This window comes from Pan troglodytes, chromosome 6, assembly GCF_028858775.2.
Source record: "Pan troglodytes isolate AG18354 chromosome 6, NHGRI_mPanTro3-v2.0_pri, whole genome shotgun sequence".
In the NCBI taxonomy this organism is placed as follows: domain Eukaryota; kingdom Metazoa; phylum Chordata; class Mammalia; order Primates; family Hominidae; genus Pan; species Pan troglodytes.
The window spans coordinates 22,754,867-23,043,224 of NC_072404.2; positions in this window are offsets into that span (position 1 = coordinate 22,754,867).

The window sequence follows — 288,358 nt, forward strand, 5'->3', positions numbered from 1 at the left end:
CTGAATCCGGCATTGGTCAACAGAAAGGGCTCAATTCTTCTCCATAACAATGCCAGACTACATGTCGCACAGCCAGCGTTTCAAAAGTTGAATGAATTGAGTTACGAAGTTTTGCCTCACCTGCCATATTCACCTGCCCTCTTGCCAACCAGCTACCACTTCCTGAAGCATCTCGACAACTTTTTGCAGGGAAAATGCTTCCACAACCAGCAAGATGCAGAAAATGCTTTCCAAGAGTTAATCGAATCCTGAAGCACAGATTTTTATGCTACAGGAATAAACAAACTTATTTCTCATTGGTAAAAATACGTTTATTTTAAGGGTTGCTATTTTGATTAATAAAGATGTGTTTGAGCCTAGTTAAAATGATGTAAAATTCACGGTCTGAAACCGCAATTACTTTTGCACAAATCTAATATTTCATCATCCAGATATTAAGCCCAGTACCCAATAGTTATCTTTTCTACTCCTCTCCCTACCTCTTCCGTCCCCGCTTAAGGAGGCCTCGGTGTGTGTTGTTTCCTTCTTTGTGTTTGTAAGTTCTTATTATTTAGTTCCCACTTATAAGTGAGAACATATGGTATTTGGTTTACTGTTCCTTTGTTAGTTTGCTAAGGATGATAGCCTCTAGCTCCATTCATGCTCCTGCAAAAGACATGATCTTTTTTTTTTTTTTTTTTTTTTTTAAGATGGAGTCTCCCTCTGTCGCCCAGGCTGGAGTACAGTGGCGTGATCTCAGCTCACTGCAACCTCCCCCTCCCAGGTTCAAGTGATTCTCCTGCCTCAGCCTCCTGAGTAACTGGGATTAGAGGTGCTTGCCACCACAACCAGTGAATTTTTGTATTTTTAGTAGAGACGGGGTTTCACCATGTTGGTCAGGCTGGTCTCCAACTCCTGACCTTGTGATCCACCCGCCTTGGCCTCCCAAAGTGCTGGGATTACAGGCATGAGCCACCGTGTCCAACCTACATGATCTCATTCTTTTTTATGGCTGCATAGTATTCCATGGTATATATGTACCACATTTTCTTTATCCAATCTGTCATTGATGGGCATTTAGGTTGATTTCATGTCTTTGCTATTATAAATAGTACTGCAATAAACATACGTGTGCAGGTGCTTTCATAGTAGAATGATTTATAATCCTCTGGATAAATACTCAGCAATGGGATTGCTGGGTCAAATAGTAGTTCTGCTTTTAGCTTTTTGAGGAATCACCATAGTGCTTTCCACAATGTTTGAACTAATTTACACTCCCACCAACAGTGTATAAGTGTTCCTTTTCTACGCAACTTCACCGGCATCTGCTATTTTTTTTTGACTTTTTAAATTGCCATTCTGACTGGTGTGAGATGGTATCTCATTGTGGTTTTGATTTTCATTTCTCTAATGATCAGTGATATTGAGCTTCTTTATGCTTGCTGGCCACATGTATGTCTTCTTTCTAGAAGTGTCTGTTCCTGTCCTTTGCCCACTTTTTAATAGAGTTGTTTTTTTTTTTCTTGCAAAGTTGTTTAAGTTCCTTATAGACATTGGACACTAGACCTCTGTCAGATGGATAAATTACAAATATTTTCTCCCGTTCTGTGGTTGTCTGTTTGTTGATACTTTTTCTTTTGCTGTGCAAAAGCTCTTAAGTTGAATTAGATCCTACTTGTCAATGTTTGCTTTTGTTGCAATTGCTTTTGATGTCTTTGTCATGAAACCTTTGCCCATTCGTATGTCCAGGGTGATATTGCCTAGGCTATATTCCAGGGTTTTGGGTTTTACATTTAAGCCTTTAATCCATCTTCAGTTTATTTTCGTATATGGTGTAAGGAAGGGTCCAGCTTCAATCTTCTGCATATGGCTAGCCAGTTATCCTAGCTCCATGTATTGAAAAGGGAATCTTTTCCCCCTTGCTTGTTTTTGTCAGCTTTGTTGAAGGTCTGATGGTCATAAATGTGTGGCCTTATTTCTGGGCTCTCTATTCTGTTCCATTGGTCTATGTGTCTGTTTTTGTACCACTACCATGTTGTTTTGGTTACTGTAGCCTTGTGGTATGATTTGAAGTTGAGTAACCTGATGTCTCCAGCTTTGTTCTTTTTGCTTAGGATTGCCTTGGCTATTTGGGCTCTTTTTTGGTTCCATATGAATTTTAAAATATTTTTTTCTAGTTCTGTGAAGAATGTCATTAGTAGTATGATGGGAATAGCATTGAATCTGTAAATTGCCTTGGGCAGTATATCCATTTTAGTGACATTGATTCTTCCTATCCATGAGAATGGGATGATTTTCCATTTGTTTGTGTCTTCTCTGCTTTCTTTGAGCAGTGTTTTGTTATTCTCATTGTAGAGATCTTTCACCTCCCTGGTTAGCTGTATTCCTAGGTATTTTATTCTTTTTGTGGCATTTGTGGTTTAGCTCTTGGTTTGGCTATTGTTGGTGTATTGGAATGCTAGTTTTTCTTTTGGACATTGATTTTGTATCCTGCAACTTTGCTGAAGTTGTTTACCAGCTGAAGGAGCTTTTGGGCTGAGACTATGGGGTTTTCTTTTCTGTACTTTTTTTTTTTTTTTTTTTTTGTGATGGAGTCCTGCTCTGTCACCCAGGCTGGAGTGCAGTGGCATGATCTTGGCTCACTGCAACCTCCGCCTCCTGGGTTCAAGCAATTCTCCTGCCTCAGCCTCCTGAGTAGCTGGGATTACCGGCGCCCACCACCACACCCAGCTAATTTTTGTATTTTTAGTAGAGATGGGGGTTTCCCCATGTTGGCCAGGCTGGTTCTCCAACTCCTGACCTTGTGATTCACCCGCCTTGGCCTCCCAAAGTGCTGGGATTACAGGCATGAGCCACCACTCCCAGCCAAGGGGTTTTTCTAGATGTAGAATCATTCATCTGCAAACAGAGATAGTTTTAATTCCTCTCTTTTTATTTGGATGCCCTTTATTTCTTTCTCTTGCCTGATTGCTCTGGCTAGGACTTCCAATATTATGTTGAGTGGAAGTAGAGTCAGAGGGCATCCTTGCCTTGTGCCAGTTTTCAGGGGGAATACTTCCAGCTTTTGACCATTCAGCATAATGGCCTTGGGTTTATTATAAATGGCTCTTGTTATTTTGTTCTTAAAACTTAAAATTTATCTTGAACTAGGTATGTTCCTTCAACACCTAGTTTATTGAGAGTTTTTAATATGAAGGGATGTTAAATTTTATCCAAGGCCTTTTCTGTGTCTGTTTTGATAATCATGTGGCTTTTGTCTTTAGTTATGTGATGAATCACACTAATTGATTTGCATATGTCAAACCAGCTTTGCATCCTGGGGATGAAGCCTACTTGACTATGGTGGATTAGCTTTTTCATATGCTGCTGGATTCGGTTTGTGAGTACTTTGTTGAGGATTTTTGCATTGATGTTCATCAAGGATATTGGCCTGAAGTTTTCTTGTTTTTTGTTTTTTCTCTGCCAGGTTTTGGTATCAAGATGATGCTGGCCTCACAGAATGAGTTGGAGAGGAGTGCCTCCTCCTCAAATTTTTGGAATAGTTTTTATAGGAATGGTACCAGCTCTTCTTTGTACATCTGGTAGAATTCAGCTGTGAATCATCTCTTATAAAATGATGAGACAATTATAACATTAGAATCTCTTTTTGGAAATGTCTGAAATATTAACAAGTTTTGAAACTCATCAACTAATGCACTCTGAAATGTATTTAGAAGTAATTATAATTTTTTACCATATGCTTATTGCATATATAAAATGATTATATAAAATAAAAATTTGCTATTTATTTTAGTGTTTGTCAACTTAATAATATATACTTATTTATATATTAAGCTTACATTTTTGTATTTATATATTATTTGCTTATTTATTACATATATTTATTTAGTGTTTGTTTAGGGGTTGTAAAATCGGCATCTGTTTATAGAAGATGATGGACTCAATTATCTTTAGCTCCTTTTGTGGCCTGAGGATTCTGTTTATTTTCTTAGAACCTTGTCCCTAGCTTCTTATTGTTCTTATTTCTAAGCTAAAATGATGGGATTAAATTGGCCAGAAACTTTTAGCTCATTTGGAAAATTTTGATAACTGGATGCTTTTAAGTTGTAAAAAATACACACTTCCATATAAGAGTAAAAGTGTTTGAAGTTTTTAAAATTGAATATTGATTATGTAATTGAGAATGCTTGCCATAACATTTTTATAAAATTGCATGCTTTTTATTTTAATAGTAAGAATCTAGATTTTGGCCACGTCTTCTGTTTGTCATGGGGATTTAGAGCATTCTAAATCTAAGTTTAAGGAATATACTCCTAAAGAGAGCAAAAAGAGTTAGCAAAATAAATTCTTAAAAATCCACAACTGCAATGCAGAAAGAGTATTTTGAAGAAGTGCTGTTATATGGGAGAAAAAGTGTTGTAGGCAGTGCTTTGAAGAAGTAAAATGTAAGCAGTTGTTTCTGCCTTTTTATAAACATTTGCCTCACACTGGAGATGTAACTCAGGAAGGGGTGTGCAGCGCCACTTAAGAAACAGATGGCTATCCTAATAGCTATCCTGGGGATGGGCTGGATTTAGGAAACATAAAAGCTGCTGAGAAGGGCCTGGCAGAGCTCTATTTTGGGTCTACAAAGTAAATGCTAAACTATGTAGTGAATCACAGGCTTTTGGATGGCCAATAAAGGCAGTTGAAATCATAGACTTGGAATTAGTAAGACCTAGTGGATAGAAGGGAGAATAGCTAGGGTCTATTTTTTCCCCCCTCTGGAACAATAAGTATTTAATGGGATAGCTGAGTTTTATTATTCCTTTCTGGAACAAGGAAGTTATAATGTGTGGATTCCTAAGTTTGTCCGTCTAAAACATTTGGATTAAATGCTTCCTATAATATAAAGGCATTGTAGAAGTTTAGAGTAATGTGAACATGAGAAAATGCCAGAATTATAGAGCTGGAAGACATTGGAGATTCTAGTCCAAATGCCTTCATCCAATGGAGGCCTAAAATATCAAGGCCATTCTGCAAGTGGTAGAGTTGGGGCTAACGCTCAAGTTATTTTCTCTGTTACATCTTACTGTTTCTTTTGCAAACAGAGGAAATGATGACCAGAAAATATGAAACACCTGTATTATTATATATCAATGTAGACAAAAGGGTGTTATAACTTTGTGGCCAGTTTCCTGGAGTTAATGAAGGAAATAATTTCCTTCAATGAACTTATATTATAGGTAGTAAAAAGGGCATTAAAAAAGAGCGTTATAACTTTATGGCCAGTTTCCTGAAGTTAATGAAGGAAATTATTTCCTTCAATGAACTTATATTATAGGCATTAAACAAAGTCAGGAGAATATGAAGGCTATGTGTTTACCTCTGAACATCATATAATCAATGATATCTGGGAGCATATCATAGTGAAGAGACTAAGGGTATAAGCTTTGGAACTAAATGGATCTACTTAGGTTCAAGGCCTGGTTCTAGCTTGGTTCAAGAACTTTCTAATTTGGCTGGCTTTGGCAATTTAACCGTTTTTGCTGAATGAAATGGGTAATAATAAAGACACTTATCTCATTTGTTAATCATTAGATGAGTAAATATATGTAGTGTCTGGCATAGAGTAGCTAGCACATTATGAGTTCAAAAATGCTAGTTATTATTATGGTCTTAATTTTAAAAAATCCCATAAAGAAGACAAAACAAGACAAAATAAAGCAAGCAAACAAAGAAATAAATAAGAGCAATTCAGGTATAGTATGATATATGCTATGGTAGAGAATTACAGGATCATAGAGGAGAGGCATTTTAACACAGGCCTGGAGCAAGGGATTCAAAACTTGAATCGTGATCTACATGTATTTTAATTGATTCATCTTCTAATGTTTACCTCATCAAACCCACTCCTATGGCCTCAAATCTTTATCTCTTCCGGTATTTCTTATCTCAGTGGTTGTTTACGTCAGAAACATAAAGCTCATGCTAGACATATTGCATTTCTTACTTCCTGACTTAAAACCTTTCAGCAGGGCTAATAGTGTTTGGTCAGAGGCTAAACTCTTTATCCTAGTAATCACAGCCTGTCAATTACCATAGTCTCAGGTTTCATTATTCTCCATACATATTGTCTTAAGTCCATTCATTCAAATCTTTTGCTGTTTCGATTCATGGTATTCTTTCAGCAGGCTATGTTTTGTAGGCTGGACTTCCTGAAGTATAATTTTTGGTCTTCATGATTCTTCTCTCACTTTCTCCTATCTACTCTCTTATGATTTTTCCTCCTCATCAGAGAAATCTTGCAGAGAAAGAAGTGAATGTTTTGGGGGATGGTATTAGAAGGAAACCAGACTACCCTTCAAAAAAGTCATCCCTCCCTATTGGAAGATTTGTTGACAAAGGGGAAATAAAGACTAGTTTGTGTCCTGTAATTACATTGCTGATTGCATCACGAATTCATGCACAAAAGTATATTTTAGTTTTTGGAAGGAAGGAGATGGTGCAAATGAATTAGAGGGTTAGAGGCAGAGTGAAAGAGTTGGAAAGTGGCAAAAGGACACTAGGAGTTGAGTATTTAGCAGAAATCTTGTGTCAACAGCTCTCTAAGACAAGCAACCAAAGAAAATTCCTGTATAAGATAGATACAAAATAATATTGGATAAAATAAAATAAAAACATTGGTGTTGCAACTTATTTCCCCACCTTCCATCGTTTAATATATTTAAGAAATACAATATCTATTTTTTTCCACATATATATAAAACTGATTATCAAATGGCTTATTGATTACAGTACTTATGAGTAGTTTCATCAGTTTTCAAAATGCTAATATTAAACAAGCTTGAGCTATCATCTGGAGATTCTAAAATACGTGATGATGATCCATTCCTGTGAAGAAATCATGTTGTATAACCATAATATCTATGCTGTGACATCTTCTATACATCCCCAAATCTGCATAAAAGGAGACCCAGCTCTATAACATTTTGAAAGAACTAGTCAAATCAGGCTAAGTGTGGTGGCTCACGCCTGTAACCCCAGCACTTTGGGAGGCCAAGGCAGGCAGATCATGAGGTCAGGAGATTAAGACCATCCTGGCCAACATGGTGAAACCCCATCTCTACAAAAAATACAAAAATTAGCTGGGCATGGTGGTGCTTGCCTGTAGTCCCAGCTACTCGGGAGGCTGAGGCAGGAGAATTACTTGAACCTGGGAGGTGGAGGTTGCAGCGAGCTGAGATGGCGCCACTCCGCACTCCAGCCTGGGTGACAGAGCGAGACTGCATCTCAAAAAAAAAAAAAAAAAAAAAAAAGTCAAATCAAAGCCAAAATGAGACCACTTGCTTTACATATTGTAGATAAGAAAACCAAACTAGTTGACTGAAATCTGCTTTACCAAATGGTGGAGGTAGCAGCATTGCAGTCATTACATCTTGGCCCTGGGTCATGGCACTGGCTGCACTGCCCTCTGGTCACCTTCCACACAGGAGGTGGCTCCTGCTAGAGGTTCCCAAGGTTTACACCTTCACTCACCATCTGTTGCCACTTATTCACTGCTGTCCTCTTGGGTCCTGAGCTCGTCCTCATTTTCTTTATACTTGTCCCTTGAATGTGGCAATTGCCATGCCTCTTCTAAAACTGAACCTCAATGTCTTCTCTGAATCAGAATCTGTATTTGCTCTGTGACAGTCTGTCATTGCATCCAGGCTAGGCCTGAGCCCCATAACCATGTTGGGGTGCCAGGGAATCCTAGAATTCCCTATTGTTGTTGTTGTTGTTGTTTTTGAGACAGAGTCTTGTTCTGTCACCCAGGCTGGAGTGCAGTGGAGCAATCTCGGCTCACTGCAACCTCTGCCTGCTGGGTTCAAGCGATTCTCCTGCCTCAGCCTCCCAAGTAGCTGAGACTACAGGCACGTGCCACCATGGCCAGCTAATTTTTGTATTTTTAGTAGAGAAGAGGTTTCACCATGTTGACCCGGATGGTCTCAATCTCTTGACCTCGTGATCCGCCCGCCTTGGCCTCCCAAAGTGCTGGGATTACGGGCGTGAGCCACCACACCCAGCCTCTGATTGTTTCATACTTTGTGTAAGCCATTCACTGGCCTTTCTCATTTGAGCTTCTCCTATACTCTTATAGCATACCTTGTACACTGGCACCAAAACCCTACACATACATACACACACACACACACACACACACACTCTGTCTTTTTAAAAAATATTCTTTTTGTAAACTTTTTCTTCAAGCTGTTCCTTCTGTCTGGAAAACTTCTGCCCCACAAATAATTTCTACTGATTAATTGATCAAAGGCCATCTTTCTGTGAATCCTTCCTGGATTCCCTCAGTTGAATGTGTATATGCTATGTTCCCACTGAGAGGTGAAGCGAGCTGGACTTCCTGGGTCGACTGGGGACTTGGAGAACTTTTCTGTCTACCTAGAGGATTGTAAATGCACCAATCAGTGCTCTGTGTCTAGCTAAAGGATTGTAAAAGCACCAGTCAGCGCTCTGTAAAAACGCACCAATCAGCACTCTGCGTCTAGCTAAAGGATTGTAAACGCACCAATCAGTACTCTGTAAAATGGACCAATCAGCAATCTGTAAAGTGGACCAATCAGCGCTCTGTAAAATGGACCAATCAGCTGGATGTGGGCGGGGCCAAATAAGGGAATAAAAGCTGGCCACTGGAGCCAGCAGCAGCAACCCGCTGGGGTGCCCTTCCATCTCGTGGGGGCTTTGTTGTTTCATTCTTCACAATAAATCTTGCTATTGCTCACTGTTTGGGTCCACACTACCTTTATGAGCTGTAACACTCCCAGCGAGTGGGTCTGTGGCTTCATTCCTGAAGTCAAGGAGCCCACGAACCCTCTGGGAGGAGCAAACAACTCTGGATGTGCCACCTTTTAGAGCTGTAACCCTCACTGGAAGGTCCACAGCTTCATTCTTGAAGTCAGCGAGACCATGAACCCACCGGAAGGAAGAAACTCCGGATCACATCTGAAGGAACGAACTCCGGACACACCATCCTTAAGAGCTGTAACACTCACTGTGAAGGTCTGCGGCTTCATTCTTGAAGTCAGCCAGACCAAGAACCCATTGGAAGGAATAAATTCCGGACACACCACCACCCGTCCATGAGTCTCATCTCCCATGGCACAGCATATGGATCTCTATTATCATGTTTCTGAAAGGCTGCTTTATAACATTTTCCTGATTGTGTTATGATTGTAGGTGTCTGCCTCCCTAACCAAGATATAATTCTGAAGGGCTGAGAGTATGCCACTCATTTTTGTGTCCCCATAGAACCTGACATAGTGCTTTGAAGGCCACTGTCATCTGGAAAATATCCATGGAATTTATACAAGCAGGGAACAAAATATGGCTAATTAATCCAGTTGGATGATTGATGTTAACAGACATTATTTGCTGAACAGTGGGTACTCAGAGAGGTGTGGGCGGCTATTTTAAACCTGTAGTTTAGAACATTGATTTCCGATTTTTTTTTTTTTTTTTTTTTTTGAGACGGAGTCTCATTGTGTCGCCCAGGCTGGAGTGCAGTGGTGTGATCTCGGCTCACTGCAAGCTCCACTTCCCACGTTCACACCATTGTCCTGCCTCAGCCTCCCGAGTGGCTGGGGCAGCAGGTGCCCACCACCACGCCTGGCTAATTTTTTTCTACTTTTTAGTAGAGATGGGGTTTCACCGTGTTAGCCAGGATGGTTTCGATCTCCTGACCTTGTGATCCGCCCGCCTTGGCCTCCCAAAGTGCTGGGATTACAGGCGCGAGCCACTGCGCCTAGCCGGTTTCAGATGTTTTGAGGCAGACTGCTAGAATTATTATGGCTTATAATTCAGGCACATAGTTTAAAAATTTATTATCACGTTCTCTCTTTTTGTCTTAATATTAAATATTTCAAATTCTAACAAAATAGCCTTCTCATCAGTTTTCAAGCATACTTGTGTTTTTTATTCTTTAAAATTAACATTCATAAGATATTATTTGAGTATAATTTTACATCTTCAAACACTTTAAAACTATGAAGCTGGAAATCATTTCCCCAGGGAAAAGTGAAATGGTATTCTTTGTGACTGCTTCAAAATCTAGGGCCCAATGAGTTAGTAGATTCTAAACTTGGCAAGCCAATGTCTACTATTCCTAGTGGGAAATATTTTGGTTTTAACTTCCTTTGGATAATCTCCCAAGCTCAATGGGAAATAAACATACTCCAAGAATCAAGGCTCCTTTTAGAAATTCAATTTAAATTTTTTTTTCAGGGATTCTGGCTCTGGCTCATTTTAATTTTTTTCCCCTCGTAATCAACATTTCATCCTTTTCTTGTCTGCTGCCAAAACCAGCCTTTTCCTGGGCTCCTAGAAATTTGAAACATTTTGGCAGGCTAAAGAGGAAAATGGGTGGGAGAAACTCTCAAAGAGGGTAAATGAGTAATGATGTTTCCACTTCCCAATATTCTAGGCCAGATTGTTTTTCTATGTGGGGGAAGAAAACCTCTGGAATCACTTCAAGTACTCCATAGAGATTCATAGAGCTGGACTTGTAAGGCTGGACTCACTAAATCAACAAATATTTAGCATGTTCTGGGAGCTTTAGTGCATATCAAACTTTTAAAAACTCAGTCCATACTCTTAAAAAGCTTAGATTGAGTTGCAGAGATAAAATGCTTGCCCTGTTTAATGGCAATATAACAAAAGAAATTGCCTCTGAAAAGTACATGGTCAGTTGCCAGATGCATGGTAAAGACAGTAAAAGAAGAACTTGGAGAATGAGGGGATATTTGTAGACTTCATGGTAACATGAGGGTGATCTTAATTTCCAGAGTCCTTGGAGAGGAAATTGAAGTGTTAGAATTATCACAGAAGATGGGTATTTTGCTGGGTTTTGGAGGATTAGTAATAACCATTATTTTTTCTACCCATAAAGTGTTCAACACTGAGTTACTTGCTTTGCATGTATTCCCTTTAGTTCTAACACTGTGCAACGTGGGTCTTACGGGATTTTATTAATGTTTCTCTTTTGTTGGCCTGGAAGTTCCATGAGGACAGAGATGGATTTGTCTGCCTTTGGTCGCCCTTGCATCCTTAAGCGTAGTACAGTCTTTGGCAGATGGGAAGTACCTAATAATTATCTGTGGAGTACAGATGAGGGTCTGAGACTGAGGGTCTGAGGTTAAATAACTTACCCAAGGTCACAGTGCCAATAAATGGCAAAACTAGCATTTGCATCTTAGTCTATGTGGTTGCAAATCCTAAGGCCTCTCGTGGTGTAATGCTCTGAAGTGAGGGATAAGATTTAAATATCTGGAGAAAAATGAGATGGACAAGTCAGGTTGGAAAATAAGCACAAAGAAGATTATGGAGATAATAAAGGCTGATTTAGCTATGGGAGATTTAGGAAAACTAGAAAAACAAGTTGGAGTCAGAATATGTAAAACTGTGTATTAGGCTCAAAACTTTTCATTTTTCTTTCAGTTAATGGAAAATAATAAAAAGGTTTTGTTTTAATTAGAGAAACATATGACAAAAATAACGTTTTAAGCAGATTTGTGCAGCAGCTGTGCAAAGGAGGCTTTGGAAGGAGGAGCAGCTGAAGTCTGAGGCCAGTGAGGAGACTGTTGCAGTATTCTTGGCAGAAAGTCATAGTTTCATGGTCAAGGATAACTGGGGCTCTCTTATAGGGAAATGGGTCCTTCATCGGATTAGTGAAAATGGAAATAGTGGGGGTAGGCAAGAGATAATTTGAAGAAAAGATCTTCAGGTGTTCATGACAAGGTATGGACACTTAAAACAATAGAAAATTTAAGGACAACTGGTTGTTGTGAGCCTGTGTAATTGGGCAAATAATAGCACTGTTGAGACGGTAGAAAGAAATCTTCTAGCAGATTTCAGTTTTAAACCTGTTACAATGGGATCATGAATGGCATGTCTAATAGGAATAAATTTCATTGCTCAGGACTGGTACTAAAATTAGACGTCAGAAATATGATAGAGTTATAGAGCCAAGGCATAGAGGAAATTACTGAAACCATAGTAGTGGATGAGGAGAAGCAAGGAGTGATGTTAAAGATAAGCTCTATTTAACAAAAATTTAATTGCTTCTTTTAGTAAAGTTTGTATTTAAATATAGCATAGTACGATGTACAAATTTTAAGCAAAATTTTAGAAAGTGATACAGTCACGTAACCCAGAAAATTACGATGTAGACTATTACCACCATCTTAGAAATTTTTCTGATAATTCTCTTCCTGCAAAGATAGCCACTATTCTGATCTCTGTCACTAGAGATGATTTGGAACCTTACATACTTGAAGTTGTCTAGCACCTACCCCTTCATGTCTGTCTTCTTTGCTCAGTTTTATGGCTGTGAGATGTTATCTTTTCTAATTTGACACATGGGCTATTCAGAATGTGTTGCTTAATTTTAACACATTTAGAAATTTTCTAATTTGCTTTCTGTTATTGATTTTAGCTTAATCCCACAGAAACCAGAAAACATTCTTGGTATTATTTCAATCCTTTGAAATTTGCTACGACTTGCTTATGGCCTAGAAAATTTTCTATTTTGGTAAATGTTCCATTGCTTTGGAAAAGAATATGGACTCTGGAATGTTGAATACAGTGTTATATAAATGTCAATTAAGTCAAGTTTGTTCATCATTGTGTTCAGACCTTCTACAATGCTTCTTTAATGCCTTTTTTGTTCTTTCAGTTAATGAGAGAAGTATGTTACATTTTCCCACTATCATCATGAATTTGTTTAGTTCTTCTGTTCTGTCTCTTTTTTTCTTTATTGATTTGGAAGCTTCTCAGGGGCAGATATATTTAGACTTGTTATATCTTTCTGTTAAAATGAGATTTTTCTACTACAAAATATATCTACTGATCTTTAGTATCATTTCTTAAAGTTTGCTTTTTCTAATATCGTTATGGCTCTACAATTTCCTTTTCATTGGCGTTTTGTGATAAAGCATTTTTCTTTCCTTTTATGCTATTCTATATCCTTATACATAAAGATATCTATTAAATCTTAAATTATAGTCGTAGTTGGGGAAGCTAACATTTAAGGAGGAGGAGCAGGCAAAGATAGGAAAGAGGCAGAAGATAGAAAAAGAGACAGAGGAGTAGGAGAATAGGCTAGAAAGGAATTCATGAAACTACGAAATAATAATTTCAAGGAGGATGGATGATTAAGCCTGCACTGCTGTTTTAGCAGAGGCACATGTCAAGTGCTGTAGAGATAGACACTAGGTCAAATAGACACAAAGGAAAGCCCATTAGGTAGTAGTCATGCATTCATTCATTATTTTTTGAGTAATCTTATAGTAGATAACAGGAAGCAGGTTTAAAAAGATAGTGACAAGAAAATAGAAGCAGCAGGTTGAGACATATTATTTATGAAATTTAGCTGTAGAAAGAGTAATACTGTGCTTTTATTTTCTGTAGAAAGTACTCTACCACTTTAGACCTAATAGAGTCGCATTCTTCGCCTTTCTAATAAGTTATTCAAGCATTCACCTGCCTTTTTAGTAGGTACTTTGGTTCTTCCTTCCAAGTCAACACCCTCCTCTTCAATTATACAGGACTCCCATGGGCTAACACAATCCATGCAGGGTGTCGGTCTACCCTGAGCAGTATGAACAATCAAGTGCCACTGCTGTCTCTGACCCACAGGGTCGGGGGTGGAAGCTGCATCCCGCACTGTGTGACTTCCAGGGAGGGCTCCCTACTGGGGTGGTACTTGGCTGGTTCATCCCTGATTCCACTTGTTTCCCTCTTCCCCCAAAGATAAAACAATTTTCTGTTTTGCTTCAGAACACAAAGTATATGGTTAAATAAATTATGATTCAGCCATCCAAAGGAATTGTTTGCATCTGCAAAGAAAAAGAAATAGAATGAGCAAGCTGACTATTGACCTAGAAAGACCTCCAAGACATACTGGTACTGAAAAAAGGGAAGGTGCAGAACAATGGATATAGAATGCCATGCTTTCCCTGGATAAGGGGATTACTTGCCGACATTTCTAAAGGAGGTTGCCCTGGGTGATCTCGCACATCTGTTCCTCCCCTTCTGAGGGGGATTCCCGAAGTGATTCTAGGATATGCACACATTGCTGGTTAGAAGAAGTCAGTAGAGTTCAGTCATCTCAACTTGGTGTTCCGATACCTCTTTTCATAGAGAAGAGAGAAATAGAAATAGAGAGAAATAGAAATTGTGTCCTGTAGCCATCCTTTTGCTAGGTGGCTATAATCTGCAAATATATTTTAAAGCTATGTCAGCTTGTGCCTACTTGAGTGCAGGTGAGATTTATGAAACACATATAAAATGCTGTAAGGATAATTGGATAGGTTCTTGGAAAAAGTGAGGGGAGTTAGTTTTGAAGGAGAGGACAGACAACTCTTTATTCAAAACAGAAAGCAAAGAAGACTCACTCAGACCAAATGCAGCAGGTCCTTGAATAACATCGTTTCATTCGACTTGTCTCCTTATAACCTGGATGAGAAAAACAAAATTAATTCCCATCTGGGGCCACTATCTGCATGGAATTGACGCATTCTCCCCATGTCTGTGTGGGTTTCCTGTCATATTCCAAAGCTGGGCACATTGGGTGAATTGGCATGTCTAAGTGGTCCCAGTCTGAGTGAGTGTGGTTGTTAGTGGGAGTGTGCCCTGCAATGCAATGGCATCATGTTTAGGCCTGGTTCCCTGCTTAACTGCAGGGAAGAGGTTAAGCAGGAGAGAGCTGGGAGAGGCTCCAGCCACCCTCCACCCTGAACTGGAATAAGTAGGTTGAAAAATGAATGAGTGAATACAAATTATTGTAAAATACCAATTTGTAAAGTGGACAATAATCATACAAATACATGACAATAAACAACAAGGCAGGAAATCCCTCAGCGAGTCCACAAGATTTGTGATTCTTTTTGAACTTTGTGGTGGGTAGTAGGTGTTCCTGACAATTTTTGCTTTGCAAATTTTTGTTCCTTAATTTAACCTACCTGCACTATGACCACAGTCACTCACTGACTCACCAAAAATGGGGTAAATAATTATTTTGCCTGTTTTTATTCATCTTTCTTAAATGTAGCTTTCATTTATTTCCATGTTGAATATTAGAAGTGTTTTGGGTTTTATTTAGAAGCGGCATAATGTTTTTGTGACCAGAACTATGCCCTAGGATTTGCTGTCTTTTATATCAATTAGCCTAGAGTAAAATTGGTTTTGTTGTACATCGTTTCACTTAAAAGTTGACATTTCCAAAACTTTACATGAGGACTCACTGTATTTAAAGTACACGAGGACGAATGGAAAATTCAGAGTTGATGATCTTAATTTTAGTACTTTTTTTTCTTTTTTCTTTTCTTTTCTTTTTTTTTTCAAGAGAGGGTCTTTCTCTGTCTGAAATTTTAAATTTCAGCCTCAACCTCTTGGGCTCAAGTGATCCTCCCACCTTGGCCTACTGAGTAGCTGGGACTACAGGAATGTGCCACCATGCCCAGCTAATTTTTCTTTAATTTTTTCTTTGTAGAGATTAGGTCTCCCTATATTGCCCAGGCTGGTCTTGAACTCCTGGGCTCAAGCGATCCTCCTGCCTCAGTCTCTCAAAGTGATGGGATTACGAGTGCAAGCCACTGCTCCCAGCCTTGATTTTCTTAATAGAGGGTTACTAGCTAGCAAAGCATTTAGTTGTGATTTCTCTCTTGACACTAGCATAGAAAAAGAATAAATGATGTGCCTAAGTCTATACAGTAACTAAATACTACAAACAAACATTAGAACTTGTCCACAAATTTATTTTTGTTTTTATTATGTAAAAATTTTAGAAAAATAAATGAATAGAGTGATTAACCTTCGCTGATTCATCACTCAGTTTCAACAATTATAAGCATGAAAATGAGTGTGGTTCACCTATACACATTTTTGCAGATTATTTTGCAACTAATCCCAGGCATCATATTATTTTATCCTTAAGTAATTTCAAATGGGATAAAGGAAAGAAACTGTACTAAGGAGTACATTCAACTCTGTAGCCACAAATTAAAAAATTTGAATTTAACAGATGATTTCTATCGAAATACAAATTATTAAAAATTGATCCAAGAAAATAATACAATACTCAAAGTAATTTCCTTAGAAGATACAGGAATATCATTAAAAATTTCATCAAGACCAGATGGTCTTACCACTAAATTTTATCTGCAAAGTTAAAAAATGTTTAAACCATATATTGTGTTGTGTTACTTAAAAATCTCCCAGGACGTAGAGAAAGAAGAAAATTTCTCTAATTAATTTAATTAAGATATTTATGACAAAAATGAGTAATAATTGATATAAGCACGGGAAAGAAAGAAATTAAATTTTCTTTGTGCTGATGATACAAATTCAAGATATTATGTTTAAAAATTTTAAAGTTAATACAAAAATTTAATAAGTTGCATAGCACAATATAAATCTACAAAAATCAATAGACTTTCTCTACTAGCTATACACACCTAGAGTTGGAATATAAAAAATTCTATTAAAATATAGATGAGCCAGGCGCAGTGGCTCACACCTGTAATCCCAACACTTTGGGAGGCCGAAGCGGGCGGATCACCTGAGGTCAGGAGTTCAAGACCAGCCTGACCAACATGAAGAAACCCCATCTCTACTAAAAATACAAAATTAGCTAGATGTGGTGGCCCATGCCTGTAAACCCAGCTACTCAGGGGGCTGAGGCAGGAGAATTGCTTGAATCCGGGAGGCAGAGGTTGTGATGAGCCAAGATTGTGCCATTGCACTCCAGCCTGGGCAACAAGAGCAAAACTCCATCTCAAATAAAAGAAAAAAAAAAAGAAAAAGAAAAAATATATAGATGAATACCATATAATAGATTTAACAAGAGAAGCACGGGATATATATGAAGAAACTATCACATCTTATTGACTTATGAAGGATGTAAAAAAAAAAAGATCCAAACAAATGAAAAGACACTGTATTCTTGAATGGAAAGACTTAACATAAACAGCAACAAATTTACAATTAGAAAATACACAATTCAATAGAAAAGAGGCAAACAATATGAAAAATTTAATAGATGAGTAAACTCAATCAATGTAGGAAATGGGTACTCATGAATGACTGGTAGATATATGAACTGTTACAGCATTTGGGACAATATATTTAGTGGAACCTCTTAAATTTAGACACACACATGCCTTTCATTTTAGCAATTTCACACCTGTGAATTTAGCCCACAGAAATAAAAAATATTCATAAAAGACCAGTATATATGATATAGGAACAAGATATTAGTAGTGAGCCCGCTTGAAATGGCAAAAAAAGAAAGAAAAGTGTATTAGTCTGTTCTCTCACTGCTCATAAAGACATACCTGAGACTGGGTAATTTATAAAGTAAAGAGGTTTAATGGACTCAAAGTTCCACATGGCTGGGGAGGCCTCACCATCATGGTGGAAGGCGAATGAGGAGCAAAGTCACGTCTTTCATGGCAGCAGGCAAGAGAGCTTGTGCAGAGGAACTCCCATTTTTAAAACCATCAGATCTCATGAGATTTATTCACTACCACAAAAATAGTATGGGGGAACCGCTCCTCTGATTCAATTACCTCCCACGGTGTCCCTCCCATGACATGTGAGAATTATGGAAGCTATAATTCAAGATGAGATTTGAGTGTGGACAGAGCCAAACTGTATGAAAAAGCTAATGCCCAGGAATGGAAGAATGTGTCAATGTGTGAGTATAAAGTGTATATAATATCCCATTTTGGTAAAACCAGTAATGTATATATATTTAATTGCATATAATAACATTATCACAAAGAAAAATAAGAAAGAATAATAGATTATTAAAATGGGATAACTAGTTGGAAAAAAATAAGATTATATTCTTAGGGGGAAAGGCAAGGGAGGAACTATAAAAAAATTTTAAGAGACTGCACTAAAATCTACACCAGTATGTGTAATGGACTATTTATGCGTTTTTCTAAAAACAAATTTTATACACACACATACACATGTACATGCACACACACACACAATTTTTCAAAATTAAAAACACAAGACAAGTTTTCTGTTTTTAAGTACCTTGGAGTTTACTATTCAGATTATAATATAAAGTAGAAATTGAACATACTGAATAAACCTGCTTAGTTTCACCTTACAAATCACCTTCTTATTTAATCATCAAAAATTCTCATTAATAATAATTTTTGGGAACATATTTTCTGAGTAGGCTATTGGTCAGGGATTTGGTTTATCCTACACATTTTCTTCCTTGCAGGAGTTTTCATATAGAGAATGCATACAAGCCACGAACCATAAGATGCCATACTGTTACTTAGAGCTAGGACTAAAAGCCATCCAATGATGAGCTTTTTGGTTAAAGAAAATGTAGCTTAGACTAGAGGTTAAAGTGAGGTATTCTTCCTCCTATACTGAAAATCTAAATCTCAGAATGAAAATGCTGAGGGGTGCTTGTTGGAGGAGTGGATTATGATCATGTAGGTAGAGTAGACTGTGAGATCCAGTTGCCCAGCCAGCTTTTATGGAGTGAGTCTACAGGCCAGTCTCACATCTACTCTCTGAGAGTGGATGTGGGGTGAATGGCATCCTCCTCCCAGCCTTTGGGTAAAGCATAGTCCACATTTGCTAACTGCTTGAAAGAAGCATTTGAGGAAGAGGTCACACCTCACCTAAGGGTAAGAAGAGAAAGAGGAAGTGCTTGCACTAATTCTTGCTTTTGAGCTGCTGCAAGCCTCCAACAGTGAAACGTAGTCCATGAACATCACGTTCAGGATAATCAAATTAGTCATTCTTTTCTTCTGGAGGAGCAAAAAGGGCATCAGAGAGAGGAGCCAGAGACATTCCATCTCAAACTCCTCAAAGAGAGAATCAAGGGAAGATGCCCCTCCCTCTGCAGGCTGCTTGCAACTTGAAAAATTGTCGCTGACACTGTCAATGATATTTCATAAGAATGATAAGATCTCATTTCATAAGCATCATAACCATTAGGTGGTAGTCTTCAAGCAGTTTTTGAAATGTCCACAGATAAAAAGAAAAAACATTTTCTACCTTGTTTTTGGTCATCTATTTACCTTAAATGTTTGATTTCAATTATGCCAAGAAATGTGCAAGAAATGAGAGCTCTTCAGGAATACTGCCAACAGTGTTAACTTGAAAGTTACATTTGATTATTTTGTAGACATAAGATTCTCCTTACATTGATGCAGGAGTTACAGACAAAAGAATTATTATTATTATTGTTTAAATTGTGTAATTAGAAAAGATGGTTGTATTGTGTTAATAGTTTGCATTAACAACTTGGAACCAGTTTTTAAATGACTGGGATTGTTGTTTGCTTAGAAATAGCATTCAAACAGCTTGAGGGATTGAGTCTTGAAATTCTCAAAGGTTACAAAAGCGTGCAGTAACACACTTTTGTACACACTTTTGAGGGTACAGATTGGTAAATATGTGCATTTATATCTGAACACTTTCAAGTTTGCTTTAATACTATTTTTTTCTCTTAGTGTTAATGCAAATTTGCATCTAAATATTTACCTATACTTACTATGCTTCTAGAACAATTCTCAGCTCTGGAGATTGACAAATTCATGTCTCTACAGTTGATACTTCTAAGGAATAAGTGCATGGCTTCATATAATTCACTTGTCCTGATTGTGGAAGAAAAAAGTAAGGCTTGTGTCTCAACATGTGTCCGGTACTTTTATGGCATCCAAGCCACAGATCTGGGAGTTTCCATGTGTTTCTCCTGACGCTTTACCCTCCCTAGCTTGACCTACACTGCAGTAGGCCACATACTGGTTTTCTCTCCCCAGCTTTGTCTTCCTTGCTATCTCCACTGCCCCTTCATTTGACATGTCATTTCCCACACTGTAATTCCTCAATGAGTTAATATCCAGCTACGCTCCAAGAGACATTCATAACTCCAGAATCCGAGTTATAAATACTGTCTCTCAATAAAAATCAGGGTCTTATGTTTCCCTAGTTCCTAAATCCTATCCAGTCTAATTGGTTGTGTCTTCTTACACCTCTTCCTCTTTCCCCGCTCCTACTTTAGTTGGCTTGTTTCAGGCTCTCAACATTTTCTACTTGGATTATGATTAACAATCTCTTGCTTCCAGCCTTGCCCATTCCTTGCCATTTAACCAATAGCTGGTAGCGTGGCCTTATGAAACACAAATTTGATCAAGTTGCTGCCTTAAAGGAAAGACAACAGCAACCATCAGCACCCATTGGTGGTTTTCAGCAGCTTTCAGAATGAGGTCCACATTTCTTTGCATGGCACCCTTAGCACTTGATCTGCCCTTAGCACTTGATCTGGCCCTTGCCTAACTCTCTGGTCTCATCTTTTGCTGCTCTGCTTCTCCATCAGCCACAGTCAATTTCACTGAATTACCTGTGAGTTTCACAAGACCTTTTCCCTGCTTTCTTGGACTCCTGCAGTTTTGCTCTCCGGTTAGAATTCCCATCCTCTTTTTCTCCTCACAATTATTTTGCTGGTTAACTCCTAGTTGTTTAAAAAACATGTCTCGTTTTTCCCCAGAAACCTTTTCCAGCATTAATTACCTTTTTTATGAGAAGACCACGGCTTATTTATCATATGTACTTCTTCAAGGTGCAGCAAGTCGCCCAGCACAGGCAGACCCGCCTAAAGCTAATAATCTTCCTGACCTGAGACTCTCCAACGGACTCTTCATAGGATTCTGCTGAAGAGCTGGTTTTGTTTTCTTCATGTTATTATTTTTTTGAGGCTAAAAAAATGTAGTTGAAGACTGAAGAGTGAAATCAAATTGTTCCCTAAATATTGGAATATGTTATCAATTAATTTATTTGGAGGTATAGATTATTTAATTCCACTATAGTACTTCGATTGCAAAGTAACCAGAGATGTTTTCACGTAGGTGATGCTGAATTTCTAAAAAAACAGCATCTGTATTATTTTTATGGACTTTTATCATAATCACCAGTGCCATCATTATGATAATTTTTTTCATCTATAGGTAGAGTTAGTCTGAGAATAGGCTTATTTCTGTTTTAAATGATAGCTTCATTTTTGCTAAAAATACTTTTTGATTCACTTATTTTTAAGACTTTGCTACATGGTTTGTCAGGCCCTGGGTTTCTGGATGCATTGCATAATTAGTGTAAACTTGGAGAAACTTGTTTTGTTTTGTTTTTAATGATCCAAATTTAGTTGCTTTTAGTCACAGAATTTCTGTAAATACAAACTTATGTCAGAAGAGGCTTTTATTTACTTTGTGATTCAACTCAGCATGTTTATTTAATATGCAATGATTCAGCTTACTGGCTCCTTTAGAAACTTGGAGTGTGTGTTCTCATGATGGCTGAATAAGTTGATGGCTTTGATCTGAACTGTAAAGGCTCAGAGGGCATTTTTTCCTTGCAAATTTGCCTTTGGAATTTCTCTTTCTTTTCTGTTAGGAAAGTACTATTGTTTGACCGTAGGGCCAATCTCATGTAGTTTAGATTCCCCATACTTGCAGAATTAGAGTTTTTTTCTTCATTATGGGATGCTTTTTGGTGCTTTCAAATGGAAAAAGCAGAGTCATTCCAGGCACTGACAGAAATCTGTGCTGTTGATTTTTGTTTCCTTCCTGGACTTTCCAAAGGAAATACAAAAGAAGATATTGATATTAATCTGTTAGATCACAAAAAACCAATGTACAACTAAATGAACCTAGATTAATTTTTTCAAAGCCCAAACAAAAGAAAGATTAACAGTACATAGTTCTTTTTTAGACAAGACTGACTTGCACAGTCTGTCCCCTGAGTCACTAGGCTTCCCACCTCAATTAGTCTGCATTTGCTCATTTTCCCACTCTAACATTTCTTAGTAGTAACCAGCTTCTATCTTCTCTTTGCTTTACATGGTCACTCTTCCTTTTGTGATCATCCCCCAAATATCTCTTATCTCAGTTGGCACTCACTGCTGTCATTTATCCTCTCTAATCACCTGAACTCCTAGGTGTTGGGCGAACCTGTCCCTTAGGCTACCGTAGCTTGCAGAGACTTGGCTTTCAGCCTTAAGGTTCAACATGCTGCTGGAGTTCCTTCCATTGCCTCCATCTTCCAGGCAGCTGGAAGTGGAAGGAACAAGACATCTCACCACCAAGCCAGCTTTCTGTAAGTACCCTGCTTACCCTCTCTTACCAGAACTTCCTCAATGGCCACAGCTTTCTAATGATCATTTGTAAGGATAGCTATAAGAGAGGCTGTAAAATGCAACCTTCGTCCAGGGGCATTGCAACCCCAGTGAAAATGGATTTCTATTACTTAGAAGATGAGAAGAGCTATTGGGTAGCAATGAGCCATCTCTGCTAAAACTCAGAGAAAACAAGCTAACTAGGAGTTCAAGAGTTCTTTTTTATGTCCTTCAAAAACACATTTGTCTTGAGAAATAAGTCTAGGTTTTTAACCACCTTTTTGTTTCAAGCATGAGTAGTAAGTCCATTTTATTGACTATAAAAGTATATTGACATTCTTTATATTTTGAAAGTTAGGCATCTTAGTGTGCTTTGTTCTTTGTAATGGTTTCTGTGTATCTTTACTGGAGTCTTTAGCTTCCCCCTCTCTTTACTCCTCTTTTGAGATTCAGACTTACTCAACCAGAACAGCATTTTTGCTGGTTCTCCAACCATGTTGAGTTACATTCACTTCCAGATTCTTAAGTCATAGAATTATGAATCTTTTTATTTTTGACAAATGTCTTCTGTGAGTATTCACGAGGGTGTATCTGACCAGTAAGCAATTTTCTTTTCCTGCCAGTTTCTCGCCCCGTTTTCCTTCAGTGTGATTTGCCGGCAGCTTCCATCCCTTTTTCCTAGGGCTGAGCACGGGACCCTGGTCTGGTTAGTATGTTCTCCTTTCCTGTTCAATGGTTGCTTCAGGGACAAACAAATGACTCAACCAACGTCTTTTACTGAAACCCCTGCAAGGGGGACTGTCTCTTTTTCTGAGATTGTTGAGGAGCCATCTCTAACTCCTCAAAGAGAGAGAAAAAGAGCTTATGTTAGAATGAGACCAACACAGAGGAAAACAAAGCTGATAGATGGATTAAGCAACTTTTCTGGGGACATCTTTGTAGAACTTGAATCTAACCTGCCTAATGCTGTATCACTCCTTGATTTTTGTGTTACACATGCCGATAAAGATACCTTTCTCCCTTTAAGCCAGTTTCAGTAAATTTATGCAACTTGCACCTAAATGAGTCTCCATCAATTCAATTTGGTAACTTCTTCTGGGCTCCTATTCATTCTACTAGCTAACTCCTTTTTCTTATTGAAGTGTACCAGCTTTGTGAGATACACATGACCCTACATGTGCTAGATAAATTACATAAAGTCGTATGAAATAATTCTATCACAAAACCTGCTGATGTCTGTTTAATGGTGCTACTGAGAAATAATCAGGTTCTATATTGACATGAAATAAAGGAATTCATTTCAACTTGAATGCAATTGCATCAGTTTGTCTGCTGTCACTCCTTAGCACACAAAGAATGCAGAGGCAACTGACCAGACCCGTAACTGCGTACCAGAGAGAGGGAAAAGCAGAATGAGGCACAAACAAATGCATTTCAGAGAATGCAGGTATGTTCCCAGTTGTTCTTTGAACATTATTAGTGCTATCAAAACACGTTTTCAAAATGTTTTGAAGAAAATTAAAATCTCTTCCGAAATCAGGGAATCATGTCTGTGTTCCATGAAACTTGACCTTTGAGCAATTATGGAAAACAACAAGGAGTTTGTCAATATTAATAAGGATCTTGATATAGTTAATCTACAGTTAATTATTCAATCTAAAATAACAACGAACATGGAGAAAGGGAAGCAAAACTAACATTTATTGAGGTCAGTTATGTACTAGGTATGGTCTAGCTTTCTTTCATGCAGAATTTGATATTAAAGAAAGCAGAAGCATTTTCAAAGCCGTAACTGTCTAAGGAACATGAATATGTAAGGAAAATGGTAATATAGTGCCTGATACATAGGAAATATTTGATAAATTATAGCAAATATGGTTATTGTTGATGATGATGATGACATGCAAATACCTGGATAAGATAAACCCTCCTGGAGCACTGAGGTTGGGGTTCTTAGTAACCTGAACAAAGAGGCCAGGTACACAGTGGCTCTTGTATTCTAATTGAGGGGAATAAAATATCTGCACCACTGTCTTCTAAAGGCAAATATTAAAATGAATATTCTGAAGTTTATAGTACAGTGAATCAGAGTCCTTAACCATAGAGCAAAAGTCATTTGTATTTTTCACAAGCTCCCTAGGAGGTTCTTGATGTCCATTAAAATGTGAAAATCTTGGTCTGGGGGAAGGGGATTGACACGATGGGAAGGAGAGGATGTCACTGTATTTCACTGACCGTTAACTTGCCTCTTTTTTTTTTTTTGAGTATAATTTTTGTTTTTATTTTAGATTCAAGGGGGTACATGTGCAGGTTTTTACCTGGGTATATTGTGTGATGCTGAGGTTGGGGCTTCTAATAATCTCGTTGCCCAAGTAATGAATATAGTACCCAGTAGGTAGCTTTTCAACCCTTGTTCCTCTCACTACCTCCCCACTTTTAAAATCTCCATTGTCTGTAGTTCCCATCTTTGTGTCCGTGAGTACCCAATGTTTAGCTCCTACTTATAAATGTGAATATGCAGTATTTGGTTTCTGTTTCTGCATTAGTTTACTTAGGATAATAGTCTCCAGCTACATCAATGTTGCTGTGAAGGACATGATTTCATTCCTTTTTATGGCTTTGTAGTATTCCATGGTATATATGCACCACATTTTCTTTATCCAGGTGACCACTGCTGAGCACCTGGGTTGATTCCATATCTTTGCTATTGTGATAATGCTACAATAAACATATGAGTGTAGGTGTCTTTTTGGTAGAATGATTTATATTCCTTTGAGTATATACCCAGTGATGGGATTGCTGGGTTACATGGCAATTCTGTTTTTAGTTCGCTGAGAAATCTCCAAAATGCTTTCCACAGTTGCTGAGCTGATTTGCATTCTCAACAGTTGTGTTGTGTTTCCTTTTCTCCCCAACCTTGCCAACGTGTTATTTTCTGACTTTTTAATAATAGCCATTTGGACTGGGGTGAGATGGTAATCTCATTGTGGTTTTGATTTGCATCTTCTGATGATTGGTAGTTTTTGAGCACCTTAACTTTGAAAATCTTCTAAATTAATTTAACATTACCAGAAAATAATTTCAGAACAGTTTCAATCCAATATTATTGTTTAATCTTTCAAGTCTCACAAACATTTCTTTCCAATGAAAGCACAATCTCAATTTACTAAGCAACCATAACTACGTGGCAAACACACTATATTTTTAATGTGCGCTGTATCCTGGGGGTTAAAGATTATATGTCTCAATTTAACATATTTATTTACTTTCTTTTCCTTTCCTTTTTTCTTCCCTTTCTGCCTCTCTCCTTTTTCCATTCCCTCGCAGTCACTCTTTCTCTTTTTTTTTTTTTTTTGAACCTTCCTTTCTGTTTTCCTCATGGTGCAGTGTTTCAGTGTGACCAGCAGAGGACACTATGCTGCAGCAAGTCTGGGCATCAACTATCTAAAAGATAAATTGCTGATTGAATTCAAAGAAGATAGATTAAAACAAGCTTGTAAATGTTGTTAAATACATGAATGCCTACTGCATTTTAATTATGGTGATTTACATGGACCTACCATGATCACGTACTTCATAAAACAAACTTTGCCTTAATAGCTGCACTTAACGATGTACTCTTTCCTTTATGAGAATTTAATTCTCTGAATATGATACGTTTTTAAAATAAGACAAACTCAAACCAGTTGCCAATAGATCCGCAGCTCCTCCTGAGGTCCTTGTTTTATGGGTCTGTTCTACTGTGTAATTGTTTAGTTTAACTTGGTAAACATGTCAGTTTTCCCAGGATAATTAGGTGGATAAACAAAATGTTCAAAAAGAAATGGAGCCAATTAGACTTTTTATCAAAGACATACACACAAAAAAGACTTTACAAATGAGTGGACTTTTCCTTAGAGGTTTGATCTTAAATTAGAGTTCCTGGAATTTACAAGGGACCAAGGAGGCAGTTTTCCTAAATATAACGAAATCTTAATTATCTGGGGAGGAGAGCAAATGAAAGATACAAACTCTCACATGCTTTGAAATCATACTTGGGTTGGAAATGCAGAGGCATGAGTTCAGTAAGAGCATAATTTTATCCCCACCTGCTCACAGCCACTTTTAAACAGGTTGGGCAACTGGAAGAGAATGCCCTGTGGCTTTGGGTAATTTTCTTAGAGCTAGCTCAAAGTAGACAGGTACCCAACATATTTTTAATACTATTAAATAGGTGGCAGTACCTGTTGTGGACAGTTGTGTGTTGTATAGATGGAGACTTCAACAATTGTTTGTTCTAAAATCAACAGTCCATTAATATATTGGGTGCTCTTTCTGTAGAGCTTAACGGTGTTTTAAGAATCATATCACTTTATTCTATTTCTTATTTTTGGTCATTGAAAATAGACTCTTATTTGGAGTGTAACATATGATCTGACTTCTCTATCCAGATTTTGTCTCATGTTTTCTGCTACTTCTCTATAAAGATAGTTTGGTCCTCAGGTGTTGGTTTATGTTGCTGTGATTCAAGACTTGGTTCTATTAGTACAGAATCCAGACATACGTTTGTTTCTCTTTGAAAAATTTCATAATGTAACCCAGTGAATAAAATATTTACCAATATTTTTTCTTTATCACTTCTTACCACAATTTTTCCTAATTATTATTCTTTTTTAATTCTGGAAAGCCACTCAAATAAAATATCTTCAGAATTAACAAAATAAGTTTCTAAATTTAAGGATTCCCACAATTACCTCCTGATTATATAGTAATATTATATAGATACTGCCACTTCTTCACACTTTAAGCTTGTGTACTTTCTCTAAATTTCTGTATTTTTATGAGCTTCATTTGGGGTGGTAATAAAATATGATCCAAAAAAAAAGCCCTTTTATTCTGTAATTATAGCCTCTGTTTTTCTACATAGTTCTCTGAGGATTTCTTCACCTTGCTTCCAGGCTTGTCTGAATTTCTAACTGCTTTTTCTATTGGTTGTCTCAAAGTCTCAGTATAGTACTAAAGTGCTTTCTATTTGTTGCTATATCCGTTACCACTGACAACCTCAGAAATCTTTGTCTCTTGGGTGCCATAGCAATAGGCTGGACACAGCTACCCAGTGTCTTGTGAGATTAGTTCATCACGCATTTAGGAGAGTAAACTGTTGTTTGACATGTAGGAATTAATAAGTGGGTAGTGTACAAAGCCTTTTGTTTTTATTTGTGGAGAGGACTTTAAAAGGGAAAAACTAGGAACATAGTCTAGGCCATGTATAGAAAAGATTGCTTGACAGTAGTTACGGGTTAATGCCTGAGAGTCCTCATGTTTGAGACTGGTGTGTGCTAAGTGTAATGACGTAATCTGAAGAGAGGGTGGCCGCTTCTCTCAAAATGGTTTTATGCTAGTTCTACCTTTCTAGAGACCCACATCTACACTCAATATTGCAGCCCTTGAACCAGCAATCTAGGGACACATTTTCCAAAGAGTCCTTACATAGTTTGATGTCTTTACAAGGATTTTTAAAAATTTTACATTTTTTTTTTGCTTGTCTTTAAAAAATGAAACAGCTGTATTTTGAATAGAAATTTGAGAATAGCAAGGTATCAATAAATAAATAAAAATCATCCTAAATAAAAAACCAAGGAAAACCCAAAACCCTATTCAAGTTTGAAGATGTAAAAAAATATATATATATATTTGGATAGTTGGGTAGGCAGATGGGCAGAGACATTGCTATAAAAATGTGATCATACTATAGTGCTATTTTAAAATAATGAGTTTACATTTAATTTTACTACAATTTAACAGAAGAAAGAAATGAAGGGAACTGAAGAAAATGCTACACTTCAGATAAAAGTTTCTTTACTATAAAAGGTACTATGCTATAAAGAATCTCAGATTTTTAAAGATACATTTAAAAAACCTACCTATGGGCTGGGTGGCATGGCTCACACCTGTAATCCAGCACTTTGGGAGGCTGAGGCAGGTGGATCATGAGGTCAAGAGATCGAGACCAGGCTGGCCAACATGGTGAAACTCCGTCTGCACTAAAAATACAAAAATTAGCTGGGCGTGGTGGTGTGTGCCACCTGTAGTACCAGCTACTTGGGAGGCTGAGGCAGGAGAATCACTTGAACCCTGGAGGCGGAGGTTGCAGTGAGCCTAGATCACGCCACTGTACTCCAGCCTGGTGACAGTGAGACTCCATCTCAAAAAACAAAACAAAACAAAAAACAATAAACAAAACAAAACTATCTGTGAAAGAAACTCAAATCAATTGGAAATTTCTTCTAAACTCTGGGCTTGATGAATCGATCTCAACTTTTCCTTCTATCTCATGTTCTTGGAATGAATTCTTAACTAGATATGAGTTAATATGAGCCTCTCTTTTTGCAAGAAAAAGGGCTAGTTGCATCACCTAGGAAAAAGGAGACAGACCTTTCCAGCATTATGAACAGGTACCCAGGTGTGAGTAACATTTCAGAGCCCATATCAGATAAGGGTAAACAGACTCTAATTCATTCTTCCCTCCCTCCATTGACTCTCAAAGTGGTAGAAACTCAATAAGGGCTGAAATGGACTGAAGCCAGAGAGAGGTGATCTCTGGATTTTTCCTCCTATATTCCTTGTATTTGGCCTTTATCTGGCCTACGGTTGAATTCAGGAATGACACAAGAAGTTGTGGTTTTCCCCATTGGATAATGGTCATAGAGTCATCCCGGTGACTTCTCCTAAGCTAAGGATAACTATGAGTTAAAGATAACAAAGAAGAATATGGTTTCATCCAAAGGCTTGTTGTCATCTGTGTAAACCCTCAGTGAGGGGGGCTAAGCAATTACCAGTAGTGAGAGGGCAGGGAAGAGAAGCACCTGGCTCCAATATTATCCAGGCAGCCCCTGAAATCTTACAGCCAACCACTTCCCAAGCAGTCTCTCAAAATAGAATCTACTAACAGAGAAGTCAGAAGTTACTCTATGGCCATAGCAACTGGGTTCAGAAATCAAAGAATAGCAGCCATGTTGCTACAGGATCTTGCACCCTTCCATGCTTGCTGGAGGTGGCAAGTGTGAACAATTTAGCATTTTTGTCATTAGGGTTTTTCTGAGGAATATATAATTTTTTTTATCAAAACAGGTGGGAAATCCTAAGTGAATTCACAACTTTTTGTTTGTTTTTTGTTTTCCAAATAAGACTATGAAATCCTCCAATTAAAAAAAAATTTCTGTTCAGCAAAAGGTTTATGAGACCAACCTCAGAAACCAAGCTTCCAAATCTGATGGCAACATTACTAAGTTTATTAAATTCATGGTTTCATTAATAGTGAATTGAGCTGTAAGCAAATGTCATGGGTGGAAAGATCAACAGCATGGTCTCTGTTATATTATATATATATATAAAATATATATATTATATATAGTATATATATACTATATATAGTATATATATAGTATATATATAGTATATATATACTATATATTATATATAGTATATATATACTATATATACTATATATATAGTATATATATACTATATATAATATATAGTATATATATACTATATATAGTATATATAGTATATATATACTATATATATTATGTATATATATAGTGCCTTAATTATATTATGTGGATAATTGCATAAGAACCATGTAGTAATGCTACTGAACAATGGGTACATTGTCCTTTCAAAATGAGGAAGTACACAGTTTCCAATGTTGCCATCACAAGTTGAACTTATGGGGACATTAGGTCCTATGACTTTATCCAGAGAGTTGGATTCATCTCCTGCTAAATGGAAAAAAACTTCAAACTTTATTCCACATCTGTGCTATTCTCACCATATCCTCCTTTGCACGTGTATAACAGGAATCAGAGCTGAAATTTGGACAAAGTCAAAATCTCTATTCAATCTTTAAATACTTAACGAATATTGATTGAAGAACCAGATGATTCTCAAAGATAGTTCTCCCCAAGGATGAGAAATAAATGATCTCAACCTTGTAAATTTTAAGTTTTGTTAGGTGGGATTAGAACAGCCCTTAGCCTAGAGCTAATTTGTCCCCATCTTGAGGTGATATCCTTCTGAATGCTCAATTTGATGTCCTGTGACTTATGAAGTTTCTCCACTTGGGCTGGTGGGAACCCAGTCTATACCTGTCCCCGTGTGATCTTCAAATATTGATCCCGGAGGGGCTTCTTTTGCTAGACTTGCATAGTTTCTCCTCAGTTGTGTGCTGATCAGAATTCAGCTGAAGGCTCAAAAGGGACCCTCTGCACACCCTTGTGTGTGGCTTTCTTTTGGGAATCTGCCTATGAACTCTAGCTGTCTTGGCCTCCCAGCTCTGTTTCCTCAGCTCTGGGACTCTACCAGTCTCCTCCTGGGTTTCTATTCCCCGAACTGTGGCCCAGAAACTCTCTCCAGATAGAAAGCTGGGTCAATGACAGGGACTTCACTTCTTTTTTTTTTGTTTCCTGTCTCTTGGGTCAGTGTCCTATGCTGCCTGATGTCCAATGTCTGGAAATCACAGTTTCATATATTATGTCCATATTTTTAGTTGTTTCATGGGAGGGGATAAATTTAGTCCCTCTTACTCTGTCTTGTCTGGAAATAACCATGTCAATTTTAAATTAGAAAACATTCTTTATTGCTGTCTCTATTAAAAATTGCCTATGACTCCAAACAAATATTATCTTTTACACTGGTGAGTTGGTTTACCATCTTCTGCTTTAGGGTAAGACGTTGCCAAGAGAGAGTGTCAAGTGTCAGAGAGAGTTGACAGGACTCCTTAATGGTACTACAGATGTCTCTAAAAAATTAGTTAGTTACAGGTTGATCACTATGATAAATAGCTCCAGTGTTGAGTTTCACTTCTATTTAAATAAAATAAAATTTAACTTTGAAGATTAAACTTATGGACTTCATTTCATAAGGTCTCTTCTCTCTCTTCTCTCTTTTAGAATAGCTGCATCTCTAGAGCACATAATGATTGCATATTCTCAGAGGTTACTTTTAGGATATGTAATCATTAGCAGATCTGTGAGTGTAAATACAGGTCACTTGATTCTAGGCTTGTGTTTTGCCTTATCCAGTTTATTTTTATTTTTATGTTTTGCCTTATCCAGTTTTAATAACAGGTCCTGGATCATATACTACATATCTAGAAGAAATTAGAGTAGTATCTATACAGATAGATGATGAGACAATAAAATTGAATAGGCTTTATGCTTTCTTTAACTTTCCTTTTGATTCCATTGAAAGCTCTTTTAAGATGTGTTAAACTTAAAACTTATTTGTGGCAAGTGAATGTGGTATGTGTGTCCGTGTATGTACAATGTGTTGAAAATGAAAACATGACTGGCACAGATGACATGAGTGGGAACACTGCAAATTTGGTGAAGTCCTAAGAATTTTAGAAGAAAGAGACTTCTCACAAACAAGGCATGCAACTATACAAAGTAAGGATGTGTGTTAGTTTCTAGAAAAGTTATAAGAAAATGGGAGAAATGTCATATTATTGCTACATCTTTCACATAAAGATACTTTCAATGACCTTTTTTTAAAATTGATTTTTTATTGTATAAACTTAAGGCATACAACTTTAAGCCTTTTAAGCAAAGCTTAAACACACTGTCATTTTGGGAAACAGAAAATACAAATATGAAGAAACAGTAGGTAAAAAAATACTTTGGGATGATGTTAGGAGTCAGGGGACCAGATACAGTGGCTCAATATCTTAAAAAGTCACTTACCTTGTGGTAATCCTGCTATAATCTCACTAGAAATTCGGCAAAGTATCTCTTCATAAGCATTTGTTTTTAATTTAATAGGTCTCCAAATTACTCAGGATAATCAGATCATATTTTGGTTAACCTCGATGTTAACCATGATAAAGCCATTTGGTGCTTATTTTTTATCTAAAAGATGGAATGATTTTTTTTGACTGCCTCTCCTCTTTACAAGTCAATACATTATTTCTTTCTTCTTACAGTTAATCTGAAATTTATTCTGTTTTATAAACCTATGCCAAATAACCCCACTAATAGTAATGTGTTAATTTTTTTCTAATTATTACAGTATTTATAGCTAATGTTATCCAATTATATATATTGGACTGGATACTGCCTTGCTTATGTATGATACTTAAGTTTTGTCAAGTCATTTACAAGGTTCTTGAATACAAAGTCCCTATAGTTTTCTTCTATATATTTTTCTTCTTTCTATTAGCCCACTACTAAGTTGAGAGTAGATGCTTGATAATTTGTTGTCTTGAAATCAATTCTAAGAATTTAAAGCTAGATATAAACCCCTTCCCCCTCCACTATTACCAGCTTAATCCCATCAACAGTTCAGAAAAATAAGACAGGAAATAATTGCTTGTGAAGGGCCGGCCACACAAGAAGTTAGGTATAAAACTACAATTGGACCTCAGACTTTCAAACCCATAATTCTGAACTCAAAACAAAAGGCCACACAGCCTCCATCTATATAATTAGATTTAGAAAGCACTCAGGAAAGCAAAGCTGCTCTTGTCCTGAAGGAAAGTTTGTGACTGTGTATTCTTTGCAGAAAGTAAGGACTATGGATCTCATTAAAATGTCCCCAACCTCAGGATACTATCAGTATAAACATTCTTGAAGGGGAACATATATTCTGGGTCTGGGAGACAAATCCCGTCTGGTCTACCTTGGATGGAAGGCTCCCCTACTCTGTAGTGGTTGGTTGTTTTGTTGTGTGTGGACAGCTGAGAGTCATTTCCTCATCTTTATTCCAAACGAAGCTGGACACTCCCTTTTCATTTTTGAAAAGTAATCTGTGTGAGAAGGCAGCCAGCATGTTTACCCACTGGGCTTGGAGCCAGACTTCTTTCCCTGGTTCTTCCTCTCTCTGTTTCTCAATCTCCCCTGCTCTAAGATGGCCAGATATGAAAAGCTGCCAATCGGGATGCCAGAACATCAAAGAGATCGCTCATGAGAGCACACAAAGTCCCATTTGTTCAGCACTTGGACGGAGATGCCAGCAGCTTCCAGGCAGAGGGAGAATCGAAGGTTTGTCTTCACTTGACTTCTCGCTCACACCATCTGGCTGTTGGAGAATCCTTTCATTTCTTCCCGTGGCTGGACCAAAGGGAGAATGACTGTGAATAGAAGTGCCTTTTCAACCTTCACTTGTATCCATTTTTAAAAGGACAAATAAGGTCATCTCTGCTTCTGAAACTAATTGTTAAGATTTCTTTAAACAATTCTTTTTGCTATTAATAACCTTGATATATTGGATTCTAGATTTAAGGGATAAACATGGTAGTGGTATCTGGTAATATGGAGTGGTCTGATTTTTATGTGTCATAAAAGTATTTTATCAGTGTCCCTCCCAACCATAAATTATCTTTCAGATGTTTCACATGAAGCGTAGAATTCTAGTTAGAATCCTGGAGATTCTACTCTTACTGCTCCTTCTTTGGCAAAAGCTTACTTTCAGTATTGAACAGTGCTGGGAGTATAGTGTTAAGTGGTTGGCAGTTATTTTATACTGGGTGAATATGTTTTAGATTTGTTTCAAATTACAGATTTTGAGGATAGATATGGTGGGGTTGGAAAATGTAAGGATATTTGTAGGTGAGAAGGAAATCCATCTAAAGACATAAAAAGTACTGGATTGGAAGACTTCTAAGCAGGGCCAGGATTAAGTGAGGCTGTCAGCCTGTGTGTGTGTGTGTGTGTGTGTGTGTGTGTGTGTGTGTGTCTGATAGTAGTGGTAAAAGCACTTAACCTGAGATCTATCCTCTTAATTTTTAAGTGTATGATACAATATTGTTAATCATAGGCTCAATGTTGGACGGCATATCTCTAGAAGTTTTCATCTTGCATAACTGAAACTTTGTATCTGTTGTACAACAACTCTTCTTTCCCCTAATCCTCAGCCCCTGACAGCCACCATTCTACTCTCAGCCTCTATGAGTTTGGCTGTTTCAGATACCTCATATAAATGGAATCATGCAGTATTTGTCCTTCTGTGGCTGCTTTATTTCTCCTGGCATAATGTCGTAGGGCATAGTATTTAAGGAGGCATTTGTTCTTAGCCTCATGTAAGTGCAGGCTGAGCATCTGAGTTTGAGTGCCTGGATACATTTTGCACCTTGAGAGACAGTTTTGCCTCATCCTAGTATCAGGACTTACTTCTAAGACAAATAGCCACTTTCCACAACTTTCACCAAAACTGTCTTCTGGTTCCACAGAAGCAACTATGGGTGGGGCAATGTATGCTGGATGAGGGTGAGAAGAAATTTCATAAGTTATGTGATTTTAGGTGACTCGGACTACTTCCCTGAGCATAATTTTCACCCTGGAAACGGAACTAATATTTATTATCTATTTTATCCAATGAGAACTGGCATGGGTCTGAGATTTCGCCCTAATAATTGGTGCTAAGCTGAGAAATTAGCCTCTCACAGTTCTATGGATGCGGAAGGAAGACACACAACTCCTGGGTCAGAAACACGAGGCTGTGTTACTCATAGCAGCCACAGTTGCTAAGTAGCAGCATTTGTAGTGTTCCCTTGAACTCCAGTTCCCACAGGGCGACATGAAGAGGGCCAGATACAAGCAGTGAATTGCATTACATGAGATGAACCCAAAATCTAGGAACCAAAGTATTTTATAATGGGCAAATCAGAAGGCCTGGCCTTGCTCTGCAGAGGGATATTATTTTTTGTAGACTGGACAGTAAGCATGCTTATTCCTTGCTCTGGGGGGATTCCTAGCATATTTGCCCCCAGAAATTTCTTTCTTTCCTTTCCTTTTCCTTTCCTTTTTCCTTTCCTTTCCTTTCCTTTCCTTTCCTTTCCTTTCCTTTCCTTTCTTTCCTTTCATTTTTGAGACGGAGTTTCACTCTTGTTGCCCAGGATGGAGTGCAGTGGCGCAATTTTGGCTCACTGCAACCTCCGCCTCCTGGGTTCAAGCAATTCTCCTGCCTCAGCCTCCCAGGTAGCTGGGATTATAGGCGCCCGCCACCACACCTGGCTAATTTTTTTGTATTTTTAGTAGAGATGGGGTTTCACTATGTTGGCCAGGTTGGTCTTGAACTCCTGACCTCAGGTGATCCACCTGCCTCGGCCTCCCAAAGTGCTGGGATTACAGGCATGAGCCACTGTGCTCGGCCGAAAATTCTTTTATATGAGAGAAAAACAAACCCTATCTTGTTTAGACTCTGTTATGTTGGGATGTTTTATTTGTACACAAACTGAATCCTAACAAATACAGAATTTGGCATCTGGAGGTGGGGTGCAATAACAGAACTCAACAACATGTGGGCTGGCCTAGCCGTGTGGAGGCATTTAGGTAGTGGGTACTCAGATGGCAAAGGCTGGACAACAAATAACTCTTAATATGGCATAGGAAAATATCTGGTCACATGCTCACGTTTTATCCTTTGGAAGTCAAACCGCATGTGAATTAGAGTGAAAGCAAAAGGGAGGGAAATGGTAGGAAAACATCAGAATGTTGGTGGGTGTTGTGTACCTTTTGCCATTTTTAGCAAAGTCCTGAAGGAGTGAGAGAGGAGCTCGGACTACAGTACGCCAGACAGGAAACACATCGTTTTTTACAGAAGCTGTCTCTGAGAGTATCCTGTGGCATAAATTGCTTGTGTGTCCTGTAATTTGAGGTGCTGAAATTTTGAAAAAGCCTTATTTTCCCGTAGCTCAAATCAGAGCACTTACAGGTGATGGAAGCTAAGTAGCCCTCCTTAGCAGGAGGTAATACAGTGCCAGCCAGAGCTTCTAGCAAGAGCTATAGCAAGCAAGCTTATAGCAAGAGCTCTCTGCAGACAATGGGAACTAGATTGAAAGTATTAGCTTAGGGTTCTTATTTTCCCATCCAAGCCTGTTTTATCAAATAGTGTCTTAGTGGCTCCCACTCATTTGAGAGAGAGGGCAATAGATAATGAAGAGAAGACAGCAAATAAAAATGAGAGTTGCCAGGCTGAAAAACTTAGTACACACAAGATCTTGGTTATTTGTATGTGGAACTGACTGGAAACAAATAGAAGCCCACTAAGATTTGAAGAATAACATTGGCAAAGAGACCCCAAACTTGATCTACAGTGCCCTGTGGCAATTAAACCGTTTGAGTGGGCTTTGGGTCCCAGTTGGAAGGCAGCTGTGAAAGCTGTGCTTGTCCCCAGTAGGCCATTCACTCCAGAACCTAGTTCACTATGTCCATAGCTGATAGTGGACATAGAGAAGTCCCCCAGGAGAAAAGGCCAAAGGGTCACAGAAAATGGCTAAGAGTGCTTTCCCAGAAGGCAGAACCAGAGGCTCCAAGAAGGGTAAACCAAGGAACCAACCTCACTGCTAGGGCTGGGCATCTTTCAACTCTACCCAGATGGATTTTATAATTGCTTCAGCCAGTGAGTGTGCTGTGTTGGTCATCCTTCTCATTTCCATCTGGGAGGCTTTATTACTGTTTTGCTGTTCCTTTTCTGCCACAGTGTAGCAAGTTTGCCTCAGGCAGGATTTTCTTAGTAATCAGATCACCAGGTTATGACAGCCAACGTTTTTTGATCTGACGGAGAGAACTGTACATCACCCAGAGATCCTGGACTTTGAGCTAGATGCAGTAACTGGGGGTGACTTTGGTTCATCTCTGCTGGAGAGGAAGCGTGTTCTTTTTGTAGGAGAGGAATGCACATGGAAGGAGTTGAATAACCCAAAGCGCAGGCTATCACAAAGACCGCTGATTATCTCAAGAAATCCATTGTTCTTCTCCTTCTCCATCATAAAACTGCAAATTCACTTTAAGGGCCTATTGACTCAGCTAAGTGATTATATTTCCCAGCGTCCCTTGCATCCTTGTGCAGGTATGTCACAAAGTCTGACAAATAAGCGGTAAGAGGCAGTATTGTATTATACTTTTTAAAAGGAAAGATTCAGATTCTTCCTTTTTTTCTCGTCAATCCTGCTTACTGGAACATGGGTGTAATGGCTGACACTCTAGTTGCTATTTTGGATGGTGGAGATGAGGCTCCTCACTGTAGGGATATTGGAATGAAAAATTGCACAAGGCAAAACACTGATGAATTTGGCTGGGTGCGGTGGCTCACGCCTGCAATCTCAGCACTTTGGGAGGCCGAGGCGGGCAGATCACGAGGTCAGGAGATCGAGACCATCCTGGCTAACACAGTGAAACCCCGTCTCTACTAAAAATACAAAATATTAGCCAGGCATGGTGGCGGGCGCCTGCAGTCCCACCTACTCGGGAGGCTGAGGCAGGAGAATGGTGTGAACCCTGGAGGCGGAGCTTGCAGTGAGTGGGGATCGCACCATTGCACTCCAGCCTGGGCGACAGCGCTAGACTCCGTCTCAAAAAATAAAAAAAATAATAAAAAAACAAAAACACTGATGAATTTGTGGATCTGCTAAGTCAGCATTGGACTGCCAGCCTTCATATTTTCTTTATAGGACAGAATAATGCCTTTTGTGTTTAAGCCTTTGTTAAGTTGGCTTTTCTTTCATATGCTGCTGAAACTAATTTTGACAAAGTAAAACTATACAAATATGAGGATATTCTTAACATTGTGAGTCAGGAAATTTGTCAGAAAGAGTGGATGCATCAGTCTTTCTAACAGAAATAAGGTAAAAATTATTCATTAAAAGTAACCTTGACAATGGGTTTAAAGAGTAGTTTTATTCTGGTATGAATGCCTCCATAGCCTGGACCATTTCTAAGATTCTAAAATCTTAAGTCCATAAGGGCATAGTACCTTGTCGTACTCACTGGGACCTATAAGGTATTAATAATTGATACCTCAGGGATCTTGCTGAAGGGACAGTAGTAGGCTCAATTTTTTGTACCATATGACGCTACCTATTGCAACACAACTAATTAGACCAAAGGTGGGAAACTAACCAGTGCAGTCAATGCATAGACTAACGGTTAGTGGCCTGTGATTGACATGTTCCGGTATGAAAAGAAGATCTAGGTCAATCAGCATCTCTATATCAGCAGTTTGAAGTAGAACATCCAGATAGATATCAGTTAGCAGTGGAAGCTAAAGCTAAAGTCAGCAGAAATGGTCAGAGTCAGACTATGATGACCATATATAAGACAAAAGTAGAGGATGGCAGAAACCATAAATGAACAGAAGCTTAGGTGAGTAAAAGACATAGGGTAGAAAATGAGGATGCTGCTGAAAGTAGTATGAGAAGAGAGGAGGAACACACAAAAAGTAGAGTTGGAGAGGAAAACTAAGTCTTGTCATTGACAGAGATATTTGAATTTTGTTGCTGAGCTTCCCGCAGCTGTTGAGCAACCATTTTTGTTTCTATATGGCAAGGTAAGACTGAGTTATTGGGTTTTCTGCTTCCTTTATCTTTTGCACAACTCCTCCCCCAATATATACTTATAATAACACATTACCCATTGCTGAAAACATGTTTTTCTATCACTAGCAACAAACCTACCTAATTTTAAATTACTTGAATCCTATTTAACTTGTAAAAAGGACTGAATTGAGGCAATTTATCATATCAAACCCAGTGTCATGCAACACACTTAAAATAAGGTTAAGTGGGAGAGAAAGATAGTTATAGCAAGAAACTAAAACGAGATACAATTTTTTATAATTTCAACTTTTATTTTAGATTCAGGATGTACATGTGCAGGTTTGTTACATAGGTATATTGCATGATGCTAAGGTTTGGGGTGTGATGGATCCCATCACCCAGGTAGTGAGCATAGTACCCAATAGTTTTTCAACCCATGCTCCCCTCCTGCCCTCCTCTAGTAGTTTCCAGTGTCTGTTATTGCCATCTTTATGTCTATGGGTACCCAATGGTTTGTTCCCACTCTAAGTGAGAACATACAGTATTTGGTTTTCTGTTCCTGCATTAATTCACTTAGGATAATGGCCTCCAACTGCATTCATGTTGCTGTGAAGGATGTGATTTTACTCTTTGTTATGGCTGCTTAGTATTCCTTGGCATATATGTACCACTTTTTTTTAATCCAATCCACCATTGATGGGCACCTGGATTGATTCCATATCTTTGCTATTGTGAATAGCTCTGTGATGAACATGAGTGTCTTTTTCGTAGAACAACTTATTTTCTTTTGGATATTGTATGAGTCCATTCTCATGCTGCTAATAAAGACATACCCAAGACTGGGTAATTTAAAAAAGAAAGAGGTTTAATTGACTCACAGTTCAGCATGGCTGAGGAGGCCTTAGGACACTTACAGTCATAGCAGAAAGGGAAGCAAACGTGTCCTTCTTCACGTGATGGCAGGAAGGAGAAATATGAGAACCTAGCGAAGAGGGAAGCCCCATATAGAACCATCAGATCGCGTGAGAACTTACTATCTTGAGAATAGCATAGGGGAAACTGCCCCCATGATTCAGTTACCTCCCACTTGGTCCCTCCTGTGACACATGGGGATTATGGAGACTACAATTCAAGATGAGATTTGGGTGGGGACACAGCCAAACCATATCAGATATATACCCAGTAATGGGAATGCTAGGTCAGTGGCAGTTCTGTAAGTGTGTAAGTGTTCCCTTTTTCCCTCTGCAGCCTTGCCAGCATTTGTTATTTGTTATTTGCCAGCATTTGTTACTTGTTATTATTCTGTTATTTTCTGACTTTTTGATAATAGCCATTCTGATTGGTGTAGATGGTATCTCACTGTGGTTTTGATTTGCATTTTCCTGATAATTAGTGATGTGGAGCATTTATTCACGTGTTTGTTGGCTGCTTGTATGCCTTCTTTTGAGAAGTGTCTGTTCATGTCTTTTGCCCACTTTTTAATAGGTTTGTTTTTTGTTTGTTCAATTGTTTAAGTTCCTTATAGATTCTGGATATTAGACTTTTGTGAGAGTTTGTAAATATTTTCTCCCATTGTGTAGGTTGTCTGTTTATTTTATTGAGTTTCTTTTGCTGCGCAGAAGCTCTTTAGTTTTTAATTAGGTCTCACTTTTCAGTTTTTGTTTTTGTTGCAATTGCTTTTAAGAACTTAGTCATAAATCCTTTCTTAAGGTTGATGTCCAGAATGGTGTTTCCTAGGTTTTCTTCTAGGATTCTTAGAGTTTGAAGTCTTACATTTAAATCTTTAATCCATCTTGAGTAAATTTTTGTACATGGTGAAAGGCAGAGGTCCAGTTTTATTCTTCAGCATATGGCTAGCAGTCTATCCCAGCACCATTTATGGAATAGTTCTTTCCCCATTGCTTATTTTTGTTGACTTTGTTGAATTTCAGGTGCCTGTTGGTGTGCATCCTTGTTTCTGCATTCTTTGTTCTGTTGCTTTCGTCTATGTGTCTTGTTTTTGTACCAGTACCATGCTGTTTTGGTTACTGTGGCCTGATAGCATAGTATGAAGTTGGATAATGTGATGCCTCCAGCTTTGTTCTTTTTGCTTAGGATGGCTTAGGCTATTTGGGCTCTTTTTTGGTTCTATATGAATTTTAAAATAGTTTTTTTCTAATTTCTTGAAAAATAATGTTGATAGTTTGATAGAGTAGCATTGAATCTGTAGATTGCTTTGGGTGGTATGGCATAGGGGAAACTGCCCCCATGATTCAATTACCTCCCACTTGGTCCCTCCTGTGACACATGGGGATTATGGCCATTTTACTGATATTGAGTCTTCCAATCCGTGAGCATAGCATGTTTTTCCATTTGTTTATGCCATCTGTTATTTCTTTCAGTAGTGCTTTTGCAGTTCTCTTCATAGAGATCTTTTACCTTCTTTGTTAGGTGTATACCTAGGTAGTTTCATTTTTTTGTGTGGCATTGTAAATGGGATTGCATTCTTGTTTTGGCTCTCAGCTTGAAAGTTATTGGTGTGTAGAAATTCTACTGATTTTTGTACATCTTGAAATATTACTGAAGTAGTTTATCAGTTCCGGGAGCTGTTTGGGTTGATCTTTAGGGTTCTGTAGGTATAGAATAATATTATCTGTGAAGAGAGGTAGTTTGACTTCTTCTTTTCCAATGTGGATGCCTTTTATTTGTTTCTCTTGCCTGATTGCTCTGGCTAGAACTTCCAGTATTGTGTTGAATAGGCGTAGTGAGAGTGGTCATCCCTGTCTTGTCCCAGTTCTCAAGAGGAATTTTTGAAGCTTTTGTCTGTTCAGTATGATATTGGCTGTGGGTTTGTCATAGATGGGTCTTATTATTTGGAGGCATGTTCCTTTGATGCTTAGTTTGTTGAAGGGAGATAAAAACCTTAATCATGAAAATAATAGTCCTTATTGAGCAGTTTCAGGCTGGTGGTAAGCATTTTATGTGCATTATTTAATTATTTTTGTCATTATGATGATCACATTTAGAGCAGCCTTATCATGTAGCTGTCTTTCTTACCCCCACTTCACAGATAAAAACATTGAGGTTAAAAGGGTTAAGTACTTGCCGTTTCTATTAAATGGCAGATCTGGAGATTTGTGCTTGTTTGACCTTGAATCTACATTCCTAAGCACTGTGTGTTAGTGACTGTATTTACCTTGAAGCTTTCCAGTCACACTCCCCACTGATAAGTAGCTCCAAGCTGTGGCAAAGTATAAATAGTAAGCATCTGCAGGGCTGCTGTTGATGAAGCTGGCAGCCCATGAGCCCTGTCACTTGGGACTCCAGGAAATGTCTTGGGTCTGCACTTAAGAGGCCAATTCTTAGGAAATTTTGCAAGAGACAAATGGCCTCTTCAAAGACATAGTGAGAAAATTCTCATTCCACACTCCCTTGACACCTAGGAACTTAAGGTGGAATTGAAACCATTGTGAACCTGAGAGTCTAGTTCTAGTTACCAACATGAACTCTGGGGCCCAGGCTATGCCACTAAGTATGACCATGACTTTAGGCAAGTTGCTTAAGCTGTCTGCCCCTGTTTCCTCATCTATAAAATCCTTCAAATAGGATTTAATTATATTTTATAAGACCTGTAAGTTTTAAATAATTTAATACAAGTAAAGCCCTTGAAAGAGTACATGGCAGATAGAAGAGCCTGATAAATGAGGGTTGTTATAATTACAGTTCTTTTCTTTTTCGTTATATCCAGTTGACAGGTCTAGTGGACAAAAGACCTCATCGAGTGCTGATAGAGCTATGATGTGGGTGCCTGGGAGCGTCAGGCCTCATTTTTACTCCTTCAGACCTGAATGATTGAATCTATTAATAAAGCTAGACCTATCTTACCCTAGCTCAAGTTCTTTGCCACAATCTTAATAACAACAGCTCAACTAACATCTCCTAAATGTTTAATAGGAGATGTTATATAATTTTATGGAGATGTTATATAATAGGAGAACTTACATAAATGCCAAGCACTTTAGTAAACACTTTGTATAAATCATAACCTTTACAACAACCTGATAAGGTAGGTGCTATGGGTATGCCCACTTCACAGGTAAGAAAAAATTATAACTGTTTTAAAGTGATAGCATTGAAAATAAAAGGCATTTACTCAATTAAATTATGTCTGAGTTTCTGTGAAATCACCCAAGGAAGTTCTACTCTTTTTCTTTTCTTTCATTTCCCCTTTCCCTTTCTCTCCTCTCCTTTCTCTTCTCCCCCACTCCTCTCCCTTTCCCTCCCCTTTCCTTTCTTTTTCATTCCATTTCATTCCATACCACTCTATTCATCAGCTGAGAAGAGAACTGACAGTACAGATTGGTGTCACAAGCATATCACAGAATGAAGAGCTGAATGAAAGTACATGCATTGGCACACAAGACCTAATTAGCTTGGAAGCATTGGTGTTTACTGAAAGTATGATAGGTTAACACATTTCCTTCCTCCTTATACTGTTTGCCTCACTTGGGCCTTCATCATACCACTCAACCACAAAAGTCAACTCAGCTTGAGAAGTAGGAAGATTCCTAGAAGTGAATGTGAGCAAACCATGCAATGCACCCTGTATTTCCTCTTATTCACACCTTACTAGAGATGAATAAACCTGGTCCCCATCCTTCCAGTACACCTCTTTTTTCATTGAAGATCATTATTGCTTCATTCCATAGATGTTATATAAGCAGAAATTTATAAAATGTAATTTTTTGTTACATGACTAAGCTTTTGTACACTCTCAAAATGAACTGCTTTTTGACTTGTTTGTGATATGTTTTTCTTAAACTTTTTACTATAAAATTGTTCAAACACAAATATTTGAAAAAATACTAAAATAGTTACCTGCATCTACCTAGGTTTCATACATCTACAAACGTATATATTCACTTTTTTTTGCTTTTCCATGTGAAGATAAGTAGACATTGTGAAATTTACACCAAAATATGTCAGCATAGATCTCCCCAAAGTGATCATAATTTATTACAAAAACATAGTACCCTTACACACCTATGAAAATCTAGTGTCAGGTTCAATTCAAATTTTCACAATTATCACCAAAAGGCTTTTTACTATTTTGCTAAAAAGAAAAACAACAACAATGTCCAATCTAGGTTTATGCACTGCAATTAATTATGTATTTTTAGGTTCTTTTAAGTTACAAACAATTTCCTATAAAATATTTTAAAGTTATCTACAGCCAGCTTAACTTTTTTGATGTATAGTTCTGTGACTTTTAACACATGTTGATCCATATAATCATCGCTACAGTCAGGACACAGTTTTATCACCTCAAAACATTTCTCCAAAAGTCCCTTTTGAAGTCAATCCCTCCTTTTGCCCATAAACTCTGGTACCTATTGATTCTGATAACACTATGACCTGTAGGTGACTGTATCGTACTGTTTGGTTTTTACAGAACATCTTATAAATGGAATCATACAGTACGTAATCTTTTGAAATTCACTTCTTTCACTTATATAATGCATTTGTGCTTTATTCATGTTTTTGTATGTATCAATAGTTCATTGCTTTTTTATATTCCATTATATAGATAGACTGCAATTTGAAATTATTTATTTTAGTTAACATATGATAATTGTACATATTTATGGGGTACATAGTGATGTTTTGATACATACAATGGGTAGTGATGAGATCAAGGTAATTAGCATATTGTTATCTCAAACATTTATCATTTTTCTGTGTTGGAAACATTCAATATTCTTTCTTCTAGCTATTTGAAAATATATAGTGTTATTAACTATAGTCATCCTACAGTGCTAGAAAACACTAGAACTCGTTCCTCCTATTTAGCTGAAATTTTGTGTCCTTTAACAAATCTCTTCCTGTCCCCATTCTCCCTACACTTTCCAGCCTCTAATAACTTCTACTGAGCTGTCTACTTCTATGAGATAAACTTTTTTTAGTTTCCACATATGAGTGAGAACATGTGGTGTTTAATTTTATGTTCCTGGATTATTTCAGTTAACATAGAGTTCTAAAGTTCCATCTGTGTTGCCATGAATGACAGGATTTTATTCTTTTTTATGGCCCAATAGCATTCCATCCACAATTTTTAAAAATTCGTGTATTCATTGAAAAACATTTGGGTTGTTTCCAGTTTCTAGTGATTATGAATAATTCTACTATAAACATTTATACATAAGTCTTTGTGTGAACATAACTTTTCATTTCTTCAGGGTAAATACCTAGATGTGGCTTGCTAGGTCATGTGGTAAATGTATGTTTAATTTTTCAAGCAACTTTCAAACAATTTGCCAAACAATTTTGCCTTTTCACCAGCAATATATGAGAGTTCCAGCTACTCAGTACTTGGCTTCAATTTGCACTTCCTTCATAACTAATAATGTTGAATATCTTTTCATGTTTTTACTTGCTGTGTGTATGTCTTCTTGGTGAAGTGTCTGTTCAGGTCTTTTGGCTATATTTTAATTGGGTTGTTTCAAACCGTCAAGTTTTGAGAGTTCTTGTTCTTTATATATTCTAGATAAAAGTTCTTTTTCAGATATGTGATTTGTAAATGTCTTCTGTCTGTTGTTCGTCTTTTTATTCTCCTGCCAGGATATTTCACAGAGCTAAAGTTTTAATGTTTATGAAGTCCAATTTATCAATTATTTATTTTTTGGATTGTGTTTTAATGGTGTTTAAAAACACTTGGGCTAACCCAAAATTAGAAAGATTTTTCTCTGCTGGGCACAGTGGCTCAAGCCTATAATCCCAGCACTTTGGGAGGCCAAGGCAGGAGGATTGCTTGAGACCAGGAGTTTGAGACCGGACTAGGCAGCACAGTGAAACCCCATCTCTACTAAAAATACAAAAATTAGCCAGGCATGGTGGCACATGCCTGTGGTCCCAGCTATTCAGAAGGCTGAGATGGGAGGATTGCTTGAGCTTGGGAGGCGGAGATTGCAGTGAGCCTGGGCGGCAGAGCAAGACCCTGTCTCAAAAAAAAAAAAAGTTTTGCTTTTTTCATTCTTATTTAACCTCTTGATAGTTTTAAATGGCATCATTTGACTTTCTCTTTTAGCTATACAACAATTTATTATATTCTTCATTAGCCTATATTTTATTTTTATTTTTAATTTTTTAATTTTAAATTAAATTAAATTAAATTAATTAATTAATTATTTTGAGATGGAGTCTTGCTCTGTTGCCTAGGCTGGTGTACAGTGGCACGATCTTGGCTCACTGCAAGCTCCACCTCCCAGGCTCACGCCATTCTCCTGCCTCAGCCTCCCTAGTAGCTGGGATTACAGGCATGCACCACCACACCCAGCTAATTTTTTGTATTTTTAGTAGAGATGGGGTTTCACCGTGTTAGCCAGGATGGTCTCGATCTCCTGACCTCGTGATCTGCCCGCCTCGGCCTCCCAAAGTGCTAGGATTACAGGCGTAAGCCACTGCGCCCGGCCTATTTATATTTTTTCTACATATTTTATAGATGCATTCTTTCTACTTTGTCAGAACATATGATTTTATATGCTATTTTTTTAACCTATACTCTCAATTTTGTTTTATTCATAGATTTCTAGTTAAACATATTAAATGTTCACTACCAGTATGTTTTCTTGTTACTACTATTAATATTATTTCTTGGTTGCATGAAGATCATCCTCTAGAAGACTTCTTGTCAAAGGTTTATAGGTTCATTATTTCCTAAGTTTTTGTACTTTTAAGACTATTTTGTTATAGTCTTGATATTTCAATTTCAGCTTAGACATAAAATCTCTGGGTTTTGCTTTCTTTAAGTATCGGGGGAAATTCAGTGCCTGATATTTCACATAGTTTCTTTTCTATTTTCCGTAAGTGTCAGCCGGTCTGAGAAATAATGGTAAAGAGTACAGAAGAGAGAAATTTTAAAGCTGAGTATCCAGGGAAGACATCGCATGTTGGCAGGTTCCATGATGCCCCTTGAGCCTTAAAACCAGCAAGTTTTTATTAGTGATTTTCAAAAGGGGAAGGAGTGTATGAATAGGGCGTGGGTCACAGAGATCACATGCTTCACAAGGTAGTAAAATATCACAAGGCAAATGGAGGCAGGGCGAGATCACAGGACTACAGGACCGGGGCAAAATTAAAATTGCTAATGAAGTTTTGGGCACGCATTGTCACTGATAACACCTTATCAGGAGACAGGGTTTGAGAGCAGACAACCAGTCTGACCAAAATTTATTAGGAAGGAATTTCCTTGTCCTAATAAGCCTGGGAACACTACAGGAGACTGGGGCTTATTTCATCCCTTATCTACAACCGTAAAAGACAGCCGTCCCCAAAGTGGCCATTTCAGAGGCCTCACCTTAGGGACGCATTCTCTTTCTCAGGGATGTTTCTTGCTGAGAAAAAGAATTCAGCGATATTTCTCCCATTTGCTTTTGAAAGAAGGCAAATATGGCTCTGTTCCACCCAGCCCACAGGCAGGCATACTTTAAGGTTATCTCCCTTGTTCCCTGAACATTGCTGTTATCCTATTCTTAAGGTGCCCAGATTTGATATTGTTCAAACACACATGCTCTACAAACAATTTGTGCAGTTAACACAATCATCACAGATACCTGAGGTGACATACATCCTCCTCAACTCACGAAGATGACAGGATTAAGAGATTAAAGTGAAGACAGGCATAGGAAATCACAAGAGTATTGATTGGGGAAGTGACAAATGTCCATGAAATCTTCACAATTTATGTTCAGAGATTGCAGTAAAGACGGGCATAAGAAATTATAAAAGTACTAATTTGGGGAACTAATAAATATCCATGAAATCTTCACAGTTTATGTTCTTCCACCGTGGCTTCAGCTGGTCCCTCTGTTCCGGGTCCCTGACTTCCCACAACATTTAAGTTTCTTGAAAATGTCACTGTATTGTTGGCTTTCTTTGTAAGTTGCTCTTGAGAATTATGGTTGGCTTGTCTTACTCTTATACCTAATTTGCTCTTTTTTGTCTGGAGGGCCTGCATGTGGATTTTTGTTCTTTCTGTTTTAAAAAGTCTGATATTTTGCAAGGCTATTTCTCAAGTTCAATTATCCTCAGTAAAATTTTCCAGGTACACAGGAAGCCCTTTCAATGTATAGATTTAGATTTTCTTGGATTATTGGTTTAAATATTAGCTCTGTTTCATTGTCTTGTTTTTCTTCTTCAGGGATTCTAAGTGTACATATATTGAATATTTGTCTACCTTAGATTCCAACCTCCTTCTCTCTGACTTTTAAAAGTTCTTTATGTTATTTTCATTTTCTTGGCTTCTTTCTTGCATTTATTCCTTAGTAATGTGTCACTTAAATCTATTTTCCTTTGGATACCTTATAATTTATTCTTCATTTTAGGGATATTTTATCTGTGTAATTTCTTTCCTGAGACCAATCAACTCATTGCATTTCTTTCTTTATTTGTATACTTCTGTGATTACTTTTTGCATTTTTTATTAGAAATTATATATGTATATCTAAATGCTTATTTGAAGATATTTAATTAAGACTTGAGGTTATATTATAGTTTCTTCTGCTTTGTGGTTGTTTGTGGTGGAAATTTTTTATGATATGTAATATCTTTTTTTTTTTTTACAATAGCATTGTATAGGGTTAATTTGTTTTGCTTCTATTCTTACGCATTTTCTTGATGGGCTTTTTAGGTTGAGCATATTCTCTTCAGTGAGTGTAATAAAGTTAAATATCACTAATAGATGATTTTGTTGGTGATGAGTAGTGGTAGATGGGAAATAAGAAGGGTCTACATGTACTGTGATAGTTTTTATTTCTGCATGCTCCTTAATTTTTCCTGCTTGCTTCCTGCTTTCACTTCACTGACAGTCTATGACGGGTATTTCCTCTTCTCTATTTTTTTCCCTTTCCCCCAGAAGCAATGCTTCAATGTTGCCAATTTCCAACTCACTCAGTTGCAAACCCCTTCCCTGTAGCTGTCGCTGTGAACTTTCCAGTTCCAGACCTGTGTTCAGTATTTTGGTATTTAGCTTTGGACTTTTCTCTTTCTAAGGGTAATTTTGTCTTTGCTTTATTTAAAAGTCCCCTGATATTTTTTTTCTTTTACACGAAGTGTTTAAAGGCTTTCTACCCTAACTTTCCCAATCAGTGAAAATCTGCTGGAATTGTTTGTGTCTTTATATGAAGGGAAATTGAAGTTCATAGTATTCTTGGTCTCTTAGTAATGCTGAAAATGTGGGTCAAGTTTCATTTGATTTGAGCTCCTTTTTCTTTTCTTCCCTGTTCCTCCCCTTCTCCTCCTCCTTCTTGGAAATTATGTGGAGAGATTTAGATTCAGGTATCCACTTCTATGGCCAATTGGATTGCCTACTTTCACATTTAATTTACACTTTGTCTGGATTATTAGTTAGTAGTTGGAAATCATTTTTCTTTTATTGTCTTTAACATCTAGAGCTGATATTGAAAAGTTAAAAGCCATTCTCATTGTTGGTCTTTTGTATATGACACACTTCTGTTCTCTGAAACTTTTAGTATTTCCCCTTTTCCCAAAGTGGTTGCATTTTCCTGGTGGATGTTCTGCTGTGAGTTCCTTTTTCTCCGTTGTTCAGGTTACTAGCTGGAGCATCTTGATCTGAAAACATGGGTCCTTCAATTCTGGAATAATTTTTAGAATTATTTCACTGATAATTTTGTCTGCTTATTTGTATACCCTCCTCACTGAATCCTTATTATTCACCTGTTAGACATCATAAATAAGTTCTTTAGGTTTATTTTTCTCTTCCTTGGCCTCCTTTTCTTCTCTCTCTCTTTCTCTGTACCTCTCTGTCTTTCTCTCTCTCCATTCTCTCACTTCCTTCCTCTCTCCTTCCACTTTCTAATGTTTTCTTTAAAGTTTTCTATTTTTACCATCATATTTTAAATTTTAAGAGATAATTTGGATTTTTGCTTCTATTGTTATTTTAAAATAAAATTTTATTCTTGTTTGTAGATATATCTTCCTTCATTTTTCTGAATAATAATGAATTTTGTAAAATTTTTACCCTCTGCGTTGTCATAATGACCTCCATTTTGGGTTGCTTTCATGTTAGAGTTTTGCCTAAAGTTTAGTAATCTTTGGTTTGGCTGTTTATGTTAACAAGTGTATCATTAAGGAGCTGATTGCAAGCTGTAGGAAATTTCATGAGTCTTGTTGAATGTAGGCTTCTCAGTAGGAGGGTATAATTTGGTTATTTTTGTTGAGGAAACACCTGATATTATAATCATTAAGGTTTTTTGGGGGGATAGTTGGATTCCTGAGAGAAAAATTTTCCAATGCCCCCACTGTACAGACAAAAAATGAATAATCGAAACCGACCTTGTCCAACCTATGGCCTGTGGGCCACATGTGGCTCAGGATGGCTTTGAATGCAGCCCAACACAAATTCGTAAATTTTCTTAAAACATGAGATTTTGTTATGATGTTTTTAGCTTATCAGCTATCATTAGTGTTAGGTTTTTTCTTTGTTTGTTTGTTTGTTTGTTTTTATATATGGAGTGTCACTCTGTCACCAGGCTGGAGTACAGTGGCACAATCTCAGATCATTGCAAACTCCGCCTCCCGAGTTCAAGTGATTCTCTTGCCTCAGCCTCCCGAGTAGCTGGGACTACAGGCACACGCCACCACACCCAGCTAATTTTTGTATTTTTTGTAGAGACGGGGTTTCACCATGTTGGCCAGGATGGTGAAATCTCTTGACCTCGTGATCTGCCCGCCTCAGCCTCCCAAAGTGCTGGGATTACAGGGGTGAGCCATCGCACCCGACCAGTGTTAGTGTATTTTACATGTGGCCCAAGAAAATTCATCTTCTTCCAACGTGGCCCAGGGAAGCCAAAAGATTGGACACACCTGATCTACACAAATACACTCACAACATTGACAAATTTCACAAATATAATATTGATTTAAAGACACAAGATAGAATGGAACTCATATGATGTGGTTCCATTTTTATGAAGTTCAAAATGGTGTAAATGTGTCAGTTGTGACTGCATTCATAAGTGGTAAAATTATTTAAAAGTTTTCATTTAGGGTTTCCTGAAAGCAGAACAAGAGTCAAAGGCTTATGGCAAATTGTTTATGTAAGAAGAGATCTTAGGAAGCAGGGAGACTGAGAAAAAAAAAGGCAGACCAATATAAGTGTGTATTTTCCAGGCCACTGATAAAGACAACAGGTTGTATTACACCAGGATCTCTGAGGGCTGGACAGATGCCTTCCAGAATTAGGTCTGATGAATAGGAGGTTGGGGAATTTATCCATCAGCTCCTATTTACCATTGTGAGAGGGTTGTACTCTGGGGTGATAACTCCCCTTCCTATATGTGGTGGTCTTGGAAATTTCTTGGAACAGAAAAGCTGAGATTGCAAGCCAAGCACTTCAGGTGCAGCATTGTCCGCGTTAACTGAGCTTACAGGTAACTGTCCAACAGAGCTGTGATTGCAATTAGAGGCGGACTGAGGAATTGTGACGCACAGCCCAAAAGTGTCTGCCACAAAAGGCAAGATTATGACTAATAGCAGACTCAGCATTGCTGGTTATCCCTAGCAAGGAGGGAAAAATTGTAATGGAAAAGGTGTAAACTATGGGCATGGAGGTGTTTTGGAGTGCTGTAATACCTCTTGATTTTGAATTAAGCAAATATTGCATTGTAACTTTTTAATTGGATTTATAACAATTGGGTTATTATGATGGAACCCTTAATAATAAAAGAGGGAACTAGATTAATGGTAACAGCTCTGAAGTCCAAGTATTTAGCCTCATTTCTATATTCAAATTATGTATGATGTGGATGGGGCATTCATGATTTTATTCAATGAGACATTAAAAAATAATACAAGAAGATAAACTCACAGTTCTGAGTACTGAGAAAAAGAAAGATAACATGGAATACACTTAAGAGACTATATAGTTTTGGTGTTTGGTAATAATGGTCTGAATTAGTGTGGTGGCAGTGTGAATGCAAAGGAAATATTGATATAAAAGCTCTTCAGATCAGTTTGACTTGATGAAGAAATCAGCAGATATATTAGTGAAACTTAAAACTATCATTTTTCTCAACCACAGAGAATTGATTATGCAATTTTCTATGTGTGCCACAATATTCCATATCTTAGACACACTTTGATTATAGCTCTTATCTCACTGAGTTTGGAGCACGTGTATACCAGTCTACCTCTCTATTTCAAAGCCAACATTGAGAGGAGAAATTATGAGTTTCTTAAATATATTAGTTGCATAATAATGTTCATTGAATGAATGAATGATTTAGTGCAATGGCTTAAATGAGACTGAAACCCAAGCTGGGTATTAACTTCATCAATGAGACCCTTTGCTAGTGCTAATACTGAGCTGTAGAGGGAATAGGGGAATAGACAGAATGGTGATAACAGATGAGATTTTTTTTTTTTAATTGCCTCTTCTGCAAAATAGCAAAGGTGTGCTTTTCCTTTACTCATTGGATCAGGCAGCTGTAAAGATAAGACCAATCTTCTTAGTTGGCATTTTGGGTTTTACATGGTTGGACAAGAAGAACAGACTCCTTAACTTTTATTTTCTGCCATGAAATTGGGCTTGCATGTGAATTTGTCTTCTCTTACTTCCTACTTTAATCCAACCCTTCCTATAGGGGGAGCTAAGGGATTTCAGTACATTAGATGTAATAAGTTCACTGTTGGCTGAATACAGCATCACTACTTTTATATTAAAAATATCATAACACTATCAGTAATGTTTGTTGAACAGATGTAAATGAATGGGATTTTTTGTCACCTACCATGAGTGATTTAGTATATCGAGAAGTACCCACAGGGTAGGATGAGTGAGAATGGATATTAGGACCCCGTGTCAATCAGATAAGCTGCTACTCCTGGGAGCACAGTTTCTGAGAAGTTACCCAAGCTCAATGTCTCGAAACTAAAAAAAGGGAAAAAATACTTCTCAAAATCTATGCCAAGGAAAATTATTTCATAATCTGTATTTTGCTATTGTCATAGTGAATGGGGCAAGCAAATAACAATACAGACAGCATGTGCTTTGTTCTAACATTGCCAAAATTAGATCAGAGTCTGGGATAAGATCACTAGCAACAGACATTGATTTTTTACATGGTACCTCTTTGGTTGCTAAAAATGGTGCATAAAACTGTCTTACTCTAATCAACATGGTCTACATCCTCTTCCTTTTCCCTGCCTCACTCTCTTAATGACACCTTGGCCATTTGAAAACAGTAGGATAGTCAGCAGCAATTGTTAATAGTAAACAAGATCATAGGGACTACCTCTCTGTGATAACAATTCCATCTTAACTTTCAGGAACTTCTGCTTTTTTTTAGTATCATGAATGTCTGATTCCAAAGAAGCTCCTGCTTATGGCCCATAAACCTCTGCCATAAAGTCAGAAAGAAATGCTGTGCTCACTTCACAATAGGCAAAAACTACAGTTTAACAAGCTAGTTGTTCACCTCTCCCCATCATACTTACATGATGCTTTTACCTTCTTTATTTGTGTACTCCCTAAGAATGTCGTATCTGGGCTTTAAACACCTTAAATGACTCAAACTGTTGTGAAAACATTTAAAACTATTTGAAAATAGCAGGTTAGTTAGAAAAAGGAAATGGAATGTAAGAATAGAAAGGGAGGAGATACAACTTGGAAAAATATACTTGTCACACCAATCTTGTTTACACTAAAGACTCAACAGTGTTTTAATAGATGAAACATAAAGGAACTTAAATTGTATCTATTAAATACACTTTATTAAAGTGAATAAACTATCCTACAAAGAGCAATTGCTAAATTTTTGGATAACTTCATTCTTCATCATAGAAGTGATATTAAAACTTTAGTGATATAATTTTACGAATTTAATTGCTTGTGATTTATCTCATTTTATGTTGAACTTTTTTCATAGAATTTTCTTCTGCTTTCTTTAAAATTTCTTCTTGGCCAAAAGAATCATCAGTAAAATTGAGACTGGAGAAAAATGAATTGCACCTTTCATTGTGGTTTGCTTTTACAAGCAATAAAAGCCACTGTTTTTTCCTCCTTTAAATAAGGAAAATGAATTTGGCTTGATGGGAAAGATTTGTGGGTCGGGGAGAGTAAGGGAGAGGGAAGAAGGAACAATTTTTATTTTGTTTTTGGGGATGGAAACAAGGCAGATGCATTAGTATCATCAGTGATACGGTTTCCTGTGCTTTGCTTACTGACATAGTGACTTCCTGTGATTGCCTTAAGGGCTGTGGAATGGAGCTGCTGGTGTACTCCCTGACCCTCTGCTCTACCCACATGCCCAGGAAGGGCAAGGTGACTGATATTTCTCCTCTATAGAAACTTGCTGTCTGTACCCCCAATTTCTTCTCCTCTGCCCTTTAGTCCCCTGCTTCAAGGGAATGGCAAAAGATTGCTTTGAAGGTTAATTAGGATTTCACTTTGTGTACAAGAATGGAAAGGGGAAGGATATATAGAACAGGGGAGAACAAGATGTTTGCATACAAAAGCCACTGGTAAATCAGGTTTGGTAGAATGGAGTTTGCACAGAGAATAAAGAATGGATTGCAATTTTCAACTGAGATCATAGAAAATATTTTTTAAACTGTAACTATTTTTAGGAGGTGTTAGTGTCAATCTCTCAGGAACCATTTTTATATATAACATATGTGTAATTACTTCATATAGTGTGAAAGCTTTATACAAATCTCATTAATATGAGATATTATGGTATTAGCAAGATTGTATGAGATCATGGAGATAGGGTAGAATATTTAAATATTTCTCTTGATCTGCATACTTCACACTGTTTATAAACTAAGAAGTAAGATTAATTTACCATTTTAAATTCCCTGTTTAGATTTCTATGTTGTCATACATTTTAGTGTCTATAAAAATAAAAGCAATCCTGGTTATTTTCCATTAGTCAACCATAGTGCATGTTAAAAATCTGGAGTTATTTTTTGTTGCCTACCCATCTTTTCCAGCTGATCTTTTTCTTAAATCTAAAATATGCTATAGCTATTTCTTCTTCTCTGTATATTTTTAGCAATCATCCTATTTCATGCATTGTCACATCACTTCAACTTTTTTTTTGTTTTTTGAGACAGAGTCTCACTCTGTCACCCAAGCTGGACTGCAGTGGCATGACCTCGACTCACTGCAACCTCCACGTCCCGGGTTCAAGCAATTCTCCTGGCTCAGCCTCCTGAGTAGCTGGGACTACAGGTGCCCGCCACCACGCCTGGCTAATTTTTTTAAATTTTTAGTAGAGACGGGGTTTCACTGTGTTGGCCAGGCTGGTCTTGAACTCCTGACCTAATGATGCGCCTCCCTCTTCCTCCCAAAGTGCTAGAATTACAGGTGTGAGCCACTTCACCTGGCCCACACCTAAACTACTACAATAGTTCTTCAGTTTCTCTATCTTCAGCATTTTGTACTCAAATCCATATTTCTCAAAACAACTTAAAAATCTCAACACCATTTTCATCATTCAAACTAAGTATATGCAGAGACTTGACTTACAGCTGAATCAATAAGGCAGGAAATAGGAGGTACAACTTTTCAAAAGAATAAAGTAACATTATCTTTAAATGAAGATAATATGATTGTGCACTAAAAAATCAACTGAAGAGTTATTAGCATTAGTAGAAATTTGTTAAAGTGGCCAGATACTAATTAAATTTGTAAAAACCGATGATTTCCTTGTCCTTCAGGCCCAGGGACAGATCTACTTGTGCTTATGCACTCAATGAAAATGGTTTCATTTCCTTCTGAATCTCACCAACTCCCTCATGAGACCCAGGCCAAGAGGTTGGGCAGACACCTTGACATATCTGATCACTGTTCTTCTTCTTTTTTTAGCTAAGCATATTTTCCTCAAATATAACCTGGTCTGCAGAGGTGCAGCTCTGACTTCAACATCACCATTGATAACTTCATCACCAAGCAATTTTACCCTCTTGGAGCTGAAATGTCAAGCATCACCACTTGTGTGGAGGGACTTTGTAGAGCTAAAAAGCCTACTGGAGTTGTTTCAGAACAACAAAAAAACCACCCCCCAACAATTGTTGAAGAGTATTTCATTTATGTAATAAAAGAGCTGAAAAAAATATTCCAATTGAGGATTCTCTTGACACCCACAGTCTCTTGGCCCTGAAGAAATAGTTGACCTTACTCTGGGATGGGGCATTAACAAAAGACAAAAATTAAGTCCTGAGAATCAGAACTAAGAGTCAGAAATACTCAAGTGGTTGACATCTTTATGTCTCAGCTTTCTGACCTGTATCCTAAACATGATGTGTATGAGACTCTTCATTTGCTGTCTATGAATGTATAAATGTTATAATGTAAGAATGAAAGAGAGTTGCATACTCCCTTGATTCTGCCTCTCTTGTTTGTTCTTTGAAGCCCAAGTGCCCACAGATACTCAAACTTACTTTCTTAGGATGCTTTGAAGATATGTGAGGAATCTCAGCATCATACCATGCAGGATGGGGTTTTCTTCCTTCTTCCCTCTTGCTGGCTTTCTGGAGATAAGTGTTTTACCCACTCCTATCCTGAGACCTTGTCTCCTAATAATTAAAAAAAAAAGGGTCTGGTAAAATGGAGAAGCTATGAAGTGACTGTGCGTCATAACTCACTGGAATTATGCTAGTGATAAGGTGGTCAGACTTATCAAGACATCAATTGTTGGCATTGTTGCTGTGTCTTTCCGAGGCCAGATCAGCAAAGGTTGTTCCCTTCGATGCTTTTCTCCTACTTGAGGAGTAAAGGACATCAAGTGTTAAGGGGAAAGTGGGTGGATGATTCACTATGAACTTGAGCCAGTGGCTGAAAGAGGTTAGATTATAGAGGAGGGTGGCAGAGGATGGGAGAGCAGGGAGGAAGGATTTTCTGCAGCTCATCTGAGATGGGGCCTGATAGGCATTGCTGAGAGCAGAACAATATGTTTATGCTGGTGTTCTTGTTATGTTAGAACAAGTTCTTCCTTTTGGTAACAGATTACACTTTTCTAGTTTTCCACTAATAAGGGCCTAATTAAGAGGATTTATTTGCAATTTGGGCTACTGGTCCTGATTTCTTCCCTTTGCCTCACTCCACTCATGTCCTTTACATCAGCAAAATGGGTGTCCTTTATTTCTGTATGCCTGGCAGGGAGGAGGAGATAGTTTCTCTATCTTGGGTCAGTTGATTCTTCTATACTCAGCTATCTCACAAGGAGAGGTGTGCATCCTGGGGAAGCATCGTCCATGTATGCAACACCTTTGGTGTGAAAATTCTTGAAGGAGCACAGTCAATTCTGAGGCTGCCCACAAGACCTGACTAGAGTGGGGACAAATTAGTCTAGTTGCCTTAAACCCATTCAGGTTCAATGACTGAAAGAGTTGGAAAGAGTTTAAGGGACAGGCAATTATTAACAGTTATTTCAAGTGGTTTCTTACAGCTATCTTTTTTTTTTTTTGAGACAGTGTCTCACTCTGTTGCCTAGGCTGGAGTGCAGTGGCACGATCTTAGCTCACTGCAACCTCTGCCCCACGGGCTCAAGTGATCCTTCTGCCTCAGCGTCCTGAGTATCTGGGACCACAGATGTGTGCCACCATGCCGGGCTAATTTTTGTATTTTTTGCAGAGATGGGGTTTCTCCATGTTGTCCAGGCTGGTCTCAAACTCCTGGACTCAAGTGATCTGCCAGCCTTGGCCTCCCAAAGTGTTGGGATTCAGTTGTCTTTTAAGAAAGGAAAATTTGCTCTCAAAAACACATAGGAAAATGTCAAACTTTTTTGACACTTGAGCAGATACCCTATAGAAAGAATACTATCTTGTTTTCTCACCACAATTTCTAAGAAAGTGAGTAGGAAAAATCCAGTGTTTTTTCAAACGGCCTCCAGAATGATTCTCAAGTGGTAGTTGAATAGTGAGAGAATCATAAGAGAATTCAAGTGTGAGGAATTACAGCATTAGAATTCACATATCACATGTTGAATTTGTAGCTATTGTTCTTTGAAATGAATACAGGTTATTTGTTACCATGTTTTTCAACACCTTCTTTTAAAAAGTTATCAACCTTTCACACATAGATAGCTATATCAAGTAAACCCTATATAGTATGGTAAATAAAAGTTGCTAATTCTTCGGACAGCTAATTGGCAAACAATACTACATCATCGTTTAGAGCGATTGGGTATAGATTTGACTAAGATTATAGTTCAAGATGAATTTGGGAAACTGAGTAAATTGTCAGATCAATCAATCAATTTTCTTGGGGTAAAACTTCTACAAATATGATTTTTGCCAACTCTGCAAAATACGAGAACTGAATTAAGATATTGTGAATAGCTCTCACTTTATTGGGTCCCATTTATGTATGAAGGAAAGGTTTTTCACATGAATAAGATTTCTAATCTGGGCAAGATCTTAGTGTAAGTGTTTCTAACATAAAGTTTCATCTTTTATAAACTTTCCGCTTGTCAAAAAGTTTGATAGGGTTAAACAAAGGGCAAAGAACATACTGATAATAAAAGAAATGAATACAATTAAATAAATTTTAACAAGTTAAAATTAAACAGAAAAATTAATCGAATCCAATGACAATATGATGGCAGCTTTTCTCAAAATACCAATACATTTATGTCATTCATAGATACAAGGTTTTCTTTTCAGTGTTGTAGTTAGGATATTGCAGTAAATGTAAGGATCTAGTGGTGGATGAGGGAAATTGAGGCAGTAGTTATATATATAGATACACACACACACACGCACACACAGAGTTAGAAGTATTCTTTGTTGAAAAACCCATTGTATTTTATTGCACTATTAAGGGAAATGGTCCAAATTTAGTGTGGTCTTGGCCTAGATTTTTGAGATAGTTAATATTGAGATATGTTCATATTTTAGTTTTGATGAATCAATTTAAAACAACTTAGAGACTACATTATTGTCCCAGTTCTTCTGAGAATTGTATCCTCTCTGTGAATCCGTTACTTAAAAAAAAGAAAACAATGCATTTAAGAATCAGTACTAATAAGTGGCAGTGGAGTCATGCTGTCTGGCAAAAATAAAAAAGAGCAGCATTTTTGGAAACGGACCTTTTGTGGTTTGGGCTGTCTTTTAAGTCTCACCGGAAGTTAATTAAAATGAGCTGGGGTTTTTTTTGTTTTCTTTTTAAGTTTATTTTATCATTTTTGAGTTTACTCACTTAGTGGCAGATGCCAGAAAATTCCTCAATCCATGTTACTAATTGAAAAACAACTCTCAATCTGGGAGGAGAGGTCAGACATTCCAGATATCTCTTTCTAGTTGGATTAAAGGGTTTTCATTCTAAATATCTTATTTGGAAGAAATGTGAGGAATTTCAATGTTCCCAATCTTGAAACCATGTACAAGAGGGTCAGCCATGCCAAGCTTATTTCTCCAAATTCTTTTGGAGCTCAAAAGGTGTGGTCTGGACTAGGATGCCTGTGGGTGATATCCAGGAGTTTCATGTGTATATATATATGAATATATATGATTTACAAATATATATAGATTTAAAAATATATATATAGATTTTAAAAATATATATAGATTTAAAAATATATATATGATGTAAAAATATATAGATAGATTTAAAAATATGTGATTTAAAAATATATGATTTAATATATATGATTTTAAAATATATATATATATATATACACACACACACATTCATAATCTGAGTGTATCCTCATTTTAAAAACATGTGTATTACTTCATATCCTGATTCCTTTAGGGAACTTCAGTTTGCTTTGATCAGTAATTCTAAGGGTCTATGCTATGTTTTCTGGCTAGCCAATCACTTAGACTTCTGCCCTTCAAAGATAACATTCCTGGCAGTGATTACTATCTCTGTGTGGGGGTATGTTGCCAGCAGTTATTTCACATTGTGCACCTTGAGTGTTTGTTTTGATGTAGCTGCAGATGATATTTCCAGTTGTCATTTTTGTCTCAAGGTTAGCTAGACTTTTCTCAAAACAGAACAGCCTCTGTGTTGTAGCAGTGTACCCACAGCCTACAAACAGAGCGAATTTCAGATACCTCTAATGCTTTTTTGAAGAGGTTTCTTTCTCCTTTCCTTTTCTTGTTTAGTAGTTCATGTCACATCATAGGGTGCATGTTTGGATAATAAGATTGGTAATACACTGGGGATGCCTCTGAATAGTGACTAATTTAGCAAAGCACTTGTTGTTCCCCCCGCCCCATAAGGCACAGCGAGGCTGTGCAGAGTGAGCCATTGATTTTCTACTCCAACTTCAGTGGCTTAGGCTGGCAGATAAAATAAAGTGAGTGTATGTAGGGGTGGGGTCCCTGGGGAATGTCTTAGGAGCGTCAATAGAAGTCAGATAAGAAGGTAGGGAGGTTTTCAAGGAAGATCATAGTGAAAACATGCTGTTCCAACTTTAAGAACTAAGAGAAAGAATTTCAACCGGGGGTGGTCAAGTCAAATATACTACTTAAGAAAGTTATAAAAATGGTTGTAATGTGGAAACAGATTCCAGAATAAAAATCCTTTTGTGAACACTTGATTTGGATTTCTGAATTTAATCATTTTCAGCTGCAACAACAAATGCTTGAACCATGTAAGAAGCTTTGGCTTCCCATATTTTAACAGATTTTTTTCCTGCACATTAGTTTGTTGTTTTTTTTTCTCTCATTTCATGATGTTTCCATTCAGCTGTTGGCATAATAATGGATTACGGTGTGGTGAAGGAAAGAGTTGGAGTTTCAGATTAATACTTGAGTTTTCAATCCTTGCTTTTATAATTACTAACTGTGGGAGCTTGGACAAATCACATTAACTCGCCAAGTATCAGTTTGTCTATAAAATAGGATGAAAATATATAAAACACCTACTACATGTTTTCTGCACATATAAGATGGGAGAAATTGTTGCTGTTTTATTATCATGATTACTGTTTTGAAAATTAGGCTAAGATAATATAAAAATAGTATTTAGTGAGATTTGCTAATAGATTAAAGAGAATGAAATAAAATCTAAGGGTCAATATGCAGCAAAGTGTGCTGCTCAAAATAAAATCAGTCTTCTTGTTGAATTTGACATACATATCTCATTATATGCCATATATTTTCACTCTCAAGCTCATCTGTGTTCTGCATTAAATAATGAATTCCTTTGGAATGTGAGTGAAATTTTCCAGAAGTTATTAATTTAAAAGTTAATATGGAGATCAAGTGCATGCTGTATCCTTTATTATTAGCTTGGAGTTCATCTGAGTTCTGTATTGCCTTTTAGTTTGTGTGTGTGTGTGTGTGTGTGTGTGTGTGTGTGTGTGTGTGTGCGTGTGTGCCTGCCTACCTGGCGATAGTAGGGAGGAAATTGGTCATTTTGCATAAACTTATACTAAGATGTTAATTAAGCATAATGTATAGCTTTAACACAGGTCTAAAAATGTATTTTTATAAAAGTTCTTCACCAGCTGAAGAAGTAGAGTTTTATTTCTTATTCTGGGTATACATCCAAAATAATTGAAATTAGGATCTTGAAGAGCTCACTGCACTCCCTTATTTGTTACAGCATTATTCACAATAGCAAGATGTGGGAACAACCCAAGTGTTCATCAACAGATGAGTGGATAAAGAAAATGTGCTATACATGTACAATGTGATATTATTCAGCTTTACAAAGGAAGGAAATCCTGCCATTTATGGACAATGTGGATGAACCTGGAGGACATTATGCTAAGCAAAATAAGCCGTACCAAAGGTCAAATACTGCATGATTCCACTTGTATGAGAGATCTTTATAGTCAACATCATAGAAGTAGTGAGTGCAATAGGGCTTGCCAGGGGCTGCAATGTTATTCATCAGCTATGCTAGATGAATATGTTCTAGAGATCTGCTGTACAACGTTGTACCTATAGTAAACAATACAGTATGGTGTATTTCAACATTTGTTAAGAGAGTAGGTCTCATTTTAAGTGTTCTTACGACAAAAATAAACCAAAAACACAAAAACGAGACACAAAGAAACTATGGGGGCTGGGTGCAGTGGCTCACACCTGTAAGCCCAGCACTTTGGGAGGACGAAGCGGATAGATTACCTTAGGTCAGGAGTTCGGGACCAGCCTGGCCAAATCTGTCTCTATTAAAAATACAAAAAAATTAGCCGGGCATGGTGGCATGCACCTGTAGTCCCAGGTACTCAGGAGGCTGAGGCAGGAGAATAGCTTCAACTAGGAGTTGGAGGCTGCAGTGAGCTGAGATCACGCCACTGCACTCCAGCCTGGGTGACAGTGAGACTCTGTCTCAAAACAAACAAACAAACAAACAAAAACAAAAAAGAAACTATGGAAATTGCTGGATCTGTCTACTACGTTAATAGTGGTAATTGTAACAAGAATGTATGTTTAAACTTATCAAATTGTATACTTTAAATATGTGTACTTCTTCATAATATCAGTTATGCTTCAATAAAGCTGTTAAGAAGTTTTAATTTATTTAAATTTGTGTTAACCTGTCACTTTGTGAGGGTCATCTACTTTTTATACAAAGTCACTGCAACCTACACACTTAAGTCTTTTGTACTGTTTTGAAATAAGCATACACTTGCAGACACATGTTTCTACAACATTCTTTGCTTTCCCAATAGGCAAGTTCAAACTCAGAAGGCGAAAGTCCAGCGGAAAGTACCGGAACTGAGGGAAAACTATTTGCCTAACCACCCACACCACTGAATGCTTTCTTGGAATCTGCTGTGTGTTTAAGATGATATCCTACCCACACACATGTAACCTTTACCTTTTTGCAAACCAAAACTGATTCTACAAGGAAAGCACAAAAATAAAAATATTTTTCTCTCAAATTATATCAGATTTGTTTCTGCTCAAATTATCTCAGACTAGTTTTAAAAATTGTAAACTCTCCCATATCAAGCATCTAACCATCCACTGAATTTGGCTATGCAACTTCAGTTTTTAGAGAAGGTGGTAAAGTCTCTATTTTTAAGGGGGAAAAATTAAGGGTTACTAAGAAATATAGAAATAAAACTGGATTTTTTTTTTTTTTGCTTTGTTTTACAGTGTTTCTGGAACTTTCTTTCTTTTCATTCCTCAGTAGCTTTCCGGACTCTATCCTGAACTGAATCTTCTTTTGTGAAAGTTACCTTTGACCTGTGATTTGACTAAGCATGGGCTTTTTACAGTACGTGGTGCTTGATAGGTCTATGAATTCAACCCAATTAACATTTTCTCTGTAGAAATTGCTGCCATTGGCTCCCATGACATCATGCTTGTGTCCCTCTTTTAGTCTTTCTGACAACTTTTACCCAGTCTTATTACTCCCTCTTTTTACTTCACGTATTGTTTAATTATTGCTTCTTCCATGGGATTCCATTCCAAACTCTCTTCTTTTTCGTTTCTACATACTTTCCCTGGAAAAATTCACTAAGCCATGAATAAAAGTATCAAATGGACATTGATGAATCCAGGCTTTCAGTCTCCAGCCCCATCTACCTGCCTGCCCTGACGATACAAACACTTGAATGATTATTACATAAATAAATATATTTCTAACTTCTGCCACTGTTTTCCAAAACCACAGAAGCCATCTTTATTTTGGTTGGCCATTTTATCCTTGGCAATAAGCACAGTCCCTGGCACATGGAAGGCTCTCAAAAAATCATCTTAGGTGTTGAAGGAGTGACCTCTTTTTGGCATCTCCTGATGCCCTCTAACTTTAATCCGTCACTATATCTTTTTGCTTCTATCAACTCACATATATTTCAAATCTGCTTTTTCACCATCATCCCCAATGACATTCTTTGGAGGAGACAGTATCTCCTGCCTACCATCAGCCTTGACTCCATCCACCAAACTATCAGTGTTCTTACTTTTTAGACACAAGTATGGTAGATGTACTCTCTTGTTCTTGAATATTTAATGGATTCCAAATTCTTCTAGTAACAAATCTAAATGCCTTAGCCCATTCTTCAGGGTTCTCAAACCCTAACCTGACTCCAACCTCTCTTTCCAATCCCATCTTTTCAATATATTCATCCTGTAATTCAGTAACTGCAGATGTCTCAAGTGCCCTGAACACTCCGTATTCTTTTTTTCCTATGTTGGTTTCCTCTGCTCTTTTGAACTTCTTTGTCATCTGTGTCTTGAACTCTAACACCTATGTGCATCTTATACTTTTAACTTATAAAATCCTATTTTTGACAGATTGTTACCCAGTAGTCCTTGGGTGCAACTGATGAATGATGAATAGAGTCATAACATGAATGTAAACTCACTTTCTCTGACTTTAGACTCCGTCGTCTTTTGTGCTAAGGGGACCGTGGTTCCAGTTCCCAGCATATACTCACACTTTGCTCTTAGTCATTTTTCATTGCCATCCCTCTCTGCTGACTGCATTCAGGTCACCTTTTCTGTATCACTGTCTTGACTCTGCTCAAACCATGATCATAAAGAGATTTGTGGTAAATATCCTTTTATCACATGCATTGATCTTATTAGTGAGTCAGAAACCAGGGTGACCTCATTTTCTTGTTTTTCTACTGTACCTTTAGTTATAGAGTACATTTCTTGATTCATTTTTAGTATATCTCTCCACTCTTGAAAAAATTGTCACAGGTCTTTGAGAGGCTGAGTTGGAGGACAGCTTACATAGGTAGCTATCTTTCACATAAAAAATCAAGACTTTTCATTTCTCCTAGCCAAGCTCCTTGGTCTGGGTTTGTCACTCTGAGAGTCTCACTTGAGGATTAAGGCTGTGGGAGCCAGCTGTGAGTTCCATCTCCAAACATCGTTTTCCCATGGGTCTCACTGAATCCTCAGCCCAAAAAGCATTTCTACTAGGCTTCTTAGATAACTACCTTATTAAAATGATTCACAAACTTAAGCCAAGAAGTATAAAGCCTGTATAGAAAAGGTATCTCAAAATTAATATACTACTAGGAAGGCTGAAGTGGGAGGACCACTTGAGGCCAGGAGTTCAAGGCTGCAGTACGTTATGATCATGCATGTGAATAGCCACTGCACTCCAGGCTGGACAACGTAGCAAGATCTTGTTGCTAACATAATAATAATAATAACTTATAAGTGACCCAAGAATGATTAGCTGTTGTAGTTTTAAAAATGAATTATATGTATTCTCTGACGTTGTTTGATAAAAAAGTACTAATGGTCCCACAGCATCCTACAATGATAGATGATTCGTGAGGAGTTTATGTCAGATTAATTAACTAGACAATTTATAAATGTGGCTACTAGCAAGGCAGATTCTGGATATCTTGAAGGACCAGGGGAAGAAAAAGAGATTTTCCCATATTCAGTGAGGTCATTTCTGCAATTAGTGGTTTGGAGTGGGTCCCCTTAGCAGAGTTTAGCTGGATGGAATTTGAACTCACTCTAATATAATATGATGGGGTAAAATGTTTTGATCATCTGCCATTTATTGACATACTAATCCACTATCTATTTAGGCTTTCTTCAATTCATTTCTAAGTAGCAAAAAGGAAAACATCTGTAGGTTCATGGTGATTATAATAATGAAAGAAAATCTTTTGTTCAGAAGTAGAGCTTTCCTTTAGGCTGAACCCCAAGAAAAATGTTTTATTTGCATCTTTATTATAAAGAAAAAAATGGCATAATATATTGGATAACTATAGTGTACATATAAGGTGCACAGTCTACAACTTTCCTCTAAGAAGTATAAATGTAGTAATAGTCATATGGCTGTGTTTATCGTGTTTTTAAGGTAATCATGAAATTCAATTGAGTAAAACTCTATAAACAGCAGAAATACAGTCTATGTGTGTGGTTCTGATGAATTAGCAAGAAGACTTCAGATTTCTCAAATTCATAAAAGAGGTAAGATTGTCAAACATGTTTAGGGAATGTGTTTACATAAATGTTACATTGAAAACATAGGCTCTTTGAGGATTAAATGCTTCTATAAGCGAATTTAGCAAAAGAATACCCTTAATTGCATAAAGATTACTGGGGACAATAAAAATACATACACATGTCATGCTATTATGAAATCACAGGTGATCTGTGGATAATTTACACTTGGTTAAACCCCAATAGATTTTTTTCTCTGTATCATGTTGATTCATTATTTATATTAGATTGGTTATCTATATTAATGAAGTTAAACAAAGGGGCCGAATTTGTCTTTGCAAGACATTTTTACATTCTAACTATCCTTCAAGATCCAACTGAGGTACCATCACTTCCTAAATTTTCTTTCCCCTCTTTGTTTATATGTGTAGTCTATTTTGCACAGCATACCTAACTATAATTTTATGCTCCAATTGTTTGAATCACGTGCACAGTTCTATTGTAGTTGAAAATTATCCTAATATAATACAGTTCAATAATATGAGACTTTTAACATATGCCTTACATAAAGATGGAGTTTAAAGCCAAGACTCATGTACTCTATCTGGAAATCTAGGCAGCACAAATTCACTCAAGACTGAATGAGCGTTACAGAATCAGGTCAAGGTGGTAGAGTTTTGGAGACATTGAATGTTGTTGTTTCAGCACTGCTCAAAAAAGCACTGCATGAAAATATATCTGTAACTCTGTACAAAATCATGTCCATTGAAACTTTTCACTGTTGCAGGGATATAGGTTTTATCTAACATTATTCTATTATTGCTTTTTACTACAGTGCATAAACAGAGTATAATTCTGCTTGAATTTTGAATTTTCTACTAGTATATATTTCATATGATTTATTAGTTATTCAAAATATTCTGCTATATTTTAATTGTGAGTCTTGATACTTCTCAATTTCCATAGTCCAGATTCAATACACACAATATTCCAATGGGTCATCACTGCTTCCATTAAGATTCTCCATCTCTGTCCTGGAATTTACCCTATCATTGAAATTATGGTTATGTGTAATGAACAAGCTAACTGCTCTAGCGTGGAAACACAAAACCTTATTTGTGATAATGAGATTTGACTTGTCTTCTTCCTCTCACTTTTAATAATATCATAATGTTGATGCATCTGAACGTAATTGGCATAAACAGTCTTAAGAAATGCTTTACTGCACCAGAAAACATAGATTAGAATTTAAATTATTATTGTTTTTCCAGACATTGACTTTTGGGGCCAGGCCAAATGGATTTCTGGTTCTTGGATTGTGCTAATCAATATAACTGTAGCTGTATGTTTTCAAGATTAATTTTATGACCATATTTTCTTATCTCAATAGCAAGAACATTTTTCATTCTCTTGTCTATTGGAATGAGCAAATTATTTTTGTAGAACATTAGAGGGCAAAAACTATAAGAAGGCAAGTGAAAAAATTCCCTTTCCCCTACTTTATCTTTTGCCCCTCCTTTATTCCTTTTCTTGTAGAAGAAGCAGGGGAAAGAGGAAAATCCCATTTTCCCTGCTTCTCCTATGTGTAGATAGTAGGAAATTAAGTAAAAAATAAATGTTTTACTTGAGCTCTTATTGATTATTCATATTAGATGAAAAGATAAGAAATAGATAATGGGGGAGATTAATCTCTAAAAAATATTAATTCACAATAAGTTTGGCTAAAACATCTTAACACGTAACCAATAACTGACCTGTATTTGACCAAAGCTATATCCTTGTCATATATACTCAGACACCCATGGACAGTATTTTTATGTGGAAGTATGCTAATAATTACTTAAGGTAGAGCCTCATTTGGGAGGACAGGTACCTAAAGCCTTCAGTGTCTTGGGAAACCTCTGAGATCAGTTTGGTCTAGTGCTTAAGTGAACTTGCTAACTAAAGCCTTCCTTCCTCCTGTGTAAGTGAGTGAAAAACCTCTCTCATTAGTTGCTATCCTGGCTAAGCGAGTGAATCTGATGTTTTTGGGTTGCATCCACTGGGTCTGAAGTTAAATGTTGAGGTTTACTACTTATTTTCTGAAGATCAGAGATCTTCAACTTCAAACTACTATGCATTTTGAGTTATTTGTAAATTTCTAGAGATTTTTGAGGGTGCCCAGCTGGAGTGACATTTATTCCTGGATTTTATCATCTCAAATACAGCACAGAGCATTATCTATAAATTATTCCCATATTCTCCCTTTGTGGATATGTGTAATGTCATTTATAAAAATAAATACTTCATTATACCTTTGGTCTTAGTGTAGGTTCTGTTTTATACCTTAAGAACTTTGAAGAACTATGTATATGTATGAATTCGTGTGTGTGTTTGATATCAATATGAGTATGCTTATGGTAATGAAGGAAAGAAAGAAAAGAATAAAAGTTAGGTGGGCATACAGAGTAGTAAGCATCTTGAAAATAAATCAAAGTAATAAACATATGGCTTAGAATGCATAATAATTATACTGATTTTCAATTTGTCAAATAATCTGTGCTATCATATTCCTAAAGCAGGCATGTTAATAATAGCATCATGCTGATTTAAAAGTGTATACAATAATCCTCCACCAGACACATTCCTTAAATTAAACATCTATTATACTAAATTTCTGGTATAGCACAGTGTGTAATTATTTGTAACTTACTCACATGTATAGTATAGTATTGGAATTAGTGTGCTATAGATAGACTAGATCTTAGAAACCATCTAAACCTGGGATTTTAAATAGGTATCTTTTCTTGTGTTAACGCCGTCGAAATGGTAGTGGTTGTGTGGAACATTGTTTGAGAATTCTGGGACTGCATGTAGATTAGGAAAAAGGAATTCTATAATTGATTACTTGTGTAGGCATCGACCCAGCATAGAGAATGTTGGCAAGTATATTAGGTGTTTTGGCATCTCTAATCTATTTCAATATCCTGAATTCACAGAAAAAAAGAGAGGCATTTATGTAACACTTCAGAGATTGTGCAACTCATTCACATATGCTGGCACAGTTTCTTTTCAACAGTTTTGTAAAGTATGCAATATTTCAAAGCCCTAGAAAAAAAACAGCTGCTTTTGTCCCTGGCTGGCAGTGATCATTTGTGGATCTTGGATCTGAATTCCAGAAGCTCCACAATACTATTCTCATAACAGCACATGCCAAAAGATGTCCCCACTGGTAGCCACTCATTCATATTGCTTCTGTCTACATTCAAATATCAGGTGAGATTCATCTGACCAATGAAATCTGGACATTTGTCCTCCCACAACTGCAAAGGAGTCTGGGAAATGTACATGTCTTAGAACATATTCTCCAGAAAGCAGAGCCTGAGGCAAGGATTAACATGTTGACACTTTCTTTGAGAAGTACAAATCCAGCAGTGAGGGTGAAGAAAATGAGTAGAGAAAGGTGCTATGATGCATTTCTTTGTTGGTTCCTGTGTTCAGGATGTGTATCCACTGGTCTGTCGTACTTCTCCAGAGCAGTTAAAAAGAGGAGCTGATTCAGGGTAATCTTTAGAAGGGAGAAAGGAGGAGAAATTTATCTATGGAGCTTTCTCCCATATACATTTCCTATTTTACTAGACTGGCCTCACCATGGGCTAGTTCCCTCAGACTTTCAACTTGGATAATTCAGGTCACTGTTGAATCCCACTCCTGGTACTGTGGCGTTTCCTCTAGGTCTGGAAATGTAGGGGAAACTCAGGGTGGATTGCTTCAACAACTGAGGGATGTGGACCATGTGCCCAGAACTTCATCTCAGCCTCCTCCCAGGCTGCAAGCTCAGCAGAGTGAGGCAAAGTTCAGATATGGGTGGCACCTTTAGAAGGAAGAAGGCAGTCAAGGGAATCTAAGCATACATACCACGTTTTTACCCTATATAGTCAGGTTTTTGGTTTCGACCTTAAGAAGGCTGTTTTCACAACGTAGAAAACTCCCACGACATAGGGAGGGTACTCAAAAGATGTTGGGCACCCCCAATGGCAGATGTTCATTACCACCTCCCACACCTGATCACCCAACTAAAGCATGTCTCCCTTGTCACTCCCTCCACAGCTCGCTAGGGTTTTTCTTCCTTAGAGCGTACCAAAATCTAAGCTTCACTAAGGCAGTATTACTTCTGTTTTCATCATCATTGTATACTCAGGAGTGAATACAGTACCTGGTACAATATAAGTTTGGATAAATATTTGTTGGTTAGATGAATGAATGAATGAATACCAGACAGCAAATTATGAGCTAAACAATGGTATAGGTGGTTATTACAGGGATGAAGATAAAGAAAATAATCTTCACCCAACTTGGAAAAGTTTCACAGAAGAGGTGGGACCTGGGTTAGGCCTTGGCATATAGTTTTAACCAGAAAAGTAAAGACAGTAGAGATACTCAAGGCAGAAAAGCCATGAAAGTAAAGATACATATGTGAAAATGGTCTTCATTTGTTCATAAGATGATGAAGAAACCAATGCTCTATCAAATTTCTGGCAAACGTATTAATACATATATTTATCTATGGATTTCTGCTGATCTCTAATTATTTTCCTAACTGAGAGGTGTACAAAGCATTGTATTGGAAGCAGGCCTTAATCTATTATGTCCAAACCTCTCCTGAGAGACATTTTCCTTCAGTGACCTGGGAAGCTGAACTTTCTTAATTGGATTAGTGGCATTTTGCTGTTTCAAACTGAAACAGGATCTACTGCCCTATACTAGCTAGCACTTTATAATCTACATCATCTATTTTGCGGTCATTGTTGAAGCATCAGAGCTAACCCAGGGAGACAGGAAGTGGCATTAGATTTTTTTCTGTTTTAGCCCTGCTTAGAGATGTAGTCCAAGATGATAAAAACAATGTGACCTTTCTAGATCAGAATACGTTTTTGCTGTAGAGCTGAGGTTCACAAAGAAAAGCCTAAAGGAACTTTTCAGTGATTCAGGGTGGATATCTCCTGGGCACTTAATATTGCAAAGGGCCTTAGATTCAACCCACTTGCCCTCGGCTATTTTCTTAATGAGAAAGTGGATCCTACAAACTTTAATCCCATTTACCGAAATATCAAAGCAATCTGTACTTTATATCAAATAATTATATCTGAGGTAAGCTTAGGAAATTTAGCCATTTGTTGAGGGTTGTTTTTCCCATAACAAAGTCTCTAAATAGAATTATCAAGACTATCAAATGTTAATTTGTCAAGAGAAACAGAATAGCTAATAAGGATAATTAGATTTATATTGTAAATAGAGTATTATCATGAAGGCTTCCATGTCTCCTAAAGGAAGTATGACTGAAATATGACTGCAGGGAAGTCTTAATCAACCAAACTCTAGAGTCATTTTCTCTTCAATGTATGACAGAATCTTGCTCTGAGGCAGCGTTAGGGAGAATGCCACCCTGGCATTTTAGAACTCAGGTCTTCAACTGTGACTTATCTCCTGAAGAAAATCACCCTCATTCATTAAATAGACAGGGAAAGGTGGCTGCCTGGCTTTCCTGGCTTTTCTGATTAAGAAGAGAGATGAGCATACAGCTTCTATCCCTGCACAAGGGCAAACACCAGCCTGCTGGCAGAATTTTCAAAGATTCCAAGATTTCTCATGGATGAGGCTTCCAATGACTTTTCCCTCCAAGAGTAGACATTGATCACCTTGTAGCAGAAGTTCTGAATACCTAATGCTTTTTCTGCACTTCTAGGAATCTGAGAGCATTTGCTCTACACCTTGTATTCTATCTAATTCTGCCATCTCTTGTTCTCCTCCACTCCGAATGTTTCTTCTTATAACATTAGCCTGGTGAATTAAATTTTTTGAGACGTTGGTCTGAGGTACAATTTTAAATTGCTTTTGTGAAAACCAATACCTGTTATTTGCATTGCAGGTAAGTTATTTCAATTTTAGGGCAGGGATTACAAATTTTTTTCGTCAATAAAATCCCAAAGAGGACAGAAAGAGAAGGAGGGGTTTGCTAAAAGAATGAGATTAGAAAGACAGCTGCTGACAGTAAGTTTTTTTTCTCAGGAAAAATCAGAAAACTTCCCTTGTTCTCCTTCCTTGGCCCCTAATAAACGTGACTACCCATGGGAAGAGCAGCTGTGTCAGCCACTTCCCTTTCCTGTCTTTTTCAATGAAAATGACCAGAAACTGAAAGAAGTTCACAGTGTGGCAACTGCACAATCTCAATGAAATAGCCTTGAAGACCACAGGTTAATCGGTTGGATACTTGGTTATTGAAAAACTGACTGAAGAGGGACAGCTTCCCCTTGCCATGTACTGGCTAACACCACTAGTTTTCTCACTGTTCTCCTCCACATGACTGTTGGACTCCATTCCATGCTTCTTGCTTCCTCCTCTATATTCTCCATTTAGTTACTTTGAAAAAAAGCTTTATGTACATATAAAACTTTATATATATAATATAATATATATATATACACACACTCAGTATTGAAACTGTGAAACAAAACACCCATAATCCTATTGCCCAGAGATAAGCATCTTTAACATTTTCTTTGGCATTTGCTATGCATATATATGTAGTTAGTTTTGTAAAATTGGAATCATTCTGTATATTTTATAATAGTTTAACTATTTCTCACATGAATATACACTTCTGTAGTAAGATCTTATATGACTATATGTTCTTCTATTGTATGAAAATCCTATTATTCGGTCTAATTTTGAGTATTTATGTTGTTTTGAAATCTTTTGTCATAAATAAGACTGAAATGAACATTTTAGCATTTAATATTTTATAGATATCTCTGAGAATTTCCTTAGGGTAAATTTCTCAAGGGGGAATTTTCAAATCAGATTATCAATATTCAAAGAGTCTCCAGAAAGCTATTATTTATTTATTTCCCATTTAATGCCAAATAAGTGTTGATTTTTCAACATAGCATTACACTATACAATATTAAAGATGAAAGGTCTTATGTTTGATTCAACTTCTTAAAAATGGAAACTTTTATAAGGAAAAATTTAATTTCTTTAATTTATATGAACATTCTTGACTTCTTCGGTTTTAAAATTAATTTGGACAATACTGCCATGACTTTAGTCTCTTTATGAAGTATTGACAAATTAAAATTAAATACCTTTCCTTTTATTTTAGGATCTCAGATAATCCTCCACAGAAGAGCCCATATGTAGGATCTATGTGTCTGAACACAAATTCAAAAGTCCCATCCCTCCTTGACCAACCAGCAAATGCATTAAGAAAACAATATCTGCCCCCCCATAGCAGATAGCAGCAGAACACAGGTTATGAGCAGTCATGCTGTGCTAGAAATTTAGTTTCTTCACCACTCAAAAAGAAAGAAGGGAGAGCATTATACTAAACCTCTGTGGAATCTTAAGTGCCCCCAAACCAACAGGCATATTGCATTTTACATGAATGGATTCACTACCACTATCATGACCAAAGAGCAGTTACAAGGCATCCTCTTGTGGTACTAGTACAAAACATAGAGAGTTATGGCCCCTACTCTGGAGCTGCTTGCTGAAGTCTCTTCTAAGATCTGCCAGTAGCAAGCAGTGCTCATAACAAAACCATGACATTGAGCTTGACGCAAGTAGAGAAAAACAAAGGAAAACATGCTACCCCAGTAACTACCATATAACCACCTAAAACAGAATAATTACAAAGTGAATAGGGACACAGAAGAAAAAAGAATATACATGGTTTCCTGATGCCACAGTGTGGCATTGCTACAGAGGACTAAGAAACAACTAAGGCTGACAAACCAGTCTGGCATGGAACTAAGAGGGAAGGTGGTTCCTTCTCAGTTAAGCTTTATATTAGTGCTGCATTGAAGAGGTAGCATCACATCAGCAATTGCTTGTAACAAAAAATAATCATGGGATGTAATTTAATGTATGCTTAGGATCAAAAGAACCAACAATCTTTGCCCATTAACAGTTTAATCAGATGTACACATGGATCATATCACATGTACATACTTAGTTTAAGTCATTTATACCAAGCTAACAGAAAAAGGATAGCAATTCCAAACATTTTGCTAGCATGTAACTTCGCAAAAAAATTAAATTGGTGAAGAAAAGAACCATGCAATTTTACGTTTTTGGTGTGTGTTTTCAAGCTGCTTCCAAATTTATAAAATCACTTCCTTTTATAACAAAGGATTTTCAGAATCTGAATATCAAATGAAATACTCCTAGCACTTAAAGAGTTTATTAGACACATACAATTACGTTCAATGAAGTTATGAGTGAGCTTCAAAGTGGAAGATTAAGAATTCACAGTGATAAAACTTCAAACACATCTCAGAATAAATTCAAGCTTTTTAGCTAACATATGTGTCTTTATCAATTTTTTAAATGCAGAAGGGCCCATGAAACACACAGCAGAATTCAATGTTCTATGCTAAATGCAGAGAATTGTATAGTTCACAGCATGACTTACATATATTATCACCTTTCCTCCACAATGCTTAAAGCTATTAACACAAAGCAGAACACATCTCCACATTAACCTATGTTTTGCTGTATGTAACAAAGACTGCCTTCCTGCACCAAGGAAAGAAGTGACTCTTGAAATACCGAGTGGAATTTCTTTAACCAAAATAAGATTGAAGCACTGGTATACCCACAGCAGGTGATCAGGAGCCACATGCTTAATGGACAAGACCAATTCTTTGCATTCAGTCTAATAATTATGTCTCAAATTTTTAGACTGTTGTGTTCGTTGCCCTCCTAGTCCAACCTCTTCAGCAGCAACTGGTGCTGCTTCAGCTCCAGCACTGGTACCTAGGCCATTCTCTGACACAGGCTGGTCAACAGGTACCAGCTGATGAGGAAGTACAGCTCCGACTCCAAGACAGGTACTGGGCATCTGGCCACGAGGGCTTGGCTGAGGCTGGGCACAGGGCGAGAGGTGGGAACAGGTGGTGGGCAAAGCATTCAGGCCCCACGAGGCTGGACCAGGCCAGGGCCAGGCCTCCACCCCAGGTGCATGCCACAGCTAAGCTGTGCAACTCAGAAGGGTATAATTTAATGTATTTTTACCTGCAGTATGTGAACTTACTTATAAACAGTATTGATAATGTTACTTTTTTTTTTTTTTTTGAGACGGAGTTTTGCTCTTGTTGCCTAGGCTGGAGTGCAATGGTGTGATCTCGGCTGACTGTAACCTCCACCTCCCGGGTTCAAGCAATTCTCCTGCCTCAGCCTCCGGAGTAGCTGGGATTACAGGCATGCACCACCACCCCCAGCTAATTTTTGTATTTTTAGTAGAGATGGGGTTTCTCCATGTTGGTCAGGCTTGTCTCAAACTCCCGACCTCAGGTGATCCACCTACCTCGGCCTCCCAAAGTGCCTGGGATTACAGGCATGAGCCACCGTGCCCGGCCTACCTCTTTTTATTTTACCCATTTTATAAGGAAAATGATGTGGAGTTAAGTTTTATTTTTTGACTAAACTTGAATTAACTTTATTCATTGACATTTTATATATATACATAATATGCACTAGCCATTAACATAAAATATCAAGTTTTTATGTGTATGTGTGTTTATGTAAATTTTATCTTATTCCCTTTCAATTTTAACACATAATGCTAAATTTAACATAGTCAAATTTGTCAATAATTTCTCATATGATTTTGGCCATTTAAAAAAGTGTTTGGAAAGACCTTCCCCACCACAAGATCAGATTAATACTGAGCTGCATTTTCTTCTGGTTTTTTATGATTTTGTTTTTTTACAGTGCACTATTTAACCAACTTTGAAAGTTTTTTGGCAAATAAGATAATGTAGAGATAGTATTTAATCCTCAAAGAGACAAGAATTACTCTTATACGCTATTTGATTTTTCCCTGTCTTGTGGTGGGATACTCTCTTGATGTGGTAATTCATTAGCAGAAATTTAATTTCTTATTTTTGCTGAGAATAATCAGCTGAAGGGCCTTAGGATTCTGGTGGCAATGGGAAAGTTTGAAAGACAGTGGCCAGGTAGTTACCTCTGGCCCCACCAGAATTTTTGTAGACTTGTACAAGGAGCTATGAACTCACATTCTAACAGGTAAAGGACAGATGATGGAACTACCAATATCCAGCTCTTTTGGGGCCCAAGAGAAAGCAGCTTTCATAACTGTTGCTATTATTTCAACCACTACTCATACTCTAATACTACCACATCCACCACTCAAAATTTATTGAGATCTTATAATGTTTAAGATTATACTAAGGACTTTATATACAACACATATGTGAAGATTACAAATATTTATTTTTCACACACACAACGATCCCCTCCATTATTCCAACTTTATAAAGAGCACATTTGAGTTGGGTCTTAGAGAAGTTAAGTAAATTATACAAAGTTTAAAATCTGGATTTGTAATCCTTATTCTATGTTGCATGTTAATAATAAAAAGTAAATTTGAAATAATATGGTTATGTGGAAGACATAGCAAATACCTAATGATCAGCAAGGTGACTACAACTTTTAACGCCCTACACAGCTCCGAAGCACTGTGTCCCAATGTTCCTTGTAGGAATCTGTCTGCTTTTCAATTCTACTTTTGTGAAGTTCTAATTGGATCTGTTATCTAGTGGACCTACATACTTTTTAGGGAATAAAATATTATTTTGAGTTTTTCTTTAAGATTTTGTACCAGATTTGTTATGTTACTATTATTAGGCTATTGTGAATGGCAAACTGTAAACAATGGTTTTTCTGTGGTTTTCCTGTTGTCTAAAATGTGAGTATTAGCCATAAGTGGAGCCTGCAACTAGTCCATTTGCTTTTTCAACCTATGTTGGGAGTTCCTCCTACCAAATATTATTAGAGAAATAAGGAGGGTGACTGAAAGGAAGATGATGACTGAAAGTTTAATCCACTGTGAGAATTGGGGCAAGGCACATAAGTAGCTGTAAGAATCAAGGCAAGACATGTAAATGGTGGGGTTCTCAATTTCTTTGTAAAACAGAGAAAATAATCCCTGCCTCGTTAAATTGTTTTGAAGAAAAGATGATATTTTAAAAATATAAAATATGGAAAAATCCTTTTGAAATTTTGAAACAGTATAGAAAACATGAGGAACTAACTTAAGCTTACCAAGAGAAGAGTGTGGCTTTCTGCTCTTAGTGTAGTAGGTTGATTCTGGTTTACTCCTAGTGGAGAAGACATTAATTCAGACTTCTGGATATGGCTCTATGTTTACACACTTACACTTTTATTATACCCTATGAAACAGAAAACATGAGAATATATAGCTAAACATTAGTTTATTTTGTCTTCTAGAGGTAGTTTCAGCTTCTGAAAAATAGCAGAAACAATTATATTTAAATCTGAGCCCCAATATATAAAATGCAGAGTTGCATGAAGTGAATTCCAAATCCTTCTTAACTTGGTAAAGATTCCCCCTGGATTAGCAGAAAGCATACCCATAGCATAAACATTGTTCTTATTCTAAAATTTATATTAAAATATATCATTCAAAGATGTATTAGTATAATCTTAGAAAAGGAAAATTTAATAATTCAGTTAATGGCCAAAATTTTAGAGAAAAGAGACTGAGAAAATACACAATGGAGGAAACGTTGCCTAGTAACTTTAAGTCTTTAGAACCCAAATTTATTAATATAATGCTTTCCAAGAAATAATTGTTTCGATATGTATTTTTGATAATAAAATAGTCCTAGACAAATGGAATATTGTGACTACGTAACATTAACCTCATTCCAGTCCCACGATGTGGTGGTAAACAATGTGCCACTGCTACTAACACTTATTTTCTACTTTTAATATTAGCAATAGAGTTGTAGTTAAACTATCTCTGGAAGATTATTGATTTTCATAGGTAGTTCAGGTCTTCATAATCCAGGTTCAAGATCTGATATCACCCAAAGTATGGATCCATTACTTTGAAATTAACCATGCCACTAACTACTATTGCATGTCGTTAAATTGTGAAAATTTTGTCTATGTTGCATGTTCTTTCAATGTTTTAGTATGTCACACTTTTTCAAAATAAGCTTCTTGGCAGTAGTAGGCCACAGAGCTGAGTAATAAAATATGAAATTTAAATCTGAATTTATTTTACTTACTATCATTCTGCATCGATTTTGTGTGTCTTTTTCTCTGTCTATGATCTCAGATTGGCTATTCTTTTCTGTAAGCTATTATCTGCATCCGCAATATACTGCTGACTATTGCATTTGCATGGATTGTGTCACATTCATCATTCATTGGTAAAAATCAGAACTGAAACTCAATAACTACAGTTTTATTTCTTCATTACTTTATGTTATTTTGGTATAAAGACAGGACTTCTATCATTATCTAGTGACAATCATGAATTACCCTTTCTACAAGGAGGGGCTCAGAATAAATTCAAGATGGAAACATCAACACAATCAGTTGAAATATTGAAGCCGTTTAAGAACCAGATAATAAATATTTATTGATCTGCTAACATTTCTAGGATATAATACTTGTAGTTCTTAGGAAGCAATATAGTACAGTAAAAGAAAATGTAGGATTTTGCATACAACAAGTTTGAATTTAAATGTAGGCTTGCGGTGTAACTAGTTTGGGGACAATGGGTAGGTCGCAGCTTTTTTGATTATAAAAGGCAAGTAACAATATTTACCATGCATACCTGTTGTGAGGGGTCTAGATATAAACTTCTGAACATAGTGACTGGTACATAATGGGCTCTGAATACACTTAAACTACTCTTCTTGAAACCAGACGGGTCTCACTAAAGCCATGGTTTTGCCTCTTAGTAGCTTCGTGACTTGAATCAAGTTCCTTAATCTCTCCAATCCTTTGCCTGCTGTGAGGGAAAAAAAATGATAGTCCTCACTTGAATCCCTTTCCCTACAACTACATTGCCAAACCCCAAATCAATTCTCTACAGTGTATTATTTTTTCTTCTAAAAACTAAACATATTAGCATGGTTTTCTGGAAGATCCTTCCCAAATTGAATTATTGCCAAGACCCACCTGGGCTAAGCAGTACAGAGATGAGTTGATTGAGTTGTTCATGCATAAAGGTAATCAGCCATTCAAACCCCGGAATGTAATTCCCAGAAAAGAGTGAGGCACGCTTTCCACCTGACAGTATTCACTTTTCTAACATGTGCTATTTCATGTTTCTCACCACATGTGGCAAAAGTGGTAGTGGAAACATGGAAAGAAAGCAACACAGTTTCTGGTAAGAAGACGAAGCTCAACTTGTCGTTTTCCCCTAGATTTTCTAATTGCAATGCATGGTAGTCATTTTATTTCAGAACAGTTCATTTGCAATTTTCTTTATTCTCTCTTCTAGTAATCTCAAGCCTGGTTAGTATATCCTTCAAATCTTTATCGAGATTTATGGTTTGTGTCAGTCACATGCCTTATAACTATTTAAAGAGAGATTTAAGATTCATTTATTTGGAGACAAGAAAGGATGCACTGATGAATGATATTTAGAAAGGGAAATAGACACTGCTCTCCAAACAGAATGTGACATGAAGACACATTTTCAGTGATTTACCACAGCATGAAAAAGCATTAGATTCCATTCCTATTCTACTGAACATTTATCTTCTATTCCTTGAGCTTATACTTTTCTCAACTGAAACTTTGGAGGAAGGAGAAAGGCAGTTAATGTTTTCTGAGAGCCTATAATATGCAGCAGTCGGGGACACTTTGTCTAGGCTCTCTAATTTAGAACCACCACCCACTTTGTAACATAGATGACATTTACCCTGCTTGTCAAATGAGGCAGGACGGTTAAGAGAAGTTACCAGTGTGCCTGTGGTCAGTCACTATTAAGCCACAGACCTGAGCTTTGTGCCCTCCCTACTGTTCTTGTACTATATGCTGCTTTCTAAAGTGCTATGCTTAGATATTTAGTTTTTGGTAAAGTTCAAGTCCTGGTTTTAGGTGGGCCAAAATAAGTGAAACTATTTCTTTAACCTATTTTCTTTGATGCTAGCCTAACCTATATATCAGTGAGATTGAAGTTGTTAAACCATAAAACCTCAACTCAAAGGGCAATCAACTCAAAGGGCATTGTTAGGTAGATCAGATTAAAGATTCATGGGAAATATGCCGGAATTTGAAGACTTTTGCACATGGAAGTAAAATGTTAGAAATTTCGCTTTCCTAGAGAATGCCAGAATAGGAAATAATTTTTCTCATTGATACATCTTGGGGTATTTTGGAAAAACAGAGTTGTGAATTGCAATGCTATATGAATTAAGAATTACTATTTTTAAGGTAAAACAGACAGCAGGCATTTTGAAAAAATGTGAGCAAAAGAAAGCAATCTCTTTAGGAATGCTGCTGAGCAAGATCTTGTACTTTTTTTCAGCAGTAACCGATGGGAACAGATTTTTCTGGATTTCTCTGGAGTCATAATTAAGAGCCTTGCATCAAGGAAGTGATCATTCTGATGTGGTCCCATGAGGGAACATAAACATCATAGAACGTACCAGTTTAGGAGAAGACAGAATTAGAAAGCAAGAACCAAGAAACATCAGAAACAACCAGAGTGAGAGAATTCTCTCAGTCAAACCAGTTTCACTACTCTGTGAAGAGTTTAAAAGTTAATATCATGACTCCACTAATCTTAGTTTTTTGTATACATATTTGTATCTACATAAAAAATACAAGAAAAATTATCCAGCTCTCAATCTATATTGCAACTCCTGCTTTTTGTTGCCTTTATATATGACTCTAAATTAAAGAACTCCTTTCAAATACACTCAGATATTTGGGTCGGGAGGACCTCTATTCATCATTATAGGCAAAATTTGGTTGTCCCTAGCAACCAGGTAAAAAATGGTACTCGTAATGGAGTATTGCTAGAGGGAGGCTTGGTCAGCTTGGCTAGACATTCCTAGATATCACACTATGGCTAGCTAACACCAGAAAATACTTGGATCATTAATATTTATGAGCCTGAGCCGCTCAACTTTTAAGAATAAATAAAGCTTCCTGCGTCTCTGTTGGAGAGCATTCTCTGACCATGGAAATGTGGTAGGTCCAAGAAGTGCAGACCAGGAATCTGGGAAAATCAGAATCTTAGGAGTGACCTTCACCAGTCAGGGATGAGATCTGGTGGATAAACACTCCAGCTTTCTTGCCATTGCTGGTACAGTACTGAAGAATGTTCTGTATAGCTTCTTAGAGGATCTCAGTGAGACTGAGCCTACATTCCCATAGTGGTGATTTGCTGATTAACAATATAAATATTAACTATATTCACTTCCTTCCTTCTTTGTTTTACTGCCTTATTCTTTCACTGTTCTTCCTGGGATCACTGCCTAGATAAACTATTTGCATTTGGATTATTGTCTCAGAGTCTGCTAACCCAAACTAAGAAAACCACCTGATTATTTCTACCTAATATACAGAAATATACTTAACTTATCCAAGTTAAAGTAGATTTTTAAAAAAATTTTTTGAGCACATAGTAGGTATATATATTTATGGGGTACCTGAGATGTTTTGATAACAGGCATGCAATGTGAAATAAAGTTGATTTTAAGAGATTGTGTAAAGAGTTCTTGTCATGTTTTGTCTCTAGTGAGACTAGTATTTTGGGGAGTGTAATGGAATTGGGGAAAATATCTTGGAAAGATGTGGCAGTTATAGGACTTGATGGCTATTGACCAGGAGAATCTAATTTTCAACAACATTCCAAGGTGGGCACACCTATGGCACTTACTGTATGCTGGTGCTGTACTGTGTTCTTGCTGTGTGTATGGTAGTGTGTGAGTGTGTGTGTGTGTGTTTGTCTGTGTGATATGATGATGTGCTATGTTTGGACTATGTTTCTCGTCCAGAAAATTTGAGAAAAGTTTAGCACAATGAAGCCAGGAGAGTTTTATCACGCAGTTGACATCAAAATGTGCCTCTTAATGTTTATATTACACACAGTAAGCATTTAGATCACACTTTAAAGTTCATATTGAAATTGAGGCCAGAATATTGAGATTAAAATTCGTAAGACCTTCCTCTTCTAAGATGTGTATTCTTATGTGTTCATTTTCAAAGGAGACCCTATAATTTTACTTCAAACAAATACAGTGATTTAACTTAAAAAGCTGGGATAACGAGTGGTTAATAGGTTTTTAGGAATTGTTTAAATATTGTTTATTGTGAATCCGTCTGCTTTAGAAATGTTTGCTCCAAGAACTCTTTCCTTAAAGAGAAGAGGAAAGCATTTGGAAAGCATTTAGGTGGTCTGAAGGACTTCTGGTAATAAATAGTTACTGATACACGTTGAAACCATATTTCCAAGGAAACTATTATAACGATTTGGCAATTGACCAGAAGATAAGAAACCTCTGGTTCATTCTAATTCTTCTATTTCCTGGAATTTCAAGACTCATTCCTTCTAATTCCACTCCAGGAAGTAGAAGGATATTTTTAAAACTATCAATAATCCAAATTACCATGAAGAATCCCATTTTTAAAAGTTCAATTCCTTTCTCTAAACTAAGGAATCTGTTTCTTCATTTTTTTTTCACTAAAATAAATTTTGGTCGTTCCTTCTGATTTCACTGTTAAAGAACTGGCTATGAAATTTGCACAGTTTCATACAAAATAAATTTAACAGCAGCAACATAAAAAAGTTATTTTTCCTACCTACATAAACAATTGTAGTTATATTCTTACATGATGTTGATCATAAGAGATAAGAACTAAAAAAACCAAAACTAACTGGAACAAAAGATTTGATTAGAAATGACAGTTGTTTGAGGGTTTATTTTTGTAGGACAAAAGCTAGCATTTAATTGTTTATTTTACAGTTAGGGAGTTTACATTATGGAGGTATTCATATCTCCATTTCTTTCGTTGTGCTGTGACACACTTCCTGAATATTTCAAACCACTTTGTTTTGCAAGACTACTTTGCATTCTGAAGAGGTTTCCTGCTTAATTTAGTTCCATCAACTGATTGCCATGGAAACTCTTGATATCCTTTCCTCTTCCTGGAATGAGACACTGGCTCTGTTTCAAATAGATCTTTCGGCACAGAAATAGAGTATGTTTCATAGAGCAAAATGTGCTGTCAATAAAAGAGGGTCCTTCAGAGTGATCTACTGGATGGTCAGGAGCCACAAATACACACATCACTACTGAACAGAAAGGTAGTTGAACAATTAAAACCAGGCAGCAGCATAGTTCAAATCAAAACAAAGTGATGCCTAACCGACTTTTTAATTTTATTCACAAGTAAGTTGAAATCAATGCTTTATTGCATGCCAACTGAGCAAAATCAAAACAAAACAACCAATGATATATTACCCTAAAATTTTATGAGACTGAATCAATCTGAATTTCTCAAGGGCATCTCAAAGCAGATTAAATTGGTGAATGTGAACAGTTGTGCTGGAAAAATAATTTCTATAATTAACTATAACACAAAGATCTACCATTTTTCTTGCCATGGATTTTATTTTAAAAGTACATTTCTCAAGCAATAGTGACTGTAATAAATACACTGGGTCATCCTATTAAGCCCTCCACTTTGAAATGAGGATCATATTCTGAGTTTATTCTACTCATATTTAACAATTTTTAAATATGGAATTTGGAAAGTTAGAGCCAGTTACAATCATGAAAAAGAGAAGAATGATTATGTTTACAGTGTATTTACTACTTTACTTTGTGTATGGATCGCTGAGAAAAAAACTTCAATTGCATGACTATATATGCATGTGTGTTTACAACTGTTGTGGATGACCGTGTATGTGTTTATGTATTGCATACAGACAGGTAGTTGTCAAAAGTACAGATTAATAGAAAAAGAAGTAGGTATATATTGGGAGAAAGAGGAAATTCCTTTCTGATGACTCTCTGTAAATTCAAATATATGATAGCATCTTTAAAGTTAGAGTATCATGTGTTAATCTGTTATTTTTCATAATATTCAGATTTTGTATATCCTTTGGAAAAAATGAGTGGATGACAGCTATCTCCACCCAAACTTGTAGAGAGCTGTTTTCCCAAGACATTAAAAGTGAGAAGAGGCAAAATTTTGCTTCCTTGTAAACCTTGAATTTAGCAGCAGACACATAATGGTTTATTTTGATGGCTTGAAGTTTGTCTATATAAAAATCATTGGTTATGATTTTGTTTTTTCTGATTGAGGTGGTAGGCACACATTATTTTCTTTTCTCACAGTCAATTTACATCAAGAAAATATGTTGCCCTACAAAGTTTATTTACAATGAAAATTCACGTGCATGGAGAGTACTTCCTAAAAGAAATACATATTTAGCAAATCTGGAAAAAATAATAAAATAATTGTATAAATTCTAAATATTATAGGTAAGAGATTTTAAAACTGAGTTTATTATTTTTTGGGTCCACTTTGATTATCTAAATTAGAAAAGTATATGGTACCTTCAAATTAGCTACAGCCTTAGCTGATTTGTCAAAATGTATTATAGCAACTCTGTTTTAATATCTCACCATGACAAAGCAGTAAAGCTCTGGTTATCACAGTATGTTGCTCACTTTCAGTGTGATTTACTCTTAGCAGTCTGTGCATAAATGAAGCATAGTTTCACAATGTCTGCTTTTTGTTGTTGTTGTTAAAACAAATGCCTTAGTGTCTGTTACACTCATATCTCTTCCTGGACTAGTTTCTCCAAATACATTTTTTTTTTTTAATCCTGCACGGACAATTGGAGTGCATACTGAAGACTGCATGATGGAAATCTCTGACCTAATTCTGCAGTCATGAGAGGTTTGAAGAACAGTGATTAAGATCTAAACATGGACATACATGTTTCAGTGAAGTATCTTAACTTTATCAGCCCCTTAACCAAAGTCGAGTTATTTTTATTTGCTTTCTTTTTTGGATCTTTGCAGATGCTAACATCTTTCTTTCTCTTTCTTTCTTTCTTTCTCTTTCTTTCTTTCTTTCTTTGTTTCTTTGTTTCTTTCTTTGTTTCTTTCTTTCTTTCCTTCCTTCCTTCCTTCCTTCCTTCCTTCCTTCCTTCCTTCCTTCTTTCTTTCCTTCTTTCTTGATTTCTGAATGTGACAGAGAGTTCTGAGGAGGTGGGGAGCTTTCCTATGACCCATTTTCATTCTTTGAACCTAATTTAGCAACTTGTGTATACATTATTGTCTGTGTTTGTAAAATGCACAAACAATACTGCGACTTAAACACCAGATTCATACTAAGGAATTGATCCTTACACTAGTCAGAAAGCACTTGTCTAAAATGAATATACTCTGACATGGAAACTAAAGCTCTGTTTCTGGAGAGGGCAGAATAGAACCAGTGAGTGGAAATTATATAGACACAGATTTTAGCTCCATCTGAGGAACAGCGCATCAATAAGTAGCCATAGGATTCTTATTTCATGATGGAGCAGGGCTTGCTGTCTCTTGGATGGGTTTTTGAGGTGTTGGTGATGAGTTAATTATGTGGTGAGAGACCTTGTTTTCTGTCCTCTTTTCTGTTTGTCATCTGTCCTTTTTTCCTCCCCTCTTTTTTCCTTTTCTTCCCTTCTCTCTTTCCCTCTTTCCATTCAGTCTTCACACATGTATTAACGTCCTATTGTGTGTCAGATACTTTGCTTCTAAACCTAAAAGTCTGTTATTGAGAAGTAATAGTTAATTATGTGAAGAAAAACATTCAGTACTCCTTCTTCTGAGAAGGGCTTGTCTCTATTTCCTTTCCACTTAACACTGACAATTTTAGAGCACATTAAAACTGAGGAAACTAGCAATGCTGTTTCAGAAATTAATTTTTAAAAGAAAACCAAAAGTCTTTTTTCCTTTGGTTATATATCTTAATTTGCTGCTGGAAGTAACCAGGCACCCACAGAAACAGCAAAAGGTGGACAATGAAAATTAGAAAGCATTTAAACCTGGGCACCTATCCCCAGTGAGCCTCTCCAGTTTTATCCCTGCAAAGAGTTAATGAAGGTAGAACAGAAGGGCAGAGCAAGCAGCTGTTTTAGTTTTTAGTGGGGACAATCAGTAGGATACGAATGGACACATGTCAAGTTACCCCCCCTGCTGTCCTTAGATAAAAAGGCCTCTGAGACACAGACTGTGATGCCAAACCATGTCCATTCTGCCTGTCGTATGGAATGCCAATCCCTGAGATGGTAAGTTTTACAGCGGAGAAAGAGTTTATTCATGAGGCAGTCAAGCAAGGAGGTGGGAGAACAGGTCTCAAATCTGCTTCCCTAAAGATGGGGTTTTAAGGATATTTATGAGACAGAGGAGTGAGGTAGTCTGAAGTATGAGGAAAAGTCATTGGCAGTAAAGAAGAGTGAGGTTATCAGTGAACTATGCAAGCATAGCCAAGCTTCATGGCTCTTCATAGGATGCATGTTCACATGGTGGTGTTGTTAGCATGATCTGTAGGTAGAACATCAAAAGTGTACCTATCGAACACTCAAGCAGGGTCAGTGGTCGCAAATGGCTTGAACTGGACTACAGCTGACTCTAAGTTCCTGAAAAACAACTTCAGTAACCATCACCATGGTGACCTATATGTCAGAGATGTTATCTGTGAGGAAGCTAGTGCAAGTTCAGTTATATATTGCTTAGCCACATGACTTTTAGCTACATAGATTTTAAAATCAACTAAAGGCAAGTAGCTAAAAACAAGCAAGGCAGGTTAAGCTTGACAGACCTAATCAGGTTAGCCCTTGGTTTCAACTGTAAGTTGTCTCCCAATAATCCACCTTCCCTTTCTCCATTTTAACAGAAATTTTAGTCTATCATATGACCACTCAGAATCCCAGTCCCACTACATAGCCCCGTCTCCCGTGCAGCAATATGATGCCATGTGTCTTAAGTTACGACCAATATGATAGAAGCCAACTATCCCATGACAGCTTTTGGGAAACTTCCTTAAGACAGCTAATGTACACCGTGGCCCTTCCTCTCTTTGGCTTCTTCTCCATCCTGCTACCTGGAATGCAGATGCTACCGTCTTGCACTGTGGGGTCCAGCTATGGCAGAATGGTAGCTGGAAAGAACTAGGTCCCTGAAGAGATCATGGAATGGAGCTGCCATAATCATCCCAAATTGCCTCCTTTATACTTGTCCTCTCTAAGTAACGTTATTTTGTTATTTTAAAAACAATTCATAGTCAAACACAATCCCAACTAATATGGGCACCTTATAGGAAGGCTAAAGGCAGACTGTCTCCATTTCTAAGATTGACACTTAGCATTCCTAGTAGTGGAGGAACATAGTTTTTCAGAAAGGTCTATAAATTATGCTTTTACTAGGGATTTTACCTATGTTTTTCTTCACTTCATCCTCATAGGTGGTACCAGGCTCAAACTATGAATGATAATATAATATGTTATCAGAGAGATAACACAGGAACTTCGTTTAAGTCTGGGAATTAAACACAGATCTACCTGACACAAAACTTAGATTTTTTCTATCATTCTATATGGCCTTCTTGATATTCTACTTTAAGATTCTTCCTCAGTCACATATTTCTATGGCTGATAGACTGGTTGGTATCCACTTAGACAGTAGCTTTGAGAGAAGGCTCCAGAGTAGGTGAAAGAAGTTTTCCTTTGTATTAGCAAGTGAAGACCGATTTCCAATACAAAGAGAAAATGTCAAGTGTGACTTCTATTTGAGAAAGATTTGAAAATAAATGCTAGATCTGATTTTATATTATCTATAGATTATTGGTTTTAACTGGCAGCCCAGGCTGATTTTAGAGTTACGTATACATTTATATTGTCTCATAATATTAAAAAAAAGTAATTAGTTGTTAAACTTTAAAAGGGAAAATCTGGGTTGCTTTCCCCCATGACAATCAGCTGATGCTGTGTATGGCTGTCTTTATCAGTGGGCTTGCTATAGTTAGTCAGCCCACTCCACTCATTTTCATTACTGACCATTTCCTGTTAGTCATCTGAGAAGTTTACAGCCTTTGTGTGGGCCCTTTTCCTTGAAGATGATTAAACACACAACAGATTGTTAACGGTTGCCAGTATGTTTGGCAAATTAATTTATCAATCTTAACTTCAGACCTACAGTCCTTATTTGTAAGTATATAAACACAGGTGTATTCTTCTTATTTTTAAGAATAATTTGGTGACCTCTAAAGAGGTCTATGTGGTCTCTTCAGGGCACCTATAAACTTCTTTAGAGCAATTCATAGATAAAACAAATTATCTCTGCATTTTGGAATATAGACTTGGATTATTTCAAAGTCCTAGACATTTTCTACATGGTTCTGTTTGCCCAGTAGGCTTTGAGCCCAGTTGGAATATAGTCCAGCAAAAGGAGAACTCTTGCAGTGGCGGGATTTTTGCCAAAGTACTCTCTCTCTCATAACACGATGAGGACGTGTTTTTCTTTCCACTAAATATAGTTTTCCTATGTCTATGTCCTATGTCCTATGTTCTATGTCTAAAAGGGTTATAATATTGGCAGTAGTAGAGGGAATTTAGCTATAATTGTGTGTAAGATGCAAGGAAAAAATAAAATGAATTTTGTTTCTTTTATGTTCTAGGAGAGTACATCATTATAACCTTGAAAGTCCAGAGGGAAAACTTCAATAAATATTGATGATGATGACCATGAATTAAGCATTCTCTGGAATAGTCAATTAACTATAATGCAATTAGAACAAAGCTCGAAGGCCTACTAAAGGCATGCAGCCAGCCTTTTAAAAATGACTGTTGTGGGAAGAGGTTATTGAGTATGTGAGGTACAAGGATTTGTTAGATCTCTGTGCTCCATGACTGCAGAAAACATCAGTTCATTTGCCTTTACTTATGAACAGGGAATGATATGAACTTCGGTGTCTACCACTGATAATCAAAATGACAGTCCTATGCCATTTGCTCTTCTTTTACAGTTGACAAAGTCATGGTAATGAAGCACTTTACAATGACACATTTTGCATATTTTGAGCTCAATGATATCTTAGTCAATTAAATAAAATAGCATTTTTATACCAGTTGGCAGCTTAGACATTTTGTGTTATTCTATTAAGACAACCACTTTCAACTTAAACACCTGACCGATTTTCACAGCTCTCCATGCTCTAATTTCATGCACAAAGCCAGTCTTATTTTCTGATAGAAACCTTCTGCCTCCCTGACCCACAAACCCATCGTGGTCTTTACCCCACACATTTTGTTCTTCTATGAATGGAAATTCTTCCTCTGCCCTCTATGACAGAAATCCAAAGCCTCCTTAACCTGCTTCTCATATTGACACCCATGGATAATCCCAACTATACAAGGAAGAAGGGCAGATATTATGTAGTTGTCAAGGGCCTAAACTTTGAAGTCATACTTCCTAGGTTCAAGTCTCATTTCAATCAGTTGCCAGCTTGGTTTGGCACTTAATAATCAATCTTAACTTATTTTCCTGGACAAACTGAGAATAAATATATCAGCTTCATGGGTTTCTTGGGACCGGTAAATGTAATACTGCATGTAAAGTACCAAACATTATATTAAACCTTCAATAAGTGTTAACTAGTATCATCATTACAGGGCCTATAATTGTATACTGTTGTATTAGTCAAAGTTATTGATTACAAGCAACAGAAATAGGTTCTAGCTAATTTGTACAGAACTACATTGGGCATCTCACAGAATCAACAGGATATATTGACAAAAAGGCATAAAAATTGGGTCACAAGCAAGAGCCTGGACAGCAGGAAGCACAGGGGAGTTTCTGCAGAAACAGTTGGGTTAAGACACCATGGCTGAGTACTGTTGTACCTGCTCATTGCACACTTTCATCATTCATGAATTCTCAACCTCTGTCTCCCTCTCTTTTTGGTGTTTGTTATTGTTGTTGTTGCATCAGTTGTTCAATGTTAAAGTTCTGGGTGGAAATATGCAACCAATCTCTGTCACACTCTCAAACCATAGCTGTCAGAGGATAGGGAAATCTCCTGGCCTTCCACCCAGGCTCACAAATAAAAGAGGAATTTCTTCCCAAATAGGACAAGGTTCAGATGTTGAGTAGTTAAAAAGTATTCTAACAAACAATGATGTCTTTTATTGTTCTTTAACTGTTTTTCAAGTTGGAGTGCTAAGTCTTTGAAGGCAGAGCTTATGCATATTTCACAGGTCTCATCATATGATAGGTTCTCAATGAATACATTTCGACATAGAGCTTAAAGTTTGACAGATTTGTTTGGGGGATTTATTGCTTTCTATGCTCCACTTAGAGTTTAACAAAGTAATGAATTGTGAGAATTTTATTGTAATATAAGATTGCCAAAATGGTGATTACAGTATGGTAAGAGAGCCCTAGAATATCTTTTCAAGCTAAATAGACTGTCTCTATTAAAATTAATATCCTGCAGATTGGAGAGTCAAAATGAGAGGGTCATGCCTTGTGGAGAATACAATCCTACATTGTGTAAAGTATCTTCAGGGAAAATTATAACGGAAAATGAGAGTAGGGAGGGATAAAACCTATTAATATTATTTAATAAAATTTTTATTGTGAAAGCAATATATGACTGTTATAGTAAATTTTTAAGATACAGAAAAACACAGACACAAAAGAAAACTTTTTCAAATGTTAATCACCACAATTTTGGGGGATGCATTCATATATTGGTTTGTGTGTGTGTATGGTGTGTGTGTGTGTGTGTATATATATACATATACACTGTACACATGTATGTATAGTATATAGTATATATGTACATTATACATACACACACAAACCTGGCCCAATACTATACACACACACACACACACACACACACACACATATATGGTGCATACTTGTGTTATATGTGTGCTTAAAACCACAAATGTATAGCAAACACACCCATATATGCATAGTTGTTATTATAAAACTGTTCTTATATACAGTGTTTATTAATGTGCTATGAAATTGTTTTCTTAAAAATGATTCTTGTTATAAGAGAAATAAATGTTTATTGCAAAAAACCCAGAAAATAAAATAAGAAAGTATGTAATACATGCAAATTCTCAGCAACCCAGAAATAACCATTGTTTATATCTTCTGGTATAATCTTTCAAAATCCTAGTATATAACAATTACACAGTTTTTTGCAAAATAGATTATCTATTTTATAGGATATCTTATAACCTACTTTTAAAGAATAACAATAGGTTATAATCATCTTTCCATGTCAATAGGTCTATTTCTGCACCATCATGATTTATGGCTATATAGAATTCCACTTTGAGGATATACACAGCTGATTTTCTAAAATACAATAATGGATGTTTAAGTATTTTTTGTTTTTGTTTTTACAAGCAATACTTCAGTGAACATCCTTGAAACATATTTATTCTTCAAACATATCTATAACTTTATTTCCTTAGGACAAATTCTCAGAAGTATAGTTATTGATGCCAAAGGTATGCATATATTTATATCTTTGTATAGCAAATTGCACTCTACGATACACATCAGTTTGAAAATAAAAACAGGATATGAGTGTGCATTCTCCTAAACCTAAATATTGGTGTTTTAAATGAGGTTTTAAAATAGATAAATCATTTTGGCATATAAAGTATTATAAAGTTTTCTTTTGTGATTAAGCATTTTAATGTAATTTAAAAGCCTTGAGTATATTATCTTATAAAGCAACACAATGAAAATGGCATATTACTAAATCTCTGCATATATTTATGAGTATTTTCTTAGGAATATTACCAAATAGTGATATTTCTGGGAAGAATGTATATTACTATCCTATAGCATGCTGACTTTGGTTAATTTGTCAGGAAAGGATAGTAACACTACAAATGAAGCATTCAAATTAATATATAGTTATGTGTGTTTTGTGGATTGAAAAGTTATGTTTGATCTGTTTTTGGTTTTAGTCTTACCAAATTATAAGTGGGATTCCATTACAAATAAAATAAAATATGCATTTACTACTATTACCAATAAGTTTCTACATGATGTGGTTCCTGTATGCCTCTCTGATCACAACTATGAAATCTTCCAGTCTTCTTTTTTTTTTTTTTTTTGTTATACTTTAAGTTTTAGGGTACATGTGCACAACATGCAGGTTAGTTACATATGTATACATGTACCATGTTGGTGTGCTGCACCCATTAACTCGTCATTTAGCATTAGGTATATCTCCCAATGCCATCCCTCCCCCTCCCCCCACCCCACAACAGGCCCGGGTGTGTGATGTTCCCCTTCCTGTGTCCATGTGTTCTCATTGTTCAATTCCCACCTATGAGTGAGAACATGCGGTGTTTGGTTTTTTGTCCTTGTGATTGTTTGCTGAGAATGATGGTTTCCAGCTTCATCCATGTCCCTACAAAGGACATGAACTCATCATTTTTTATGGCTGCATAGTATTCTATGGTGTATATGTGCCACATTTTCTTAATCCAGTCTATCATTGTTGGACATTTGGGTTGGTTCCAAGTCTTTGCTATTGTGAATAGTGCCGCAATAAACATACGTGTGCATGTGTCTTTATAGCAGCATGATTTATAATCCTTTGGGTATATACCCAGTAATGGGATGGCTGGGTCAAATGGTATTTCTAGTTCTAGATCCCTGAGGAATTGCCACACTGACTTCCACAATGGTTGAACTAGTTTACAGTCCCACCAACAGTGTAAAAGTGTTCCTATTTCTCCACATCCTCTCCAGCACCTGTTGTTTCCTGGCTTTTTAATGATTGCCATTCTAACTGGTGTGAGATGGTATCTCATTGTAGTTTTGATTTGCATTTCTCTGATAGCCAGTGATGATGAGCATTTTTTCATGAGTCTTTTGGTTGCATAAATGTCTTCTTTTGAGAAGTGTCTGTTTATATCCTTTGCCCACTTTTTGATAGAGTTGTTTGTTTTTTTTTTCTTGTAAATTTGTTTGAGTTCATTGTAGATTCTGGATATTATCCCTTTGTCAGTTGAGTAGATTGCAAAAATTTTCTCCCATTCTGTAGGTTGCCTGTTCACTCTGATGGTAGTTTCTTTTGCTGTGCAGAAGTTCTTTAGTTTAATTAGATCCCATTTGTCAATTTTGGCTTTTGTTGCCATTGCTTTTGGTGTTTTAGACATGAAGTTCTTGCCCATGGCTATGTCCTGAATGGTATTGCCCAGGTTTTCTTCTAGGGTTTTTATGGTTTCAGGTCTAATATTTAAGTCTTCAATCCATCTTGAATTAATTTTTGTATAAGGTGTAAGGAAGGGATCCAGTTTCAGCTTTCTACATATGGCTAGCCAGTTTTCCCAGCACCATTTATTAAATAGGGAATCATTTCCCCATTTCTTGTTTTTGTCAGGTTTGTCAAAGATCAGATGGTTGTAGATATGCAGCATTATTACTGAGGGCTCTGTTCTGTTCCGTTGGTCTATATCTCTGTTTTGGTACCAGTACCATGCTGTTTTGGTTACTGCAGCCTTGTAGTGTAGTTTGAAGTCAGGTAGTGTGATGCCTCCAGCTTTGTTCTTTTGGCTTAGGATTGACTTGGTGATGTGGGCTCTTTTTTGATTCCATATGAACTTTAAAGTAGTTTTTTCCAATTCCGTGAAGAAAGTCATTGGTAACTTGATGGGGATGGCATTGAATCTATAAATTACCTTGGGCAGTATGGCCATTTTCACGATATTGATTCTTTCTACCCATGAGCATGGAATGTTCTTCCATTTGTTTGTATCCTCTTTTATTTCATTGAGCAGTGGTTCGTAGTTTTCCTTGAAGAGGTCCTTCACATCCCTTGTAAGTTGGATTCCTAGGTATTTTATCCTCTTTGAAGCAATAGTGAATGGGAGTTCACTCATGATTTCGCTGTTTGTCTGTTATTGGTGTATAAGAATGCTTGTGATTTTTGCACATTGATTTTGTATCCTGAGACTTTGCTGAATTTGCCTATCAGCTTAAGGAGATTTTGGGCTGAGACGATGGGGTTTTCTAGATATACAATCATGTCATCTGCAAACAGGGACAATTTGACTTCCTCTTTTCCTAATTGAATACCCCTTATTTCCTTCTCCTGCCAGATTGCCCTGGCCAGAACTTCCAACACTATGCTGAACAGGAGTGGTGAGAGAGGGCATCGCGTCTTTTGCCAGTTTTCAAAGGGAATGCTTCCAGTTTTTGCCCATTCGGTACGATATTGGCTGTGAGTTTGTCATAGATAGCTCTTATTATTTTGAGATACGTCCCATCAATACCTAATTTATTGAGAGTTTTTAGCATGAAGCGTTGTTGAATTTTGTCAAAGGCCTTTTCCGCATCTATTGAGATAATCATGTGGTTTTTGTCTTTGGTTCTGTTTATATGCCGGATTACGTTTATTGATTTGCATATGGTGAACCAGCCTTGCATCCCAGGGATGAAGCCCACTTGATCATAGCGGATAAGCTTTTTGATATGCTGCTGGATTCGGTTTACCAAGATGGCCGAATAGGAACATCTCCAGTCTAGAGCTCCCAGCATGAGTGACACAGAAGACGGGTGATTTCTGCATTTCCAACTGAGATACCGGGCTCATCTCACTGGGGAGTGTCAGAAAGTGGGTGCAGGACAGTGGGTGCAGGGCACGGAGCGTGAGCCGAAGCAGGGCGAGGCATCGCCTCACCCAGGAAGCACAAGGGGTCAGGGAATTCCTTTTCCTAGTCAAAGAAAGGGGTGACAGATGGCACCTGGAAAATCGGGTCACTCCCACCCTAATACTGCGGTTTTCCAATGGTCTTAGCAAACGGCACACCAGGAGATTATATCCCGCGCCTGGCTCAGAGGGTCCTATGCTCATGGAGCCTTGCTTATTGCTAGCAGAGCAGTGTGAGATCAAACTTCAAGGCGGCATCAAGGCTGGGGGAGGGGCGCCTGCCATTGCCGAGGCTTGAGTAGGTAAACAAAGCGGCCAGGAAGCTCGAACTGGGTGGAGCCCACTGCAGCTCAAGGAGGCCTGCCTTCCTCTGTAGACTGCACCTATGGGGGCAGGGAATAGCCAAACAAAAGCCAGCAGAATCCTCTGCAGACTTAAATGTCCCTGTCTGACAGCTTTGAAGAGAGTATTGGTTCTCCCAGCACGCAGCTGGAGATCTGATAACGGACAGACTGCTTCCTCAAGTGGGTCCCTCACCCCTGAGTAGCCTAACTGGGAGGCACTCCCCAGTAGGGGCAGACTGATACCTCACATGGCCGGGTACTCCTCTGAGACAAAAATTTCAGAGGAACGATCAGGCAGCAACATTTGCTGCTCACCAATATCTGCTGTTTTGCAGCCTCAACTTCTGATACCCAGGCAAACAGGGTCTGGAGTGGACCTCCAGCAAACTCCAACAGACCTGCAGCTGAGGGTCCTGATTGTTAGAAGGAAAACTAACAAACAGAAAGGACATCCACACCAAAACCCCATCTGTACGTCACCATCATCAAAGACCAAAGGTAGATAAAACCACAAAGATGGGGAAAAAACAGAGCAGAAAAACTGGAAAGTCTAAAAATCAGAGCGCCTCTCCTCCTCCAAAGGAATGGAACAAAGCTGGACGGAGAATGACTTTGACAAGTTGAGAGAAGAAAGTTTCAGACGATCAAACTACTCTGAGCTAAAGGAGGAAGTTCGAACCCATGGCAAAGAAGTTAAAAACCTTGAAAAAAAATTAGACGAATGGCTAACTAGAATAACCAGTGCAGTCTTCTTAACTGTGCTGGTTAACTGCGTTCCAGAGTTTCCGTCCTTGTTTCTTTCTAACACACCAAGCTTATTCACTCCTGGAATTTTGTGCTTCCTCTCTGCTGGTCTATTTATGACTGGCTCTTTATCATTCAGGTCTTCATTTATCATTACTTCAGAGAAGCATTCCAAGACAAGGCTAATTAAAGTGGACAGTGATTATTACTATTGCTCTTCATCAACATTTGTGGTTCTCCTTCTGCCAAGCATGCAGGAGGATTACATTTTCCTACCTCTTTGAAGTTAGTCATGGCCATGTGACTTGCTTTGGTCAATGAAATGTGAGAGCACATATCTGACACTGTTCAGTGGAAGCCATTAAAAGCTGGTATATAATTTACCACATGTCCTTACCTATGTCACTGCAATTGATGACATTCAACAGTGAAGCCTCCCTCATCCTGCGTACCTGAGAGAGGACGTGGAACTAAGCACCACACTGAACTGTGATGGACAAATACTGTATGGGAAAAAATAACTTGGTTTTTAAATACCATTCAGACTTTGGGGTTGCTTATTAGTACAGAATACCTAACACATCCTAATACACAGGTTCCTTCTTCTTTTAATCAATCTCAATACTTTCCTATTTTATTTTATACAGAGCTTTCATTATTACATAAAATCATCTTATTTATTCAGTTATGAGTCCACTCACCTCCACCAGTAGCATGTAGAATCCTGAAGAGCAGGAGCTTTGTCTGTCTTGTTCATTGTTGTATCATCATTGTATGCAATACTGCCTTAAATATTTGTTAAGTAAATGAAAGAAATGAGAGGAAGGTCTCAACACACGCCTCTGGAATCTAGACTAGACAATTTCTTTCCTTTTAAAACAATTGTTCCCAGATTCCAAAATAGCCTTTGGCAGACAAAACTGAGAACATGCTCAGTCAGGTTTCTGATGGCCAAGAGAGGTTAAATATTTTCTCATCAAGATGTAAGAGCTCTTAGCCACTTTAATCATTTGGTCTTTTCTTCCCCCAACACTATGAACATTTTCCCTCTGTGTGGATGGAAAACAACCATGATTTCAATTATTTTATATTTTATAATGTTCTGTTATCTCCAAAGCTTTTTTTTTCAAATGAGTAACAATTTAGCAAGGCCTTAAGTATATTTAGTGAATAGACAAGTATATTTTCCCTGACCTTCCAAAGGCAAGATATGGCATTATATTTACAATGTCTAGGCTCTTATGAGACACTCTTCCATGTTGGCACTTGATCATTCTTTCATTATAACTATTATGTCCCAGCTACCCTGTGGTCTGCAGATGTGTATCAATTACAAAGATACTTTGAGTTAATGATTTCTAAAAAGCCTTAAAACAAGTGGAATAGATGTGTTTATTATTGGGTAGTTGGTGAATAGTGTTTCTGAGCTAGAGGTAATAGACTTATACCCCATTGCCTCATCTGAAAGAGGCTCAGCACTTGCACCAGATGACAACTATTCTTTGGTCTTAACACATGTTGAGGTAGAGTAACTATTAACAGCTGTATATGTTGGTATGTTCTCAATCAGCATATGCCTTCTCTTGACCAGAATAGAATAGCACAGATGACATTGCTACACATTTGTATCTTCCATTTGGCTCTAAAGCTACTTATTGCATTTTCACATGCCAGGCAAAGGGAAAGCATGGCAAAAACTCTTACGTTGAACTGCAATGTGGCCATTTGTTTGCTTGGCAACTAGTAACATATCAGCATGGATCTATGTGATTTTAGATCATCCATACCCTTGGGTTTACCATCACACGGCTCAACTTCATGAGCTCAGTTGTTACAGAAAAAAATTACTTCTGATTCTTTTGTGTTTTGATGTTGTATAACATTCTGGAACTCCTTGCCCTTAAATGAACTCTTCATGGTCCTCTCAAACATGCTTCATATTTGTTTCTTTTCCCCGATTGCACTTTTAATTTATTTTGACATTTTGTTTTTATATGTTTTACTGTATATCAGGAGTTTTCCATGTTTCCTTGATTACTAAATGGAAACAGGGTAGTAATTGAATTTGGAGCATGGAATTATTTTCTCCCATCATTAAATTACTCTGGCATCCAAAATAGTTCAAGTAATTTGAAGAGCATTACATATCAGATAAATCTGAAAAAATTCACAGTGATATTTTTCTAGTTTTGATATGTGGAGCAAAGAAGACTTTGTGGTATATAGGACTTTGGAGTCAGACAGGCTCATGTTTGAAAACTAGCACATTTACTGACTATGGGCTTAAGAGAGTTATTTAATACTTTGGGGCTTAATTTCCTCATCTGTTAAATTGGGAAAAAATATTTCCAATCTCATAGGGTCGAGGTGAGGATTAAATCAGATAATGCATTTTAAATCCAGGGCCTGGCTCATAGTGAGTACTAAACAAATGGCAACTATTATCTTGCCGAGAGTAATGGCACATACCTAAAAGATTAGTGTTCCAGAGATTGTGATTTCATCAATGCTGTAACTAAAACTGTGTATATGACGTGTGCTATCCTAGCAAGATTCCAATGCATAGGTAAATCAAATTCATTCTAAAGAAATAAGGAATAATGCCAATAGATATTTATTATTAAAATCATAACAGTAGAGAACTTTATTTGATACCTATAGTTAAGGAAACATTTGTACATACATGTTTTTATGCAATCCATGAAAGTCATCTGTTTATTGGGCAGAAAAATCATTCCAGACAGAGGGAACAGCTAATGCCAACGTTTGAAGGGAAACCATGCCTGGCATGTTCAAACAACAGCCAGGAGGCCCATGGGGTCAGAGCAAAGAAGGGAAGAGAAGTAGAAGATAATGCTGAGAGAAGAAACCCAGGACTAGATTACGTAGGTCATGGTTCGGACCTTGACTTTGTTTTTAGTGAAATGGTGGGTCTTTGCAGGGAGTGAGGCATGACATGACTCCATTTATGTTTTATGGAGTGGCAAAAGTCACTCTGGCTGCTGGTTTTAGAACAGATTGTAAGGGAGATGTAAGGGTAGAAGCAGGAACACCAGCTAAGAGGCAAACATAACCCAGTCTTGAAGTGGTCAAACTGTGGCTCTGTTTTGAAGGTAGTAGTGACAGGATGTCCTGGCAGACTGGATGTGCAGCTATGAGAGAAAGCAAGAGTCAGGACAGCCCTAAGGCTTTTGGCCTAAACAAATGCAGGATGGAATCGCCATTCTTCAGGTAAATTGGAACAAGTGTCAAGGGATGCATTAGGAGTTTAACTCAAAGCACATCAAAGAAAGAATAAATTAATCAATTATATATTCATAGAATGAACCAGAGCACTGAAAATAAATGAAGAAGCAATAGATCTCATGGACGAATACTAAAAACACAGCATCGTGCCAAAGAAGTCAGATACAGAAGAATATATACTACCAGTTTCCAATTTTGTAAAATTTACAACTAGGAAAAAAACTACCTTGTTTAGAGATGCATATTCAAATAGCCAAAGAATAAAGTAATGCAAGGCTATGATTCCCATCATATTTAATAGAGCAGTTATCTGTAAGGTGAGGATGAAGGAATGAACATACTGTTGAATGCTGAGGCAGGTAGGATGATGGTTATATGAATATTTGTCTGATGATTTTTCACTTTATGCATTTTAATGTCCCTGTGTTCTATTTAGCAACAACAACAAAAGCTTTAGAAATGCTATGCAGCTTTCAAGACCTACTCCTCCATGAAATTTGTTCTGATCACCCCGTTCTGTGAGCTTTATTTCTATTCTAAAGATAGAATCATTATTAACTGTATAGGTCAATTGATTAAACATTACCTTATAACATTGCTTCAGTGGTTATCTTGAAATATTAGGAAACTATTTGGTAGTGGTTCAAATAATGTTTTATTATAGATCATCCTTCCATCCAGCTCTTGAACCCCATGGCAAAAAACCCAATTTTTTGTTCACAATAGTAACTTGATGTCTGGTAACTAACACATAATTATAGATTGCAGATCTAGGGAATACATTATTCAAGTATTTATTTTTGAAAAGTTCTAATAGTATCACACCATGAAGGGCAATATTGTGCCCTGGAAAGAATATTAGAATTAAGGTAAAGAAGTCTGAGTACTCCTTCTTCTCTTGCTAGATGTTTGCTTAACCAAGCTATTTAACTTTTCCAAGTATTGAGTTCTTTGTGTGTTAAGTGTGGTATTTGGGCTAAATTCTACTTTTCGGTTGTAATAGTCTATGAATCTTTGAAATACTATATTATAAAAGGATGCAAGAATCAAGGTTCAGAATCTGTTAAACAAATCATGTCAAAAAGTACAGAGATTATAAGGGCCAATTTTGGAAAACAACAGACCTGGTATTTTTTGAACAGGTAAAAATAATTTTTTTAATTGAAGGAAAGCTCAATATATTTCAAGTAAAAAGACACATAGAAAATAGAGGGGAAAAAATGGTGATATAAGCTACACAACGATAAACCACTTTTTATTTTTTTTTTCCAAGAAGAAATGAGGAGATGAGTCACCAACTGACTCTGTGACCAAAAAGTCATAGAGGAAATTCAGAAACAGAAGCTGGATTAGGGGAACTGAAACAATCATCAAAGAAATAAAGTGTGCATATTTATTTTTCATGGGATAGAACATTGTGTACTTAGTTGCCCCAATTTTGCTGTTTTATTTTATGGGTTTATTTGGGGAAAAATAGCCTATTCAAATTTAGGTGGAAATTATTAGTGATAATTGATAAATAATTTGAATAGTCATTAAATTGTAATCTCTTAAGAGATAGAGAATTTAAAGCTTGTTTATTCCTGATACCCAGTTATTAAATGTATTTGAATCTGTTTCTATACCTGCTCATTGATCAGTCACTAAGCCTATTACTGAACACCTCCAATAACAGAGGTCTTAGTATCTTCTGTTGCTGCAGTTTTAAAGACTTACTGTATTTTCACACAGAGGGCTACTTTATATGGAGAGATTATTTTACAGCTGTCCTTAAATAGTATCTTTTTTTTTTTTTGGTTGGTTTAACTTCACAATATGTATGCCTGATTTTCCTCTATTTTATTTACTGTTGCCAACGATACTTTTAAGGATTACTACTTACTGAGAGTGAGATTACATGCTTATATTTCATGATTTGGGGGACCAATACTCTAAATCCCATATGGTGGGCTCACAGAAAGAATAACTATCTATCTGATTGCCACCGGAGCATTATATCTTATATTAGTTGACTGAATACAGTTTGACCAGATCATGGCAAACTTGCTTGTCTGTTGGTTCCCTACACATATGGACCCTTTTATATTCAAGGACAAAATGAAGTCACCAAAAGACAAAATTAAAGTATTTTAGAATATGGCTGGGCATGGTGGCTCACACCTGTAATCCCAGCACTTTGGGAGGCCGAGGCAGCCGATCACCTGAGGTCAGGAGTTCGAGACCAGCCTGGCAAACATGGTGAAACCCTGTCTCTACTAAAAATACGAAATTTAGATGTGTTGGCATGCGCCTGTAATCCCAGCTACTTGGGAGGCTGAGGCAGGAGAACCGCTTAAACTCAGGAGGTGGAGGTTGCATTGAGCTGAGATCGTGCCACTGCACTCTAGCCTGGGCAACAGAGCAAGACTCCATCTCAAAAAAAAAAAAAATTCAGAAGACATAGTTAATTTCAGTTACTTCCTCTTTCTGTTTTTTTACCTTCTTCATTGTAGAGCGTTTCTCCCTAAATCTGAAAATGAATACTCTGAAAAATTACAACTTTAGATGTTTTGCTATAGGAACAAGATCAATATTTACTCAGATAAAATTTACTACTATTCTGTTTGTAAATAAGAACTTGAAGAAATGGATCCAAGTTACGTGGTTACTTATATAGAATGATTAAAAACAAAAGGGAACTGGATAATTCTATTAAATTTATGGAAACGTAGGACCAGAAGGTTAAGTGTGAACGCACTATGTGCTCTAGGTTATGTTGAATCTGACACCTTAATCCTGACACCAGCAGTGAAGTCCTTGCCTTAGGGCCTTAAGGGTGTCCCAGCATTCAATGCACTCAATGCGTTTTACTTAAGCCATGCAATAATGAGGCATCCTCATATTTTCTTTGAGCTTTCAATCAAATGATAAGTAGAGTTTTAGTGAAGATTCTCATAATGTGTTCATTTCTTGCTATGATAACTTTTCTTTATAAGAAATACGATCTTACATTCTCTTCCAACTGAAGCTTTTGACTGTGTCATCTTCAATAAAGCAATTCATTCTATATCATATGTAGAATGCTCATGTTTTTTCTATCATTTATTATGTTAAGCATGAACTTGAATGAAATGAGCAATTTTTGTAGGCACAAAAGAGGCGTGCTGTTTTTGGAGAGTTTGACAGCTTCCCACCCAGAGGTACCTTTTAACGTGACGGTGGGCTGGAGTGCCCTCCTCTAGGGAGTGATATTAGCAGCATGTCATTAAAAGCATGCCTATCACCTTTTTATTGCCTGAAGAGGTCTTCAAACCTTGGCCTTCTGCAGATCTGACCATTCACCTTCATCTTTTTAATTTCCTCATTATGTAGGTCAGTGAATAGAAGTACTCTGTTTCAAGCAGGAAATCTCAGGACACGTAGTGTAGAACCAAGAAATTTGTTACTATCTGATTTATTAAGTCTATCACATAAATCACAACACTGATAACCTAAAACATAAATGTTGTTGTCTGTGTGTTGCAAAAATTTTGGTCAACTTAATATTTAAGAGGCATTTTTTTCTGCTGCTTGATTATTTTGTTTACTAAATATGCGTCACCTTTATAGCTTTTTTATTTTGTTTTGTTTTATTTCTTTATTTTTTTAGACGGAGTCTTGCTCTGTTGCCTAGGCTGGAGTGCAGTGGCGCGATCTCGGCTCACTGCAACCTCCACCTCCCGGGTTCAAGCAATTCTCCTCCCAAGTAGCTGGGACTACAGGCATGCGCCAACATGCTCAGCTAACTTTTGTATTTTTAGTAGAGATGGGGTTTCACCATGTTGGCCAGGCTGGTCTCAAACTCCTGACCTCAAACAATCCACCTGCCTCGGCCTCCCAAAGTGCTGGGATTACAGGTGTGAGCCACCGTGCCCAGCCTATAGCTAACATAGGTAAAGCACCCATCTAATTTCCACTTTAACTTCTAAAAAAATAGAATAAACTAGTAAACTGTATAGTATGTAAAAAGGTGATAGGTGCAATGGGAAAAGGTAAACAGACAAGAGAGTCAGAGCACTCTAGAAGGTGGGGAGGAATGTTAAAGTACTTGTAAATAGCCATCAGGAAAGGCCCAATTGTAGCTTGATGATTAAATGCATCAAATGTAACTAATACTGAGTTATTCCTAGTAGAACATCAGGGTGTGTGTTTGTTCCTGTGTAAAAGCTGTTACTCATAGACTCTGGTCAGGTGCATAAAAAGGCTGCACTTGTCTAGGAGAGCACTCAATATTTCCTTAACAGGTAGATGTCAAATGACTCTTGGTTATTCATCAATTTCATACTAGCCAATACGGAAGTTGAATCAGAAGTACTACATTTTAGTAAACTGAACTAACTTCACTTTTATCACGGTGGCAGCTAACTTTCTTCTTCTGCAGATGACGATAGTGAGATAAAATACCTAAAATCGAAGAGCAGATGGAGGTTAAGAAAGTACATCATCATTGCTTAAAAAGTGAAAATTTCATAATTAAGCTGTATTATTGAAAATTAATATTTTTAAAAAACAGAAAGTTCAGCCACTTAAAACCCTAATTCAGTGTTTTACTTGCATATTTGAGCAAATAATCATGCTGTTTTATTTTATAGAAGACATTTCATAAACCTCATTTTTTTCATTTCTGCTATGCAACTTCAAAAAAGAAGCCAGAAGATTACCTAGCTGAATCTAAACCAATAAAATGTTTCAACACATCACATCTCACATCCATAAAAATACCCATTTTTAATTTTTTGTCTCAGTCACTTGAAAAGCCAACAGAAATGGGGCTGTTTATGTTCAAGATAAAGCAAACTAATCTTTATAAGATGAACGTATCAAATACATTTTGAAATTTAAGTGGACATTCCTGGAACAGATTAGTTCACAGATGGATTTATTTAGGTCAATGTCCCTCACACTGTTTCTGAAAGCAGAGGCAATATCCAGAGAGTAGGACACAAATATTAATGAAAACTCACTTTACTTGCCCTTAGTTGAATGATGTTCCCTAAATCAGCTCACATTTGAAGCAGTCCAGTTAACTCCTCCTGAATGTAGCTCTGCTTTGGTTTATAGTGAAGGGCAGTATTATTTGAAATTGTTTTAAAAGCTTTTAGCCTTTAGCCTTACTGCAACTCACTTCAGTAGTACACAGAAGTGAAGATCTGAGGAGGTAGCAGACACAGTTATTTGCTCACTCTCTACCCACTCATCCAGGCTTTCTTCTTTGCTCATGGAGCCCCAAATTCGTTCAAGTATTTACCTCTTCAAGAGCTGGGCCCTTTCCTTCATTTTAAGAGGAAATTCTGATTAGTCTAATATTTAAAGAAATTCATTTCTCCTTAACATTAATTCGTTTAAGTGGTCAAATTCTGGTCAAGTTATTAGGAGCTTCTGCGAGTGTTGTCTTTCTTTTGAAAGGGACTTTCTGGCTCTCTCTTTCTGGTCATTGTCTTCTCAGGATATGCTGCCTAGAACTGCTGCAGCTATCACGTGACCATAAGGTTTTACTTTAGGATGAAGCCAGCACCAAGAATGGCAAAGCAGAGATGAAAAGGACCTACTCTGATAATATTCTTTAGCTACTGACTTAATTAAGCCTACTTCTGGACTTATTGTTCATTCATTCATCAAATATTCACTGAGGGCTTGCTATGAACCAAGAAATGTTCTAAGTGCTGGGGGTATAGCTTTAAAAAATAGAAAAAAAATCTCTGTGCAATGAAGCTAATATTCAAGTAGGGGGAGCTAGACATTAAATAGAATAAATAAGATATATATGTATATATATAGTTGTTAAAGTGATTAATGCAATAAAAAAATCAGATGTGTAAGTGTAAGAGGCATTGGAGTTGTACATAGAGTCATCAGGGAAGGTCTTAGTTTGAAGGTACCATTTTATCAAAGACAGAAAGATGTGAGAGAATTAAATTCTCTAGTGAGTATCCGTCCCCTGTTATTTGCTCAGTGCACACTTACTGACATTGATGTCATGGGTAAGTTACTCAGTTTTCATAGAAACTAATAACTCCCTGCTTCTCCATACATGTGTATTTGTGTATTTGCATTTCTTGACATTTGCTATCATGCCCAATTCAAATGACTTGGGCAAGTGGATTATCTATGCCCGTGTGCTGGGACAAACTTTTTGCTTTCCTCCATTTCTGAATCAACTTCTTGCTACTTCTGGCCATTCAAGTTCTAATAAGGAGAAGAGAGAAGGCATTTGCAGGAGGACATTGGAATGAGTTTTATTTTATCTATACCACTTTCCTCATAGTAACAATAGCTAACATTTATTAAACACTTACCATTCTCTGGATAATATTCCAAGCCCTTTGAGTTTATTTTCTGTAATTCACTTAGCAGTCTTATGGAGGTTTATATTAGTATTGTTACCATTTTTTCGTATTGGAAAACCAAGGGCAAAAAGGTTAACTTTGCAAAGGTCACAGAGCAAAAGGTGAGCGTTGACTCACAGCAAGGGGTTGGATTTCAGAGCCCCAGAAATTAGACATAAGATAAATATTTGTACTTTTCAGATGAATGTTAATAACTTTTATAGAGCTTATGAAAAAAATGATCATATTCACTGAGGTATGGAAAAACCAATGCAACTCATGAAAACCCAATAGTCCTTTAGCACAGTGAATACCTAGGCCATTTTTAAAGGTAGTTGTGTTACAACTGGATACAAATATGCAGTCATAAGTTTAGTAAACACATATTATAATAAAATTGCTTACTAATCTTTATTCTTCCAAATTTATATCCCGTGAAAGTTAAGGAGAACTAACAATATTGAATCAGTTGGCAGCTAAATTACATACCCTATGTATTTTCCTGTAATCTATTAAGAGGGATCATTGCAACCACAAAACTGTAAACATGTTTACATTTAATCCCCAATCTATTTCTAAACTTCTGAAAAAAATAAGCATCTGTAGTAAAAGTTTCCAAGAAAAACTCAGTGATTAGGTCATATCTGATAATGACTCTGGAGAAGGGAAGGAAAGAATGGTTTCTGGAGAAGAAACTTCAGATAGGAGAGAGGACAAGGAGAATTGAACTTCTATTCTGGTTGGAGGGACGGCTAGGAGTAGAAGCAAAAAAATGTGTGAATGAGCTCTAGGATATGATAAAATATTTTCCAAAGGGTATGCAAGATATTAATCCCCAGGGTATTAACAGGCTTTTGGTTAATAACCAAATAAAAATTTAGTTAAAAAATAATTTTGTGCAGACCCAAAGTATCAGATCTTTAATGCACTAATTTGTATTATGAAATTTCACTTGAGGGAACATTTTACACTATGTTTTCTAAAGTTATTTATCCAAGGAGAAATTGCCCTCCCCTGCTTCCTTCTATAGGGAATCTTACAGACTAGGATTCCATAGTAGACACGTTAAGAAACACTGAAGAGTGACAGAAATATCTGAGCATAGCTGAACATTTTATTGTGTGCCTTAGAGAGTTCTCCAGAAACTAAGAAAAGATGGCTGCTGTGGAAAAAGGAGAAATAAGCTGAATCATCCCCATGCATGATCCTAGCACTGGGACTAGAATCTTCTTTAGAAGGTCAGCTTCATTAGAGAGGCTCCTTGCTGGCAAGGTGGTGTTGCCAAGTAGCCAGGCTCTTAGGAATCACCTAAAGTTCCCAGGCAATGGTTGAGTCCTTATAACTAGCAACTGGATCATTAAAACTTCTGTGTAGAAAGTAAGTAGAGAATATTTCAAATATATAAGTGAGGGCTTAATATTTTCCTATTAAATACTTCATTTTATGTTGTCATGACCTGTTTGTCCATGAGTTTTCTCACGCCCCATGTGCTCTAAGCAATGCTTTGCCAGTTAACATTTTAGCTATGAAATGAGCCTCCTTGGCATGCCAGTAGAGATCTGCACAGATTTCAGATCTTGTGTTAATGCTAGCCACCAGCCAGGCAATGTAGAATTGAGTACATGTGGCTGTACATTTGTACCAATATTCTTTTAGTCCAGATTTTCTCCTTTTTATGTATCGCAGTCCTCTTTATAAATATCACTTCCACTTTGAAAAAATTGGTCAATATTTTGCATCCTTTTCTCAGTGATACTGAGAGATAGGACTAGCTGGATTTTCTAGGCTAAGAATTCCTAAGCCTAGCTGGGGAAGGTGACTGCACCCACCTTTAAACACGGGGCTTGTAACTCAGCTCACACCCGACCAATCAGGTAGTAAAGAGGGCTCACTAAAATACCAATTAGGCTAAATGCAGGAGGTAAAGAAATAATCAAATCATCTGTCATCTGAAAGCACAGGGGGAGGGACAATGATTGGGATATAAACCCCGGGCATTCGAGCCAGGAGTGGGCAACCCCCTTTGGGTCCCCTCCCACTGTATGGGAGCTCTGTTTTCATTCTATTAAATCTTGCAACTGCACACTCTTCTGGTCCGTGTTTGTTCTGCCTCAAGCTGAGCTTTCACTCACCGTCCACCACTGCTGTTCGCTGCCGTCCACCCCTCCAGATTGGGCAGGGTGTCCGTTGCGTTTCTGATGCAGCGAGGCAGCCGCTGTGGCTCCCGTTAGGACTAGAGGCTCACCATTGTTCCTGCGCAGCTAAGTCCTTGGGTTCGTCCCAACTGAGCTGAACACTAGTTGCTGGGTTCCACGGTTCTCTTCTGTGATCCATGGCTTCTAATAGAGCTATAACACTCACCGCATGGCCCAAGGTTCCATTCCTTGGAATCCGTGAGGCCAAGAACCCCAGATCAGGGAACAAAAGGCTTGCTGCCATCTTAGGAGTGGCCGCCACCATCTTGGGAGTGCTAAGAACGAAAACTCACCCGTAACAACATGCTATTATGGAAGTAAGTTTTATTAGCACAGTAAGTCAGTGGATCAGGGGTTTTGCAGATAAAGTGTTCAGTCATTAAGTAGTAAACTTGGTCTCTGAAGACGGGGATCTGGGGGAAGAAAAGAAGCAAACTTGGTATTTTAAAAATATACATTCCAATTATTTGGAAAGAAAATCTGAGATTTGGAATTATGGAAAATTGATTAAAAATCTCACAGTTGAATGTAAAGCATATACTCTAATACAGATGGATGTCGATACACTTAGTAATGTCTATATATATGGATTTTATTTCTGTATTTTTATCAAGCATGCTAAGTGCATTCATTGATGCCACCTTATAAACATAAGAATAGTTGGCTTCCATATTTAAGACTATTAGTCCAGATGATGGCTGGGTAAGACCCCTCAAGGGAAAAGACTTCCTGAGGTACTTGTTCAGGTATTCTTAAACAGTGGTCAGACTAAAGGAATTGTATTCAAAATTTTGTATGTGTTTCTGCATTTTTGGATGAGAATGTCTAGGGCTTTGGTGAGGATCTCAGTGCTGGTCTGATACCCAAGAGGGGTAAAGAATCACTGCTTCAGGGCTCCACAAGATATGCTGAGCTGTGGAATCCTCAGGGTATTGTTACTGAGCTGCACCTTCTGGACTGATCATTGTAAAACAGTTTAAAGGACTATTTTATTTTATTTTATTTTATTTTATTTTATTTTATTTATTTATTTGAGATGGAGCCTCGCACTGTCACCCAGGCTGGAGTGCAGTGGTGCGATCTCGGCTCACTGCAAACTCGCCTCCCGGGTTCACGCCATTCTCCTGCCTCAGCCTCCCGAGTAGCTGGGACTACAGGTGCCCGCCACCACGCCCAGCTGATTTTTTGTATTTTTAGTAGAGACAGGGTTTCACCATGTTAGCCAGGATGGTCTCGATCTCCTGACCTCGTGATCTGCCCGCCTTGGCCTCCCAAAGTGCTGGGATGACAGGTGTGAGCCACCATGCCTGGCCAAAAGGACTTATTTTTAGTGTTACTTCATCCATCATTTGATCTCTTAAATTAAAGCAATGCGATTATTTATTATAATTGACTCAGTCAAGTCCACACGTCACCCATTATTTCTGTGTTATTTCCCAGCTGACTTGACTCATGTGTGTGTGTGCACACGTGTGTGTGTTTGCAGCAATAAACCTCTCAATAGACCTTTTGGTGATATCTGACAAACCAGAGTTATAAGTCCCAAGGCTCTCAGTTTGGGGAAGAAATGCTTCTATTCATGTATCCCTTAGCATTTACAAACTAGAGTTTGTATTTTCCTAACAAATTAAATGAAAGCTTAAGTTCTTAGTTCTAAGATTCTTTGGGGGGAAGGGAATACGGTAAAGGTTTTAGAGTATTTTTAAGACTATCACAATCACTATTTCTCAATTTAAGGATGATTTTGCTTGCAACCCTGAAAAGTACCAAAAAAAGTTTAGATCTGGAATTTTAACATACATGTACATATGCACACACACACATAATCACAAATAAGATTGTTTCCTGCATTTGCACTTAAGCGTCTACGATTAGACACATTTATTACAGAAATAGAGTGTGATTCATGATTGAATTATACTAGGTCTCTTTGATTGCTAAGATGAGGAACTGTACAATCTCTTGTTTGGTCAGCTTCAAGAAGAAAATGATTGTCTTGAGAAGTCTTCACTAGGCATATTGTAGTATAGAAGGGATCAAAGCAATGAAAGCAATGAATTCAATTTTCTAAAAATAAACACTCTCAAATATTTTCCCAAGCAATTGTCATCTCGTGTTTGACTTGGGGGATGGCGTGTTAATTACTAAACTCCAAGTCCCTCCACAATGTTGGGCATGGCATCCTCCTGGCTGCTGATCTGGCTATTTTCATTCAGCATGTGGCTGACACTTTCAGTGATTCTCATCATAAACATTTTGCTACCTCATCACAAAGGAAGAGTAGAAAACAAAGCAGCACGCAGAGGCTGAAAGGGGTGGGTTTCCTTCATTTGCCTTAGTCAAAACATCACATGACCTTCCTATCCCACCCTCATGATTCATTCTATTAGTCTTCTTAAAGCATGGCATGTTGAGGATTAGTGAGGACCATTTTAATATAGTTAAGTTTGCTTGCAATTAACTACAGGTTGAATATCCCTTATCCAAAGTGCTTCAGATTTAAGATTATTAAAAATAAATTTTGGGATATTTACATTGTACTTACCAGTTGAGTATTTCTCATCCAAAAATCTGGAATCTGAAATGTTCCAGTGGACATTTCCTTTGAACATCATGTTTACCCTCAAAAAGTTTCAGATTTTGGAGCATTTCAGATTTCGGATTTTTGGATTAGGGATACTCAACTTGTACAAAGGGACTGCACTTAAAAGCATATTAGAAAAATAATACAACTCAGGGCATATAGAGTCTCACAGAGTTTCATAAAGCAAAGTTCAGAGCCACATAATAATAGTACGTTGAATTTATAATTTGCTTTTAAAGCAGCTTAATTACACTGAGCCTGAATTGCCTAGTGCATAAGCTACATTATATCTAGTAAGCACCATCTACTAGCATGCTAGCAGTCATCAAAGAGAATCATCAAGACCCACACCACATTCCAGTAGCACTTAATCTACTTAGGTACTTGTTCAGGTATTCTTAAACGGTGGTCCAGACCAAAGGAATTTTATAACATTCCTTGTATAACTCCGGAATTTATAATATTACTGTTGAGAGACTAGAAAATATTGAAAGTTTGTGTGTAAAAGAGAGCTCATTATAATAAAGATACGTATTCACAAGGTAAGGCGGAAAGTGATTCTTTCCATGGATCTTTTATTATGTGACACAATGTACCACAGCAACTAAACTGCTCTTCAGCAGCTCCACCCTCAGTCAGCCTGGACAGAAGGCAGCATGGAGACACACTGGCACAGAGATCAGTGCTCAAGCATTGAACCCAGATCTGTGCCTGTGCAAGACAGGGCAGGCATATCTACTATGGAGGAATGTGATAGTGGGTCACAGAAAATACAGTTTGAGTCATGAGAAGTCACGGGGAGGCTTCCTTATTTCCATTTAGGTTCAGCCTGTAAACCTCTGCCCTGCACACACCCACACAGGTCCCACAGTCTGCAAAGGGATAGTTTGTATTAGACAAAGAGAAGCAAGCATGTCACGGCGTTTATTCGTTGATTACAAATATTTATTTTGTACCTACTTGTTCCAGGTACTCTTCTATGTCTTAAAGATAGGAATGACAAAAAAGTTCCCATAGAACTTTCACACTTCTCAGAACTTCACATGACTTAACCCATTTACCGCTCATAAAAATCTGTGTGGAAAGTGCAGTCATCCCCATTTTATAGATGAGAAAACAGAAGCCTTGAGAATGTAGCATAACTTGTCAGAAACAGCTTACAGACCCATTTCTTAACCATTTTGCTGTTTCTTAACCGTTTTGCTGCTTTGTTTGTGGATCCTTGGAATGGAAAGGTATGCTTGGGAAGAATGGGGACAGGGAATTGAGAAGGTGGAAAAACAGCATTTTCTGCTGAATGTAACAGGCACTGAGCTAGGTGCCACATGAGGATTATCTAATTTTGTTCTGTAACATTTTACAAATGAGGTCAGTTTTCTAAGGATCACAACCAGTTAAGCTGAAGGATCAGGAATTGTTAGATTTGAAGGGCTTGTGATTTTTCCTTTATACTACACTGCCACAAAAGAGAAAAACAAAACCAGAAAATAAACATTCGAAAGCCTATTTTTCAAATTTGTTTCAGTACTTCTTCAACAATCCACGTGTATGTTGTGTGTGTGTGTGTTCATTCAATTGTTTTCTTTATTAAAACCATAATTAATTAGTATCCTTCAGAACTGCTATCAGATTTAGTAGCTTAGTGAATGTGTGAATGAAATGAATAGGTATTTCTGGCTTTAAAAAGAATTCTCATTTTATGTCCAACATGTGTGTTGGCCAGATTTTTCACATCCTTTTTTATTTTTGAGAAAAGAAAAAAAATGATGTGGCAACATCATTTGAAAATTTTCACATCCTATTTCACAGAAATTTTCAGTCTTTGAGAGTACAAAACATGAATTTTTAAAAAACAATTAAAAATGGACTAATGGTATGACATAACAATATGTTTTTGTATTTTCAGTTTTTCCCCATGCATCACTGGCACATAGTGACAGATGCAGTCACATAAATGGTAATAATTTCCTTGGCCACATCCCTGCTTGCTGATAGAAGAGCTCAGCTCTCTGGATAGAATCCCTCTGGTTTTCCTGGGAACTCCCTCCCCCAGATTGCCCAACACACACTGATGATGAAGTTGGCTTTCCAGTCCTGGTTCGGCATCTGCTGGGTGCCTCAGTGTCTACCAGACCCCTCCAACCTCATGGCATCTGGGGTACTGGAGCCTTCGTGTGTTAAAACTCCTTAGGTTTCTGCTTCAAATGGGAAAGGCTTCTTTCAGGGCGATCAAAGAAGTGCTGCTCCTCTTCTAAAGTCTTCACTGAGATGTTAGTAAAGGTTCTCTTCTGATTTTTTTCTTCATTTTCCACGTGTCCTATATGAGAGTCCAGCAGGGCTGAAGTAACAGGTAAATCCAAGGAAGAGATGCCATGTTTACTCAGATCTCCTCTCACCTCCAGTAACCAAAGCTTTCCGTTAAGCTCATTATTCCAGACTATCTTTTCCATCAGAAAAAGAATTTTCTGGGGGCCACCCAGTCCCATTGCAAATAGACTTCTGGAGGGTCCACCTTTCCAGTTTCCTAAACATGCCCCCAAAAGTCCAGTGTACTCTCAGACTCAAATTGAGATACCTCACAGCACTACCTAATACCTACCGGAAACTAAACGTTACAAACATTATTCTATTTCATCTTTACAACAACTCCATGAAGAAAAAATATCTCTATGAGTCAGTTGGGCTAAGAGAGACTAAGAGACTTGTCTAAGGAAATGGAGAGCAAGGGACAGAAATGAAACATTCATGGCTTCTGAATCCACATTCAAGACTTTCCCCACTGTATCACAGTGTCTTAAGAAAAAGAAAATCTGACAAACAAATTTTAGCTTTTAAAAAAACATTATCCAAAAATTCTCATTCTTGTAAGTCACACAGTGATATTTATGGTAAACGGCATATTCAGGTAACCCAGAAATTCGAAATTCAGACACAGTAGTATTCAGTTATGCTATTAAAACCAATTGTTTTCATTTTCCCTTTTGGATTGTCATTAGTTGCATGTGGTAGATAAGACATCCGATTTAGAAAAAAAAGCATTGATTTGATTGATTCCAACTGTAAATCTTAAACGCATTTTTCAATTTATGGGATCATAGTTGTTCTCCTAGGCCCCTGGGTTATAGTACATAGGCCTCTGGATTACAGTACAATTTCCTATGCAAACCAGGTTATTTCCTGACAAATTTTAAGACTCAAGATCGGAAAAGATAGAAATTTAAAATATTTCCACTTTCTTCTCAGTGACCAATTAAAATATAAATTGATATAGTAGGATTATTGAATTATATGAGCATTTATGTCTCAATGAAATAACAATCTATAGCACACTACCACTGGAAAAAAAAGACTGTACCTGTCTCCAGTTACACATTGTATATGATATTAACTGTGTCTCTGTGAGTGCTCACATACATAAGCACTCCACATGGTTTAGCAGTCAGACAAATGTTTTATGTGGGTGATCTGAGACTCCATAACATAAACCACTTACTCAAAAAACCTATTGGTATCTCTCTCAATCTGTGCCAGCTGGACAAGCTAATAGTTATATTGAGAGTTTCTCTTCCCTGGTGCTTATCGCCTACACAATAAGCTATTTGACTACCAGAAACTATTTGAGTAGGGAGAGATTGTAGTAGAAATGTTTGCTAAAATGCTAGAGGTCAAAGACATAAGCTTGATTTCAAAATGAGAACTAGCATGTTGTGGATTAAAAGTCTACAAAATATTTTAAAATAAAAAATACATACAGACATATATAAATATATTACCTAGATTTGATAGCAAAACTATAAATCCATCTCCTCTTGCCGTTTTCTTTCCTTACCATATGTGCTTTTTAGCCACAGATGCAGGAGTGTTGGAGCTTCTGGACCTGTGGCTAGTGTTTCCATACTTTCCTGTTCTTCCTAGTTTATAGGAATTTCACACTTGTCAACATATATCCGCTCCATAAAGGATGTCTGAAGTACAATCATCTTAAGAGAGGTCTTCTCTCAGAAAGATGTTAAAGCTAGGAGATTTTTGCATATTTTTTATAATAAGTTATAATGATAAAAATAATAAAATTTATAAAGAACTATACAGTTAAAAAATTCACATACATTTTTATATTAATATGACATTTAATATGTCACATCAATTCTTGCAAACTCCATGTTATAGGTTTTGTTGTCCCTATTTAATGAAAGAGCACTATTTCATTCTTTTTTCAAGGTCACAAATGGAAAAAGTGACTCTAGGTCTCATCCTCTTCACTAGATGGTTGTGCAAAGCATGCAAAGTAAACAAGTGTATATTAGACACAAAATGCTTTGAAATGAACAAATATCCAGAATTTTGTTATTACATAGTTTATCTTTCTTTGCTTTATAAAATTCATTCATCACAGTTCAGGGATGGTTTGATAAATGTTGAACTCCTAAACCCCATTTTATGGAAAGAAAATTGACTCTGAGAGAGAAAGTGATTTTCTCATTTTCTGCACTCACAATTAACAATGAAATTCAAATTGGATTCACATACCAAGTGAAGTGTATTTACCTGGACTTCAGACTAGATATACAACATAAAGTGAGAAAAAACGATGAATTGTGCATGATAGGACAAAGGCAGGCAGATTGCATATATTTTCGTAGTTACATAGAGATGCCAGCTAGCCACCCAAATTCAGGACTGCCTGCCATAGTGTAACGTTTAGTTGGGAATAGCTGCTGAGTTGGGAATTGCAGTTCCCTTTCCATCTAGTTGAGGCATGAGAGTAGATCTCTCCAATGGTGCCATAAGCAGCAGCATGGTCAATGGTGTGTTTTCTCTAAGTTTTCTTCTCCTTCTCTCAACATAGTGTAAAATGAGGCCCCAAGTGAGGGGAGAGCCCTAAAGTGGAAGTCATGTAGGTCTTTGAATCACCCTGTGAAGAAAAGCAGCCTACTAGGAACACCCAGGTCAGACTGTGGTATAACCGAGAAATAAACTTTTGTTGTAGGCTGTTGAAACTTTGGAGTTAGTATACCAACTAATGTTATTTAACTAATATAAAATTGAACATGTATTTAAGTAAAGAATTAATATCATTAAATGATAGATAAAACTGTACCCTAATTAAGTTTTAAATTATGAAAGAAAATAAAAGTAAATTATTTTTAAAATTGTAAATATTGCATAAGCTAATGCATATATCCCTTTTTTAGAGATGATGGATAAAAGATTACTTTTTACTAGTTGATATAATTTGTGGATGGAACTCTAGTTATATAGGCATTATCTCATTATTTAAGGAAGTGATATATAACAAGGATTCTTTTCTGGTAGCTAATCTAGTTTATAGATGGAACTCGAATTATATAGATACTATTTTATTTTGCTCTGAAATGCACAAACACAACCTTCTGCCAGTACTATGTTATTAACCAGAGAAGTGATCTTTAAGCAAATTGGAATTTGGAGAAATCTTGTCACATTTGAAATAATTAACTAATTGACAAATAAGAAAATGTATATATTTATGGTATACAATGTGATGTTTCAGTATATGTATACATAGTAGAATGATTAAATCAAGCTAATGAACAAGTTAACATATCCATCACATCACATACATATTTTATTTGTGCTGAGAACATTTAAACTCTACTCTCAACAATTTTTAAGTAACTATGTATTATTATTATAGTCACCATGCTGTACAGTAGATCTCCAGAACTTATTCTTTCTGTGTAATTGAATACTAATTGTACCCTTTAACCAACATCTTTCAATTATCCATCCCACGTTCCAACTCCCAACCCCTAGTAACCATCATTCTACTCTCTGCTTCTCTGAGTTCAATATTTTTAGATTCCACATATACGTGAGATCATGTAATATTTGTCTTTCTGTGCCTGACTTATTTCACTAAGCATGATGCCCTCCAAGTTCATCCACATTGTCACAAAGAACAAGATTTCCTTCTTTTTTTTAAGGCTAAATAGTATTCCATCATGCATGTATGTCACAGTTTATTTAGCCATTCATCTGTTGATGGACACTCAGGTTGTTTCCATATATCGGCCATTGTGAATAATGTTGCAGTGAACATGGAAGTGAAGATATCCCTTTGACATATTGATTTTACTTACTTTGGATATATATGCAGAAGTGGGATTGCTAGATCATACAGTAGCTTTATTGTTAATTTTCTGAGGAACTGCCATATTGCTTCTCATAATGGCTGTACTAATTTATATTCCTACCAACAATGCAAGGATTCCCTTTACATCACATACTTACCAACGTTTATCTTTTTATTTGTAATAAAAGCCACCCTCACAGGTGTAAGGTAATATCTTATTGTGGTTTTAATTTGCATTTCTCTGATGGTTAATGATGTTGAGGACCCTTTCATATACCCATTGGTCTTTTGGATGTCTTCTTTTGAGAAATGTTTATTCAAGTTTTTGCCCATTTTTGAATTGTGTTATTTGTTTTCTTGCTATTTCATTATTTGAGTTCCTTTTATAATTTGGATATTAACCCATATCAGATATACATTTTGCAGATGTTTTCCTCCCCTTTTTGTAGGTCTCTTCACTCTGTTGATCGTTTCCTTAGCTGTGCAGAAGCTTTTTAATGTGATGCAATTCCATTTGCCTATTTTTGCTTTTGTTTCTTGTGCTTTTGGAGTTTCTTATCACAATTTAAAAGGTATCTCATCATCTCTAGTTGTGTGTAGATTCATGTTGGATGCATTTATGTGCACATTCACAATGATGGTGACCAAGAGCCAAGAACAAGAGATAGAGATCTAGTTAAGCATTTTCTATCTGTGAGACTTGAACAACTAACTTTACCTCCCTGAGTCTCAGTTTCCTCATTTGTACTATGAGAACAGTAATATCTAGACTATAAGATTTTTGTGACAGTAAAATGAGATGATACAAATAAAACTATCTTTTTATCTGTAAGTCAAAATTTAAATGTTATTCGTTATTGTTATTTATTGGCATTTGGTATTCATGACAAAAAACAGAAACTCATAGGAAAATTTGGCTTAAATTCAGCAGAAATTCACTTTCTACAGCAATGCCTGAATACATATATATTTTAAAATATTTCTATGTATCGCTGAGCTTTTTTCTGCCTTGCAGTGGGTTAAAGGAAAAGGCAAGTTAGTCATCTGAGATGACCCATACAATGTACTCTTGTAGGTCAAGATGGAGACATGTTAATGGAGAAAAGATATCATTTATTTACAAACATTTCAGTTAACTGAAGAGACTCTACGCATAGTCAACTGAACTCAGAGCTTCCAGAGGTCACTGCGCGTAGGAAGAAAACTAAGTAATCATCAGAATTAATCATACTGACGCCTGTTTGTCTGATATTTTTTAGAATATTGTGGGAAGCTAACAGCAATGAAATTTGGCAAGCAATTTGGAATTTGTGTGTGTGTGTATGTGTGTGTGTTTTATAAAATGTGATCTTTAGATGGTACTTCAGCTTTGGCCCAAATCCCATCCTCTAGAGTCTGGGCAAACCAAGTTTTCAAATACAAGAGATGCCAAACAGCATTTTGTGAAAGGGAAGAGGGTGGTGATATATTTAGTATTTGTGCATGATGTGAAATTTTATAAATTTGTTATCAGTTAGAGAATAACTATACTATAAAGCTCATAAAAGGTGATATTTGATACCAGAATTTAGGTAGAAGAGACGTATTCTCTAAGTAAATTTATAACATGTTTTATTAATTGAACACTTACTTAAGTTTTACTCAGAACGCTTCAGGCAAGACACAATATCTGGGTGTCCCTAAGAAATCAGAAGATAGGGCTCAAGATTATAAGCCATAGACAGCACCACAGAATGTCTATTAAAAATAAATAAAATGTACAGCTTATTAGGAATTGGAACAAATATGGTTAGCCATGGAAATAAAAAATGGTGGTGGTGATACAATGAGTTTTCATTTGGACAGATATTGAAGCTATAATAATGATTGAAGTTTGTTGTATGTCAAGTAAGAAAATGAAGAAGTCTCAAACGTTCCACACATTATGACAATTACTTGGCGTTTGTCTCTATAGGGGCTCTAGAGTTCAGGATTAAAATCCAGTGCTCCATGGAAACAACCGTTTAGAAGAAAAATTTAGGAAATTAAGTGACAGGAGTCTCACAGTGACATTTGTACAGTATATTCCACAGCACTTAGATGACCCTCTGCTTTGAAAATGCAGAAAACACAAAGGGTTTGCTGCTCTTATTCCTAGCCACAGTGGAGTAATGGAAGACTTGGATAGAAGGCAATAGATAACAGCTGCTCAGCTGTCTTGAGTAATTTGAAGTTTAAGTCCTTACTTGTTTCCCTTTGTCTAAATGTTTCTCTTATTATTAGATCCCATTTTTCAATCTTTTAATCATCCTTGTGGCTCTTCTCTAAACTTGCTTCAAATTCTCGAACTTTCTGGTAAATTGTGCAGCTCAGAACTGAACACATTTTTTAAGCCTTCTATAATTAAAGGTTTTTTGTTTTGTTTTGTTAACAGTTATATAGGTGCTCAAATATTTTAAGTATAATTTTTTAAAGTTTCTCTTGAAAGCAGGAAGTTATAGCATTTTAACAGTAACCCAATGCAAATACATGGAAGTTTAGTCTTATTTACCCTTGGGCACGATAATGACATACTATTATTTCCCCAATTATATTAAGCCAGTCGTAGCTTGATTTGGATAGTGACATATTCAGACATACTCAAAGACTGTTTACTAGCCTTTTGTAGTATAATAAACTGGCCTTTCTAAAAAGGTTTTTATACAGTTAGGTTGATTGAACAATGTTTTTAGAAGTAAAAACAGACATTAGAATTTACTAGTGGAAACAAATAGCATAGTTGTCATCTCTAATTCAGTTTGAATGACTGACTTCTATTGAAGGTGTTCTCATGAGCAATGATGCATCCTACTAGTGTATATAAATAGATGATTCAGTTCTTTGGGGCATATTTTTCAGAGCTCAAAAGTATTCAATTTCTAAATTACACTATATGTTCACCATAAATGCACAAATTTATTCCTTGACTTTAAAGCCTGACATTTTAAGCTTTGTATGAAATACTGTTGCCTTGAGGGAAAGGAAGGACAGAAATGGGTAGAGGTCAGGATAAATTTTATATGTAGTTTTAGAATTATTTGTCAATGCTAGCCTCTATACCTTCTTACTGTAAAATATTATTTATTTCCCAGAATAAAAGATACTTCTAGAAGGAGATCCCTTTGCATCTTGTAATAATGTACACTTAGAATATATTCTTTTTAATTTTTTTTAAAGACTAGCACAGTTGTATATTTTAATTAAAGGTACTCCAATTCAGATCTACCTATGCTTATGGCACATGAATATATCTAGAGGACAGAAAATGAACTTTTAAAACTATTTGATAGATTAGGCAGTAATTATAATCACTGGACTAATCTTGATGTGTTGTTGAAACTTCAGATAACTATTTTTGTGGGATTTGCTGAGTAAAATAAAAGATCTGAGCATGTTGAATTATACTTTAAATTTCAAAGCTTTTTAAGATAAGAGAAATTCTGAGGTTGGCATGTCCCAAATAATGAGGTTTGGTGATACCTGTCAAGGCTATGGAGCTCCTGAAGACCAGTTACAATATAGATTTTCACTACTGCTTCTCTATAATGAATAGTTCTGCTCCCTTCCAAATTTATATTTCACATCACATTTGTTTAACAACTGTTTAAGTGAATCTGGTTTGAGTATGTCTGTTAGATCCAGTTCTTATTAGAACAATGCCTGACATCTTAGACTAGCATGAGAAAAAAAGGAAAAAAGAACAACGCCTGACAGTTGTTTAGAAACTAAATTCAAAGTATTGAAAAGAAAAGAATTGTTCACACAGTTATTCACTGACATGATATTGCTTATTGATGACGTCATGGGCTATATAGTTTCATGATCAAGCATTCCATCAATGCCAAAAGAAGAAAAATAATATTTTTTTCAGACTTATAGAAAACCTTGAGTTGATATCACTGATTCAGTGTGTTTTTATGAAGATAAATTTCTTGATCTGTCATGTGGCAAATTCAGGATTAGAAATTCAGCGATTTACTATTAGGTTATATTAAATGCTTTTTAGGAAGATTTCAAATAAAAATGAGATTTTAAAAACATGACAGTTGTTCTTTTGCTGTTGTTTTTAGAGCAAATATTTTTTCTATTTTGTTGATTTGGATTAGGTTAATAGATACAGAAAAACAGCAAGAAAAACTAGAACTTCTGTTATTTGAGAGGAAAAGCAAATTCCTACATCCTTCTGTCTTCAAGTGCTGTCAATCTTCCTTTGAAATATGGGCATAGTAGTTTCTCCCATTTCTGCTTCCAGATTTAGACTCTTTTAATCCCTCATGCAGTGTGTCATAATGACTTCCTAATTGTCCTCCCTCCTTTAATGGCTGGCCAGTAATCTTGTGAACCACCTATGCAAGTTTTGCTTTTTCAAAAAAAAATTAAAATCAATGCTCTTCATTGCATTCATCTATTCATTTCTATAATTTTGTTATTTCAATAATGTTATATAAGTGGAATCATATACTGTGTACATTTTTAGGATTTTTTTCACTCATAATTCTCTGAAGGTTTATTCAAGGTGTTGCATGTATTAACAGTTTATTCTTGGCTATTACAGAGTAGTATTTCACAGAGTTTGTTTAACCATTCCAATTGAAGGGCATCTGAGTTGTTTTCCATTTGAAACTATTACAAATAATGCTATTATGAACATTTATGTACAAGTTTCTATGTGAACATAATTTTCATTTCTCTGGGATAAGTGCTCAGAGGTGCATAGGATGTGCCATAGGATAGTTGCATATATATATATATATTGTAGAAACTGCAAATGTATTTTCTAGAATGACTGAGCTATTTCATATTCTCACCAGAAATATATGAGTGATTCAGTTTCTCCACATCCTCACCAGCATTTAGTGTTTTTATAATTTTAAAATTGTATTCATTCTGATAAGTGTGTTGTAATATCTCAGTGTGTTTTTAATTTGCACTTTCCTGATGGCTAGCGATATTTATCATTTTTGTGTACTTATTTGTTATCTGTGTATCCACTTTAATAAAATATCTATTCATGTCCTTTGCCAATTTTACAATTAAATTCTTTAGGTTCATCTTTTTTAAAAAAATTTTCCAGTCACGTTTTGAGAGTTCTTTACTTATCCTAGATACTAATCCTTTTGCCTAATATATGCTTAGCAAATATTTTCTCTCAGTCTGTAGCTTGTTTTTTTTCATTCTCTTAATAGGGTCTGATGCAAAGAATACATTTTTAATATTGATAAAGTCTAATTTATTTTTTTTTCTTCTATAAGTCATGGTTGTAGCTTCAGGTTTAAAAACTCTAGCCCTATATCCCAAAGACATTTTTTTCCTAAAAGTTTTATAATTTTATATTTTACATTTAACTTTGTTATTCCTTTCGAGTTCATTTCTATATAAAGTGTAAGGTTTAGGTCAAAGTTCATTATTGGTCCAATTGCTTGTCCAATTTATGTCCAATTGCTTCAGCACCATTTTGTGGAAAGCTATTTTTCCTCTATTGAATTATTTTTGTATCTTTGTCATGGAAAGCTGGGTATATTGGCCAGCCGTGGTGGCTCACGCCTGTAATCCTAGCACTTTGGGAGGCTGAGGCCGGCAGATCACGAAGTCAGGGGGCGGAGACCATCCTGGCCAATATGGTGAAACCCTGTCTCTACTAAAAATACAAAAATTAGCTGGGCGTGGTGGCACGTGCCTGTAATCCCAGGTACTTGGGAGGCTGAGGCAGGAGAATCGCTTGAACCAGGGAGTTGGAGGTTGCAGTGAGCCAAGATCATACCACTGCACTCTAGCCTGGTGACAGAGCAAGGTCGTTTTTGACTTTTTATTAACATTTTATATTTTTCAGCGTGGAAATTCTGTGTTTTGATAGAATTACACTGAATTATTTAATTTTCTTAAGTGATTATAAATAAAATTGTGTTTTTGTTTCCAGTGTTTATTGTTAGTATATAGAAATGCAATTGATTTTTAAAAATGTGTATCTTGTATTTTGTGACCTTGCGGAGCTCACTTTTTAATTTTAGGAGATTTTTTCTTTGCATGTTCCATAGGATTTTCTATTTCAATAATAATGCCAACTGCACACAGCACAGTTTATCCCTTTTTTTCTCAATTTACATGCCATTATTTCTTTTTCTTGTTTTATTGCACTGGCTAGAACTTTGAGCACTATGTTGAATAAGAGTGGTAACAGCAGATGTTGTTGCCTTGTTCCTGATTTTACAGAGCAAGCATTCAATCTTTCATTCTTTATAATTTTAGCTGTGATATTTTTGTAGATGCTGTTTATCAAGTAGAGAAAGTTATTCTCAATTTTTATTTTTCTGAGAGTTTTTAAAATTATAAATGCATGTTGAATTTTTCAAAAATCTTTTTCTTCATAGAGTATATGATCATATGCTCTTTCTTCTTTAGGGTGTTCATTTGATGGGTTATATTAATTTATTTTCAAATATTAAATTAGTCTTAAACCACTTGGTCATGATGTATAATAAATTCTATTTGCTAATATTTTGTTAAAGATTTTTGCATCTATATTCTTGAGGGATATTGGTCTGAAGCTTTCTTTTGTTTTGTTTGGTACTGTCTTTCATTTTGATATCAAGGTAATATTAACTTCATACAATGAATTAAGAAGTGTTCTGTTTTCTTCCCTTCAAGAGATTGTGTAGAATTGGTGTTAAATTTTCTTTAAAAGTTTGGTAGAATTCTCCAGAGAAATTATTTGGCTTGGAGATTAATTTGGGATAGAGATGAGTTTTTAGCTCATGAATTCAATTTACTTAATATTTAAATATCTGTTCAAATTTTCTATGTCCTATTGGATAAATTGTGGTAGTTTTCTGTTTTTTTTTTTCCCGAGGAATAGTAAAATTTCTTCTAAGTTATTAAATTTAGTTATGCAGAGATGTTTGTAGTATTCACTTACTATCTTTTTGATGTCTTCAGGATCTGTTTTATTCCTGATGTTGGCAATTAGAATAATCTCTTTCCTTTTTTGTCAGTCTTGCCAGAAGTTTGTCAATCTTATTGATCATTCAAAGTAACAGCTTTTCGTTTCTTTTGTTTTTCTGTTTTCATTTCCATTGCTTTTCTGCTCTTATCTTTATTTTTGCTTTCCTTGTGCTTACTTTATTTAGATTTACACTGGTCTTCTTTTTATAGATTCTTGAGGAGCAAGCTTGAATTATTGATTTGAAGCATTGTCTCTACCCTAATCTAAGTGCTATCTATGCATCTGGTGCTATAAATTTCCCTCTTAGTCCTGCCTACATTTGTCCTCAAAATTTCGGTATGGTGTGTTTTTATTTTCATTCAGTTGAATATATTTCTCGGATTTTTCTTAAATCTTCTTTTTTGGCCAATGAGTTATTTGGAATTGTGTTGTTCAGTTTTCAAGTCTTTGAGGATTTTTCTTTCTTTCTATTATTGATTTATAGTTTGATTTCCTTGTTATCAGAAAACATACTCTTCATGGTTTCAATTCATATGGCCCAGTATATGGTCTTTCATGGCATACATTTTATGGGTGCTTAAAAAGAATGTATATTCTTGTTGTTGTGTCCTATAAAAGTCTATTAGATTCATTTAGTTAAGAGTGTTTTAATCTTCTATAATCTTATTGATTTTCTGTCTAGTTGTTCTATCAGTTGTTGGATAGGGGTGTTGAAATTTCCAACTTTAGTCGTGGAGTTGTATAGTTTTCCTTTTAGTGATATTGCTTTTCATTTCACATCTTTTGCATCTTGGTTGTTTGATACATATACTTTTATAATTGCTATGTCTTCTTGGTAGGTTGACCCTTTTGTCATTATACGGTGTCTTACTCTAATTCTTTTGTTTTCTCTGTTCTATTTAATCTGATATTATAATAGAAGCTATTGCCACTGTCTTTTTATTAATATTTCCATAATATATCTTCTTTATCTTTTTACTTTAATCAGCTTGCATTGTTTTATTAATATTTGAAGTAAGATTCTTGTAGAAACTATATTTGGGTGGTATTTTAAAATCTGCTTTGCCAATCTTTGTCTTCCCAGTGGCATGATCATAGCTTTTTGTAACCTTGAACTCCTGGGCTCAAGCTACCCTCCCAACCTAAGCCTCCTGAGCGGCTGTGCTGCGCCACTACTCCTGGCTAACTTTTTAAAATTTTTTGAGAGATGGGGTCGTTCAACGTTGAACAGGCTCACCTTAAACTCCTGGCTTCAAGTGATCTTCCCACCTCAGCCTCCTCAGTATCTGGGATTATAGGCATAAGCCACTGTACTGGGCTCTTAAACTTTTTTTTTTGTTGTTGTTTTTTTGAGACAGAGTCTCCCTCTGTCGCCCAGGCTGGAGTGCAGTGGCGCGATCTCGGCTCACTGCAAGCTCCGCCTCCCGGGTTCACGCCATTCTCCTGCCTCAGCCTCCCGAGTAGCTGGGACTACAGGCGCCGGCCACCACGCCCAGCTAATGTTTTGCATGTTTAGTAGAGACGGGGTTTCACTGCGTTGGCCAGGCTGGTCTCGAACTCCTGACCTCGTGATCTGCCCACCTCGGCCTCCCAAAGTGCTGGGATTACAGGTGTGAGCCACCATGCCTGGCCAAACTTTTAAAAAATGTTACATTCTGACTTATCTGTATTGTTTCTAGAGTTTATTTCATTGTATAATTTTTTGGTGGTTGCTCTAGGGGTTACATTATACACACAAAACTTACCACAGTCTAATGGTAGTATGATTTTACCAGTTTGAGTGAAGTTCAGAAGACTTAATTCACTTTATATTCATTTACCTTCCCCCATTTATAATTGTCTTAAATATTTTCTCTACATACATATTGAACCATGTCAAACATTGCTATATATTTTTCAATTGCTTCAATCATCAAACATAGTTTAATGTTTTACCTATATTTTATGTGTATTGTTTCTCACTGTGTTCTGTCTTCCTTCCTGGTGTTCTAAGATTCTAGTTTATTCTATTTTATTTTATTCCTGTTTAGAGAAATTTATTTAGCCATTCTTGTAGAGTGGATTTTCGGCAACAAATTCTCTTCGTTTTTCTTCATTTCAGAATATGGTGATTTTCCTTTCATTCCTGATATGTATTTTTACTAATTAAATATAGGATCCTAGGTTGATAGTTTTTTTTTTTTCCTTTCAGCACTTGAAAATGGTACCGATACTTCCTCCTGGCTTTATGGTTTCTGCTGAGAAATTTGCTCTTATTCAAATATTTTCCCGTATAGGTAACGTGTTATTTCTCTCTTGTTTCCATAAAAGTGTTTCTTTCTCTTTAGTTTTCTAAAGTTTGACTGTGCTGTGTCTTATTTTACATTTCTCTAGATTTATTGAGTTTTTTATTCACTCAGCTTCAATCTGTATGTTTATGTCTTTCACCAAATTGGAAAGTTTTTCACTTTGATTATTTGATTTTATATTACTTTGATCAATTCTTCAGTTCCTCTTTTTTTTTCTCATTTATTTCAAGGACTCCAATGGCAGAAATGTTTGTTTTTTTTTGTTTGTTTGTTATAGTCCTCCAGGTCCTTGAGGCTCTGTTCATTTTTTTTTTCAGTCTATTTCCTGTCCTCCTGTCCGTTGCTGAAATTGCATAATTTCTATTGTTCCATCTTTCAATTCACATATTCTTTCCTGTAGCTCCACCATTTTGCTGTTGAGCACTTTCATTGAGTTTTAAAAATAATAATTAATAATTTCAGTTACTGTATTTTCTGAGTTCTAAAATTTTCATTTGGTTCTCCTTTGCATCTTTTATTTTGTGGCTGAGATTTTCTATTTCAGAGACTTTCTGTTTTTCTGTTTCTCTCAAATGTGTTTATAATTGCTTTTTGAAGCATTTTATGATGGCCTCCTTATCATCTTTGTCAGCTAATTTTAATATCTGTCATTTAGATGTTGCCATTTATTGATTGTCTTTTTTCCCTCAGTTTGAGATCTTCCTTGTTCTTTGTGGGATGATTAATGATTTTCTATTGAGACCTGAATATTTGGAATATCATGTTATAAGAGTCTGGAACTTACTTAAACCTTCTGTTTTAGCTTATTTACTGTAACCCCACCTCAGTAAGACAAAGATGGGGGTACCTCATCACTGTCCAGTTGGGGGAGAAGTACAGGTGTTCCCCTCAGCCTCCATTGATACCTGAGGAGTGAAGGATCCATGTTACTCCTGGGTCAGAGTGGAATTGCTGGCTCCCCACTAGGCTTTTACTCATACCTCTCTGGAAGTGGGTAGAGGAGTAGTGCATTTCCTTGTTATCAGAAAGCACACTCTCTACAGTTTCAATTCTTATGACCTGGCTAAATTTTTATGGGTGCTTAAAAAGAATGTATATTCTTCTGTTGTTAAGTTGTGCTCTATAAATGTCTATTAGATTCATTTTGTTGTCAGTGTTGTAGTCTATACTCTTGCTGATTTTCTGTCTAGTTGTTCTATAAATATCAATGTTGAGATAGGAGTGTTGGAATTTCCAACTGTTAGTGGTGGATTTGGAGAAATGGCCTCTTTATTGCTGGGGGTTGCTAAAGTTCTGACTCTCCACTTAACATTCTCTGACACCATCTCTGTGGAGGGAGGTTGAGGCAGCTCAGCATAGCCTACCATGGGTAGAAGCCCAGGCACTTTGGTCCCTCCCTCAGTATTTGCTGGTGTGGGAATGAGCATAAGTGGAGCTGTAGGTTTTTTCTTCCCTCCCCCCGTGGTGTTTAGCTGGAATAGTCATTGTCTAAATATTTGTTTTTGTCTTTATTTTGATTTGGTCTTAGACTGCCTCTTTCCTGGTCCTTTTCCTACAGAGAGAAGGCTTTATTTCTTATATATTAATTTTTTGTCCATGCCTATCAGTGATTTCAGCTTCTTAGCTTCTTTTCTTTTCTTTTCTTTCTCTCTCTCTTTCTTTCCTTCCTACCTTCCTTCTTTTTTTTTTTTTGACAGAGTTTCACTCTTCCCACCCAGGCTGGAGTGCAATGGAGTGATCTCGGCTCACTGCAACCTCCACCTCCTGGGTTCAAGTGGGTTCTCCTGCCTCAGACTCCTGAGTAGCTGGGATTACAGCTAATTTTTATATTTTTAGTAGAGATGGGGTTTCACCATGTTGGCCAGGCTGATCTCGAACTCCTGACCTCAGGTGATCCACCTGCCTTGGCCTCCCAAAGCACTGGGATTACAAGTGTGAGCCACTGCGCTCAGCCTGCTAGCTTCTTTAACTGAAAGTCTTGGATATATGAGACCAAATGAACATCTAGGGAACTCAGCATCATATCATTTCTTAGGTCCCAGGGTTCATAGCCAATCTGCCTTCTTTTCTTCTTCTAGAATCATCTGCTGCTTGTTTTACATGTAAGGTCCAGGGTTTTAGTTTAATTTGTGGGAGAAATAGGAACAAGTGCATCAACTTCATCTTCTCAGAGGTGGAGCCAGGAGTTGTGCATATTTAACCAGTGGTATATTTTTCTATCACATCAGAGAGTTAATTACTGCCTAATCTGAAATGCAGTTCAAATCTTATGAATCTCTACAAATGAATGATTTATTTCAGGTCTAAATTATTCTCTCTACTCAGCAAATACACTAAAGTAGAATGCAGTACTGATACCCATAACATTGTGAGTTATGAAAAGTAGGAAGGTTGTTTTCCTCTTATATAAATATATCAAGATGTTTAAGGATTCTCATATAGAAATGAATGGTATAGTACTTCAATACTTAGAAAAAATAAAATGTTTTAATTTGTTCAAGAAACTTCTAGGGTCTTACTATTGATATCATGATAAAACATTTCAGTCAAATGAGTTAAGAGGGTAAAGCACTAAATCTCGTGTCCTGAGAGTTTTCCAGCCTGCTTAGGCAGATACCAGGAACGTTTGTTTTGTTCCCGAACACGTTAAACACCAAAAAATATCACAGAGTTAAGCATTAACTAGACAGCGATTTCAAGCACATAGAAAAAGATTAGGAAAGAACAATCAAGAAATCCAAAGAAATTTTGCCTAAAATTAAACCCTATAGCGTAGGTCAAATTTTATTCAAATTTTAAAAGATTATAAGATTGCTAGGATAAAACAAAGTCACTGCAAAATAAGTTAATTACTGAAATCTTGTGGTCTTTCTTTAAAAGTTATGTCAAGTAAAATAAAGCAAAACCTTGATTATCATATTCCTAGCTTTGTGCTACCATTTTGGTTTTTGCAAAATAAACACTAGTAAAGCTGATTCTGATTTATGAAATTCAGCGGAACTTTGCCCATTTTGAAGATCTCTTTTGACTAATAATTTTCAGGAAAAAATATAATTATATTTCCTGTAAGGTTGTGCTGCCAGGCCATGCATGGTAGGCTACCTATACACAACAAGGTAATTACAGAAATGAAATGTATGCATTTAGAAACTTTTGTAGAAAGTTGACATTGCAACAACATCCAAATATGTGGTCAGTGTATTCATCTCACTGAACAGATTCTGGACCAGTCCAGGTACTACTGAATTTATGTGTGAGTCCATGGGATACATACTGCTCACTAGGCACGTGCATGTGGAACACATATTAGTTCTGGCAGATAAGAAATTTAAAAAACAGAAAATGGTGCCAGGCACGGTGGCTTACACCTGTAATCCCAGAACTTTGGGAAGCTCAGGTGAAAGGATCGCTTGAGCCCAGGAGTTCAAGACCATCCTGGGCAACATAGTGAGTTGTCTCTACAAAAAAAAAAAAAAAAAAAAAAAAAAAAAAATTGAAATAAATTAGCCTGGTATGGTGGCACACACCTGTAGTTAGTCCCACCTACTCGGGAGGCTGAGGCAGGAGGATTGCTTGTACCCAGGAGGCTGCAGTGAGCCATGTTCATGCCATTGTACTCCAGCCTGGGTAGCAGAGTGAGACCATGTATCAAACAAACAAACAAACAAACGAACAAATGGAAAAATGGGTCCTTTACAGATATCTTAGCATTGCTGCAAAGCACATATTATGTGGGTCTTACGCAAACATATTTATTTTAAAACTATACATAAATTATAGCTAATTTAGCAAATTTCTAAGTCAGCTCAAGTAAAATTTTTTTATTTTGTGATTAAAATATTGACTAGAATAAGAAAACACAGCTAATCATTTTAATCTTATAAAAACCCTACCACAAGACCAGTGTTGTCAGAAATTGTAAAATGCTAAGTTATATTAGATTTCATTATTCCTCAAAATTTCAAAGAACAAAATAAGTATTCAAGGGAAATTTTTAAATCATTTTACTCAGGAGACTTTCCTGTGCATTGAAAATAAGAATATACAAATAATCTGTCCACTTCTCTCACCTCCATTCCACCATCATTACTCTTGACCAGTGGTCTTCAAAGTGCAGTTGTCAGACCAGCAATTTTAACATCACTTGGAAACTTGTTAGACATACAAATGTTTGTTCTTCATTCCAGACCTACTGAGTTTAAATCTCTGAGGCTGGGACCCAGCAATCTGTGATTTAATAAGTCATCCAGGTGATTCTGATGCACACCGAAGTTTGAGAACCACTTCTCTTTACCAAGATATTTCCATTACTCTTGGTTACCACAATAGCTTCCCAACTCTAATTCCCTTTCATTCCTTTCTCAACTCTATAGTCTGATCAATATTTAACAACAACAACAACAAAAGTCAAGTTTCTCTACCTATTAAAAAAATCAATGATTTTCTAATACTCTCAGGCTAAAGACCAAAATGTTTAATGTGATCTGTAAGGCACTTTAGGTCTGGTGCCCAGTCCACCTCTCAGGTCACTTCTAACAGCACTCCCTCCGCCTCTCAGCCCTTGCCCCTCTGGCTTCTCTCACGCCTCTCTACTGGCTTATCCCAATTCTTTCCTGATTGATTATCTCTAACACACCCTTTAGGAGAAATCTATTTTTCAGGAAAGTCTTCTGTAGCTTTTAGTCTCCTGCATAATTCTGTAAATGTATAATTCTGTTGTTTAATAGACCTTGCATCTCCTAGCATCTATTCCAATTGCAATATTATATTCACATGTGATTATTTGACTGTTTGCCCATCCCAATGTCACAAATTAGTGTGGAAGCTCCTAGATAGAAGAGACCATGTCTGTTTTTTGGTTTTCATTGTTTCCCCAGAGCCTGGCACAGTGTTTACTCTGAGGTTGACATTCAAGAAATATTACATAACTTAATAAATGGCTGACTGCCAAATAAATGGACCCCTAACCTAGGAGTGGCTCACACTGCGATGGGACAATGATGGATGACTCTCTGGCTGTGCTCCCTGTTACTACAGTTTTTTTTTTTTTTTTTTGAGACGGAGTCTCGCTCTGCCACCCAGGCTGGAGTCCAGTGGCGCCATCTCGGCTCACTGCAAGCTGTGCCTCCCGGGTTCACGCCATTCTCCTGCCTCAGCCTCCCAAGTAGGTGGAACTACAGGCGCCCGCCATCACGCCCAGCTAATTTTTTGTATTGTTAGTAGAGACGGGGTTTCATCATGTTAGCCAAGATGGTCTCGATCTCCTGACCTCGTGATCTGCCCACCTTGGCCTCCCAAAGTGCTGGGATTACAGGCCTGAGCCACCGCGCCCGGCCGTTGCTATAGTTTTTACCTTCCATCCCCCTCAGGAACAGATACTGTACTGACCCCATCCCAGGAGCAACCATCTTTGAAAAATAGGGCAATTCTTGCTCTTTTTTTCTGCTGCTACAATACAGCAGAGTATCAGCAGAGTCCACCATACTGGAAGAATTTCCATCAAGTATTACAGCTCAGTGTAAATTTTCCCATACCAAGAATTGAACAAACCAGTCATCAGTGGCATTCTTTTTATGATTCACTGGGCTAAACTGGGGATTCACCATAATTTACAACTTTTTGTGGAAAAAATGAAATCCCATTTTTAAACAATATCCTTACAAACATACCTACTTGTTTTTAGGGATTCACTACGTAAGCAGTAATTTGTTTATTTTTTTCTCTCAGCACTCCCACTTCTGCCAAATTCAAATGTTTTTCACCAGCCCAAAACCTTCCGCATCCCCCTCTAAAATTTAGGACAGAAATTATTAAATATTATACTTGATGACTTTTTAAAATCTATTCCCATTTATTCTTCCTCTGGTAATCCTTAAAGGATAAGTAAGAGCTCCTGAATATGCCCCTTAATTACTGATGTTGGGAGAAATTCTGTATGGTAAACCTAAACTAAAAATAAATGTTTCTAAATTCTAAAACAGAACTTCTATCCCTTCTTAAGGAGCTCAGTGACCTCGTTGTCTCTCACTCTGGGGCAAATCAGCATGCCTCAGCCACTGAATGTTTTTCCCACTGGGTAGGAGGATTCCAATAATAAATTAACTTACAGGAGTGAACAATGGAGTAACTCCCCTTAAGGCCAAATCAGATGCAATCTGCTCAAAGTCCCAAATCAAGGAATATTTTTAAAATGTGGTTAACATAATGGATATTATTCATGCTTTGATCTTTTTAACATCATCCTCACAAAACAATCATCATCTGCATCATCATCATCATAAAATATGAAGGTGTAATTTTTATGTGTGCCTGGTAAATAATGTATATATTTATAATTCACATTTTATAAGTTGCAAGGAATGTGTACATATTTGTGAATAAATAGAATATGTTTATGTGTATATATGTATGTATATCTTTCTACCTATGTAGAAAGTCATCAAGTATGTTATGTGTATATATGTATGTATATCTTTCTACCTGTGTATAGGTAGAACCTCCCATATATGCATGTGTGTATATACCTGTCTTTCTAACTATACATAGAAAGATATCTATGTATAGGCAGAAAGACAGGTATATACACACATGCATATATATATATGTATACACATATGTATATATAAAGATATATGTATGTGGTTCCATATGTGTGCATGTTTGTGTGTATATATACACACATGCATATATATACACCCATATGTATATATGAAGATATTTATAAAGAAAATATAAATATATTATCTGTATATACACATATGTCTGTATATATACACAAACATGCACATATATAGAGGCACATACATATTTTATTAAAAGACTAAAGGCAACAAAGTGGGGCTGTAAACATGAAGGGTAAATCATTTCATACCTGGAAAAGTGCTGTCTAAACACTGCCCATCACCTAACCAAGAGTCATCATCCCTAACTTTTTTTGATAATTGACTATTTCAGGTAATAGCCCTAGGCTTCAAGAAAGGCTGGGCATCTTGGAAGTATTAGGGCATGAGTCATGAGTCTTGATTCTTCCAAATAAAATATGGTAACTCTTTCTAGTGATTTGTTTAGGAATGTATGTGTAAGATGATGATGGGAAGTCTACTGGAATCTCTGAGAGAAGATTTTTCTTGCAAAAAATAAAAAGACCTAATGAAAGAACACTCTCTTTGGACCATTAGTCTCTTTTGGTGAACAGTAAGTGGTAATGAGAGAGGCTTAGCTGAGTTTTTGGCAGTTCTTTCAAAGCATGGGAGCAAATCTTATGTCTTGAAATCCATAAGGTAAATATTACTCAAATGTCTAGGTTGTAAAAATATATATTGTAGGCAAGAAGAAGTCAGTTTTTTAGTTACGTATTATTATATGATTCCCTGAGAGGCCATATGAGATAATACCAAAACCACACAAAGAAGAATGAGGACACTGATGTAGGACAGAATCTGGAACAGCCCAGAAACATTAAATGTGTCATTATAACAAGAAGTGTAGGTATCAGGTATAGGGACTGCAGCAGGTAGAAACCAGATCTTAGAACAGTCAGGAAAGTTCCCAGAGCATATTCGGAGTTTGTCTAGACTCAGGAAGTATGCCTAAGTCTAGAAACATCCTAGAGAGCTATGTCCAAGAAATCATTCGATATTTACACTTTCAGTACTGATAAGATTAGGCAGACCCTACAAAATTATTCCTCTTTTTCATTACTAGGTTATTTCTAAAATGAGATGAAATCCAAAATAATGATATTCTATATTCCTTATAGATAAGGATCTGTACATTTAAAAAAATTATCTTTGATACAAAACATTGGTGTTGGTGTAATATTGACCATCATCTCTGCTTACCATTTATTTTATGTCCAGAAAAATAATGATCTTGTCTCAAAATGTACACAGTCAAGAGACTTAGAAAGTTAGTGGCCAACATGCTCAAAAATCTCTTGAGTTACAAAAATAAATTTTCTTTTCTATGAGGTCACCCACCTAAAGTGTAGGAACATAAGTGTGTCCTCAAAACCCAGCTTTACACAGGTTAGAAACTCATCCTCTTAATTTAGTATTTTAAATTTAGTGATCCGTGCAGTAGTGGACATGTTAATGTACATAAGGAAATTTTCATTTTATATAATATCTGTGGTTTATCTATAGGAAATTTCTTTTTATATGAAAAAATCTTTCTTCAACAAATGGATTTTGTAGTATTAATACACCTTGAGTCATTAGGTGTCTCCAGTTGATAAATATTATGTAATCTGGTGGTCCTAAATGTATTGGATCAATTGTATGACAATCTGTTTGATTAATTGGCAATAAATATAGAAATGGCTCCAAAGCTGGTGATATTGTATCACTCTTTTGTTGTGGTATCAAGTATTGGCAGTATACAGCTAGAACGCTCACCTTGTCTTAACGTACATTCTTGAATCTACCATCTGAGTTATGTGGCCCATATTGTCAATTACATTGGCCGACAGTCTTTTATTTTTTAAGAGACAGAATCTCACTCTATCACCAGACTGTGCAGTGGTGTGATCATAGCTCACTGCAGCCACAACCTCGACCTCCTGATCTTAAGTGATTCTCCTGCCTCAGCCTCCCTAGTAGTATGCCACCGCGCCTGGCTAATTTTTTTAAAACTTTTTTTGTAGGGACAGTTCTCTCTATGTTGCCCAGGCTGGTATTGAACTCCTGGCCTCCAGGATCCACCTGCCTTAGCCTCCTGAGCTGCTAGGATTACAGGTATGAATCATGGTGTCCAGCTGCAACATTAACTCTGCTCCAACTGGACCTGAAGTGGAAAAAAATTGTTACTTGCCTGTAGTATTTATTTTATACATATCTTCTACAGAAGAGATTTCAGAATTTATAGAAATATTTTTTAAAAATCATTTAGTGACAATAGAAATTTTAGTGTCATCTTCCTTATACATGCTTAAGCTCTTAAAATTTCATTCTCAAAGAGGAAATCTGGATGTAGATAATGAATATCATTAAAATGCGTATGTAGGAATTCTTGAAACTGACACTCATTTCAGCAACTGGCAAACCTCCTCTACTGGAAACAGCCCTGGGCTAAGAGTCAGATGATTTGCACTCTGATTTACCAGCTAGAAACCTTGGATAAGAGACCTAACCTCCGTAGTCTTATATTCTCATTTGTTAAATGGATATGACCATATCTTCTTTAATTGATTTATGGGGTATGTCGTAAGCATTAAAATGATGAAGGAGGTAAAAGCTTTGTAGAACATGTATGCTATTTAGATACAGCCATTTTAACATGGCAATTTAGACTCAGTTGATCATTTTGATATTATTTAGCATAGTTTTGAAAATAATGTATTGATTAGGAGAGATTTGGATAAATAGTTTAGAAAAGCCCCACTAAATAATGATGGCAGAAACAATGTATTTTTCTCTCTGAAAAAATTCTAAGAGGTACCAATCCAGGGCTGGAATGGTGGCCCCATGATGCCGTCAGTGGACCAGGGGGCTGTCTCTCCTCTCCCTTGTCTTTGTGTAGCTTCCATCCTTAACACTGCCTCAGTGAGTTCTGGCCACTTCATTTGTAGTCTCTGCAGGAGGAAGAAGGAGACGGAAAGGGTAAAAGGACTCCTTTCTCAGCTGTCATTCCACTGCAAAGCAAAGTGTCTTCCTGGAAGACACACACAATGACTTCTGCTTGGCTACTCCAAGAGAGTCAAGAAAATGAGTCTTTAGCTGAGGTCATCAAAAGTTTACTGTGGTCTATAAAACAAATGATCAAACTTCTGCTTTTTCGTTACAAAAAAAAAATAGTGAAAAGCAAATCTGTATCTCTTTCTTGAGACCCACTCTTCCCTATCCCTGAACCTCCCACGTCCCTACCCTTTCTCCCCAAGCTAAGAAATGGGACAGTAATGCTCAGATGGAATGAGAGATGAGCTGATGCTCAAGGATACCTCAGAAATATGTACTTGGAAATAAAGCACATGTTTTTAATTTTTGACGTGGTCACTTTATTTGAAAATATTAAATTCTCATTTGTTAATTAATTTTTTGGAAAATATTTATTGAGCACCTACTCTGTGGTAAATATGACAGAAAATGTTTATACAGATGGTTATTTCAAAATGTAAGTGCATTAGAGATATTAAAATATGGCAAATTCAGAGCATAAATGAGGTGGGTACAGGGGCAGTATTTAGATGAGTGGTAGGAGGTAGAATTTAGACTGAAATCAAAAACCAGTTCTTTTAAAAAATTGTGGTATTCCTACTATTAACACTGATGGCAAGCCTTATAACTCATTGGACACAAATGCATGTGAGGTCTTGTCACTTTGTTTCTTTTCCATGTAAGTCACTCTAGAATTGCCAATGGTGGGTTATACAGGGGAAAAGAAATTATGAGAACCAGGCCCACATAAATATTTCTTCTCTTATTGTATTAATCACTTACCTACTGAACTAATTATCACTGCATGTGTTACTCTTATGTGATTTAACCATATTCAAACAGCATTGCTAATATCCCATGAGAAACTCAGTAAAACTCCCAACTGACCTAGGCAGTAAAAGGGAGCATCAATATAATCTTTTTCCCTGTTTTTACTTCTGATGAAACAATACCATTTTGATTTTAAAATCATTTTGTTTTAGATTATGTATGAATGTAGTTATAGTATTTTTCACCAGCAACCGTTTGCCTTCTCTAAAGCTGACAATTCTTTTTTTTAGTATGAGGATTTAGATTCTATTTAAGTACTGTAACTATTAACAATAAAGTGACAGTTCCATCCAACAGCAGTCGTTGGGCACTTGCAATATACCATGTACTGTACCAGCACAAGATAAGACAAAAATAAAGTATCAGGAAAAAGGCTAGATTTCTTAAACCCACTTGCCCACGTCATCATGTCATATTTATGGGACCATGGCCACATACTGCCTAAACCCATTGAACCAAGAGTAAAATTTCCATTTCGACCTAGTCTACTTCAATCTATTAATGGCTCCTTTTTCAATGGGGAGAGTCTAGGTGCATTCACTTTAGATCATTATCTATGTTTGTGGAATCAATTTGTATCCATTTTAGACTATGGCCTATGCCAAGAAGAGGGGAGTGTATTACTTGCCTTCAGGGCTCTTGATTCATCTCCTTGCGTGAGCAGCCTGTGAGCCTGCCCAGTGTTTGAGAGGAAGCTCCTTGTATTGGAGCACATGTGGTTTGGCAGAGCCTGGTGTGAACATGTAAGTGCCAGTAACCAGTGCTGTGTTCCAACGCTGCATGCTCATTATAATCTCAGCCTGATCATTATCATGCCTCTGGCAGGGCCTGCTTCAAAGGAGCCTTGCTTGTGATTTGAGGGAAAAAAGCCAATAGAAGACACATCTAGAAAAACTGGTTGGCATTGCTTTGTGTGATTCAGCCCTGGATTATTCCTATAAAGGAAGAGAAGGCAGAGGAGGATGGTCTCAGACAATGCACCGTCATTACAGTTGGACGATATTGGGATGTTTCTGCTTCACCTAAGCTTTTAAATAAATGCATATGCATTTATTCCATGATTGCCATGTGCAAACCACCATAGAGGATCGTGAAGATGTAAGACAAACATCCTGATCTTTGATGAGCTACAGTTTCATTGGGGAGACATGATAAATATACAGGAAAGAGGACAAAAAAATGAGAATTTATGATAATGAAATAACTAATGAGGTTCATACTGTAATTGCTATGAAGGCTCAGGCAAGAACTTTATTTTTTAAGGTTTACAGTGTACTTGCTTCATGTTTTGGATCAAGCAGAAGCACCACAAAATGTTTTCATAGGTAAATAAAGGGCAATAACATATTCATTCAACAAATACTTCTTGATGAATGACTGACTTCACTCAGAGGTAGATTCCATAGAGGTAGAACCTAAGAGGAAATCTATTGTGACATATATTACTTGTGATATGCCAAGGCTTTGTTTTGCAAATTAAAATTCTTACAGTGCTAGACAGGGTGAAGGGTGATGACAGTAGCCACTGAGGCAGCCACTAATCAGCTCTAGTTCATTGTCATCAAAGATGAACGCAAGCTTAGTGTTGCTGAGTCTTCATATCATTTCAAGAGAAGCCAGAAATAAGAATTTTGAAATTCCCTAATATATAAAGCATTCATTTGTGGGTTGGGAGGAAGTGGTGGTTGTGGGCATGTGCCTGCTATTTCCAAGAGCCATCAATGTGCGGTGCTCTTGGCAGCAGTAGATCTCCATCCAGCTTTCCTCACCAGCTCTGGGTATCAAGGACAGGATTGTAATGTGTTTTAAGAAAACACTGCACTGGAAACATGCTAATCAATATGTAAAGTACAACCACTCCGTACTAGATGTAAAATAAGAGATGTATTTGAAGGGGTTTTGGAAGCAAACATTTAAATGGCAAATGGCAAATAGAAGCAATTATCTTTCTAAATATCATCCTTAATAGTTTTTTCAATTTGGAAAAAAAGAAAAAAAAGCTGTAGCTGCCTTTTCTTGTTAGAAGTCTTACATGAGCTAATCTTTCTGATTTGCACGGATTACGATGTGGCAAAGCCTTGCAACTTGCTTTAAGCTTCTGTGTGTCAGGAAGGTAAGCAGGGATTTCAATTCTCTCATGGGCTCTTGAGTGGATGGAAGTGTTGAGTAACAAAACACACCTTTTCTTTGCACCTGCTTTAACTGAAGAATTCAGGAGGCTAAAGAAATCGGCTTCCCTTCCTTTCCCCATTCTGTAATTTTTTCATCTGCCAAATAGGATTGGATAATCAAAATAAATGATATGAGACCCTCATTTCACATTTTATGATAATATCCTCCAAAGGATGCTTGTTCACTCTTAACAGTATCTCTTGGTTACCATGACAAGGAAGAACGGGAAAACCACTCTCACATTGAAAGGAATCCCTTGTTTGTTTTGTTGTTTTGTTTTGTTTTGTTATTGAATTGTACTACTGTTAACAAAAGACATCACAATGAAGCATATCCCATCTAATAACCCTTGTGTAGCTCTAGTCATGTTAGTGGTTCTGTAGCCCTGGTGCCATCCAAGCTCCCCAACGGAATCTCCCATTGCCACTGAAGTCCAGAGACCCAGAATGTGAAGTAAAACTGGTCCACAAAAGAAGCTGTTTTTGGTGGCCACACTGCAATCTCTGACATTCAGCAATTATCTAGGATCAGGCAAATGGGCAGAGAGGGACTCCTTCCCCTCCTGGTATCCTAAGTGACAGCTGCTCCATGTCACCAAAGCTCTTTTTTTTTTTTTTCAGATCAAATCCCCACTTCATGAAAACTAAAATTTAAATTAAAATGTCTGTTTTGGGGGATGGATTATAATTATATTTCTATTCAATGATTCATATATAATCTTTGGTCTTACAGAAATATCTTAAAACTTCCACATTTTTCATCAATATTTTTCTAGCAGCATAGGGTTTGTGTTCAGCCATTTGTGAAGACTTTTACACATAATTATTTTTCATTTGAAATGCCTTCTGAGAAGAATAATAGTAAAAGTATGATTAATTAAACAATTACAGAGTGAGTCAATTTCTTGATTTCAGGTTTCTGATGAAGATAGAATTCTCCCCAGCCAAATTTCCAGTGAACTCTCCAAATTATTAGAATCAGGGGAAATACATTTTTATTTCTGGAACCAATATTAAAGGTAACTCATATTAGCTAGATTTTTCTCTGAGAATGAACTAAGTTTGCAGGAACTCCATATATATGTGTGCATAGATAGATAGATAGATAGATAGATAGATAGATAGACAGACAGGCAGACAGATAATCTCCAAGAAGCCCCGAAGAAACCTGCCTGCTGCATTTCTGCATTGCTTTCAACCAAAAGCCCTGTGGGAATAAGGCAATACCAACACTGTGATGCATGATTGGCCTCAACCAGCATTTAAACAAATGAAGGGCTGGGAGGAGACAGGATGTGGGACAGACCCCCACCACAAGCCCACCACCTTCACCTGTTGACATTAAAATATCCTCAGCTCCCAGGTCTGTGTTTTCAATTCATGTATATTAAATGATTCAGAGTCTGGCAGGAGGAAACACTTGTAGGAGTGTTTTGTTTAGTTGTGTTTCGTAGCTGCGATGTTTTGAAAATCAGGTTTTTTTGAGAGCACACAGCTAGATAACAAAACTGGCACAGAGTTCCAGGGTTGAAGACAGAGAAACTGAGAAACCAGCCATGGGACCTGGATTATGTGGGTCATACGGACAAGAATGCATGCGTGGTATCTTCTCACAGTGTTCAGGGACTTGTTATTGCTGTCATTGTTTTTAAATGTGATTTCTGTACAGATTCATTCAGTGTGACTACATCTGGATTGTTCAACATTGTTCAGTATTTCGTCTTATGACCTTAAGAAGAAGAATAATTTTGTCAAGGAAAGTGCTAAATTAATAGGGTATTTTTAATGTACTTAGACTTTGAGAAATTTTTGATGATTTCTGAAAAGTTTAATAATGCCATCTTAGGCAGAGAATAGTTTCTCATACATCCATGAAGAAAAAAAAATGAATTAAAACTCAAATCTTAAGCAAACATAAAGGATGAATTTATTTAATATCACAAAGAGTAAATTACCATTTGTTCAATGGTAATAATTGCTTTAGAGGGGGAAAAAACAGGATAGAAGGACTAGCAAGTGCCTGAAGGGTAAGGATTGTGGGGTGTGGTTTATAATTTTAAAGTGGCTGTTTGGCCTGCAGGGTGGCTCACGCCTGTAATCCCAACACTTTGGAAGGCTGAGAGGAGAGGGTCACTGGAGCACAGAAGTTCAAGACTGCAGTGAGCTATGATTGTACCACTGCACTCCAGCCTGGGTAACAGAGTGAGAGCCTATTTCTAAAAAAATAAAAATAAGTTAAATAAATACATAAAGCAGGTGTTCAAGGAAGTGAACTGCAAAGTGACATTTAAGCAAAGACCTGAGGAAAGTAACAAAATATATAGAAAAATATTTCATTTTTACTTTCCTTTCAGAAGCAGATAAAGTAATTGATAAGTATTTGCAAAGAGCAATATTAGAATAATTCATTTCATTAGGCATTACCTGAGAAAGATGTAGACAGACTACTGGAGACCTGTAATCACCTCGAAGGCTGGACCTGGATGAATCTTCTGTAAGATCCTAGCAACTTCAGCTTTGTTCAGGGTAGTTTTAGGATTCTATGTAACTTTGTTCCCCCTTTTTGCGAATTAGGAATGTAGTCCTTCTATGTTTGTATACTTAAGGACTTTTATTTAATAAACAGAAACATCCCATTCTCTGGGCAGCATAATAGCAATAAGAACAGTGTAAAGAGTCCCAGAGTGGAATTGAAAGCCAAGTTTTGGGCTGAGTGGCCCCTTAGTAGCCTTAGGACTCAGAGCAACACATTTAATTTATCTGTGTCTCAGTTTTCTCATCTGCTAAGCGGTAAGTAGATATCATGGTCCTCAAAGTTTTTTTGTAAGTTGCAAATGTTTATGATTTCCAAAATTCTGTTATTTTACCACTTGTTTCTGAGCCTTTGCCTGAAACAGAGGGCAGCAGGATAGCAACTGCCTTGTGGAAAGTTCTGTGGGTGACTCAACAGGCCAAACAAGGAATCGGGAACATTCCTTTATACCTGTGCCCATGTAAATCCTCTCCCTGAGTTTTCAGCTATAGTCATTTATTGCACAACCTGTTAGTGACCTTGCCAAAGTCCTCCATATCCATTACTCAACCGGCGTGCCAAGCTGCTTCATCTCCTGCTATTGTTTCCCAGGAGTTTATAGCTGCCCTTCATTGCTCGAAGCTACACTTTGAAGTGTCCTCACACTTGTGGTTGTCCTGTTTTATCTCACCATGCCCAGATTCTGGGAATCCTAAGGTAATCCCTCATCTAGAAGGTCAGTGAAAATTTGGTGCGGTATGTCTTACTGAGGAATTAAATGGGCCGGGCACGGTGGCTCACACTTGTAATCCCAGCACTTTGAAAGGCCAAGGCGGGTGGATCACCTGAGGTCAGGAGTTCAAGACCAGCCTGGCCAACATGGTGAAACCCAAGCTCTACTAAAAATACAAAAATTAGCTGGGCGTGGTTGTGCATGCCTGTAATCCCAGCTACTCTGGAGGCTGAGGCAGGAGAATTGCTTGAACCTGGGAGGCAGAGGTTATAGTGAGCTGAGATTGCACCACTGCACTCCAGCCTGGGCGACAGAGCCAGAATCCATCTCAAAAAATAATAATAATAATAATTAAATGAAGACTGGCTGTATTCTGGCAGTGTAATGGTGTTATTTATTTACTTTCTTTGATTTTGGTGCAAAAGGATGTTTGCTGTTTAGCAGCGCTCAAAAGTCCAAAGTTCAATTTAATATTCCATTTACTCTTTCCTGCTTTTACAAAGACTACTGATGAATATATCAACCCATATTGGTCATCTTTCTTTTCTGAAACAAGGAAGCAGTATTGTGGTATAGCAGAAAGAGCACAGGCATAATGTGGAGATGAACAAATTGGATTTGAATTACAACTCTGCATTTTACTTGGCTGGGTATGTGGAAAAGTACTATTGCTGCTACAACTGAGTATTGATGGTAATAATTTTATGTGTGTATATTCCTCACTACTACCTGATAAGGTTTCATTTTCTTTAAAGTACAGATTGTAATATCCATTTCACAGAATTTTGTGAAAATTAGTAAGAGAGAATATGTGTATAAAACATTCAATCACTAAATGCCCAACGTTTCAAACATACTAGATTTCTCCTTTTAAACATTTTTATTCAATATTGTTAGGCTTAAAACAATTATTTTATAGTTATTTCATGCCTATAAATCTTGTCTCAGTAATCTCCTAATAAAATTTGTAAAAAAAGAACCAATGCCACACATTTCTTTAGTGTCTCCAGTGCAGTGTCTGAACTACTTGAGGACTTTTTAATCTGTTCATAATTTTCAATTTAACACTAGCATGTTAAATTCTTAGCATTTAACACAGTGCCAGGCATATAAAACTTGCTCAGTAAATATTTTATGAATAAGTGGGCTTCCTCATTTATTTGCCCATGAATCTCTTCAAATTCATGGGTCCAATTAACTGCCCTTAAATTAGTTTTTTTCAATCAAAATTCCACTGGAATTTTGCTTGGCTGGCCATAGTCATCTGGACCTATCATAACTTGCTTCGGAGTACCTCAGATCATCCGAGGCTTCTAGGCCCACATTCTGGAATACATTAGGTTCTGTTCTAGTGCTTTAAGGGAGTTAGACTGCCCAGAAAGTGACAATCACATACAAGGATGTGTTTTAAATTTAGGTAATGGTATATATATTCTCATATAAGAGATATATCCAGGCTTAACCCCATGCCAAGTTCCATTAAAAGTCAACATTGATTATTTTGTCACCCAGTGCCTTATAATGTCGCAATCTTTCTACTCCTTAGCTCAGCTAGGTCTGAGTTCTTGTCTCACAACCAGGAAGAATTAGGCACACGGACACCAGAGAGTGAGTGGAGTAGAATGTATTAAGTGAAAGGAAAGCTCACAGCAAAGCAGCGATGCGGAGGATAGTTCCCTTACCCAAAGGCAGAAAAGTCCCTTCCCTGTGGCTGGGTCTGTGTCCTCTTATGCACTCAGAATGGGTAGCGCATGCTGATTGGTTTGTGAGTAGGCAAAACACGTTAAAGCAAAGGCATCACTCAAAGGTGGGCACAACAGTGTAGAAAACCAATTAGGAAATGATAGTTATATGTAAAATAGGTGAAGGGTGGGGACCAATAAGAGGAAAGTGCACCAGATGAGAAGACAAGTTCTCAATCCATTCTGAGGATTTAACTGGTAGCTTGGCTTTCAGGCTTTAATACTGCTTTTGGCTTGGAGGTGGGGTTTTCCTGGGGACCCACCCCTATCTGCCTAGCCATGTGGCTGCCTCCTGCCGCTCTCAATAGGTAGTTAAATAATCTGTATACGAAACTCCTGTAACACACAATTTACCTATATAACTAACCTGCACATGTACCTCTGAACCAAAAATACAAGTTAAAAAAAAGTCAACGTTGTTCCAAATATAACTGGCAAATGTCCAAGAAGACAATCTATGTTCCTTAGGTTGCCCAACTTGTTTTTTTTCAATAATATTTTTAATATTTTGAAGAAAACTTCTGCTACATTTTTGCTCTTATATCTAAGAATCACAATGAAAGTAATGATTGCTGAGTGATTTGCTATTTTGGGATCTTTTTTATTTGTATTCCTTGCACTAAAAAGAAGAGAGGAAGGCCAAGTTGTCAGTCATCTAAATAAATATAATGAGGTAAATTTAAATGTATTGAGGAACTATAAAAGAAATGTGTTTGGCCCTGTGGTCTCAAATTTTACTTCGGATAAGAATCAGTTGAGCAATTTATTAAAATTACAGTTAGTCTGGGTGGAGATCAGGAATCTGCATTTTATCAAGGGGCCCAGATGATTCTGACACTAGTAGTCTATTGATCTCAGTAAAAGAAACCTGTCTTAGACTGTACAGTATAGTCACTACTTAGGGAGAGTGTGTATTATCTATAGCCAAACAGAACTCATTTCAAATTCCAGAACTGCCGTTTGCTATATTTGTGAGTATGGGAAATTATGTAACCTCTTTGAACCTCAGTTTCCAACTGTAAGACTGGATAGTTCTTACCACGTGGGTAAGATAAAATGAGGTATATGCCTAGACCATTTTGTATATCAAAAAGTAATCACTGAATGGGAATTATGTATTTCTACATATGTAATATGTAGAATTGTTTCTTTACTGTTTGTGTCCTTCTAAATGTAATAGCTCACTAGTAATTCTAATGGGGAAATATATTGTGAATGCTAATGTTCTAACCTAGGTTCAGCTCCATAATTCCTCTATGATTACTCAGGGATGGAAATCTTGAGAACCACCTGCTAGTGGGATTATGGGATCTAAAGGTGGTGTTTACTTTTGAATCAGATCAAAGGATTTTTTTTTCTATGTTACAGCAGACAAAAGTTGTTAAAGAAAAGGTATAATTTTATACACTCCATTGCCCTCAATTGTAATATAAGAAAAATACTTCATTGATTTCTGGCTCTGTAACTCCATTTAACTCCTGATGCAATTTCCCACAAGAGTAAATTTACCTGCAAATTAATCTGCTTTGAGGCCCCCTGGAATTTCTGATGCAAATGTGGGTAGAGGCTGGAGGGTTTAATAAATAGGTTGTTCCAGTGCCAGCCCAGAGCCCATCATTGCAAGAAGGATACTGAGGGAAACCCAAGCCCCAGAAAAGACTGAGATGTTGCTGACCTAGGGTTACACTGAGAACACCCTGTGAGAAGTTTTCTTGATACCCCAGAGGTCAGGTCGCTGCTCCTCTCCTTCTGTCATGCGCTTGATCTTTGCACCTCCACAGCCTTGTGTTAATGCACTGTCCTTGATTGTTCCCACGTCTGTCTCCCACTGAGGATGTAAGTTGTAGTTTCCTCATTTTTAACATCTGTATAGAAAACACTGCCAGGCCTCGAATGAATGAAGAAAGAAACAAATAAATAGCTATATAGCAAACTCCTCGACTGAGTAGATCTGTCCTGTGTTTATGTAATTGTACCAATGCTGTGCCTAAATATAAAAAGGCAAAATTGGTTCCATTTGTACATGTAGTTCTTTAAAACTAACAAAATATTTTATACGTTAGTGCTTTAGCATTATAGAGAAAAAAATTGCCCTTATGATTTGTTAAAATAGACAGATGCAAAAGAGTTATTTCATTGTTGTCTACTTTATACTGAAGTACACCAGGGAAATTTTTAGCAGGTACATCTTTAAGAACAGGTCTCAAAGCACAAAAAGCCAAGGAAATATTTTATGATAGCTTCAAATTTACCATAAAAAATTTAAAGTGAATCCAACCCATAATTATTATTAAAAAAGATTTTCAGTGGCCTTCTACTAATCAATTATACACAAAATGTGTAGAAAAGAGCTATTGCAATTTTGGAAACTTTTAAATAAAATAAATACTGAAATATTTTTATAAATATTATCTTGTAATTTATGTATTTCATAACCATGTTACAAAATGCCAAAAACTACAATGTGTATTTAACTTGAAGCCAAGTAATGACATGCAAGGGGAAAACTTCATTTTTCTAGAGAACATTCTTGCTAGTTCTGAATGAACTATACTTAATCACAGTGTACCTGAAATAAAGTCAGGTTGGACAGCTCCCTAGACGAGTAGGGTGCTCCAACCATAACTTACCCTCCTTAATGTGGTATTTTCTATCCACTAAAAGGTTTAGTCCATTTTAAAATGGGAACTCTACCTCAGGTATAATCAACAAGATCGTTGATGGCTCCCTTTCATTAAGAGAATATTGGCCAAAAGCTCATTATACCATTTCCATTTATATTAAATTAAAGGAGAACTAGTTGTACTTTTAAGCTTCTTATATGTCACTCCAGATAATAAATATGCCAATAAAATTAAAGGAAAGAATAAAGCATATTTATGTAAATTCTAAGTTTATAAGGAAATACATTAGTAGGCATTAAAAAATCATCCAAGGGGAAAGGTCTAGGGAGAAACATGAGGCTCTCAGGGGAGCTGTATTGGTAAATGATGGTCTCTCCACAAGGGCATCTCGTTGTTATAAATCATAGTGCTGAGTATGCTGCAGGACATGAATGTGCACTAGTCAATTTCCACTTAGAAAATGGTAAACTGAAAACCAACATTGAGACCTTCAGATAAGAAACAATACTCTTGAATTTCATCAGTGCATACAGTTTGTTACCACTCAGTTACATTGAATTCACATGTGGATTGGCATTTTATTTTTACTGTGGTATACTTAGCCCAAAATAATGCCAACAGCATTGTTTCTGTTCCTCATTGAAAGTTGGGATATTTCCAAAGGATTTTCCGAAAGAAATGTTCAACTGTGAATCACTACGAATATCAGTATATAAAATCACTTGAATATAGATCCTTGGAAAATACCTTTAAGTTAGCTTATTATTGGCATGTAGAATAAATACAGAAAATACACAAATCCTATGTGTACAGCTTGTTCTGTTTACTTCACAAAATGACATCTGTGTGGCACAAGCAACCAGATGAAGAAACAGACTATTATCTGAATCCAGAAAACTCCTTTCTCCCGCTTCCAATAATTAATACCCAAGGATAAATTACTGTTCTGAATTTTTTTTAATTAAGTAAAATCTTCCTATAAGTACTGTTTTGTATCTGATTCTTTCACTTCAAGTGTGTGTACAGGATCCATCCATGTTTTTAACTATAGTTATTGTTCATTTATTCTCATTGCTAAGCAGTAATCTATTGTGTCAGTATACCATAATTTTTATGACCATTCTACTATTATAGACATTTGGATATTTCCAGTTTCGAGCTATTATTCTATTGCAGACGTGAATGTTGTCATTGGCTTTTGGTAAACGCAGGTGTCCTGTCGAATACATATCTAAGAATGAAACTGTGGGATCATTGGATATGTGTCTTTAGCTAGTAGCTTTAGTAATTTCTGCTAACAATAGGAGTTCCATTTGATTAATATCCTCTCCAACATTTGGTATTGCCTGTCATGATGACTACTAACACACCTTTTTATATATTTTGGGGCTATTTAGATAGGTTTTTTGTGAATTGCCTTTTCTAGTCTTTTGCCCACCTATTATGTTGTTTACATTTTTCTTATTGATTTGTAGGAGTTATTTTTATCTTCTTTATACATTCTTTCACAATGCATTTATTAAAAAAACTTTATATGCACTATATAGTTTAGTTTCTTAATGGTGTATGAATAGTCAGGGTTCTCCAGAGAGTCAGAACTAATAGGATATTGTTTATCTGAAAGGGAGTTTATTAAGGAGAATTGACTCACAGGATCACAATGTGAGGTCTCATGATAGGCTGTCTGCAAGCTGAGGAGATAGGAAGCCAACAGTGCAGCCTCCATCCTGTGCCCAAAGGCCCAAGAGCCCCCAGAAAACTACTGCTGTAAGTCCAAGAGTCCAAAGGCTGAAGAACCTAAAGTCTGATGTTCAAGGGCAGGAAGCATCCAGCATGGGAGAAAGATGAAAGCCAGAAAACTCAGCAAACCAGCTTATTCCACCTTCTTCCACCTGCTTTCTTCTAGCCAAGTTGGCAGCTGATTGGATGGTGGCCACCCACACTGAGAGTGGGTCTTCCTCTCCCAATCCCCCAACTCAAATGTTAATCTCTTCTGGCAACACCCTCACAAACTCACCCAGAAACAATAATTTAACAGCTATCCAGGCATCCTTCAGTCCAATCAAGTTGACACCTAATATTAACCATCGCAGTGTCTTTTGAAGAACAGAAATTATAGTATCATTTTAGCATAGTCCAATTAATCATGCTCTTTTATTTAACCCTTTTAGAATGTGTGAAAGGAAAATAAATCCTGGGGCCCCCAAATTACTAAGCTAAAGGGAAAAGTCAGGCTGGGAACTGCTTAGGGTAAACCTGCCTCCCTTTCTATTCAAAGTCACCCCTCTGCTCACTGAGATAAATGCATATCTGATTGCCTCATTTGGAGAGGCTTATCAGAAACTCAAAAGAATGCAGTATGTCTCTTATCTACCTATGACGTGGAAGGCCCCTCCCCATTTTGAGTTATCCCACCGTTGCCTCGAGTTGTCCCACCTTTCCGAACTGAACCAATGGACATCTTACACATACTGATTGAGGTCTCATGTCTCCCTAAAATGTATAAAACCAAGCTGTGCCCCTACCACCTTGGGCACATGTTGTCGGGACCTCCTGAGGCTGTGTCATAGGAGCAAGTTCTCAACCTTGGCAAAATAAACTTTCTAAATTAACTGGGACCTGTCTCAGATATTCAGGGTTCACATTTTGGCAACCATGAAGGGATTCTGAATGGAGATGCCCCTGATCTTTGACAAACCTGCTACCAGTGCTTGGTACCAGCATGAGCTAACTTTGTGGCTCAAACCAATAGGATAATTTGCTCAGGTCTAGGAGCACCCCCTTCAGAGAATCCCTGACCTCCAAAAATTTGGTCAAGATCTAAAGTTTATTTTGCTGTACAACTCTCCTTTTCTGGAGTTTTACTTGCTTCCAACAAGGAAGGCAAGATTTCCTGCTTCCATGATGATGGAAGGCAGGTAACTCCTTTATGGAGTGTGAACTCACTCCTGTCAGGGAAGACAAGTTCGAGATGTTTGAGGTTTTTTTTTTTTTGTTTTTTTTTCCTGCTTCTAGGATGGTAAAAAGCCGTCTTCAGCCTGAGACCCATTCCTAGTTAAGTAGATGAATTGGGGTTTTGTCTTTGCTAAAGTTTAACAACTGGCTGTCTTAATTTCTCCTTACCATTACAGCACTCAGTGATCATATTGCTGAGTTATTTGGTGTTGGTAGTGGTTCCATCTTTATTCCATCAGATTTGACCAACTCTACCTGACTTGGTCAAATCCAAATGAGAATTCCAAATTGTGGGTAACAAAACCTCTCTAATTTGGCTAAAATTCCTCACAACTGCAAAAGAGGGAAAAAACCGAAAACCAAAAAACCATGTGCTTGTTTTCTGTGTTTGCTTCCTATCTTAATAAACAAACAAACAAAAAAACAAATGTTCTTTTATTTACTTTTCTTCCACCCTATACCTCCTTCCTATTTTGCCATCTGCAGTACCAAAAACATCTAGAGAAGACTTCTAATGACTTGAACCCCTTTCAAGAAATCAGAGCAAAGGTGCCACTCACCTGTTTTGGGGTGTTTTGTTTTCTTTGTGTTGTTTCAAGAGTCATGAGCAGAATCTTCTTAGGTCTAAAGCTCTGTTTTCCTGTATTGCATGACCTGATCTCTTTGGCTTGGGTACCAGAGATTACCTTGGATTGGGAGAGGATTTGACCTTGGCGTGTGTAATGGTAAAAGGGAGCTACAAAGTTAGGGATGGCTGAGCAGTTTACAGGGAGTGGTCTTGGCTGTTGTTATTTATTTTTTTTCTCCTTGGAAGTTGTTTAAGGATCTTAATTCTAGTTTGGAGATGCATCCTAAGGGGTCTTCTCTATTGCTTTTTCTCCCAACATTAATCTCGATTAGTCTTGTCTATGTGAATTTGCATGAGAAACTGAACTGTTGTTTTCATAGGTAAACGTGAGACTGCATTTTCACAGCTCTGAAGAAAAAGGGCATTTGCTCTTCTCAGCTGAAAGGTGCCCTTGGGTGACTGGGGGCCCTGTAGGAGTGTCTGGGAGGTTGATCCCCAGTGGCCCTGCAGGGAAATCCCCAACAAAATTCATTTTTAAAAAGGCTCATCCAGGAAAAGCATATAAGGGATGATCACCCAGTGTTTTGAGCCGTCTCATAGGTCATAGATTTCTGGAGAGAGAAACTGCGACTTGTAAGAGGGTGGAAATGACTTGCCCACAAGCAGCACACATCAGTCCACCACATAAAAACCCTAGGTCACAGCTCAGTTCTTCCTTTTAAGAAAAAAAGTGGAAACAAATAATCTAAGTATTGAGGAGAAAACAAGGAGAATGACCCCCTTTAGAGCACTCCATAGGTTTTATGGCACGTCTACTTGCCAGAGTTTATGTAAAATGAAAGTAATATGGTCTTCGAACACATTTACATTAAAGAAAAAGATCCCTAAGGTCAGTCTCCAAGCTATAGAGATCCTAAGTTCTCTTTTTTCTCTATTTTCTTTTCTGTATGCTTTAAATCTGCTGTTATTTTTCTATTAAGATAAAAACCACTGTTTGGATCCAACAGGTTTTTTGTTTGCAAGCCAGTGAATTTGTATTTATCTCATGGCTAAAGTTCTGAAATAAAAGCTATAGGATCTTTGTGTGTGTGTGTGTGTGTGTGTGTGTGTGTGTGTGTGTGTGTGTGTTTAAAAGGCTTTTATAAAATTTCTATAATTTTTTGTTTAATTGGTAATTAAATCCATTTTAACTTCCCCTTACCACACCAGAATTTTTCTCTCCATACCTTATGATGTAAATTTTACAATTATTGGTAAAGTAATGTTAGAAATGTCTTAAGAATTGCCAGCATAGATTTTTGTTTGCATTTATTAATCAAGCAATTTCATACTTATCCCTGCCAAATACTATAAGGTGTCAAAATGTGACATAAGGATCACAAAACTATAAACCCAGCCCAAGGCAGAATGATGTTTGCTTATGTAATTTTTAATCATCTTCGGGCCTAGTAGAAGATGCCAATAAAAATAAACTGCATTCCTGAGGCACAAGGCAAGAAATTAAAGCTATTCAACTCCTCAAGACTCAGGAACTATTGCAGAAGAGGTAGGTGTGTGAGGTTGTAGGGGCCGATTTTGAGAGATAAAGTAAGTTCAGTTTCTCTAGAATTTAATTATTAATGTCAAGGGCACACTGATGCAAGACCAGCATATGGACCCCTTTGTCAGCTTACGAAGGTTTTCTTGAAGCATTAACTGACATCTAATAAAGGTTATAGAGGTTGTAAAAGGCTTCTGGAACTTATATTTTATGGTCAAAATTGGAATTTTATAAGTTATAAAATTTTGAAAAACCGATTTAATTGGCTTCATGCTGTTTTTATTGGGGCTTATTGTTTGGAAAACTAAGTCTCTTCTCTCAAAGAATGAAGCTTTTCACCTTTTAAAAAAATCCTTGACTTTATCACTTTGGTCAAATGAATTACTTATTTTACAATGAAGTGCGATACCAAGTGTTTTAAGCCTTTGATATTTGATGAACTTTCCAAAATCAAATCATAAATTATATCTTTTTCTTACCTAATTAATCCTTTAAGATATTAGGTTCCCTAAAGTCCAGAACTGACATAATTTGGCTTATTTGGTTTAAAAATTATATGGCAGGCCTTGTCAAATATGAACTGGTGTTTGGTTTTCTTTGGGCTGATTTGTATAAATATATTATTGATATGTGTTCCAAAATTATGGGAAAATCGTATAATTCTGATATGATGTATTGTACATTATCAGTAATAATTATAATTGTTATGTTAAATTATTGTATGCCACAGAGGTAACAAATTTCCTTATCAATTGTGTCTTTGACTCTGGCTGCTCTAAAACTTTTTGTCATCCATGACAATTATTGTCTTGTTTTGATCCACTTTAGAAGGTAGTTTTATAATCAGCATAAAACTCTAACAGGTGCTCTTGAACACAAGTTTCTGATAACTTTGGAGACTGTGACATCAGAATAGAAGAAAAACTTTCAGGGCTCATGGAGAACTGAAATGTTCATGAATATCAAGCAGAACAGGAATTAACTACATGGACTGAACTAATAAAGATTGAGTAATCTTTTTGACTTTTTGCTTAAAACATTGCTGATCCTTTGTTTCATTTTTTTTTCAGAGTCAGGGAAACTTCTTTTGAGCTATTGACAGCTTTTAACAAATTTGTATACTCCTATGAGCAAAATTTAGAACATATTTGTTTCTTTCTACCTGATTTCTTGAGAATTTGGAAACTGGGATTATTCTGAACTTATGGCAAAACAGTTATTTGCATAAGTACAATAAGAATTTGTTCTCATTTACAACAGGACACAATTGGAGAAACTGATTATTTTACTAAGGCTTTGACTGGGATGGTGTGCTTTTCTTTAAGGAATCAATTGACTTATACAGCAAATAAAAGCCCCTTGGGAAAACTGGCCTCATGCCTTGTCTACACAGTCCCTACACATCATTCCTGACCTGTGGTAAGAAAAGATTGTCACTTTCTAACAGGCCCAGGAGACCCAAGTTTATCTTGGAACCTCACATGGAGAGGAATTCCCCAACTCATAGGTATTTGACGGTACAAATCCATGGCTGGGCTCGGCTTTAAAAAAGTCTTATCTGAGATTCCTTCTATGGAATAAAGTTCCATCAAAGCCAATTTAAAAGCCAATGTAAAAAAAATCATTGTTCTTGCCGCACTGTATACAAATAATCAGGCCAAGTATAAGAAAGCAAATCAGTCCAACCATGATTTGTCTTTAATAAAAATGGGAAACTTGAGAGAGAAAAAATACGTTTCAAAAACCATAGTACACCTGTTGTTAGATTCTAGTCTTGCCTAACGTTTTTCAGTTTTTATTATTTTCTACAGATTGAACCAAACTCTAATTTTTCTTGGCTACAAGTCTTCAAAATAATGTTTTCAATTTTTTTCCTTCTTTTTCTCCTGATATTTCCTAATTTGGAGTCACTGAAAACTAAGCTGTGCTTTCATAAAGCCCTGCAACTGAAGCTAGACAACTTAAACTTCAGAAGAAAGTAACAGCAAACTATTTACTTACATAAGCCCCTTTCATACCTGCCTACTGATGTATGGACTTCAGAGTAATGTGGCCCATCTCAATTTTCCAGAATTGTTCTTTTGTTTCTTGTTGTTTTTCTCCTTTTCTCCTCCTATTTTCTCTTCATAGGACATGAGACTTCACAACCTGCTAAAAATGGAGTTTCCTAATAACTCAGGACCTACCTGTCTAGGAATAAACCATTCTAGCCATGAGAGATCAGATGAAACCTGAGACCATAGACTCATTTTCTCCTAAAATGCTTTCTCCCAAAGATTTTTTTTAAAAAGGTATGGGGTGGGGAATGTGAAAGGAAAATAAATCTTGGGGTCCCTAAATCACTAAGCTAAAGAGAAAAGTCAAGCTGGGAACTGCTTAGGTAAAACCTGTCTCCCATTCTATCAAAGTCACCCGTCTGCTCACTGAGATAAATGCATATCTGATTGCTTTATTTGGACAGGCTAATCAGAAACTCAAAAGAATGCAACCATTGTGACTTGGAAGCCTCCTGCCCACTTCGAGTTGTCCCACCTTCACCTCAAGTGGTGCCCCCTTTCTGGACTGAACTAATGGACATCCTACAAATTGATTGAGGTCTCATGTCTCCCTAAAATGTATAAAACCAAGCTGTGCCCCTATCATCTCAGGCACATGTCATCAGAACCTCCTGAGGTTGTATCACAGGCATGTCTCCTCAACCTTGGCAAAATAAAATTCATAAATTAACTGAGACCTGTCTTAGATATTCAGGGTTCACAAATGCTATTTATGAAATGCATTTATCCTTCAGAATTCATGGGTGATGGGTTCTAGGACCTCCTGAAGATATCGAAAATTGCAAATGCTCAAGTCCCCAATATAAAATTGCATAGTGTTTGCATATATCTTATGCATATCCTGCCATATACTTTAAATCATCTGTAGATTACTTATAATACTGAATACAATATAAATGCTATGTAAATAGTTGTTATACTGTATTGTTTAGGTAATAATGACAAGAAAAATAGTCTGTTCATATTCAGACCAGACACAATTTTAAAAAAAAATCTTTTTAGTCTGCAGTTGGTTGAATCCATGAATAAAGAATCCAGAAATACAGAGTGCTAACTGCTTTCCTACCTCAAGTTCATAAAGATATTCTCCTATGTTTCCCTAGAAAAGCTTTAGTGTTTTATATTTCACATTTAGATCTATAATCCATCTGGAATTGACTGGTGTGTATGTTGTGAGGCAGGGATCAAAATTTATTTTTTTCATAGATATTTGGATGATCCAGCATGCATATTGAAAAGTCCATCTTTTCTGTAAAATACTTTTTTCCCAGCTGCACCATAGTATCACTTTGTCATAAAATGATTGAACCTGTTATATATAGCTATATATGATATATAAATGTATATCAATATATGAAATATATGATATAGATATATATATCTATATCATATATATCATATATAATATATGCTATATGTATCTATATCATATATATCATATATGATATGTGCTATATGTATCTATATCATATATATCTATATGATATATACATATATATCTATATGATATATACATATATATCTATATGATATATACATATATATCTATATGATATATACATATATATCTATATATCATATATGACATATATACATACATATATATGCATATGAATTTGTTTCTGGATTTTCAACTCTGCCCCTCTGTTCTCTTTGCCTGTCCTTCCTCCTGAATTAAACCATCTTAATTCCTATAGCTTTACAGTAAGTCTAGCATACTGATAGTACTATTTCTCCAGATTTATTTTCTTCTTCCAGTTTGTCCTGGCTATTATTGGCCCTTTTCATTTTTATATATATTTTAGAATCAATCTCTCAACTTGTAGCAACAAAAGTGCTGAAATATATGTTGCATGATTTGATCAACTTGAAAAAAACTTATATTTTTACAACATTGAGTTTAGCAATTAATGAACATGGTGTATTCCTACGTCTATTTACATCCTCTTTTATTTCTCTCAGTAATGCTTTCTAATGACATATTTTTTGTTAGATTTATTTCTAGCTAAATTGTTTTAGGTGTTTTTCAATTGGTTTCATTTAAAAGTTTTTATTTTTTGCTTTTCTTGGAACATAAAATGCAATTGATCCCAAACAGTGACCTTGTATCTAGAGATCTTAACCTCAATTCAGTTAATTCTAATGGCTTGAGTGTGCATTAGTTGTCTTTTTGTCACTATTTTCATGTATGCTCCCAAGTTATCTGAAAATAGTTACAATTTTATATCTTCCTTTTCAATCCTTTTGCTTTTTTGTGGTTTATTTATTTAAATTTTACTTTAAGTTCTGGGGTACGTGTGCAGAACATGCAAATTTGTTACATAGGTATATATGTGCCATAGTGGCTTGCTGCACCTATTAACCCGTCGTCTAGGTTTTAAGTCCTGCATGCATTAGGTATTTGTCCTAATGCTCTCCCTCCCTTAGCCCCCAACCCCTGACAGGCCTGGTGTGTGATGTTCTCTTTGCTGTGTCCATGTGTTCTCATTGTTCAGTCTCACTCATGAGTGAGAACATGCAGTGTTTGGTTTTCTGTTCCTGTGTTAGTTTGCTGAGGATGATGGCTTCCAGCTTCATCCATGTCCCTGCAAAGGATATGAACTCATCCTTTTTTATGGCTGCATAGTATTTCATGATGTATATGTGCCACATTTTCTTTATGCAGTCTATCATTGATGGGCATTGGTTCTAAGTCTTTGCTATTGTAATTAGGGCTGCAATAAACATACATGTGCATGTGTCTTTATAGTAGAATGATTTATAATCCTTTAGGTATATACCCAGTAATGGGATTGCTGGGTCAAATGGTATTTCTGATTCTAGATCCTTGAGGAATTGCCATACTGTCTTCCACAATGGTTGAACTAATTTACACTCCCACCAACAGTGGAAAAGCATTCCTGTTTCTCCACAGCCTCACCAGCATCTGTTGTTTCCTGACATTTTAATAATCGCCATTCTGACTGTCATGCAATGGTATCTCAATGTGGTTTTGATTTGCATTTCTCTAATGACCAGTGATGATGAGCTTTTTTTCATATGTTTCTTGGCCACATAAATGTCTTCTTTGGAGAAGTGTCTGCTCATATCCTTTGCCCACTTTTTGGTGGGGTGGTTTCGTTCTTATAAATTTGTTTAAGTTCCTTGTAGATTCTGGATATTAGACCTTTGTCGGATGGCTTGCAAACATTTTCTCCCATTCTTTAGACTGCCTGTTCACTACGATGATAGTTTCTTTTGCTTTGCAGAAGCTCTTTTGTTTGATTAGATCCCATTTGTCAATTTTGGTTTTTGTTGCAATTGCTTTTGGCATTTTAGTCATGAAGTGTTTGCCCATGCTTGTGTTCTGAATGGTATTGCCTAGGTTTTCATGGTTTTGAGTTTTACACTAAGTCTTTAATCCATCTTGAGTTAATTTTTGCATAAGGTGTAGGGAAGGGGTCCAGTTTCTGTTTTCTGTATAGGGCTAGCCAGTTTTCCCAGCACCATTTATTAAATAGGGAATCCTCTCCCCATAACTTGTTTTTGTCAGGTTTGTCAAAGATCAGTTGGTTGTAGATGTATGGTGTTATTTCTGAGGTCTCTGTTCTGTTCCATTGGTGTATATATCTGTTTTGGTACCAGTACCCTGCTGTTTTGGTTACTGCAGGCTTGTAGGACAGTTTGAAGTCATGTAGCATGATGCCTCCAGCTTTGTTCTTTTTATGTAGGATTGTCTTAGCTATGCAGGCTTTTTTTGGTACCAGATGAAATTTAAAGTAGTTTTTTCTTTTTTTCTTTCTTTTTTTAATCATTTTTACAGGTTGTTGACTTTTGCTTTTTTAAAATACCTTTCTGTATTGGCTAGTCTTTCTATTAGAGTAATAAACATTGTTATAGCAGGTAAGTAATAACTAATTTCATTGGAAGTTTTTCAATATTTTACCATGAAGCATGAAGTTTGCTGTAAGAATTTCTTGAACACACTGTATCTAAGAAAGTTCCATTCCATACCTAGTTTGCTACGAGTTTTCATGGTAAATTGACACAGAATCATATGAAATGTTTTCTTTTCATATGTCACATAACTTTTCTCTTTTCTTCTGCCAGTGCATATCAACATCCATTTATTTTTCAATGTTAAAACACACTTGCATTCCTAGAATAAATCCACTTTTTGTGATGTGTTAACTTATTATCAAATATATTTTTATACAGCAGCTTACTCATGAGCTTGACAGTCACTGGGTCAAGTATTTTGCTCCATATTTTAACATATATTCAATTATTTTTGATATCTTAACTCTTGATGTTTTTGACATTTTAAGTCTTTTAAGAAGTAAAATTGAAAAAATCTACTTATTCTTCCTATTGTTATAGTAGACATGCTCATGCAGGTAATACCTCAGAAGTTTTCCAGGCATTACTGTCTGGTAATGTGTAGATAAAACAGACTGTTGTGTTCTTACACTTTGGATAACAGGAATTTCTACAACTTCTCCAGGCTTCACAAATCAAACACACTTTTTCTTAATGCCCAAGTAGCAATAATCCAAGTTACTATCCTACATGTCTATGAAGTCTTTAACAAGATTTTCCTCCAAGAATACATTTTAGTTGGATAATTTTACCTTAGCTAGTTTTTACTCATTTTCTCAGAATATCACTCCAAAATAAAAGCTATTCTTTATCTTTGCATAACCAACAGTTCCATTAAGGTATTTTTCTTTAATTAAACACATAGTTTATCCACAAAAAGGAATCCAAACTTCTCATTCTGTGGAAAATTTGAAAAACTACAGTCTAGAGTATTCTGTTATTATATTGCCATTCCCATCTAGGAGTGAGTTCTGCCATTTTTATATGTTACTTATTGTGTCTTCTTTATATTTACATTATTTTAAGTATTTTTATATTATGATATTTTGTTTATATTTTAAACTAGAACACAACTGACAGAAACTGCAGTTCATCTAATTATGGATTAGACAGTTGCAGGAAACATTAGTTTACTCTAGGAAGGGAAACACAAATTGAGTTGTTGTAAGGACACAATAGGCAAACTCAGTCATCCAAAAATGAGAAATAAAGTAGCAGCAGGTCACAGCAGAACTAACTAGAACTGGAAATTCAAACACGAGTTTACAGTTTCCATCCTGAAAAGGTTTATCTCTGTTTTTTCATCTAATTTCTCTTTAGCTTTATAATTTTGTACATGCCCTAGCATGACTACCTCTCTCTCCCATTTTGGTGTGGCTTTACTATTCATGTATTCATTGTTTTTTTAAATATTAGGGAGGGAAGACTCTTATCTTTCACTTCTTATGTACACCCATGAAGACTTTCAGCTGAAATAACTCATCTCTCACTCGTTTTTCTTTTACTTTTTATTTATTTCTTCTAAAAAAAAATGGGATACATATGCAGATGTGCAGGTTTGTTACATAGGTATACAAGTGCCATGGTGGTATGCTGTACCTATTGACCCGTCCCCTAAGTTCCCTTCCCTCACCCTCCACCCCTCAACAGGCCCTGGTGTGTGTGTTCCCCTCTCTGTGTCCATGTGTTTTGAATGTTCATCCTCCGCTTATGAGAGAGCATGCGGGGTTTGGTTTTCTGTTCCTGTGTTAGTTTGCTGAGGATGATGGCTTCCAGCTTCATTCATGTCCCTGCAAAGGACATGATCTCATTCCTTTTTATGGCTGCTTAGAATTCCATGGTGTATATATGCCACACTTCTTTATCCAGTCTGTCATTGGGTTGGTTCCATGTCTTTGCTATTGTAAATAGTGCTGCAATAAACATATGTGTGCATGTTTCTTTATAGTAGAATGGTTTATAATCCTTTGGGTATATACTCAGTTATGGGATTGCTGGATCAAGTGGTAATTCTGGTTCTAGATCCTTGAGGAATCGCCATACTGTCTTCCACAATGGTTGAACTAATTTACATTCCCACCAACAGTGTAAAAGCGTTCCTATTTCTCCACAGCCTCGCCAGCATATATTGTTTCCTGACTTTTTAATAATCGCCATTCTGACTGGCATGCGATGGTATCTCAATGTGGTTTTGATTTGCATTTCTCTGATGATCAGTGATATTGAGTTTTTTTTCATATGCTTGCTGGCCATGTAAATGTCTTCTTTTAGAAGTGTCTGCTCATATCCTTCACCCACTTTTTGATGGGGTTGTTTGTCTTTGTCTTGTAAATATGTTCAAGTTCCTTGTAAATTCTGGATAATAGACCTTTGTCAGATGGGTAGATTGCAAATATTTTCTCCCATTCTGCAGGTTGCCTGTTCACTCTGATGATGATAGTTTCTTTTGTTGTGCAGAAGCTCTTTAGTTTAACTAGATCCCATTTGACAATTTTAGCTTTTGTTGCAACTGCTTTTGGTGTTTTCGTCATGAAGTCTTTGCCCATGCCTATGTCCTGAGTGGTATTGCCTAGGTTACTCTTTATTGACTCCACATCTTGAAAGGAGAAGGGATTATTTTGTTTAGTGAGTTTGAAATAACTTGTTGAGCATGCTCTGCTGCCACCTTTCTCCTGACTGTGTTCAGTTGTGTCTGCCTGTTGAAAGGAAAGTTTCTTACCTACTTTCATCCACATGGATCTGCCAATGATGTGGAAGGCTAATAGGGTTCCACTTGTGCCAGTGCCTGGGTGAATAAGTATGTCCAATTTAGGAGTCAATTCCTAGGAAGCTATTAGGTTTTAGATCTAAAGTTGTAATCTCCAATCAGGCTGTTTTAGTAATAAAGGTGATATTTTGAATTCCATTTGCTTGCTATTGCTTCTTTGTCTCAGTTGTTTCCAAAAGAAGAAAAAGATCTATTATTTAGTAATCTACATGAACCCCACATAGAGAGAAAATAGAGTACATAATTCCATCATATAAAAAATAAATTTAAAATACATGAAGAGTTAAATGAGAAAAATAATATTTAAATATACAGGCATATCTCAGAGATACTGTGGATTTGGCTCCAGATCACTGAAATAAAGCAAATATGGCAATGAAACAAGTCACACAAATTTGGGGGGGTTCCCAGTGCATAAAAAAATATGTTTACCCTAAACTGTGGCCCATTAAGCATTTAACCATTATATCTAAAAACTGTACATATTTTAATTTAAAAATACTTTATTGTTAAAAAATGCTAATGATCATCTGAGCCTTCAGTGACTCATAATCTTTTTTTTTTTGGTAAAAGGTCTTGTTTGATGTTGATGGTTGCTGTTTGATCAGGGTGTGGTTGCTGAAGGTTAGGGTGGCTGTGGCAATTTCTTAAAATAAGACGACAGTGAAGTTTGCTGCATCAATGGATTCCTCCTCGAACAAAAGATTTCTCTATAGCATGCAACGCTATCTGATAGCATTTTACCCATAGTAGAACTTTCAAAGTTTGAGTCAGTCCTCTCAAATCCTGCAGCTACTTTATCAACTAAGTTTATATTTGGATAGTATTAACTGGAGTTAATTAAATATGGAGTGACTATTATGGGGAAAACACTGTCAGTTTCTGTGCAGAATCCCATGATAGACATTTCTAGTAGTTTCAACAATGTCTGGGGCTCCTACCCTTCTAGGCAAATGTGAACGCATTTGAGCTTCATATATCAATGAGTCCATTTCACAAACATGATATTCATTAAAGGAAGCAAAAGGCAGAGCACATTCAGTTGATTGTATTTGTATGCATTACATGTAGCAAAATTATAAGGAAAATGAAAGGGATGACAACTATTGAAATATTTCTTAAGCTAAGTGGAACATGCATAAATAATATTTAATAATGTGCTCTATACATTTTATGTATATAAAATGTAGTTTCCTCCAATAAAGGTTATCTTATTCTGAAATCATGGGTGGTAAGTAAAGCTTGTGAAATATGGATTATAATATGATACCTGCAGTCATCACCCTGGCACAACTAACACTTACTGGCTCCATTTTCCTTACTAGGTAGAAGGTAAATGTCTCACTTAGCATGGCATAGTTCTTCTACAGTTAGAATCTTACTTTCCTTTCTCTACTCCTCTTCTCTTTTCTTCTTCCTGCTTACAACACGTTCACTGAGTAACCAGTGGATCAATCTCAGTTCCTTGAGTGTAATTTTAAAATATTTTTACCTAAAATACTTTGTTCCTTAACTTCTAACCATCCTTTCCAACACAGTTAAAATATTGTCTTTGTGAAACTATTTCCATTTCTCATACTGTGGTATATACTTTAAGGTATTCTAATGGGCTTACATATCTGTATTCTCCATTAAGGATAGCTCATGGAAGGTAGTGCCCTGTCTTATTTGTCATTGTTTCCCTAATACTTAGCCCAGTGTCTGGCATACTAAATGCCTAATGTTAGACAAATAAACTACTTGGAAGAGCTGTTGAAATGTTAAAATGTTCAAAAAGTTGAAGGGACAATTTCTGAATTAATGACACAATGAATATAGTATCAAAATTCAGAGAATGTCACTGTGGATGAGAGTGATTTGAAAAGATTCCATCAAAGCTGGTGGCTCTGAGGTAGGTCTAACAGGATGGGTAAGATTTGCAGTAATTGAGGAGAGTGGTGAGCTTCCCAAGCTAACCAGTTATGAGAGCAAAGGGTTGGAGAAAGGGAAGACTTTCTTCATTCTGCAGGTCTCCATGCATATGCAACCTCTTTTAGGAAGCTAGTGTCCTTATTCTGTGTTCCATAGACTGTTCACATTTCCTCAGTGCTTCTGGTGATTTCTCTAGAATCAAAGACTGTGTTAGGGCTTCAGGTCCATGAGAAATGAAGAGAGAATGGGATAATACTGTAGATGAAGCTAAGCAAGGATACTGGTCTCAGTTAGAAGGTAGCTTCAGCCTGATCCCACAGGATCAGGAGTGTCAGTCACACCGAGTTGATCCCACCTTGAGGAAAATGCAGTCGTTTATACCCCCCAGATTAGCCAGTTATTAACTACAGGCTGTCTCGAGGGGAGGGTGCCAATCTCCTGGGCAAGAGAACTCCCATTTGGATGAAGGCAATTCTCTAAGGAGGGACCAGCTGTGAACTATGAGCATGCTCAACATGGGTGAACTTGCCTGCTAAGGTGGATCTGAGCAAGGCACTACCAAAAAATCTGCTCAGTTACCCTAGAGTGATTAGATATTTTTGTCCACGCTTCTGCTTTGATGCTACTCTGTGTCATGCTGTTGTATCACCGTCCCCATCTTCTGGGCTATTTATTCTGTTTTTGTCAGGCAGTATTGCTTTCAAATTGATCCTGATCTTCTGAACACCACTAAATCTCCTGGTTATTGGCACTACTTCTTGGCACTATGGCCATTTCTATTGGATACCACCTTTTATTTATTACCAGGAAACATCAGCTCCTGCTGCTGATTCTGCAGCTTTCCGGGTGTCAAGTTCTATTCAGGGTCAAAGCCTGGGAGAGTGCTCCTTGTATTGTGTTGCATTGTATTTGTTAAATGAATACCCAAAGGCAGGGAAGAATGTACCCCAATGCTTTTGAGAGTTAATAGTATAGGTACTCTTTCACTTGCTACTTAGAGCACTACCCTACCAAATGCTACTCAGACTTCCCTTTCTCCAGTGACTAATGCTTTGTTATTGAAACACTATGATCTTCTCAACTCTGCTCCCTTTGGGTGCACCCCCTCCTCACTGGTCTCTCAATCTCTCCTGCAAATGGACTTTTGGTAGGTCTGTGCCATCAAAGCTTTAGGCTGCCGAAACGTCTGAATTCCAGTAGTGGCAAAACCATAACCCCAGCTACATGTGCAAAACTCTGATTAAGACTAAATTATTTAGATAATAGAAATTGTAGTTAATTCAATATGCAGTGACAATTGTGGGGAAAACACTGTGTTATGTTCTGTGCAGAATCCCATGATAGACATTTCTAACATTTTTATCAATGTCTGGGGCTCCTATCCTTCTAGGCAAATGGAAAACAGCCACTGAGCTGTGAGTGGAAATGACTTATGGGATGAAGCATTTAATTACCAGTGTCATTTCTAGATTGAAATGTTTAATTGCTCATATGAGATTCCCTTGTGCTCTCATGCCCTTGCTGTAGCAAGTATGGAGAAATCCTGTGGACATATGGTGGAACCAATGGTTGAGCAGTCTTCATTGTGTGAAAGAGTTTCTCTCGAGTTTCTCAGACCCACAGTGGATGTTGCATAAATAAGAGAAATGAGAAATACTGTTTTTCTGAGTTAAGCCATTAAGATTTGGAATCTGTGTAAGTATAGCATAAGCTGTACTAACCTATCTTCACTAATGAAAACAACCCTGTTCTTTTCCCTCCTGTTCCCCATTCTACTAAATAGTATGGTCTCCATAATGAAGAATTTTGGCAAAGTCTACAAATTAGAAAACTTTATAGTAATGAGTACTCACTTTCCCTGCCCTCTTTTGACTCATTGTATCTCCTGGCATGTTATTAAGAAATCTCTATGTTTAAATAGAATGGTTTGGCAAAAATTTACTGAACATAAATAGATTGCAGTTGGTTAATTTGCTACAGTTGTTAAAATAATACCTGAGTTACAAAATAATTTGCCTACATAATGTAAGAAGTGAGTGATCATGTAGGTTGCAAGACCCTAGAAAGCCAAACCTTTCAAATTCTATTTTTTAAATGAAGTTGGTCAGAAGTATGCTTTCAATAAAAGTGTTCATTTTGGAAAGTCTGGTAACTAATGCTAAGAATTATATAAATATGTAGTAAAATATGTTTCCTCACTGGAATCCTCCAAAATAAAGAAATCTAAGAAATACCTTTGTTTACACTGTTCTTGGTGAGCTGTACTGAAATAAAAAGAAAGATGGAATATGAGATATTTATGTGACAAAATAAGACTTATGGAATATTATTACTGTCAAGATAATGAATATTTCGATATAAAAATTTTCTGTATGGTATGTGTGATATGGCATTTAATATTTATCTAAACACATCTATTTTTTAGAAAATACATAAAACTCCATAGAGAGTGAAATTTGCTGCTTTCAACCAATGGCTAAAATTTACATCTGTCTTATGTTGGTGAATTAATCTACTCCGATTTTTCTCATATGAAAAAAATTAAATCATAATATATATATGATAATTTATATGATGAAAGAGAATTGATAAACAGCTTCAGAGAAAGAGGCATGATATCCCAAAATCAGATAGAGCTTACACTGTTGGCCAGGAATTAGCAGTTGTTTACAATATTTCTTCCCTGTAAGCACCTTACGACATCAAATTGTAGACTGGCTTTTCTATTACAGTCGGAGAAGACCCTTCATGCAGCATTTCTACAGAGAGAAATTTCACTGTGGTGGCAAACTCATCTATTTATTTAACACTGGTATTTCAGCCATCTGACAAATGGCCTTTTATCCAAAAACAAAGACAATGAAACACCCTTTTTCATGACCACTATTAATAATTGTAGAATTTCTGTGTTTAAATGCAATATTAAAAAATATATACATAACAACAACAACTAAATATTTACTGAACATGAATTATGTGTCAGGCACTATGTTCTGTATGAATTATTTTATGTAATTCTCAAAACCCTCCCTTAAGTTAGGTACTATTATTAGTTCCATTTTACAAAGCAGAAAGCACCGATAGACTAAGTAACTTATTCAAAGGCATAAATTTAGTCATTAATTATACATGAATTGAACAAAGATTTGTCTGGCACTAAGGTTACAGAAATGGGTAAAACATGAGCCCAGTCCCTGTGGAACTTAGTGGGAGACATAGACATGTAAATGGCAATTTAAAAGGACATGAAAAGAACCACACACTCGAAACAGGAACTGTAATTTGAGAAATAGAAAACAACATTTGAGCTGAAAGTAAGATTTCATCAGAAAAAAGGGGAAGGTCATTCCCGACATCATATCCTGCATGTTTAGCAATAGAGAGGTATGAAGGGCCACGGAGTTTGGGAAATGCTGATGAGTGTGTATGGCTGGAATGGAATGTGTGAGGAGAAATAAGAGAAACTCTGTGGCTCAATTCACAGAGCTAAAATCATTCGGTTAATCTTTGCTTCAAACACTTTTACCATTTACTTACCTCCTTTCCTTTCCTCCTCTTTATGTGTTTACTATTTCCACAATAGTGCTTACGTAAATATTTTTTAAAGTATAGGATGCTCAAGATGACATATATGAGGAAATACTATATAATAGATTCAGGCACCTAAAGAAGTGAGAAAAGAGATATTATTCCTTTAATTAGACCAAAAGTAGTTTCTAAAATTAAATATCTAACAAATCCCTGAACATTCCAGATGATCTAGGAAAGCAAGAAAAAAGATTGCACACACAATTTAAAATTCTGATTTCTGAGTATGAAGCCTACTTGTGAGGTTGGACAATTCCTAAGGTTATCTAGGGCGTTTGAAATATACCACAACTCCTGGGGAAACCCCTATAGAAAAGCAAATTTGTTTTAGAAAACAAAAACAAAAACCAACCAGGACTCTCTCAGTTTATGTTTAAATATGCTAATGTAATTCATTTCAGAAGACAGTGTGCCAAAAAATTAAGTAAAATAAAATAAAAAAGAAAATTCTAAGATTATCTAGAGCAATATAGAGTAATTCAGGAAAACATACATGCGTTTACTACAAATGAGAAATGCATAAAGCGTAAGTCATGAAGTGTGTTTTCTACCAAAATTACGATTATTATCTATCAAAATAATAATTTCTAGGAAAATAATGATAAAACAAACATTAATTATTTCTAGCCCTTTCTAGCAAGACAAGAACCTGCTATAGAAGTAAGGAGGCCAAACATGAAAGAAACCATGTATAGTGCAACAGGTGAAGGCCTGCAGGAATATTAAAAGTAAATGCTTGTTTTACTTTTTTACCCTTCAAGAACAGAGCTATTTTGGGAAACGTGTCTGACATAATAGTATGTGGTGGCAAAGACTGATGAAATAATTTGTGCATGAAAATAATAATAAACAGCATGAGTTAGAAAGTTATGAATGCAGATATATGTCATATATCTGTGTCATATATATAACACACATGACACACAAAATTTATACAGAGACCCCAATGCATATAGTTTCACAGAATAAAATATAGATGGAAAAGAGAGAGGAAGCAAAGAAGAAGGCAGAAGAGATGTGGCAGAACTTTTATCCAAAAATGGCCACAATATTTCCATCCTATATGTTTTTTGATATGCCTTCCATTGAGAGATGGGGTCCACTCAATATTTTCCCCTTTAATTTATGTCTATAACTATGTAAATAACATGACTGTGTCAAATTCTATTGAAGAGAAATATCCCGAGGAGAAATATGATGTGTCAATGGTTAAAAGAATTTGTCTGATTTTTGAGGGTAGGTAATGAGAAATGAAAGTTTCCATCTCGTTCTCTTTGGATACTCTGCTTTGGGGCTCTGAGCCATGATGTAAGATGTTTGAGGCCGCCATCTGGTGAGTAAGCCCAGGCCACACGTAGATTATGTGACCAACAGCTCCAGCTGAGGTTCCTGCCAACAGCTAGCATGCATCCAGGTGATTCCCACTCCCAGCCTTTAAGTCCTTCCAGCTGAGGCCTCAGATATCATGGAGCAGAGACAAATGTGGACACATACATCTCATGAGTAAGTAATGATGTTTATTTAAGAATGAAATAAAAATACTATTTTTCCTTTTAATTTATGTGTATTGTATTTTCATGAGACTACTACTGTAAGTCGTTGAAACATAACTACGTATTAGTTTATTGGACATAATAAACAAAACAATTAGGTATTTCATGGAGCCTAGGGACACAGACAGTGAAAAGAATTACAGAGACACTAAGGGCACCATGAATAAAGAAGGTTTGGGCTCCCTGAATTAACTCATTTAATTTTCATATCAACCGAACAGGTGATTCCATTCTCATTTCCATTTTATAGAAACTGAGGCATAGAGAGGTTTACACTATCTCACACTGCTAAAGAGTATTATGCAGGGTTTGAACCCAGTCAATCTGACGCCGGAGCCCACACCCCAAACCAGTACAACTACTGCTTCTATGTCTACAGCCATGTAATTAACATAACAATGTCAAACAAACTCCATTAAAGAGAAATATCCCAAGGAGAAATAATTTCAATCAGAATATTATAAGAAGTGTATGTTCAAGCTGGAAAAGGAAGAAATTTTGTGAATCATTGTACAAGGAGAAACCTAAAGCCCTGGTGAGCCTCAAAGACAAACACGTTTAGTCATGGGCAGAGTCAGTATAAGAACCTGTTTCTCCCTGCTTCCAATTCTGATATACCTGCCTTCTAACTGAAGAAGTTCTGTTCAGGAGTGGCAACCAAAAAATAGGATATGCAGATACTCATAATGCTATAAAAGGACATAGAAAAATAAACACCTGAATTTGAAGTATAGCGACATGGCAGTTATTCTTGTAGCTGACAAGAATCAATAGATTAAAAATCAGTTGTTTTTCTGCTGAACTCAGGGGTTTTGCAGTGTTTATTCTAGTCACTCAGTAGAGCAACTGCTTTCATTGGACAGTCAAATAATTCTCATTAAAAGTCTCTAATTTGAGCTCTCTGCTTCCACAATCTGTTAAATACTTTCTTCTTTTGTCCTCCCTAGCAGACGATATAATACTCATTTCTTTTCTTGTTACCTGGCTTCCTCACCAGCTAGACGTTTCTAAACGGCAGGGACCATGCCTTTTGCCTCAGTCAGGATCTCTAGTGTCAGTCAAGAACAGTGCCTAGTATGTACTAGGTGCTTAAGAGATGCTTGCTAAGTGAGTCTGTAACAAATGTATGTTGGCAGGAAGCTATATGTGAGCTATCATATAATTTATTTAATCAGCCTAAATACAGACTTACCTCCAATGTCTCTGTACAGAAACACCTGATTTCAACTTTACAGAAGCAAGAAATAAATATCTGTTATGTTAAGTCACAGAGATGGTGAAGTTTATCTGTTACAAAGGCTTCTATTACCTTAGGCTAAAATGACCTCCGTTTTCAACAAAACTTAATCAAGAGTCAGGCCTCATCTTACACCTTCAAGCTCACTTGCAACCATTATCCAGATGCAGGTCACACACCAGGTCCAACATGATCCTAAACAAATGGTAGTTTTTCGGTACTTTATGATTCATTTACTTCATTTATATCAGCCTCACATATTGCTTTATGAAAATGATTCAACAGACTTGCAGTCTGATCTGAAAGTATTTTATGAGACACTAAGCACAAGGAGAAGCACAAATGTCTTCTGAGTGCTCTGATAACTCAAGATGATTATTCTCACCTCTTTACCTTTGCTCATAGTGTTCATGTTGCTTGGGATATTCATTTGCTTTCTTTTTAACAATACCAAACTGTTTCTTGATTTCCTAGCTTACACTCCACTTTGTTGCACTTTGTCTAAAAGTTTCAGACCCCCCCCCGCCGCCTTTTTTTTTTTTTTAACTTAAATAGCATGAGAACTCTGGACTATACCATTTGACTCATGACTATTCTGTCTTGCTTCACATCTTATTTGTTTGTCTGGATTCCCCAACAGGACACTAACGTCCTTTACTGAAGAAACCAGTCATTACAGTATCACGAGGTCTAATTTGGTCCTAAACAAATGATAGTCTTTCAGTATTTTATGATTCTGTTACTTCATTGATACCAGCCTTACATACTTCTTAATGAAAACTGATTCAACAGACTTCAAATCTGATCTGATAGTAGTATTTCATAAGGCTCTAAGTACAAGCAAAAGTTGGTAATACTAAAGAGGAAGGAGGGCTCATTTATTGGAAAACATGTATGTTAGACCATACATTGTAGCAGAGGAAGAAAAGCAGTATGAGTGGGTGGAAGGTTAGCTGTAGTTCATGGTCAAATGTGGAAAGGTCAGTAGTTGCAAGGAAATAAAAGAGTCAAAAGACCAGCGCAAAAGGAGCTGAAGCTTGGATTACATTTAGTTAAGCTGTTTGTGTCCCACTGATGCCCATTTGAACACTCATAGGCTTTATTCTTTCTATTTCAGTATTAGAGAATTGTATGGTAGTAGCTTCTTACATGGTAGATCTTCCCTTAGGTATGCTATAATTGCAGTTTTGCCATTAAGGCCAATATTGGCGGTGACACTGATGAATTTGGATTATCCTGAGATTATGAGATATGTATGGGTTTGGGCATATTTGCAGTATGGTAACGTCATCAAAGGATAGAGTTTATGTTTCTTAGCAACCTAGAATCGATCAGCATCTTGATGCAATTTTATGTGGCTCTTTAATTGCTGATTTTGTGGTGTTCGAACCTTCTAATGATGTAACAGCTGAAAGAGGATGTGCAAAAAGGCATTGTAAAAAAAAACTTTTTGGCTGCTTTTTGTTGGCACCAAGGAAACATTTTGGCTGTATCTTTCCATCTAAGTGAGAAGAACTAAAGAAATGTTCTTTCTTCTCCATGCAGTGTAACTAAATTGTCTGGAAAAAAATCAGCATTCACATGTCTTGGACAAGTGAGAAGAGTGCTGTTTACCATCTTGCATCATTAGATATGACACTTTTATCAGGCTCTGAAAAGATATAAAATAGGTCATTGGAATAAGGACACAGTATGGAAAATAGATGAAATCAGATAATAAATTGTAAATCTGTTAAGCCACGCTCCATTTTTATCCCTCTCTTTTTGTCTTCCCCTGTGGCGTGGAAGAGATACTTCCCTTCACGTCCTGCCTTTTGCTTCACCCTAGACAGATGCTCTCCCAGAATCCAAGATAATACATGTTTGTCCACATGGTAGACTGCACTAGCCTTCTCCAATGTAGGATAAATGTGCCCGTATGCTACAAGGAAACAGAATTCTTGAATCTGCTCTTGGCAAACTAATACTTTTTTTTTTTTTTTTTTTTGAGACAGAGTCTCACTGTGTCACTCAGGCTGGAGTGTAGTGGTGCGATCTCCGCTTACTGCAAGCTCTGCCTCCCGGGTTCACGCCATTCTCCTGACTCAGACTCCTGAGTAGCTGGGACTACAGGCCACTGCCACCATGCCCGGCTAATTTTTTTGTATTTTTAGTAGAGATGGGGTTTCACCGTGTTAGCCAGGATGGTCTCGATCTCCTGACCTCGTGATCCACCTGCCTTGGCCTCCCAAAGTGCCGAGATTACAGGCGTGAGCCACTGTGCCTGGCCAAACTGATACTTTTTATTATGTGCCATAGGTCTCATAATGCCATTTGATATTAACCATCTCCAGTAACATCAATAGTTGCAGGAAATCAGTAGAAAGGAAGGACTATTGAGAGAACAATTTGTCCATCTGTTTGCTTCCAGGTATATTTGTATCACACTGCAAAGCAAAAATAGCCTAAATGTTGAAATACTGACGTGGAGAACTATGTTTAAAATGCAAATAAAATTTGGAAATTTTATTTCATCGTTTGGGCTATTTTCACTTGCTCTGTCCTTGAGGGCAGCACAGCAACATGGTCACCCTTCTTTGAATAAAGACCAAATCGTTTTAATGGATCTTCATCTCATAGAAGAGGTAAAATGGCAGAGATGCTTCTGTGGTTTGACTATTTGTCCCCTCTAAAACTCATGTTGAAACTTAATCCCAGATGTGGCAGTATTGAGAGGTGAGGCCTTTAAGAGGTGATTGGGTCATGAGGGCTCTGACCTCATGAATGGACTAATCCACTCATGGATTAATGGTTTAAGAGGTTAATGGATTAAACAGTTATTGTGGGAATGGGACTGGAGCCTTTATAAGAAGAGGAGAGACCTGATCTGGCACCTCAGCCCCCTCGCCATGTGATGCCCTGTACTGCCTCAGGACTCTGCAGGGAATCCCCACCAGCAAGAAGACCCTCACTACATGTGGCCCCTTGATCTTGGGATTTCTCAGCCTCCATAACTATAAAAATATTTTCTTAATAAGTTACCCAGTATCAGGTGTTCTGTTACAAGGAACAGAAAATGGGCTAAGAGACATGCCAATGAGGATGGTGGCTAGGAAGTGAATGATACAGTTGCTTTCTGCCTGCTGCTTTCTTGAACAGGGAGACACTTGTCTAAGTGATCTGCATTAGAGGAGTGCAGATCACAAACAAAGACGGATTTATGTGAGTAAAGAATTATATATACCCTAAAGCAATGTCATTATGGCAATTATATTTAAGGATTTTGGTAAAGTCTTCAGAGGAGTATAAACTATTTAAAAAAGAAACAGCTGTTAGAGAGGTTTATATCTTAAAATAACAAAGGTACTTGCATGTGTGAAGAATGCCAACATCTTAAAAACATCTTCAATATAATTGATATTGATGACTTTTGTTTTCACTTCCCAACCACCTCTAAATAGTTTCAGTACTTCTGAAACTTTATTTTATGTTTTTAAGTGTTTTTTTTTTTTTAAATAAGTCTTCCCAGTTTGGTCTACTATATTAAGCTCAATTGTGAAGTTATTAAGCTCTTGGAATGGGCCTAAACTACAAAAATTTGAACAATACCTAGAAGAAATTAATAGTCCCGTAAACATTTTGCCTTAAAGTAAAAGATGGTTCCAAGATGTCCAACCTGGGAAGAAAGATGATAAAAGTGACTGAAATAGGATAAGTAGAAAAAAATTAATAGGAGAAAAAATAATTATTTTAGCTTGTGGATAAATATCTGTTATAGGACTTCTACCTGTGAATGTTTAATGGAAGTTGGAAGAATAGATTTGGACACACAAGAGTTAGGAGTAGAGATGCCAGTTTAATAGGCATCTACATTCTCTTGAAGGTTCGTAATAGGTAAGTTTACTGTGATCTTTCTCTCTCATTCCCTAGCCTCTACTCAGCTTTGCTGAATCCATTTCTTCTCCTGAAATTTTGATATTTTTTCTTTCTAATATGCTACATTATACTTTTGCATGCAACATGAGGGGTTAGGGTCAGGGAGAGAGAAAATGAAGAGATTTCTGTTTATTTCTGTTACTCAGCTAAGTATCAGAAACACAACAGGGAGTTAAAAAGGATGTCTGCGGAGGTGCTTGACTGAGAAGTCACATGAGGAATTGTGTGCAAACACAGAAACCCTTTGGTAACATGAGCTGTGTTTCCTTGTTAAATTGACCCTGCTGTCTGACACCCTCTGTTGCTACTGTTACATCACAGCTAGGTCAACATCCAGATTCCTTTACCAACTATGTGAGAATCTACTAAAAGCATTCTCTGATAATACAGTCAGCCCTGGGAAAGACATCTGAGCTTTAATTAAGCAATGTATGTGGGGGAAAATTTCTGGTATCTTGTTTAATAGACAGGTGTAACATATTCCTCTCTCCAAATATGCTTTTAGATGACATGGGGTAGGTTTAGAGAGATTTATAACAAAATGAAACTGATGTGGCAGTAGAATTTGTTAGCCCATTCTTTTATGTTTCTCAGCAGAGATCTTTACATGGTAAAATGTCAGATTAGGGCTCAGCGTAATGATTTTTGGAACATGATAATGTTATTTCAGAACACTTCATTTAGAAAAATATCTTTGTTCTAATACTTCCTGGTATTAATTTAATTTGCTTTGGTGCTCGTGGGTTATAGGAAGTGTAGCTGCACACTTCTTTGCACTTGCCTCACAAAACTTCCAACAGAAACCAATCAACACACATCTCATTAATCTTCTTAACACTAAGCAGAAAAGACCAAATTGAAAATATGGAGATCTTTCCATGAATGCACATCAGGACTGGTTTGTTTATCTCTGAGCAGGCATGTGTGATGAAAACAGTATGTCATTATGTAGCTTCCTAAGTGGAGAGCTGGAACTTTGTGAAGAACAAGGAGCCTGCCGTGCTGTTGGAAGTTTTTACTTCTTTGTGCTATCATTTCTATTGCTTTGACTGTGGTATCTTCCAAGTGTCAGGAGTTACTTCTTCCCTAAAAGAACTCTGGTTGGGCTGGGAATATCGGCTTATGCCCAGCACTTTGGAAGGCTGAGGTGAGAGACTCAGTTGAGGCCAGGAGTTCAAAACCAGCCTGGGCAACATAGTGAGACACCATCTCTGTAAAACAAAACAAAACAAAAACAAAAACAAAGATCTCTCAGGCAGTTTGTTGAGAATAAAGCAGGTCTTAAGCCACATGCCTTTATTTCTTTTACCCTTGCTCTGTCTTGTTAACTATTCTCTCAAAAAAATTCAACATCTGAAGTTTAATATTTCTTATGCTTCATTCCACAACTTCTTAGTGAGTTTCTAAAATTAATACAAACAACAAAAACCTATGTCACAAATGGAACACAAGCAAATAAGGCTCAGACATTTAAAAGCCTATGGCAATGTACATCAGGATAAGATTATGTTAAAATAAGGATTGTAGACTCTGTGTGATAGTCTTCGTGCTTGATTTTGTGCTGATTGTAGGATATAAGTATAAAGATAGTAATCCAAATTAGAGTGCCCATCTACTGTAACACAAGCTATTATCTCTATATGATATCCAACACACGACAGATATTTGATAACTTATGACAATAAATATCCTAAGTTCTTACAGCCATATGAAGCACCTAGAATAACCAACTATGAAGCTGTTAGCCATTTACACTTTTATATTAAGTTAAATATTTATTAGGATTAGAAGTCAAATAGAGGGCTAGTAGAATATTGGAAAGTGTGTTTTCCCTTTGAGTGTAAAGCTCCATTTGGGATGGAGTGTTGAGTGGTAAAGTCTTTTCAGCATGCTTTCTGAAAGTTTTCTCTTTACTCTCGTTTTCACCTGGGTAAAAAGAATGTAGGAATGATTAACAGGGTGGTTAATGTGTAGCAGCTGAGAAAAGGTTCTACAGATATAATGTGTAGTCTGGTAGGAAGAACCATGTCCCCCTCCACCCACTTTGTTCACCTCCCAATCCATGGAAACTATGAATATGTTACTTTAGATGGCAAAAGGGACTTTGCAGAGGTGATTAAATTAAGAACCTTGAAGTGAGAGGATTATACTGGAATATCCAGGTGGGACCAATCTAGTCACCCCAGTCTTTAAAAGCAGAGAAACTTTGCCAGCTATGGTCAATGAGTGCTATGTCGATGGGAAAGTCAGTAGGATGCGACTTGAGCGTGGAAAGGGGCCACGGGCCGAGGAATGCGGGCAGCCTGCAGAAGCTGAAAGCTGGAAAATGCAAGGAATGGAGTATTGGTGAGTTGAAATTGGTTTAATAATTCCCTAATACTAATGTGCACAACAAACTCATGGACTGCTTGTTTAAGATGCATATTTCCAGGCCCCATCCCAGGCATTCTGATTCATTCAATCTAGTGTGAGGCATTAAAATCTGTAATTTAACTCCATTTCAACAAGTGATCAAGATAGGCTTTGAAGTTCATTTTTCTTTGATCTTATTAAAAGTAAGTTGCCATATTTAACATTTAACAGTCTTATTTTCTATTTTTGTATTTCAGAATCAGGGAAAAGTCCTCTCTCTCTCCCTCTCACACACACATGCTCACAGGCACACATGCACTCACACACACACACACATGTTCTCTCACACACACACACAATTACTCTTGACTGCTTTCTATTAGTTGACATGATGTCATCTCTCTAGAGAGTCACAAATTTTGGACCTCAGTGTTTGAAAACTGAATCAGGAATACATGATTAGAAAGATCAAGAATGTCTTCTCCCAGGACATTCCCATATGTATTTGTTTAATCTGTGTTTTCTATGCTGGACTGTAAGCCCATCAGAGTGAACCAAACAGGTACATCAGTCTCATTAGCAGCTTCACCAGCTAATGAATGTCAGACACCATTAACCAAGAAATACTTTCTATTGAGGAAAATGGAAACTACACAAGGGTAGTTTGTTGTAGGGGAGATGCAAGGCAGGGATAGATTGGAGAAATATGACCCAGAAGAAATGAAATCACTACCTTGTAAAGATACCTACACTCTCATGTTTATTACAGCATTATCCACAATAATCAAGATATAGAAACAACCTGGGTGTCTATCACCAAATGAATGGATAAACTGTGTTGTGTATATACATGTATACATACACAATGGAATATTATTCTACCTTTAAAAGGGAGATCCTGTCATTTGCCATAACATGAATGTACCTGGAAAACATATTAAATGAAATAAGCCAGACAGAAAAGAAAAATATTGCATGATCTTAGTTATACATGGAATAAAAAAGGTCAATGATACAGATAAAGAATAAAACAATGGTTACCAGGGCAAGGTGGGAAGGAGGAAATGGGGAGATATAGGTCAAAGGATACAAGATAGAAGATACGTAGCATGAACAAGCCTAAAAATCTGAGGTATAACATGAGGACTATAGTTAATAATAGTGTATGGCATTCATTATTTTTGCTAAATGAGAGATTATAGCTGTTCTTGCCACAGACAAAAAAAAAGTAACTATGTCAGGTGATGGATATGTTAATTTGTTACACTATAATAACCATTCTACTATATATGTATCTCAATGCTATCTTGCATAATTTAAATATACAAAATACAATTTATTTTAAAAATAAAATGATTGGAAAGATATTTAGGAATTAAAATCAGCAGATTTGCCAATCTAATGAAGGATTACAGAAAACTATTCTCAATCTGTAAACTAGGTTGTTGGATGGAGATGATATCTGCAAACAAGGAAGAAGCACATCAGGTGGAAGGCTAATTTTGTGGATTATGTGTTTGAAAGGCCTGTGGGAGGTGATAAGCAGGGAGTAATTGCAGATGTATTTAAATCTAAAATGCTGCAGTGTGATAGCAAAACAGTGGCCCCCAACGATAACTATGCTATAATTCTAAGAACTTGTGAATGTTATCTTACATGGCAAAAGGTACTTTGCATATGTCATTAAGGTTAAGAACCTACAGATGGGGAGAGTAGCTGGGATTACCCAGGTAGGCCCAATCTAATCATATGAGTCCCTTAAAGGAAAGAGTTAGCCAGCTGAAGAGAATCAGACATGGCAGCAGCGTTGAGAACGTCGGGCCCTTCTGTTGCTGGCTTTGAAGACGGAGTTTGACCCAGCCATCCCATTACTGGGTATATACCCAAATGACTATAAATCATGCTGCTATAAAGACACATGCACACGTATGTTTATTGCGGCATTATTCACAATAGCAAAGACTTGGAACCAACCCAAATGTCCAACAATGATAGATTGGATTAAGAAAATGTGGCACATATACACCATGGAATACTATGCAGCCATAAAAAATGATGAGTTCATGTCCTTTGTAGGGACATGGATGAAATTGGAAACCATCATTCTCAGTAAACTATCGCAAGAACAAAAAACCAAACACCGCATATTCTCACTCATAGGTGGGAATTGAACAATGAGATCACATGGACACAGGAAGGGGAATATCATACTCTGGGGACTGTGGTGGGGAGGGGGGAGGGGGGAGGGATAGCATTGGGAGATATACCTAATGCTAGATGACGAGTTAGTGGGTGCAGCGCACCAGCATGGCACATGTATACATATGTAACTAACCTGCACAATGTGCACATGTACCCTAAAACTTAAAGTATAATAAAAAAAAAAAAAAAAAAAAGAAAGGCAGACCTGAGCCAAGAAATGCAGGCAGCCTCTAGAATAGGCTGGAAAAGGCAAGAAAATAGATTTGCTCACAGAGTCTCCACAAGGAACCCAGGCCTGCTGACCACCTTGACTTTTGGCCTGGTGAAACAGATTTTAGACTCCTCACCTTCAAAACTATAATAAAGTCATGCCATTTTAAGCATCAAGTTTATGATAATTTGTTATAGCAGCAATAGAAAACAAATATACCAACATCCTTCCTGCCACCCCCACCAAAAGAAACCAAAATGTATGAGACTTACTGACACAGCTCTCTTGGGCCAGGTTTTCTGGAGCCAAGAAAGGAGGAACTCTTCTCATTAATTCCCTTTGTGGGACATTTTCTTAATTGTTGGTCTGGGTTTTCACTGACAGAAAGCTGCAGAGTGAATTGTTGGGGAAGTATTCTTTGGTGCACACAGAAAATCAAGACACATTTATATTCAGTCAATGACAGGGTGAAAACCAGACTTCAAGAGAGAAATCCACACTCTCTGAGCCAGTTCCCATTCTCAATATGTAGCAGTTTCAGTTTGCCCCATCACTAGTGAAACTCATCTGAGGGCTTCCTGAGAAGTCAGGTGAGCTGTATTTATGAGGAGTCTGACCCCGGCAGATCTGTGAGCATGGACATGTTTAGAAGCAATGTTCTAGGTTGCATAGTTCTTTTTTTTTTTCCTATCTCTCATCCTTGTTCAACATTACAATCCACTCTCAAGTGTGTATGGAGAATCGGAAAAGGGCCTGTCTGGCCATTGTGGAAAGAAAACAAAAAGAGGACCAGGCGAGACCACAGTGATGGTACTTGAGATGGGCACAAGCTGAGAACGTGCATCTAGTGAAGTGGCCTGATGTTTAACCTTGTGGTTAAAAGGAGGTTATGACGAGTTAGTGGGTGCAGCGCACCAGCATGGCACATGTATACATATGTAACTAACCTGCACAATGTGCACATGTACCCTAAAACTTAAAGTATAATAAAAAAAAAAAAAAAAAAGGAGGTTATGGGCTTTTGGGTGGATAACAATCTTTCCTTAAATACCAAGGAGAGTGCATCCTGTCAGCATATCTTGTCACTGCTGACATTACCGTGGATTGCCTGGCTGCAACATAGTTGTCCGTTTTCTCCACTGTAAAGTTACTCTTTTTCCATCTTTCCACGTTATACTCTTTAAAAGGAAGCCACTATGTACATCCTGCATGGAAGGAGTAGGGAGTTATGTTCTGACTCCTTGAATGTAGAGTATCTACACAAGTTATTTGGAATTTTTCTACATGGGATGTTTGTCTATTCTCTTCCATTTATTCAATTATTTTTAGTATATGGACTGAGTGTTTACTTACACTTTGGTTTACCATTTGTTACTATATTTTGCTGCTCAAATTGTTCTAGCTTTGGCCACTGCGTGTTGTTTCAGTTGGCACCTATGTCCTTTTGACATACCATCATCAATGTGTTTTGTATATTTCAAGCACTTCTTTAATTTCTGGTACTACAAAATGCTCCAGGCTCATCTTATAAATTTTCTGCTGTGTTACTAAAATCAATCACTCTTTCTTTCCAAGAAATTCTGGTTAGTTTTGTTGGTGAACAGTATTAGAAATCAAGATCTGGGTTAGATGTACTCATTGCTACTGGGGAATTGTTGCTTCTAAGGCCTCCTCAGCTAGCAGAGTAATAAAATATGAGTATACTAACTTGTGTATATATACACTTAAATATTTTATGTGTAACTATATTTGTTTAGATTAGGCAGAAAATGAGACCATACAGATGCCTACAACTCCAATCCATTACCACATGTATCATTCTACGTTCCTGCCCTTCCCTATCTCTAACCTCAGACTCGAATATTGACAAACTTGGCTCCCACTGCTCACCATCCATTTTACTGAACTGTTCAATTCACATATACTTATATAGAGGTTTCAGATTTATTACTCATACCCCCAAGAAAAACGACTTTATCAACTCACTTTATCAACTAGAGCACAGTGCTTGCATTGAGGTCTGTTAACCTTATTCTTGCACATCTTATTTCCAAGGTTAATTAGGTCAGCACTTTACCCCCACTCCTTTCAGCAAGGCTGTTTCACACATTTGTAATACAGTTAGATTCTTCTGTCATAATCTTCATTTGATCATGTGATCCCACAACTATTTAAGTGATTTTAAAAACTACATATATTTAATGGTAAGTTTTTTCTGCTATAAAGTTCTGTGGGTACAGTGTCATAGAGCCATCATTTTAGTTCCATATATGATGGTTTATCCACCCCCAAAACTCCTGTTTCACCTATGTAACCACTCTTTAGTCCCTAGCACCACTGATCTATTATCTTTATAATTTTTCTTCCATAATATCATATGAATGGAATTATATAATATGTAGCATTTTCAGACTGGTTGCTTTCACTTAACAGTATGTATTTAAGATTTCCATGCCTCTGCATAGCTTGATAGCTCATTTCTTAAAATCATTGAATAGTATCCTATTGAGTGGGTGTACCACTTCTGGTTTATCCATTTACGTTTACTTATTGAAGGACATTTGTATTGTTTCCCATTTTTTTTTGCAATTACAAATAAAGCTGCAGTAGAAATTCATGTGCAAGTATTTGTGTGGACATAAATCTTCAGATAAGTTAGGGAAATAGTAGGAACTTGATTGTTGGATTGTATGGTGAAACCATGTTAAACTTTGTAAGAAACTTCAAAACTCTCTTGCAAATTGGCCATATTATTTTGTGTATCTGCCAGCAATGATTGAGAGTTCTTGTCACTTTGCATCTTTGCCAGCAATTGGTATTGTCAGGACATCGTAATTTTAGTTCAGGAAGACTTATATAATACTTCTCATGTACAGAACCATAAGATAATAAATTTGCATTGTCTTAAACACAATATGTATACTCATTTGTTATAGAAGCAATGGAAATCCAATACATGTACACAGAGTTTCTTTTAAAGAATATGGAAATGTTTGTGTTTATCTTCTGGTCCACATCCAATTATGTCTTCCTTAGGGGCTGAATGCCATAATTTCATCAATAACTTACAAACCTATTTGTGAGCAGAAGAGATATTAATATTATTGTATTTCTTCTCTCACTTTGTAAGAAAGCACCAGCTAGTAATATGCCATTATGAGACATTAGTTTCCAAATTCCCCAGCTACCTACCTATAGTATAAATAAATCTTAATAACTACTGATTTTAAAAATCTACTTTGAAGCTCAAGAAAATATTATCAAAAATGTTTATGTAGCAAGTTAAATGTAACTTTGTTTTTTCTTTTTCAATTTCTTTTTAAAATGTTTCTTCGCTTAGTCTCATTTATAGGACTTCCTTGACACTTTCAGTTCTTTGAACTACACCTTTTGTTAATTTTTTAGATTTATTAAGATTTTAGGGAAAAATAAAGAAAATTCAAGAGTGAAAAACTCAGTTATTTTGAGAAATATTTTTTATGACTAATATAACAGTGCAGAACTAAAAATGTCATCTATAAACATTGGTTTCTGTAGATCTGTTCCTCTAAGCAATTTCTTACTGCTTTTTGCTTTTCTTTTAATACATTTCCTGTTTCTAGTCTATAATTTCTGCTTAATTCTTTCCTATATTGGGCCGTCAACTCATTCTGTCATCTGCTTTATTTCCCTCTACATTAAACAATCACTTCCAGAGTACTTTCATTCAATATTTATACAAAAGGGGGGTTGTAATTGAAATTCATTAGAAAAAAACTAATTACTAACTTTTTAAAGAATAGATTCTTTTTCACCCTCCATTGAGAGAGATGTTACAAGCAATGTGCTTAAAACTATATTAGCATGATTTTAACACATGAATTCCCTGATTCCCAATCCTTTCACAATTCTCCTTTATATCAAGATTTCATAAAAAAACAGTGAGAAATATGTAATAGAGTATACCTACCAATATTTAGTATATTGGAGAAAAGCAGGAATACAAACATCCTATAAATGGCAACATATCTGATCATGAGATGACTGGAATAAATAAAAGCACAATTTATACTTAATTTATACTCACCTGAGATGTAGAACAGTTAATGCTTAGTCTTTGATCGCAGCAGAACATACAGATGATTTCTGCTAACATCAAAGATGAAAAGAGCATTAATTGTTCTACTTCTCAGTTGAACATATTATCAACTACAGCAAGACATGATATTCTTTACTTTAGAACTTTACAATCTAAAGGGAGAATGACAAATATAAATGTAACTGTAAGGTAAAATATGATCACTATCATAAAATAAAGGGTTTGATGACCTCAAAGGAAAGAGAAAGCGTGTCTCCTTGAGGGAACCAGGCTAAGTCTCAAGGAGGAGAGAGCATTTGGGTTGGACTGATTAAAAAGTTGACAAGAAGAAGGGAACATGCTGAGCAAAGCTAGAGTGGGGAGGTCATAGTGATAGTTAAGAAACATGAACTAATCCAGCACAGGTTTGGGGTAGGTCAGGAGTAAGCAATAAGTAAAAAATTTGGCTAGATCTATATTTATTGAAGTCCTTAAAAATAGCCACCAAAGACTTTTGATTATTTTAACAAAGCTATCTAAGGCAAATTGGATGAAATATTAACATGATTGGGTTAAGAGGTCATCTCAGTTGTCTCTTTAGGTCTAGATTTCAAACGATAGTGTGCATACATGTCTCTGGAGCAAATAAAAAAGCCAATGACTGTGACTAGGCCCAACCCTTGATTATCATTCAGTTCATAAGCTATGGGGCCCAGAAATCCATATTTTTAATCAGGTGACTCTGTGGACATTAGTTTGAAGTTTGAGTGTCTAAGTGAAAGGAGAAAGCCTGACCTTGAGTGTGGCAGAAGAAATGGCTAATAGGTTATAGGTGAGATCAATCTGGCACTCTGACTGTAAAACCTGAATTTTTATACATGACTCAGTTTCAGTTCTGAGGCTTATTTTACTGAAGCATCAAAAACAATCAACGTTTCTTAAACTATACAGTGCTAATTCTCAGAACTGCTTCCTGAAGGTGACTGTAAAACTGAGCACTACCTTAACATACATGGTTTGTGGTTGGATCTAACAGGTTGGGACTAAATTGAGACTGCTTCTTATCCTCCTAATGTCTTAAAAGCCTGGCTGGGCTGCTAAGAGAGATTACAGGAAAAGAATACAGATGAGTTTGAATTCTTCCAGGGCAGGGATATTAACTAATATGTCTCTCGTAACAGGGTCAACGTTTGTGGAATGAATAAATGAGTGAGTGAATGAATAAACAGGAAATGTGGTTGACTTTTGATGAAAGTTTATAGGACAGTCGTTCAAACACTATCAGAAAATCTAATGTCACCAATGTCCTATAAAATATTGTTCCAGGAAGGCGCTATGACTTTCTACCACAACTGGAAGCAAATGTAACACAAAAAGCAAAAACCTCCTTATTCTTTGTGGGCCTATATCTCCTATCCCAAAAAATACTTCCTTTTTCCTTGGAAAATTCTGGCAAAGATGTCATGAAGCTCCCCCTTAGAAGAGAGCCTCAAGGCAATACAGTTTGCTACAAGGCAAACTTTATTTGCTCCTAAGAATTGTAGCTGCAATAAACTCTGCATGAACAGTATTTACAAATATTCCATCACTTAGTGGAAAACAATCTTGGGTGCTGCTAAGAATGTGTCTGGCTGGACAATGTTAAATTTTGGAAAACAACTATTTTCTGGGCTGTTTACTAGAATATAACTATCATCAAAATATATTCATGGAGCATTTTTTTTTAAAATAGTGAGAATGACTGTAGTTCAGTAGCTACTGAAGTAATCTCTCCTGTGAAAAGGAGGAGGCCAGCAATAAGGAACAGCATCTCTACATTTATACCCACACAGTATTACTTCTAATATGTTCGACTTAAATTCTCACTTAGATAAATAGATTCCACATGAACTTAATTAACTGGCGTTTCAGTTTCCAAAATGTTATGTAAAATGTAGTGTTTTAAATTGAAAAAATGCAGATGGGAATGTTGAAGGTGTTTGATTTATAGCTGATGCAACAATTCCTTTTTCTGTTACAGCAGAATACTAACATTATGCTTAGATGATTTAAAGTAGATGCTGTTTATTTTATTTGACTTTTACTAGGATTATAAAGATGACAGTGCTCTACTACAGAAGAGATTTTCTTATTCTAACAGACAAATGCATTTCTAGCCATTATATCATGGCATACATATTCACAATGTAAATAGCTATTTAATGGAAATGATGAGGCCACTAATGTAGACAAAGTAGCTATTGTCTGAGAGCCCCTGAGTCATCTTGTGTCATAGAAAATATAGTTACTAGTTTTAATCATAACCTTATGGCATTTTAGAAACCTTAGTATCTAACTTCAATATATAGAGATATATAATTAGGAAAATACTTAGACTTAAATTCCACATTGACTGGCATTATAAACTTTGCTTTCTAGTAATAATTAGATGGCTGATCAGAAACTATGTATTATATGGCCTTCCTTATGAAATGAGGCAGCTTTTAAAATTATGTATCATAGGCCAGCTGCAGTGGCTCATGCCTGTAATCCCAGCACTTTGGGAGGACGAGGCTGGTAGATCACCTGAGGTCAGGAGTTTGAGACCAGCCTCTCCAATAGGATGACACCCTGTCTCTACTGAAAATACAAAAATTAGCTGCGTGTGGTGGCATGCAGCTCTGGTCCCAGCTACTCTGGAGGCTGAAGCAGGAGAATTGCTTGAACCTGGGAGGCGGAGGTTGCAGTGAGCCGAAATTGTGCCATTGCACTCCAGCCTAGGTGACAGAGTGAGACTCCATCTCAAAAAAAAAAAAAAAAAAAGCATCATATACTATTTTAACAATGGTCAATTATCACAGTCAATTCCATTTAAAAGTAATTTTTGATGCAAAAATATGTCATATTGAACTATTTTCCTAATGGGTTACAATATTGACATTATATTCTTAGGCTCTTGCAAATTATAATTAAAGGTATATTCTATCTGGAAAATGAATGTGTCAGTGATTTGTTTCTTTTTTTTTTTTTAGATAACTGTGTTTGCCATATGTTTATCATCTAGGCATATGCTGAACTGTTGTGTATGTTCAATAAATAATTAATAAGAATATGAATGTATTTTAGATTTGCTTAGAAATATAATCAACATAGGCTGGGTGCAGTGGCTCACACCTGTGATCCTAGCACTTTGGGAGGCTGAGGCAGGCAGATCACCTGAGGACAGGAATTCGAGACCAGCCTGGCCAACACGGTGACACCACGTCTCTACTAAAAATACAAAAATTAGCCAGGTGTGGTGGCATGCACCTTAGTCCCAGCTACTCAGGTGGCTGAGGCAGGAGAACCGCTTGAACCTGGGAGGTGGAGGTTGCATTGAGCCGAGATTGTGCCATTGCACTCCAGCCTGGGCGAGAGAGTGACAGTCTGTCTCAAAAAAAATTATGCATCATATACTATTTTAACAGTGGTCAATTACCACAGTCAATTCCATTTAAAAGAAATTTTTGATGCAAACGTATTTCATAAAATTAACCATATGGCATTTTAGAAACCTTAGTATCGATTTTTTTACTTCCTAATGGGTTACAATGTTGACATTATATTCTTAGATTCTTGCAAATTATAATTAAAGGTATATTCTATCTGGAAAATGAATGTTAGTGATTTCTTTCTTTCTTTCTTTCTTTCTTTCTTTCTTTCTTTTAGAACCATGTTTGCCATATGTTTATCATCTAGGCATATGTTGAACTATTGTGTATGTTTAATAAATACTTAATAAGAATATGAATGTATTTATTAGATTTGTTTAGAACTGTACTCAGAATAGGCTGGGTACAGTGGCTCATGCCTGTGATCCTAGCACTTTGGGAGGCCGAAGCAGGCGGATCACCTGAGGTCAGGAGTTTGAGGCCAGCCTGGCCAACATGGTAAAACCCCCACCTCTAGTGAAAATACAAAAATTAGCCTGGCTTCATGGCGGGCACCTGTAATCCCAGCTACTAGGGAGGCTGGGGCAGGAGAATTGCTTGAACCCAGGAGGTGAAAGTTGCAGTGAGCTGAGATCGCGCCTCTGCATTCCAGCCTGGGTGACAGAGTGAGACTCTGTCTCAAAAAAAAAAAAAAAAAAAAAAAGGAAATGTATTCAGAATACACTGGAATTTTGGAAGACAGACAAAATGAATATAAGCATAAAATTAGATTAAATAGTGGCAGCTAACTGCAGGCCCCAGTCCTGTAACTAAAGCTAAGAAGACCCCCTCCTTGCCCCAACAAAAAAGAAGTGTGTTTTCACTTTCACTTTCACATTCTTCACAATGTTCAATATAAACACTGAAGTTGTATTGAGTAGCAACTTTTCTTTGACATTTAATTTTTTGTTTTATCATGAATTTTCTAATTTCAGTTGAGTTTTTTGTTATTTATTGGCTTAGAAGTGTTTTGGCTTTCATATGCTAGACAATACTTTGAGTAAATACAGTGAAGGACTGTGAGAAAGTTAAATTTGTGGCACTTTTCATCTAAAACAAGAAAAAATGGAAATTCCCAAAGAAAGATGTGTAACTCTTTAAGCCATTTCTGCTGAATGGATGTTTCATACTAATGTTATGGGGAAGTATCAAAATACTGTAAAAGGAACTAATCCAAGTATTAGTGTCTTAGGAGAAAAGCCACTGGGTGCTTAAAACATGGGTGGAGATTTCTTAGTGTGTATTGATTGTTTATGAAATGTCAAAATACTACTAAAGTGTATGAGAAGAAAATAAAAGCTACTAGCATTTGAGGACACATTTACATGACAGATCTTATAAGCATATTTCCTGGAAATGTTTCACTGATTCATTTCATCACTCATTTATTTATTGCAACTCTTATTCAATACTTTACATATGTTAAATTGAGGAGATTGAAAGAGGAGCTTTGTTCTTTGGCCTAATGGAACCAATACAGTGTTTCCTTGTGCCTCAGTGCTTCAGAGTTACTAGTGAACATAGTTCCTTCCATTTGTACTTTAGCCCCTCTCTTAATTTTCAGAAATGAATCCAGGCAGTAAACAAGGCTGACTAACAGATAGCAGGATGCACTCACAATTGAGATACTGTTATTGAGCCAATTTCCCTGTCTGACACACCCTTCTCTTAGAAGGATGTCTTTCTGTGGCTCCTACATGAAACAAGTAAAATGATTCCCAACAGGCTCTTCTACCAGGGTACCAATCACACCCAAACATGATGGCATTGGGCAAAGCTTAGGCTCCAACAGAGATTTTCTATTAAAGTTAGATTGAGTTCAGGTTGGGAAGCATATCCTCTGTCAAGCCAAGGAGTGGCTTGGATTTTATCTTGTAGGAAATAGGACTAGGTTCTTTGGAAAAATTGAAGGATGAATAGGACTTGGGTGGATAATTGAATGGGTTCTTGGGTGAATGAACTGATTGAAACGTGATTATGGAAATGTAGCATTAAATATGTGCTTTTCCTGAGAAATTTAAAATTGGTTTAAAATTAGCTAAGCAATGACCTTGGAATAATGGAGCTTAGTTCAAAGCTACAATTCACAATTGTTGTCAACTCTTCACTTTAAAAAGTGAATATTGTTCAGATGTGCAAAAGGGTTACACAAGAGTCCCAAAGAAGTCACAGGCCAGAAGTGTAGCTGATGGGTGATAGGAAAACCAGGTCTGTAGAAAAATCTCCCTGTTCATTACCATCCTCCTGAGTTTCTCCTTCCAACATCCTTATGTTCTACTTGTGTATTCTTATCATTTTGCAACCTCTTTACTTCTGGGCAAATAGGAAAACAGGCAGCTTTATCTTTGGAGTTGACTCTGAGGAAAATTCTTCTGGTGTCAAAGGAATGATTTGGAATAAAAATCTGAGGCTGAAACAATTTTAATGTTTATTTAAAATGAACTTTTCCACTAAACCTGTTTCATCAGATAACACTAAATATCATAGCTTACACACACAAATTTTATTTGGCCACAGGAAGAAAATAGGGAATAGAATTCAGTAATCAGAATATACCACACTGATGATACTATCTTATTACCATCAGTAATAAAATCAAAATATTACTCATTCTTCTTCCTCAGAATTCACTCAAAGGGTTTGCATAGATCCTATGAGTCATGGTAGCATCTTCAGCCCTGGGAAACTGCCCTCTCTTTTTTGGCTCCACCTCCACCACCCCAAAAACCACAAGGAGAGGTGGAGAAGGGCTTGATTAAGAAGCTGCGAAGTTGCCTTAACATTGTTGTTTTCAAACTCACACTGCAGACACAATGCTTTGTGAACTTAAGATAATCATATTTCAGATAGAGATACCAGAGGCCGTTTCTCCAGCAGGTTCCTGCAGTGGTTTTTATGTCTTGAAATTCCAATTCAAGATTGGTTTGAGCCCTGGAAACTGAGATATTAGAACAATCAGATTATCTCATCAAAACAGATTGAGCATACTTTTATAACTCACACTGATCTTGGCTACCAAAGGATTTTGGTAGATGATTAAACTTTAGAAAGTGAAAGTAATATTTAGTTTGATCTTTATATGAGGCAATAATTCTATCAATTATAAGAATATTTCTTCTGAAATTTTCACTTTATTTTTAGTACCTATTTTTCCCCAGTATTTTTACCCATATTTCCCTAAAATTGAGATACTTGGGCTAAAACTGTTTTTTTTTCCTTTATATGTTTCTATGCTTCGCTGTCAAATTAGGTTCAACTGATAAGAAAAAGCAAGTATAAGAGCGAGCTTTCGTTTCCTTAGCTGTACTCCTTGAACCCACTTCTCCATCACCTTCCCACCACCCACCCCATTGACAAAGATATTTCAGAAAAACTTTGAAGACTGTAGATCTGATATGAAGTAGTCCACCATTTAAAGCATTCTCCAGGGTGCAATATCGCCCCTAACAATGGGTCAGTCTTTAGGGATGGGGGGAGCATCGGTTCTCAGCAGGCAAAATCTTAGCTATTAAATTGGCTGTGGCCCTCCAGAAAATTTATGTACTACATATCTGTATATATACAAATATATGATGTATCTAGGGTAATAAAATTTCATAGGAGCTTTGGATAAGGGAGAAATAGCCTAAAAAGATGCTGTAAGGAAGCAATAGTAAAACTTAAAAAGGTTCACAAACACTGCTTTAAAGACTATAGCCTCCTATTCTCTTCTAAAATAATTGCATAGAAACAGTCCCTTTCCTAGTGCCCGCTCATGAGCTCCTTTATTTTGTCCTTCTCTGTTTTCCTAATACTGTGTTTCTATAAGGTTTGAATATCATGTATTCAGATTTGACAATTTTCTTCTGCCTGCAAGCATTTTTAGTTGTACTTCTGTCTTTGCTAAACTAATTTGTAATTAGGAAAGAACCCATCTAGAGTGTATGCTTGTTAAACATCCTGTTGATTCATCTTTTTGATAACTGAATCTTTCTTTATCATTACTATTACATCACTTTGCCTTAAAACTGTTAATTTCCAGAGCATCTCTGGCTAGGAAATCAGGGTTGCCTTGAGTTATGTCACGGGTGACAATTTCCTTTTTTGTTCAAATCTCTTTTTGTGGCATATATGCCATTTCTCATTTATTTAAAATATGATTTGACAACATATTTTCATCCTTATTTTATATGTACAGTTGACATTTCGCACAATGCAGGAGTTGGGGAAATCAACCCCCCTCTGTGTCTAACTTTTGACTCCCCAGAAACTTAACTACTAATAGCCTACCCTTGACTGAAAGCCCTGACAATAACATACACACATAAACAGTCGATTAGCACATATTTTGTATGTTACATGTGTGATATACTATACTCTTAAAATAAGCTAGAGAGAAGAAAGTGTTATTAAGAATCATACAGAAGGGGAGGTAGGTGCACTCAGTGTAACTTTTATTTTAAAAATCTGCACATAAGTGGGCCCGAGTAGCTCAAATGTCTGTTGTTCAAGGGTCAAGTATAAATATATACACATATGTATATGTGTATGCTAAATTGTGTCTATAGATTGGCTAAGCTGAAAAGCACAGCCTTCCTTAAATATCCAATTATATGTGCATATTGCAAGCTGACCAAATATTACATGTTTTCCACATGTATATTTAGTGATCAGTTGTGTTCTTTTTTTAAAAAATTGTCCTCATTCAGATGTTTTTAAAACATGAAATTGGCTTTTTAATAGTTTGTTGTAGGCTTCTTTTTAAGGAAAACTGATATATAGTTAAGAAAATGCAATTACTATTCACAAGGGGAAAAGCACAAATATTAAACGCATAAGTTATTACAGCAAATTAACATGGCCTTACAAATATTTCATACTGATAACTTCCAAATGTACTTCTCCAACGCAGATTTCTCCCCCAAACTCTAGATCAGGAGTTAGCAAACTGCAGCCCTCAGGCCAAATTCAGCCACAGCCTGTTTTCTAAAATAAAGCTTTACTGGAACACAGCCGTGTCATTCTCCCACGTACTGTCTGGGGCTACACAAAGGCAGAGTGGTTGTGACAGAGAACATCTGGTCCACAAAGCCTAAAATATTTACTATCTGGTCCTTTATGAAAATATCTGCGGACACCTGCTTCTATTCATATATCCAACTCCCTCTTTCTATCTTCACTTAGATGTCTAAAAGTGTACCGAATCTAAAATGCTCAAAACCAAATTCTCATCTTTCCTCTAAGTCTGCTCCAACCAGAGTCCTATCCATCCCAGTTCATGTTAATCACCTTTCAGGTTAAGTGAGAAATTTTAGAGTCACGTCTTCACTCCTTACGTTCTCTCATACTCTATTTTCAGTCCATCAGATATTAAGCCTCCTATTGGATTTATTTTCAACATACTCAGAATTCAGTCTTTCATCAGCCACTCTGCTGCTAACATTCTGGCTTGAACCAGTGCCATAGTTTAGGTTACTACCATCTTTACAACATACATCCAGAGTAATCCTGATAACATGGAAGTCAGAGTATGTCCCTTCTCTACTTCAAACCTTATAGTAGCTCCTGATTTCCCTTAAAGTTATAGCCAAAATGCCTGTAATAGCCCACAAGCCCTACATGGTCTGGCTCTCCTCTAGTACCTCCCTGACCTACTCTTCACCACTCTCCCCATCACTTGCTCTAATCCAGCCTCTTGAGCCTCCTTGCTGTTCTCAGAAACGCCACATGTGCTTCAAGCCTTTGCCTGAACTGTCTTCAGCCTGGAATTTGCATCATTTTCATATCCACATAACTCACCCTCTCAGCTTTTTCGAAGTCTTTTCTCAGTGAGGCATAGCCTGGTCATCTTATTTACGATTGCAAACTGTCATCCTTCCAGCACCTCCTCCAAAGTCTTTATCCCTTCCCTTCCTCTATTTTCTCCACAATACTTACTATCTTTATTGTATATAATTTACTTATTATATCTATTTTTTATTTCTTGCTTCCCCCCTGTTAGAATATAAAATCTGTTAAACAGGGTTCAGGAGACGTTTTTTTTTTTTTTTTTTTTTTTTTTTTTCGTGTTTAAGTTTTTTACTCTCCAAATGTAATACAATTCTTCAGCTAAAACAGGAATAATGAGACAAAATGGTTCTGAAAAGTACAATAGAAAAATATTGTTCACTGGTTTATTTTTCCAAATGAGCATCAGGCTATTTACAAATATGCAGCCCTCCAATGACGTGTATTAAAATGGCAAGTCTATCACTGTTTGAAATCTAAATGAAAACAAATTTATTAAGGCACGTTTGATCTCAGAATTTAAAAAACTAACTTTCTGGTATAATGACAGATTCATTTCACTTTTGTCCCCAAAACACATGAGCACCAAAATTGTCAAAGAACACTTAATATTTAGTAAATCAGTAAGGAATATAAAAATTAAGGAGGGGAAAAAGCGTTTCCAAAAGGAAATCTTTGGAGATCGGTTTACTGCAAATAAAACAGACTAAACACACTCCCAATACACATAAATAATACTAACAGGTACTCAAGAAATGGCAGAGCTCTGAACAACAGATATTAAATAAATTAAAGGTATTTCAGATACAAAGGATAAAACAAAACAGTAATGAAAGAATGAAAACCATCTCCACCCACATAACACAGACAGGATGGAAGGAACAAAACTAAATACATTTTTCCCCCACGTTTTGATTAGGGTGTGTGTGTGTGTGTGTGTTTCAGTCTGTGTACATCAGATTTATTGTAATAATTCATCTTTCTCATTCTAAACATTAATATTTTACCCTTTAAAGAGAAGGGTCAGGAAGAGAAAATGCCAAATCCTTCTTGAAATTTAATGCCAGGTCTATTTAGGCCGAATGAACTACCATGAGAACAGCCACATCCCTCACTGTGCCTTCTTCACGCCCCTTGCTTTAAAACCTACGTGGCCAGCTGGGCTTGGTGGCCCACCCCTAGCACTTTGGGAGGCGCAGGTGGGTGGACCGCCTGAGGTCAGGAGTTCGTGACCAGTACGGACAACATGGTGAAACCCCGTCTCTACTAAAAATACAAAAAAACTAGCTGGGCGTGGTGGTGTGTGCCTGTAATCCCAGCTACTCGGGAGGCAAAGGCAGGGGAATTGCTTGAACCAGGGAAGTGGAGGTTAAAGTGAGCCAAGATTGCGCCACTGCATTCCAGCCTGGGTAACAGAGTGAGACTCCGAGGAGACGTTTTATTTACATTTACCTATCTTTATCCTGAGCACATAGGGTGCCAGCCCATAAAAGGCCCAAGGAAATATTTTGCAAATGAAAAATGAACATTGATTTAAAATTTTTCAGTGAACAGCATAACAAACATTTTTCAGCTAACCTTTTTAAAGGCCTTGTATGTGTGACTGCATATGTATGTTCTTTTGGATATTTTTTCTTCTCTCATGATACTATAATTGTAAATATATTCAAACTATGATAGCACTTTCTTATGTAAGACCACTTCAACTTAGTATCTCTGAGATTACTGCTTTTTCAGCCTTTCTTCTAAATAGTCAGTACAGTATTTCCATGTCACATTGAGAATTGCTGATGTTCGATGGTGATCTATTAGCCATCTTATCCTTCCAAATCTGTTACTTCTATCTAAATAAACTTAAATTCTATTAATAGAATTCTTATATTTGACCCTATCCACATTTAAGAAAATACTTCCCCATCAAAACTTTGCCTTAACCTACCCTCTTTAGAAACCGGAGCCTGAAGCAAAGATTATAATAGTTACCCTTTACTGAGGAAGTGCAAGCTTGGGGCAGGGATGGTAGAAAATTGATAGTAAGACAAGGAAAGATGCAAAGCAATGCAACACAATGGGCTATTGCACTAGCTGGCCTTCTCAACAAATTGCAAAAAGAAGCAGTAAGTGCCCTGAGTAGGCATGTTCTGGTAGGCAGGAATTGCTTTGCAAGGATTGCAAGGAAAGGCCGTAGTTCAAAGTAGCCAACCAAAGAGACAAAGGGAGATGTGTCTGCCTGGAACCTTCTGACTCCTACTTCCTGGTGGTCAAAGTTTGCCTCAGATAATTCCCTTTCCTGCTATCATACCATCTTACCCTCCAGGCTGCAGGTGAGGTGACTTGGCAAGGATGAGCATGGCATGAGAGAAATTAGACCACCTGGGCCCAGTATTTAAATCTGACCCAAGCCAACTCTGAAAACTATGCAAGGGTACTGGTAAAGTCACTGATGGTCTGCAAGGAGGGTAGATTCTTCAGAAATAGGACATTGAGGGAATCTGAAAAGGTGTACAAAGTTTATATATTAATACAAAGCCACCAACTCCAGTTATCAGCTTTACTTAACCTCAAGCCATGCTCAGAAAAAAACACTCCCTTTACCTTTATTCATTCAATTCCTCCAAGTTTTCTAACTCTTCTTGGTCACAACCTAAATATTTGGCACATTTTTTTTTTTTTTTGAGACGTAGTCTCGCTCTGTCACCCAGGCTGGAGTGCCATGGCACGGTCTCAGCTCACTGCAACTTCCACCTCCCAGGTTCCAGCAATTCTCCTACCTCAGACTCCCAAGTAGCTAGGATCACAGGAGTGTGCTACCATGTCTGGCTAATTTTTTGTATTTTTAGTAGAGACAGGGTTTCACCATGTTGGCCAGACTGGTCTTGAACTCCTGGCCTCAGGTGATTTGCCAGTCTCAGCCTCCCAAAGTGCTGGGATTACAGGTGTGAGCCACCATGCCCAGCCCACAGTTGCTCTCTCACTTCTAATCAAAACACTCCAAACCCCACTCCTGGTCTTACACCCCATTAGTTTTTTTGGTCTTCCTTGCTTTATTTTCCAGAGTCAGCCAATTCAGGTTTATGTTTGCTTGGAGGCCTAGCCCATACTCAGGAAAGTCTCCAACACTTATCTGCTTTGTCTATTCCTACTTCTGGGTTGCCAAGCATACTAGAAAAACTCACATAAATGTTACGCAAATTTATACATTCATACTATTTAAACTATCTACGCTGCTGTCCTGTAATCCTTCTGTTCATCTGGAATGAACTCTGCAATATTTTCACCATCCAACTGCAAACATTGTTTTTCTGAAGCCACAAATTCCAATTTGTTATCTCATTTATTTTTTAAAATTTTATTCTAGTAACAGCACTTAACATGAGGTTTACCTGCTTGACAAATTTTTAACTGTACAATACAGTATTGCTAACTATTAGTAACATTGTACAGTAGACCTTTTGAACTTACTCATCTTGTATTAATTGAAACTTTCTGCTTATTGATTATCAACTCCCTATTTCCTCCTCCCCTCCCATCTGACTTCTTACAGATTATTAAATTTACTGATTTATTATTTCACAAACATTCAGAATGGGCCATCCCAATACAGAAATCTTTTCTAAGTTCTTTTATCGGAGTATTGTTTTTACTGGTGCCATGATTCCATCCTGAATTACCTCCTATAGAAATTTACCTCAACAATTAGTCACTCTTATATGTTTTCTCTCTCCCATTTTTATGTATCCATCATCTGAAGCTGCTAACTAGGGCCTCTTCTATCCTAAAATTGAAACATACAAGAAGGAAGTGAAACAAGGCAATTAGTCACTATTTCATTTCTTGTGTATGTGTGTGTCAGTTAAAACCTAATACAGATTTAATTGTATGGCAAAGACAGTATTTCATCAGTATATATTGTTAGAGATATTTAGATAAGACATAGCTTGGGAATGGAAAAATATAAAAGTACAAACTTCAGCTTTTACTATGTGAATTATTTCATATGGTTAAACCCAAAGTGGCATATTCAGGTGTTAGCAGTAAAAGTGATTTGAGTAAGTGCCTAGAATTTGACCAGGAAGCATAATTCAACAAGCAAGTAAGCTCACGTTCCTTTAGGAGACAAAAACTGAGTTGAGATGCAACCTTACTAGTATGTAATTGTAACTTTTTTTCTCTTACACTTCATCAATTAGTAATCAACCTCAGTAATTAAAAAATGCACCCATTTCCTGGTTAATAATTATTTATATAAAAATAATAGAAGCACTTCAGGAACAGTGGTATGAGGGACTCCGTGAACTCACTCCCCATAGAATCAATCATAATTAGTGAAAATTATAAAAATCAACCATTTACAGTATCTGTATATTGTCCTAAGGGCACAGACCAAGTGGAGAAACATTTATTCAAGAAAACCTAAATCTCAGAAGAGTGAGGGTCTATAGTTTTGAGCTACAACCCCATTTCCAGCTCCACGTGTTGGAAGCTGGAAGCTCTACTCTGGGTAGCTGTAACCTAGAAAACTGGGCTCTTTTTTCCCCCATGTTCTTGTCCAGGACAGTGGTCTCTCCCTGAAAAGCCACTTGCATTTCTCACTGCCCCAACTCCCAGGCTCTCAGCTGTAGAATCTCTATTTAGGCCAGCATGGCCGATAGATCTTGGGCTCCCTGTACCCATTTCCCACTCACAAGGTGGAAGTGCTGGCCCAGCCATGGAAGACTGAGAATACCAAACCCTAATCATTCCTGCTCCAGCTCATTAGTGAGAGCAGAGATTTCATGTCAGAAGAAGCTAGCAGAGAAGACCAGAGACTCAAGTCCCAGGCCTGTGAACTGTCAGAGGGGTATTGTTTTGGTGTTTTTGATTGTTTGTTTGTTTGTTTTCAGATGGAGTCTCGCTCTGTCGCCCAGGCTGGAGTGCAGTGGAATGATTTCGGCTCTCTGCAACCTTTGCCTCCTGGGTTTAAGCGATTCTCCTGCCTCAGCCTCCTGAGTAGCTGGGATTACAGGCACCCACCAACATGCCCAGCTAATTTTTGTATTTTTAGTAGAGATGGGGTTTCACCATGTTAGTCAGGCTGGTCTCGAACTCCTGACCTAGTGATCCACCCGCCTTGGCCTCCCAAAGTGCTGGGATTACAGGCATAAGTCACCTGTGCCTGGCCAGGGGTATCATTATAAGAGAAACTAGCCACTGTTCCCCAGCTCAGGAGAAGTGGTGCAGAGTTTCCTCCCGAAGGCAAACAGCAGCATGTAGGAAGAGGGAACTCCATAGCTCTCTCTAGGGGAACTGACTTTATTTGGAACAGAACATGGGAAGCTTTACTCTTAAATGTGTTCTCAAAAACACTGGAAATTTCAGTGGTTAACATTAAGAGGATGAGAAGACTATAGATCAACTTATAGGCAAGATACACAAAAATATATAAACTCCTAAAACTCAATAAGAAAATAAACAACTCAATTTAAAAATGGGGAAAAGACCTAAACAACCACCTCACAAAAGAAGATAAAAAGGTATATCTCAAATAAATATATGAAAAGATGTTCAAAATTATTTCATGAAATTTCAAATAAAAACAAGATATGGCTATATATGTATTAGAATGGCTAAAATCCAAAAATCTGATAACACCAGGTAATGCTGGTGAGGATATATAGTAAACAGGGACTGTAATTCCCATTACTGGTAGGAATGCAAAATGGCATAGACAGGCAGTTTTTTTTAATCAAGGTAAACAGTCCTACCATTTGATCCAGCAACCACACTCCTGTGTATCTACTCAAATGAGTTGAAGCCTGGGCACAGTGGCTCATGCCTGTAATCCCAGCACTTTGGGAAGCCTAGGCAGGAGGACTGCTGGAGTCCAAGAGTTTGAGCCCAGCATAGGCAATATGGCAAGATTCAGTCTCTACAAAAAAAAAAAAAAAAAAAAAGTTAGACAGGCTTGCTAGCATGTGTCTGCAGTCCTAGCTACTCAGGAGGCTGAAGTGGGAGGATTGTTAGGGCCAGGGAGGTCGAGGCTGCAGTGAACGGTGATCACGCTGCTGCACTCCAGCCTGGGTGACAGAGCAAGACCCTGTCTTAAAAAAATAAATAAACCAATGAATGAGTTGAAGTTATGTCTACACAAAAATCTGCATGTGAATGTTCATAGCAGCTTTATTTACAATTGCCAGAAACTGGAAGCAGCCAACATGTCATTCAATAGGTGAGTAGATAAATGTGGCCTATCTATACAATGAAATATTGTTATAACTTGAATGTTTGTCCCCTCCCAAACTCATGTTGAAATTTAATTGCCATTGTAACAATATTAAGAGATGGGACTTGTAAGAGGTGATACGGCCATGAGAGCTCTGCCGGCATGCGTGGATTCCTTGTAAAAGGATGAGTTCAACCCCCTTGCGTCTCTCTCTTGCCCTCTCTCTGCCCTCTGCTTTCTGCCATAGGATGACTTGGCAACAAGGCCACCAGATGTCAGCCCCTTAATCTAGGACTTTCCAGTCTCCGAAATTGTGAGGAAATAAGTTTCAGTTCTCTATAAATTACCCAGTCTGTGGTATTTTGTTACAAGAGCCCAAGATGAACTAAGATAAGTATTATCTAGAGATAAAAAGAAATGAGCTATTAAGCTATGAAAGACATGAAGGAAACTTAAATGCATATCGTTAAGTGAAAAAAGCCAGTATAAAAAGGCTATATACTCTATCTTCCCAACTATATGACATTGTAGGAAATGCAAAACTATATATAGAGACAGAGAAAAGATTAGTGTTTTTCAGAAATTCAGGGGGAGGGATGACAGTTATAGCACAGGAGATTTCTTAGGGCATTGGAACTATTCTATATGATATTATAATGGTAGATACGTGGCATTTCACATTAGTCAAAACACATACAACTGTACAGCACAAAGAATGAACCCTAAAGCAAACTATGGACTTCAAATCCTCACCAGTATTGGTATTACTGAGTCTTTGGATTTTAGCCATAGTTAATAATGTATCAATATTGTTCCACTGATTGTAACATCAGTTGTAACAAATGTGCTACACTAATGCAAGATGTTAATAATAGGAGAAACTGGGGATGTAAGAAGTGATGGGATATATAGGAGCTCTCTGTACTATCTGTACTATCTGAAAAACAGCTGATGGAATGTAATAAGAAAGGCTTCTCAAAAGGCGCCCCCCACCCCCGCCATTTTTTGCCATGTGGACCATGCCATGTTTTGGCATGATTACTTTCAACATCTTTGTAATTTTACCATGTTTACTTTCAACATATTTGTAATTGTCTATAGTCAGCTCTGAGAGATGACACATAAGATTTTGACCTGATGTCAGACTCCTCAATGATGAATCAACTACAGTGTTTCCCATTTCTTATAAGAGCTAGCTTAGCTCTAGAAACCAAATTACCAAAATCAAGAAGAAAAGATAGAATGTCACTACCACCTTAAAGCAATTTTTAAAAATAATTATAAGGGAATACTCTGAGCAATTGAATGCTAACAAATGAGTTAACATAGATGAAATGGACAAGTTCCTAGAAGGACACAAACTACTGAATCTAACTCAAGAAACTGAAAATCTGAATCTACCTATAATAAGAAATAGATTGAGTTAGTAATTGAAAACCTGTCCACAAAGAAAAGTACAGGCAAAAATGACTTCACTGGTGCATTTTACCAAACGTTTGAAAGCGAATTAATGCCAATCCCCAATAAACTCTCCAAGAAATAGAAGATGTTTTCTAATTTTGTCTATGAGGCCAATATTACCCTAATACAAAACCTGAAAAGGCATCATGAGAAAAGAAAGTGAAAGTGACAAATCAATATCTCCTAAAATATAGGTGCAAAATCATTAACAAAACACTATCAAAATGAATGTAGCAACACATACACAAAAGGATTACACACCAAGACCAAGTGAGATTTATTCAGGAGTCCATGGTTCATTTAACACCCCAAAATAAATCAATGTAATAGAATATATTACAAAAATCACATCTCAATTGATCAATAAGAAGCATTTGACAAACAAAATATCCTTTCATGTACAAGTGTGCAACAAACTAACAGAAGGGACCTTTCTTAATCATAAAATCTATGAAAAAGTCCATAGCTGTCATCATATTTGATGGTGAAAAATAGAGAGCTTTTCACCTAAGATCAGGAACGAGACAAGGATGCCTATTCTTTCCACTTCTACCCTATGACAGTACGAGGAGTTCTATCCAAGGAAATTAGGCAAGAAAAAGTAATAAAAGGAATCTAGATAGGAAAGGAAAAAATTAAACTATCTCTAATCGCAGATGACATGACCTTGTATATAAATAATCCTAAGGAATAAAACAAACTCTAACAACTAACAAACAAGTTCAGCAAGGTTTTAGGATACATCAATATGCAAAAATCAGTGGTATTTCTGCATATAAATGTATTCAGCCCCTGTCCCACATCCATGGATTTAACCAACTGCAGACTGAAATATTTGAAAAAAATTGTACTGAACATATACAGAATTTTTCTTGGTCCCTAAATAGTATAACAACAATTTATATAATATTTACATTGTATTAGGTATCATAAGTAATCTAGAGATGATTTAAGGTATAGAAAAGATGTGCATAGGTTATATGAAAATACGATCCCATTTTATATTAGGATTTGAGTGTCCACGGATTTCGGTATTTACATGAGGTCTTAGAAACAATTCCTCATAGATAACAAGGGACAACTCTACATTAACAATCAGGAAATGAAATTAAGAAAACAATTCCATTTACAACAGCACACAAAAGAATAAAATAACTGTAATTAAATTTCACAAAAGAAATGCAATACTTGTCAACTGAAAACTACCATAAAACATTGTCAAAAGAAATTAAAGAAGACATAAATAAATGGAAAGACATCCTATGTTCACAGATAAGAAAACTTAATATTGTTAAAATGCTAATACAATCCTCCCTTGATATTTGTGGGAAGATTGGTTTCAGGAGCCCCTGTGGATAGCACATGTATATCTGTGCAATAGAATGTTATTTGGACATAAGGAATGAAGTATTGATATATACTATAATTTGAATGAACTTTGTCCATTATGTTGACTGAAACCACTATAGTAAGAGAAAAGTTACACAAGACTGCATATTGTGTGATTCTATTTATATGAAATGTCAAGAGTAGGCAAACCTAAAGAGATAGAGCATAGATTAGTGGTTACCTAGGACTGTGGGTGTGACTGCTAATGGATATAGGGTTTCTTGCTAGGATGATGAAAATGGGCTAAAATTAGATTGTTGTGATGGTTGAATAACTCTGTGACTATAATAAAAGTCATTGAGTTGTAAACTTCAAGTGGTTAATTTTTATGGTATGTGAATTAAATCTCAATAAAAATATTATAAAAAACAGTAGGGTAACCACTTAAATAATGAGTATATGACTTCCAAACTAGTACAGGGAACAAAAGGCTCAATTGATCCAACAGAAAACAAAGGAGAATAAAAATAAACTGGGAAATGAATTGTATAGGAGAGGATAATAGAAATTAATGTAAACATACTAGTAATTACAGTTCAAGTAAATGGACTAAGCTCAGTAATAGGTAGTGTCACACCAATTTTTACATGATATTTACTGAAGATACATAAAGCCTAAAGGCATAGAAAGATTGAAAGTAAGACAGCAAACTAAATAACATGTATATATTAAGCTAGAGGAAAGAAAATGCTGTTATGATATCAGGAAAAAAATACAATTTAAGGTATTTTTTAAGAACACAATAATTATTAGTGATAAAGTGGATCTCTACACAATAATAGACATTTTTATTATTATTATTTTTTGAGACCAAGTATTGCTCTGTCACCCAGGTTGGAGTGCAATGGCAGGATTTTGGCTCACTGCAGCCTCCACCTCCCGGGTTCAAGTGATTCTTCTGCCTCAGCCTCCTGAGTAGCTGAGATTACAGACGCCCACTACCACACCCAGCTATATTTTGTATTTTTAGTAGATATGAGGTTTCACCATGTTGGCCAGGGTAGCCTCAAACTCCTGACCTCAGGTGATCCGCCCACCTCAGTCTCCCAAAGTGCTGGGATGTGAGCCACCGCGCCCAGCAATAGACATCATTTTACAAAGAAAATGTAATTATTCTAAATAAAGTGTCCAAATATATGAAGCAAAAATTGACAGGATTACTAAAAGAAATAGACATTCTGTAATCATGGTGGAGATATTAGCAAATCTTTCCCAGCACCTTGATAGATCAAGTAAACAAAGATATCAGAAATTACTAGACGATTAAGCACATCCCTAAAGAGTTTAAAGAAACCCAAAGAGTTTAAAACTGCATGTTTAACTGATTTGTACATAATAGACAATAACCAAAACAGAAAGAAGTTATGTTTAAAGTACATTTCTATCAGGTGGTGGATCTTAGTTTGCTTGTTTGATGTTTTTATGGTTTATTTTTATAAGTCGATCAATGTGGAAAGTGACCTAGCATTTATCAAATGCCTAGTGTGTACCAGATGTTTTACTTCTAATCCTCAGACAACCTCATGAGAATAATTACCTTCATTTAACAAAGAGGAAACAAAGACTTGGGAAAGCTAAGTGATTTCCTAAATTCTCGTAAGTGGTAGAGTTCATGTTTGGACTTAAATTTGTCTCATAGAGTCCTCTTATGAGTATATTTTAGAAGTGAGATATTGTTTCTTGATTAAGTGCTTAACTGTTCCCTTGAAACAAGATACAAAATTTTGAGCATGGGTAAATGTATGTAATGTATGTAATTCTACCCTAAAGGAAAATTCATATGAAGTCCCTTTTTTTGTCTCCCTTTTCCTTTCTTCCTTTTTCTTCCTATAAGCCCAAATCACCATAAAAAATGAAGAGTTAACACTACCCATCATTATAAATTAGTTGCTGCAGGCTTTAGTGCAGAAGAACATGAAAGCCCACCTTACCAATATTAGGTGAATAAGATGCTAGTGCTTATAAAGTGGAGTTAAATTAACCTGATTTAACTAAGAGATGTTATGCCAAAGAGTATAAAAATTGAAGAGAAAAGAAAAGTCTAACTTTCTTAGAATATGTGTATATTAGATGAGGTATAACAGGTGATACTTATTTAGCCAGCCCTTGTGTTTTAAATATATAATCTTATTTGTGTATTCCATCAATCTTATGAAAAAGGTACTACTATATTTGACATGTCATAAATGAGAAAAATGAGGCTCAGCGGAGTTAGATAACTCTGCCTAAAGTTTCACTGATAAATAAGTAGTAGAGCAAGAATAGACACCAAGAATCCATGATGGTAACCACATAAACCTTATTTTCCTCAAAGGTATGTGAAGGTCTCCTAAGAGTAGAAACTTTTTTTTTCCTGGTAGAAGCAGACTTTCAGTCTATATTTTCTTCCATTCATTTTTGCACTTCTGATCCAGATCACAGCTTTATTTCACTCATCCAATCTATTGGACAACTTTGAGCTTTTCTAGATTTCTTTTTGGGGGACTGACTGTGACTAGATGTGTGTTAAAATGGACAATTGTTCTGTTTCCTGAAGAGATTCCAGTCTCTTACTCTTATAGGTGTTCTACAGATGTAGAATTAGGAAAAGCATTGTCTGCATGAAGAAATTTAGAAAACACAAGGAAAACCAATCAGAAGGCCAAAGTTGAGGAAGACTCATGTCTAAGAAAATGAAGGTGTACATCAGGCTTAGGTAAGAGAAGTCTAGGATACAGGAAAGAGGGGATTCAAATCCAATCCAAAAGCTGAACATTGACCAGCACCGTACTAAAATAAACGTACCATATAGAATTAATGGGAAGATTTTTAATCTCACATGTAGTCTAATGCTTCCTGCTTCTCTTCAAGTTCTAAGAACTAACAGGCAAGTACTTTTAGTTGTAGGTGAAGTTTAAGAGAGATCGGGACTAACAGAAGTATGCTGTGTGTTTGGAATGTGTGTTCTTCCGCCATCTGTAGGACATGAGTGTCTCCTATTGGGTGCCTGTAGCCTAGCTTGTTTCTTTCTGGAATCTTTAGCCATGCACTACATCAATTATAGGAATAATAGCTATGAAAGACTCCAAGTTTTCCCTTCTTCCCGTATCTGAGGTGAGAATGATATAGATTAGGTAAAATGCTGTTCCCATTTCAAATATTCAGCCTGACAAAGCAACACTGCTTTCTCAAGCAGTTGCAGTGTACTACAATCCAGTCTTTGGGATTAGAAATCCAAAGGACTCAGACTAATACTACGCAAATCACAAGTTTCCTTTTACTGGTTTAATCGTTGTTGATAAAAGGTACAAATGAAATTATTGTATTTGTTTAGCATTAATTGTAATTTTTGAAATGTACTCACCACTTACTAAAGGTTATAAAGCATGACACTATGTTAAATGAAGAATCTAATGAATAATTTTTTTTTTTTTTTTTTTTTTTTTTTTGAGACGGAGTCTCGTTCTGTCACCCAGGCTGGAGTGCAGTGGCGCAATCTTGGCTCACTGCAAGCTCCGCCTCCCGGGTTCACGCCATTCTCCTGCCTCAGCCTCCCGAGTAGCTGGGACTACAGGTGTCCGCCACCACGCCTGGCTAATTTTTTGTATTTTTAGTAGAGACGGGGTTTCACCGTGTTAGCCAGGATGGTCTCGATCTCCTGACCTCATGATCCACCCGCCTCGGCCTCCCAAAGTGCTGGGATTACAGGCATGAGCCACGGCGCCCAGCCTAGTGAATAACTTTTAAAAACATTCTGCCAGTGACAAGTAAAAAAAAAAAAAATACTGAAGCTCCCCTATTGCTTCATATGTGTTTATTGATATTTTCCACAATGTCCAAAATAATGTATTTTACATAGCTTCTGCTTATGAAATATTAGTTGATTTTTTTTTTCCATGGAGGATTCATTTCAAGTTATTTCCCAAACCTTGGTGAGCTAAAATTCAATCTGTCTCTCAGAGGTGGAAACACCTACTTGTAACTGAAAAGTCACTGGGGCTTGTGTATTGATGCCAGTAAGACTCATTCATCATTGTTGATGATGTTGGTGCACCTGTTTATAAGTTACAGGTATAGAAAAGCCTGAAATAGTAATGTTTTACCCAGACAGATATGGGGACATTTTCTGTTTTATTCTAGAGAGAACACTTTTTCTCATTTTGTTTCAAAATGACTTTGCAGACAGTGAGAGTGAAAGGTGTTTTATTCTTACTATTGACTCTCAAATTTGCAGTAAACCACGTGGTTTCTTTCTTAGAAACATAGAAATTATGAGCTGGAAAGAACCTTAGAAAACAGCCCCATTATTTTACAGATGAGGAAACAGGAACCCAGAAAGTGATGAGCACCTTTCCAAGGTACCAGATTTAGTTAGCGGCTGAGCCAGAACTGGAGTCTATATTTGCCTTATTCCACCTCCAGTGTTGTTTCCCCACCACACACAATCCTGTTCTGCATATCTCAAGCCAAAATAACCAGTCAGTTCACCAAAGAAAGTCCAGTTGATTGTCTGACCTGTTTGCCAGTACTGAGCTCTGCAAAATTCCCCATTCTTTGTACTACATAGGTGACGCTATTATTTATTGTATTAGACGGTGTCTACTTCATGTAGACAATAAAGAGAACATTACTTTTCTGAACTTTGTATCACAATTTGTTGTATTTTATTCTCAGAAACTTAATCCTATTTTAGGAACACTGAATTCTGTAACTGATTAGGTTTCCCTTTTCTAATTGGCTGCTAGACAGCTAAGAACAAATGTGTGGCCTAATTTTATTAGTGGAAAGGGCACTGTGTAATCTAGTGTTCTGTTATCCTTAGTCCTGCCTTTATTTTACATCGTTATCTTTGATTCTTTTTCTTTTGCTTTTACACTTACTTTGTACCATCTTGCTTTATTTGATCATTGAAATTTAATTCTTTCTTGTGACAACATAAATATAAATAAATGTAGATGGGATTGGTTTTAATATGCAACTATTTTATTATGATAGATTGCTTCAATATTCCAGTTTATTTTGAATATATCTAGAAGTATTTCTAACTCAACTTGATTAGTTTACCCTCTTCAACCTTGGGCTACTCTCATTTTGATAAGTTTACATCATGAAGATGACATAAGGAAATTAAATTATTTTGTAACTTGTTTACATAATTTGATTTGCCTGAACTACATCTGAACCTGAGTTCAAACTTACAGAAGATAAATAACAAATTTGCTATAAAAAGTATCTCATAAATATGGAGAGAATTCAACTATCATTAGTTTTAAAATTCTTTTTACCAGGTAAAATGTTTGCTTTATTGGGCATTTCCTTGGAGTTGAAAAAGCTGTCTGTTTAGCAGATAAATTTCTGAGAGATCAATAATATTGACTTAAATTTCAAAGGGTGCTTTTTTTCGAATATTTTACATATTAGCATTGAAGAATCCCTTAAAAAGATAAAGTTACATGGTGGATTATGGAGTAGCTCAGAACTTGTCTAACAATCCTTACTCATGTTTGCAATTTGTTAAGGGCCTAGTAATGATCTGATTTTGTTTGAAAGTTAATTTACTTTATGAAGTAAGATTTGCTATTCCTAATGATTCTATTCACAAGACAACAAGAATTCAAAAGTAAAATATTTCATTAGTTCTTTCTTCCTGATTGTCTTCCCTCAGTTTTTCTAAGGATTCAGTTATGCACATCCTTGTCTGTTACGTGTGTGGTGATATTATTACTTGTAGGTAACTCCAAAGACTTGAGAAGAATCAACACGTTGTTGAGATTCTATGAATTTAAAGCATCCTGAGAGCCACAAGAAAGTGTGTTTCTTTTTTTTTTGTTATTATACTTTAAGTTTTAGGATACATGTGCACAACGTGCAGGTTTGTTACATATGTATACATGTGCCATGTTGGTGTGCTGCACCCATTAACTCGTCATTTAATATTAGGTATATCTCCTAATGCTATCCCTCCCCTCTCGCCCCACCCCACAACAGGCCCCAGTGTGTGATGTTCCCCTTCCTGTGTCCATGTGTTCTCATTGTTCAATTCCCACCTATGAGTGAGAACATGCGGTGTTTGGTTTTTTGTCCTTGCGATAGTTTGCTGAGAATGATGGTTTCCAGTTTCATCCATGTCCCTACAAAGGACATGAACTCATCATTTTTTATGGCTGCATAGTATTCCATGGTGTATATGTGCCACATTTTCTTAATCCAGTCTATCATTGTTGGACATTTGGGTTGGTTCCAAGTCTTTGCTATTGTGAATAGTGCAGCAATAAACATACCTGTGCATGTGTCTTTATAGCAGCATGATTTATAATCCCTTGGGTATATACCCAGTAATGGGATGGCTGGGTCAAATGGTATTTCTAGTTCTAGATCCTTGAGGAATCGCCACACTGACTTCCACAATGGTTGAATTAGTTAACAGTCCCACCAACAGTGTGAAAGTGTTCCTATTTCTCCACATCCTCTCCAGCACCTGTCGTTTCCTGACTTTTTAATGATCATCATTCTAACTGGTGTGAGATGGTATCTCATTGTGGTTTTGATTTGCATTTCTCTGGCCGGTGATGATGAGCATTTTTTCGTGTCTGTTGGCTGCATCAATGTCTTCTTTTGAGAAGTGTCTGTTCACGTCCTTTGCCCACTTTTTGATGGGGTTGTTTGTTTTTTTCTTGTAAATTTGTTTGAGTTCATTGTAGATTCTGGATATTAGCCCTTTGTCAGATGAGTAGATTGCAAAAATTTTCTCCCATTCTGTAGGTTGCCTGTTCACTCTGATGGTAGTTTCTTTTACTGTGAAGAAGCTCTTTAGTTTAATTAGATCCCATTTGTCAATTTTGGCTTTTGTTGCCATTATTTTTGGTGTTTTAGTCATGAAGTCCTTGCCCATGCCTATGTCCTGAATGGTATTGCCTAGGTTTTCTTCTAGGGTTTTCATGGTTTTAGGTCTAACATGTAAGTCTTTAATCCATCTTGAATTAATTTTTGTATAAGGTGTAAGGAAGGGATGCAGTTTCAGCTTTCTACATATGGCTAGCCAGTTTTCCCAGCACCATTTATTAAATAGGGAATCCTTTCCCCATTTCTTGTTTTTGTCAGGTTTGTCAAAGATCAGATAGGTGTAGATATGTGGCATTGTTTCTGAGGGCTCTGTTCTGTTCCATTGGTCTATATCTCTGTTTTGGTACAAGTACCATGCTGTTTTGGTTACTGTAGGCTTGTAGTAAAGTTTGAAGTCAGGTGGCGTGATGCCTGCAGCTTTGTTCTTTTGGCTTAGGAGTGACTTGGCAATGCAGGCTCTTTTTGGTTCCATATGAACTTTAAAGTAGTTTTTTCCAATTCTGTGAAGAAAGTCATTGGTAGCTTGATGGGGATGACATTGAATCTATAAATTACCTTGGGCAGTATGGCCATTTTCACGATATTGATTCTTCCTACCCATGAGCATGGAATGTTCTTCCATTTGTTTGTGTCCTCTTTTATTTCATTGAGCAGTGGTTTGTAGTGAGCAAGAGCAAATACGTTCAAAAGCTAGCAAAAGGCAAGAAATAACTGAGATCAGAGCAGAACTGAAGGAAATAGAGACACAAAAAACCCTTCAAAAAATCAATGAATCCAGGATGTGGTTTTTTGAAAAGATCAACAAAATTGATAGACCGCTAGCAAGACTAATAAAGAAGACAAGAGAGAAGAATCAAATAGACGCAATAAAAAATGCTAAAGGGGATATCACCACCGATCCCACAGAAATAAAAACTACCATCAGAGAATACTATAAATACCTCTATGCAAATAAACTAGAAAATCTAGAACAAATGGATAAATTCCTTGACACATACACCCTCCCAAGACTAAACCAGGAAGAAGTTGAATCTCTGAATAGACCAATAATAGGCTCTGAAATTGAGGCAATAATCAATATCTTACCAACCAAAGAAAGTCCAGGACCAGAAGGATTCATAGCTGAATTCTACCAGAGTTACAAGGAGGAGCTGGTACCATTCCTTCTGAAACTATTCCAATCAATAGAAAAAGAGGGAATCCTCCCTAACTCATTTTATGAGGCCCGCATCATCCTGATACCAAAGCCTGGCAGAGACACAACAAAAAAGAATTTTAGACCAATATCCTTGATGAACATTGATGCAAAAATCCTCAATAAAATACTGGCAAATCGAATCCAGCAGCACATCAAAAAGCTTATCCACCATGATCAAGTGGGCTTCATCCCTGGGATGCAAGGCTGGTTCAACATATGCAAATCAGTAAACGTAATCCAGCATATAAACAGAACCAAAGACAAAAACCACATGATTATGTCAATAGATGCAGAAAAGGCCTTTGACAAAATTCAATAACCCTTCACGCTAAAAACTCTCAATAAATTAGGTATTGATGGGATGTATCTCAAAATAATAAGAGCTATCTATGACAAACCCACAGCCAATATCATACCGAATGGGCAAAAACTGGAAGCATTCCCTTTGAAAACTGGCACAAGACAGGGATGCCCTCTCTGACCACTCCTATTCAACATAGTGTTGGAAGTTCTGTTTAGGGCAATCAGGCAGGAGAAGGAAATAAAAGGTATTCAATTAGGAAAAGAGGAAATCAAATTGTCCCTGTTTGCAGAAGACATGTTTGTATATCTAGAAAACCCCATCGTCTCAGCCCAAAATCTCCTTCAGCTGATAGGCAGCTTCAGCAAAGTCTCAGGATACAAAATCAATGTGCAAAAATCACAAGCATTCTTATACACCAATAACAGACAGACAGCCAAATCATGAATGAACTCCCATTCACAAATGCTTCAAAGAGAATAAAATACCTAGGAATCCAACTTACAAGGGACATGAAGAAAATGTGTTTCTGAGAAATAAACCTTATCAAATTAAGCATATTATAAAATAAGCCATGAGAATATTGCATCTGTTGGGTCAGTAAGTTCTCACTGAGAAAATTAGAGAACACAACATCACATGGTATGTTGCTTAAGTTATACTCACCAGATGAAACAAAATTTAATAAATGATGGAATAAACACACTGTTATTTCAAAAAATAGGCAAGTTAGATCTAGGGCTGCATTATCCTATAGAGTAGCCACTACCTACATGTGGCTATTTGAGTACTTAAAGTGTGTCTAGCATAAACTGAGATGTGTTGTAAGTACAAAATACATGCTGAGTTTCAAAGATGTAGTACAAATAAAAAATATAAAATATCTCACTAATAATTGATTTCCTATAGGAAATATCTCACTATATTGATTTCCTATAGGAATAATATTTTAGATATACTTATTGAATAAAATATAGTACTAAAAGTAATTTTACCAGTAAAAACTTGAGGATTGGTAGAAAATGATACAGAAAATTTCAACAAGAAACAAGATTAGTTTTAATGCTCTTATTGGTCTCCCAGTAATTTTATTCCTGGAAATTTATTTTTTAGAGACAGAGTCTCACTATGTTTTCCAGGCTGGTCTCAAACTCCTGGGCTCAAGTGATGTTCCCACTGTGGTCTCCCAAAGTGCTGGGATTACAGGTGTGAGCTGTCACGCCTGGCCTCTTATTCCTGGAAGTTTAACAAGCAACAGTAGTAAAATCTATACGTACATCACATATAATGACCACAAGTATACAGCGATAGCATGTGCACGTGAATGCACACACACTGAGTCCATTAGGAAATATTTCTTAACAATAAAAGAATTAACAAATTTCAGACAGAAAATTTGAAGTTTGTATATGTAAATTAGATATGATATATGGAGAAATCGGAAACAAGGTGATATGCAATATAATTGCACTGTGCATGCAAATCAAAAGGGACCAGAAATAAATATTCAAAGTAACATTGGTGTGCTGAGACAATAAAAGTATAAGTGATTTTAATCTTCCAGTTTTTGAGGTGTTACTGATATACTATCTTTTACATTTTTAAAGAGATAAAAGGGAAAAAATAATGTATTACAAAGAAACTAGCATACCTTGTGTATTAGGCTGCTTGGGCTGGCATAACAAAATACCATATACTGGGTGGCTTAAACAACAGAATCTATTTTCTCACAGTTCCAGAGGCTGGGAAGCCCAAGATGAAGGTGCTAGCAGTTCAGTTCCTGGTGGAGACTCTCTTACAGGCTTTCAGAGAGCTGGCTTTCTTGCTATGTAGGGGGTGGGCAGGAGATCTTCTTAAAAGGCCACCAATTCTGTTAGATTAGGGCCCCACCTTTATGATCTTTTTAAACCATAATTACCTCCTAAAAGCCCTGTTTCCAAATATAGTCACACTGGGAGTTAGGGCTTCAATATATGAATTTTGGGGGAAACACAATTCAGGCCATAGCATTTTACAATGTGACCTCATGCTGTAATACAAAGAACAGAAACATTTTATTTAAAGAAGCTTGAAATTGAACTCAAATTCCATTACAAAGAAGCTAGTTATTTAACTCCTCCAAGTTTCCATTTTCTTAACTGTAAAATGGGGAATGAACATTTATTTCATAGGATTGTTTTCTTTTTGTCCCATTTTTTTCTTTACTCCTGTTTTTCTTTATTGCCTTCTTTGGGAATAATCAAGTTATTTTTTGATTTTTCTCTATTTTTTCAGTTACAAGCTTTTGTATTCTTATGATTTTCTTAGAGATTACCATATGCATCTTTGATCTATTGGAATCTCTATAAATTAATAGTATTGCTACTTTTTGGAAAATAAAATAATCTTACAATATGCAAACTGTTCTTATCCTCCTCCTATATTTTGTGCTATTGCTATCATGTGTTGGCTGCTATCAACAAATTGACATTTCAGCTCCAATTTTACTCTTTGATGTCTGTTCTGTGAAAATGAGAATGGGCCTAGGTCTGCCTTAGTTTTAGTGCTGCTATAACAAAATGCCACAGACTAGGTAATTTATAAAACATGGCAATTTATTTGGCTCGCAGTTCTTGAGGCTGGAAGTGGCTGCTTCTTGTGAGGACCTTCTGGCTGCTTCATCCTGTGGCTGAAGGCATCACATAACAAGAGAGTACAGGAGATACAGCAAGAGGACCCAGCTTTTTTTCCTAACAATCGCACTCTCAGAATAACGAACCTACTCCTGCAGTAACATCACTGGTCTATTCATGATTGCAGAGCCCTCATGACCTTGTAAAGGTCCCACCTATCAGCACTGTTACACTGGGGATTAAGTTTCTAACACATGAACTTTAGGGGACACATTCAAATTGTAGCAGGGCCTATAAACTGTTTTCTTTGCCAGTTGTGGATGTTAAACTTTGATAGAAGTGCTGAGAAAAGTCATTACTGGAGGAGAGAGTATTCTTTCTCGGTTCTGCTATGGCTGTCTCACCAGGTTTTTCCAGGGTGTGCTTTTTTCTACACTGCACAGCCCACGTGGTTTTCTTCAGGGCTAGGCACCTCCAGGGTGCACCCTTCTGCAGCATTTAACTGTTGAGTGTTTTCTGTAAGTATCCACTTGGGTAGCAGTGACCTTGGCCCAAGTCATACAAAGAAGTGGGCTATATTCCTGAAGAGGGAGACCTGTCAAGCTCCTGAATCTAGCAGTGCCTACAACAGCTCCCAAATTCCCTCTGTAAGCCCAATTTCCTCTGTCTACCTGCTCATCAGCCTTAGCTCACCTGTGTCCTACAAGTTTGTTTCCTGTGATCCTCTTATTGCAGATACCATGAGTTTATTAGTCAGGGTTCTCTAGAGGGTCAGAACTAATAGGAGATATATATATATATATATATATATATATATATATATATATATATACACACATATATATATATATATATATATATATATATATATATATCAGACTTGGAGTCTGATGTTTGAGGGCAGAAAGAGTCTAGCATGGGAGAAAGATGTAGGCAGAGAGGTTAGGTCAGTCTAGCCTTTTCACATTTTTCTGCCTGCTTTATATTTGCTGGCAGCTGATTAGATGGTACCCACCCAGATTAAGGGTGGGCCTGCCTTGCCCAGCCCACTGACTCAAATGTTAATCTCCTTTGGCAACACCTTTACAGACACACCCAGGATCAATACTTTGCATTCTTCAATCCAGTCAAGTTGACACTCAGTGTTAACCATCACAATGAGCCAAAGACCTCATGTCTACAATCCCCCTCTATCTTTACACCTGTCTACAACCATCAGCTTGCCTGAATGAACAGAAGTTCTTTCCTTTTTTGTTTGGCTCCTATGGGTTATCTCTGGCCTGGAATACCCAGATAATTTCTCCAGCATCTACTGGGCTACAACCAGTCTTCAATAAAGTCTGATTCCCCTCCAAAGTTTGTCCTTCCTTGAGTATTCTACTTCCCCAGAATACCTGTTAGAGTTCTCGTTATGTCTTTATGGTTACTCTGTTTCTGCCTCCTGCTAGGGCTTGGGGTGATACATCTGATAATTTTACTGTGCACTAAAATTTGTAAAGGCAACTTCTATTTTCAGCCTAGATGAAGTACCTGGGACTGAATATAACCACCTGCCGGAAACAAGTAAAATTTGGACAAAATATAAGAAACACTTATTTTCAAACATTGTCTGTGACAGAACACAGTAATTTTGAGAGCTGGGAACACACCAGGAGAACTCTATGATTTCCCTCACTTACTGATGTGAAAGACTTTCCAGATCAGTGCACAAGGAAGGAAAATCCAGCTGGAGCCTGACGGTGTTCCTCAGTTATAGAGAAACTGAGAGATGGAAGGGAGTTTAGGCAGCTGGAATTTGCAGGGAAGAGTTCCAGAATGGGGGAGTCTGGAGACCCATAGAGGATTTCAGTTGAATCTTCAGTTGAGTATTTATCAGTGTACATTTGAGAAGAAACTCTGAGTCTGAGTGAAAAGAAAACCACATGAAAGGATAAGAGAAAGCAATCCTCAAAACATGAACAGAATCAGCAATAATGTTTGTTCCCATCAGCCAGAATGGAAAATAACTCATAATTCAAGGATTTGGGTGGAGTATTGCATCAATAGTGAGTAAAATTAGCTCTAGAATAAAGGCTCCTCCAATTATGTGTAACAAATTTAAAAGCAAGACTCCAAAAGACCAAACTCTTTCCATGTAACTTAACTGCATCTTAGAGTAAAGTTCAAGGATATTAATAGGATTACAAAAATATCTAGCCTTCAACAAGGTAATATTCACAATTTAAAAATTGTCAGGCATGCAATGAAGGAGGAAAATGCAACTCGTATGAAGAGAAAAATCAATCAAAACAAACTGGAAAGTGATGCAGATGAAAGCGCAGACAAGGACTTTAAAAATATATAACTAAGCCGGGCGTGGTGGCTCACGCCTGTAATCCCAGCACTTTGGGAGGCCGAGGCGGGCAGATCGAGACCATCCTGGCTAACACAGTGAAACCCCGTCTCTACTAAAAATACAAAAAATTAGCCGGGCGTGGTGGCGGGCGCCTGTAGTCCCAGCTACTCGGGAGGCTGAGGCAGGAGAATGGCGTGAACCCGGGAGGCGGAGCTTGCGGTGAGCTGAGATCGCGCCACTGGACTCCAGCCTGGGTGACAGAGCGAGACTCCGTCTCAAAAAAAAAAAAAAAAATCTATATCTATATCTATATCTATATCTATCTATCTATCTATCTATCTATCTATCTATCTATCTAAACTATATTTTGTATGTTCAGTAAGATGGAGAAAAATTTAGCATGTTAAGGGATGTGTAATATATCAAAAAACCTAAAATCAACTTCTAGATATAAAATCTGCAAAGTCTGGGATGAAAAGTTTACTGGAAGGGATTAACAGAAGACTAGGCACTGTAGAAAGATTAGTAAACTTGAAGGCATAGCAAATGATGGGGTTCAAAACACACTACCCCAAAATATGACACCTTGGCATATGGAGTATTGTAAGCTGAAGGGGGCTGAGAAAACCTCAGAAGCAGGAAGTTCTCTCTGACCTTCTCCTACCTTTCTCCCCTGAAGCAGGTAATAAAGGCTAGAAAGAATCCTCTGACCTTCTGTCCCAATGCAGGTCATAAAACTTAGAAATAATATTCTCACCTTTCCTTGGAGGATATTATAAGACCCTCATTTGAGAGGTACCCTCCCTGTACCCAAAGGCAAGGAAGGCCCTTCTCTTTGAAGACATAGGGACATAGAGAATAATCAGAACAAATAAGCCTAGCTAAATTTCCCCCAGTTCATAATCATTAGATCATACCCTCTTTGTCTAATTCTGCTTCTCAATGGCTATCCATTTCTTCATCAAACTTAGCATAAAAATACGTTTCCCTGTTTCTTTGGGTCTTCATTACTGAAGGCTCTCATGTCACATAAAATTTATTAAATTTGTATGCTTTTGTCTTATTAATATGTCTTTATCGGGTTTATTGTTAAAGCTGGTCAGGGACTCTAAGAAGGTCAAGGAAAATCTGCTTCCCCTACACAATTAAAATATCCAAAATGACAGAATGCAGAAGAGAAATGACTGACAAAAAGGCGCATCAATAAGCTTTGGAACAACTTCACGTTACTCAATACATGTATAATTTGAGCCTATAAACTATAGAAGTGAAAAGGACATAAAAATATTTAAGGAAATGACTTAAAATTTCCAAAATTCATAAAAATTATAAACCTACAGATCCAAGAAGTGAAATGAACTCAAAGAACAAGAAACAAGACCAGGAAAACTACATCAGGACATATAATAAACAAATTGTTTAAAACAAGTAATGAATTGAGCACATTAAAAGCAGTCAAAGGAAAAAAGATATGTTACAAATGGAGGAACAAAGACAAGGATGACAACCCATTTCTCATCTGAAACAATGCAAGCAAGAAGACAAGTAAGCAGTATCTTTAAGTACTTAAAGAACAAATCGGGTCAACATATAAACTTTCTGCAACAAAGAAAACCTGAAACAATTCAATAGCAGTGGACCTGCACTAAAAGAAATAGTAAAAAAAATTCCTTCAGACAGAAGCAGAGTGATAACAAATGAGATCTGTACCTATAAAGAGGAATGAAGAATATAGTCATCTTTCAGTATCCATGAGGGACTGGTTCTAGGATCCCTGTTGGATACCAAAGTCCACAGATGCTCAAGTCCCTTGTATAAAATGGCATACTATTTGCATATAACCTACGAAAATTTTCTGTATACTTTAAATTATCTCTAGATTACTTATAATACCTAATATAATAGAAATGCTGTGTAAATAGTTGTTATACTCTATTTTTTAGGGAATAATGACAAAAAAGTCTGTAAGTGCTCAGTATAGATACAGCCATTGTAGGCCTAACTACATAGTACAGGTCAGCAACAGTGTTAACATTTTCTGAAACTTTTAAAAAGTATGTTTGGACCACAGTTAGTTAAATCTATAGACACAGAATCTGCAAATACAGAGGGCTGACTAGAAATAAAATATATGCATATAAATATAAATTAATTTTAACTTATATTTTATCTCTTTAAAAGTAAATCAAGTATCTCAAGTAAAAATATAACAACATATTCAGGGGTTTGTAATATATGTAGAAATCAAATATATGACAACAATAGAACAAAATCTAGTGAGGGGGAAGTATACTGTTTTAAGGTTTGTATCTGTACATTAAGTGGTATAATATTACTCAAATGTAGATTGTGGTAAATTAAACAAGTATACTATGAGCCTTAAAGCAACATTAATAACAAAATAGAACAAAACAAATAACTTTAGCTAAAATTCTTACAAAGGAGATAAAATAGAATCTTAAAAAAATAATTTATACAACGAGTTAGAAAAAAGAATGGAATAAGGAACATGGGGGAAATTAAGAACTAACGAGCAAGATGATACATTTATATTCAGTTCAATAATTACATCAAATGTAAATTATGTAAACATTCTAGTTTAAAGGCAAATATTGCTGATTTAGATAAAAAAGCAAGCAAGAAAATATGGTGCTTATATGAAATAGACTTACATATGAAGACATAAATAGGTTAAAAGTAAAAGGATAGGAAAAAATACCATAAAAGTAGTCAGCAGAAAGCTGGATTGGCTATATTAATATCAAAGTAGGTGTCAGGGCAGAGGATGTTACCAGGGATAAGAAAGTTGTTTCATAATAATAAAGGGGTGAATTTATCAAGTGGCCTTAACAATCCTAAACATTTATGCACTTAATGATAGGTCCTTAAAAATAGATGAAGCAAAAACAGAATTGAAAGAACTATGCAAACCCACAATTATAGTTGGAAATTAACACCTACTTTAAGTAATGTATTGAATAAATAGATACAAATAGAATAAAAAGACACTATCAATCAGCTTTATCTAATTGATATTGATAGAACACCGCACCCAGCAGCAGAATACACATTCTTTTCGAGAGCACATGGACATTTTACAAAGATATATATTATTGTTTGCTGTAAAATAAAATGCCAATAAATTTAAAAAGAATCAACAAGTATGTCCACTGAACATAATGAAATTGAATTAGAAATCAATACCATAAAAATCACTCTAATATTTGGGAACTACAAATCATACTTCTTAATATCCCATAGGTCAGAAAAGAAAGAAGGGAAATTAGAAAAATATTTTAAACCAAATCAAAATGAAAAAGCAACATGGTAAAATTTCAAGGATGCAGCAGACACAGTGCTTAGAAGTAAACCTGTAGCAGAGAAAGTCTATATTAGAAAAAGAAGAAACTTCTGAAGTCAGAGTTTCATATTTAAGGAAGGAAGAAAAGCAAATCAAACTCAAATGTAGGCAGAAGAAAGGAAATAATAAAAATAATTGCAGAAATCCATAAAACACAAAACAAATATAATGGAAAAAATTAATAAAATCAAAAGCTGGTTCTTTGAGAAGGACAATAAAAGCAATAGAGTCAGACTGATGAGAAAAAAAAGGAAAAAACAGAAATTACCACTATTTGGAGGAGAAGTGACACCACTAGAGTTTCTATACACATTTGAAAAACATAGCAGGAGAAAATATTATTTTGGTAACTATGTTATTAATTTAGATGACTTAAATTAACTAGACAAAAACCTTGAAAGATGCAACCAAGAAAGCTCATTCAAGGAGAAATAGCCTAAATAGTCTTATATCTATTAAAAAATTAAATTTCATTTTTACTTTCAAAAGTTTCCTTGAGCCCCACCTCCTTCTTTGTGGTAACAACACTTAGCATAAGATCTACATTCTTAGCAAATTTTTAAGTACTGTAGTCTCCCTTTATCTGCCGTTTCACTTTCTGCAGTTTCAGTTATCTATGGGTTAACTTTGGTTCAAAAATATTAAATGGAAAATTTCAGAAGTAAACAAAAATTAACACCTTTTAACTGTACGCCATTCTTAGCATGATGAAATTCATATGCAAATAAACCAATAAACTCCAGAATACAGTATTCCACTGCCCTAATCACCCCAGGGCCAGGTACTAGGTAACTAAGGACAGCCCTATACCCTAGAGCCCACTGAAATTATTCAAACTAGCCAAGCCTCACTCACCTTGCCATGCCTATCCCAGGGAAACCACACACAAAAAAAGCATCATCCATGCTTTCCCCTCATTCCTTCTGCCTCCAGACTGACCCTGGTACCTCCCCAAGTGACCCAGCATGGCATGCCCCTTCCTTGGGAACCATATGTAAGTTACTATCTTTCCAATGGCAGTTCTCACCTGATCTGTTGGCCTCACTACACCTAATAAAAACAAAATCACAGCCACATTTTAAAATAGCACCATTTACTATGTGTAAGTTATATCTCAATACATTTATGAAAAGAAAAATACAGTAATTTAAAAATCAAAAGGCCCCTTTAAGAATCTTTATAATGTTTGTTTCCGTTTTCTTCTTCCCTCAGAGAGAATTCTTGTTTCTTCTGCAGGCTTTAGAGCAGAGTACCTGATAGAACTTTCTGCAATTGTAGAAAAAATTTATATCTGTGCTTTTCAATATGCTAGCGACTTGCTACTTGTGACTGATGAGCAGTTGAAATGTGGTCATTTGAGGAACTCAATTGTTAGTTTAATTCAATTTCTACCAGTTTTAATTCAAATTTAGTCACATGTGACCAGTAGCTACTGTATTGGACTGTGTAGCTCTAGAGGTTGCTGATGTGATCTCCCCCAGAGCAAATATTCTCTTATTTTAGTAGATAGGAAATCGATTTGATCCAATAAGGAATTTAATTGATTAATTGATTTGAGGCTGCATTTCTGTTTTGTAAGGCTCTATTTTGATTTGCTCTTACTCCTGGAGTATAGATCCTCACAGATCTCAGTTAAATTGTTAGGGGGACCAAACTCTATTTTTGTCTTAGTAGCCTATAATACTACTTTTGTTTGTTTCTTGCCCCATGCCATTTAAGAGTCAACAAATGCTTTGAGGGAAACAGTGGCACAAGGTTTCAAGCTCACTTTTCTGTGATTTTTCTTGGCTCCTTGATCTTGGCCCCTCAAGTTCTGGCTGTTGTAATTATTCTTCAAAAACTTCAAAGAGCTGATGTTTGTAGCTTATCCAGTTTACATAGTTACTCTCAGCATGAAGATTAATTGATGCAAGCTCCATTACCATAGCAAGATGTGGAGATCCTCATAGGATTCGTCTGTAAAATATTGCATATAAAGTGGCTATTTCGCTGACAATATATGTTTCCTCTTCTCTTTTCTTAACTTAGAATTAGCAGTAGGTCCTAATGTAATAGTAAAATTTGATTTCTGTAAACTTAGGAAGTCTAAGTAGTAAAATTTAAATTTCAGTAACTTCTCAGTGCCCTTTTTCCTGCTCAAGTTGTCTTTTAGTCAATTTATTAGATGCTTGTAGTTTACCAAATCACCTCTCAGGATTTACTCCTTGCTCATGATCTCTCTAGAGCTGCCCTTCCCTCGCTTCAAAACTCAGTAGTGTCTGTCCCATATTCTCAATTCCAGTTCCTTTACTCTATGCTCTGAAAGCTTACCATGCCCCTCCATTAAAGCAGAGTTAGCCATTAAGTGTCCTCCAGTTTCTACATGCTAGTGCCTTTCTGCATCTTCATTTTCCATGCTCCGCGTGAAGTGACTTTCTGAAATCCAGGCCTTGTGCTGTCACTTTACTGCTTTATACCTCTCAGTCATTCCCCATTACCCATAGGAAAAAGCTCAAACTCCTTGACATGGTGCATAAGGCCTTTCATGTGCCAGTCACAGGTGACCTTTCCGGCTGCATTTTTAGCTTGACTTTCACATGCATCAAAAAGTTCAGTTTTTCCAGATGTTTTCAAGGAAATGGAGTTTTAATTTTTTTCCCAGAACATATTATATCTGTCACATTCTTCTATTTTTGTCATTTGCTACTCTTTCTCTTAAATGCTCTTTCTTCCTCCTTTCCCAGAAAAAATTCCACTCACCCTTCACGGTCCGTTGAAGCATCATCTGCGTTGTGAGACCTTCCTTCTGATGTTTTTCTGCAGCTGGTCTGTTAGCTTATGCTGTTTTCTTGTTCATTGTGTGTCATTTTCTTATATCCCCTTAGCACAGCCTTGACAAGTAGTAATTGCTTTACAAGGGTTTGTTTTATATAACTGAATTGCAGTGAATAGCGGGGCTTAGCCTGAGCTTCAGCTGATTCTTTAGACAGGAAACTAAGTATTTCAAGCCCTGCATGTAAATCCCAGGTGAGGCTATTTTGGTCAGGTGAATGTTTTAGCACTTGTCAGCTCATAGCGTGGAGGTAGCGGCCAGCTTTCCCTCACATCTTGCGCCAATCCTGGATATCATAAATGATAGTCATTTTTAAGCCCAACAAAGTTTTTTTTTATACTCCCTTCAAAGGAACTAAGTTTTATACAGTTACATGTGGGAAAAGACTGTATGTAAATACTAATGTCTTATAATTTGAGCCATAAGCTACATATGTACCTTGAAATTTACTTCTGAATTGTCATCACAGTATGTTACAGAGTAGCTCCATGATTCCTTAATAAATTAGCTGACTCTCAGCTTAGGGGAGTAAATTTTCTTGAATAATTGAGGTCAGAGGGATTTGGATTACTTCTTAGATGAAGGTTATTTTCTAGCTTATGCTCTGAAGGTCTAAACTACAATGTAACTTTGAATGCAAAACAGGCACTGCTTGTGCGTGAAGCAGTGGAAAAATGAGGTCTTAGTACACGTCATGTAAGGTTTTTTAAATATACACTGTGCTATAAAATAAGAAAAAATAAGTGAAAACACTTTTAGGGTACACCCTAGGACATCTAAATAATGTTGGAATGAAAAAAAATAAAATACATTCAGTTATACTTGGGAGAGTTATAGAAAGAAAATAGAATGTCTCCTAGTTGAAAATTTGATGTCCCCTTGAAAATCTGCAGGCATTTATGTTGCTGTCTGCAGTTGGAACAGGACTAGTGTTTCCACTGTAGGAATGGATGGATGCAGAAACATGGACAGAGGCTCCGTTAAGTCATAGAAATTTGAGGGGAGTATAATCCCACGAGGAAAGCCACTGAGAACAATTCAGCTCCAAATCAGAAGGTAAACCAGGGCCAGGTTGGGGGAGTGACAATGGATCTCTGAGGCATAGGCAAGGTGTTCTCTTCCTAGCTCCTAATATTGGAGAAAGCAACAGAGAATTTTTTCCAATGGATACCTTACTCCATAAAGACAACCTCAAAAAGGAAGCTGCTCAGATCTGTTCTATACTAGACTCAAGGAGAGAATTTCTGGAGCTGGTGATACCAGTGGGCTGGGGTAGGTCCCCTAATGCTGTTGGTGGGAACTCCACCCCCAGCCAGTATCCAGGCTCTTGACATCATCATGAGAAGGAATTTAAAGATGAGTCAGAACATAGTGAAAGTATGGAGATTTATTGCAAAGTGGAAAGTACACACTCAAGAAAGGGGAGTGTGGGCGTACTTGAGAGAGTTGAGCGCAAGGGGGTTTGGGGGTGCTACCCTTACGAATTTCTTCAACCAAGGGGTGGAATAATTCCTGAAAAAAGGTAGAGAGTTCTTGGAACTTTGGTGCCACCCAGTTTTACACCTAATATGGATGTTCCCGGAACTGTCATGGTGCTGTTGGGTGTGTGATTTAGTGTGTTGATGAGCATATGACGGGGTCCTAAGTGAGACCTAGGTCAAATCCAGCGCCATATTAGGTGCAGTTGTTCTTACTGGTCTTGGTTGGCACCCTGTTTTTCAGGATCTTATCAGCCCATGGCCTTTAGTCATGTGAAACTGCCTGGAATGTTTTATTCTCATGCGACCACCCCGTATTATTCCTGTCTTACTGGGATGCTCCCTTCCTCCCTAACTCAGTAACTCTGCTCACCCAGGAGCACATACAGCTAGTGCCTTCCTGTGTAAGAAGTGGGAATTTGGATAGATAAATTCTGTGTTCCCAAAACTAGATAGAAGGAACAAAATAAAATATAGGGCTGTATACTAAATGGGAAAGGCTTTATATTTACTGCAAAAACAGCATTTGTACATTGTAGCATATAAGCCACTGATCAGCAAATGTATAATATCAAGGTGAAAAGGAGAGGCTGAAGAAAATCTTAATTTGGATAGGAATTAGGTGATTGGGAGCATTCAGAGGATCCTAAAGAGGTTTTTTTTTTTTTTTTTTTTTTAAACAATTAGCACCTAAACTCTCACTTCCACACCAAGAAACTGCGATAATTCTTCTTGGGAAGTGAGAATCTCTCTTACCCACCTCCCATTGAGACTCACTAGTGTTGTTTTCGATGATTTCTTAATTTAGTGGAGAGTTAATATATATGACTCTCTGTTGAGACGTACCACATGATAAACAAATCATGTAAAATAGTCTCATGCACAGAATCATATTATATTCTCGTGATGTCTTCACAACATTGCACAGATGATGCTAAACATACCAGTTTGGACTTTGTACTTTGAATTTGGCACTGGAAGGTGAAACACTATCTCTTTCAGCCTTTTTGACTTCCTTTGAGCTTCTTTTCTCTGAGATTCACCGAACTCAAGTATCTGATAAAATGGCAGCATCGTCCCAATTTTCAGTTTTAGAAAGAGGACACATTTCACTATCAGTGCCAGCCTGTGCCACATTCCATCCATCAGGACTCAGATAGCCAGGGCTATAGGAAAATGCGTGAAGATATTCCATCCAGGACTTGCACAGCTTTAGAGGAAAGAAAAAAGAAATTAGCTCCTGACCTGTGCCTTGAGTGGTAATAGATATTTCTCCAATTCATCATATATTTTGGAGTTGTCCCCATATATTATTTAATTTTTAAAATGTATGTTAGATGGCAAAAACTGTTAGAGCCCTATTATGTGTCAATATTGACAGCTGTCAGATGAGGAATTTTCTCATGGAAATAGACTTAGTCATTTAACATCAACCATCACAGAGGAAAAATAAAAGTCACCAAGCTTTACAACCTCCACCCCTAACAAATGTTATCCCAACAAATAATTTATTTTTCAGAGGACTAACATGACTTAAATTTATTTCATTATTTATTATATTAAGAAATACATACTAAAAGATATAAAAAGACTGTCTAAGCTTCTCTCAGCCTTTGTAGAGCGCTGACTTTTTGAGGTGCCAACATTCCATACTTGCTGATCAAATGAAAAGCAACATGAAATGACACTCTATCTACAGCACATTTTTCATTCATTGCACAGAGCTGGACTGAGGCTTGTGCCTCAGATTTTTTTTTTTTAAAGAAAGGTATTTGTCTTTATGTGGTGACAGAGAGTCTTTGAAGTTATAAAGTATGGAATAGCAGAATTGGCCATTTGAAATCAGGAAATATAAATTTCCCCAAGTCAAATCTGAGAGACAGAGCTCACTGGAAGGTTCTTTAACATCATCACAGTACAGGCCTGCCACTTCGAATTCTGTAGCTCAGCTAGGAGGGCTAATCAATTCCTAAAGGCAGAGGGTCCATCCAATCAGCATTTCTTACTTTGATTGGGGTGTCAGGTGTATTAACATACGCAATTGATCTATACCACAGTGTAAGGGCTATGCCACATTCTTGTACTTTGCACCTCATAAACAAGGATTATACTCAGGTAAATGAGACAAATTTTTCACTTTATAGCTGGGAGAAAAAGTTCGTAAAAGGAGCTCTTTGTGCTGTGGAAGTAGTCAGTCATTGCACTCCTGAGAGGATATCATTAATTACAGTTATGATAAAGGTGAATAAATAGAGCCATGCAGTTATAAAATATATTTTACTGGTTGACAAGGTAAAGAAAAATTGATAGATAATACAATGTGTTGACAAGTCTATGTGGAAACTAGCATTCTCATACAGACACCTGGTTACTAGGCACATAAAATGGTGACACATTTCTAGGGCATCAATGTGAAAATAAAGTTATGAAGAATAGATTCGAGTCAGCAATTCTACTTTTAGAAATTTATTATGCACGTATATTTGCAAGGACATGAGGACATGATATTCCTTGCAATACTGTTGAAACAGAAAAGGCAAACTAGATGTTTAATCAATGTGGGACTGGCAAAATTAACTGTGATTTATCCAAACAATGGAATACCATCTACCGGTAAGATTATATAGCAGTATAAATGCTATGTTCCCTTTTGGGTAAAAATAGGAATATATATTTATACATCCCCCCACCCCCCCACACACACCATTCGTGTAAAGTCCTTTATAAGCTTTTCTATGTAATATATCCAGGAAATATTTCTGGAAGGTTACATAGGAAACTGCTATACTGCTGCTTCTAGGAAGGGAAACTGAGGCCTGGAATGGGAAAGTGATACACTTTTTATTGTATTTATTATTTTATACAGTCAGAAAGTTTCTCTATGTCCATGAATTATTTTTTACAGTTAGAAATATATATATTTCAGAAGCCAATTTTAAAATCCTATTTTTTTTGTCTTATATGTTACTGAGGATAAAATCTCCCAATAGGCTAATTGGACAAAAATTCCAGTTGTGGCCACCTCTTACTGTGTGAGAGGTTATGGCATTAAGAATGTTCAGGCCCTGGCCAGACGCGGTGGCTCACGCCTGAAATCTCAGCACTTTGGGAGGCTGAGGCGGGCAGATCATGAGGTCAAGAGATCGAGATCATCGTGGCCAACATGGTGAAACCCTGTCTCTACTAAAAATACAAAAATCAGGTGGGCGTGGTGGCACGTGCCTGTAGTCCCAGCTACTCTGGAGGCTGAGGCAGGAAAATCGCTTGAACCTGGGAGGCAGAGGTTGCAGTGAGCCAAGATCATGCCACTACACTCCAGCCTGGCGACAGAACAAGACTCCGTCTCAACAACAATAACAACAAAAAACAAGAATGTTCAGGTCTCACCTGTGCCTTTCCTTCCTGGTCTTCTAGACAAATAATAATAGCAATGTGGTTTGGCAGAAATGCATTTGTCATATACTTTCTGCCTAGAATTCTTCTTTTCTTTTGGAAATATCATCGTCTTTCTTTGGGAACCCCTCTTAACTCCCTCAACCACATGTGTCCAGCCACAGTTGGCAGTTTTTACCTGATTAGGCTTCCTTGGCCAGGGTTCCCAGTAAGGACAATAGAAAAGCCCGCCCTTCTCTGAGCTTGTAATTAGGTTGATATTAAGTTGACACACACACACATACACACACACACACAAATGCACACACACACATCAATAACATTATTTTTCAAATTAGAAATAAGAATATTTTGAAAATGATTTAGGAATATACTTTTGTGTATGTTTGCACCGTAAATAGCACAAGATGCCAAACTCTGAGAATCATATTTAGTGACATTAAAAATTTAACATTTCTGTTTGAAATTTTGTTTAACTGTTTGGGTTTCTTTGAAAAGAAATTTTTCCATTAAAGATTCCAGAGATGCCAAATGAAAAATATTGCTTTAACCACATTGGAGTAATACCAACAAGAAAAAAACAACAACAAAAAAGCTACGGGAATTATGTTACATATTTGCTTCTCTGTTTCATCAAAGCAAATACATTTTGTATTATACTGTGACCTCATCCTGGGACAACCTCTGAGAACTCATTGATTCCTATTCGACAGTTTATTATTTGTTTTCATGTTGCCTGTAATATAAATGCACCCATCATAAAAAGTTTTTAGGTACCCATTTAATATGATGGGTATAAACATTTTACTGACCAGAACTACTGATATTTTCACCCATAAGAAGTCTCCTTTTCAGTCTGAAAAGTTTTCACTTAAGTATTTTGATATGTTCTAAATTAGCATTTTTTACAATAGCATTGATTAAAATAACAACATGAAAACATCATGAATATCCAACAGTAGGACACTGGTTTAAAAGTAGAGGAAAGGTCAAGTAGAGTTGGAATGTTTCTTTTGAGGAAAGGGCAAAACCTAGGAATGTTGGTAGGATCCAATTAGTTGTGGTAGAGGGCAAGTTCAAATGCATGATGATCGAAACCTAGGGTCTGATGTCTTGTCCAACACGGAGAGATTGGAGGGTAAGTAAATAGACATACCAGCCAAGCTGGAATAGATATTCCCACCTGCAAAGTCCTGAATGATACTTTTGGAACTGTATGGTGGACCAAATTATAAGAAGCCATAAATGACATGATGATGATAGCAGTGCTTAAGCAAAAGAAATCTGATGGCTTAGTGAAAAATAAACTGAACTGGGGAGAAAGCTATTTATATAATGCAACCTGAGGGGTGACAGAAACAATGACAGAAACTCATGACCAATCAGTTATTGCAATCGTTAACAATTACTAATATTTATTTATTTAGTACTTAGTATGGGAACAATCCTAGGTGTTTTAGAGAAAAAGTATCATTTCATTTCATTCTCGTAATAACCATGAGGAAACTCTTATTACCCCTGTTTATGCAGGGAAGAAAAGAGAGGTTCAAAGGATTTAAGCAGCTTGTCCAAAGTACCCAGGTGGTAAGCAGTGGAGTCAGCATTTTACACTAGACTTTATAGTGCCACCATGCTGTGCTGCTTATCGGGGTTTGACGTCTTGACTCCTTCCTTATCCTGTGTCTCTGACCCATCCCTTACCACTTTTGTCCTTTTCAACTCTCCTCTAACCAGGCTGCCCTCTTTGCTGTTCCTGAACAAGCCCCTTCCCACCCCAGCCTTCACTGCTCTTCTTCTTCCTGAGTCCCAATTCCTGAGTGAGCCAGCTGGCTTTTCCCTCACTTTCTTTGAGAACTTGCTCAAGCACCTTATCAGTGAGGAATCCTGTGCCCTTCCTTTGTAAGTTAGCTTCCCAACTGTCCTAATATCTTTATCATTCTCTATTTTTCACCATAGAATGTATCTAACATGACGAACTATGTATTTACTCGATACTTGTTGACTGTCTTCCACGTCCCCCATTAGAATATAAGATCCTCGAGGGTAGCAGATTGCCTGATATTGTCTGTTTTTTTCACCCCTTTACTTATTTCAACACCAGGCACAAAGTGGACATTTAGAAAATATTTGTTGAATAGGTGAATGAAGGGAACACATAAAACATTGTTAGAAATTTGGTTTAAGGACTTGTCCCTAAGCCAGCAAACCTATATCCTTTGCTAGACAGTCAATCTGCCCATGATGGTGTAGACCGTATCTCTTCAGCTTTATATTCTCAATGTCCAGCACAGTGCAAAATAGAATTATGTACTCTATTAAAACTCGTGTCTCAAGCATGGTAGGTATCCACGCTAGACATGGATGGAAACTTTGCCTCCACCCACCTCAGATGGTGGCCCACTTGGAGTTTTCATTTTTCTGCCTGCTCACTCCTTTCTATTTGATAGCCAAAACTTGGATCTATGGGCTCCTGAGTCACTCATTTATTTACTGAATGCGTCTGTACTTCTCTCCTTTCTCAGGGCTGTTTTTGTCTGCACCGTTTATTTGACATTTCTTATTTACTATTTTGTCTTTAATTTTGTGTGCATTCATATCTTTTCTGTCAAACTTGATGTTTTAGTGATTTGTATCTCTCTGATATTTCTTTGTATCATTTATAGAAGGATGTGCCTGAATTAGTAAATGAATGAATGAATTTGATGGTGAAAAACATTTTATGACAGGGAGTGAGAAAGAAGATAAAACAACCATGCATAATGATTAGGTAGACAGAGTTAGCCACCTGAAGATTTAATTAACTTAAATAGAACTTGCTTAATAGACTACTTACTGAAATCCCCCAAATACCTCTGGAACAGAGGCAGAGGTGAAACTTATAGCATCCTCTGAAAGCAGAATGTGAACAAGAAAACTCCCAAAAGATTTTTTTCTAAGTTTGAGTTTGTTCGTTCCTTTTTTAATTCGACTAGTTTTCATTGAGAAAGAAATTTTAAACAAAAAAACCCCTCAAATATAAAAATCACAGAGAATATTTTAAGTACATTAATTATTAATGTGTGTTTTAGGCAGTGTTCCCTTTCTATGTTTATGAAATTTTATGCTTGCTTTTCTGTTTCAGGATACATAATACTAAGGGGTAGGAACCCTATTTGCAATGACTGGTTGCCTGAAGCAATGCTAAACTCATTTCTGTATATTCTATAGAAGGGAATGACTGTGGATGTTAAGAAGCTGAGAAAAGGAGGGTTCTTGGAGAAATGAGGTATGTGGCCGGGTGCGGTGGCTTATGCCTGTAATTTTAGCACTTTGGGAGGCCAAGGCAGGTGGATCAAAGGTCAGGAGTTCAAGACTAGCCCGGCCAATATGGTGAAACCCCATCTCTACTAAAAATATACAAAAAGCAAAAAACAACTAGTTGGGCATGGTGACACGTGCCTGTAGTCCCAGCTACTAGGAAGGCTGAGGCAGGAGAATCACTTGAACCCAGGAGGTGGAGGTTGCAGTGAGCCAAGATTGAGCCACTACACTCCAGCCTGGGCAATAGAGGGAGACTCCGTCTAAAAAAAAAATAATAATAAAAATGAAGTATGTACTTTTGCTGAAAAAAAAAATGCAGTCAGAGTCCAATTTGGGGATATGCTAAAAGCACATAACTGGGGAAGCTTGTGCTAGTGCTCATGAAGTATAATTCTTTTGAGAAATGACACAGTGCCTCTTAAAAACTATCGGGCTCTTACCAAAAAAATGCTCAATAAATCACAAACAGAATGCATGTGACAAACTAAATGAATACAAGCAGTTCCAAAGATGTATGATTCAGAAGGTTGACCCAGTTGCTAACGCTCTGATTAGCTGGAACAATTTCTATCTAGAGTGTGCCAGAAACAATCTGAAAGTGATCAGAATAGGCATTTAAAGTCAAAACCAAAGCGTTTGCCATACATTCAAAAACTACTTTCTGACTTGTATAAATTAATTTCACTGTCTCCTGATAGGTTTTGGCTCACCATGTCAAATTCTGGCAACTTAGGGTTATTATCTATTTTATTTGCCTCTAGAGAGAAAAACTCTCACCCAGATACAGACATCTGTTTGCTCTTAGCACTATTGTTTCTTTCTGGGCTTGCCAACTTTGTCACTTTAAATATGGCTTTTAAAATATTCTTTCAATATGACAGCCTAAGTATAGCTTGTGATAAAAAGCAATCCTCTAAGCAAAGTTGGGCAAAAACAATTTTTGAGAACAAGAAAGCAGGTCAATATGAAATGGATATGTTATACTCAGAAATGGGATCTGTGAGTTCTTGTAGTCTCATTTAACAAGTGTCTTTTTGATAGGCTCAATTATAATTCAATAAAAATGTGTTAAAGAGGAAATCCCTGATACTTAAAAAAATTATTTGTTGATTTAATGTAATTTGTCATTAAAATAATTGCCTCTAAAGATAGTATATCAAGCACACTAATGAATTAAAAATGAACTTAGCAGTTAAACAAATTTTCATGTAAAACATTAAACCTATTTTGAAAATTCACACATTGCTAGATTCAATTTAAAAATTAACCTCAAGCCAGTTTAGAGATGTACGTACTGTAATTTATGTATTATAAAAGTTATAATGTATATTTGCAACAATTCATTTGGGACTATAAATAACCATAATGGCACCAAGAAAAAAGGTGACATCTGAAATTTATTTATCTAAATGATACAGATTTCTAACAGTGTAAGATCATTTAGGTTGTCTCCAAAGACAGAAGTAATACGCAACTATATTGGATTGGATGTGCTAAAGACAGCTGAGAACTAAATATCTGCCATTAAGTCCCCAGAGCTCGTATCAGAAATGGCATGTTGTCCTCATAGAGATGTGGACTCAACGGTTTGGTAAATATTTTTATGTACATGTAGACTCAGAGGGGACATTTGGCAGTCATGCTGGCAGCTTATTTTCAAATAGTCCAAAGAGTAAAGGAATGTTTATTTTGAAATTACTTTTCGGTTTAAGTACTTTAAAGCCTAGTGTTACCCAATCAGAAGTATGTGTGTGTGTTGAATTTAAAGCAATACATTAAACCTTCTTTTCTTTCTAGAGTAACAGAACTAACAAACATTAAAGGTGTCTTTTGCCGCCACTTTAAGGCTGTTTAATTAAAATTAGAAAGACAATTAATGGGGAAATAAACCAGCATTCACAGAGAGAGTGCAGGCCTGCCAAAGTGAAAAGGTTTTATTTCATAAGGAAATAGGGAAACACCTAAAATTGGTTGTTTATTTCCATTGTTCCTGGAAAAGAATTAAGATTTGGGATTCCAAATACCATCAGAAATGACTGCCTTTGGGGTATTATTGTATAAGGAAAAGGCTTAAATATCTAAAAATTAAATCCCATTGTCAGATGCATAACAATAAACAATGAGAAGGTTAAAAATGACTATGCTTTTTCAAAGAGCTGAATCTCTGCCATGGCCAATAAATTAGATTACTCATTTCTAAACTACAGTTATCTAATGTTGCAGGAACTGACATTTACTTATAAAAGGAATACTTAGTAATGATGACAAAGTAATGATGCTCTCTGGACTAGATTAGTGTATGATTTTTATGCTTCCTGATAATAGATATATGATTGTTTTATCATTACTATGTATTTTTGGAGTTCTTTAGTACTTTCATTTAAAAAAAAAACTTTCCAGTTCCAACAAAATAGCAAAAATAGGTCATGGCTTTCTCCGTGCTTTCTTCAGTTTCCAAGAGTGTATGTCTAACATGTGATTTGGTCTGACTGGCCTCCTGTGGACTATCTTTGACTGACTCATATGGCTCATTCCACTTCCCCTTCTTAAGGGTAAGGTTCATATCTTTAAGCAATTAGAAAAAAAAAGCCTACCCTGTTGAAAATAAAACTTATGTTTGAGGTAACACATTAAGACTAAACTGCAGTAGATTATAGCCACTTATTCAATCAAAAGCATATAGTATGGCTTTTAACTCCTACTCTGTTTTGAGGTGGGGAGGTGAAGCAACCAGGATTTTTATTAAATAACTATACCAGAGATAAGAAAATGCTGCAAAAATGAGAGAATAAGACAGAAGGCAAACTTTCTAAACTTCTCAGCTTCGCTGTGAATTGGCTTTGCTTGGATTGTAACTGGGAGGAAAACTGAAAAGGTTAATGGTAGTAGGTTTCTTCCTTGAAGCTGACAAGATTTACACTTTTTAAGAAAAGGATTTATACTTTTAAAGAAAAGCAAAATCTATAAAAAGGGGCCTCATTTCTCAGATGTGGTCTTTGAGATTATCCCTCTACACTTGGCCTGTCTCTATCTTTGTCTCCTAATTTTCTAAACGCAGAAGTCATCCCTATTAAGCCCTCACATGTCTGCTCAGCCCTGGCCTGCATGTCCTGTCTCAGGGTGACAGGTTACTAAGGGCTAGAGAAAATATTGGGAGTATATCCAGTAGTTCAGACACACAGCCTTACAAGCATTCTTTTTGTGGGTTCAGCCCTGGCCCTGTTGACCCTCAAGTGTCCAGCCCTGGATCCTGGTTTTGAGTCCCAGCTCTGTCACAGATTCTTAGCACTGTCCTGGCCCCACCACTTACACGGCTCTGCAGCAGTACCCTGAAAACTGCTGGCTTTTCTCTCTGACACTAGTGCCTTCTCATTTAGACTTGCTTTTATCTCATGTTCCAATCATGACTGGCTTGATAATATGAAACTTACAGATCCTCAGATCATCTCCTTATCCTGGCTCTGCTTTCTGGACACTTGGCTCCATGGTTCCCTCTACTTGGCTTCTCCTTTGTCCATCCATTTTTCAACTTCCACCAGCTTCAGGGGTCTGCCCAGATTCCCGACCTCTATCCCCATCCTGATATCTCCTGGCCAGGACATGTGGGACCACACTGCCATCACCTGGGACCTTTACACCTTGTTTTATCCAAGTAAAATAGAAGTAAATAGGTTTTTTGTTATTGCTGTTGTTGTTGATTATTAAAGTTTCATATTTTATTGACATACTAAGATTGGCTTTAAGTCATTAAATCATAAATCTTTAACAAAGATGATAGAAAATTCAAGTTATAATGATACAACAGGATCAAACGGAATTTGCCCCAAATGGTTCATACATGTTTAATACGTTTTTCACTTAGCTCTAAGCCATCAGTTTCAGTCATGTTTTCTGGTAGGAGAAAAGGAATCAGCTTTATTACATGACAGGCTCACAGAGTCATCAAATAAGTCATCTGATTGGCTCTTACTAGATATATACTGTAAGGCCTGATTAGGAGCACCCTGCCTGCCATCAAGTGGGTGGGGGAGAAGGAAACTGAGCTGACCACTGCATATGTCTCAATAATTTCTTGCTATTTAGCAAAACTCTATGAGCTTCAGGGGGGTTATGAGGGGGGTGTTCTTAATAATTTCTAGAAGTTAATCCATGATACTAAAGGAATCTGTCAATTATTTTTTGTCAGAAAAAAATTATGGTCTCAAATGGCTCATATATCCCTCTAAAAAATCAGATTGTAGAATGTAGAACCATCTAAATATAAGCATATTAATTCACCCCAATGCTGAGGTGAGTAAAGCTGGAGATTTTCACATCTTCACAGCAAGAGAGCAATTAGTCAAAATTACAATGAATCAAAACTTGGAAAATTTTCCTATCAATTTCCTCATGAAATTGAATGTCTAATAAACCTTTTCTAAAAAACCAGGATAGCATATTTCTATGCTTTTTAAAAAATTGTTGAACATGAATATCAACAAATAGGTTCTAGTAAAATTACTTTAGTTATAAAACTACATTATATTGTGATTTCATTTTTATTCAGCTAAGTTAATACTGATCAATTCTCTAAACTACATTTATTAACAAAGGCTAGAATACAAAATATTAAGTCAAAAATAACATTGATTTGTAGTCCAGCTGATTTGTGTCTGAAGAACACATTTCAAAGTTTGGTCATTTAAAAAGCAGTTCTCTTTAGTACTACTCCTTCATATTTAGGATACAAGAGAATATAGGAAATAATAGAATTGAATACTAAGAATTTTTATATCCAAATTTCTTATTTCTTTCTACAATAAATAAGTTTCACCAATCTTTTCCATCAGAAATATCTTAAACTTTTTTCTTTTGAGGGGAGATTTCTTAATGGGAAAATAAAATCTATTTTATTGAAGAGTTGGCTTTTAACAAACTGGTGAATCTGAAATTGGTACCAGGAAACCCTCACTGTGAAGGTAACCAATACTTACGAAGGACTACTGGATAAAATAATTTGGTGATTGGTACTCCTTATCTTCACCAGGAGAGAAAAAAAGGCAAATATAGGACAAGCAGGATATACTTTTGTCCTACAATGAGTCCATGTAGAATTTGAAATTAGATCTATCCTCCTAACTTTAAATCCCTTGCAAACTTAGTGAGTGTCACCGAGTTTGAAGTGTTTTTAAAAAACTTACTGTATATATTTAGGGTTTAATACATGATGTTTAGATATACATGCAGATAATGGAAAGGTTACCATAGTGAAGCAAATTGACATAGCTATCATCTCGCAGTTACCCTTTTTTGTTTTTGTGACATGATCACCTAAAATTTCCTTTTAGCAAAAATCCTGAGCACAGTACAGTATTTAAGTACAGTCCTCATGTTTTACATTAGGTCTCTAGATGTGTTCATCCCACCTATCTGGTACTTTATAACCTTTGACTTACATTTTCCCATTCTCCTCCTAATGCTACAACAAACATGAGTATACAATTTTTCCCTTGAGATCTTATTTTCAAGTCTTTTGGAAATATACACAAATGTGGGCTTGTAGGATCATATTGTAATTATATTTTTAATTTTAAAAGGAATTTCCATATTGCTTTTTATAGAGGCTATACTATTTTGTATTCCCACCAACAGTATGGAGTCTTAGTTTCTCCATGTCCTCACCAACACTTATTTCCTCTTTTGACTTAAAAATAAAAATAAAAAACGATGTGAGGTAATATCTCATTATGGTTTCAATTCTCATTTCTCTAATGATCATAAGGATGCTGAACATTTCTCATATGTTTCCTGGCCATTTGTATATCTTTGTAGAAATATCTAGTCCTGTGTCCATTTAAAAATTAGATTGTTTGTTTTTGTTGTTATTGAGTGGTAGGAGCTCTTGATATATTTTGGGTATTAACCCCATATCAGACACACGGCTCACAAATATTTTCTCATTACATATGCTGTCTTTTTACTGTTGATTGTTTCCTTTGCTGTGTACAATTTTGAAAGTTTAATGTAGTCTATTTTGCTTTTTTTTTGTCTGTGCTTTTGGTGTCATATTGAAGAAATCATTGCCAACACCAGTATTATGAAGCTTTCCCCCTATGTTTTCCTTTAGGAGTTTATGGTTTCAAGTCTAATCCATTTTGAGTTAATTTTTGTGTATTGTCTAAGGTAAGGTAATAACTTTATTATTTTGCAGGTGGATGTTCAGTTTTCCCAACATTATTTGTTGAAGAAACTACCTTTTCCCTATTGCGTAACCTTCACACCTTTGTGACCATATATGAGAGGGTTATCTCTGGGTTCTCTATTTTGCTCTATTGCTCTATATGTCTGTTTTTATGCCAATAACACTGTTTGGATTACCGTAGCTGAGTAATATGTTTTGAAATCAAGATGTGTGAAGTCTCCAGCTCTGCTTTTCTCTTTCAAGATAGTTTTGGCTACTCAGAGTCCCATGAGATTCCATACAAATTTTAGAATTAAAAAAAATTAATGCCATTGGAATTTTGATAGGGAATTCATTGAATCTGTAGATCACTTTGGGTAGTGTGGACGTTTTAATAAGATTAAGACTTTGAATCCATAAACGCAGGGTGTCTTTGCGTTTTTGTATGTCTTCTTTAATTTCTGTCAGCAATGTTTTGTAGTTTTCTGTATACAAGTCTTTTACCTCCTTGGCGAAGTTCCTTTTTTTTTTTTTTTGATGCTATTGATACTATTGTAAGTGGAATTGTTTTCTTTCACTTTTCATAATCTACTTTTCAGATTGTTCATTGTTAGTATATAGAAACACAACTGATTTTTGTGTGCTAATTTTGTATACTGTAACTTTGCTAAATCGTTTATTAGTTCTAGCAGTTTTTTGTGGAGCCTTTAGGGTTTTCTACATACAAGAGATTTTTTTGTAATTTTTTTTTTTTTTTTTAGCTCATCAACTATTGATAGTGTATTTTATTTGTGGCCCGAGACAATTCTTCCAGTGTTTCCCAGGGAAGCCAAAGGACCTGTCAAAGAGACAGATGCGTAGTAAATATTCACAAAATTTTTGAATGCATGCTTGCATGCATGAACAAATGAGTGAATAATCTGATGATGTTTATAAGCATAAAAATTTACTCTTAATATAAGTTTTAAGCACCTCTTTAGCTTGAGATTCTGGAGCTCTCTCCATTTTGCTTTATCACCTAGAAATAGGAAACTACTTTTATGTCCCTAAACATGGTATATTGTTTCATGCCTGTATGAGTGTGCTCCTACTGCTCCTTCTGCCTAGGATGGTTCTTCTCCACTTGGTACAAATGGCAAGGGTCTATGTATCCATTAATACACAGCTGGAAGGCCAACTTTCCTGTAAAGCCCTCACTGCAACTCCTCTTCACAGAGGAAAACATCCCCCACTGTGAGCTATATGCATGCTTTTGACCTTCCGTATGCTTCTGAGATTCACTGTACCACACACTCTTTTGCATATATCTTGATTATATTGTACAAATCTTTAGGGAAGGATCAAAGGCTTACTATTCTTTGTTTTACATAACTTACACTGTCACTGGTATTCATCAGTATTTCAAGAAGAAAAAGTTGAATATTATAGAAGCTAATAGAGGTGAGGATTAAGAAGGAGGGGCTACTAGTTGGTACCATATGTAGGAAATGATTCAGAGATACGATAATTAATTTGGAGAGTAGTATTAATAGAAAAAATAATAATGCTAGCCTTAGACACAAGGGGATTTAGAGACAAGAGACTATATTATAAGCAAGAGGATGATATAGTCATTTTTGTTAAGCATATAAGATATGCCTATAATAATAATTGCTTTATTGATAATACATCTAATATTGAATATCTAATAACAAATATATGTGGAGGGCATTTTCCCTCCTTCCAGGTTCCCATCCATATATATGAAAACTCCCTTTAGCATTGTTTTAAAATTTGATATGCAACAATTGTGAACCACAGTTTTAATTGGCCCTGAATTGATCACCATGATATTTAATTTTTTTATCAAATATTGTAAATTTGATCCTATAGTGTGGCTTTTATGGAAGGCAGTCTTCACCACAGACCTTGATGAAAGACTATGCTTATCACATGAAAGATTGGCATTAGGCAAGCAGTTTGAAGTGTCAGGTATTTGTAATTCAAAAGATTAAGCACGAAGCTTTAGGAAAATACAAATGAAATTAAATGTGAACTGTTTAACCTCAAGTACCCTTTTCACACAACCAATTTACACATGTTTGGCAAGTATGTCCAAGCTCAAAACCTTGAAACCAAGCATGCTGCAAAACCATACGTATATGATTTATTAAAAAACAGTTACAGATGTATTGGACAAGTTCTAAAGTTGATTCTGTAAGCAGAACTGGTGGAAGAGCAACATGGTGTGTAGAGACATGGTTAAGATTATGAGTTCTGCAGTCAAACTCTTAGTTCAAAGCTCATTCCACCCCTTAATCCTATAAGATGAGCAAAATTACTTAATTTCAGTTTTATCATCTATAGACCTTGAGATCTCAATAACACCAAGCTCGGTGAGTAATTGTGAAGTTGAAATAAGATAACGTTTTGAATAGTGTCTAACACATTTTAAAGGCTCAATAAACATTTGCTGTTATTATTCTACACAAAGGAACATTAATGACAATATAACCAAATTAGAACAGAGAGCCATTTGTTAAGATTGTTAATAAAACCTATTGTATTTATTTCCTACTCCATGCCAGGTGCTGAGCAAGGTGCTCTAGGTAAATAATTTTGCTTACCTTCACATTATGTTATGAGTATTATTAACCCTATTTTATAAAAGAGGAGATTAACACTCGGAGATGTTACACAATTTGCTCAAGATCATGGAACTAGTCAGTGCAGATACAGGTTTTAAACCCAGGTATGTTAGACTCCTAATCCTGTACTCTTTGCATACTTTTTAAAATAATGGAGTTTAGAGTCTGACAAATGGAAGGGTTGAAGAAATGGTCCTTCATTGAGTACTTGTTAATTGTACTATTGTACGCTTTCACATCAGCCTATGCTACATCTCAAAGTTTAATCAAATCAATTTCCGAACCCAGGAAAAGATATATGAAAAAAAGAGTACACCAAATATGGTTTCTCTAAAATAGCCCTGGGTTCTCAAAAGGAATAACTGACCTTGATGCAAAAGTTGAAACAATGCCCCTAATTCTGTTAGGCCACTTTATGAAATCTGGGGATTAAGAGCTTTGTATAGCAAAATGCTATGGGGCCAGAAAGCTTCTCCCTCTATTCCATGGGGCAGTGAGGTGAATGGTGTACAATTAGGGAAGGAAAGGGAGGCACCTAAACTACAATCAAAAGAGACAAGGCAATGTCTGGAAGATAAAACGGTAAGATGAAAGAAATTTCTGGATGGCCAGGGGTCAAGGTAGAGCTATTAGAAGCTAATAAATTGATATTACCTTCAAGGAAACATGGAGCTAAACCCTCAAAAGAAGTTCTTCGAACATACTCTTTTCCTAAAAATAAATCAATATACCAAGGCCCACCAAAGTTCCTGTGCCCTTACTCCCCATCTGTCCCCAGTCAGTATCAGAACTTTCACAACTGTGGTTTCCATGGCCGCTCAACTTGAATTCAATGTCTCCGATTTTGGAAACCTAACATTTGACCCTCTGCTCCCACTTCTTACTAGCAAGACTCCTTTGTTCCCACTCAATTCCTCTTCTATTTACTGCCAATCAAAATTATTAGAATCAACAAGAAGAAAACCAAATAACCCTATTAAAAAGTGGGCAAAGGACATGAACAGACACTTCTCCAAAGAAGACATACAAGCAGCCAACAAACATTTAAAAAAATGCTCAACATCACTAATGATCAGAGAAATGCAAATGAAAACCACAGTGAGACACTGTCTCACATTCATCAGAATGGCTATTATTAAAAAGCCAAAAAATAACAGATGTTGGGGGGGTTGCAGAGAAAAGGGAATACTCATAAATTGTTGGCAAGAATGTAAATAAGTTCAGTCCCTATGAAAGCAGTGTGGAGATTTCTCAAATACATCAAACTAGAACTACCATTCAATCCCATTAGTGGGTATATACTCAAAGGAAAATCAATTGTTCTGCCAAAAATACACCTGTAGTTGGTTTATCACAGCATTATTCACAATAGCAAAGACATGGAGTCTACTCAGCCCAATAGTGGATTGGATAAAGAAAATGTGGTACATATAATCACGGAACACTACACTGTTATAAAAAAATGAAATAATGTCCTTTGTAGCAACATGGATATAGCCGCAGGCTGTTATCCTAAGTGAATTAACACAGAAACAAAAAAAATCAAATACCACATGTTTTTTCTTACAAGTGAGAGGTAAACGGGGTACACATGCACATGAAGATGGGAACAATAGGCACTGGGAACTCCAAAAGAAGAGAGAGGGGAAGCAGATAAGGGTTGAAAAACTACCTATTGGGTACTATATTCACTATTTGAGTGATGGGTTCAATAGAAGCCCAAACTTCAGCATCCATGTAACAAACCTGCACATGTATCCCTTAAATCTAAAGTAAAAACAAAGTTGTCTTAGAGAAACTAAATTTCCAGTGTTTCTCTGAGATGTACCCCCACTCTGTTTGTGTATCTGTTCACTTTTTTTTTTCTCCACAGGTTGCCACAACCCTAACTTTCCTGGCCAAATTCAAAATCTGAAATATTGCATACACACACAAAAAATAGGTTTCAGTCCTTGGAAAGAGATGGTGCTTGCTTCGTGGGTTAGGCTAGCAGGTGATAGACCAATCCGAAATAAGCAGGCGAATAATAAAATAAATTATAAGAACACTATTTAAGAGTTTATTAAAATAATATGGTGCAAAGCACATTATATTGGCTATCTCATTTAATTATTACATTCTTTGAAATTGGTATTCTTATTTTCCTGATTTTACATGTGAAGAACTGAGGCTTATGAAGGTCAAATACAGTGTCAAAAAATCTAAGGCATTTGACATTGGGATAATGTGGAGTCCTGACCCCCTCCCTGCCCAGGGTCGTTACTGGAGGTAGTGGCGCAAGGAGACCTGCTGGGTGGCTGACTATGTCCTCTTTCTTGATCTGGGTGCTGGTTACATAGACACCTATGTAACCCTGTAAAATTTCAAAAAGTTTTATATGTCTTATATGTATGTTATAATTCAATAAATCTTTAAATTTTTGAAACTCTAATAATGTTAAAAATACTTGTTCAAGGTCGCCGTGGAAGAGCTGAAATACAGTGGAGATCTGTCTGCCTGCAGAGCCCAAATATTTAAACTGAGCACACTGCCTTCTATTTTACAGCCTCACCAGATAATGTAAAGAGTGTGACACTGAATCTCCTTAAAATCTGGGGTTATTACTGTCTGAATAATCGCCTCAGGGAACCAGACTGGTTCCTTATATAGTGGAAAAACGGGCAAACAATCATTGCAGAAGAAACACTTATTATGGATTTGGGAAAAGAGGATGTTGAAACTGAGTCTCAGCAGCTGCTGCAGCAGGAACCAAGGCTTGGTTTCCAGGGGCCTCAAAGGCTGTCAAAGAGAAATTACTTGACACTCAATGTTGAGTTTAGGTTTTTCTTCCATCCTAAACCTGGGTCGAGCACAATAAATTGGACTAAAATTCCATGACCCTGGACTGGACAACAGAGTGGAAATGAGGTAACCTTCATTTAGACTCATTATTAGGAACTTCGCTCAAAAAGAAAGGAAAAAGATCCCCCCAAAAGCATCTAAAACAAAAATGAAGCAGAAAAAGAAAAAGAGGAAAAGCTTCAAACCAAAAGGGCTAGTCAGAGAGGTGAAAACCTATAGGGCACAGTAGACCTGAAACCACAGGAAGCTAAACAGAATGAGAAGGCTCTGGTTTTTTATTGGGGGCAAGATTTGGAAAGATTCCTGAAGTGCTATGATTTTATCCCCAGGTAGGAGCAAACTATGTAGGGCATCAGCTGGTTTGGGCCCCTCTACGGTGGCATCCCAAATGGAGCTCCTTTTCTCTAAGCATTTAGTGACTACATGCTGCTTGTCCCACAATATGATGAATGATTATGATAAAATGGCGATAAGGACCTTTCCCTTAAAGGGTTGTCATAAGATGAGAAAGATTGTATATAAAGCTCCCAGTGAGTGTTAATATGTGCTAGACAAGGTTCTAAACATTTTACTTGTATTATTTACTTGTATTATCTTTTATTCCTCACATCTACCTAGGAGGTAGGTTCTCAACGCATTTTACAGGTGTAGAAATCCAGGTACAGAGAAGTTTATATTTCTTGACTCATAAGTCAGGATTGGCACCAAGATATTCTAGCTCCAGAGACCACAGAATTAACCACTGCTTTTCAGAACTGGCCTCAGTATAGAGAGGAGTTCTGAGCAAGATCTTGACTGATGGAGTTTGACCAGGTAGGGGCAGCAGGAGATGTTCCCTGCTTCAGCCAGAGGGATCTATCTATCTATCTATCTATCTATCTATCTATCTATCTATCTATATATCTATCCATCCATCTATCCATCCATCCATCCATCTATCTATCCAACCATATTTTCTTTCTTTCTTTCTTTCTTTCTTACTTTCTGCCTTTCTTTTTCTTTATTTCTTTTTAACCTTTAAATTCAGAGGTACATGTGCAGGTTTGTTACTTATGCAAACTTGTGTCATGGAGGTTTGTGGTACAGATTATTTCATCACCCAGGTATTAAGCCTAGTACCCAGTAGTTAGTTTTTCTTGATCCTCTCCCTCCTCCTACCTTCCACTCTCTGAAATGCTCCAGTGTGTGTTCTTCCCCTCTATGTGTCCATGTGTTCTCATCATTTAGCTCTCACTTATAAGTGAGAACATGTGGTATTTGGTTTTATGTTCCTGTGTTAGTTTACTGAGGAAAATGGCCTCCAGCTCCATCCATGTCCCTGCAAAGGACATGATCTCGCTGAAAGCATTCCCCTTGAAAACTGGCACAAGACGAGGATGCCCTCTCTCACCACTCCTATTCAACATAAGTTCTGGGCAGGGCAATCAGGCAAGAGAAAGAAACAAAGGGCACCAAATAGGAAGAGAGGAAGTCAAACTGTCCATGCTTGAAGATGACTTGATTCTATACCTAGAAAATCCCATAGGCTCGGCCCAAAAGCTTCTTCAGGTGATAAACAACTTCAGCAAAGTCTCAGGATATGAAATCAATGTGCAAAAATCACCAGCATTCCTATACATCAACAGCAGTCAACCCAAGAACCAAATCAGGAACGAACTCTCATTCACAATTGTTGCAAAAAGAGGGATTTTTGTAACTGGTATCCTTCTAACACAACTTATTTTATGTTCCTGCTTAAAATCCATTAAGGGTCAAGTGCAAACTCTGCCTGTCTCTCTAACTCATACTGGGTTTTTGGTTGTTTTCTTGCTGTTTTATTTTTTGTTTCCTTAATGCATTATATTTGATTTTGCCATACTCTATTGGAGTTGCTTGAATATGTCTGTCTGTGAAAGACTAGAAGCTTGTGCAGGAATGGTCCATGTTCGTTGTCTCTCTGTTCTACTCCCAGCAGTAGGTAGTAATATTTAAAATATTAAATTAATAGTAAGGCATAGACACCAATCAATCAGAATAGACATTGAAGTAAACAGCCAGTGGGGTTCTGTCACTGTATAGCCATCGAACTGGGTGCCAGACCAATAGTGGGTACTTATTATTTATGAGTGAATGAATGAATGAATAGATTTAAGAATCATAGCACTTGACATTTTTTGCCTTCTGTTTTTCTCACCCTTGGCTCCAGTTATATCCTTTTTCTTCTAAATCACATATTTAAATTATGTTTTGTGAATCTTTAAAAGTGAACTTAAATCCCTTCCGTAAGGATGGAAATAAATAAGTACATAAAACTGTTGGTGAACACTAAATATTATTTATAATGATCATCTAAGGATTGCCAAAGTCTAAGCTGGAATGAAGACTAGGCTGTGAGTTATAATTCCTCCTTCTTCCAACTATCCAGCCTTCCACCTGTTGTAAAATTAGGTTCATTCTGGTACCTAAAATTCTATCTAAGAGCTTTATTTCTTGGAATTAAAAGTTTTACCTTTCATAGATTAACTGCTAAATTGAAAATTATCCTAGAATGGGTAAATATTAAAGAATGTAATTACTATTAGAATCCTAGCCTTCATTAGTTTTATTGAATTTCTCTCCAACTGATACCTTGAGAATAAAAAATAAAATTAATTAAAAAGGCACACATTAAATAATGCTGCATATTCTGTATATTCATTGGAGTAAAGAGGGCGAGATTAATCTAAAGCCGTTCTCTAAATGCTAAATACAATACCTGACTACATTACAAGGAATGGGCCATGTATTTTACACATGAATTCTGATGCCCAGATATTTAGGTTTTAAAAAGCTTCCACTTGATTTAAATGCATAGCAGCTAAATTTGGGAAGCACTGGGAGTATGGGTTCCTGTGGCAAAGTTACCTCTAGATAGGGAATCCCACAGCCTTATCTGTGCATTGAGTTCCCGAGATGAGCAGGCAGACACAAGATAAGGAAAAGTACTAAAAGGGCATGGCAGCACACAATATAGTTTCTAGCTTCAGACATAAGAAAATGATTTGTTTGAATACAACATATACTTTTGAAGGCCAGAAAGTGCCCTGGCCTCTGGAAGAAAATCTTTTCAGCATGAAGGATTGAAGCAAAAGGTATTTTTGGTAAAATACTTAGTCAACCAGAACATTTAATTAACCAAAGCACTCTAATGTCACAGCATTCCAACTGAGATTTTGAAGCACAAATAAATAAGACATTGAAGCCTGAATAGTCCCTGTTCTTTATTCTCTCCCTTTCAAGGTACTATAATGACTTTTATGTTTTTAATTAGTGCCTAAGTAATACTTATTTCTACATTAAAAATTTCCCCTATACCAAGTCAGTGCTAACTCATGACAAGGCCTTAGCAAGTTATTTAGCTTTCTTGGCCTTCGTTTTATTTATCTGTTGGGGGTGGGGAAGAGATGTTTTTGAAGTTCTTTTTTTGTCCTAATAGTCGAAGATTCTTTGATAAATCAGCTATAGGCACAAAGTCTAGGAAAGCTGAATTTGTGGTTATGGGCCAGTGGAAGATAATTCTCTTCAGAGTTATAGACAAACATTTGTGACCTTAAAGACACTTATACCAGGTTGGTGAATTCCATCATAACTCCCCTCCACGACTCATAGCTAGTCGTGTCAATGTTGATTTGTAGCTATAAGGTTGGCATTTGTACAACTATTTTTCCAAACAAGTTTTCCAATTATGTAACGTATGGTTTAGTTGATATTAATCAAGGATGACTGAAGAAGCAGTTCTTCCATTTTTATAGTGCGTATGTGAGTATTTGTGGGTGTGGACAAGGAGAAGGCGTAACTTCCTGTATGAACGTACCCTTAGAATTCCAGTTTCATTCTGAATGCTTTTATGATAGGTTTTCTACCATGTAGGTGGGAAATTTTCAAAGTGTGCTCTCCTAAGATAATGAGAGTGGCCGTAGGGGAAAAAAGAACCATAGAGTTTATACCTTCTGCCACATTAATTTATTTAGTCTTCTAAACTGCCAGGGAGTTCTGTCTTCTTGCTTCAAATTCCCATGTGCTCATTTAAGTATTCACCAGCCCTTTATGATGGTGTGTTAACAGATTCTAACTGTTCAACAGTCATGTAACGGTGAGTTGCTTCCTTGACATAATAGTTAATTCAGGCTTTTATCCTTTCGTCTATTTTTTAGTTTACCACTGAGAAGCATTATCCATAGTTGAACTTTCTTAAATGGACTGGTCATTTTAATAACTGAATTTTTGGGGTACATAATGGTTAATTCCAGAATATTTTATTTTGAGCCTTATCTTTGAAAGTCATTTTAAAACTAGTCTTTGTCCACTTTTCTAGGTTAGCAAGTACTATATGGGTACTCAGCCTCTGATGCGTTAATGTTTGTTAAGAGAACGTTATTCAATCTTTCTTCAATTCCTGAGAATTTTCTCTAGGTTTAGGGTATCATTGTAAATATCGTTCCTAATTTTTCATGGCTATAGATATAAAAGGTAGAAGACATTGGAGGGAGTCTCCAATCACTGTGAAGAACTTCTTCATTTCTGATCCTTGCAATATGGGCTACCAACCACAGCAGGCCATTGGAGTATTCTAGAACCTGGGGGTCCCGCTTCACTACTGATGTCATCTCACCCCTAAAATCATATCATGAGGCACTTGGAACAAGATGTCTCCTAGAGTCTGTCTTCTCGGATGCTCGGCATATTGTTTTGTACTCCCTCCCCTGGGATTACCTTCTCATTGCCAACATCCCTCCCTTCCATGATGTTTTAAGCCTTTTTTGCGTTGGAAATAGACCTCTATATGCCATCTACCTCTTAGAAGATTGCTCTGTCCTGCTAATTGCCTTCTCTGAAGTGTGATTCTTTCCAGAAGCAGTACATAACCATTCCCTTTTTTCCATAACCTCGTTAGCATCTGATGTTCTTTTGCTTTTTAGTAATAGTCATTCTGACTGTTGTGAGATGGTATCTCACTGTGGTTTTGATTTGCATTGCTCTAATGATTAGTTATGATAAGCATTTTTTCATATATTTGTTGGCCAGGTATATGTCTTCTTTTGAAAAGTGTCTATTCATGTCCTTTGTCCATTTTTAATGGGGTTGTTTGTTTTTTGCTTGCTGATTTAAGTTCCTTGTAGATTCTGGATATTAGACCTTTGTCAGATGCACAGTTTGCAAATATTTCATCCTATTCTGTAGGTTGTCTAGTCTGTTGATAGTTTCTTTTGCTGTGCAGAAGCTCTTTAATTAGGTCCCAGTTGTCAAGTTTTGGTTTTTTGTAATTGCTTTTGGGGACAGTCATTAATTATTTGCCAAGGCTGATGTCTAGAATAGTATTCCCTAGGTTTTCTTGTAAGGCTTTTATTGTGTTAGGTCTTAGAATTAAGTCTTTAATCCATTTTGAGTTAATTTTTATATATCGTAAGAGGAAGGTGTCCAACTTTAATCTTCTACATATGGCTAGCCAGTTATCCCAGCACCATTTATTAAACAGGGAGTCCTTTCCTCATTGTTTGCTATTGTCGACTTTCGTGAACATCAGGTGGTTTAGATGTGTGTCTTTATTTCTGGGCTCTCTATCCTGTTCCATTGGTTGATGTGCCTTTGTACCAATATCATGCTGTTTTGGTTACTGTGGCCTTTTAGTATAGTTTGAAGTCAGGTAATGTAATGTCTCGAGCTCTGTTCTTTTTCCTTAGGATTGCTTTGGCAATTTCGGATCTTATTTGGTTCCATATACATTTTGGAATTTTTTTTTCTAATTCTGTGATAAATGACATTGGTAGTTTGATAGGAATAGTAATTGCTTTGGGCAGTATAGTCATTTTAACAATATTGATTCTTCCTATCCATGAGCTTGGAATGTTTTTCTATTTGTTTGTGTTGTCTCTGATTTCTTTCAGCAGTGTTTTGTAATTCTCCTTGTAGAGATCTTCCTTGGTAAGCTACATTCCTAGATATCATTCCTTTTTTTTGGCTATTGTAAATGGGATTGTGTTCTTAATTTGGCTTTAGTTTGGACATTATTGGTGGATGCAAGTGCTACTGATGTTTATACATTGATTTGCATCCTGAAACTTTATTGAAGTTATTTATTGATTCTATCATCTGTTAAGAGACATTAGGTTGCTTCTGTATCTTAACTATTGTGAATTGTGCTACAGGGAACGTGGGAGTGCAGATATCTATTAGACATACTGATTTCAATTCCTTTGGCTTTCAATTCCTTTAGATCCAGAAGTGTGATTGCAAGATCATATGGTAATGTTTAAGGAACCTACATACTGGTTCCATAATGGGAGTGCTAATTTACATTCCTATAAACAGCGTACCTGTATCAGGGTTCCCCTTTCTTCATACCCTTGCTGTCACTTATCTTTCATCTTTTTGATAACAGCCATTCTAACAGCTATGAAGTAATATCACATTATTGTTTAAATTTGTGATAAGTTGTCCTTGATTAGAGATGTTGAGCTTTTTTTTTTTTCATATATCTGTTGGCCATTTGTATGTTTTCCTTTGAGAAGTGTCTGTTCAGGTCCTTTGCCTGTTTTTTAATCAAGTTTTTTGTTTTCTTGCTATTGAGTTGAATTCCTTATATATTTTGGATAATTAGTCCTTTATTAGATGTGTGTTCTGCAAATATTTTCTTCCGTTCTGTGGATTATCTGTTTACTCTGTTAATTGTTTCCTTTGCTGTGCAGAAGCTTTTTTGTTTGATGCAATCCCATTTTTCTATTTTTGTTTTGTTGCCTATTCTTTGGGGATCATATCGAACAAATAATTGCCCAGACCAATGTCATGGAGAGTTTCCCCTATGTTTTCTTCTGATAGTTTTACAGGGTCTTATGTTTAAGTCTTTTATACATTTTGAGTTAATTTTGTTGATGGTGTGAGATAAGAGTCCAATTTTATTCTTCTGCCTGGGGGGATGAACAACTGGAGTCATAAATTCATGGTTTTATTCAGCAAATATGTGTTTGCTTGTTGGGCTTGTTGAATGTTCCAGGTATTGTGCTACGTGCTAGGGTAGCATAGTTAAGCTAATAATGAGCAAGACATAGTTAAGAAACGTTCCGTTTCTTCACTCTAGAAATCTACACAGATAAGAAAATGAACAATTATAGAGAAAGCAATAAGCAAAGGTAATAAGGGAGCAGAGATAAGGGATCAGCTAACTCAGAGACACACATCAGAGGAGGTAATGTCTGACCCAAGCCTTGAGTGTTCTGACGCATGAAGGGAAGACAAAGGGTGATAAGATGATAGTAGGAGATGAGGACATTCCAGTTCTCAGCATGACATTGGGAGGGCCTTTGGTGTGCTGAGAAAACTAAACATTACGTTGAGAGCAACGACTTCTTCTGGCTATTTGAGGTGATATAAGGGTTACTAGATTCCTTACCAAGAAATTCAAAAGCAAAGGGGAGTTATGAAAGAGACATGTTGGCCGGGCACAGTAGGTCACACCTGTAATCCCAGCACTTTGGGAGGCAGAGGTGGGTGGATCATGAGGTCAGGAGTTTGAGACCAGCCTGACCAACATGGTGAAACTCCATCTCTACTAAAAATATAAAAATTAGCCAGGTGTGGTGGTGTGCACCTGTAATCCCAGCTACTCGAGAGGTTGAGGCAGGAGAATCGCTTGAACCCAGGAGGCGGAGGTTGCAGTAAGCTGAGATTGCACCACTGCACTCCAGCCTAGGTGACAGAGTAAGACTCCATCTCAAAAAAAAAAAAAAAAAAAAAAAAAGAAACATGTTAAGACTTATATTTCCAAGTTCACCAAGGTATACCATGTTCATGCTGGTAAAGATGTGGAGAATGTACTAGAGAGTGAAGACTGGAGGCTGGGAAAGAGTTGGGAAGATGCCTTGAATAGTTCAGGGAAGAAATTTTAAGGCTTAGAAACAGGGAATTTTTGTCCCGGGATGAAGTTGAACAGGCCGATAGAGAACCCAGTGATTGATACGTAGCAGGTAAGGTGAAGGGGAGGTTTCTAGCTTGGATGAATAGGCAAAGAGTGTGCTCCTAAACTGACCAGGTTAATTGGGATTAAAAGGACATATATCACCCTGAAACCAAGGATGGCAGACAAGGAGGAGCCATGGATAAAACTTAACAGAATTAAGTTTCAGAAAAGATGATCGGGTTGGTCTGGCCAAGCTGTGTTGCCACCACGTCAGAGGGTGCAGCTGCCTATGGGGACTCCCATCTGGCAACTTTGAATTATACCCATTCTTCTTTTAAACTTCCCTGGCTCTTGGGAAATCAGTATGCATCACAGTTCCTGACAAATTAAGAGTCCAGAGAATACAGCAATTATATGATCTAATCATACTAATGTTTCAAGTTGTCATAAAGTTACTAAATTTGTATCTAATATCATTTAAGTAGTAACTAATATAAAAGTATTTCAGCATCAGAATTTAAAATGTGAATCTGTCATTATGCATAGAGTTTTCTATTCACAGCAGTTCTACTTATATCCATATACACGATGGGCTTTGCCACTTACACATATTGAAGCTAGGATGTCAATTGGATAGGGCTCACAATCTCAAACTCATGGAAAATTTGGTAAATTTATCTCTAATGCCTATTCTTGTAAATGACAGATTTTTCACTGAAAACAGGGAATCGAGACAAACATCCTATATAGACTTCTTAAAGATCATGAAATGATTCTAAGTTTGTGCAAAAAAAAGTCTCAAGATGCCTGTCATGAATCTCTGCAGAACTCTGTCTGAATTCCATGTTACAAATGCTTCCCAATTATGGTAGTAAGATATGGAAGAAAATATGAAGAAGTAACAACTTTTTATAGCACACTAGTATATCATAAACACATATAGTATTCATTTTATTACTATATTGTTCTTCCTTTAATACACATAATACTTAAAAAAATTTTTAGCTTAGAAAGATTATAATTTTTTAAAAACTCAGTCAGTTCCATAAGCCTTTATTAATATTTTCTATGGAGATATGAGATTCAACTGACGTCATTTTTTCTTTTTCTTACTGCAGAGTGCCTTTTCAGGAATTAATTGTGCTGTTTGAGAAGTACCTATGTCTTCAGAGAATGTAAAGGTATGGAATATCTTCACTCTGCTTAAATCTTCCTTGGGAACTCATATTGTTTTTCTCTAGCAATGGTTGGAGCATGTGTTTTGGAGCACCCCTGGGAATAAAAAGAAACAAAACCTATTCTGCCATTGGCATTTGGCTTCCCCAGTGTTTTCACTTGGTAGGTAGCTAGTAGAATGAGAAGCTGGGAAATTATAGCTACAGTCAGTCATTCCTTGGTATATGTGGGGGATTGGTTCTAGGGCACCTGGAATATACCCAAATCTGTGTACACTCAAGCCCTGCAGCTGGCCCTTTGGAACCCACATATAAGAAAAGGCAGCCCTTGATATATGCAAGTTTTGCATCCCAAGAATACCAAATTTTTGATCCCCATTTAGTTGAAAATATGTGCGTATAAGTAGACCCTCGCAGTTCAAACCCATATTTTTCAAGGGTCAACTGTACTTTAATCTCCATGTTCATCAGCCAAATATACCATGCAATTGCAAAATTCCAAAATCAGTATTTCCTCCTGGGGAATTTCCTTAACATTTACTCTCATTCTTGTTGCCTAGATAAAACAAAACTGTGAAGAATCTTAGAGAATCCTGTCTGGATAAAACACAATTAGATAATTTCAGATTGCATTTGAATAATGATTAGACATTCTTTTCATTGCATAGTATTTTAATGTCTTTTATTGCTTCCACGGAAAATGTTATTTATACATGATTTTCCATATAGGCATATTCAGTGCTTTCTTAAATCAGCCATAAAAGTGAAACAGCCAGATAATTAAACACAAAGAAAGATAGATGTTTGGACGGTTCTTAAATATCATATTTTAAATTTCATACATTTGTGATCAGTGTGATGATACTTTAAGGTCAATAAGAAACCATTTTCTGCTGGGTTTGGTGGTGCGTGCCTATAGTCTCAACCACTCAGTAGGCTGAAGTGGGAGGATTGCTCGAGACTATTTCTGGGCTGTAGTGATCTATGCCAATTGGGTGTCTGCATTAAGTTTTGCCTCTATATGATGACCTTCTCGGAGCTGGGTACTGGCCCAGTTTGGAGACGGAACTGGTCTAAACTCCTGTGCTGATTCATTGGTGCCATAGTGGCTGTGAATACTGAATTGCCACTGCCCCCCAGCCTGGGTAACACAGCAAGATGCCATCTCTGAAAATTATTTTTTTCTCAGAAAGAGAATACATTTCCCAGACTTATCTGCTGCCTACCTCGTGCTGATCAGTAGTGCCATGGTTGCTGTGAAGAGTGAATTGCCACTGCTCCGCAGACTGGGTAACATAGAAAGATGCCATCTCTGAAAATTATTTTTTTCTCAGAAAGAGAATATATTTCCCAGCCTTATCTGCTGTCTACTTCCTCAATTCTTCCCCCTCTCATGACAGCTGACAGCAAAGGCCCATGATTTAGGATCCTCTAAAATCCCACCTGGGAAATGACTTCTTGCTGACAGGAAATTTTCAAAGTTAAAATCATGTACAAAAAGCAATGGTTACTTTTTAGAATAATAGCTAAAATATAAAATACAGTAGAATCACTTTCATTGATTAATTTTTTGTTTGTTAGTTTTATTCACTCAACCTACAGCAATGACATAGCCAGAAACTCCCTGTTCTTAATGACGTAGTGGGTTCTCTGCCTGATAAAGGGCACCACTGTGCTTCAGGGCGCGGCTGCTGAATTCATCTGGCCTTGGGTTCAAATTTCTGCTCTATTATTTACTAGGTACATAACCTTGGGCAATTCACTTCACTTTTCTCAGTCTCCATTTTCTCTTTTGTAAATAGTGAATAATTCAGTAACTACTCAGGTTGCTGAAGCATTGAATGATATAGGCACATCAAGTGTTAGCATGGTGCCTCATATATGGTGGTTAATTATTACAAGTAAGATAATAACACTTGGTTACTGTAATTACTAGTGCTCCTCTTTGACCACCTTGGGGGGAAAGAAAACCACTAAGATAATCCCCCTTATCATGATCACTTCCTCTGTTGAAAAACTCAGTAGAATTCATCACAAAGAGGCCAGGATCAGATAAGAGGCCAGTCATAGTCTAGTCTTTGGCCACCTCTGAACTCCTCTGAACTCCCTTGAGCATGATATTTGCTGCACAGCCCTACACAGCAACCCTGGTAAACTGCAAATTTGTGGCAAAAAAAAAAAAAAAAACATAGCATAACATTGTTGGCACAAACGTTTACATGTTGCCTTATCAAAATGTTGCCACCTGTAGGTCTTTAACGTTATTTTGAAAAATAACACTTTTAAATTTTTAGAGAAAATATCTGAAATGGCGGATTCAGCATCATTCATGATCAATTTTAGTTTTAGTGCATAGGGGAGCCCTGAGACTATTTTCCTCAATAGTTGAGTTGCCTCCATCATAGGTATGACTAAGGGAATAGAAAGATGAGAATTACTAGAAATTTAAAGGAGCGTTGTCAGTGAAAGTTATATAAATTGAATAAAAAATAGTGATATTAATGATTTACCATTTAGATGGACTTTTTCTGCCAATTTAGGTCTTCCTTGCTATCCTGCCTCCACATTCCCCAATCCTAATACATGTTTGCTCATGCCTTTTGTGCTGTTGCCATAATAAGCAGCCCAACCCCAGCCCTTATCTGCAGGAAGGAAACTGGGGGTAGCAATAGCTGAACAAGAACCAAGTTGAACACAGCTATGAGCAACACAGATAAGCACAGGGACATGTCACGTATGCGGGATGGACTACATAATATGTGGGGCCCAGTGTAACACAAAAATGTGAGGCCCCTTATTAAAATATGTTTTAGAACTTCGAGATGGTGACAGCCAATCATTAAATCAAGGATCAGGCTCTTTTAAGTATGGAACCCTGTGAAGATGCACAGGTTGGATGCCCATGCAGCTGGTCCTACACATTTTTCCTTCCCTGTTACTGCTAGTCATATCTGTACAGGAATGGCCTCTGGGGGTCCAGCCTTTTTCCATGTCCATGGAAGTTTACCTTATTCCAAAACCAAGTAAGTATTCAGGTTTTAATGCCAGATACATGATCTAGCTAATGGTTTATGATTAAATAATTCTTCTTTTCTAAAGCCTCAGAGACACACCTTTTAATCAACTGTCACCCCCGCATTGTCTGAAAACTAGAGGTAGTGTGTAACATATGAATATATACAAAAGAAGAACCCTCAGGAGTTAATTCTCAGCATGCAATGGAAAATATAAATGGAAATACCATTGTAAGGCAAAAAAATTCAACAAGGGAACCATGAACTTCAGGTATATTATTTTAATTTGAATCAGTTATCTTAAAGACCCTATGAATATTTAAGCATTGTTTTTTTAAAGGCTACCGTGCAGTGAGTTATACAAGTAAAACTGGAAAACTCTTGACATTCTTAATATTTGTGAGTTGCATGCCCCTCTGACAACCTGATGAAAGTCATAAAACTCATCCAGGTAAATATATATTCCCATAAACACACACACACACACACACACACACACACACACACACACACACACGTGCTTCCCAAGCACCTTGAGATCTGTTCAGGAACTAGAGGCTAAACAAATCCTTGCTCTGAAACAAAACTTCTGTTGCTGATCCTGAAGGACTCAAAGGGAGCTATTTTAAAACAGAAATAAAGATATAGGTTTTATCTTATGGCTAAATGAAGTTAAAGAAATAAGTTGGGGTCAGGTCATAAAGGATCATGCTAATGCTTTCTTTTCTTTTCTAGACGGAGTCTCACTCTGTCGCCCAGGCTGGAGTGCAGTGGCGCGATCTCGGCTCACTGCAAGCTCCGCCTCCTGGGTTCACGCCATTCTCCTGACTCAGCCTCCCGAGTAGCTGGGACTACAGGCGCCCGCCACCACGCCCGGCTAATTTATTTATTTATTTATTTTTTGTATTTTTAGTAGAGACGGGGTTTCACCGTGTTAGCCAGGATGGTCTCGATCTCCTGACCTCGTGATCTGCCCGTCTCGGCCTCCCAAAGTGCTGGGATTACAGGCGTGAGCCACCGCGACTGGCCAATGCTTTCTTAAAACATGTTTTGTGCAGAAGAATTTTAAATACAGACATCTCATTACACACCTAACTACGTCAGTATTCAGCTCTTAAAAATAAATGTATTTTCCTGCATAGCCAAAAGAATGATTTTTAATATCTAGCAAAATAAATAATTTCTTAATTTCATTTCAGACCCAGCCAAAATAAAATTTCTCCATTTTTTTCCTGTTTTGTCCAAAATCAAGATGCAATCTAGGATCATGCATTGCATCTAGCTATTATACCCCTTAAGCTGCATTTAGTCTAGAACAATCGAGATTGGTTTCACATAATTTATTGGAGACAGCAGATCTCTGAATTTATCTGATGGCTTCTAAGTGTGTTTTAAATCTAACTCTCTCTCTCTTTTTTTTTTTAATTAATTGGAAGTTCAATCTAACAGCTTGAACAAATTAGCTATTTGTCTAAGTATACTCATAGCTATTTGGGGCTAGAATGCATCACACCTGATGCTGTGGTTAACTGCACTACAATAAGGACAGAGTCTGTCCCCTGTCCCACCACTACAACTGCTGACACTGGACACCGAAACTACAGAGCCACAGTCTGAGCCCTCCACTATGCTGTTCTATTTTTCCCTTATGATCAAAAAGTAAACTGTGTAGTACAACTATAGCATTGTATAGAGCTTCAATTCTCCTTCAACCATTTACCATGTCGTTTTAATTCTAAATGAGAATCTATGAATGAATCAATTACTGCAAAAGTGCGATGTTTTTCTAATTCTACATTCCTTCTATGTTAACTAGACGTTCTCTCATTACTTGGGGATACTGGGATAATCAATTTCCTATTGAAAAAAACAGGATAGTTTTTAAATCATTGATTTTATAAGAAAAGATTTGGTTTAATACCTAACCCAAATGATAATATATACACTTTTGGCCTTATAAAAAAAGTTTAATTGTGCACTGAGGGATTTTTATAAAATCACTTTTAAACCAACTACAAAAAATTATTCTTTTTGATGTTCAATATATCAAAACACTGGCTTGTGGGAGCCCTTTCAAGCTGTGTCTACGTTTAAGATAACAGCATTCAATTTTGAAAATTATCTTGAGCTCAAATTATACAAAGATTGGTCTGTACCTTTTGTGTCTCCAGTCAATAATCAACCATTTCTTCAAGAAACTGATGCCTTTACTGGGGAATGATATCAGAGACCAAAATGTCAGTCTAAGTATACTCATTGATATTGGGGGTAAAATTACATCTAAGCCATATCAATGGACGTAGCAAGAAAATATATTTTTAAATCATAAATTCGTTTGTAGATTTTGAATTCAATACTAACAATAAAATACTTTTATATAACTTCTTTGGTTTTGTAATTGTACCTCTTTTCTCTTGAACATTGAAAATCTTGTTATCTAATAGTTAATAACATTTGTTGGCTTCTGTGCTTGTCCTGAGCCTGTTTTCCCTCACATCAAATAGGGGAAGATACCCTTCCTTTAGTGTATCACCTCTGCAGGCTCCCATGTCAGCCAATAGCAGTCACTGGTGGGATTGGAAAGTAGGACAAAGGAAGAAGCCAGAGTATTTCTACCTTTTCTGTCTGTCATGGAAGATGCTTCTGGATATGACTGCTTCTCATCTGGGGTTTCAGTGCTCCAGGATAGGCTGACCTGAGCTCCAGCTGCAAACAGGTGATCTGGTCCTCTGGGCTCTGAAACCCATCTTTACGTTTCTTGCTCCTCTAACCTAAGATTGGAGAGGCTTCCTATGTCTCTAAGATCTGGGTGGCCTCGTTATCTCCTCTTGGCTTCTTAGTTATTCCATTACCTATGTAGCTTATTCTCTAAATTACATTCCCTTTTGAAAAGGAGAGTTTTATTGTCCTGGTTGGACCTTGATGACAGAGCTTTATAATATTCTTCAAATAAAATAGTTATTAAATAAACACTCCTAACAGTAAAACTACTAAAGAAAGTTTAAAATGCCTTTTTCATTTTTTCCCTATAGAATGCATCCCTAAAGATGTAGTCAAAGATCTATGCTCCAAAGTTACTTTAAATATTCTTTCTCTTTGTGATTACGTTAACAATTTATATACAGTAATGTACATTTGCTTTAGTGTGTTTCTAATTTGTAGGGATTCCTTTTTCTTTGTTATCTTTTTTAAAAAAATTAGAGCCATGCATTTACATGGTATGAAAGTCAAAACTAAAATGTACACATTGGTGCCTCTCCTGATTTTTAAATGTATACATAGATGCCTCTCCTGATCTTTCTCACTTAATTTCCCCTCCCTGCTCTTCATAATTAACCATTTTTATTAGCTTTTTGTTCATCCTTCTAATACTGTTCTTTTTGAAATATATACATTTCCTTTATTTCTTGTATAAAAGATAGTATGACAAATACACTATTTTGTAAATACTATTTCATGAAATAATATTATCCCAAAAAATCTCCCCAGAGCAGTACATAGAGATGGTCCTCATTCTTTTATGCTGTTGCGTATTACTCTGTTATATGAATGTGGCATAATTAATTCAGGCTATTCTATATTGTTAAATTCCTGTGTTATTTCCCATTTTTGCTACAAAATAATAGCAAAATGAACAGCTTTGTTCATATGCCATTTTAGATTTCTATGGGTGTATTTATAAGATAGATTCCTAGAAGCAGGATTGCTGGTTCAAAGTGTAAGTGCATGTGGACTCTGGTTAGATTTGGCAAATTCTCCTCCACAGGGCTTGTACCTTACTGGAATCCTACCAACAATGCATGCAAGTGGCTATTTTTCTAGTCTCACCAACAAGGCCTACTGCTGTTTTGTTTGTTTGTTTGTTTGTTTGCCAGTCTGCTGGGTGATAAATGATACCTCAGCGTATTTCTTTTCTTATGTTTGAAGTTGAACGTATTGTCACATGTATAAAGGCCATCTGTTATTTTTCTATAACTTATCTGTTCATATGCTTTAACATTCTTGAAAAAAAATAATGGGAAAAAACACTGGCCTAGAAGTTAGAAGATCAGGCTCTATCATAATTTTTCAATTTGCAATATATATTCACTTCTTCTTTATCACTCAAAAATTTATATTTCACATTTGATTCAATATTTTTTCCTCTCCTCTCTCTTAACCTTTGGAGTCTATGTCCTGTAGCTTATAATCATCATAACATTTGGAGAGAAAGCTTTCATGATTTTCAGATGTCCCACTTCTACTGATGATAGTGAGGTAGAAAGGGTGTCTCCTACATAAAAATTCAACAACCAGAAATTCATTTTAATTTCTACTATTATGCTTTTTTATTTATTTGGAATAAAACAGAGAGATTTCACAGACTGGAACATATTTACTATGCTAAAACCTGAAGACTGGTGCAAAAATGCCAGAGGAAGATGATAAATAAGAGTCCTAATCTTGATTAGACAAATACCAGAAGCACTAAACTGCCTCTTCCTGAAGTTTCCATGGGTCTGGGCAGTGGCTAGAGTGCTTTGCCATTGCTGGATGTGTCCTCAGTCAGAGTCCAAAGTTCCTTTTGATTGTTGTTTCAGAAATCTTCCTTAAAAAAATGAGAATTATAAGGGAAATGGTAAAAATTCACTCCTCTTAGAATATTAGCTTTTTTGACACTGTTAATTGGCAAAATTTGTTGAAGGAGAAATGACAGCTGTTTAAATAACTAGACTGCGTTCATTTTAATTATTGCTTTTGGCAGGGTTCAAAGAGTTTAATCTTTCCTAAATCCCTCGGTAATGTCTGCTCTCTAAAAGGTTCAGTTACCCTGGACAAGATCTTCATCAGCTACTTGCTATGCACTGGCAATGTTACTTGATAAAGATAAGCTAGTTGAAAGGGTAATTACTAGACAAAGAAATGTAAGATATATGCTAATCTAAGTTCTCAAACAGAGCTTCTTAACAAATATTTAGATCATTTACCTTATTTATATTTATATTTGCTGATACACATCAAATATCTCATCATAATTTCCTCATTTGCCCTCTGTAGATCTAGATTCTCTTAAAGCAAAATGTAACAAACAAAAGTAAACTGACTAAATAAGTAGACTGATATCTTTCAGTCTGAATCTATAAATATGTAGTATTGTCCTGTACTAATGTGTTTTTAAGTTTTTTAACCTATAGAATTTTGCAGAACTGTACTTTTGTATACTTTCAACTTAAAAATACTACATAAAAGGAAAGCCAAAGTTTTAAATTTGACAATCATTTGGTAAAAATAACCAGAGAAGCCTTAATTTCTCAAACTTCCATCCAAATTATTTTCATAACAATTGTGTTAAATGCTTATGTGATGTTTTGATTTCTTTGCTCAGGAACATCTCCACTTAAATTCAATGTTCTGAAAGACATATATGATGTTTCTTATAAGATTAATAAGATGAAGGAAAAGGACAGGAAAAACTCAAGAGTCAATTATGTAATTTGCATTTTTAGAGACTTGATTGCAAACCTTAACTAAAAAAACAAGTCTTAGATTAGATTAACTGAATATTCATTTAATGGCAGAAAACCAGAACTTTTTTAAAAAAAGGTTTCATGTTTGCAGGTCAGGCGGAAGCCTGTGTTTTTATTTTTATACTCAAATTCTCTGACTTTGGCAACATGAATATAATATTTAAAAGAGAGATGTGCCCTTATGATGAGTCAAGAGGCACAATAGTTTACAGTTAGTTCCTTTTTATTTGGACTAATGGCTCTAGGTGGTTTATTTGGCTAAACATGATACTGAATCATTGGTAAAAACATTCCATTAGGTATATAATTAGTGGGCACATGAGAGAGTAGCATAGGAAATATATAATTAATTGTATACATTATACTAAAATAAGAATGTGTATGAAAGAAGTTGACTGCATATCTTGAAAGAATTTTAGAGATTAAAGGAACTCCCACAACAACAAATGTTACTAACATAGTAGTATATTTGAATATTGTGATTTAGAAACGACTTTGTTTACCTATTTTTTTTAAGATGGAGTATCATTCTGTCACCCAGGCTGGAGTATAGTCGTATGATCATAGCTCACTGCAGCCTTGAATTCCAGGGCTCAAGCCATCCTCCTGCCTCAGCCTTCCAAGTGGCTAGGACTACAGGCACCTGCCACCATGCCCAGCTAATGTTTTGTTTGTTTGTTTTTAGAGATGGGGTCTTGTTTCATTGCCCAGTCTGGTCTTGAACTCCTGGACTCAAGCAATGCTCCTGCCTCTGCTGATATTACAGACATTAGTAACTGTGCCCTGCCAGAAATGACTTTTAATAGAGTGATAATTTGAATTATTTTTCAAATATTCATTATTTCAGCATTTTCCAAACTATTAGCTGTGATATATGGATGCATGATGAAATTTACAATCTTTATCTTTGTTAAAACTCCTGGATTTTTCCGTTAGCCCTTTGGTACTTTCAGTTCTACTGCTCAACCAAACAATTGATCAAGTATTTACTAGTACCTACTATAAATAGACTCAGTACTTTGCCACATGCTAAGGATGGTACATACATATGTATAACACATAGTTGCCAAATTTAAGGAATTTACAAGTGTTTAAGAAACAAAGAAAATAAATTGATATGAAAAATTAGAGATCAAAACATGGTAGGCACCATGAATTCTAAGATGTTTCAAAGGAGAAAACAGTTTGCCTTACATTTGCCTACAGTTTGCAAAATCATCTAGCAACACAGTACACTGTAGAGTTTCAGTTGTTTACCCTGATGATCCCATGGCTGACTGGGAGCTGTGGGCCACTACGGCTTCCCAGCACCTTGAGAGAGTATCGTACTGCATGTGGCTAGCCTTGGAAGAGATCAAAATTCAAAGTACAGTTTCTACTTAATGCATATCACTTTTGCACCATTGCATACTCAAAAAATCTTAAGTTGAGCCATCATAAGTTGGGGACCATCTGTTATCTACATACAAAAGAGTGAAGTTGAATTTCTACCTGATACCAAATATGCAAATCAACTCAAAATGGAGCAAATACCTAAATGTAAAAGCTAAAACTACAAAACACTTAAAAGAAACTAAAAGGGTAAATCTTTGTAACCTGGGATTAGGCAATGGTTACTGTGATATAATACCAAAAGCATGAGAAACAAAAAATAGATAGACTGGAATTCATCAAAGGTAAAAACTTCTGTTTCAAAGGACACTGTCAAGAACGTGAAGGACAACCCACAGAAGTGGAGAAAATTTTTTCAAATTATATTTTATAAGAGATTTGTCTCCAGAATATATCAAGAACACTTCCTATTCAATAATTTAATAAAAAGACGAGCCAACTTTAAAAAATACACAAAGTGGGGGTGGAGCCAAGATGGCCGAATAGGAACAGCTCCAGTCTACAGCTCCCAGCATGAGTGACGCAGAAGACAGGTGATTTCTCCATTTCCAACTGAGGTACTGGGTTCATCTCACTGGGGAGTGTTGGAAAGTGGGTGCAGGACAGTGGGTGCAGCGCACCGAGCGTGAGCCGAAGCAGGGCAAGGCATCGCCTCACCCGGGAAGTGCAAGGGGTCAGGGAATTCCCTTTCCTAGTCAAAGAAAGGGGTGACAGATGGCACCTGGAAAATCAGTTCACTCCCACCCTAATACTGTGCTTTTCCAACAGTCTTAGCAAACGGCACACCAGGAGATTATATCCCATGCCTGGCTCGGAGGGTACTACCCCAACGGACCCTCACTCATTGCTAGCACAGCAGTATGAGATCAAACTGCAAGGTGGCAGTGAGGCTGGGGGAGGGGCGCCCACCATTGCCGAGGCTTGAGTAGGTAAACAAAGTGGCTAGGAAGCTCAAACTGGGTGGAACCTACCACAGCTCAAGGAGGCCTGCCTGCCTCTGTAGACTCCACCTCTGGGGGCAGGGCATAGACAAACAAAAGGCAGCAGAAACCTCTGCAGACTTAAATGTGCCTGCCTGACAGCTTTGAAGAGAGTAGTGGTTCTCCCAGCACACAGCTTGAGATCTGAGAACAGACAGACCGCCTCCTCAAGTGGGTCCCTGACCCCCGAGTAGCCTAACTGGGAGGCACCCCCCAGTAGGGGCCAGACTGACACCTCACACGGCCGGGTACTCCTCTGAGACAAAACTTCCAGAGGAACGATCAGGCAGCAACATTTGCTGTTCACCGATATCCGCTGTTCTCAGCCTCCGCTGCTGATACCCAGGCAAACAGGGTCTGGAGTGGACCTCTGGCAAACTCCAACAGACCTGCAGCTGAGGGTCCTGACTGTTAGAAGGAAAACTAACAAACATAAAGGACATCCACATCTGTACGTCACCATCATCAAAGACCAAAGGTAGATAAACCCACAAAGATGGGGAAAAAACAGAGCAGAAAAACTGAAAATTCTAAAAATCAGAGCACCTCTTCTCCTCCAAAGGAACGCAGCTCCTCACCAGCAACAGAATAAAGCTGGATGGAGAATGACTTTGACAAGTTGAGAGAAGAAGGCTTCAGACGATCGAACTCCCCCGAGCTAAAGGAGGAAGTTCGAACCCATCGCAAAGAAGTTAAAAACCTTGAAAAAAAAATTAGACAAATGGCTAACTAGAATAACCAATGCAGAGATGTCCTTAAAGGACCTGATGGTGCTGAAAACCACCGCATGAGAACTATGTGACAAATGCACAGGCCTCAGTAGCCGATTCGATCAACTGGAAGAAAGGGTATCAGTGATGGAAGATCAAATGAATGAAATGAAGCAAGAAGTTTAGAGAGAAAAGAATACAAAGAAATGAACAAAGCCTCCAAGAACTATGGGACTATATGAAAAGACCAAATCTACGTCTGATTGGTGTACCGGAAAGTGACAGGGAGAATGGAACCAAGTTGGAAACCACTCTGTAGGATATTATCCAGGAGAACTTCCCCAATCTAGCAAGGCAGGCCAACATTCAGATTCAGGAAACACAGAGAACGCCACAAAGATACTCCTCGAGAACAGCAACTCCAAGACACATAATTGTCAGATTCACCAAAGTTGAAATGAAGGAAAAAATGTTAAGGGCAGCCAGAGAGAAAGGTCAGGTTACCCACAAAGGGAAGCCCATCAGACTAACAGCTGATCTCTTGGCAGAAACTCTACAAGCCAGAAGAGAGTGGGGGCCAATATTCAACATTCTTAAAGAACAGAATTTTCAACCCAGAATTTCATATCCAGCCAAACTAAGCTTCATAAGTGAAGGAGAATTAAAATCCTTCACAGACAAGCAAATGCTGAGAGATTTTGTCACCACCAGGCCTGCCCTAAAAGAGCTCCTGAAGGAAGCACTAAACATGGAAAGGAACAACTGGTATCAGCCACTGCAAAAACATGCCAAATTGTAAAGACCATCGAGGCTAGGAAGAAACTGCATCAACTAATGAGCAAAATAATCAGCTAACATCATAAGGACAGGATCAAATTCACACATAACAATATTAACCTTAAATGTAAATAGGCTAAATGCTCCAATTAAAAGACACAGACTGGCAAATTGGATAAAGAGTCAAGACCCATCAGTGTGCTGTATTCAGGAAACCCATCACACATGCAGAGACACACATAGGCTCAAAATAAAGGGATGGAGGAAGATCTACCAAGCAAATGGAAAACAAAAAAAGGCAGGGGTTGCAATCCTAGTCTCGGATAAAACAGACTTTAAACCAACAAAGATCAGAAGAGACAAAGAAGGCCATTACATAATGGTAAAGGGATCAATTCAAAAAGAAGAGCTACCTATCCTAAATATATATGCACCCAATACAGGAGCACCCAGATTCATAAAGCAAGTCCTTAGAGACCTACAAAAAGACTTAGACTCCTACACAATAATAATGGGAGACTTTAACACCCCACTGTCAACATTAGACAGATCAACGAGACAGAAAGTTAACAAGGATATCCAGGAATTGAACTCAGCTCTGCACCAAGCGGACCTAATAGACACCTACAGAACTCTCTACCCCAAATCAACAGAATATACATTCTTTTCAGTACCACACCACACCTATCCCAAAATTGACCACATACTTGGAAGTAAAGCACTCCTCAGCAAATGTAAAAGAACAGAAATTAAAACAAACTGTTTCTCAGACCACAGTGCAATCAAACTAGAACTCAGGATTAAGAAACTCACTCAAAACTGCTCAACTACATGGAAACTGAACAACCTGCTCCTGAATGACTGTTGGGTACATAATGAAATGAAGGCAGAAATAAAGATGTTCTTTGAAACCAACAAGAACAAAGACACAACATACCAGAATCTCTGGGACACATTCAAAGCAGTGTGTAGAGGGAAATTTATAGCACTAAATATCCATAAAAGAAAGCAGGAAAGATCTAAAATTGACACCCTAACATCACAACTAAAAGAACTAGAGAAGCAAGAGCAAACACATTCAAAAGTTAGCAGAAGGCAAGAAATAACTAAGATCAGAGCAGAACTGAAGGAAATAGAGACACAAAACACCCTTCAAAAAATCAATGAAGCCAGGAGCTGGTTTTTTGAAATGATCAACAAAATTGATAGACCGCTAGCAAGACTAATAAAGAAGAAAAGAGAGAAGAATCAAATAGACACAATAAAAAATGACAAAGGGGATATCACCACCAATCCCACAGAAATAGAAACTACCATCAGAGAATACTATAAACACCTCTATGCAAATAAACTAGAAAATCTAGAAGAAATGGATAAATTCCTCGACACATAGACCCTCCCAAGATTAAACCAGGAAGAAGTTGAATCTCTGAATAGACCAATAACAGGCTCTGAAATTAAGGCAATAATTAATAGCTTACCAACCAAAAAAAGTCCAGGACCAGATGGATTCACAGCCAAATTCTACAAGGAGGTACAAGGAGGAGTTGGTACCATTCCTTCTGAAACTATTCCAATCAATAGAAAAAGAGGGAATCCTCCCTAACTCATTTTATGAGGCCAGCATCATCCTGATACCAAAGCCTGGCAGAGACACAACAAAAAAAGAGAATTTTAGATCAATATTCCTGATGAACATTGATGCAAAAATCCTCAATAAAATACTGCCGAACTGAATCCAGCAGCACATCAAAAAGCTTATCCACCATGACCAAGTGGGCTTCATCCCTGGGATGCAAGGCTGGCTCAACATACTCAAATCAATAAACGTAATCCATCATATAAACAGAACCAATGACAAAAACCACACGATTATCTCAATAGATGCAGAAAAGGCCTTTGACAAAATTCAACAATGCTTCATGCTAAAAACTCTCAATAAATTAGGTATTGATGGGACGTATCTCAAAATAACAAGAGCTATCTATGACAAACCCACAGCCAATATCATACTGAATGGACAAAAACTGGAAGCATTCCCTTTGAAAACTGGCACAAGACAGGGATGCCCTCTCTCACCACTCCTATTCAATGTAGTGTTGGAAGTTCTGGCAAGGGCAATCTGGCAGGAGAAGGAAATAAAGGGTATTCAATTAGGAAAAGAGGAAGTCACATTGTCCCTGTTTGCAGATGACATGATTGTATATCTAGAAAACCCCATTGTCTCAGCCCAAAATCTCCTTAAGCTGATAGGCAACTTCAGCAAAGTCTCAGGATACAAAATCAATGTGCAAAAATCACAACCATCCTTATACACCAATAACAGACAAACAGAGAGCCAAATCATGAGTGAACTCCCATTCACAATTGCTTCAAAGAGAATAAAATACCTAGGAATCCAACTTCCAAGGGATGTGAAGGACCTCTTCAAGGAGAACTACAAACCACTGCTCAATGAAATAAAAGAGGATACAAACAAATGGAAGAACATTCCATGCTCATGGGTAGGAAGAATCAATATCGTGAAAATGGCCATACTGCCCAAGGTAATTTATAGATTCAATGCCATCCCCATCAAGTTACCAATGACTTTCTTCACGGAATTGGAAAAAACTACTTTAAAGTTCATATGGAATCAAAAAAGAGCCCACATCACCAAGTCAATCCTAAGCCAAAAGAACAAAGCTGGAGGCATCACGCTACCTGACTTCAAACTACACTACAAGGCTGCAGTAACCAAAACAGCATGGTACTGGTACCAAAACAGAGATATAGACCAATGGAACAGAACAGAGCCCTCAGAAATAATGCTACATATCTACAACCATCTGATCTTTGACAAACCTGACAAAAACAAGAAATGGGGAAACGATTCCCTGTTTAGTAAATGGTGCTGGGAAGACTGGTTAGCCATATGTAGAAAGCTGAAACTGGATCCCTTCCTTACACCTTATACGAAAATTAATTCAAGATGGATTAAAGACTTAAATGTTAGACCTAAAACCATAAAAACCCTAGAAGAAAACCTAGGCAATACCATTCAGGACATAGGCATGGGCAAGGACTTCATGACTAAAACACCAAAAACAATGGCAACAAAAGCCAAAATTGACAAATGGGATCTAATTAAACTAAAGAGCTTCTGCACAGCAGAAGAAACTACCATCAGAGTGAACAGGCAACCTACAGAATGGGAGAAAATTTTTGCAATCTACTCATCTGACAAAGGGATAATATCCAGAATCTACAATGAACTCCAACAAATTTACAAGAAAAGAACAAACAACCCCATCAAAAAGTGGGCAAAACATATGAACAGACATTTCTCAAAAGAAGACATTTATGCAGCCAAAAAACACATGAAAAAATGCTCACCATCACTGGCCATCAGAGAAATGCAAATCAAAACCACAATGAGATACCATCTCACACCAGTTAGAATGGCAATCATTAAAAAGTCAGGAAACAACAGGTGCTGGAGAGGATGTGGAGAAATGGGAACACTTTTACACTGTTGGTGGGACTGTAAACTAGTTCAACCATTGTGGAAGTCAGTGTGGCGATTCCTCAGGGATCTAGAACTAGAAATACCATTTGACCCAGCCATCCCATTACTGGGTATATACCCAAAGGACTATAAATCATGCTGCTATAAAGACACATGCACATGTATGTTTATTGTGGCACTATTCACAATAGCAAAGACTTGGAACCAAGCCAAATGTCCAACAATGATAGACTGGATTAAGAAAATGCGGCACATACACACCATGGAATACTATGCAGCCATAAAAGATGATGAGTTCATGTCCTTTGTAGGGACATGCATGGAGCTGGAAGCCATCATTCTCAGCAAACTATCGCAAGGACAAAAAACCAAACACCGCCTGTTCTCACTCACAGGTGGGAATTGAACATTGAGAACACATGGACACAGGAAGGGGAACATCACACACTGGGGCCTGTTGTGGGGTGGGGGGAGGGGGGAGGGATAGCATTAGGAGATATACCTAATGCTAGATGACGAGTTACTGGGTGCAGCACACCAACATGGCACACGTATACATATGTAACTAACCTGCATGTTGTGCACATGTACCCTAAAACTTAAAGTATAATAAAAAAAATTACAGTTATAGAAGATGAAAATAATATGAAATCCATAGATTAAATTCAGTTTTACTCAAAAAAAAGAAGAAAAGGAAATGAATGGACTGTAAACACCCAAGTTCCTGAACAAGAAATATAAATATTCACGTTATTCAAGTTAACAAATAAATGTAATAAAAGCTCAAAATAAATATTTTCCAATAGAAAAAAATGTACAAAGGATCTGAATAAGCATTTATGTATCTAAATGCTTATTTATCTTCTAAATAAGATATTTGTGTGGTAAATACATTAAAAGTTACTCAACATCATTAGCTATCAGGAAATGCAAATCAAAACCACAATGAGCTACCAGTTCATACCCACTAAGATGCTATAATATGAAAGATAATTACAAGTGTTGATAAGGAAGTAGAGAAACTGGATCTCTCATAAACTATTGGTGAGAATGTAAAATGGTACAGACACTTTGGAAAACAGTTTGGCAGTTCCTCAAAATGTTAAACATAGACCCAGCATACATATGTTTCAAGATAACTGAAAACATATGTCCATACACCAATATGTTCATGAATATTCTTAGCAACATTATTCATAATAATTCAAAAGTATAAACAACTGAATTATCCATCATCTGACAAATGGATGAAGAAAGCATGGTATATGCAAACAATGAAATATTATTCAGCCATTAAAAAAGAGTACTGATATATGCTATGGCATGGATAAACCTTGAAAATATTATGCTAAGTGAAAGAAGGCAGTCACAAGAATATATATTGATATGAAATGTCCAAAATAGGCAAATCCATAGAGATAAAAAGTAGATAATAATTGCTTAGGACTGGGACTTGGGTTGGGGGTTGGTGGGAAATGTGTAGCTATACCCTGTATGTATTAGCAAATAGATACAAGGGTTCTTCTTTGAGTGATAAAAACGTTCCAAAGTTGATGGTGTTAACAGTTGTACAACTCCGTGAATATGTAAAAAATCAAGGAATTATATGCTTTATATGAGTTATATTTTAATGCTGATTTTAAAAATTAGTATGATTATAACTGGGAAGTTTAAATAGTACCTTCAGCCCATTTGGATTCCATAAATACAAAAATAATACCATTTTATTATAAACAAAGTAGGAAGTCCTAAGAAAGAGAATTTTAGACTTTGAGAGAAATTTAGAAAATATCTAGTCTTATTTCCTAAGCGCCCCATTTTTTAGAAAAGCAACTTTAACACCAGGGTGGTGGTTAAGTCTATGGATTCTTGGGGTGACAGACAATGGGTCTCCATCACTTGATGAGTCTCCATCACTGATGACTGAGTGATTCTGGGAAAGGCATATGAACTCACAGCCTCAATGTTCCTATTTACATGAAGGGGGAGAAGGCAGAATATCACTTATAGTGTAGTTATTATAGGATTACATGAGATACACATACACACACATGCTAGCACAAGGCCTGAAATATAAAGAGTGCTCAATGAAATTTAGCTAATGTTGTAAAAGTGTCTTCCTCTACCTCAAGTTACATATGTAGTGGAGCTGGGATAGAACAAAATTTGGTTTTCTTCTCTTCTATTCTCTTTCCGTTGTACCATTATACCAAAGGTTGAAAAATACTAAATTATTCTACCCAGAAAGAATGTGAACAGCTCTGATGCCAAGTCACTTTAGAGTAATTGATGCTCTATGATTTTCAGAGTCAACAGACAGAATGAAGGTGGTCTTAAGATTTTAAAATGGTCTTGTGGTACTTCTGTCACATCTAGAAGTATAGTTTCGCTAAGACGGTACTTATAGCCTAGCCCTGGGGATCATTTTTCTTTCCTCTGAATTCTCACTCTTGTTTGACATTCAATCTATTACATGTGTTAATCTGATAAGATGACATAACATGACATCTGCATGTCTTAGGTAATCAAATCTGAAAAACAACTTTAGGAAGCAACTAGCTTTCAGTATTTATCCACAGCTTATCCTCTGAGAGAAATAGAGAATAATAGCTGCAAATATTTCTTAGAGTTTTGATGGCATTCTGCATGGTTATAAGGATTTGGCTCCTCTCATACGTATGTTTTTGAGGTTACATGATTAATTTGATTCTTTACCTTGGCAAATGTTATCATAGTAGCATTTTGATTAGCAGCAAATAAGTTATTTCTACAGAGGTGCCATGTGAGATTATCTAGGTGATATTACACAGTACGTAGGTATTAGGAACACTTTATAAGTGTGCACTTATGCACTGCTGATTAGATTACCTTTTGATGCAACTGTTCTGAGGGGGCTTTTGGCAAAAGATCTCAAAAGCCTTCAACCTTTCACTCATCATTTCCACTGCCAAGGATCTGACTAACAAAAATCACGAAATATATGCCCAAATATTTGTTTATTAAAAGTTGACCAAAAGATTATATAAAATCATGACGTCTTGAAAACAACTCAAATGTTCCATCATGATGACTTAGGAAATAAAATTAAACATGTCCATGGTTTGTATTTAAAAGATTGTTTATAATACCTTATGTGAAGATTTTACATAATATGTAAAATACTGTAATGAGTTTCAGAATAATATTCATAATAGGGTTGCAATATTTTTAAAATAACTCTGAATACATTCTATGTGTGCATATATGTGAATACATATATGCATTAAACTTTATCATTTGGACTTGATTTGCAAAGCATCATTAGTTTTTTTACTTAACCTCAATAATTCCTTTAGACATGTGAGCTCTGCAAATCTATGGACTTTGCAGCAGAACGCCTTTCTTTAGAAACCACTGCTATCAGAATAGGAACTGTGAAAACAAATGAGAATGCTCTCATACAGTTATTTTATGGTCTATCAGTATTAATGAATTGTACTCAATTCACCCTCAGTTTTTAGACTCTGAAAATGTAGATACCATGAATGTTTATGCAAGAGTTTTTTAATGAGTATTTTCAGTGAGACCTATTATTGTGTTAATTGAATATAGAAATCCTTTATATTAATCCTTGTAAAATATAATGATTTTTAAAACACAGTAGAGAAAGTGGAAGGTCTTGTCTGCCTGATGTGCTCCCAATGTGATGTGGTATATTTGAAAGAGATCCAGATGTTATCAAGGTACTTTTCTTGGTATTCTTCTACCTGTCATCCACTGCTAGGCCTTAAGGCTTGGCAATCTTTTAACGTCTTACAGAATTATAGGACATATATCAGACTGCATATGTACTAGATATGACAGACAGTGGTCATTCTCTAAGTCTTGCATATCTTTCCTGTTTCTGTTTTGAGTAAAATGTCCAATACCACTGGGAATGCCTATTTAACATTGCTAAGAGAACAAGAAAATTTATCTTCTTTGGGTCTAACCATCTGAGCCAACTCTATTTTTTCCTAACCACTTTATTGAGGTGCAGTTGACATATGAAAAGCTATGTATATTTAAGGTATACAACTTGGTGAGTTTGGGGATAAGTATACAGCCATAAAACCATTACCATATTCTATGCCATCAACATATCCATCACTTCCAAAGGTTTCCTCTCATTTTACTTATTATTATTTTTGTGATAAGAATGCTTAGTATAAGAGTTAACATTTTAGCAAATTTTCAGCATACAATACAGTATTGTTAACTATAAGTGCTGTGGTGTACGGTAGCTCTCCAGTACTTACTCATCTTGTAAAACTAGAGCTTTGTACCTTTTGACTAACATCTCCTTGTTCCCTACCCCCAACCATCCCCTGACAACCACCATTCTATTCTCTGCTTCCATGAGACTATTTTAAATTTGCCATAAAATTGGTATCATATAACATTTGTCCTGTTCCTGGCTTGTTTCACTTAGCACAATGTCTACCACATTCATCTGTGTTGTCACAAATGGCACAATTTGCTTCCTTTTCAAGGCTGAATAATATTCCATTGTATAGGTACATATATATGTATATACCACATTTTCTTTATCTATTTCTGTAAATGGACATTTAGGTCACTTCTGTGCCTTGTCTATTGTGGACAGTAGAATTAAAATCAGAATCTTGAAGAGATTATTACCACTCCCACGTTCATTGTAGAACTATTTGTAATAGCCAGCTCTATTCTTTTTCCAAAAGAACGCTGAACTCATGTGAATACATAATGCAAAAACTGGAAAGTATAATAATTATACAAAGAAATAGAGAAGCTAAAAAATCGACATTCAGTCAGTGCTTTTATCATCTCATTGGTAAATTCCTTCAGTATGATGGTGAGGTGCCTTATGTTACCATGTTCTTGCACAATCAAAACAGTGACAGTGGTCAACAATGCCCACATACACTGAACTGATGGTATGCATTCCACTATCAGGTAGCTCTTCCTCTAAGTATTACTCTAACACTACCCATGGCTTCTCCCCATAACCTCTGCCACTCTGAGGTCAAAGTAATTCCTAGTAGGCTGCTTCACAGAAACTATTTTGACAAGTGCTTAAAAAAAACCATATATATATATGGTTTATATAGGAGATATATATATATATCTCCTGATACACATATATATATTTCCTGATATATATGTATATCTCCTGATATATATATATATATCTCCTGATACATATATATATGGAGATATATATATGGAGAGAGAGATATATATAGAGAGAGATATATATATTATATATATGGAGATATATATATATATGGAGAGATATATATGGAGATAAATATATATCCCTTTCCATATATATATATATCTCCATATATATGTATATCTCCATATATAGCCACATATATATATATATATATATATATATATCAGGAACACTATGCCAGCAAATTATTAAACTGAATGTTTCTTGATTTTTTTAAAAAAATATTTTCCTTCCCCAGAAAGAGAGTTGTATCAAGCAGTAAAATGGCTATTTTCTTTTCAAATAATTTACATTGATTTTTTGAAACATCTTTAAAATTCACATTAAATATCCTAAGAGTCGATGGTGGTTTTAACAGAAAGATTAATGATTCACCCGAAGTTTGACATTATGTATAACTCAGAACTCTTCATAGCAACTTTCAAATAAGATTATCAGAACTTCTTGCATGGATTGGCACAGGACTCTGGGATAAATTATCCTGGTAAGAATTTTGAGACTTACTACTCTGGACAAGAAAGATAAACTACAGAGGATGCTGGCTTCCTCCCCAAATTGAACACTATAGATGCTACATAAGAGAGAGAGGAGAAAGATGGGTCCACTGAACTAACATGGTAACTGGATTTCTGCAGGGAGGAAAGGCAGACGTGGTTTGTTGTGAAGGAGACAAGCAGCCTGCAGGAGAGGCAGGAATCAGGTAACACTGTTGGAGCGAGGCCGGCAGAGGAGGTTTTAATTCTTTAGTTTCATTTTTTGGTGAGAGAGAATAGAAGCGTCCTACATGGCCACCTATTGTCCAAGGAATAACCTCAGTACAGTCCCAACAAGAGTAAGGAGATGACAGAAACAAGTCTGACAAGGGAATACTAAATTATCCCTACTTCTCCTGTTCTTGTCCCCACAATTGCTCCAGGAACTAGTAGGTTATCTCCACCATCTTCTAAAATGATTATTTTAGAATTACCCGATGAATTTAATGGCAATTCCTAAGGGACGTCATTTTCCTGGTAGCATGTAGTAGCAATGTCTGAGGCATTCACGAAAACTGTAGTAAGCCTCAAAGGAAGCTTTAATACCTTCCCAAAAGCGCAATATCACATTGTCTGTATTTTCTGTGGTAGAGGAAAACTTGAAATTAATAAAAAGTAGCCAGAAAAAGAAACTTTTTGTTCTTAAAACTAATACACTTTCCTCTGTCTGATATGTTTATTTTTATTGAGTATAATTTGTTCATATCCATCCATTAATTTTCATGACTGTATGATACCTGGATAATATTGCATAAGGATATACTAATATACATGAGAATGAAGTGGTTTAAGAAACCCTCTTCCAAAGAACCTCAAGTAACCAGCAGCCTGGGCAACAGAGCGAGACTCCATCTCAAAAAAAAAAATAAGTTTTTATTCCTAACAATAATGCAATCATTTATTAAACAGCTATTATGCTTAATTTGTTTCTTATGTATTTGTGTCTAATTCTTAAAAACAACTTCTCACATTCAGAGTTAAGTAACTTGCTCAATGTCACATGGTTAGTAGAGGTTGAGTCAGGATTTGAGCTAAGTTTTGCAAGATCATGAAGTTCACTCTGTTTATAGCAATAACCATTCAAGCTGAAGATAAATGTTGTCTAGAAGTGGATTTGTAAAGAATTATGTATGTCTGGTTGAAAATCATGTTAAGAACGTTAGTATTCTTGTATTTTTAGAACTATACAATTCATTCATGAAACAATTTTTATTGAATGTTTACCATATGGAAGACATCACAGAAAATATTTACTGATAAAAAAATGAAAAGCTGTAATCTTTAAGATTTCAAATTCAACAAACAGCTGTCTACAAATAACAGAAATGAATCTCCTCAGGAGTCATCCTGAAATTACGCTAAAATGCAATTTTCCTTTGAAACTGGAAAATCCACTAAATGAGACAACATTTGGTAATTGGTATTCTTCAGCAACTAGTAGGCTGCATAGTGGGGAAATGAAAATAGTAAAACCATGAAAGAATAGAGGGAAAAAAGGCTTATAAACTAAACCATCAACGTAAATGGCTCTTCTACCTTTTTACTGATGGTATGTAATGTACTAGGCATGGTACAATTTGCACTCTTTAAAAGTCATTTCTAAACAAAAACCTTAGAGACTTTATCTTTCCTAGTAAACACTTATGATTATAGGTGGGGATAAGAGACAAAATTGTTTATCAAAGAATAGTCCTTTTACACAGACAGATGAATAAGAAGTTTCCTCTCATTGAACTTTGAATCAAACAAGTAGCTTAAATGTAAAGAGTTTAATTACAAACATTAATTCCAATACAGTCTCGGACATTTTAGAATATACAGTTTCAAAGAAAAAAACCTTCTAATTCAAAACTATTATATATAAAATAAAGCAAATATTTTCTCATTCATTTCAAATATGGATGTTTGCTTAAGTCTTTGGTCTAAGTAATATGAAACGGTATATTAACTCATCTACTGCAGACACTAAATATTTTAAACTATTTGATCTTGAAATAATATAAAACAATATTTATAGTTGGAGATTTTATTTTCCTCATAACGTGAGAACAAGTAATTCTTTTGATCATTATATGCCATGTTTTCTTTACTAATTTAGAGATTTCTTCATTTATCTTTAGATTTATGTTTCTATTTCACAATTGTTTAATTGTAATATAGACTAGTTTATGTGTATATACTCTTGATTATGTTGTCAATTGTATTTATCATTTATCAAAGATTATTTTTCACTGGTCATGTGTCAAAATATTTCTGACAAGAGACAGAGAATGGAAATATAAGGGTGTAATGAAGGGAATTTTTATGACCAGAAATACAAATCCACGAACCAAAAAATGATTCATATGTGTCTGTGATCTTTGAGAATTAGGCTTCTCTTATTCAAAGATAAAACCTATACCAATAAAATATTCTTACAGAAAATGTAGATTTAAAGCACATTACTTTGAACTCTGCACAAAGAATATGCTTTAAAATGTTGAGCAACTGACTGAGATGTAATTACATTTGACGTATTAAACCTCTCTAGGAATTTTCATTATGATCTTTCCTTTGGGCAAATTGAGCAAGTCTGACCTTTGGCACATTCAAGTTTGAGTCTTCTGTCATAACACATTATTTGAAAACAAACTAAAAATACAATAGAAACATCTCATCTCATGATGTCTACATGAAATGACATAAAATAGTTAAAACTCAATTATCCATAAATAAGCATTTCAGCTTTCCACCACCAAAACTAGAATACAAAAACTGGTTTTGAATAATTATTTGTTGTGATGGCCTCTCAACTGCCTTCCCACTTTTGGGCCTATAAGGCAGGTCATACTCCTTAACATTGCATCATAAAAGTCAGCTTCAGATAGCGACAACATTGAAGGACATTGTTTGAGACCCCTCAGCCACCAGTCCATTTGATCTTAAGCTGTTTTCACCCTCTGGTTCTGCTTTCTTGACTTGACATCCAGCACGTATCCCTCTGTTTTGTCTTTCTCTTACGGATTTGTTGCTTTTTTTCCACTCTTCTGGCATTTGGGCATTATGGGCTCTGTCTTAACCCACGCCTTTAGTCTTAGCTTCTCTTACTGTTTTTAGGGGGTTATGCTCCTCTACTTCTAAGCCCTGCAGAATAGCATCCCTTCTTTGGTTTCCAGAAAAGTCATCACCATGACCATCATCATTATAACTAATGTGCTGTCTCATGTAATACTCATAACAACCTGATGAAGCAGGTACTATTATTTCCCCATTTTGCCTTGGTCAGTTGTAACTACATTTGAATGGGTGAAAATGTCTCATCGCAAGGATCTTTCTGGGCATAATGCCTTTGCCAGTGCTTGGAGACCTTGATAACATTCTTGGGTGTCTGGCTGTTACTTTCCACTGCTTGCTACATGACAGATATGAACTTAAAGTGTTCTAATAATAAAATCAACTTGGCTAGTGCAGGCTAAAATTTGGGGCTTAGGATAAGCCCAATTCAAGGCAGTGTTTCTAAACTCTAAAGGCAATCTTGGTCATCAGCTGCTACTCTGTTTCCATTAGTATATGTGACCTCACTAAAACCATCTATCTTCAAACTAGGTATAGACTTAGAGACAGTAAAACCAGGAACATTTAACAAAAGGGTACCCTCCCCACCCCAATCAGTATTGTAGGTACCTGCCAATTTTGACAGCAACAAGTCAGGTTGGGTTGGGTAGTCCCTGAACAGAGCATGAATACATGTTATTTTTAGTTCTTAGAATACTATAATCATGTCCAGGAGCTGAGTGAACCACTGACCTTTCCTAAAGAGTTAAATTTACTGAGGAAAATTAGGAAAAGAGGGAAGAGGGGTGAAATTCGAAGTACAGATAAGGAAACTTAAGAGTCACTACATATCCTTGTTTGTCCCAGGGGGTATTCCAATCCAGAACTGTTACTAACATGTCTAATAGTTATGATTAGTTGAAAAGCAACCAGGGTCATAGAAGTTGGCCTGGAAATGGTGCTATGCAAGCTATCCCAAGTATTTTCCATAATTTTATTTCTTTGCTCAGATTTTCTATATTTTTATTTGTTTTAAGAGGATTTGTAATTGATTTTTGGTGTGTTTTATGACCGCTGCTTTAAAATCTTTGTCAGATATTCCAACATCTAATTTATCTTGTTATTATTGGCACCAGTTGATTGTCTTTCCTCATTCAGATTGTAGCTTGCCTGGTTCTTGATGAATGATTTTCTATTACATCCTGGACATTTTAGTTCTTATGTTAGGAGACACTTGATCCTATTTATATCTTCTGTTTTAGCAGGCAGTTGCCCTGTTTAGGTTCTGCTTGTCAGGTCTGTCCTACTTTTATTGGCTTTAGTTCCAATGAAAGTTTAGTTTTCTGAGCTCTTGCAATGTTATTCTGGTTGAATGGTTCTTCATTTTTCTCATGCTATTGGGCTTACTGCTCAATCAATGTTCTGGTGTCATCTGTGGAAGTGGAAGGTACTTCCTTGGGCTACCTACTGTCATTGGGCAACCTGGAGAAGGCCACTGAGGAACAGAGAAAAGCGAGGATATGCCGTCTTGTTCCAGAATTGGGATCCAGCCCAGGTCATCAATCATCCCTCTAAGCATTCTTGAGAGACTTGACTGCCAAATGAACAAGGATGTTGTCCAGAAAACACTCAGGTAGAAGAACATCTAGATGACAACTTTCAATAGAGTATTATACTCCTTTTCTTAAAGTCAGCCTTCTATTTCTCAGTCTTACCTTGTGCTTTCTGTAAGGCTCCAGCTTTGTGAAAACCCAGGCTCCATGGAGTTGGCCAGGAGGCCTGCTACCAGGGGATTGGGCAGAAATTCCAAGCAGTAACTCCACTGAGGCCTTAGAATTCCTGGCACAGATAAGCTCTCTACTTTCTTCTCTTTGAAGGAAATGTTTATCCCATAGAGGAAATAGAGGGTGTTTTTTATTGTTTACAAAACATTTTATTCCAAGATTACCTGTCTACACACCACTTAAAAACTACTTAGTATTCCCGATACTTGTTCAAAGATCCTTCTATTCCCCAATTATATCTCAGCGTGATTTTTCTTCATTTTCTGGCCCTAATCCAGCACTTGACTCAATTGTGCTATTTCTGCCTTAGCTTTCTCACTATGTCCTGGCATCTTTTTAGTGAGTGTGACTCCTTCTCTAGCTCCAGGTGTCTCAACATACTGCTCTAACAGCTTTGGCCAGGCAAGGTCCAAGTTGCTGATATAAGTTTACAGGTCCTCACACTAGTTCTGATTTCCTCTGCAGCAAGTCAAATAGTGCTGATACTTCGGATCTTACAGAAGTGGGGTAGTATAAATCTTGCTTCAAAATAAAATTTCTCGTATACTTCTGTCCCTGTTAATTCATGGTTATCCTTTATTCCTAGTGATAGGGCTTCTCAAAGACTTGGGTCCATAGCTTTGCGAGTACCCTGACAAAGAAACAGTGGGTGGAATGAGCAATTTATCTCATACGTCTTGGTTGATAGGCCTGTTGCAGAACTTCAGTAGTGATTGGCTAAGAAGCAGGCTAATTTTTTTTTAAATTTCAATAGCTTCTGTGATACTAGCGGTTTTTGGTTACATGAATGAATTGTATAGTGGTGAAGTCTGGGCTTTTAGTCTACCCATCAACTTGAATAGTGTACATTGTGCCCAACAGGTAATTTTTAAAAAACAGACATTGCAGCAGATATTTGTTGGTTCCATTGAGAGGTATTGGGACAATGAGAGAAAAAAAAAAAAAATCTTAATCTTTTCACCAGCTAATCCTGACATCAGAGTTTGGGAGACTTTGTTATTGCTGTTCTTTGTTGAACAAATAACTCTTTAATTTACGTGCATCAGACTTATGTCATGATGACCTTTTGCTTCTTTATCCAATAAGGAATTTTGAGCACACTCTTTTCTACATGGCATTATAAGGCACACATATGCAATGTTTATTTACTATGTTACATTTTCTAGTGATGCATTATTTTAGATTTTTATCTAACAATTATCATAAGGTGCAAAATGGAAGATCTTTAACAAAAAGTTATAAACAACTACCATATGCAAGGGACTGTGTAAAATGCTGGAAATACAATGATTTTTTTTGGAAATATGAATCTGGATCCCAGGAATTATGCAGTATAAAAAAAGAAACAATACAGGCACACAGGATGAAACAGACAAAATATAGCATTATAAAGGCAACATCATAAATATGAACAGGAGTAGAGGTCCTACATAAGAACTGCTTTTAAGTCAGTGAAGACTCAAGACAGCAGGCGATATCTGAATTTTGTGTTGAGGATAAATAGGAATCAATCACATAGGAAGAGAGGGAAGACATTTCAGGCTTATCAAAGCCTATGCACCAAGTCACAGAGGTGTGGAAAAATAATATGAATTCAAAGCTACAAGTAACTAACTCTATGATGCTCAAGTACAAAGAAGAACAATGAGATGAGGCCACCAAGTGCTTTGCATCCCATAAGAAGCTTGGATTTTAATGTTCTAAAAAATAGGAGACCTGTAATAAATTTTAAGGTAGAAAGAGATGACAAGATCAGACTTGCATTTTAGAAAAATCAGTGTGTATTATACATAATACTTAATACTTTTTAATAGTAAATTTAAATTTATAATCTTATTCAACCATATTGCCTCTTCGAAGAGAAGAAGAGCTATAATGTTATATAAATCTAAGCATAAAAATTATCAGGCATCCCATACCTCTCAGACAAGGCTTTATGTAAGAACAGCTGAGAGCTTCCTTCTGCCCTCATGAAACCATAAAGAGAAAATGTGTTAACAGAGAAAACTTTCTTTTTACATTTTCTAGGAAGACTCACAGCCAAATGAAAACAGTATATTCCTGGAATGCCTTTAACTGTCTTGTCGTACCAGGACTTCTTGCTGAGAGAGTTCCTGCCACCTGTAAACACAGAACATGCTTGTCTGTGCTGTTAACTTATATCCTGTATATGTCTTCCTGACAACTATCCATACAAGTGGCTTTCATTCCCTGTTTCCAGATGAGAATTGAACTCAATGCACATATTGAAAGGAAAGAAACCTAGGTTTTATATATGGAAATATCCACTCATGATTGGTGCCTTCTTATGGATACTTAATGGTACTGATATTTTTATGTTGCTTGATAAAGATGATTGTCAAAAGAGATCCACACAGACAGTGGCTATAAGAGTGAAGCTGCACAGGTCCCTTTGTAGCAGTCAGTCTCTCTCCTACTCCCTGTCTCATCTCCTTCCCCTGCCACAAGGACCCAGAGAAGCAGGCAGGCTGGCAGTGTGATGACGGTATCTTACCCTGGCTCTGAGGTTGACACAGATTTCACAGGCCACTTCTATCACTGCAAAAGCACATTGGTCTGGAGTTTATGAAGAACATACAATTTCTGTTGGCATGTTAGGTACAGTATATAAAATGCCCCGCATAAAGAAAGCAGTGTAGTTAAAAGCAAATGAAAGATAAAAAGAGTAACAACGTGGTTTCTCAGTATTTCATGGTACCGGTAGATATGACCTTCACAGACAAACCTAAATCTTTCTTATGTAACTGACATTTAGTCCGTTAGCCATTTTTAATAAAAGAGTAGAGAAGTTACTCTACTGCGGCTTTTGCTGGTACTTTTTATAGCCGTCGTGTGGTAGGAAGTAGGCCCCAAGTTCCCTTGGCAACAAGTAGAGTAGAAGCGATACACAGAAAACTGAATCATCGGTGAATCATCTGAGGATTTCTGTTTCCAATCCTTGGAAATAATTTACCGATTGTTTTTTATTTGTGCAATGTTTGCTGACTCTGAGTGGACACCTCAGAAACTGTAACATCTTTGGTCAATTTGGTCAATCGTTTAAGAAACATTCTGGATGCTCCAAGTAGACCTTAAGATTGATATCCAAACAAAACAAACCTCTGCTTGCTTTAAGATGACACTCACTCCCCATCTGAGGAGGAACCGATAAGTGAGTCAAGGTATTGGCAATGGGGAAGTCCCCTTTCTACAAAGAAATCTGATGTCCCCAGAAAAATGTTTCATGACATTGTCACATTTAAAATGTTAGTCACAACAAATTTTCAGACACCTAAGAAGAGAACAAATATGGTCTCACACATTTTCTCTCTCTCACTCTGTCTGAGACTTATGTTCATCAGTTACTCAATTCCCCCATTTTTTTTAAATACATCTCTTATATAATCCCTTTATCTCCACAATTGTTGCTTCTACCTTATATCAAGGTTTACCATTTCATTTATCTAGGCTCAGATTGTCCTTTACTTCATTGGATGTACAAGGAGAAAGAAAAAACCTCCCCTAAAAATGCTTTTTGGCCAGGTGTGGTAGCTCAAACATGTAATCCCAGCACTTTGGGAGGCTGAGGTGGGTGGATCACCTGAGGTCAGAAGCTTGAGACCAGCGTGGCCAACATGGCGAAACCCCATCTGTACTAAAAATGCAAAAATTAGCTGGGTGTAGTGTTGCATGCCTGTAATCCCAGCTACTCAGGAGGCTGAGACAGGAGAATCGCTTGAACCAGGATGTGGAGGTTTCAGTGAGCAGAGATCATGCCACTGCACTCCAGCCAAGGCAACAGAGTAAGACTCAGTCTTCAAATAAATAATTAAATAAATAAATAAATAAATAAAATAATAATGCTTTTCATCTGCCACCAGGGACCTAATCAAAACTCTTTAATAGTTCAATGGCTTCTTGAGGACCATGACTTACTTATTATTGTATCTGCAGCACCCATCATGGTGCCTGACCTACAGAATATGTTCAATATGTGTTTATTGAATGAATTATAATAATTGTGGTATTTTTGCTTATATGCACCCCCGCACCACACACATACACACACACACACACACACACACACACACGTTAAATCTAAAGCTTCTTGTGAGCAGAAGGCTTATCTTGTAAATTGTTGTATCCCTAGCTCCTGGAAGGGTGTCTGGTATGTTACAAACATTCAATCATCATTTACTGAAATGGTGAATGAAATTCAAATGCTGGGCTTATACAAGTATATGGTATCCTCCCATACCTAGGTGAACTCGTTTCTCACCACTGCCTTCCTTCCTGTGAGGTGAGCCTTTGTACCATTCGAACTCCATGCAACTATTCCTACCAATTGCCTCATATGAACTACCTCACACAAACCACTGCCTACTTAAATTCTATCCTCTTTTAAGGCCCAACTGAAGTCACATTCTGTTCACAAATGAGACTTCTTGACTCCTTCAGCCCTCACAGATCTTCATGTCATCCAGACTCAGAGTACCTATGGCCTTTACTCAGATTTGTCCCTACAGACTCATTCTTCCATTGTTTGCCTCCTTTTAAATTCCTGGGTGATGTTATCTATTTCCTTCACTTTGGCATCTCTCACATGTTAATGCCACCACACTCCTTCATCTCGGGCCCTGATCTCAGAGCATCAAAACTCATTGTTTCGCAAGTCCTCAGGCTCAAAAATGTTAAGTGAGTTCATGTTTTTTGATTCTGAAGGTATGTTCATTGTATTGTTTTTGTCATAATGAGTCTTTTTGCCTTTAGCGTATATATCAAAATACTTGTGGATGAAATGATATGCTATCTCAAATTTATTTCAAAATAACGTGGGAGGAGATAAAGTGGGTACATTATTCTATCTCTTATTATTTGTGCTTGAACTTTTTCATAAGTTTTTAAAAACTTTTGTTTTCCTCAATCATCACCTTCCATCACTTTGAACCTGTTCTTCTGTTGCTTAAATGCATCACTGTCCCCTGCATCCCAACTTTCTGGGACACTCACCAGGGGAAAACAGAGATTGACATGTGAAGCTGAGTCAATTCAGTTGCTCATGACATAAGTGGTTGCGTAGAAGATACTGGTGCCAAGCCAAATATATTTTTTTAATTTTTTGAAACAAAGGGACCATCTATATTTTTTAAAGAAAACTAAGAGAGCTGAGTTATCCTGCCGCCCCACAATGTTTCCAACTTTGTGACTCTCTAAAAAGAAGACAAGAGAACATCCCAAATCCACGGTTCTGTTGTTTCCTTTTTTGAACCACCTTTCCCTTCTCTCATTTACTTAGAAACCATCTACTGAAGCTTTGAGATTCTGCTCAACCATCATCCTGTCTGTTGTATTCCTGAATCTCTGTCTCCCATAGGCAGAATCAAATACTTTTTCATTGAAATTCCTATAGGACATTATACCCACTTGCTTTTTTAGTACTCACTGTGGAATATAAGTTATTCGTTTACATGTGTTCGGCATTGTGCTGATGTGGATGGAGAACTAACTTAGGTCATCTCCCCAAAACTCTAACCTCTGAGTTTTCCTCTCCCTCCTTTCCTCTCCTTCATCGCCCAATTAACATAGTGTATTGGAAAAAGTGGATGTTCAATGAAAGTTTGAAATGAATCAGACAGAATCTAATTTCTTCATATTTGTTGCTCCTTTTTTCTCCTAATATTCATACATCAAGTCTTCTTTCCTAATCTCCCCAACCCAAAAGGGCTCCTTCTTCTTCTGAACTCACAATTTTTTTTTTTTTTTTTTTTGAGATAATGTCTTGCTCTCTTGCCCAGTAGGGAGTGCAGAGGCACAATCTCGGCTCACTGTGACATCCGCCTCCCAGGTTCAAGGGATTCTTGTGCCTCAGACTCCTGAGTAGCTGGGATTACAGGCATGTGCTCTCACACCCGGCTAATTTTTGTAATTTTAGTTGAAATGGGGTTTTGCCATGTTGATTAGGTTGGTCTCGAACTCCCGCCTCAAGTGATCTGCCCACCTTGGCCTCCCAAAGTTCTGTGATTACAGGCATGAGCCACTGAGCCCAGCCCACAATTTTTTTTTTCCCTTCACAGCACACATGTCATAATCTGCTTTTATTTTGGTGAGATGTATCCCATCTCCTTTCTTGTCCAAGACTTTTGAGAACAGTGATCATGCCTTTTCCTCCTGCTACTTTCTATACTTCTTGAGTGCACTTGATAAATTTGTTGAATTGAATATTTGAGTGTAAAAGAAATGAGGAGAATCTCTCTTTCTTATATGAGATCAGCAGTACCAAAGACTTGAAATCCAAGATCTCTCTAAATGATTTCATGAGCTCCATTTTTCACTGAGGGAATAAAGAGGTCTGTGTAGGCTACCACACTTGACAACATGAGTACTCACGCAGTTCTTTAAGGTTTTCAGAATTATGCAACAGACTTGAACCATTTCATTACTTAATTCTCACAAAAACACAATAATTAAGGACTTGTATCTCCATTTTAGAGTTGAAGAAACAAGTTACATTAGTAGCAGTTTCAGAGACAGAGTTAAGAATTTTATCCCAAGCCTTTTTGTGAATCCAACTCCATTGTCTCCTCACTCCTAGATGCCTGTGTATAAATGAGAATGGGCTTAGCCCGTCTAATACTTCTCACCCATTACAGGTATTTTAAAGAAGCATTATAGCAAAGGGAGTTAGGAAAAATCTTCTGGAACCAGACTGTGTTCAAATTCTGGTTCTGCCTAGCTGTAGGACCCAGGACCAGCCAACAATCACTCTAAAGAGGGGGCAAAAAATTACTTCAATCGCCAGTACTCTGCACTATATGTAATGGTTTGCTTTTATTACTACTTTGAATATTTTTTTAAAGAGTAGAGCATATGCAATATATTTTATATAATGGGAAAGGAAGAAGTATTTAGTAGCTTTTTGAGATCAATTTTTGAGACTAGTTCTAAGATATTTATGGCATTCACATCTAAAATCCCTTTCATATTCTCTACAACCTTTCCAAACATATTTAGTTTTCAAAATCAGATTGGAAATTATACAGGAATAGTTTTTCTTGTAGTATTTCAGTACTTTCAGTTCCATTCCAGCTGGAGTCTAAAATATCATAGGATGCAGAAATGTAAAATTATGTGAAAACAAAATAATCCAAATGTATTTTTTATCCATTTTCAAAAAACATGTTTTTGGTTCACATGTGGAATAAACATAAATTATGCTATTTATTTGATATTATTGGAATATGAATTAATCATCTCAATAACTGGGCAACACACTGAGCACCATGCTGATGTCTGGTTGTGAAATAAAACTAGCAAAGTTATAAACATGGATATAGAATTTATTTAATCATTGAGTCTATAAATATCTATCTCATATGAGAGGTGGTGCTATAGAAAAAGCACACCTTTTAAAAGTACTCCACATGGGGCTTATACCTCCTGGTATAAGGAGAAATAAAATAAGTGAGTAATCACATCCTTTATGATGGATGCTGTGGAAGGAATGCACAGAGTGATATGAGCTGCTAGACTGGGAAGCAGAAGGGTGACTTTACATAGGGCTAATTTGGAAAGCAGCAAGAGGGAGTGGAAAAGACAAGGCAGAGACAGAGGTCTTATGATGGTGACCCTTGAGGCCATTTCATAGAATTTGGTGACACTGTATTATGAAAAAATAAAGAAATATCAACCATAGAGAGATAAATTACCAACAGTATTGGGTTTTCTTTTTTCATTTTCATGCTCACTCTACGTATATTTTTGTTCCTATCAGTAAAATTCTTGGTTTGGTTCAAATGTAGTTAAAATAGCTTAGACAAAGTTCAGCATTGTCCAAGATTCACGTGGTTGTATGTCCCTTTTTTTCCTTTTGGCATAAAAGTGCTAATCATATTAAAAAATTTTGAATAAATAACAGAAATTAAAAATAAAGTTCACCCACAATCCCAAAACCCAAAAGTGAATGTTATTAATATGTTGGTCTATTCCTGAAGGAGGTTTGTTTCCAAAGTCCTGTTTGCGGTTATCTAACCTTTGCGAAATGAGGTTAAATAAAGCAGGCAGCAGATTCAGTTTAGAAAAAAGACAAGCGGCAGCAGAGGTCATACTGATACTCAGAGTTCAGATAGTAACAGGCATGCTTTGGCTTAAAAGTTACAATTGATCAGCAAAAAATGTTGTGGTCAGAACAGTATTGCCAGAGAAGTGTTTTGATTTCAAATATTGCTAAATCTTATCTCTCTGAGTAGTTGTGTCAATAAGAGATAAGGTCCTGCCTCACTTTGGAAGTAATAGCTTTAAGAGAAAGAGACCCTCAAGGAATGAGCCTTGTTCTGATGGGCAGAGGCTCCCGTGGTGATTGGTGATGCTTTTGGCCCTGACAGGGTCCCAGCTGGGCCCCAGTCCACAACAAGGCCATGGCAGGGAATATTATTCATTCATATCATTTGAGACCCAGTTTTTCATAATGATCAACATCATATTTCCTCTACCTTCTCTCTCTCCAACTCTCAGACTTAGAAGCCTATAGGTTATAACCTGCGTTTTGAGGCAGTACTGAACTTACAGACCTTAGAACCACCCTCCACTAGACAGTGTGAGACTTGTGCTTCAGGGGCTTAGAACACACAACATGTTCGTCACTTCAACCCTAAGAACAAGCAAAGACATTGAAAACAAAGTACCAGCAGACGCCAAGTCTTTTAACAAGAGGAGTCTATCCATAGCCACTCAAATAAGAATACGCTGATTCGAAGAATCTTCTGCTGGGAACCAGGGATGGGAAATTAGAGGTAGAGATGCTTAGACCACTCTTAATTGTTCTCTCATTTTTTCATTTTACACAATAATGAGACTTTTCCCTTTTGCAGCTCCTAGTGTCAAAGAACTGATTAGACTGAATGATGAACATAGGCTAGGGGAAATTAAAGTACATTGATTTTATTTCAGGAATCACTTGGAAATTATTTCTTCCAAGTATGTATGTATGTGTGTGTATATATATATCTTCAAAATTATATATAGTATATAATATATAATCCAAGTATATATATGCATGTATATGTACATATATATTCTATATATTTTTCTATTAGTGTGGGTGTACATTCATTATTGTAAATACAATTCTGTATCTTTTTCATTAAACATAAGCATCTCTCCATGTCATAAATTAATCCCCAAAAACACCTTATTGAATGACTAATAATCTATCATCCAGATATATCATAGTTTGTTTAATAAAAAGTACCCTATTGCCGAACTTTCAGTTGGCTTTCAATGTTATAAATGATACTATAATGAACATCCTAGAATATTTATCTTTTTCTAGTCACTATTGGTTTTTTAGATTAAAATCCTAAGATACAGATCCAGTATGATCAATCATTTGTAGATTTGTTAAGTTTCTTGACCCGTATTGTCAAATTGCTCTTCTCACTAAACCCAGCAGCATTAACGATCTTTTAAAAAATATTTACTGGCATTACTTTCAATAAAATTTAAGGTATCAGTCAGAGTCACTTTTTATTTTCCTATTTCTCTTTATTTCTATCTTCTTAGGAGGTAGGGAGACCAAAATAAGACTTGCAAAAAATTATTAACCACAGTTAAAACACACACACACACACACACGCACGCACGCACACACACACACACGTAGTTAAAAAAAGGCACACAAGGTTGGTCTATGTGTTTATTTTTCAGGAACATTGTTTTCTTAGGACCATTCCAGTGACCTTGGTTAATACGGCTTTTGAATCCCGCATGGCCAACTTTGACTATTTTCAAGTAGGGAAATTCCTAGAACTTATTTGGATACTAATACACTTGAAACAATATGAACCATGGGTTAACATTATGCATTTAAACTACGCAGAAGAGTTCAGGCATGGTGGCTCACACCTGTAATCCCAGCACTTTGGGAGGCTGAGGCAGGAGGATCACCTAAGGTTAGGAGTTTGAGACCAGCCTGGCCAACATGGCAAAACCCCATTTCTAGTAAAAAAAAAAAAAAAAAAAGCAAAAATTAGCCGGAAATGGTGGCGGGCACCTGTAATCCCAGCTACTCCGTAGGCTGAGTCAGGAGAATTGCCTGAACCTGGGAGGCGGAGGTTACAGGGAGCTGAGATCATGCAATTGCACTCCAGCCTAGGTGACAGAACAAGAGACACCGTCTCATAAATAAATAAATAATAAATTACAAAGCAGAATGTCAGAATAGTTTGACTCAGGGAATAATGTAGAAATAGCATGGTTTAAACATTTAGATTTACAATCTACATTGTGCTTGTTTCATTTAACTATTTCTAAGTGAAAATAATTTATCCTTTGAAATATTTTAGAAACATTTCGTTTTCCTAAAATATGTAATAAATTAAAACTTCATTCTGTGGGATTTAGCTGAACTGGTAAAACAAGTTCTTTTCTATAGCGGTCAAATCAGGCAGCTGTTTTACTTCTAACAACATGTTATCTTTTTCATATTTGTCATTTCCTTTGTGGAAATTGTAAAAGAGATTGACCAGCTTTTCCCCATAATGCTCATTTTCCTCACTACCTACCTATAATTTATCTATTTTTATACATCCTTCTTATTTAAAATTTAAATATTACAAACAAGGCCACTGTACCTTTGACAATAATCCTAAATTCCAATCCCCGTTCACAGAGCCAATAATTGCTACCAGGTTAATGTGGATACTTCTACACTTTTTGTTCTATGAATTTGTAACAATCAATAGTTAACAATGAAAATATATAGTGTTGTTTTGTGTTCCTCTTTTATATAAATGGTATAATAATACACTTACCATGAGACCAGAAATCTAATTGTTTTTCCTTAACAGTGACTTCTTTCTTTTAACTGCTGCATTATATCCTGTATTGCATCATCTAGCAATCTCTCTATACATAGACATTTAATTCTCTTCCAGTTCTTGGCTGTTAGAAATAAGACGGTGCAATGAACAAGCTTGTACATGCCTCTTTTTGCACCTAAGCAAGTAGCTCTAAGCAAAAATAATGCAAATTAGAAATTCTGGGCCATAAGTTATGAATATTTGTATTTTAATAAATATTCTACAAAATTAATTTCAAAATGGTTGTACCATTTTAGTTCGCGTCAGTTGATTATGAGAGTACCCATTTTCCAACACTTTAGAATAAACTCGATTTTGTTAAGTCTTTTATTTTTTTCTAATTTAAACAGTTGAAAACAAGTGATGCTGGACATCTTTGAATACGTTTATTGGTCAATTATATTTACTCTTTTGTAAATGGCTGTTTTATTTTCTTTGCTTTTTTTATCTCATTGTATGTGTATTTTTATTTCTCTCTGGAAGGTCACGTGTATTCTGGCTACTAATCCTTTGTCTATTATATATGTTGTAAAATTTTCTTCTACTGGCTTAAAAATTTTTGTTATGTTTTACTATCATGAGTTTTAAATTTTGATGAACTTGAACTGCTTAATTTATTATTCTGTCTTTCTATTTTTTTAATTAAAATACCTTCTTAAACTTAACATCAAAAAGACATTGCAATATAGTATAATACTTTTATGGCATTATATTTATGCTTAGATTATAACCATCTGAAGTTTGTTTTTATGAATAAGAACTATGTATTTCTAAATAAGTAGATAATTCTTCCAAGAACTTACATTAAGTAATATACTTTACCCATTTAAAATGCCACTTTTATCATTGAGTAAATAATCATATATATTTTAGTTTATTCTTAGATTCCTAGCCCACTCCTTTGATCTAGTTTTAAATTCCTGTCCCAGCACTACAATATTTTGATTAGTATAATTCTATAACATGTTTGATACATATTAGGCATATTTTTAGTTTTCTCCTATAGATTTATTTTTATTATTTTTACATATTCTCTCTTCTTTATGGATTTTAGAATAAGTTTTACATTTCCATAACACATCCTCTTAGTTCGTGTTAGTACTGTACTAAGTTCATAGACTATTTTGTAGAGAACAGACATCTTTTTTTTTATTTTATTATTATTATACTTTAAGTTTTAGGGTACATGTGCACAATGTGCAGGTTAGTTACATATGTATACATGAGCCATGCTGGTGTGCTGCACCCATTAACTCGTCATTTGACATTAGGTATATCTCCTAATGCTATCCCTCCCCCCTCCCCCCACCCCACAACAGTCCCCAGAGTGTGATGTTCCCCTTCCTGTGTCCATGTGTTCTCATTGTTCAATTCCCACCTATGAGTGAGAACAGGTGGTGTTTGGTTTTTTGTCCTTGTGATAGTTTACTGAGAATGATGATTTCCAATTTCATCCATGTCCCTACGAAGGACATGAACTCATCATTTTTTATGGCTGTGTAGTATTCCATGGTGTATCTGTGCCACATTTTCTTAATCCAGTCTATCATTGTTGGACATTTGGGTTGGTTCCAAGTCTTTGCTATTGTGAATAGTGCCGCAATAAACATATGTGTGCATGTGTCTTTATAGCAGCATGATTTATAATCCTCTGGGTATATACCCAGTAATGGGATGGCTGGGTCAAATGGTATTTCTAGTTCTAGATCCCTGAGGAATCGCCACACTGACTTCCACAATGGTTGAACTAGTTTACAGTCCCACCAACAGTGTAAAAGTGTTCCTATTTCTCCACATCCTCTCCAGCACCTGTTGTTTCCTGACTTTTTAATGATTGCCATTCTAACTGGTGTGAGATGGTATCTCGTTGTGGTTTTGATTTGCATTTCTCTGATGGCCAGTGATGGTGAGCATTTTTTCATGTGTTTTTTGGATGCATAAATGTCTTCTTTTGAGAAGTGTCTGAGAACAGACATCTTAAAAGTATTGAAACTTTCCATTCACGAACAAAATTGTTTTCCTCACTTATTTAGGTTTTCTTTTATGCCCTTCAGTAAAGTCTTGTCAGGATTGTTCCTAAGTATTTGATATGAATGATTATAAATAAACCTCTTGTTCTTATTTTATTTTCTAACTGACTCCTATTGTTGTGAATAAAAGCTATAGTTTATTTTATGTTGAGCATATACTTAGCTATTTTGATTAAACTTTCTTACTGGCTTTAAAATTTGTCACTTTGGGGTTATCAGGTAAATTCTTATCTGCAAATTGTGAAAATGTTGTAACTCCCTTTCCAATATTTGAAATGTTTTGCTTGTTTTATTACATTAGCAGGGACCTTGAGTTAAAAGTTAAACAGTTGTCTTCTAGTCAACAATGGGCCTGCTTCTAATATCTCACTATTAAGGATAGTGCTTATTCTCGGTAGATTCTTTTATGAAGACAAAGAAGTTACCTTATATTTCTTTATTTTACAAAAGTTTTTTAATTATTATAAACATATTTCCTTCAGAATGCTTTTCCGAAATCAAGTGAGATGATTGGATTTCCCTCCCTAAATATATTAATGTAGTGAATTCCATAGAAAGATTTCTAATGTTGAGCCATCTTTATGTTCCCAAGATAAATCCGTACTTCATTGTGCTATTATTTTTAATTGCTGTTTTCAATGTGTTACCATTTTATTATACATTTTGTATCCATAGTAATCCTGTTTAAGATAGAAACTTTTATGCAGTGGCTTATGCCTGTAATCCCAGCACTTTGGGATTGAGCCCAGGAGTTGGAGACTAGCCTGGGCAACATGGCAAAACCCCATCTTTACAAAAAATATACAAAAATTAGCCAGGCATGGTGGCGCATGCCTATGGTCCCAGCTACTTGAAAGGCGGAGGTGGGAGGATTCCTTGAGCCTGGGAGGCCGAGGCTGCAGGGAGCTCTGATTGTGCCACTGCACTCTCCATCCTGGGTGACAGAGTGAGACACTGTCTCATACCAAAACAATAACAACAAAAAAATACTTGCTCATAAAAAAAATCTGAGTCTGGAACCTTAGTGGGGGCTGAGAGGTAGGGAAAATCATTACTTTATTACCACTTCAATGTCTATTATTTTTCTCTATTTAGATTTTCCTGTTCTTTTGGAAGTTTAATCAAATTAGCCAAATACAGGCTCAACATATAATAAACTGTGGCTTTTATTCACATCAATAACAGCCAGTTAGAAAATAAAATATATACCTCTGTGTCTGTTACTACTTTTTCATTATATAGGCTTTTCAGTTCTTCTTTTGCCAATTTTAGTGGTTTTGAAATATATAGAGCTATTCCTCTTATTTATTAATTTTTAAAATCCGTACTTTATTTTGTCTTAATCCTAATTTTCAAAGGTTGATTTATTTTATATGACCTATTAATGAATTCATTTTTTCCAAATTATTTCAATGAAGAGTTTCATTTATTCATTAATTGTTATATTTACCTTTCTTCATTCCTTTCTTGGATTTATTTTTGTTCTTTTTTTTAGATTGTTAGAATGGTTGCTTAGTTCTTTTGTTTTTAACCTCAGTTTTTTTTTTTTTCTTTTTTTGAGACAGAGTCTCGCTCTGTTACCCAGACTAGAGTGCAGTGGCGCGATCTCAGCTCACTGCAAACTTTGCCTCCCGGGTTCAAGCAATTCTCTGCCTCAGCCTCTTGAGTAGCTGGGATTACAGGCGCCCGCCATCACGCCCGGCTAATTTTTGTATTTTAGTAGAGACGGCCAGGCTGGTCTTGGACTCCTGATCTCGTGATCCACCCGCCTCAGCCTCCCAAAGTGCTGGGATTACAGGCGTGAACCACCGCACACAGCCCTAAGTTTTTAATAAATGCATTTAAGATGACAAAATTTCCTAAGTATTCCTTTGGCTACATATCACAGGTTTTGAGAAATGTATTATGATATATACATACAGATAGATATATAGATACAGATAGATATAAGCTTTCATCCACAGTTCCTGGCTTATAATTCCCATAGCCCTTGTTATTTCCTAACTGATTAAACAATGAGCATATACTTTATTAAAGTATTTGGCCTTTGTTCTTAGTTCCTGAAGCAGCTTCAGAATAGTTTCAGAGCAATAATGGTAAAAGATAGTATCTTGTTGTAATGTTGGGGCACTTTAGGCCTCAGAAACAGGCCTCAGAAAACAGAATATCTCTCTCTGACCCTCTCACTCCCTCCTTTCACCTTCTCCTTTTTCTCCCCAAGACAAGCCGCAGAAACTAAAATCTACTCTAATTTCCCCCAACCTTTCTGTCTTAGAGCTGGCCATAAAGAAATTCTCTGACCTACCTTGTCTGATTGTAGGTCATAAGACCCTCATTTCAGAAGAGGTCCTGCCCATACCTGGAAGTGAGACCAAGAAGACTGAACAGAGAGGCCTTTCTGGGTTTCCCCTCTGAGTCTATTAGCATCAGCTCTATCCCTTTTGTTCCATCACATTTCTACATGGTTGCTCAGTCTTCAATCATGCCCATTCAGTGAAATCTCCATAAGACGCCCAAAGAGGATGGGGTACAGAGAGCTTGGACAGCTGAACACAAAGAGACTTACAGGAAAGTGAACAAGACTCATCTACAGTAGGGTGGGAGCACCCTAACTCCATGCGAATGGAAGCTCCTGCACTTGGTACCTTTTCAAACCTCACACTATGAATTTCTTTATCTGGCTTTTTATTTATATCCTTTAAAATATCTTTTATAATAAGTGGATAAATGTGTTTCCCTGAGT